At 48.8% G+C, this 235,817-nt stretch overlaps 3 protein-coding genes across 5 annotated transcripts; 2 read left to right on the top strand and 1 right to left on the bottom strand.

Moving 5' to 3' along the window:
• The first annotated feature begins 67,688 nt into the window (after window positions 1-67,688).
• MFAP5 (microfibril associated protein 5) lies at window positions 67,689-89,111 on the top strand. The gene is made up of 5 exons (XM_060236326.1): window positions 67,689-67,766; window positions 71,611-71,661; window positions 84,653-84,740; window positions 86,185-86,258; window positions 88,273-89,111. The coding sequence occupies exons 1-5, from the start codon at window positions 67,706-67,708 to the stop codon at window positions 88,398-88,400; spliced, it is 402 nt and encodes a 133-aa protein (XP_060092309.1). The 5' UTR covers window positions 67,689-67,705; the 3' UTR covers window positions 88,401-89,111.
• A 33,801-nt stretch (window positions 89,112-122,912) lies between these two features.
• Window positions 122,913-134,506, bottom strand: RPS24 (ribosomal protein S24). Of its 3 annotated transcripts, none has more exons than XM_060236733.1 (4): window positions 134,232-134,506; window positions 132,430-132,639; window positions 130,053-130,192; window positions 122,913-123,082 (listed from the first exon to the last, which is right to left on the bottom strand). In XM_060236733.1, exons 1-4 carry the CDS (start codon window positions 134,262-134,264, stop codon window positions 122,914-122,916), a joined length of 552 nt encoding a protein of 183 aa, XP_060092716.1. In that variant the 5' UTR covers window positions 134,265-134,506; the 3' UTR covers window position 122,913. The 3 variants fall into 3 exon arrangements, with proteins under 3 accessions (XP_060092716.1, XP_060092718.1, XP_060092717.1); XM_060236735.1 differs by having other exon boundaries at window positions 123,007-124,001; window positions 130,082-130,192; window positions 134,232-134,360; XM_060236734.1 differs by lacking the exon at window positions 122,913-123,082 and adding an exon at window positions 129,450-129,483 and having other exon boundaries at window positions 130,082-130,192; window positions 134,232-134,360.
• Window positions 134,507-137,451: 2,945 nt separating this feature from the next.
• Window positions 137,452-234,767, top strand: POLR3A (RNA polymerase III subunit A). Its single transcript, XM_060236725.1, is given in 32 exon segments — window positions 137,452-137,693; window positions 140,594-140,729; window positions 141,576-141,713; window positions 143,593-143,764; window positions 147,271-147,425; window positions 152,422-152,661; window positions 155,491-155,653; window positions 157,811-157,947; window positions 158,676-158,779; window positions 160,582-160,723; window positions 163,983-164,123; window positions 165,691-165,760; window positions 168,971-169,098; window positions 170,071-170,209; window positions 173,977-174,064; window positions 174,066-174,139; window positions 176,525-176,697; window positions 180,619-180,730; window positions 184,342-184,460; window positions 185,203-185,340; window positions 188,754-188,924; window positions 189,589-189,702; window positions 205,512-205,598; window positions 207,536-207,618; window positions 216,823-216,993; window positions 219,152-219,245; window positions 219,398-219,490; window positions 224,410-224,574; window positions 226,495-226,659; window positions 226,865-226,996; window positions 231,674-231,806; window positions 234,415-234,767. Coding segments are annotated over 32 exon segments (4,170 nt in total). The 5' UTR covers window positions 137,452-137,649; the 3' UTR covers window positions 234,564-234,767.
• The last annotated feature ends 1,050 nt before the right edge of the window (window positions 234,768-235,817 follow it).

Here is a 235,817-nt window from a genome sequence, read left to right as displayed (position 1 = left end):
GTGACGCCAACTCTATGGCTCCATGATTCTATGATTTTATGGTAGAATGCCAGCTTGAGGACAGGGCTAAACCAGGATTAAAAGTCTAGTGCGGAATGGTGTGTGTCTTTAAAAGCACGGGAAAGCCACACATCGTTAGATCCCGACCAGTTCCGCACTACACCTCTAATCCTGGTTTAGCCCTGTCCCCAAACCGACATTCTACCCTAGAATCAGAGAAACCAACTCTATGGCTCCATGATTCTATGATTTTATGGTAGCATGCCAGTCTGAGGACAGGGCTAAACCAGGATTAAAGGTCTAGTGCGGAATTGGTGTGTGCCTTTCGAAGCACGGGAAAGCACACATCATTACATCCTGACCAGTTCCACACTAGACCTCTAATCCTGGTCCCCAAACTGACATTCTGCACTCAAATCATAGAGCCACAGAGCCGGTTTCTCTGATTCTCATATGGAACGTCAGTCTGGGGACAGGGCTGGACCAGGATTAGAGGTCTAGTGCGGAATTGGTGTGCGTCTTTCTAAGCACGGGAAAGCCACACATCATTACATCCCGACCAGTTCCACACTAGACCTCTAATCCTGGTCCAGCCCCTGTCCCCAGACTGACATTCTGTACGAGAATCAGAGAAACCAGCTGTATGGCTCTACGATTTGAGTGCAGAACGTCAGTGTGGGGACAGGACTGGACCAGGATTAGAGGTCTAGTGTGGAATTGGTGTGTGTCTATCGAAGCAGGGGAAAGCCACACATCGTTGCATCCCGACCAGTTCTGCACTAGACTTCTAATCCTAGTCTAGCCCTGGCCCCAAACTGACATTCTGCACTCAAATCATAGAGCTGGTTCTCTGATTCTCGAACAGAACGTCAATTTGGGGACAGGGCTAAACCAGGATTAGAGGTCTAGTGCGGAATTGGTGTGTGTCTATCGAAGCAGGGGAAAGCCACACATCGTTGCATCCCGACCAGTTCTGCACTAGACCTCTAATCCTAGTCTAGCTGTGGCCCCAAACTGAAATTCTGTGCTCAAACCATAGAGTCCCCCAAACTGACATTCTGCCATAAAATCATAGAATCATGGAGCCATAGAGCTGGTTTCTCTGATTCTCGTACAGAACGTCAGTGTGGGGACAGGGCTAAACCAGGATTAGAGGTCTAGTGCGGAACTGGTGTGTGTCTTTCGAAGCACGGGAAAGCAACACATCGTTGCATCCCAACCAGTTCTGCACTAGATCTCTAATCCTAGTCTAGCCGTGGCCCCAAACTGACATTCTGCACTCAAACCATAGAGTCCCCCAAACTGACATCCTGCCATAAAATCATGGAGCCACAGAGCTGGTTTCTCTGATTCTCGTACAGAACGTCAGTGTGGGGACACGGCTGGAGCAGGATTAGAGGTCTAGTGCAGAATCGGTGTGTGTCTTTCGAAGCAGGGGAAAGCCACACATCGTTGCATCCCGACCACTTCTGCAGCAGACCTCTAATCCTGGTCTAGCCCTGGTCCCAAACTGACATTCTGCACTCAAACCATAGAGCTGGTTTCTCTGATTCTCGTACAGAACGTCAGTGTGGGGACACGGCTGGAGCAGGATTAGAGGTCTAGTGCAGAATCGGTGTGTGTCTTTCGAAGCAGGGGAAAGCCACACATCGTTGCATCCCGACCACTTCTGCAGCAGACCTCTAATCCTGGTCTAGCCCTGGTCCCAAACTGACATTCTGCACTCAAACCATAGAGCTGGTTTCTCTGATTCTCGTACAGAACGTCAGTGTGGGGACACGGCTGGAGCAGGATTAGAGGTCTAGTGCGGAACGGGCCCCCCCTTTCCTTTATGCTGCCCCAACTCAGCCCCTGCAGGCGCGGGAGGGGAGGGGAGGCGCCCACAAGGCTATGCAGGACTTTTCTTTTGCGGGGGGGGGGGGGCAAGAAGGCGACGTCATTGTTAGAATTCAGACCCCCCCCCCGATCTCTCCAATTTGGCAGCGCCCCCTCCCTCCCCCCCCCCGCCCGGCGCGGGAGCAGCAGCAGCAGCAGCAGCCTGGGCCCAGACAAAGCCTCCCTCCTTCCCTCACTCACCTGGCTGCTCCTCAGCCCCGGGGGAGGCAGGGCGGCGCGCGACGAGGACCCCCCGAGCCGGCCCCCCCGCCACCCCGCCCGGAGGAGGAGGAGAGGAGGAGGAGGAGGAGGGACGGCGGTTGGGGGAGGCGGGAAAGAGAGAGGTGGACGGGGGCGGGGGAGGGGGGAAAAAGAGAAAGAATGGAGGCGCCCGGCAGCGAGGGGGAGCGCGCGCGCACACACGGCGGAGGGAAGGGGGTGTGGCGGGGAGGGGCGGGCGGGAGCGCGCGCGCACGTCGGGGCTCCTCGCTCCCTTCCTTTCCCCCCTCCCCTTTTTTTTTTCTCTCTCCCTCACGCAATCGGGTTGAAAGCGCGGGAAAGGCGCGTCGCTTTTTCTCTACTCGCCTCGCCTCGCCTCAGAAGGCGCGCGTGCGCACCAGCCTCCTTCTCGGGCGTCTCCCGCGGCGGGGGGAGGGGAGGGGAGGGGAGGGGAAGGCAACCGCCAACCGCCTGACTGGCTGGCTGACTGGCTGGGGTCGGGCGGGACGCGCCCGTGCGCGCCCCCGAGAGCTGAGGGGCTCGTGAGGCAGGAGCGTGGCGGCCAAGGGGGCTTCACTCCGCCTCCACGTGGCGACACAAAAAAGACACACACGGGGGTCTCATTGCGGGGGTGGCCCACGGCAGCTCTCCAGATGTTTTTTTTTGCCTACCACCCCCATCAGCCTCAGCTCTCCAGATGTTTTTGCCTACCACCCCCATCAGCCTCAGCTCTCCAGATGTTTTTTGCCTACCACCCCCCATCAGCCTCAGCTCTCCAGATGTTTTTTGCCTACCACCCCCATCAGCCTCAGCTCTCCAGATGTTTCTTGCCTACCACCCCCATCAGCCTCAGCTCTCCAGATGTTTCTTGCCTACCACCCCCATCAGCCTCAGCTCTCCAGATGTTTTTTGCCTACCACCCCCATCAGCCTCAGCTCTCCAGATGTTTTTTGCCTACCACCCCCATCAGCCTCAGCTCTCCAGATGTTTTTTCCTACCACCCCCATCAGCCCCAGCTCTCCAGATGTTTTTTGCCTACCACCCCCATCAGCCCCAGCTCTCCAGATGTTTTTTGCCTACCACCCCCATCAGCCCCAGCTCTCCAGATGTTTTTTGCCTACCACCCCCATCAGCCTCAGCTCTCCAGATGTTTTTTGCCTACCACCCCCATCAGCCTCAGCTCTCCAGATGTTTTTTGCCTACCACCCCCATCAGCCTCAGCTCTCCAGATGTTTCTTGCCTACCACCCCCATCAGCCTCAGCTCTCCAGATGTTTCTTGCCTACCACCCCCATCAGCCTCAGCTCTCCAGATGTTTTTTGCCTACCACCCCCATCAGCCTCAGCTCTCCAGATGTTTTTTGCCTACCACCCCCATCAGCCTCAGCTCTCCAGATGTTTTTTGCCTACCACCCCCATCAGCCTCAGCTCTCCAGATGTTTTTTGCCTACCACCCCCATCAGCCTCAGCTCTCCAGATGTTTTTTGCCTACCACCCCCATCAGCCTCAGCTCTCCAGATGTTTTTTGCCTACCACCCCCATCAGCCTCAGCTCTCCAGATGTTTTTTGCCTACCACCCCCATCAGCCCCAGCTCTCCAGATGTTTTTTGCCTACCACCCCCATCAGCTCCAGCTCTCCAGATGTTTTTGCCTACCACCCCCATCAGCCCCAGCTCTCCAGATGTTTTTTGCCTACCACCCCCATCAGCCTCAGCTCTCCAGATGTTTTTTGCCTACCACCCCCATCAGCCTCAGCTCTCCAGATGTTTTTTGCCTACCACCCCATCAGCCTCAGCTCTCCAGGTGTTTTTTGCCTACCACCCCATCAGCCTCAGCTCTCCAGATGTTTTTTGCCTACCACCCCATCAGCCTCAGCTCTCCAGATGTTTTTTGCCTACCACCCCCATCAGCCTCAGCTCTCCAGATGTTTTTGCCTACCACCCCCATCAGCCTCAGCTCTCCAGATGTTTTTGCCTACCACCCCCATCAGCCTCAGCTCTCCAGATGTTTCTTGCCTACCACCCCCATCAGCCTCAGCTCTCCAGATGTTTTTGCCTACCACCCCCATCAGCCTCAGCTCTCCAGATGTTTTTTGCCTACCACCCCATCAGCCTCAGCTCTCCAGATGTTTTTTGCCTACCACCCCCATCAGCCTCAGCTCTCCAGATGTTTTTTCCTACCACCCCATCAGCCTCAGCTCTCCAGATGTTTTTTGCCTACCACCCCCATCAGCCCTAGCTCTCCAGATGTTTTTTGCCTACCACCCCCATCAGCTCCAGCTCTCCAGATGTTTTTGCCTACCACCCCCATCAGCCCCAGCTCTCCAGATGTTTTTTGCCTACCACCCCCATCAGCCTCAGCTCTCCAGATGTTTTTTGCCTACCACCCCCATCAGCCTCAGCTCTCCAGATGTTTTTTTCCTACCACCCCCATCAGCCTCAGCTCTCCAGATGTTTTTTGCCTACCACCCCCATCAGCCTCAGCTCTCCAGATGTTTTTTGCCTACCACCCCCATCCGCCTCAGCTCTCCAGATGTTTTTTTGCCTACCACCCCCATCGGCCTCAGCTCTCCAGATGTTTCTTGCCTACCACCCCCATCAGCCTCAGCTCTCCAGATGTTTTTTTGCCTACCACCCCATCAGCCTCAGCTCTCCAGATGTTTTTTGCCTACCACCCCCATCAGCCTCAGCTCTCCAGATGTTTTTTTGCCTACCACCCCCATCAGCCCTAGCTCTCCAGATGTTTTTTGCCTACCACCCCCCATCAGCTCCAGCTCTCCAGATGTTTTTGCCTACCACCCCCATCAGCCCCAGCTCTCCAGATGTTTTTTGCCTACCACCCCCATCAGCCTCAGCTCTCCAGATGTTTTTTGCCTACCACCCCCATCAGCCTCAGCTCTCCAGATGTTTTTTGCCTACCACCCCATCAGCCTCAGCTCTCCAGATGTTTTTGCCTACCACCCCCATCAGCCTCAGCTCTCCAGATGTTTTTTGCCTACCACCCCCATCAGCCTCAGCTCTCCAGATGTTTTTTTCCTACCACCCCCATCAGCCTCAGCTCTCCAGATGTTTTTTGCCTACCACCCCCATCAGCCCCAGCTCTCCAGATGTTTTTTGCCTACCACCCCCATCAGCTCCAGCTCTCCAGATGTTTTCTGCCTACCACCCCCATCAGCCCCAGCTCTCCAGATGTTTTTTTGCCTACCACCCCCATCAGCCTCAGCTCTCCAGATGTTTTTTTGCCTACCACCCCCATCAGCCCCAGCTCTCCAGATGTTTTTTCCTACCACCCCCATCAGCCCCAGCTCTCCAGATGTTTTTTGCCTACCACCCCCATCAGCCCCAGCTCTCCAGATGTTTTTTGCCTACCACCCCCATCAGCCCCAGCTCTCCAGATGTTTTTTGCCTACCACCCCCATCAGCCTCAGCTCTCCAGATGTTTTTTGCCTACTAGCCTACACCCCCATCAGCCTCAGCTCTCCAGATGTTTTTTGCCTACCACCCCCATCAGCCCCAGCTCTCCAGATGTTTTTTGCCTACCACCCCCATCAGCCTCAGCTCTCCAGATGTTTTTTGCCTACCACTCCATCGGGCTGATGGGAGTGGTAGGCAAAAAAACATCTGGAGAGCTGCCGTGGGCCACCCCTGTAACAACGAAAAGCATCCCATACCAATAATACCAACATTTACCAACACAATAATACCGACACACAGTGATATCAACACCCCTCTAGGGTTGCCAATCCCCAGGGCGGGGCAGGGGATCCCCCGGTTTGGAGACCCTCCCCCTGCTTCAGGGTCGTCAGAAAGCAGGGGGAGGGGAGGGAAATGTCTGCTGGGAACTCTGTTATTCCCTAGGGAGATTTATTCCCATAGAAATCGTGGAGAATTGATCCACGGGTATGGGCTGGGCTCTGGGGAGGGGCTGTTTTTTGGGGTAGAGGCACCAAATTTTCTGTATAGCATCTAGTGCCTCTCCCCAAAATACCCCCCAAGTTTCAAAAAGATTGGACCAGGGGGTCAGTTCTATGAGCCCCAAATGAAGGTGCCTCTATCCATTATTTCCTATGGAGGAAGGAATTGAAAAGGTGTGCGGTCCCTTTAAATGTGGTGGCCAGAACTCCCTTTGGAGTTCAGTGACGCTTGTCACAGCCTTGATCTTGGCTCCACCCCAATGTCTCCTGGCTCCACCCCCAAAGTCCCCAGATATTTCTTGACTTGGACTTGGCAACCCTTGTTCCTGGCTCCACCCCAATGTCTCCTGGCTCCACCCCCAAAGTCTCCTGGCTCCACCCCCAAAGTCCCCAGATATTTCTTGACTTGGACTTGGCAACCCTACACCCCTCGTTAGTACAATGTTTCGCAGGGTGGGTAACTCTTGGCAGCAAATCTAGCAAGCGCACAAATCCTCAGAGGGAAATTGATTCCAACAATAAAAGGGCTTGTGCAAAAGAGTGCTTGTCTATAAAAATGATCGTATTCTCATTTGAAAGCCCATTTCCAGAAGACTCCGCAAGGTCGACCTCCCACGTTTCACATCCCTTTCTCAGAGGGGAGTCTGAAGTTCTTCCACAATGTCCACACCAGAAAAGTATTCAGGAGCTCCTACAAGCACACACAAATCCTTCCAAGGGTGTTGGCTGCTGATCTCCATCCCTTGGGAGGAACGAAATGGCTTGGCGCTCCATGGCATCGTATTTTTAAATTAATATTTAATGAAGCATAAATATTATTATTACAGGTTTTTTTCAAGGGACCAAACCAAACAACAGGGAGACAATATATATTTCAATATAGGGGATCATAAACCAGGAGTGGCCAAACTTACTTCATGTAAGAGCCACACAAAATAAACAGATGTCTGAGAGCCACAAGACATGAACATCAGATGTTTGAGGAGCCACAAGACAGGAAGGAAGGCAGGAAGGCAAATCGATGGAGAGAGGGAGGGAGAAGTGGAAAGAAAGCAACTTTAACTTTGGATGAATTCTCCCAAGTCCAAGCTGCCTGCTGGCTTGGCTTGGAGAAGTGATTTAAAGAGACAAATGCTTTCTCCAAGCCAGCCAATAGGTCACTGAGGGCTTTGAGAGCCACAGAGGGCTTTCCTGAGCCACAGTTAGGCCACCCCTGCCATGGCCATAGAAATCTCTCTCCAGGTCCTTCCCAATGAGGAGCTGTTAACACTGCATGGGCGGAGAGGAGGGAGCGTGCAGTGTGGTGCCCAAACCCAAAGGCATCTTTCGGCTGCTGCAAGAGGCACCATTAGACCTGTCAGCCTTGCGGCTTTGTGCGCCACTGGAGCCTCTGGCAGCTGCTGCCACCAAGTCACTTGTGCCTGCTGCAAGAGCCCTGCTGGCATCCTGCCCCTAGCCAAAGCCAATGAAACAAAGACAGCCACCCCTGAGTCAGGGAGAATCACCAGGGCAGAAAAACAGGAAAGGAATGCCCCGGGCACAGTAGAAGACGACGGCCTCTTCCTACCCAGGGCAAATCAGCAGTGCTTTCACACATACTGAATAATGCATTATCAATGCTATTTCGCATGTCTGCTGTGTTCGAAAAGGCAAGATCCACTTGCAAATAATCGCTAAAGTGCATTATTCAGCCACAGGCGTGGCCAAACTTACTTAATGTAAGAGCCACATAGAATAAATATCAGATGTCTGAGAGCCACAAGGAAGGAAGGAGGCAAATAGATGGGGGAGGAGGAAGAGAGAAGTGGAAAGAAAGCAACTTTAAGTTCATTCCAAGCCACCAGCTGGCTTGGCTTGGAGAAGTCATTTAAAGAGGCATGCCTTCTCCAAGCTGGCCAATGGGGCTTTGCAAGCCGCATGATATGTATGAAAGAGCCACATGTGGCTCCCGAGCCACAGTTTGGCCACCCTTGATTCAGCGGCTATGGAAGCAGTGCCAAACCCTGCAAAGCTGAGCTTTTTTGTGGGGGAGAGGTGCTCTGCCTGACAACTAAAACATACAGCCTTCCTCTCCCTTACAAGCACAGGAGAAAAGCTTAATTCTCTGAAGGGACGAGACCCATGACTCACCCAGTGTCGGGCATGGGATAATCCTGCCAGTCTAGCTTGAATGAAAACGGTGGATGGAAAGAGGTCAGCCTCCTCCCAGGTGGGCTGCCACCACTGTAGGCCTCATCTCAAGTTGGGGTTTCCAGGTCCAGCTCAGGAGATATCTGGGGACTTTGGGGGTGAGCCAGGAGCGAGGTTGTGCCAAGCACAACTGAACTCCAAAAGGTGTTCCCTCCATCATTTTTAAAGAGACTGGTGGTATGCTTTGACCAGCTGCAGAATCTGCTTCCTTGGAATTGCACAGCACGGGGCTTTCTCGCCAAGTGAGGTGGTTTGCCATTGCCTTCCTCTGCAATGTCTTTCTTGGTTTCCTTTCTGCGTACCAGCCCAGTTTAGCTTCCAATATCTGATAAGATCGGGCTATACCACACCGCCTCCCTTCCCCTTTCTTCACATCCCCTGGCTAAGAAACTTGCATAACGGGGCTGATTCCGAAATAAGTGTTAAAAGATTCCCCTGGCAGCCTGTCTTGCTGAAAACTTGGTTCCTGAACAGTACTCGTTAGGACAACGTGGGAATTGCTTCCCTGGCACAATATTAAGATGATGCAATTGGATAGCATGAGGCATCCAATAAACTATTCAATAGAGGCAGGATTGCAGAATTAGAAAACAATGCAAAAAGCACCAGACACGATAGAGCATAAATTATGCAGAACGCTGAATTACAGAAGTAGAAAACGACACGGTGAGAGGAAAAAGGCCTGACCTGTATAGCCCAAGCTAACCGGATCTTAGAAGTTAAGTGGAGTCGCTGGTTAAGTGGAGTCACTGGTTCAGAGACCACTAAGGAAGTCAAGGGCTGCTGCACAGAGAGAGGCAATGGCAAACCACCTCTGAAGTCTGCCTTGGAAACCCCATGGAATAGCCAGTTGCCATAACTCTGCTGCAACTTGACAGCAAACAAATAAAGAATCATACATACATACAATCAAGGGTCATTTTGTAGAAAAATAGGTGGTAGAGCTCATCCAGGGATTGTTATGCAGCTGCAACTACTATTCAATGGGCAAGGTAGGTAGGAGCAGAGCCGGTGCGTCTATTAGGCAACATTCGGCAGCTGCCTTGGGCACTGGCTCTGGGGGGGGCGGTGCATTGTTTCTGCTTCCTGAGGGGCCAGAGGAATCTTCTGGCCCTTCAGCAAGCAGAAAAAATGCAGTGCTTAACTCAAGAGCGCCCGGGACTGAAAGTTAAGCCCTGCATTTTTTCTGCTTGCTGAGGGGTCGGAGAAATCTTCCGACCCCTCAGCAAGCAGAAACAAGGGCATGATGACATCATCACGGTGCACACGCGATAATTATTTTTTGGGGGGGGGCGCACATCGGGGTTCTGCCTCAGGCGGCAGAAGCCCTGAGGAGGAGGGGGAACTATCAGAAAGGTTCAGAGCAGAAAGGTTAAAACGGATAAAAGGAAGTCCTTCTTCACCCAAAGGGTGATTAACATGTGGAATTCACTGCCACAGGAGGTGGTGGCAGCCACAAGCATAGCCACCTTCAAGAGGAGGTTAGATAAAAATATGGGCAGAGGTCCATCAGTGGCTATTAGCCACAGTGTGTGTGTGTGTGTGTGTGTTCAGAAGCTGCGCTCCTGTGAGGTCCTGCTGAATTCAAGGCCTGCAAACAATACACAATGGAATACACTAAGGTCCTGTTCCTTTAAAATGTTCTCCTGAAATGTTTTTACACAACCTGCAGAAAGACAGAACGTGAGAGCCATCCTGACTTCCACAAGGTGGGAGCTGCAGCTGAGGATAGATGTATACGGGCAGCTTTTGATCCTCCTCATTGACAGATCAGCACTTCCAGGGGGGGGGGGCGGCAACTTGATTAATATAAGAGCCACAGAATAAACTTCAGATGTTTGAGAGCTTCAAGACATGAACAAATATTACACTAACATCTTTATCAAAACTCTTAATACTTTCTTTGGACAGAAAGGTAAAAGACATATGTATGCAACAGGACCATGCTAGAAGGAGACTTTAAAAAACAAAACAAACGCTGGTAATAACAGGCCCCATAAACAAGTGAGGGAAATGATTTTGATGTCTGAGCTGAAGTGAAACCCAATGCGTAAGGGTTAACAGAGAAGAAGGAGTGAAACTTAGGAATGCTACATAGTATAGTGAAGTCTCTGTGTTAGACAGAGTTTGATACATCTCCAGGCCATCTTGGCAGCAAGAAAGAAAAGTGGGACCACTCAGCATGCTTAATAGCTTTATGCATATTCAGTTTCACGCCCAGCATAGGTAATTGCTTCGTTTGCAGGACATGGAATATATGTTGAAGGTAGGGGTTCATATTAAGGAGCTGATATGTAAATTGTGTGTGTAAGGCATACCGGAAAGTTGTAAACCTTGCTGTCTCATCCAATGAGACGGCAGGGGAGGGGCCTATCAGTCGGGATCAGGATAAATTGCATGATATTTTGTTAACGAGCAAGCTTGCCTGATGTATCGCTCCTTGCGAGAGCCAGTTTGGTGTAGTGGTTAAGTGTGTGGACTCTTATCTGGGAGAACCGGGTTTGATTCCCCACTCCTCCACTTGCACCTGCTGGAATGGCCTTGGGTCAGCCATAGCTCTGGCAGAGGTTGTCCTTGAAAGGGCAGCTGCTGGGAGAGCCCTCTCCAGCCCCACCCACCTGACAGGGTGTTTGTTGTGGGGGAGGAAGGTAAAGGAGATTGTGAGCTGCTCTGAGACTCTTCGGAGTGGAGGGCGGGATATAAATCCAATATCTTCATCTACCTCACAGGGTGTCTGTTGTGGGGGAGGAAGGGAAAGGAGATTGTGAGCCGCTCTGAGACTCTTCGGAGTGGAGGGCGGGATATAAATCCAATATCTTCATCTACCTCACAGGGTGTCTGTTGTGGGGGAGGAAGGGAAAGGAGATTGTGAGCCGCTCTGAGACTCTTCGGAGTGGAGGGCGGGATATAAATCCAATATCTTCATCTACCTCACAGGGTGTCTGTTGTGGGGGAGGAAGGGAAAGGAGATTGTGAGCCGCTCTGAGACTCTTCGGAGTGGAGGGCAGGATATAAATCCAATATCTTCTTCTTCTTCTTCTTCCTGCTGATATCAGGAAATCTATGAAATGGATCTACCTGACTGACTTCGTTTTTCTTTTGGAGGTTCAGGGGGAACCCGTTTATAACACAAGCACAGGGAAATGTTAGGAATGATCTTTTTTGCACCAGTGGGAGAAGGAAACACAGATGTGCCGTATAAATCCCTGACTGCAGTTTGCATCATCAAGCATCTCTCTTTGATAGGAAGGTCAGTAAATACAGCTCCTACCAGGTGCCAAGGGGGAACCCTGCAACACTCTCTTTAATTTTGTCCCTCCTTCCAGAGCCTTCAAACCTGCCTATTTCCCCCTCCTTCCCCACTTCACACATGGTAAAAACATTCACCTACTTATGGGTCAGTGCTCAAAGGCTGACTGAGGTCCCGATGCTAAGCACTCTTACTTGAGAGTAAGCTTGCACTAAGCTGCTCCTCAAACCTCTGTACAATATGTGTGAAAGAGCCACATGGGGCTCCCAAGTCATAGTTTGGCCACCCCTGGTATATAACAATAGGCGAGCCTTAAAGTCACCATGGCATAGAGTCACATAGCCACTACATGCATCAGGGTAAAGAGAACGGAGTTTGAGTCCAGTGGCACCTTTAAGATCAACGAAGTTTAATTCTGGGTATAAGCTTTCATGTGCGTGCACACTTCTTCACATGTCAGGGGTACGTAGGGTTGCCAAGTCCAATTCAAGAAACATCTGGGGACTTTGGGGGTGGAGCCAGGAGACTTTGGGGTGGAGCCAGGAGACATTGGGGTGGAGCCAGGAACAAGGGTTGCCAAGTCCAATTCAAGAAATATCTGGGGACTTTGGGGGTGGAGCCAGGAGACATTGGGGTGGAGCCAGGAGACATTGGGGGTGGAGCCAGGAGACATTGGGGTGGAGCCAGGAGACATTGGGGTGGAGCCAGGAACAAGGGTTGCCAAGTCCAATTCAAGAAATATCTGGGGACTTTGGGGTGGAGCCAGGAGACTTTGGGGGTGGAGCCAGGAGACATTGGGGTGGAGCCAGGAACAAGGGTTGCCAAGTCCAATTCAAGAAATATCTGGGGACTTTGGGGGTGGAGCCAGGAGACTTTGGGCGTGGAGCCAGGAGACTTTGGGGGTGGAGCCAGGAGACATTGGGGTGGAGCCAGGAACAAGAGTTGCCAAGTCCAATTCAAGAAATATCTGGGGACTTTGGGGGTGGAGCCAGGAGACATTGGGGTGGAGCCAGGAGACATTGGGGGTGGAGCCAGGAGACTTTGGGGGTGGAGCCAGGAGACATTGGGGTGGAGCCAGGAACAAGGGTTGCCAAGTCCAATTCAAGAAATATCTGGGGACTTTGGGGTGGAGCCAGGAGACTTTGGGGGTGGAGCCAGGAGACATTGGGGTGGAGCCAGGAACAAGGGTTGCCAAGTCCAATTCAAGAAATATCTGGGGACTTTGGGGGTGGAGCCAGGAGACTTTGGGGGTGGAGCCAGGAGACTTTGGGGGTGGAGCCAGGAGACATTGGGGTGGAGCCAGGAGCAAGGTTGTGACAAGCACAATTGAACTCCAAAGGCAGTTTTGGCCATCAAATTTCAAGGAACTGAAAACCTTTTAAACGCCTTCCTTCCATAGGAAATAATGAAAGATAGGGGCACCTTCTTTTGGGGCACATAGAATTGGACCCCCTGGTCCAATCTTTCTGAAACTTGTTGGGTATTTTTGGGGAGAGGCACCAGATGCTACGCTGCTAATTTGGGGCCTCTACCTCAAAAAACAGCCCCCCCCTGAGCTCCAGATATCCGTGGATCCATTCTCCATTATTTCCTATGCAGATATTTCCCTCCCCTCCCCCGCTTTCTGATGACCCTGAAGAGGGGGGAGGGCCTCCAAACCGGGGGATCCCCTGTCCCCACCTGGGGATTGGCAACCCTAAGGGTAAGTAGTATTTCATATTTTCTTTGTATTTACTTGTTGTTGTATCTCAGGAGTGCAAGTAGAGATGCATTTTCCCAAACAAATACACCAAGGTCCTAAAGTTTATAAATGTGGACTAGAGTCAGTAAAGTTAGCAAAAAGAAACCCTAAACTGCTTCTAAAACAAAAGAAAGCTTGGGCAAGTTGTACTTGTAAAGTCAGTTCTGTGACTGGGTGACTGAAGCCTAGATTTCTAAAACATCAGGTATAGTCTCATGTTCAGATAAATGCTTGTGCTCATGTACAAATGCCTATAGGCAGCTAACATCTTTGGCTCTCTTCCAGTGAGAAAAAAAAATAGTGATTTTAGCATTGTTCAAGATTCTCAAAGCATGTGGCAAGCCAGATACAATATTAAGACACAGACTTTTAACAAGCGCTGTAACTCTGTACTCCCACATGCGGCAGTAGGACAGAACAGGGTGCCTGGAATCCTGTGTATCGTCAAGATATGCCAGCATAGGGGTACTGAGTGAGCTGGTATGCTGGAAGTTGCTATGATCTATTCCGGCCAAACTCTACAGTCCTACAGACGTAACTGCGGACAGCGTACAGACCAGGCCTCAGATTCAGCAGCAGCTCACAGGAGCACGGCTCCTGAACCTTTCTGAGGGTTCCCGCTCTTCCCACCTACCTTGTCCATTGAATAGGAGGTGCAGCTGCATAACAGTCCTTGGATGAGGAGACCGGGCAGCCAGCCAGCCACCAGGGGCTTTGCCACGCCCCCAACAGCCCTCATTCACCCCTGGAGAAGCCCGCACCACCCTTTCTCCACTTCTGATGTGATTTTGGTGGTGGGTGGCTTGCTGGCCTTTTGACTGGAGGGGGGTGGCCCAAGAGAGCCCCAGGCAAGCAAGGCCTGCTTGGTAGGGTTGCCAAGTCCAATTCAAGAAATATCTGGGGACTTTGGGGGTGGAGCCAGGATACTTTGGGGGCGGAGCCAGGAACAAGGGTGTGACAAGCATAATTGAACTCCAAAGGGAGTTCTGGGCCTGGCCTTCACATTTAAAGGGACGGCACACCTTTTCAATTCCTTCCCTCCATAGGAAATAATGAAGGATAGGGGCACCTTCTTTTTGGGGCTCATAGAATTGGACCCCCTGGTCCAATCCTTTTGAAACTTGGGGGGTATTTTAGGGAGAGGCACTAGATGCTATACTGAACATTTGGTGCCCCTACCCAAAAAAACAGCCCCCCCAGAGGCCCAGATACCTGCAGATCAATTCTCCATTATTTTCTATGGGAATAAATCTCCATAGGGAATAACAGAGTTCCCAGCAGACATTTCCGTCCCCTCCCCCCGCTTTCTGACGACCCTGAAGCAGGGGGGGGCCTCCAAACTGGGGGATCCCCTGCCCCCACCTGGGGATTGGCAACCCTACTGCTTGGGCTGGCTGGATCTCTAGCCGGCCCAAGCAGGCCTTGCTTGCCGGGGGCTCTCCTTTCTTGCATCAGGTTGCTTTTGGCTGGGGGAGGCAGCATATGCTAATGAGTTATGCTAATGAGCTCCACCACCAATTTTTCTACAAAATAGGGCTGCCAAGCCCCTGGTCCGGACGGGGGTTCCCCCGCTCGGGAAGTTCCCAACCTGCCAGCCCACATTGGGGGAACCTCCGCCTACGTTGCTGGTGCAATGATGATGTCATCCTGAAGTGACATCATCAAAATGGTGGCACACATGTGGGGCCACTTGAGGCGTTTCCCATTTGGGAGGGGAAACTCTATGGTACAATGGGTACCATAGAGTTTTTACCTCCAAAATGGCTAGATTGTCCGGGGAAAACAATAGAGTTTTCTCAGAAATGCTCTAGAGCGGCCCCACACGCATCCCACCATTTTTATGACGTCATTTCCGGGTGACATCATTGCATCGCATGCATGCTTTGCACACAAGCAAAAGTCCCCCACTACGGGAAGCAGAGGACTTGGCAACCCTATTAGAACTGATAAAAGGAGGTACTTCTTCACCCAAAGGGTGATTAACATGTGGAATTCACTGCCCCAGGAGGTGGTGGCGGCTACAAGCATAGCCAGCTTCAAGAGGGATTTAGATAAAAATATGGAGCAGAGGTCCATCAGTGGCTATTAGCCACAGTGTGTGTGTGTGTGTGTGTGTGTGTGTGTATATATATATATATAAATTATTGGCCACTGTGTGACTGGATGGGCCATTGGCCTGATCCAACATGGCTTCTCTTATGTTCTTATTACAAAACGGCCCCTGGTACAGACTAAAACTGGAGAGCTGCAGAGGGTCCCTCAGTTGGGATCCCAAGCTCCCACAGAAGCAGGGTTGCAGCCATACCGTAAAGTAACACCAACCAAAGAGGTGGTGTAAGTTGTTTTTGCAGCTGATACTACCCCTAGTTGGTGTTACCTTACAGAGTAGAGCTAGAGCCATACCCTCTATTTCCATGGTAGAACATAGGGGTCCAATCAACATGGCAGCAAATCATGGTACATCAGGATAGATCTCAGAAAGAAGAAGACTGCAGATTTATACCCCGCCCTTCTCTCTGAATCAGAGACTCAGAGCGGCTCACAATCTCCTATATCTTCTCCCCCCACAACAGACACCCTGTCAGGTGGGTGGGGCTGAGAGAGCTCTGACAGAAGCTGCCCTTTCAAGGACAACTCCTACGAGATCTACAGCTGACCCAAGGCCATTCCAGTAGCTGCAAGTGGAGGAGTGGGGGATCAAACCCGGTTCTCCCAGATAAGAGTCCGCGCACTTTAAGATAATTCATCGTTTAAGTCAGGGGTGGCCAAACTTGCTTAATGTAAGAGCCACGTAGAATAAATGTCAGATGTTTGAGAGCCACAAGATATGAACATGATGTTGGAGAGCCACAAGACAGGAAGGCAGGCAGGCAAATAAATGGGGGAGAGAGAGGTGGAAAGAAAGCAACTTTTACCTTTAAATGCATTCTCCAAGCCACCCACTGACTTGGCTTGGAGAAATGATTTAAAGAGAGAAATGCCTTCTCCGAGCAGGCCAACAGGGTAGTGGGGGTTTCAGGAGCCACACAATATATGCCCAAAAGCCACAGTTAGGCCACCCCTGGTTTAGGTTACAGGGAGCCGCTGTGGGCTGGATGGGCCAGGCTTGTCTGATTGTGTGCTCCTCCCACCCGTGGAGTGCCTGGGCTGCTGACTGCTGCCTCCGTCCTTTTTGGCTTTCTGCAGGCAGCCGTCCAACTGGGGTAGAAGAGCTGCGGGCATTCCAACTCAGAGCAGGCCCCAGCGGTGCAGGGAGACCTTTTGCTCTGCCGTCCTGCAGCTTCCCCTTCTCCCTCCTCCAGCTTCAGCTGTCTTTGGGCTGGGTCTCTCAGAAGGGGGGAAGGACAAGGAATTCTTCATGCCCCTCAGGGCAGCCTTGCAGCCTGTGCCCTTACTGTTGGTGTGATAAATTATGCAGTTGGGCTGGATACGATGGAGGCAAAAGTAGTGAGATGGACTTAACAGCAGGCAAAGCCATTCAGGGAGCTGGGGGCGGGGGGGGGGGTGGTGGTGCAGGCTCAGCAACCTGACACGAATGAACAGGCATCCTGAGGCTTCGGAGAGGACAGGGGGTTCGCTGACTGACTTGGCTTATTTATTTTTATTTATTTATTTTATTTCATTTGTATCCCGCCCTCCCCTGACGGGCTCCGGGCGGCTAACGACAATAAAAACAACATCATGCTAAAATAGAATCACAATCAAAGCATGAAACATTTCATAGAATTTTGTACAATTTCAAGCAATCCTTCCAGTTTCAGTTTCATTCCCTGGAGTCCAACGTCATGCGGTTAGTTCTTATTGAGCGCTACATGTAATAGAATCACAGAATCATAGAGCTGCAAGAAACCTCCAGGGTCATCTCATCCAACCCCCTGCACAATGCAAGAAACCCACAAATACCAACCCCAATTCACAGGATCTTCATTGCTGTCAGATGGCCATCTAGCCTCTGTTTAAACACCTCCAAGAAAGGAGAGCCCGCCATCTCCCGAGGAAGCCTGTTCCACTGAGGAACCGCTCTAACGGTCAGGAAGTTCTTCCTAATGTTGAGCCAGAAACTCTTTTGATTTAATTTCAACCCATTGGTTCTGGTCCAACCTTCTGGGGCCACAGAAAACAATTCCACACCATCCTCTATATGACAGCCCTTCAAGTACTTGAAGATGGTGATCATATCACCTCTCAGCCGCCTCCTCTCCAGGCTAAACATGCCCAGCTCCTTCAACCTTTCCTCATAAGACTTGATCTCCAGACCCCTCACTATCTTCGTCGCCCTCCTCTGGACCCGTTCCAGCTTATCTATATTCTTTTTAAAATGTGGTGCCCAAAACTGAACACAATACTCCAGGTGAAGTCTTACCAGAGCGGTAAGACTGGACTCACCTGATAACACCTAATAATGATGTTAGGTGTTGTTTAGCGCTCTACATTTATTATTATCATTATTATTTCACATTTATATCCCGCCCTCTCCGCAAGCAGACTCAGGGCGGCTTACAAATTATAAATTATACAATTTATAATGGGATGGGTTCAAACACCAGTGCTGTGGGATGGTAGAATAGTGGTCACCTCGCCATTAGATGTTAAATGCCAGCCTAAACAATTCTGTCTTGGGGGCCCTGTGGAATTGTGGCAAGTCCCGTAAGGCCCTGATGTTTTCAGGGAGGGCATTTCACAGGGCGGGGGCTGCCACCGAAAAGGCTCTCACAGTAAAGTTTGCCAAACTCCAGGTGGGTAGTCAAAACAGTGGACTGCAGTGTGGAGAATCCAAATCAAGAATACACTGCTTTCAGGGACAACAACATAACAATAAGAGTAATTTAGTGGTGGTAGCCAGTCATACACAACAAAACACTGATTCCAAATATGCATTCCGAATATATGGATACACAAATTCCAGAAATTAATTCCAGATATATTGACAATGATGGGTGGATCCAAAGTGCACCGTATCAAATCATCACCAGGTCGAAAGATGAACGGATAAAAACATAGTCTTGGTATCGCTTTGAAATGGGACCTTTAACCCGGACTCTGGATTTTGGAGCGGGGCCAAAGCAAGCTCCAAAGTGTTTGCAATCTTATAAACAAGAACTTGCATTTGTGTTTTAACAATTTATTAATAACATATGGTTACAGTAATTAATTATCTCTTTTCTATACTAACCCATATGGTACTTCAACCCCCCCTCCCTCCAATATTTGACTTCCCCGAAGTTATAAATTTAAATTCAATTATAAAGGTACCGCTAACCAATCAAAGTTCAATATTTTTCTTCTCTCATGACTACTAAAAAATTGTCCAATGACTTTTTATATTCCATTCTTTCTCCATATATCTTTTAAATTTCTTCCACTCCTTTTTGAATATATCTAGATCATAGTCTTTTAAAGTTTTAGTTAATTTGCCCATCTCACTCCACGATAAAACTTTCACAATCCAGTCCCATTTCTCTGGTATTTTTCCCTGTTTCCACAGCTGCGCATACAATGTCCCAGCAGCTGAGAGCAAGAACCTGCATTTGTATGGGAATCATCACCACAAACATTCACATGTATCCGAAGCCTACACTAATTACATGGGAATATTTTTTTTGAGAGGAGCCATGTTGGCCTGCACTAGAAGAGCTGGATTCAAGTCCAGTAGCGCCTGAGGGACCAACCTCAGGGTAAAAGCTCCTGGGAGTCTGAACTCCCTTCATAGAATCATAGAGTTGGAAGGGACCTCCAGGGTCATCTAGTCCAACCCCCTGCACAATGCAGGAAACTCACAGATACCTCCCCCTAAATTCACAGGATCTTCATCGCTGTCAGATGCCCATCTAGCCTCTGTTTAAAAACCTCCAAGGAAGGAGAACCCACCACCTTCTGAGGAAGCCTGTTCCACTGAGGAATCACTCTAGCGGTCAGGAAGTTCTTCCTAATGTTGAGCTGGAAACTCTTTTGATTTAATTTCAACCCATTGGTTCTGGTCCTACCTTCTGGGGCCACAGAAAACAATTCTACACCATCCTCTATAGGACCGCCCTTCAAGGACTTGAAGATGGTGATCACAGAATCCTAGAATTGGAAGAGACCTCCAGGGTCATCTAGTCCAACCCTCTGCACAGTGAAGGAAACCCACAAACACCTCTCCCTAAATTCACAGGATCTTCGTCGCTGTCAGATGGCCATCTAGCCTCTGTTGAAAAACCTCCAAGGAAGGAGAGTCCACCACCTTCCAAGGAAGCCTCTTCCACTGAGGAACTGCTCTAACGGTCAGGAGTTATAGAGTTGGAAGGGACCTCCAGGGTCATCTAGTCCAACCCCCTGCTCAATGCAGGAAACCCACAAACACCCCCCCCCCTAAATTCACAGGATCTTCGTCGCTGTCAGATGCCCATCTAGCCTCTGTTGAAAAACCTCCAAGGAAGGAAAGCCCACCACCTCCTGAGGAAGTCTGATGTGATTGGGCTAGCCAGGGCTATCCAGGCCAAAAGGTGGATAACAGAGGTGGTTTGCCATTGCCTCCCCTGAGAGCCAGTTCGGTGTATGGTGAAGTGTGCAGACTCTTATCTGGGAGAATCGGATTTAATTCCCCCCTCCACCGCTTGCACCTACTAGAATGGCCTTGGGTCAGCCATAGCTTTCGTAGGAGTTGTCCTTGTAAGTGCTCTCTCAGCCCCACCTACCTCACAGAGTGTCTGTTGTGGGGAAGAGAAAGGAGATTGTGACCACTCTGAGATTGAGAGTATAGGGCGGGATATAAACCCAGTAGTACCTTCTTCTTCTTCTCTGCATAACAATCCTTGTATTCGTCTCACCTGAGTGCTAACAAGGGCCAGCCGGCCTTACCTTCTGAAATCTGGCAAGATTGGGCTAGCGTGAGCCGTCTTCCTTCAGTATGACACAGCAAGCTGCCCGTTTGTGAGGGAAAGTGCTGCCCGTTTGTGAGGGAAAGTGCTGCCCGTTTGTGAGGGAAAGTGCTGCCCGTTTGTGAGGGAAAGTGCTGCCCGTTTGTGAGGGAAAGTGCTGCCCGTTTGTGAGGGAAAGTAGGAGGCCAGCCGCTGAGCGATTTCCCTTGGAGCCTGGCTCCCTTGGTCATGCCTCACTGTGTACTTGCGGCTTTGGGAAAGGATCATTCTACCCTGACCGGCAACATAGCAGTGCCAACTGGGCCATGCCACCGCTGTCCAGAATGACATCAGAGTTCACGCGGGGTGCTTCCTTATTTGCTGGTCACATGGAGAGAGTATCTATCCGCAGAGAAGGCAAAAGCTACCGAAAAAGAAAGGCTTGGCCATCAGATGCCGAGGAGGGGCTTTGACACAGGGTTCTGTGAAGGTGGATTCAAGTGGGCAGCTGTGTTGGTTTGAGTCCAGCGGCCCCTTTGAGACCAGCAAAGTTTAATCAAGGCACACGAAAGCACCAAAAGGTTAAACCTTTAATGAAACGTCAAGGTCTTCAAGGTGCCACAGGACTCAAACTTTATCCTTTACCCTCACAGCAGAAGGTGACCACGTTGGTCTCCCATAGAACAACTGGATTATAGTCCATAGGCCAGCAACCTTTGGGAGACATCTGGCAAAGGCAGCTTGGACTCTTGAACGCTTATAACCTCCAAATCCTACTGGTTTTGAAAGAGCGACCAGAATCATATTTGGTATAGTGATTAAGTGGTGTAGTAGAACCAGTTTGGTGTAGTGGTGAAGTGTGTGGACTCTTAGCTGGGAGAACCGCGTCTGATTCTCCACTCCTCCACTTGCAGCTGCTGGAATGGCCTTGGGTCAACCATAGCTCTTGTAGGAGTTGTCCCTGAAAGGGCAGATGCTATCTCTCTCAGCCCCACCCACCTCACAGGCTGTCTATTGTGTGTGGGGGGGAAGGTAAAGGAGATTGTGACCGCTCTGAGACACTGAGATTCAGAGAATAGGGTGGGATAGAAATCCAATATCTTCTTCTTCAATATCCAGGTGTTCACCTGAAAAGATGCCAGACCCTTTGCATGTGAATCACCCCTTGGGAGTGCACAGGTGGTATTTGGGTGTAAAGAGACAACACCTCGGCAGAGAAGAAAGTTGATGAGGAATGCCACGCCGGAGGTCAAAACCGTATTATTGGATCTTACTCCCTGGAGTCTTATTATTGGGTTTTTGGGCTGATTCACTGATAGATAAAACCATCAAAAGTTTTGTCTCCACATTGGTTGCTTCTGCTCGCTTGGTTATTGCCAGGAATTGGAAGTCCCCCACAAGTTCCTTACTTAGACAAGGGTACCAGAAACTCTGGGAACAATTTTTGATGGGCAGGATTATGAATAATCCATTTTTTGGGGACTCTTCATGCTGTAATTCCCTTATCAGAGTATAGCTGAACATGGAAACCAGTTTTAGAGTTTTTGTGCAATAATATAATTCCCTACACCAGTTTGGTGTAGTGGTTAAGTGCGTGGACTCTTATCTGGGAGAACCGGGTTTGATTCCCCACTCCTCCACTTGCACCTGCTAGCATGGCCTTGGGTCAGTCATAGCCCTGGCAGAGGTTGTCCTTGAAAGGGCAGCTGCTGTGAGAGCCCTCTCCAGCCCCACCCACCTCACAGGGTGTCTGTTGTGGGGGAGGAAGGTAAAGGAGATTGTGAGCCGCTCTGAGACTCTGTCCTTGAAAGGGCAGCTGCTGTGAGAGCCCTCTCAGCCCCACCCACCTCACAGGGTGTCTGTTGTGGGGGAAGAAGGGAGAGGAGATTGTGAGCCGCTCTGAGACTCTGTCCTTGAAAGGGCAGCTGCTGTGAGAGCCCTCTCAGCCCCGCCCACCTCACAGAGTGTCTGTTGTGGGGGAAGAAGGGAGAGGAGATTGTGAGCCGCTCTGAGACTCTGTCCTTGAAAGGGCAGCTGCTGTGAGAGCCCTCTCCAGCCCCACCCACCTCACAGGGTGTCTGTTGTGGGGGAGGAAGGGAAAGGAGATTGTGAGCCGCTCTGGGACTCTGTCCTTGAAAGGGCAGCTGCTGTGAGAGCCCTCTCCAGCCCCACCCACCTCACAGGGTGTCTGTTGTGGGGGAGGAAGGGAAAGGAGATTGTGAGCCGCTCTGGGACTCTGTCCTTGAAAGGGCAGCTGCTGTGAGAGCCCTCTCCAGCCCCACCCACCTCACAGGGTGTCTGTTGTGGGGGAGGAAGGGAAAGGAGATTGTGAGCCGCTCTGGGACTCTGTCCTTGAAAGGGCAGCTGCTGTGAGAGCCCTCTCCAGCCCCACCCACCTCACAGGGTGTCTGTTGTGGGGGGGGGGAGGAAGGGAAAGGAGATTGTGAGCCGCTCTGAGACTCTTCGGAGTGGAGGGCGGGATATAAATCCAATATCTTCATTTACCTCACAGGGTGTCTGTTGTGGGGGAGGAAGGGAAAGGAGATTGTGAGCCGCTCTGAGACTCTTCGGAGCGGAGGATGGGATATAAATCCAATATCTTCATCTACCTCACAGGGTGTCTGTTGTGGGGGGGGGGGAAGGGAAAGGAGATTGTGAGCCGCTCTGAGACTCTTCGGAGTGGAGGGCGGGATATAAATCCAATATCTTCTTCTTCTATCTTCAATGCAACTAAAGCTAGATGGTTGGTAACTGTGAACATAGGGTTTGTAATAGATTGTTGATGGTATTCTTGGCTATTATGTTTTATAGTCTGATTGTATGTTTTTCTATTGAAATATATATATATATATATATATATATATATATATATATATATATATATATATATATATATATATATATATATATATATATATATATATATATATATATATATATATATATATATATATATATAAACCCAGAAAGACTGAAGTGGATGGAATGATGCACAAAGGATCAGGGAGCTACGTTGCTGTGGACATCTTTTGCGCTCTCCATCCTGTTGCCCCACAAGGTACAGCTCAGTAGTTTCGGAGATCACAAGGCGAATGACACAGTTAAGACAATGCTAATCTACGGAAAGCAGTAAGAATGTCGCCGGTGACTTCAATATGAGGCATGGGCCTCTATTGCCTATGTGACCAACCAGCCTACTGTCCCTGATGTGCGTAAACTCTGTCGGAAGCCTGTCTGCCTTCAAGGCTGGGCCTATGTGTGATTTTGCAATCGGTAATCTGAGGTGGACCCTGACCTGAATAGACCAGGCTGGTCTGCTCTCACCAGATTTCAGAAGCCAGACTGGATTGCCCTGCTTAGGAAGTGCAGGGTAGCTATGCAGAGGTACCCCCACCCCTGTTTATCTCTTGCCTTGAAAACCCCATGAGGGGTCCCTATAAGTCAACGGCTGCTTAACAGCGCTGTACACACAGGGCAGAGAGGTAAAGCTGCAGTTCTGCAGTCCGAGCCCTCTGCTCATGACCTGAGTTCGATTCCTGTGGAAACTGGGTTCAGGTAGCCGGCTCAAGGTTGACTCAGCCTTCCATCCTTCCGAGGTCAGTAAAATGAGTCCCCAGCTTGCTGGGGGGGGGGGGGGATGTGTAGATGACTGGGGAAGGCAAAGGCAAACCACCCCATAAAAAGTCTGCTGTGAAAACGTCATGATGCAACGTCACCCCAGAGTCGGAAATGACTGGCGCTTACACAGGGGACTTGTAGGTGCACCCCATGCTGACAGGGTTGCTTTGTCAGACTCATAGTGAGGAGGGCAGGCCCATAAACATGGTGGGGCCCTCCACGGGGATCTGGAGTTGAGGGAAGGGGGAGGGAGCTGGAGGGGGGGACTGGCTGTGAAAGAGGAGCAAAGTTGATGCCAGGGAGCCAGGCACGTGGTTTAGTCAAGGAGTTAAAAACTCTTGCATGTCTGGAAGAGCCAGTTTGGTGTAGTGGTTGTGTGCGGACTCTTATCTGGGAGAACCGGGTTTGATTCCCCACTCCTCCACTTGCAGGTGCTGGAATGGCCTTGGGTCAGCCGTAGTTCTGGCAGAGGTTGTCCTTGAAAGGGCAGCTGCTGTGAGAGCCCTCTCCAGCCCCACCCACCTCACAGGGTGCCTGTTGTGGGGGAGGAAGGGAAAGGAGATTGTGAGCCGCTCTGAGACTCTGATTCAGAGAGGACGGTGGGGAAGTCGTGGTTGTCCAGAGGTTGGGGGGAGGGGAGGGGGGTGACGTAGGGGAAAGGATATAATGGGGGCCGGTGGGGGGGGGAGGTAACACTGTAGGGGTCATAGCTTAGTCCTTCCCGACTGTACACCTTTTCCTGCTTTCATTCAAGGCACTCCCTCTGAGAATTGGAGGCTGTGTTGAAAAGGCAAGGGGGGGGGGAAGCTTAAATTAAGCTGCGCTTCAGCCATTTAACCCAGAGTTGCTTATCTGGCTGTGCTCCCGTGTGCAGTTTGAACGTACGCATATTTACTCAAGAGTAAGTCCCTGTCAAAGGCAAGACAGGCCTGAGGTTCTGGCTGCCCCATCTAATTAAAAGTTTGCCTCGTTTTATAATGAACACCGTCACAAACATTACATGGCCAAGATTTGACCCCGAGTACATACTAGTTTCTCATTTTTAAAATCTGCCTTTTTGTTTCCTGTTTTCCACAGCTGTGTCCATCCGTGCCTCAGGCACCGAGAGCGAGGCCCGTCCCTTTCCTCTGTGCACTTCATAAGAAGAGCTCTTTGCTTCTTGCTCAGCCTCCCATCCTTCTGCAGTTGTTCCAGCAGCGGTTCCTTTGCTTTAAGGAAGTGAATCGATTTTTTTCTCTCTCTCCTTTGAATGGCTTGCAAGAAATCACGTCTGCAGGGGCGTAGGAGGCAACTGAGTAATGTAAAACTGTGCTTTGTTTGTCCCATCTTCAAAAATAGTGCAGAACAAAATATCTGTTTGCTTGGAAGTAGGGTGAGAGTTGCCGGCTGGGCAGAGTGGCAGGGCTGTGTGTTTGTGTGTGTGTGTGTAGCATTTGTCCGAGTCTCATTCTTGGCTCTCAAGTCTGCACAGGCCAGGGAGTGAGCAGGGAACATACAGCCTTGCTCCAGGGATACCAATGCAGAATCCAGGAACAAGAGCCACTGTGAGGAGCCCCATGCAGAAGGGAAGCAAGTGCTAAATGCAGAACCAGTCAGAGAGAGAGAAGCAGTGCAGTTCCCAGAGCCTTCTTGCCAGAGCCAGTTTGGTGCGGAGAGCCAGTTGGGTGTAGTGGTTAAGTGTGCGGACTCTTATCTGGGAGAACTCGGTTTGATTCCCCACTCCTCCACTTGCACCTGCTGGCATGGCCTTGGGTCAGCCATAGCTCTCTTATCTGGGCGAACCAGGTTTGATTCCCCACTCCTCCACTTGCACCTGCTGGCATGGCCTTGGGTCAGACATAGCTCTGGCAGAGGTTGTCCTTGAAAGGGCAGCTGCTGTGAGAGCCCTCTCCAGCCCCACCCACCTCACAGGGTGTCTGTTGTGGGGGAGGAAGGTAAAGGAGATTGTGAGCCGCTCTGAGACTCTTTGGAGTGGAGGGCGGGATATAAATCCAATATCATCTTCTTCTTCTTCCCCCTCCCCAAATGCCAGCTGATTTGCCACCATCCCAACTTGCAAGCTCTCATCAACCACCGTCGCCACCCCAAGTGTCTGGTCCTGGTAGATTCCGATGGGTAGCTGTGGGGATCCGAAGTGTACTCAGAATAAAGCTCTGTCAGTCTTACAGGTGCCGCTGGAGTCGAACTTGTATCTAGAACTTGATAGCCTGCCAGGCAAATGCAATTTTGGGCTGTATGAACAGAAGTCTAGTGTCCAGATCACATGTGATGGTATTGCTTTACTCTGCTCTGGTAAGACCTCACCCAGAGTATTGTGTTCAGTTTTGGGCACCCCATTTTAAGAAGGATATAGACAAGCTGGAACGGGTCCAGAGGAGGGTGAACTGGCAGAGACTGACCAAGAGAGAGATCTTGGGGTTGTGGTAGATAACTCACTGAAAATGTCAAGACAGTGTGCGATTGCAATAAAAAAGGCCAATGCCATGCTGGGAATTATTAGGAAGGGAATTGAAAACAAATAGGTCAGTATCATAATGCCCCTGTATAAATTGATGGTGCGGTCTCATTTGGAATACCTTGTACAATTCTGGTCAACGCACCTCAAAAAGCATATTATAGCACTGGGAAAAGTCCAGGAAAGGGCAACTAGAATGATTAAAGGTTTGGAACACTTTCCCTATGAAGAAAGGTTAAAACGCTTGGGGCTTTTTAGCTTGGAGAAACATCGACTGCGGGGTGACATGATAGAGGTTTACAAGATAATGCATGGGATGGAGAGAGCTGAGAGAAGTACCTACTTTTCTCCCTTTCTCACAATACAAGAACTTGTGGGCATTCAATGAAATTGCTGAGCAGTTGGGTTAGAACAGATAAAGTCCTTCTTCACCCAAAGGGTGATTAACATGTGGAATTCACTGCCACAGGAGGTGGCGGCGGCTACAAGCATAGCCAGCTTTAAGATTGGATAAAAATATGCAGCAGAGGTCCATCAGTGGCTTTTAGCCGCTGCTTGACACAGAGTGCTGGACTGGATGGGCCACAGGCCTGATCCAACAGGGCTTCTCTTATGTTCATATGTACATGGTCAGATTTAAATTTAAGAATGTCAGCCAAAACTTTTGCCACAGCCTCACTAACCTCGTTCAATGAATAATAACAGGGAGGCAGAATAGACAAATCTGGGGAGAAAGAAAGCTTGCAAAATAAATCCTGGGGCGCCCAGCAGCCGTTTCCCTCGCTTTCTGATGGCTCTGAAGGGGAGGGGGGGGAGAATGAGGGCCTCCAAACCGGGGGATCCCCTGCCGCCACCTGGGGATTGGAACCCCTCCTGCAAGGGCTGTTGCTCCGTCGCTGGGGCCTGCAGAGGCTGCGCCGCGCCCCAAGAGCCCCGCACGGCTGCCGCGGGCGGCGGGCGCAAAGAGGCTGGAAGCGGCTGCGCGATGTCCCAGGCGGCGAGCCAAGCGCTCCCCCTTCGCCCGGCAGGCGCTGCTCTCCCGCCCCCGCGCTGCAGCCTCCCTCGCTCGGCGCCAGCCGGCTCCAACCAGCTCCAGCTGCAACAGCGGCGCCCTCGACCTTTGCAGCCAGCCAGGCTCGCCCGGGGCTCCGCGCCTCGGAGGCGGGGCGTCTGGCGGACTGGGCGGGGCGCCGCGGGCCTGCAGACGCGCCGGCGCTTCTCCCCAGGCGGGTGGAAAAGCAAGGCCGCTCCGCTATGGGACGAAGAAGAAGAAGAAGAAGAAGAAGAAGAAGAAGAAGAAGAAGAAGAAGAAGAAGAAGAAGAAGAAGAAGAAGAAGAAGAAGAAGAAGAAGAAGAAGAAGAAGAAGAAGAAGAAGAAGAAGAAGAAGAAGAAGAAGAAGAAGAAGAAGAAGATATTGGATTTAGATCCCGCCCTCCACTCCGAAGAGTCTCAGAGCGGCTCACAATCTCCTTTCCCTTCCTCCCCCACAACAGACACCCTGTGAGGTGGGTGGGGCTGAGAGGGCTCTCACAGCAGCTGCCCTTTCAAGAACAGAGTCTCAGAGCGGCTCACAATCTCCTTTCCCTTCCTCCCCCACAACAGACACCCTGTGAGGTGGGTGGGGCTGAGAGGGCTCTCACAGCAGCTGCCCTTTCAAGGACAGAGTCTCAGAGCGGCTCACAATCTCCTTTCCCTTCCTCCCCCACAACAGTCACCCTGTGAGGTGGGTGGGGCTGAGAGGGCTCTCACAGCAGCTGCCCTTTCAAGGACAGAGTCTCAGAATGGCCTACAATCTCCTTTCCCTTCCTCCCCCACAACAGTCACCCTGTAAGGTGGGTGGGGCTGGAGAGGGCTCTCACAGCAGCTGCCCTTTCAAGGACAGAGTCTCAGAGCGGCCTACAATCTCCTTTCCCTTCCTCCCCCACAACAGACGCCCTGTGAGGTGGGTGGGGCTGAGAGGGCTCTCACAGCAGCTGCCCTTTCAAGGACAGAGTCTCAGAGCGGCTCACAATCTCCTTTCCCTTCCTCCCCCACAACAGACACCCTGTGAGGTGGGTGGGGCTGAGAGGGCTCTCACAGCAGCTGCCCTTTCAAGAACAGAGTCTCAGAGCGGCTCACAATCTCCTTTCCCTTCCTCCCCCACAACAGACACCCTGTGAGGTGGGTGGGGCTGAGAGGGCTCTCACAGCAGCTGCCCTTTCAAGAACAGAGTCTCAGAGCGGCTCACAATCTCCTTTCCCTTCCTCCCCCACAACAGACACCCTGTGAGGTGGGTGGGGCTGAGAGGGCTCTCACAGCAGCTGCCCTTTCAAGGACAGAGTCTCAGAGCGGCTCACAATCTCCTTTCCCTTCCTCCCCCACAACAGACACCCTGTGAGGTGGGTGGGGCTGAGAGGGCTCTCACAGCAGCTGCCCTTTCAAGGACAGAGTCTCAGAGCGGCTCACAATCTCCTTTCCCTTCCTCCCCCACAACAGACACCCTGTGAGGTGGGTGGGGCTGAGAGGGCTCTCACAGCAGCTGCCCTTTCAAGGACAGAGTCTCAGAGCGGCTCACAATCTCCTTTCCCTTCCTCCCCCACAACAGACACCCTGTGAGGTGGGTGGGGCTGAGAGGGCTCTCACAGCAGCTGCCCTTTCAAGGACAGAGTCTCAGAGCGGCTCACAATCTCCTTTCCCTTCCTCCCCCACAACAGACACCCTGTGAGGTGGGTGGGGCTGAGAGGGCTCTCACAGCAGCTGCCCTTTCAAGGACAGAGTCTCAGAGCGGCTCACAATCTCCTTTCCCTTCCTCCCCCACAACAGACACCCTGTGAGGTGGGTGGGGCTGAGAGGGCTCTCACAGCAGCTGCCCTTTCAAGGACAGAGTCTCAGAGCGGCTCACAATCTCCTTTCCCTTCCTCCCCCACAACAGACACCCTGTGAGGTGGGTGGGGCTGAGAGGGCTCTCACAGCAGCTGCCCTTTCAAGGACAGAGTCTCAGAGCGGCTCACAATCTCCTTTCCCTTCCTCCCCCACAACAGACACCCTGTGAGGTGGGTGGGGCTGAGAGGGCTCTCCCAGCAGCTGCCCCTTTAAGGACAGAGTCTCAGAGCGGCTCACAATCTCCTTTCCCTTCCTCCCCCACAGCAGACACCCTGTGAGGTGGGTGGGGCTGAGAGGGCTCTCACAGCAGCTGCCCTTTCAAGGACAGAGTCTCAGAGCGGCCTACAATCTCCTTTCCCTTCCTCCCCCACAACAGACACCCTGTGAGGTGGGTGGGGCTGAGAGGGCTCTCCCAGAAGCTGCCCTTTCAAGGACAGAGTCTCAGAACGGCCTACAATCTCCTTTACCTTCTTCCGCCACAACAGGCACCCTGTGAGGTGGGTGGGGCTGAGAGGACTCTCCTAGAAGCTGCCCTTTCAAGGACAACCTCTGCCAGAGCTATGGCTGACCCAAGGCCATGCCAGCAGCTGCAAGTGGAGGAGTGGGGAATCAAACCCGGTTCTCCCATTTAAGAGTCTGCACACTTAACCACTACACCAAACTGGCTCTCCAAGGCTGTGGCAGACCAGCCAGGGTGTCAACCCCTGTGGGATCCTGATGAAGCGGGCCCCTTAAACATTAGGCAATATGGTACAAAATGTGAACGACCTTTTAGCAGCTTGAAAATATAATAGAAGTCCCAGCATTATTACTGTCATGTTATGCAACTAAAATTTATGTTGTTGGGGTCGCCAGCCTCCAGGGGGGGCCTGGGGATCTCCCGCTTTGACAGCTGATCTCCAGCTGGCAGAGATCAGCTCCCCTGGAGAAAATGCTATCTTCAGTATACTGCCAGTAATACGTACAATATATGTACACTGTAATTACTAATATATATGTATTTCACAAAAGTTTTAATTGTACCTTTTTCCCACTTATGGTTTTTTTTGAAAATTTTATTTATTTCTTACACAAATGAAATGATAGCCTTATAGGTGTGGGTGGGGCCCCCTGTGTCTCCTGGGAACCAATATTTCTAGACCCAGTCCGTCGCTGTGGGAAGGAACAGGGGTGGCCCAACTGTGGCTTGGGAACCACATGTGGCTCTAAGAGCCCCCACCGGCTCATTGCTGGCTCCACTTTTAAATTTTCAAACTTTATTTCAGGATCAATATAATAAAACAAAATCATATAAAATAATGATATATTAAATATATACGCAATCTATCAAAATAGGTAACAACAAATGAAAAGGTATGACATGCAATTATATGACTGCTGTCTCTTCCTTTGAGAACGCACGCATGGCTGGTCTTGAGGACAAAAGGAGATTGAGGAAGAATCGCACTGCTACAGCACCAACCCCAAATCAGACTTTTCCCTGCAGCCACTGTGGCCAGACCTGCCTGTCCCGCATTGGTCTTGTCAGCCACCAGCGAGCCTGCAGCAGACGTGGACTATTGCACCTTTCTTAAATCTTCATTCGCGAAGTCAAGCTGAGAGAGAGAATACAGTTCACCAATGCTAGACTGTTAAGACATTGTTTTAGTTCAGAAATATAGCACTTTGTGGTACATTTTGTTTTTATGGATAACCTCTTTCAAAATGAGATAATTAACAATAGGGTATCAGGTTGCAATTAGTCTTGACTCTTGAACCTCTGTTAAGGAAGAAGAAATATTGGTTGAAATTTTAAACATAATAAAACTTGGGTCTTAAAATCGCTTCTCCAAGCCAAGCCAGCTGGTGGCCATGATTCTATGTGGCTCTTCCATTAAGCAAGTTTGGCCACCTGGGAAGGGAGAGCTCTCGCTGGCCAGCCTGCAGGGCTGTTGTGCCCGGGGCGGCCGGCAGCTTCCCCGGAGCCTCCTGCAGCCAGGGCGTGGTCCCGGGCAAAGGGCGGCCCTGGGTGCGGCAGACGCAGCTGGGGCTTGCGAGGGGTGTTCAAGCACGGCTTTCTGATGCTCCTCTGCTCCACTGTCGCTGCTTTGCACCAAACAGGTGCCCACTGTAGGGTTGCCAATCTCCAGGTGGGGGCAGGGAATTCCCTGGTTTGGTCCCTTCAGGGTCATCAGAAAGCGGGGGGGGGGGGGGGGATGTCTACTGGGCACTCCATTGTTCCCTATGGAAACCGAGTCCCATAGAATATAATGGAGATTTGATCCGTGGGTATCTGGGGCTCTGGGGGGGTTGTTTTTTGAGGTAGAGGCACCAAATTTTCAGTACAGCATCCAGTGCCTCTCCCCAAAATATCCACCAAGTTTCAAAACGATTGGACCGGGGGTCTAATTCTATGAGCCCCCAAAGAAGGTGCCCCTATCCTTCATGATTTCCTATGGAAAGAAGGCATTTAAAAAGTGTGCGGTGCCTCTAAATGTGATGGCCAGAACTCCCTTTGAAGTTCAATGATGCTCGTTACAACCTTGCTTCCGGCTCCACTCCCGAAGTCTCTTGGCTCCACCCCCAAAGTCTCCCGCCCCCGCCCCCCAAAGTCCCCAGATATTTCTTGAATTGGACTTGGCAACCCTAACTCTGGGTGGGCAGAGCTTGGCCGGGCCTCATGCCATATCGAAAGAACCCAGCTACCAAAGCTGCTGTGCCCGCTCTCCATTGCCTGGACTCACTCGTCATATTGGAAGGTCTCCAGGCCCTACCTGGAGGCTGGCAACCTCGGCGCGTAGCTGGGTGCCCTGCTCGGAGGGGGGGCACACCCCCGTAGGGAAAATGTAGGCGTGTCACTCATGCGGACGTGACGTGCACGTCTGGCGCGGGAACCCCCGCTGTGCTTGCAGAAGCCGCGCCTGCCACGTCGTGCGAGTCCCGGGCTGCTCGCGAGCGGAGCCGCTTTCCTTGCTTCTCTCGCGCTCCTGCCACGTCGCTTTTGGCAAAGGCGATGCCCAACCCCTTGCAGGCCAGCAAAGTGTAATGCCGGGCACGAGCCTTCCAATAGCTCCCCGCCAGCACGCGTTTCCTCACTGGCACATCTTGCGCTCTTTCCACAAGCAATAGATCCACGTGGTTGTTGGTCTGAAGCAATAGAACGGCAGCTCTCCAGATGGTTTTTTTGGCCTACAACTCCCATCAGCCCCAGCCAGCATGGCCAATGGCTGGGGCTGATGGGAGTTGTAGGGGGAAAAAAGAGTCTGGCGCTCTACCGTTGGCCACCCCTGCACTAGAACAAAGTAGGAGTCAAGGGGCACCTTTAAGACCAGCAACGTTTTATTCGGCATGTCAGCTTTCGTGCGCTAGAAGCACGGATAACAGGACGGACTGGCAAGCAGTCCTAAAGAGAGAGGAAGTGGGCAGTGAATGAGTATACAAAACCACGGGGATGTTCGTTAGCGGATTAAAAGCAGCGCAATTTGGGCCCCTTTGGTGATGCAGCCCGTAAACGAGCGGTCGCCAGAGCCCAAATTGTGCTTCTTTGAAGCTGCTGACGAACATTTCCGTGATTTTGCATACTAATTAACGCCCCCCCCCGCCCCCGGTCTCTATAGCGAGGCCTGCTTGCCGAGCCGTCCTGCCGTGGGATGAAGCGCGCGTCTAGTGCTCGGAAGCTGGCGGGCTGGATGCGGCTGGGCTGGTCTTAAAGGTACCGCTTGACTCCGGCTGCGTCCTGTTCCCGCGAGCAAAGCAACCACGTGCCGTGATGGGCGGCTGCCTAGGGCGCCCTCCCCTTGCTGCGCGAGTGGCTGGCGGCGCCCCCTCCCGGAGGCTGAGGCAGGCCGAGCAGGCGCCCCTTCCCCTCCTTCGGGCTGGTGCCCGCCCCGCAGAGAAGGGAGAAGAGGCTGCCCTGGCCTCGGCCTGCCTTCGACAAAATGGGGTGGAGGATCTGCCTCCCGTCCCGCAAACGTTCCTCTTCCTTGTTACATTTGCGCAGGGCTTTTCTTCCAGCAGGAACGCAGTCTCGGCTGGCCAGGCTCCAGGGGTGTGTGGCCTAATTGGCAAATGAGTTCCTGCTGGACTTTTTCGACAAAGCCCTGGGTGAAACAATGGTGCCATCAGTGGGTGTGGCCTAATCGGCAAATGAGTTCCCGCAGGGCTTTTTCTACAGAGAGCCCTGGGTGAAACAATGGTGACGCCAGCGGGTGTGGCCTAATATGCAGATGAGTCCCTGCTGGTCTTTTTTCTACAAGGAGCCCTGGGTGAAACAGCAGTGACACCAGTGGGTGTGGCCTAATATGCAGATGCGTTCCTGCTGGGCTTTTTCTACAGAGAGCCCTGGGTGAAACAATGGTGACGCCAGCGGGTGTGGCCTAATATGCAGATGAGCCCCTGCTGGTCTTTTTCTACAAGGAGCCCTGGGTGAAACAATGGTGACACCAGCGGGTGTGGCCTAATATGCAGATGCGTTCCTGCTGGGCTCTTTCTACAAGGAGAGGCCTGCGATTTGCAGCAGCAGCAGCAGCAGGAGGGGTGGTGCGAGGCGGGGGAGCGGGAGGCCGCTTGCAGGGAGGGGGCCGAGCCTTCGAAGGCTGCCAGCTGTCGCCTTTTGCTGCTGGGCGGGGGGTGACGTCAACCCGAGCGGCCAGCGGGCGCTGCCTGGCTTTCTCCCGGGCTTTGGCGCGCATGCTCAGAACCGCCCCTGCAGATGTGGAGCCCGGGGGAGCCAATGAGAACGTGCCGCTGCCTTCGTCCTGGGCGGGGTCCACCGGAGGGCTGGTGCATTTCAGGGCTCTCCAGCATCCTTTCTGCAGGCTCCTCCCCTATTGCAGAGCGACCCCTCCCCGGTGCTTCAGGGCGGTTCGTGAGCAACATGGCGCTGCGTGCTGAGGCGGAGAAGGCAGCGAGCACTGCTGTGGCCCGCCCTTGCCACGGAGGGAAGGCACTGGTTTTGCATTCCAAGCCACAGCCTATGCTCTCCGTGCACTCAGACGCACACAACCCCCCCGCCCTGGCATGCGCCGCCTCTTGTCTGCCAGCTTCTCTGCTTGTGATGTGGCTGCTTTCTCTTCCAGAGCCCCAGCGCAGCTGTCCTCCCCCCCCCCTTTTGCCTTCTGCACCGCCCAGGCCAGAAGACTGCTGCATGCAGACAGCCACGGAGGCAGGGCCCTCCCCCCTCCCCTGCCTTTCCTCTCTGCAGCGCCTGCCTTCTGTGCTTCCGCTGCAGTGCCATTCATCACTCCAAAGGTGTGGAAGGATGGGGTGGGCCCAGAGCCGGATGAAGGAGAATGGAGGCTTCCAGGACGCAGGGCCTTTGGCAGTGCCCGATAAGACCCCGTGGAGGCCCCTAGGCAGTCGAAATTATCTCAGAGTCTGAGCACCCACCCCACCGCTCACGGTCCCTACTGCAGCTTGCAGGCACCTTCTTCAAAGCCCCTTTTACTAAGCTGCAGGGGTGTGGTAAAGCTGCAGTACTGCGGTCGGAGCCCTCCGCTCTCGACCTGAGTTCGATCCCAGCGGAAGCTGGTTCAGGTAGTTGGCTCCAGGTTGACTCAGCCTTCCATCCTTCCGAGGTTGGGAAAAGGAGGACCCAGCTTGCTGGGGGGAAAGTGTAGAGGACTGGGGAAGGCAATGGCAAACCACCCCGTAAAAAGTCTGCCGTGAAAATGTGATGCAACGTCACCCCAGAGTCGGAAACGACTGGTGCTTGCGCAGGCGACTACCTAGACCTTTAGGGGAGAGGCAGAAAGAGGCAAATTTGGCGACAACGCCAGCCGCAGCTGCACCAAGCAAATTGGGCAAAGAGCAGCTCAGTTGCTGACTGCACATGCAGGCTGGGAGGGCTGCAAGCAGGGGGGGAAACGGGGTGGGGGACCCAGCCCAGGGCCACTAAAGGTGTGGGGGCCCATAGACCAGTGCCTAATTGTTAATCTGGCTCTGGCCTTCGGGAAGAGACCGGGCCTGCCATCTGCAAGCGGGCTTCCTAGACACTGCATTTATTTCGTGTCTTTGGGGTGGGGGGGTGTTGCTGCTCGCATTCCAGCGAAGGTGGCTGAAAGGAAACCAAGGAGACAGAGAGAGAGAGAGAGAGAGGAGGGGCAAGCAGGGGACACAGATGGGAACCGTGAGAAAGATGAGCAGGGGCTAGCAACCCAAAGGAATGGGGGCAGAGGGGATGGGAGCAAGCGGGGAAGCCAGAAAGGCAAAATGGAGAGCAGCAGACAGAGGAAAGGATGGCGCTGGAGAAGCCAAGCCAAGTTGGCAAATTATTTATAAATGAAAGGAAGGTGGAGAAAGTTGCAACTGTTGTCTAAAAAGTTTAAAGGCCAAGGAACAGAAAGTGAGAGACACGAGAGGGAGAGAGACACGATCTGAAATTTTAAAACATATCTTTCCTCCATTCCTACCCGCGTCCCCCCAGAAAAACCCTCTAAAACTATTAGACAGTATTGAAATTCCAAACGTAGAAGTTACTACAAATAGAGCTATGGACAGCAAGAAATTTAAAAGAGAATCAGTTTTGCTTCACTGTAACAGTTGCGTGGCCCATTGTGGAAGAGATTTGGGGCGTTTTGGAGTGTGACGATAGTGCCTTGAAGGAGCTGCGTGATTGCAGACATATTTCAACCCTGTGGTAAGTGCATTATTTTCCACAGTAGGGAAATACTCAAACTCTTGTCTGCTGTGTTGGCTGAAATATCATAGGAGGGACAGAATTGCTCTGACTTGCCAAATCAGTTTCTCAGTGCTAATAAGCTGAAAAAATGTCTTAAAATCATTTGGTCCCAACTTTGCTTGCCTTAATCTTGCCTGTGCTAAACTCCCCTCGAGCTTTACCTCAAAACAGCACAAGAAAGCCAAGATGGGAATCTCTGTCGGGTTTATTGTTAGGTTTATTGCTCTTAACCAGCCAATCCGTAAAGCCCTAGGGATGGTCCGCATCTCTTACAAAATGAAAGCATTTATGGAAATTTACTCAGTCACAGACTGTTGATAGCTAGTACAGATTGCAGCCAAAATGCCCAGTTGGGAAGGGGGGAAACTTACTTTTTTAGTATGTTTTTATTCTGCCCCTTTTCCATGGAGTAAAGGATAGTGTCCACCTGTTCTGCCCTAGGGTGGCTCTGTTAATGGCTGCTAGCCGTGGTGACTTCGGGGAACCTCCAATTGATACAGTAATGGAACTGGAAGCCCCTTGCCCTTCTTCAGGTCCAGTTGTGGACCATTTCAGCCTACTCTCCCAGGATAAAGTTGACAAGACCCTGGCTGCTGTGAAACCCCAGAGATGAGGGCCAGGGCCTCTTCAGCTCTGGCCCCTGCCTGGTGGAATGAGCCCCCCCGGAGATCCGGGCCCTGTGGGATTTGCTTCAGTTCCAGGAGCGTGGCTCGACCGCTGTTCCGGGCATTGAAATAGACCTGGGGTGGGGAAGGGAAGGAGGAGAAGGCTGGAGAGTGGGCAGACTAGGTGTTTGCCTAGGGGGAAGGGGGGAAAGGCCGAATTTGGAGTCCACACCCTGCTGGCACCCTAGGCAACCGCCTGGTTTGCCTAGTGGGCGATCCAGCCCTGCACCCAGCCCACCACTGCACGTTAGCAGTTGCCAAGTCAGTTTCTGAAGAAGAGCTAGCATGTCCCTGAGAACCAGACACAGGCCTCTCCACCAGGGCACAGCAGAATATAACTCTCCCAAACATTCCCAGCACAGTTACAGAGATTACAGAGAACAGCCAAATTCATGGCAAGGCCCCTTGACAGGTGGGTGGGGAGAAGGGACCCCTACAGACAGCCTCTGGGAGGGGAAAGCGGGGTGGCCAGGAGCTGTGGGGCAGGAGGATTAAAGAGCCCGTGTGGAGTTGGAGGCTGAGTAGGAGCTGGGAGACTCAGGCTCAAATCTCCACTCTACCATGGAAGCTACCTGGGGGACCCATAGTCTGTTACCCCTTTTCAGCCTCACCTTCTGTCAAGAGATTGATCCTCCTATGTGGGTTAATCCTGATCTCCAAATTCTGTAAAGGCTCAAATCCATGTTCATTCAAAGGTTTCACCTGTGTGTGTTTAAGTCATTTTAACAGGCAGAGGTAGTCCCCTGGGGAAGCACCAGTCGTTTCCGACTCTGGGGTGACGTTGCTTTCACATTTTCATGGCAGACTTTTTGCAGGGTGGTTTGCCATTGCCTTCCCCAGTCATCTACGCTTTTCCCCCAGCAAGCTGGGGACTCATTTTACCAACCTCAGAAGGATGAAAGCCTGAGTCAACCTGGAGCTGGCTAGCTGAACCCAGCTTCCACCGGGATCGAACTCAGGTTGTGAGCAGAGAGCTCGGACTGCAGTACTGCAGCTTTACCGCTCTGTGCCACGGGGTAGGCAGAGCAGCTGCGTCTGTCATTACTTGCATACAGCTGGATATAGTCAAGTAATTTCTCGAATTTGAGATCTAGAATGGTAACCCGTCTGACAGTTTGTGATCTGGGTGGTGGAGCACCTAGATTAGTGAGTCATTCTGATTGGCTGGCTTATTAGGACCAAATGCAAAGGTCAGAATATAGAGAGCCAGAGTTTAGCTCAAAAGGAATCTCCAGCTTGCAAGCGTGAGGGCGGTGCGGCTGAAGGATGAGTTAAAGTTTGTTCATCCTTGGCTTCCAATGCTTACTGAGTTCCTGGGAGAAGACTCAAGATTACAACTGATTATAGGACTATGTGGTAAGCATAGATAGTTAGGTTTTGTGTTTTACTAGCTTTGCTAAGAGCCCCGTGACGCAGAGTGGTAAAGCTGCAGTACTGCAGTCCGAACTCTCTGCTCACGACCTGAGTTAGATCCTGGCAGAAGCTGGGTTCAGGTAGCTGGCTCAGGGTTGACTCAGCCTTCCATCCTTCTGAGGTCAGTAAAATGAGTACCCAGCTTGCTGGGGGGAAAGCGTAGATGACTGGGGAAGACAATGGCAAACCACCCCATAAAAAGTCTGTCGTGAAAACGTTGTGAAAGCAACGTCACCCCAGAGTTGGAAACGATTGGTGCTTGCACAGGGGACCTTTCCTCTAAAGAACAAAACAGCCCCGGGTTGCAGAGTGATAAAGCTGCAGTACTGCAGTCCGAGCTCTCTGCTCACGACGAATTCAATCCCAGCAGAAGCTGGGTTCAGGTAGCCAGCTCAAGGTTGACTCAGCCTTCCATCCTTCCGAAGTTAGTAAATGAGTCCCCAGCTTGCTAGGGGGAAAGTGTAAATGACTGGGGAAGGCAATGGCAAACCACCCTGTAAAAATTCTGCCGTGAAAACATTGTGACGCGACGTCACCCCAGAGTCAGAAACGACCAGTGCTTGCACAGGGGACTACCTATTTTAGCTTTGCTAATACTGCGCACCTGTTCCTTTCTTGAATGTTTTAAAGTGCATTTTGTTCTACTCTTTGTAAAATAAAATGATTTTTGAACCTTTAAACCTAGCCTGGTCCAAGTTTGTGCCATTGGCTTGTTTTATTCCTTTTATTTCACCACTCTAAAGGGAAAGACCTTTATGTAGGAGATTCCCTTGAAAGAATGCACAACCTTGACAAAAGTAAACCCTCAGATATCTTGACACCTACCTCGCAGAGTTGTCAGGAAGGGAAAAGGAGAGAAGATTAATGTAAGCCACTTTCTGTTCCCCATTGGAGAAAACGTAAATGGAGTAAATAAATAAATGTCCAGGTAAACTTGGCCCCTTGTGGTTCTAGCCTTCTCTGTCCAGCTGAGGCAGCTCGCAGACTGTTTAGTAACAGTACTGACAATTTAGAAATGCCAGTATAACAAGAATATATTTACAGAAAACAGCAGTCTTGGTAGAGAAGCAAGACTTCAGCTGGCGTTACTAGCTGCGGACGCTCACCGGAAACCATATTTCTGGGAAACGTCAGCTGACATTAAGGGACATGCACACACACACACCCATTTGGGCACCTGCACAACTTTGGTAGTTCTGACATCTGAAGCGACATCAGTGGCGATGCGAGAAAGGGCCTTCTTGGTTGTGGCATCAAAACCTTGGAACTTCCTCCCTGGGAAGATCCATTTGTCTCCCTCTGATTACCAGCAGGTGAAGACTTTTACAATTTCATCTGGCGTACCCCCAATAACAGTTACTAGCCCTCCTTCTAGTTTTGCGTATGTGTCTTTAATTGAATTGCTTTATAACTGTGTTTTAATTGCTCAAAGATTTTACTGCTTTTTATCAGGGCTTTTTTGAGCAGGAACACACAGGAATGCAGTTCCAGCTGGCTTGGTGTCAAAGAGTGTGGCCTAAAATGCAAATCAGTTCCTGCTGGGCTTTTCCTGCAAAAAAACCCTATGTGAAACAATGGTGATGCCAGGGGGTGTGGCCTAATATGCAAATTAGTTCCTGCTGGGCTTTTCCCTGCAAAAAAGCCCCGCTTTTTATGCTTGCTGCCTTGTGGGCCTTGGTTGAGTGGAAAGGAGGCATGAAATTACTTAAATAATAAAATAATCTTTGGTAATTGGTAAAAACATAATTTAACCAGGGCTTGAAGGAGACTTGAGAGCCCTCAGCTACTACAATTGTTAACTAGATTAGCAGGACTAAGAAATCGAAAGGTTTATCAGTGTCTGCTATGGAAAATGGCCGCTGTGCTTAATTACCTCAGAATGTAATGTGATTCCATCCAGGCTTATAGTCTGGATTTTTTTGGCTGTGAGGTTTATGTTTTTCCGCATGGGACAGACAATATTTGTGTCTGTTGGCAGAGCTTCTGGCCAGTTGTTGCAATAACCAGAAAAGTGTGTGTGTGGGGGGGTCCTATTTAGTCCTATTTAAATAAATTAAGAGGGAATTGGCTTGGTGGTGAGGAACCTGGCACTTTCCTGGAGCTGGATCGGGGCTGGCGGGGGACCCTTTCAGTGCCCTAAATCTTCCTTTTGGATCCTCTTGCTTCCTCCAGAAGGCAAAGACTGCCAGGCCAGACAGCTGCTCTCTGTCTCTCACTGGCAGTTTTTAAGTAGCGGCTGGACAAACGTTTGTCAGGGATGCTAGGCTGATCCTGTGTTGAGCAGGGGGTTGGACTAGATCGGGGTGTCAAACATGCAGCCCGAGGGACTAATCCGGCTTGCACAGGGCTCATATCCATCCCCCTACGCAACTTTCCTCTCCTGCTTCGATTTCCATGGCTGCTCCTGCAGCCACACTTGCTGTTGTACAGCTCCCTCAGGGGCTCTTTCCTTCCTGTTTCCTGCCTCTTGCCTCCCTCTCCTCGGCCCCTCAGACACAAACAGAGAGCTCTGTGCCAGCTCTGTGCAGGAAAGATATAAAGACAAGCCTCTGTGTCTCTCTGTGGCACATGCGCACACATGGGCCTACACACACCCTCCTGCTTCCTTCTCCAGGGCTGTTCCTCCTCTTTTGGGGAGGAAGAGGGGGAAGGAGAGAAAGTTCCATGATGGCATCTTCGAGTCCAGCATTTTATTCCAGGTATAAGCTTTTGTGTGCAAGCACACTTCTTCTTCAGAGGGTGGGTGGGTGGATTCTTCTGACAAGCACAATGTACATTGAGGAAATTATTTTGGATTATTCTGAAAGGGTTAAAAATATTGGATTTCTCTGTTGCTATCTGGATATATTTTCTTTCAAAAGGGCTCTGATTAGGAATTAGAACACTTGGACTTGGAGAGTGGAGTGATTTCAGATGTCAAAAGATAATAGAACACATTGGTAATGAGACAGGAAAAGTAGCTCTCCGTTCAGTCCAAGAGGATGAATTGACTTGAGCTTCATTATCAATTGCAATTCAGCAGTCTCTCCTCCTAGTTTCCCTTTGAAATTGCTTTACATGTTACTTAGGTCAGCAACTGAATGTTGTTCTTTGCATCCTCCTGGACTGAACCCAATGCAGGTATCCTAATCCAATCAAGCCCACTATTGTCATTCATCTGCTACTGCCTTTTGACATCTGAAATCACCTTAATAAAGGTTATCTGGTACCTAAATGTTACATTTTATAGCACGCATGGCCTGGCCCAACAAAATGGCATTCATGTCAGATCCAGCCCCCATAACAAATAGGCTTCCCAACCCTCCCGCCCTGGCGGGGGACCCCAGAATTTACAGCCTCTTCCCCCGCTCTCCAAAAAAATGGAAGCGGGGGGAGGGGGGAAACGGCGCCAAGGAGCGTGGTGAGCTGCCCCATCTCGGAGGAGCAGCTAAGGTGAACCGGAGAAGAGGCGGCAGCAACACAGTAGCATCGCCCGCTCCGCTCCACCTCTGAGGTAAAATCAGAGAAGGGGAGGGTGGAGACAGGCCAGGAGCATGGCGAGCCATGAATCTGGGTCCTTCTAGGACCTGGACTCGCGGCTCGCCACGCTCCTGGCCTGCCTCCACCCTCCCCTTCTCTGATTTCACCTCAGAGGCGGAGCAGGCGACGCCGTTGCGCTGCCGCCTCTTCTCCGCTTCACCGTAGCTGCTCCTCCGAGATGGGATCAGCCTGAGCCCATCTCAGAGGAGCAGTTACGGTGAAGCGGAGAAGAGGCGGCAGCAGCGCAGCGGCGTCGCCTGCTCCGCTCTGCCTCTGAGGTGAAATCAGAGAAGGAGAGGGTGGAGGGAAGGAAGACATTTAAAAAGGTGTGCCGTCCCTTGAAATGCGATGGCCAAAACTCCCTTTGGAGTTCAGTGATGCTTGTCACACCCTTGCTCCTGGCTCCACCCCAGTGTCTCCTGGCTCCACCCCCAAAGTCTCCTGGCTCCACCCCCAAAGTCCCCAGAGATTTCTTGAATTGGACTTGGCAACCTTAATAACAAAAGAATTTGACACCTCTTGCTCTACAGGTTACTCTACTCAAGACCAAAAACAACCATCTGTTTCCTCTAAGCTGCAGAGTCTTGTGAGCAAAAATTCTACTTTGTGAGCTACTGGCAGGCCTCGGATTCAGTGGGAGCTCACAGGAGCACAGCTCCTGAACCTTTCTGAGAGTTCCTCCTCCTGAGAGTTCCACCTCCTTGTCCATTGAATAGTAGGTGCAGCTGCATAACAATCCCTGGATGAGCGCCGCCACCTATTTTTCTACAAAATGACCCCTGGCTACTGGAATTAAAGTTGCGAGCTACTGGCATTAAAGTTGTGAGCGCCTGCATAAATTATTGTGCTCTGGGGCCATTTTTCCTGAACTAAGACAACAACATGTGAGCTGGAGGATAAAAATCTGAGCTAGCTCACACTAACTCAGCCTAGAGGGAACATCCTACCTTTAAGGAATGATCGGAACCAAACTAAAGCAGTGGGTCCCCAGGGCAAAGGTCTTTCACGTTGCCTCCTCCTTCTGCCTCCAAACATCTCAGCAGGATAGCATGGTCCACTATCTCAAAGGCTGTTGATAAGTTGCTGGTGCAGACTGTGGTAGGGTTGCCAATCCCCAGGTGGGGGAAGGGGATCCCCTGGTTTGGAGGCCCTCCCCCCACTTCAGGGTCATCAGAAAGCGGGGGGAGGGGAGGGAAATGTCTGCTGGGAACTCTGTTATTCCCTATGGAGATTTATTCCCATAGAAAATCTTGGAGAATTGATCCGCGGGTATCTGGGGCTCGGGGGGGCCCTGTTTTTTGGGGTAGAGGCACCAAACTTTCAGCACAGCATCTAGTGCCTCTCCCCAAAATACCCCCCAAGTTTCAAAAAGATTGGACCAGGGGGTCCAATTCTATGAGCCCCAAAAGAAGGTGCCCCTATCCTTCATGTTTTCCTGTGGAAGGAAGGAATTGAAAAGGTGTGTCGTCCCTTTAAATGTGATGGCCAGAACTCCCTTTGGAGTTCAATTATGCTTGTCACAGCCTTGATCTTGGCTCCACCCCTAATGTCTCCTAGCTCCACCCCCAAAGTCCCCAGATATTTCTTCAATTGGACTAGGCAACCTTAGACTGTGGTGAACTGGGCCTGCATCAGCTGGTGGACCCCGGCTCTGCCTACCCCTCCTGGGATTCTGACCTGAAGGGGCCGTTCTACTCCACTGCCTCAGGATATGGCTGCCACCACTGTCTCTGTCTTGGGCTCTGGTTAGATAGGACAGCCTCCTAACCTCCCTCTGGTGTCACTGGGAACCTGCCTCAGGGCTTCCCAGGGATCTTCAAGGCTCCCCCAGAGAGTTGGCAAGTGGCCATTTTACCAGTTTTCCCCTTGTGTTTCCAAGTGGTTGGGGGAACTATGTGGTACAGAGGGACTTCATTCCTTCAATAATCAAAGGATTTATTTAAAACTCACAACTATATACAGGCATATCAGAAGCAAATTGAAGAAATAAAACAACAGAGAAAAAATGCTTCCTCTCTCCCCCTACTCTAAACACATGCCCTATCTAGGTGATATGCAAGCAGGTACCTTACTTTGCTACTCTGGGGGCAAGCTGGTCAAACATAGGCCCCCAAACAGCCACCATATCTGGCCAGGGAGCTCCAGCTGCCAACTAACTGCCTTCCTGCTAGGCTTCCCAACCCCCCCGCCCTGCCGGGGGACCCCTGGATTAGCAGCCTTTTCCCCCAATCTCCAAAAACGTGGAAGCGGGAGGGGTGGGGGGAGAAATGGCGCGGCCTCCCTTCGCGATGTGCATGCTGGGACTCGTAGTCCTTGCGTCCTCTCCGGCTGCTACAGGCATCTCCTCGGGGAGTCTGGCCAGCGGAGGGGGGGGGAGCTCCGCCCCCAGAGGACCATGTGCGTTTCTACCTCTGGAGGCTTCAGTTGCTGATTGAAAGGCTTCCTCTTGGGATGGGGTGTCTGTGTTACTTTGAAGAAGTTGGCAGCAACTCGTGAGTAGAGAGGCCGATCCCCCTTCAGTGTTGCCAGAAATGGGGGGGGGGGGGGGAGTCTGCTGAGTACTTCATTATTCTCTATGTGGAGATCGATTCTCATAGGGTATAATGGGGAATTGATCTGGAGGTTTTGGGGGTTCTGGGGGCACTGTTTTTTTGAGGTAGAGGCACCAAATTTTCAGTATAGTATCTAGTGACTCTCCCCAAAGTATCCTCCAAGTTTCAAAACGATTGGACCTTGGGGTCCAATTCTATGAGCCCCAAAAGAAGGTGCCCCTATCCTTCATTATTTCCTATGGAAGGAAGACATTTAAAAAGGTGTGCGGTCCCTTTAAATGTGATGGCCAGAACTCCCTTGGAGTTCAATTATGCTTGTCACACCCTTGTTCCTGGCTCCGCCCCGATGTCTCCTGGCTCCACCCCCAAAGTCCCAAGATATTTCTTGAATTGTACTTGGCAACCCTACTTCCTGCCCTAAAACTCACTCATCTAAACAGCAGTTTCCACCCAGGAACTGCCTCTCTCTCCTGTAGCATTCTAGGGCAGATCTCCTGTAACTTTTTTTTTAATCTATCAAACTTTATTAAAAGAATAAATACCAAAATATACATATCTTTCTTTGTACAACAAACAATGGCAAATATAAGAACAAAGTACATATCCAAAATAAAAAGAGACAAACAAACACAACTTTTTAAATCTCCTGTAACCTTGATGGGTTTCCTGTCCTCTCTAGGGAGTTGGCCTCATATTACTGGTTGAAGACAGGAGAGGAGGGGTAATAAGGAGAATAGGCCAAGGCCCAACTAACCTTTCTTAATCTCCTCCCATCCAGCCCAAAGACAATTAAACCCATACACAAGATGGTGTTTTTCCACCCAGTAAAAAACCTTCAATTTTGGATACACACACACTTGCTTCAGTGGAAAAAGCAGTGTGCATAATGAAAGGTTTTTGGAGACAATATTCAGTGATGTTGTTGTAAAATAAAATAAAAGCTTCAATTTGGAGAAACACATTTTTCTCAGTATTCATAGAGGCAAAGACAAAATATAGCACTGTCTATATGCTCAAATCAAAAGATGGGACTCTTGATAAATTTAAAGAATATGTTGCAATGGTTAAAAACAGATTTGGGTGTGCACCTCAAAGTTTGCTGACAGATGGAGGTGTGAATATTGCAATACTGAGTTTAAGAAATTTCTGAATGCAGAAGGGATTGAACACAAAGCAACTGTCCCATACACTCCGCAGCAGAATGGGAGTGCAGAGAGACTTAATTGTGTGTTACAGGAAATGACCAGAGCAATGCTCATGCATTCTGGATTACCTAAAGGCCTGTGGGCTGAAGCTGTAAATACAGCAGTGTATATTCACAATAGAATACCTTCAAAAGTAACAGGAATTACTCAGTTCCAGGCTTGGTTTGGCAAAAAGCCAGGATTTAAGCTTAAATTTATCAAAACTTTTGGAGCAAAAGCCTATGCATATGTTCCTAGAGAAAATAGAGGGAAGCTCGATGCAAGGACTGAGATTGGATTCATAGTAGGATATCCCTCAGTGGGAAAAGGCTACAGAGTCTATGATCCAAAGCTGAATAAGACCAAACATTGTAATGTTGTGTTTGTGGATGACAGTAATTTGCCTAAAGCACCCTGTGTACCTGAATCTGATCCTGAGGTTACTGATGATGCTTCTGAAGATTGGTATAGTTGGTTACCTGTAGTGGCCACCGGTGAACCGGCAGGTCTATCTTCTGAAGACTCTACTGAACCAGAAGGGGAAATGGGGACTGCACCGCAGGGAGCGACAGAACCTCCACTCATTTTAAGACAATCAGAAAGGAGCACAAAAGGGCAACAACCACATGTGAGATCTATAGAGTGTCAGAACTGGGAACTTCAAAAGAAACGCATCACTTTGTTTCAAAAATTAATCCGTCTATTCGAGAACTCTGTCCATGGAAAAGGCAAGTTGACTCTGATGGCTTCCAAGGCCATCGGTATATTCTTATACATTGGTAACATAAAACAATAAATCCTTTCTTACACTCAGAGAGACAGTTGTCTGTTCCCAGGCTTCTTATCTCCCATCAAGGAGGAAGAACCCCCGCTGTCTTTCTCTGGTTTGCCAGCTTCAAAGCGTATGTGAGAAAATGACCCCTCTGTCACACACATGGTTGCCAGGGCGCCTGGAGAAGTGAGCTTGCACCCGCCTGGCCAGTGAGTGCGAGTAGAGCTATCCAGGAGTTACATAGGACTCACGTGTACCAACCACCAATTATACCAGTGCTTGAGACAGGCACAGAGTGTCTGCAGACGCACACGGACGTTTCCCCGCTACCGTGTGGAGTCCGCCATGGCGAGGAGGAGGCTACGCCGCCACGGAGCTGTCCAGGCGAACGGTGTTGAAGCGCTAAGCATGGAAGCCACTGTGTTTCGCTAACACCACGTGTAGCCATCTTCCTGCCTGGTTGGGCTTCATTCCTTCTTAGTGGGAACCTCACGTACACATCTTGAGTCATTCCTAGCCCGCAAGCAACCTATCTAGTCTATGAATGGATTAATGGCTCAACTATTGATCCTGATTGCTAAGTAATATCCTGAACAGCAGCCCTCACCCAGGAGATGATGAGAAAGAGGAAGGATCTCTCCTGCTACCTCCAAGCCCTTTTGTCTACACCGGAATACCTAGGTCCATATCTGATTCCCTATTGTCACCTTCCCAGTTAATCCCATCTCATCCCATTCACCCAACCATTTCCATACTGATATCATTGGAGCCGCCCCAGGCCCTGTCGCAACCTGGAAGTTTCCAGGATGCCCAGGATGAAGGTGATGTTCATTGGTTGAAGCATACACCCAATCAGGTGTCGCCATGGACTCACCATTGGTCCAGCCGATGTCCAGCCTTCTTGGTCATCAGCGGAACCTCCCATTACCACTCCCAGTCACCTCCCATCCCCTCCGGACTGAGGAGACCCTATATAACCTGTGGACTAGCTACCCACAGGTGTGCTCTCTATTCAGCAACCCCCTTATCCCGCTGTATAGATCCATCCCCGATTCCTGATCAGTTTCGGGTCCATTCCCCCCATTCCCTTATTCGTCGCCATCGGAGTCTTCCTTGGAGTCTGCGAGAGGTAGTATCACCCTGTATGCCCATCCTTTTATGTTCCCCTATCGATCTCTCTATATTTCTTTAGACCTGTGTGAATGTGTGATTGTTTTTGTACCTTGTGTGAAAGAACTATTGTTTCAAATAAATTACAATTGATTTTACTAAATTAGAGTCCAGTTTATTGAGCATTGACTATCTGAATGGTTGAGCCTGGTATACACAGATAACAAAGATTCCTATTGGGCTAGCTGTCTCTCAATCTAATTCCCCAATCTCATTTTGAGAGCAGTTTCCCTAACAGGTACATGCAGATGTTTGCCAGATGTTTGGTTATCAGTCACCCTTCAGTGGTTAGTATTTGTTTGAAATGGAAAGTTACAGGGTTAGTAAAGTTCACAACATGGAGTCAGTTGAGCTAATAGAATACACTCTTGCTAAGCAACTAGGTAAAGTTACAAGTTCTGACATACTGCCCCCCCTAAGCTTTCGCCCTGGGCTTGTGTGGGTACAGTAGGTGGGATTTCTTAAGCAGATGAGGAGCACGCACGTCGCTAGCCTTGACCCACTCATCACAGCTATTGGGGAAGTACTTCCATCTGATGAGGTAATACAGTACCCCCCTCTGGACCCTGTAGTCCAGGATTTCCTGAACCTCATGGTGGCTCTGGCCCTTCACTCGAATAGGTGGTGGCTCGGGAGGGTGAGGGTGCCAGGATGTAGCTCCAGGGTCCTTGCGAAGAAGGCTGCAATGAAAAACAGGATGGATCTTACTAAACATCTTGGGTAATTCTAACTCTACTGTGACCTCATTAATTACCCTTTTAATTTTGAATGGGCCCAGGTACTTGTAGGCTAGCTTGCGGCATGCCTGGGGAAGGGGAAGGTTCTTTGTTGACAGGAACACGCTCTCCCCCTCCTTGAAAGTCCATTGGGGTGAGTGCTTTTGATCAAAATGTTTTTTGTAGTCCTCTTTAGCACTCTCCAGGTTTTCTTGTATTACCCTCCACCCCTCCTTGATTCCCTGCCACCACTGCTGACAAGAGGTTGGCGCCTGCCCCTTTTCCTCGCCTGGCAATAAGAGGAAGGGTTTCCCTTCGTAACCATTTACAATCTGGAAGGGGGAGGCTTTGGTGGAGCTGTACATGCTGTTATTGTATCCATACTCTGCGAAGGGCAATAGCTCCACCCAATTCGTTTGCTGGTAGTTGACATAGCAACGGAGATACTGCTCCAGTAGCCCGTTCACCCTCTCCGTCTGCCCGTCAGTCTGGGGGTGGTAGGCAGAGCTCAGTCCCTGCTCCATGCCTGCGATCTTACAAAACTCCCGCCAAAGTTGGCAACGAACTGTGGCCCGCGGTCACTAATTACCTTGTCGGGGAACGAGTGAAGGCGGACCACGTGGTGGAAGAATAGGTAGGCCAGTTTCTTGGCCGTGGGTAACTTTTTACAGGGGATGAAGTGGGCCTGCTTCGAAAAAGTGTCCACCACCACCAGAATCACAGTTTTTCCCTGGGAGGGTGGCAGCTCCACTATAAAGTCCATCGAGACCACCGCCTACGGTCGTGAAGCGGTGGGCAGTGGTTTTAAAAGCCCGGGTGGCTTCCCCCCCCCCGTTTAGCCATGATACAGGTGGGGCATGAACCCACAAATTCTGAGATGTCCTGCTTCATTTGCGGCCACCAGAACTGGCGGGCCACTAGGTGCACTGTCTTCACGTACCCAAAGTGCCCCGCCAACCGGTCAGAGTGGCACCGCTCTAGGATCTCCCTCCTCAGGCACTTTGGCACGTATATCTTCCCATTGTAAAACCATAGCCCCCCCTCTCCCTTTTCTACCCCCTCCGGTCTCTCTTCCCCTTCTTTTTCCAGAAGAGGACAGGGGCTGCATGGGGTGTGGTAGCGGGGCGGATAAAGCCCCGTTTTAAGTTCTTATCTAAGAATTTCCTCAGCTCTTCCTTTTCCGCCCACCCCATCGAATACAGTTTGGCCCGGGGCAGCTCCGATGGCCTTGGAAGCCATCAGAGTCAACTTGCCTTTTCCATGGACAGAGTTCTCGAATAAACGGATTAATTTTTGAAACAAAGTGATGCGTTTCTTTTGAAGTTCCCAGTTCTGACATTTTGACTCTGATGGCTTCCAAGGCCATCGGTACATTCTTATACATTGGTAACATAAAACAATAAATCCTTTCTCACACTCAGAGAGACAGTTGTCTGTTCCCAGGCTTCTTATCTCCCATCAAGGAGAAAGAACCCCCGCTGTCTTTCTCTGGTTTGCCAGCTTCAAAGGGTACATGCAGATGTTTGCCAGTGGTTATCAGTCACCCTTCAGTGGTTAGTATTTGTTTGAAATGCAAAGTTACAGGGTTAGTAAAGTTCACAACATGGAGTCAGTTGAGCTAATAGAATACACTCTTGCTAAGCAACTAGGTAAAGTTACAAGTTCTGACATAGAGACTGTGAAACCTAAAGAGGAACCCAAGAGCTGGAAATAAGTGTGTGATTTACCTAATGAAGAAAAGGAGAAATGGATTCAAGCAATGGAACAAGAGATACTATCCATTTATGAAAAAGATGTATGGACTCTTACCAAGTTACCTGCAGGAAGAAAGCCTGTTGGATGCAAATGGGTCTACAAAATAAAGTACAAAGATGATGGAACTATAGACTTTTACAAAGCAAGGCTAGTAGCCAAAAGCTATGCGCAAGAATTTGGAACTGATTATTCAGAGACTTTTGCACCAGTTATCAATAGTGCTACACTTAAAACACTACTGTGTGGCATCATCTAGAAATATGCTTGTAGAGCACCTAGACATTAAGACAATGTTTCTTAATGGTGAGTTATCAGAGAAAATCTATATGGAAATACCTGAAGGTTTTCAAGTCCCTGGCAAAGAGAACTCAACAAAGGACTGTATGGTTTGAAACAAGCCGCAAAAAGTTGGTATGACAAAATAACTGGACTTCTACAGCAACAAGGATTTGAGCAAGGGAAAACTGAACCCTGCATGTACACAAGACTCAAAGATGGAGAATATCAATACATTCTGGTTTACGTTGACGATTTGGTCATGAGCTGCGAGAACAAAGAAGACATTAAAGACATTGTTGAAAAACTGAACAAAGAGGTTGAAGTCAAAAGACTTGGAGATATTAAGCACTATCTAGGAATACAGATTGAGAGACTTGAAACTGGAATTTTTCAACTGTGCCAAAGACGAAAGATTATGGACGTTATAGAATCTCTTGGCATGAGAGACTGTAAAGAATCTAAGATACCTCTTGAACCTGCATACCTGAGAACTCAAGGTAGTCAACCACTCAAAGACATTGGAGAGTACAGAGAAGCTATAGGAAAACTCCTGTACCTGAGTAAAACTACCAGACCTGATATAACAGCTGCTGTCGGAATACTGAGCAGAAAAGTAAGTTCGCCTAATCACCATGATTGGAATGCAGTAAAGAAACTTACCAGATACTTAAAAGGGACTATGGACTTAAGACTGATCATTGAACCTTCTGAGAATCCCAGACTAGTTGGATACATGGATGCCAACTACGCAGAAGAATCGTGCAATTACAGATCAACCAGCGGATACTTGTTCTTCTATGGAAATGGTCTTGTAGAATGGACTAGCGGAAAACAGACTATAGTGGCACAATCTACAGCAGAAGCTGAGTGTGTGTCAGCGGCCAGGTGCCTGCAGTGAACTTGAATGGATTTTTCATCTGCTGAAAGACTTCAAGATAAAAGGACCTGTACCTATTGTAATGTTTGAAGATAATCAAGCTTGTATTGCTATATGTAAAGGGGAAAGTAGAACATCCAGAAGTAGATCTATTGGTATTAAATGTGAGTTAGTGAAAGATCTACACCAGAAGAGGCTGATTAAGATAGAATATTGTTGTACAGAAGCTATGGGGGCTGATATACTTACAGAGCCATTACCTTGTGCTAGATTTGAACGTTTATGTGAAATGATTAATCTAGTTGATGTGAATGTTACAGTGAATAATGAGTAATGACTATTGAATGTATAATGACTTGCACATTAGGCATTGAGAAGGGGTGTTGGAAATATGTATCTGTTTAGTATGTCCTTTGCAATGTTCTAACGTTCCAGTCATTATAGGGTTAACACTGTGCTTGATTCCCTATTGTCTGCATGACCTGATTCCCTATTGTCTGCATGACCTGGGAAGAAGATACTGACTGCTGTCAATCAAGGTCTAGAAGCAGGAAAACCTGTTTTGTCTGTTTGGTCAGTTAGTCAGATGACTTCCTTTGTTCAGGCAGAGAGGTCAAGAAGAAGGAGGAAGTAGTCCTCCATTAAAGACATGATCTTCTAGTGTGAGGATGTAGTTCTATAGTGTTTGTTATTTTCACTTCCCAGTACCCTTTCCCTGTAGAAATAAATATGTTTTTGCTTTTTCATGTTAAATGCCTCTCAATGATTATTTGATCCAGTGATCCATCACATTGTTTGAGATAAAGAAATAGAATTTCAAACAGAATTCCCTAAGGAGGGAAGGTTGAGTCAATCTCGAGCCAGCTACCTGAACTCAGCTTCTGCCAGGATCGAACTCAGGTTGTGAGCAGAGCTTGGACTGGAAATCCCGTGGTACTGCAACAGAACTTCTGGCTATGTAAACAGAAGTGATTATAACTATATTGTGAGACATTCTATACTTCCTTCTAGGTGAAAACCTCAGAGTTCTGGGTGATTTCTAGAGCATCCCATGGCACAGTCTGGTTCCATCATTTTACCCATCCCACGTCACCTTGCCCACATATAGTGGGCGATGGGGGACACAGGGCAGGAGGCTGCCTGCCCAAGCATACAATTGGCCTCCCTAAAATCTGGAAGGTTTGTGGAGAAAATCAGTATTCATGACATTTGCCACGGGGCAGCACATTTTAGTGCATGTGCTGGAAAGGAAATCTGCACTAGACCTAAAGGGAGGAGCTGGTGATGGGAAACAACTGGACTGCAAGCAGCTACATCAAATTGCTAACAACAGAACGGGACTGCAAATGTAGTTGGCCTCAAAGAAGAAGAAAGCAAGCAGAAAAAGCCAAACATGTGCTGAAGTCCTTTGCAGTGACCTCATTTCGAAAATCACAAATGACTGTACGTTTGCACGAGGAATTGTTCAGAGTGCCAACAATTCATTTACTTCGTTTGTACCCTTCATTTATTTACACCTCACCTCTCTCCCAAGCAGGGGCCCGCACCAGCTCACCTCGTTCTCCCGGTCTCCATTTTATCCTCGCAACAACCACCCTGTGAGGTAGGCTGGGCTGAGAGGGTGCAACTGGCCCATAGTCACCCAGCAAGCTTCATGGCACAAGTAGGGATTCAAACCTGGGCGTCTCAGTTCCTAGTGGGACAACAGTCTCTGGAGCCATGGCACGTGACGGAGGTCAGGAGGAGGTCAGGCCATCTGGAGAGAGCCCTAAAAACGAGTTGTGGGTCCACTGGGAGAGAAGCAGGAGGCGTGGGGGGAGGGACTGAAAATGTGATCTGCTGCTGTTGTGCTGGAGCTCCCTCCAGCGTCTGCTGTGCACAGTGGCATCATTGTCTACGCACAGATTCTAAATTGGCTGGCTGCACCTTCTGACTGCAGATGGTGACTGTAGCCATGAAATTAAAAGACGTTTGCTGCTTGGGAGGACAGCTATGGCGAACCTGGGCAGTATAACAAAAAGTAGAGACATCAGCCTGCCAACAAAAGTCCGTATATTCAAAGCAAAGGTATTCCCAGCAGTAATGTATGGCTGTGAGAGCTGGACCATAAGGAAGGCCGAGCGCAGAAGAATAGATGCTTTTGAGATGTGGTTCTTGAGAGTCCCTTGGACTGCAAGAAGATCCAATCAGTCAGTCCTAAGGGAAATCAACCCAGACTGTTCCCTGGAAGGTCAGATGCTGAAGCTGAAGCTCAAATACTTTGGCTACCAAATGAGAAGGGAGCACTCCCTGGAGAAGACCCTGATGCTGGGAAAGACAGAAGGCAAAAGAAGAAGGGGACAGCAAAAGAGGAGAAGGCTGGACAGTGTTACTGATGTAACAAACACGCATTTGAGCAGACTTCGGAGGATGGTGGGAGACAGGAGGGCCTGGCGTGACTTTGTCAAGGGGATCGCAAAGAGTTGGACTTGATTGTGCGACTGAACAACAACAACAGCAACAACCTGCTGAAGAGAAGAGCTGAGGCTCTTACAGATGACCCCTGCACCACAAAGCCTGGCATTCGAGAAGCTGAAGGTGCCCTCATGACTTAAAGACCCCATGACCCCATTAGGCTTGCCAGGTCTGACTCAAGAAATATCTGGGGACTTTGGGGGTGGAGCCAGGAGCAAGGCTGTGACAAGCACTATTGAACTCTGAAGGGAGTTCTGGCCATCACATTTAAAGAGACCACACACCTTTTAAATGCCTTCCCTCCGTTGGAAATAATGAAGGATAGGGCACCTTCTTCTAGGGCTCATAGAATTGGACACCCTGGTGTAATCTTTTTGAAACTTTGGGGGATGTTTTGAGGAGAGGGACTGGATGTTATGCTGAAAATTTGGTGCATCTACCTCAGAAAACAGGGGCCCCCCAGAGCCCCAGATACCCACAGAAAAAGCCCAGCAGAACTCATTTGCATATTAGGCCACACCCCCTGACATCACCTTTGTTTCACACAGGGCTTTTTATAGAAAAAGCCCAGCAGGCGCTAATTTGCATATTACGCCACACCCCCTGACACCAAGCCAGCTGGAACTGCGTTCCTGCTTTAAAAAGAAAGGTCCTGCAGAGATCAATTCTCCATTATACTCCATGGGAATCAGTCTCCATAGGGAATAATGGAGTGCCCAGCAGAGTGGTAAAGCTGCAGTACTGCACTCTGAACTCTCTGCTCACGACCTGAGTTCGATCCTGGTGGAAGCTGGGTTCAGGAAGCCGGCTCCAGGTTGACTCAGCCTTCCATCCTTCCCAGGTCGGTAAAAATGAGTCCCCAGCTTGCTGGGGGGAAGCGTAAATGACTGAGGAAGGCAATGGCAAACCACCCCGTGAAAAGTCGGCCGTGAAAATGTTGTGAAAGCAACATCACCCCAAAGTCGGAAACGACTGGTGATTGCACAGGGGACCTTTCCTTTCCAGCGGACATTTCCCGCCCCCCTCCCGCTTTCTGATGACTCTGAAGTGGGGGGAGGGCCTCCAAAACGGGGGATCCCCTGCCCCCAACTGGGGATTGGCAACCCTAAAATGCATTCAACAGTCTCCCACCTTTAGACCTTCGCCTCCACAGCTCTCGCGCTTTTCTTCAGTCTTTCAGCCTGTCCTCTTCATCTGCAGGCTGGCAGTACTGGAGACACTGGGATAATTATTAGATCAGCAGTAGTGAGGTATATGTAATTTAAAATTCTAAATATTCAGTGCTAGCCATGAACCTCCCGAGGGCTTAGTTTAAAGGGGAATGTCCAGTGCGACGCACTTTTCGTGAAAAGTAAAACCCGTCAAGTTACTACTGGGGCACTTCCAGAACACCAGTATTCTGCTGAGCTGGTTGTACATACAAAGGTCAGCTGTGCCAGTCAATCCCTAGGACAGCTGCAAAATTAAAATTGTGTCCATATTGAATTTAAAGCTGAAACAGTCAAGTGGGCAAGGCTCCAGAGGCCTAGAAGAAGATGATTATGATATTGGATTTATATCCTGCCATATACTCTAAATCTCAAAGCGGTCACAATCTCCTTTATCCTCCCTGCCCCCCCCAACAACAGACACCATGTGAGGTGGGTGGGACTGAGAGAGCTGCAAGAGCTCTGGCTGCAAGAGACAACTCTGCAAGAGCTCTGGCTGATCCAAGACTATTCCAGGAGGTGCAAGTGGAGGAGTGGGGAATCAAACCCGGTTTTCCCAGATAAGAGAGCTCTGGCTGACCCAAGGCCATTCAAGCAGCTGCAAGTGGAGTAGTGGGGAATCAAACCTGGTTCTCCCAGATAAGAGTCTACGCACTTAACCACCACACCAAACTGGAAATGCCTGACAATCCTTGGGCTGCCGATTCCCAGGTGGATGAATGGAGAAAACCCAAAGGTTCCAAGATTACCAGCCTCACAAAGAAGGAAACATGTAAACAAAGAATAGAAATTATTATATTGGTACTTTTTAACACTCTCATAGAAAAAATATTTCAAGTATCACCCTGATGTACAAAACACCTACTGTATATAAAGTACAGAAGAAGGATATAAATAAATTATTTAAAGACGCGGTCCTGCAGTATTTCCACAAAGTCCTTCGGCTCCAAAGGAAGCCTCAGTCCAAAAGTTCCTGAGGAAACCACGTGACAGTTGAAATTCCAATATGTCCAATATATCTTGTGCACAGCAGTGACTGTGACTTAATTGTGTACAAAAATATTGGAATCTTGCCATGCTCTGATGCACTGTCGAAAGCTTCCAGTGAAATGACGAAATATAAAAGTACTACCTCGTTGCTGTGTTTCAAGACTGCCATGCGCAAGATATATTGGACGTATTGGGCATTCCATTATTCCCTATGGAGACCAATTTCCATAGGGTATAATGGAGAATTGATCTGTGGGTATCTGGGGCTTGGGGGTGCTGTTTTTGGAGGTAGAGGCACCAAATTTTCAACATCGCATCCGATGCCTCTCCTCAAAACACACACCCCAAGTTTCAAAAAGATTGGACCAGGGGATCTAATTCTATGAGCCCCCAAAGAAGGTGCCCCTATCCTTCATTATTCCCAACGGAGGAAAGGCATTTAAAAGGTGTGTGGTCCCTTTAAATGTGATGGCCAGAAGTCCCTTTTGAGTTCAATTGTGTTTGCCACACCTTTTGCTCCTGGCTCCACCCCCCAAAGTCTCCTGGCTCCACCCCAAAGTCTCCTGGCTCCACCCCCAAAGTCCCCAGATATTTCTTGAATTGGATCTGGCAACCCTAGACAGTGCCCAGCCCTGATGCTAGCCTGATTGCCAACTCTATGTACAGCCCCAAACAGCTTAGATCCCTTATATCTTTTCTCTGTATCTGACATTCTGTAAAATACATGAATGGTGTCCACTTCTTACTACTGGAAATGTGAAGAAGTCCATGAACATAAGAAGATCAGACCATCTAGTCCAGCCTCCTGTCTCACACAGGAGTTCCTCTGGAAGGCCAACAACAGGGCAGAGAGGCCCAGGCCTTCCCCTGAGAATAACTTCAGAAGAGCCCTGCTGGATCAAACCAGCGAGGGTCCATCTAGTCCAGCCTTCTGTCTCACACAGTGTCCAACCAGTTCTTCCGGAGGGCCAAGAACAGGGCAGAGAGGCCAAGGCCTTCATAAGAACCTCAAAAGAACCCTGCTGGGTCAGACCAGGGAGGGTCCATCTAGTCCAGCCTCCTGTCTCACACAGTGTCCAACCAGTTCTTCCGGAGGGTCAAGAACAGGGCAGAGAGGCCAAGGCCTTCATAAGAACCTCAAAAGAGCCCTGCTGGGTCAGACTAGGGAGGGTCCATCTAGTCCAGCCTCCTGTCTCACACAGTGGCCAACCAGTTCTTCCGGAGGGCCAAGAACAGGGCAGAGAGGCCAAGGCCTTCATAAGAACCTCAGAAGAGCCCTGCTGGGTCAGACCAGGGAGGGTCCATCTAGTCCAGCCATCTGTCTCACACAGAGGCCAACCAGTTCCTCTGGAGGGCCAACAACAGGGCAGAGAGGCTGTGGCCTTTCCCTGAGAAGAACATCAGAATAGCCCTGCTGAATCAGATCAGTGGTCCATCTAGTCCAGCCTCCTGTCTCACACAGTGGTCAACCAGTTCCTCTGGAAGGCCAGCAACAGGGCAGAGAGGCTGAGGCCTTCCCCTGATGTGGCCTCCCAGCTCTGGGATCCAGAGGTTGACTATCTCTGAATGTGGAGGTTCCCCTCAGTCACTATGGCTAGTAGCCACTGATAAATCTATCCAGCATGAATCTGTTTAATCCCTAGGGCTGCCAACCCCCCTGGTCCGGGCGGGGAATCTCCTGCCCGGGAGGTTCTCAACCCGCCGGTCCACATTGTGCCAGTGGGGGGAACCACCCCCTGCGATGGTGTCACCCGGAAGTGACATCATCAAAATGGCGGTGCCTGTGCGGGACCGCTCTAGGCGTTTCCAGGAAAACTCTATGGTTTTCCCAGATGCTCTAGCCATTTGGGAAGTTAAAACTCTATGGTACTTTTGCACCATAGAGTTTTAACCTCCCAAATGGCTAGAGCGTCCGAGAAAACCATAGAGTTTTCCCGGAAACGCCTAGAGTGGCCCTGCATGGGCGCCACCATTTTGATAATATCATTTCTGGGTGATGTCATTCGTCTTGCGCGTGTGTGAATGTCCCCCGCTGGGGGATGAAGAGGACTTGGCAACCCTATTAATCCTCCTTTTAAGCTGTTTATTGCTGTGACTGTAACTACATTCTCTAGCACTGAATTCCGTGTTTTAATCTGAGCAGCTGGTGAAATCCTGGTCGAGTTGTATTGGCTCAAAATCAAGGTTTTCGTGGATTTGTAGATACAGACCATGAGGCCAAACATAGCTCAGTACGAGGCCAAGTCTTTCTGTTCTTCTTTCTGTTCCTCCACTCCTCCCCTCCACACCTTGTCCTGCCTTTTTTCCCCCTGGAGTATTTAGCTGCTTGAGATACTATCTCACAGAAGACTCTCTTCCCCTCCTGTACATTCTGTCCTCCATTCTCACCTCTTCCCTATATACAGCCAAACTCTCTGGAGCCAGGTTCTTTCCATATCCACTCCAAGGAGCCAGCAAAAAAGAAGATGTTTAATTTTCTGAGCATCTGGGTTGTGAATGTTTGGCTGATGTCATCGCATTTTCTGCCAGCTGATTGGCCAGCCCCCAAGCTTTCCATCTGTCTGAGGCACATTCTATATTTATAGTATATCACGCTCTCCTGCAGGCTCTTTCCCTGGACCTACTTTTTCTCTGACCCATGAAAAAGGGGCAGGAGCACTGTGGGCATGAGTGTGCTGCAAATGGGTATTGATTTTATACTGTCTTCAGTGTGCTCGCTTCCCCAGAAATCATCCTGCAGATTGTAGTTCAGTAAGATGCTAAGAATTCTATTTGATATCCCTAGCCACTGCAAAGAACTAGAATTCACAGAAGTTCCTTCGAAGGGAGAACTAATAGTCACCTTCCAAAGCAGGGGTCCCCAACTTTTTGGAGTCTGCAGGCTCCTTTCGAATTCTGACACAGCATGGTGGGTGCAGCCACAAAATGGCTGCCACAGGAGGCAGAACCGGCTACAAAATGGTTGCTTTCCTTCAGTCACAAAAGATCCTCGTGCTGTGGTGGCAGCTGCTGCCAAAGCAGTGGCCGATCAGACATCTCGCTGGGCAAAAGCCCCACCCACTTGCTAAAAACATTTGGAGGGCACCAGGGAAGGTGCTGTTAGTTGCAGCCATGGCCCACATGGTCTCTACGCTGGAGACCCCTGTTTTAAAGCGTGTACTAAAAATAAACCCTTCAAAGAGTTGAAAGTGTTTGTGTTGTATTAAGTATTGTGGAGTACTGTGTTCAGTTTTGGGCACCACATTTTAAGAAGGATATAGATAGGCTTCCCAACCCTCCCGCCCTGGCGGGGGACCCCAGGATTTCCAGCCTCTTCCCCCGCTCCCCAAAACAACGGAAGCGGGGGGAAACGGCGCCAAGGAGCGAGCGACGCCGCTGCGCGGCTGCCGCCTCTTCTCCGTAGCAGCTCCTCCGAGATGGGTTCAGCCTGAGCCCATCTCGGAGGAGCAGCTACGGAGAAGAGGCGGCAGCGCAGTGGCGTCGCCCACTCCGCTCCCCCTCTGAGGTAAAATCAGAGAAGGGGAGGCTGGAGGCAGGCCAGGAGCGTGGCGAGCCGCGAATCTGGGTCCTTCTAGGACCCCGAGCAGCAACGCTGGATGAGCGAGAGCAGGCCGGACTTGCACCCTGCCCCTCCACTCCCTGCAGGGGCGAAGGCGGCCTGCTTGGGCAAGGGGTGTGTGCTTCGCTTCTCCACCCGGCCCCTCTGCTGGGCCTATGGCTGCGCGGGCGGCAAGGGGCGTGCTGGGCTGGCCTCGGAGGAGAGGAGGCGGCATGGCTGCGGCGGAGGCTCCGCGGGTGCTGGTCTACGGTGGTAGGGCGTGCTGGGCTCCCACTGCGTGCAGGCCTTCCGAGCCAAGGACTGGGTAAGGCCGGGGGGCGATGCAGAAGGCTGGCGGAAAGCAGGAGGGGAGCTGCGCTGGTAGCCGGAGGGAGAGGCCCTCCTCGCCTTCCCTGCTGGCCGGTAGGGTTGCCAATCCCCAGGTGGGGGCAGGGGATCCCCCGGTTTGGAGGCCCTCCCCTCCTTCAGGGTCGTCAGAAAGGAGGGGGAGGGGAGGGAAATGTCTGCTGGGAACTCCTTTATTCCCTAGGAAGATTTATTCCCATAGAAAATCATGGATAATTGATCCGCGGGTAACTGGGGCTCTGGGGGGACTGTTTTTGGGGGTAGAGGCACCAAATTTTCAATATAGCATCTAGTGCCTCTCCCAAAAATACCCCCCAAGTTTCAAAAAGATTGGAGCAGGGAGTCCAATTCCATGAGCCTCAAAAGAAGGTGCCCCTATCCTTCATTATTTCCTATGGAAGGAAGGAATTGAAAAGGTGTGCTGTCCCTTTAAATGTGATGGCCAGAACTCCCTTTGGAGTTCAATTATGTTTGTCACAGCCTTGATCTTGGCTCCACCCCTAATGTCCCCTGGCTCCACCCCCAAAGTCTCCTGGCTCCACCCCCAAAGTCCCAGATATTTCTTGAATTGGACTTGGCAACCCTAGATATAGACAAGCTGGAATGAGCCCAGAGGAGGGCGACAAATATGGTGAGGGGTCTGGAGACCAAGTCCTATGAGGAAAGGTTGAAGGAGCTGGGGATGTTTAGCCTGGAGAGGAGGTGACTGAGAAGTGATACGATCACCATCTTCAAGTACTTGAAGTGCTGTCATAGAGAGGATGGGGTGGAATTGTTTTCTGTGGCCCCAGAAGGTAGGACCAGACCCAATGGGTTGAAATTAAATCAGAAGAGTTTCCAGCTCAACATCAGGAAGAACTTCCTGACTGTTAGAGCGGTTCCTCAGTGGAACAGGTTTACTCGGGAGGTGGAGGGCTCTCCTTCCTTGGAGGTTTTTAAACAGAGGCTAGATGGCCATCTGACAGCAATGAGGATCCTATGAATTTAAGGGGTGGTATTTGTGAGTTTCCTGCATTGTGCAGGGGGTTGGACTAGATGACCCTGAAGGTCCCTTCCAACTCTATGATTCTATGGTCCCAATATGTTGCCACCAAGATATTAAGATGAGTTTAAAAACAACAACAACAAAACAGTAAAGTGTTTAAGATTAATTTGTGACAGACAGCTAGTGTGGTAGCTGAACTGGACATTTGTAAGGTGAATATAGCTTTTTCTTCATCTCATAATTACTTTCATAAAGGGAAATGGCAATCATTGGGTTAGCTGAGCCCCATACTTAAATTCAAATATCCAATTTCTCTTAAACAGCTTCCAGCCCAAGTTAATACTAAAATCCCCAGCTTTCTTCCTTCTGAAGTCTGCTTTCTGGCATAGAGTTGCCAGGTCCATTGGACCAGTGGGTGGAGGATGGGGGTAAACTTACCGGGAACAGGAAGGAAATAAGCTGGAAATAAGCTGTTGTGTCTTGCATTTCAGTCCTGAAGTTACAACACAGCGAATGCTACAGAGGTGACCAGTGGAAGTCCACTGGTCCCCGGACGTAGCTCGCAAATACGCTCCGCCAATCAAGATTTGTGGCGGGAAGTTTAACTGGCCAGGATTGGACCTGGCCAGACTGAGGGTTGTTCCGGGGTATGTATATAATTGGGACCCGGCCCGCGTTTCCCTCTCTTGTGATGTACTCGCTAATAAAGCATGTTGCCTTCAACACGTCTCGTCACTCAGTACATTACAGTGGCGACGAGGATGGGATGCTAGCCAGGTAACTCCCCAAGCAGGACTTCGCTGACCTGGCTGGAGATGAGGAAGGCACGCAGTCTAGGGAGACTGAAGCGCCCGCCACCGCCATGGCTAACCCGAGTGGGACGACGGGCCACCTTGCTGAGTTTGACCCCGCCAACCCCGATAGGTGGGAGACCTACACGGAGCGGGTCGACAGCTACCTATGAGCGAACATGATTACAGATGACAGCCATAAAAGAGACGAGTGTCTGCGAGGAGGCCACATTCGAGATCGCAAAGGGTCTCTCGGCCCCCGCATAGATCATGGAGAAAATGTACAAAGAGATAGTCAGACTCCTAACCGGGCACTTCTTGCCCCAGCCATCCATCATCGCCTGCCGATTCCTCTTCCACAAGAGGGATCAAGGGGTGGGAGAGACGGCCGCCGTCTACCTGGCCGCCCTCCGCCAACTTGCGGGGAACTGCAGCTTCGACAAGCTGGATGAAGCCCTGAGGGATCGCTTCATCTGAGGCCTCCGAGACAAAAGACTGCAGCAAAAGCTCTTTGCAAAGGAGGAGCTCAGCCTCCAACCCGCCTTCAACGAAGCCACCGCGTTCGAGAGAGCAACCAAAGCTTTCCACAACCCGCGAGCAGAAGCCATCCACCAGGAGGAGATGGTGCCGGGCAACCCAGAGGAGGAGGAGGAGGCACACCAGTTCCATTGCCAACCAGGAATGGGGCCGAGAGCACCCACTCGGCCACGAGCGACCGAGAGACCAACCAGCTCCAAGTGCGCCAGCTGTGGGGATCCACACGAGCGACGGGACTGCCCCTATCTCAACGTGGACTGCAGGAACTGTGGAAGAGTGGGCCACATAGCGTGGGCTTTCTGGGCCAAGGCCACCCGCAGGCGCCAGTCCACCAACCATGACTCAACCGATGCCTACTTGACCGCATCGACTAGCCTGCAGGTAATGAACTTGCCCCTCACCACCCCCGATAAGGTCAGGGTGTCGGTCCTAATCAAGGGCGCTCCATGCCTAATGGAGCTGGACTTGGGCTCCTCCATCTCCATAATTTCGGAGGAGTCTCTAAGAAAACTTTGCCCACATGGCCAGCCCCGGCTGCCACCGGCTGATTTCATACTGCGGGACTTCAAAAAAAAACCCGTACAGATTTTGGGTTGGGCCACTGTAAGGGTAGAGTTTAAGAACTTTAAGGGCACGCTGGACATACTCATGGTTAAACGCCAGCTCACCACATTACTAGGGCTGGCCTGGTTTCGACCGCTGGGTATTCAAATAGTGGGGGTGCAACGGATGCGAACGCAAAATTTCAAGCATGTGTGCCAGGAATTCCTGGAAGTGTTTGATGGGTCCCTGGGGTGCTATAAGGGGCCTCCCATCACCTTACCCTCGATCCCTACGTGAGACCAATAAGGCTGAAGGCCAGGCAAGTTCCGTTCGCTCTTAAACAAAAAATAGAAGTGGAGCTGGACCGCCTCCCGGTCCAGGGAGTGCTAGAACCGGTATCCTACGCTGCATGGGAAACACCCATAGTTACTCCAGTGAAGATGAATGGGGAAGTGCGCATATGCGCTGACTATAAGTTCACAATAAATAAGGCACTCCAGGACAATCCATACCCCGTTCTGGTGGTCAGTCACGTACTGGCAGCCCTAGCGGGCTCTAAGGTTTTTGGGAAATTGGACCTGGCCCAGGCGTACCAGCAACTCCCGGTGGACGCCGAGACAGCAGAGACTCAACCATTGTGACTCACAGGGGAGCTTTTCGGGTGCGGCAGTTGCAATTTGGGGTTAGTGTGGCTCTGGGGATCTTTCAGAGCATAATGGACTCTCTTCTTAAAGGGATTGCCAGAGTGCAACCGTTTTTTGATGACGTTTTGATCGCCACCCCAGACACTGAGGAGTTCAGCAGCCGTCTACGAGAGGTACTCCGCCGCTTCCAGACGGCAGGACTTAAAGTGAAGCGGGAGGAGTGTTCCCTCAGGGTGTCGAGGGTAGAGTTCTTGAGGTTTGCTATACACACCGCGGGAATCCATCCGATGACTGACAAGACCAGGGCAATAGTCCACGCCCCGGCCCCCATGTGCAAGGCAGAGTTACAAAGTTTCTTGGGCTTATTAAATTTTTATCATTCATTTTTGCCCCACAAAGAGGCCATCGCAGAACCCCTTTATAGGCTCCTCGATAAAAACGCCCCATGGGTCTGGGAAAAGAAGCAGACTGCTGCTTTTCAGGCAATCAAGGACCTCCTAGTGTGCTCCACCATTTTGCTCCACCATTTTGACGAATCCCTACCAGTGATTCTGGCTTGTGATGCTTCCCCGTACGGGGTTGGCGCCGTTCTGGGGCACCAACTCCCGGATGGGAAGGAGGTTCCCATGGCCTATTATTCGAGGACCCTGACCCCCGCGGAGCGCAACTATGCCCAGATAGGCAAGGAGGCCTTGGCAATAGTGGCGGGGGTGCATAAATTCAATGACGAGGTCTTGTCAACAGTACTGTGCAACTGGCAGCATTTCACACATTCGTGTCTTTGGAAAGCCCAATCAGAGCTGTATTTCTCCCTCTGCACACACTGCCCAAACTCATCACCCTGTTCACAACTGGCAAGCGGATCGTGATCTGAGCTGGTGCGTTTTTGAACATCTGCAGTTCTATGTGGAAAGGTGATGTTTACGAATAACATCTGGTAAAGTTGGGAGGTAAAAAGGGATCATTTTATTTCTAGGCATTTTTAAAATTATTATTATTATCTGTTTATTTATATTCCACCTGTTCCCCATAGGGCACAAAGTTTAAGGGTACAAAGTTTCAGGACTCTGGGCAGGTGTACTGCGAAGGTGAGGAAGGCTGTGGGCAAAAAGGGAAGGCAGCAGGCAAGTGGGAAGGCCTCTGCCAGTCACTGGGGGTGCCCAGTTCGGTGCCCCCCAGGGCCAGCGCCCAGGCCTAGGCAAACGCGCAATTTGCCTAGTGGAGTGGCTCACCCTTCCCCTGTTTGAATCTCCACTGTGCTATGGAAGCCTGCTGGGCAACCGTGGACAAGTCGCACACTCTCAAACCGATCTTAATTGTGTTTGACTATGCCTTTTATAAAGTTTATATCTCTGCAGCCTAATAGGTGCACGCATGGCCCAGCCTGACATGGCTTGGCCTGACAAAGTCTCATTTATGTCAGATCCGTCCCTCATAAACCCCTGATTTAAAGAGCATGTTTCCTGGAGAGTCGATTTCTGATCTTGGGTCGTAATAAACTGACTGAATTTGAGATATTCAGGTGGTGTCATATTACTGGCAGAAAACGGGAGACTTGAAAGGAACTATTCTGTGGGACTGAATATTGTAACTGGTTTTTACTGTTATGCTGTTTTATTGTTACGTTGATTTTATTATTCATGTTGTGCTCCGCTCTGAGCCCCTGTGGGGAACGGCGGAATAGAAATAAACAGATCAATAATCATCATCATCTCCCTCTCAGGGGTTTTGTGAGGATAAAGTAGGGGAGAAATGTCAGAAGCTACTTTGCATTCCCATTGGGGAGAAAAGTGGGGTACAAATATATGGAAATAAACGCATAAAGATGCCATTGTCCACCTTCCAATTCCCCCCCTGTGCTTTGCTGAGGCATTTCTGAATGCTGGTTTTGGAAACATCACAGTCAAAATACCTTCACGCGTGCATGGATAAGATGGGGATTTTTTTTTTAAATTTTAAAGTTTTATTAAGAAGAAATAATACAAATAAAAGAAAAGACAAAGAAATAAAATAAAAATAGACAGAGAATACATAAACAATCATCTCTCACAAACCACAAACAAGATAGATACAAACAATCAACTGCAAACTAACATCTAACAACTGACATCTACCCAACCATACACACTGGGAGATGGAGAGAGTTAAGCATCAAAGAAGGCAAAGGGGGAAAAACCAAGATGGGGATTTTTGAATGTTCTGCCAGCTCTGTGTCTATCCTCAATTAAAAGCACTCTCCAGGGTGACTGGAAAAGGTAATTTTATTTGATAGACAGAACAGACTCTGGTCATAAAAGTGTCAAACTACCATACCTCGGCAGAGCCCTGAGTTATGTACTGGAGAGCCAGTTTGGTGTAGTGGTTAAGTGTGTGGACTCGTATCTGGGAGAACCGGGTTTGATTCCCCACTCCTCCACTTGCAGCTGCTGGAATGGCCTTGGGTCAGCCATAGCTCTGGCAGAGGTTGTCCTTGAAAGGGCAGCTGCTGTGAGAGCCCTCTCCAGGCCCACCCACCTCACAGGGTGTCTGTTGTGGGGGAGGAAGGGAAAGGAGATTGTAGGCCGCTCTGAGACTCTGTCCTTGAAAGGGGAGCTGCTGTGAGAGCCCTCTCAGCCCCACCCACCTCACAGGGTGTCTGTTGTGGGGGAGGAAGGGAAAGGAGATTGTGAGCCGCTCTGAGACTCTTCGGAGTGGAGGGCGGGATATAAATCCAATATCATCTTCTTCTTCTTCTACTTTATAACTCAGTTTGTAGTGGTTAAGTGCGTGGGATCTTATCAGGGAGAATCGGGTTTGATTCCCTATTGCTGCACATGCAGCTTCTGGAATGGCCTTGGGTCAGCCATAGCTCTCACAGGAGTTGTCCTTAAAAGGGCAGCTGCTGTAAGAGCTCTCTCAGCCCCACCTACCTCACAGGGTGTCTATTGAGGGTGGGGGGGAAGGTAGAAGGAGATTGTGATCACTCTGAGACTCTGAGATTCAGAGTATCTCTCTCGGCTTGACTTCGCGAACGAAGATTTAAGAAGGGTGCAGTAGTCCACGTCTGCTGCAGGCTCGCTGGTGGCTGACATATGCCCTTCGGCCTGCGCAGAGGAATTTTTAGGTGAAGCACAGTGTGCGCGGTACTGGCTCCACCCTTTCACCTTGGGGTCATCTGCCATGGCCCAGTAAGCCGGGACGCCGGCAGCGAGTCCTCCAGGTGGTAGGTGTTACATTAACGAGCTCTATCTGCCCGGGTTTGATGTTAGAGTTTTCCTTCTCTTGGCTGGCGAGGTTGGTGAGCCTAGCCTGCCCATCCGGTTATACCGCCGGACATTCGGTCGCACCATGATGTGGCAAACTCTGTGAGAAACGGGGGGGACCAGTGGGAAGGTGTTGCCACGGATGCAGTAATGCAGGAGAGGCCATTGCAGTGACCATCTGCCAGGCATAGCCTGACAGTGACCACGCGGCGTTCACTACACCGGGAAAGGAGAGGCTATGTATTGCGCATACTTTCCCTGGGGGGGGGGCAGGATACCCAAGAGGGAGGCCACCCCCCCCTTCCCCCCCAATTCAGAGTATAGGGCAGGATATAAATCTAATGTCTTCTTCTTCTCCTTCTTCTGTTGTTACTATTATTTATTATTATCTGGGATCATTATTCATCCCAGCAAATAGCGCTCGGAGCAGTTACAATTAGTTCTCACAGCATTGTTAGTTATGGACAGTAGGCCATTATACTGTCTCCACAAACAGATAAAGATGAGAGCCAAGCTGGGCTTGGGTTTATGGGGTGGAATGCATTCTTGTTTCTGTTACTAAAAAGCTAAGCATAGCAAGCTGGCATAGCATAATGCAGGTTACATATAATGAACTTCAGAAAATAGCAAGGGCCCTTGACACATTTTGCCCAAATCAGTACTATTTCGCTTGCCTTGGCCCTCATGGTTTTTATTTCTTCCATATCCCCAGAGGGCTTCTATGCTACAATCTACTAGTTCCCAGCCTTCGTGTTCTTCCTTTAAGTATCTAGCCCTTTTAGTTGTATAGATATAATGGGGAAATCTTTGTTTATCTACTTTCTTTATAGTCTACTTTTCTGACTTAAGAGCCCAGGCAGATCACATAGCATACATCAATGCAGTCAATAAGATGAGACATCTAATAAGCAATGTAGGATTACAGCAATAGATGATTTGTAGGGTTGCCAACTCCAGCTTAGGAAAATCCTGGAAATTTGGGAGTGGAGCCTGGAGAGGGGAGAAACTTCAGTGTGGTACAATGCCATAGAGTCCACCCTCCAAACCATCCATTTTTTCCAGGGGAACTGTTCTCTGGCATCTGGAAGATCACCAGGCTGCACCTGGAGATTGGCAACCCTACGCTGGCTTTCTGCTTGATGGTATCTCAACACTGGCTGTGAGAGCTGGCCGATTCACTGAGGCCCAGAGCTGATTTCTTGAACGTTTCCACTCCTTTAGGAAAATTCGCTGGTTAAAAATAAGCCCTTTCCCCTCCTTATGAGTGCAGCATGAAATAGGACACACGTGCAGGACAGACCCCGGGGCTTTGTCCCGGACCGTTCCCTAGCCAGAGGGAATAGGAGGCGCCAATTCTGCTGGAGTTAGACTCAACTCTGGAATGAGTCCCCGGGCCTCTTTCCCCCCTGCTCCTCATTCCATTTGCATTATGACACCAAATCCAACCACTTCTTTCTCCCATCGCAGCTTGAAGGCCAGCCAAAGTGGAACATTTGCTGGGACTGGGAGTGGCTGTCTACTCAGGCCAAAGCGAGGGACCGGCTGAAGGGGGAACGCGCCTGCAGAGCCTGCAGTGGGAAAGAGCCGCTTGCCTGGGCAACAGTGAGTGCAGGGGGCTTCCATCCCTGAATAGAGTGTTGTTGAGGCGGAACTCTGAAAGGGCGTTTTTGCAAGGGGAGATGGTCCAACGGACAAGAAGTGGCAGAGGGGTGCTTGGCTGGCAAGAAGGGAAGGAGGCAGAAAGGGAAGGCAGGGTTCTGTTCAGCTGGAATGGCTTGCTTATTGGATGGAGCCACGGGCGGGGTGCACGGATGATGGAGAGCGGGGAGACTTCAAGGGACTGACCGAGAGTTCTGCTGCTCTTCTCTCTCTTTCCTTTGGCAGGGATGACGGCCTGTGGCGTCCAGATGCTGTTCTGCCTCATAGCACTCACTGCCCTTCCATCGGGTGAGTGGAAGCCCTCCATTCCGTATTTTCTCTTCCTAGGGTTGCCAAGTCCAATTCAAGAAATATCTGGGGACTTTGGGGGTGGAGCCAGGAGACTTTGGGGGTGGAGCCAGGAGACATCGGGGATGGAGCCAGGAGCAAGGCTGCAACATGCATACTTGAACGCCAAAGGGAGTTCTGGCCATCCCATTTCAAGGGACCGCACACCTTTTAAAATGCCTTCCTTCCATAGGAAATAATGAAGGATAGGGGCACCTTCTTTGGGGGCTCATAGAATTGGAACCCCCCCAATCCAATCTTTTTGGAACTTGGGGGGTATTTTGGGGAGAGGCACTGGATTCTATACTGAAAATTTGGTGCCTCTATCTCAAAAAACAGCCCCCCCCCCAGAACCCCAAATAGCCATGGATCAATTCTCCATTATTTCTTACAGGATTAAGTCTCCATAGGGAATAACAGGGTGCCAAGCAGACATTCCACCCCCCTCCGCTTTCTGATGACCCTGAAGCAGGGGGAGGGCCTCCAAACTGGGGGGTCCCCTGTCACCACCTAGGGATTGGCAACCCTATCTCTTCCTATCCTCTGCGTAGATGCGCGCTCTTGCTCTGTTTGAAAGGACACTTGGTGCAGAAGATGGAGAAGGTGGTGGCACGCCGGGGGACGGGGGGGGAGATGATGCTAGGTGCAAAAGTGTCACGAGGAGAGAGAGGGACAGGATCACTTGCCCCCAAGCACAGAACTGTCCAATAGTGATGGGATTCAAGTCCAGGGCGCCTGTGCCCGCCCCTTTTCCTCCGTAGCACCTTTTAGGCTAGAGTGCCTGTCGGATGCTGCAGTAGACTGAAAGAGAGCCATCAAATAAGAGCAGGAAACGCCTTGGTGGAATCAAGCAGTGGGCTTTTCGTTTTCTTCCTTCTGCCCCAAAGGGCTCCCTCGACTATTGAAGGCCTCACAATGTGCTGGGGCAGCAGCATGGAGAAAACGCGAAGGGACAGATCAAGAAGGGAGCCAAAGACTGAATTTGCCAGCAACGAGGACTCACTAGGAAACCTGATGATGAAATTTCTTCCAGGGCATCTCCTTCTGATGCTCAGATCTCTGCCCTTGGATGCTTCCTGATGTTCCATCCACCCCAGCCTTTTTGAGCCTATGGTAACCTCTGGAATCCTGACCCAGGATGGTGGGCACTGCCACAAAATGGCTGCTGCAGAACGAAGAGCCAACCACACAGAAGACGTCCAGGTGGCAGAGAGAAGCAGGGTACACTGAATACCCAGGGAAAGAGGAGTGAAAGCGAGAGGGCGGCCACTGAAACTGCTTTTTAAAATCCAGCCAGCCAATCAGCTCTCCAGTGGCCATTCAGAAGCCCTGCTTGCTATAAAGATTACAAGATGATGCAAGGGATGGAGAAAGCAGAGAAAGAAGTCCTTTTCTCCCTTTCTCACAATACGAGAACTTGTGGGCATTCAATGAAATTGCTGAGCAGTCAGGTTAGAACGGAAAAAAGGAAGTACTTCTGCACCCAAAGGGTGATTAACATGTGGAATTCACTGCCACAGGAGGTGGCGGCGGCTACAAGCATAGCCAGCTTCAAGAGGGGATTGGATAAAGATATGGAGCAGAGGTCCATCAGTGGCTATTAGCCACAGTGTGTGTGTGTGTATTTTGGCCACTGTGTGACACAGGGGACTGGATGGGCTATTGGCCTGATCCAGCATGGCTTCTCTTATGTTCTTAAACACTTGGTGGACACCAGAAAAGTTGTCAGAGGGTGCTATGGAGACTCCTGAAGTAGGCTATGACGCTAGGCAGGTTTTTTTCTGTGTGTAAGTACCAGCACTTTCCTCTCCCTTTGTTGAGCAGCAGGAGGGCTGCTTATGTAACTTACATTTGTCACTGATTCTCTCTCTCTCCCCCCCCCCCCCTTGAGTGTCTGGAAGATCAAAGATACCATTTTCTTCTTGCACAGCTTTTTTTGTAGCAGGGGCTCCTTTGCATATTAGGCCCCACCCCCCTGATGTAGCCACTCCTCCTGGAGCTTACAGTAGGCCCTGTACAAAGAGCCCTGAAAGCTCTTGGAGGATTGGCTACCTTGGCGGGGTGTGGCCTAATATGCAAAGGAGTTCCTGCTCCAAAAAAAAAAAAGCCCTGCTTACATATGGCACCCCAAGCTGGCATACTTTCACCTTCTGGCTGCATTGCACTGGAGACTCGGCTAGCGTTTTGTAGTACTGCTCAGGGACAAATGTCCATGCGGCACATCATGAGCCACAAAAACACGTGGACCGGCAGGACTATGCCAAAGCGACAGCAGCGTTTTGGAAACCCATCAGTGGTTTCTGCCAGCCACTTTCATGCGTCATGTGCCAAGCGACACTAAAAGCTTAGGAAGGAGGAGCCGTTTTGCACACTAGGATGGGAATGCTGCAGCCAGCCCAAGCAGGCCTCATTTACCTGGCTGCCCTCCCCCCCCCACAGTCAAAAGGGCAGCAAGCCACCTGCTCCCCAAAATCACATCAGAAGTGGAGAAAGGGTGGCGTGGGCTTCTCCAGGGGTTAATGGCTGCTGGGGGCGTGGCAAAGCCCCTGGGGGCTGGCTGGCTGGCTGCCTGCTCTCCTAATCCAGGAATTGTTATGCAGCTGCACCTCCTATTCAGTGCCGGATTAAACCCTGCGGTGGCCCCTAGGCAGTCAGAATCTCAGGGGACCCTTGCAAATTACCTCAAGAGTCGGAGCACCTGCCCCACTGCCCATGGCTCCCATTGCAGCCTGCAGGCCCCTTCTCAGAAGCCCCTTTGACAAAGCTGCGGGGGAGAGGCAGAGAGAGGCAAACTTGGCGACGACACCAGCTGCAGCCGCACCAGGCAAATCGGGCAAAGAGTGGCTCCGTTGCTGGCTGTGTGTGCAGGATCCGGGGGCTGCAAGCAGGAGGAAAAGGCGGGGGGAGCTAACCTGGGGCCCAGGGCCAGATTAACAATTAGGCCAAGTACGCACTGCCTATGGGCCCCCAAGCCTTTAGGGGGCCAGCTTCCCCCCCTCGGTTCCCCCCTGCTTGCAGCCCATCTAACCTGCATTCACAGCCAGCAACTCAGCCACTCTTTGCCCACCTTGCCTGGTGTGGCTGCTGCTGGTGTCGTCGCCAAGTTTGCCTCTCTCTGCCTCTATATGAACATATGAAGCTGCCTTCTACTGAATCAGACCCTCCTGGGTCCATCAAAGTCAGTATCGTCTACTCAGACTGGCAGCGGCTCTCCAGGGTCTCAAGCGGAGGTTTTTCACACCTATTTGCCTGGACCCCTTTTAGTTGGAGATGCCAGTGGGGATTGAACCTGGGACCTTCTGCTTACCAAGCAGATGTTCTGCCACTGAGCCACCATCTCTCTCCCCCGCAGCTTCCTCAAGGGGGCTTTAGAGAGGGTGCCTGCAGGCTGCAGTGGGGGCCATGGGCAGTGGGGGGGGGGAGGTCTGACTCAGATAATTTGCAAGGCTTCCCCCAAGCTTTTGACTGCCCAGGGGCCTCCGCAGGGTTTAACCGGGGCCCCTAAAGGCGTGGGGGTCCTTAGGCCAGTGCCCACTTGGCCTAATCGTTAATCCAGCCCTGCTCCTATTCAATGGACAAGGTAGGTGGGAGGAGGAGGGGTGGTAGTCAGAAAGGTTCAGGAGCTGAGCTCCTGCTGAATTCAAGGCCTGCTGAGAACGCTCTGCATGTCTCTGTTGCAGCACAGAGGAAGAAACGATTTCGGAACTCAGCATCATCTTTTCTAGGAATTGGGGAGAAGTTACTAATGAGTGCCTCTGTGTGCCAGTTATAGATCTTCTAGTGTCCTTTTCTTCTTTCCTTCCAGATTGGCTTTTGCCTGTGGTCATTGCCCAAGACGACCCTCCAGATCCAACAGGTACGTCTTTACACTAGCAGTGCAATCCTAACGAAGGACTAAATTCCAAGGGACCCAGGGCTTTCTTTGAGCAGCAACGCAGAGGAATGCAGTCTTGACTGGCTTGCCACCAGGTGGTGTGGCCTGATATGCAAATGAGTTCCTGCTGGGCTTTTTCTACCCGAAAAGGTCCCGAGTGGGCCTAAGTTAACACATCCTGATCTGGGTGGCCCATGCTGGCCTGATCTCATCCGATCTCAGAAGCCAGCAAGGCCAGCCCTGGTTAGAGCTTGGGCAGGAGACCCCCAAGGAAGTCCAGGGTCGCTACCCAGAGGCAGGAAATGACAAACCACCTCTGAGCATCTCTTGCTTTGAAAACCCTACGGGGCCACCGTACGTGGGCTGTGACTGGATAGTGCTTTCCAATGCTGAACAAGTAAACAAGCTTAAGATCTTGCAGTGAATTGTTTCAGCTATCGAGTAGTTAAGTGCACGGACTCTAACCTGGGACAGCCAGTTTGGTGTCATGGTTAAATGCATAGACTCTTTTCTGGGAGAGCCGGGTTTGATTCCCTCCTCCTCCACTTGCAGCTGCTGGGTGACCCTGGGTCAGCTGCAGTTCTTGAAAGAGCTGCTTTCTCAAGATGGGCAGCCGTGTTGGCCTGAAGCAGTAGAGCAAAATAGGAGTCCAGGAGCACCTTTAAGACCAACAAAGTTTTATTCAGAACATAAGCTTTCGTGTGCATGCAGACTTCATCAGACAGTGGGATGGGGTATGGTGAGTAGAGCTACACATAGCTGGTGGGCAGTGGTTCAGAATGCAACATGGCGAAAAGTAAGAATCCAATGGCAAAACTAATCTGATTCTAACTTTTGCCATTGGATTGTAACCTTATACCGCTTTGTATTCTAAACCACTGCCTACCAGCTATGTGTAGCGCTGCTCACTGTACCCCGTTTCATTGTCTGATGAAGTGTGCATGCATACAAAAGCTTACATTCTGCATAAAACTTTGTTGGCCTTAAAGGTGCTACTTGACACCTACTTTTTCCTCAAGAGCAGTTCTCAAAAGAGCTCTCTCAGTCCCCCCCCCCCCACCTCACAGGCTGTCTGTTGTGGGGGAAAAAGATAAAAGAGATTGTGAGCCACTCCGAGACTCCGATTGAAGGGCAGGGTATAAATCCAATATCCTCCTCCTCCTTTCTTCTTCTTGGTGTTGGGGTTGCCAGGCAACTGGGGGCAGGGACATGGGGGGACACCATCAGCAATGCTTCTCAGTAACGCAGGCAAATATTAGTAGGTATTTTGCTGGACATGTGTATGTGTGCGTACATCTGAATAGAAACGATGCACATCGATATGGGATGCAATTTAGAAATGACGCACATCAATGGGATCTTGGCACATTCCAAACATGAAGGTGCTGCCCTGTTCCCTATTTCGAAATGTGTGCGTGTGTGTGTGTGCTGGTAGCCTCCGAAAGGATTACGTGCATTCCTTAGGACACAGGCAAGCGATCGCAAGTTGTGTTTGCAACACAGCATGACACAGAAGGAAGAATTACAATTTAATTAACCTGAAACCAGGAGCTGAGCATTGTGGGATGTTGCCATTCTTATAGGGAAGTTCAAGACTCCAGGGAAACATGGCACAGCCTCATTAGGTGCACCTTGGAGAAGCTTGCCAGGCATTTCAGCTTCAGACTGTTTCATCGTTAAAGTTCAAACCAAATGTGTTGCATTGTGCCTGGAAATGAACAGGCCATCAGTGACAATAGACCAACACAAATGTCTTATCATGGCAGTGTGATTTACACATTTGGGGAGATGCTGGCTACTGGAATAGGGTTGCCAAGTTCCCTCTGCTCCCTGGCGGGGGACTTTTGTCCGTGTGCAAAGCGCGCATACGACGCAATAACATCACCTGGAAGTGATGTCATCACGCCAGCGCTGGCGCTCATGGCCTCTCTAGGCGTTTCTGGGAAAACTCTATGGTCTTCCTGGACGCTCCAGGGGTAGGGAACGTTGGTTCTCCAGATGTTTTTTGCCTACAACTCCCATCAGCCCCAGCCAGCATGGCCAATGGCTGGAGCTGATGGGAGGTGTAGACCAAAAACATCTGGAGAGCCAACGTTCCCTACCCCTGCTCTAGCCATTTGGGAGGTAAAAACTCTATGGTACCTATTGTACCATAGAGTTTTCCCTCCCAAAAGGCTAGAGTGTCTGGGGGAAACATAGTTTCCCCAGAAACGCCTAGAGTGGCTGCCACGTGACGTCGCCGGCGCAACATCACTTCCGGGTGATGTCATTGCACTGACGACATCGGGGGAAGTTCCGATGTGGACCGACGGGTTGGGAACCTCCTGAGCAGGGGAACCCCCACCTGGACTGCGGGCTTCGCAGCCCTATACTGGAAGGTTATAGTTTTCTTTTTTTAAATGCGGAGCTATTGACTATCTAGGTGGCCTTGACCTAGGCTAGTTCAACTTTGTCCTATCTTGATTGCTAAGCAGGTTTGGCCCAGGTTGGGAGATTCCCAAAGAATACCAGGGTCACTACTTGGAGGCAGGGCATTGTCAAGCATGCGGGTTCAATGACGAGTTGAAGTTGATACAAAGACTACGTTTATTGATAGACCGATACTTTGGCCGAAGCCATTTCTTGAGAGTGATGAAACTGATGCATTGATACAATACTTTTAAAGCATACTTCAAAAGGATTTCAAGGGAAGGGCCGCGGGGAAGCGTTCACACCTAAACTAGCAGACTGTCTACTTTCCCAGGACATTTATCAGGAATTTGTCCTTGCTTTCCCAGATGTCTCATCCTCCCTTCAGAGGATATATGGGAAGGTGCTGATTACCCTTCACACTACTCTTAATTAACAGCCATAAAGCGGGAAAAGGGAAAGGGAAAGAATAACAAACAAATATACTTAGATCCTCCATGACAATTCACAGACCAGGTTTATGAAGGACTCTGAAACAATCAATTGACCATAGTATCCAACCATGCTTGACGGGCATGGCAAACCGCCTCTGAAAGCCTCTTGCCTTGAAAGCCTCCCAAGGCACCACACGTTGGCTGTGACTTGATGGCACTTTGGTAGTGGGACCTGCCATCAAGTCACAGCTCACGTGGTGAGCCCTTAAGTTTTTAAAGGTTAAACATGTCCAGGGGTGGTTGGCCATGGCCTGCCTCAGTGTAGCAACCTTGGACTTCCTTGGTGGTCTCCCATCCAAGTACTAAGCTGTTTAGCTTCTGAGATCTGATGAGATCGGGCTAGCCCGGGCCATCGTAGGCAGGGCTGGCAGCATTTCATATACATGGGACACGGGGCTTTTGTTTGCAGCAGGAACTCCTTTGCATATTAGGCCACACCCCTCTGATGTAGCCAACCCTCCAAGAGCTTACAGGGCTCTTCTTATAGGGCCTACTGTAAGCTCTTTGAGGATTTGCTACATCAGGAGGGTATAGCCTAATATGCAAAGGAGTTCCTGCTACAGAAAAAGCCCTGGATACAACAACGGGGACATCCCACCAGCCCCATATCTTGATAGTTCATCAGTATAATAAGAATGCAACTGAAAATCTTGGGAAGAACCTTAAAACTCCCTGAAACAGCTTCCTCCCTCCTCCTTCAGAGCTCCATCTCCCTCTACTGTTCCTAGAACATTTTGGGGTGATTCTGAGTTGCAATGGTAGGGCTGCCAAGTTCTCGCCAGGGACGGGGGATCCCCCGGTTTGGCGAGTTTCAGCCTGCCGGTAGGGAGGAAGCTGCCAGCACGATCCTGGTCCCCAAAATGTCCCATCACCACATGACATGTGTGGCGCCTGGAAGTGACATACTGCATGAGGCACATAGTGCGGGGATGCTCTAGGAATTCCTGGAAAACTCTATGGTTTCGCATGGGGTACCACAGAGTTCCCCCCCCAAAAAATTGCTAGAGTGTCCCCGTGTGAAACCATAGTTTCCCAGGAATTCCTAATGAGGAGGACAAACATGTATTTAATCACTGTACCTTCACTAGCCAAGCCAGGAATGCCGCCACGTCACAGTTCCAGCTCCCCTTTCCATATCTACTTTGTATCTATCAGCCGTGTTATTCTCCTTTCTCTTCTCTCCAGATGCACCTGATCCTGTAGCAATACCAGCAGGTAAGTCCAACTCCTTTCTTGCTGCTTCTTATAGCAAATGCCAGGGAAAGACACCTGCTTCTCACTGCTGGCTCCTTGAAGATTACCTGGCTTCACTTCTGGGCAAGTTGTGGCATAGAGCAGTCACCCTCAGAAGTTTCCGGTTGGCTCAGATGTCACTTTCCTTTGCTGGCTGAATTCTGAATGTGAAAGTTAGATGTTAAAATTCAGATCTGCATTTTGAATGTGACGCTTTGCTCTAAAAGGCACATATTAAAAACTGTATCAAAAGCCTCTGGGCTTCAGATTGATTGACATCTCTTGCTGGTGGAGTGACATGACTCCTGCACCAGAAGCCAACCAATGCTAGCATAATGTTGCAGTGGCTGAATCAGCATCTCAAATGCTCCAGCACATGTGGTTGCCAACCTCCAGGTGAGCCCTGGAGATCTCACAGAATTACAATTCTACAGAGATCAGTTTTCCTGGAGAAAATGGCACATTTGGTGGGTGGGCTCTAGGGCACTATAGCCTGCTGAGGTCTGCCTCTTCCCCAAACCATGTTCTCCCCAGATCTCCAGTAATTTCCCAACTCATGGGTACAGTGTCACATTAAACCCTGTGGAGGCCCCTAGGCAGTCAAAATCTCGGGGCCCCTTGCAAATTACCTCAAGAGTCGGAGCACCTGCCCCACTGCCCATGGCCCCCATTGCAGCCTGCAGGCCCCTTCTCAGAAGCCCCTTTGACAAAGCTGCAGGGGAGAGGCAGAGAGAGGCAAACTTGGCGACGACACCAGCTGCAGCCGCACCAGGCAAGTCGGGCAAAGAGTGGCTCCGTTGCTGGCTGTGTGTGCAGGATCCGGGGGCTGCAAGCAGGAGGAAAAGGCGGGGGGAGCTAACCTGGGGCCCAGGGCCAGATTAACAATTAGGCCAAGTACGCACTGCCTATGGGCCCCCAAGCCTTTAGGGGCCTCGGGCCCGCTTCCCCCCCCTCGGTTCCCCCCTGCTTGCAGCCCATCTAACCTGCATTCACAGCCAGCAACTCAGCCACTCTTTGCCCGACTTGCCTGGTGTGGCTGCTGCTGGTGTCGTCGCCAAGTTTGCCTCTCTCTGCCTCTATATGAACACATGAAGCTGCCTTCTACTGAATCAGACCCTCCTGGGTCCATCAAAGGCAGTATTGTCTACTCAGATTGACAGCGGCTCTCCAGAGTCTCAAGCGGAGGTTTTTCACACCTATTTGCCTGGACCCTTTTTTAGTTGGAGATGCCAGTGGGGATTGAACCTGGGACCTTCTACTTACCAAGCAGATGTTCTGCCACTGAGCCACTATCTCTCTCCCCCACAGCTTCGTCAAGGGGGCTTTAGAGAGGGTGCCTGCAGGCTGCAGTGGGGGCCATGGGCAGTGGGGGGGGGAGGTCTGACTCAGATAATTTGCAAGGGCCCCCCCAAGTTTTTGACTGCCCAGGGGCCTCCGCAGGGTTTAACCTGGCCCTGCCGGGGCCCCTAAAGGCGTGGGGGTCCTTAGGCCAGTGCCTACTTGCCCTAATGGCTAATCCAGCCCTGCACAGGTAGCGACCCTAACAGATTACCAGAGGGAGGATACATCTTTAAGAGATGCTACAAAATTTGCATTCCCTGGGCTCAAAATACAAATGCTGGCAGCTCATAATTTTGATCTTCGGTACCAAGACAAGCAGAACAGCCCCAATTCCTCCTCTGTTCTAGATTATATATCTGAGCAATACAAGAGCTTCTCCTTCCCTGCGTATTCCACCAAACCCAACAGACTGAACTGCTGGCAGTGGTTTTTTTAGCAGGTTGCTGAAAGCGCAGGTACCCTGTTCTATCAAAGACCAAAGGTCCGTTGGGGAGACGCTGTGGCTCCATAGAAGAGCCTCTGTTTTCCATGCGGAAGGTCCCAGGTTCAATCCCCGGCATTTCCAGGCAAAAGGAACCGGGCAACAGTAGGTGATGTGAAAGACCTTTGCTTGAGTCCCCGGAGAGCTGCTGCCAGTCTGAGTTCACAATACTGTGATGAACTGATGGTTTGATTTGGAGGCCAAGGTCTTTCCAAAAGTTGCCTCCTGGTACTGGTGTTCAAAGGCTTTGGATGTGGAGATTCCATCGAGATGTGACAGGGGTTCAAAGATGGCATTTCAAGTCATTCTGAGGCTTGGAAGGAGGGTCTGTTGGGAGAAAGATCTATTTTGTAATTATTATTTCTGCAAAAAAAACAAAAAAACGGTTTACCAAAATTCGATTCTAGAGGGCCGGCTTGTCTCACCTTTGATAAATAATACAACACAGAGAAAGATTTGAGCAAGGCAAAAGATGCACACATTGGTTCTCAAGCGTCTGCAGGGGTGTCAAGCTCACTTGTTATGAGGGCCAGATCTGACATAAAAGAGACCTTGTTGGGCCAGGCCATGTTGAGTTGGGCTGAGCCATGCAGGGACCAGGCCGTGTACCTATTTAAGATTACGTAGCAGAGAGATAAATTTTATAAAGAACGCAGACAAACACACACACACATATATATTTAAACCTAAAACATGCTTAAAACGTTAGTAATCATTGGTCTTAAAGATGCTTTCTTTGTATCTCTCCCATGGGATCCAGGGAACTGGGCAAAGGAAGCTCTGGCTCTTTCCTGTCTTCCCCAGGGGACCAGGAGGGGGAGGAGCCTCAGCCAATAGAAAGAAGAGAGGCTTGGCTCAGTAGCTCTGCTGTGCAATTGAGTGAGCCTGGAAAAGCAAGCTCTTCCTCCCCCCCTTCCTCCCCAAGGGAGGAGCCTCAGCCAATGGAGAAAATAGAGGTTTTGCTCTGTAGCTCCTATGCTGTTAAGCAAGCCTTTCAAAGCCAGCTGTGATGCAGCAGGAAGCAAGAGAGGGAGAAGGAAGCCGATGACGGCCAGTTCTTTGGGGGCCTGATAGGAGCTCTCCAGGGGCCTGATTCGGCCCCTGAATTGCACCCCTGTTTGGCACCCCTGAGCTAGACCTTTGAAAACGAAGCCTATCAGAGCTTTTTTGTTGATAAAGCCCAGCAGGAACTCATTTGCATATTAGCCCACACCCCCTGATGCCAAGGCAGTCAGAACTGCGTTCCGGTGCCTTCCTGCTCCAAAAAAAGCCCTGAAGACGACACTGCTGTATAGATTTTGAGCTAAGCTCCACTGAACGCAGGAAAGGCTTCTTTCGCTTAAGAAGGAAAATGTCAAGGTGGTTTCCACACGGGGACAGGCTGGTGCAGCAGCTGGTAAAGCACAAGGGCAAAAAAGGGAAAACTCACATTTATTCAACCAAAATGCCTCCTCCCCAAACCCTGCTGTCCCCAGATCTCCTGGGACCTTCTTCATGCAAAGAAGAAAGAGAGGTAGAGACTGAAGGGAGGGGGAGGAGATGAAAAACAGAAGTCAAAGGGGCAGATAAAGGGGAGGAGATAGGGTTGCCAACTCCAGGGTGGGAAATGTCAAGAGATTTGAGGGGTGGAGCTTCCAGAGGGTGGGATCTCAGATACAATGCCATAGACTCCATCCTGCAAGCCACTTCCTCCAGACGAGGACTGGAGATCACTCAGAGTTAGAGCTGCTCTCCAGATGTCAGAGATCACTTCCCCTGGAGGAAATGTTTGCTTTGCAGGGTGGACTCTGTGTCTTTATACCCTCCTGAGGTTGCTTCCTTCCTGCTTTAGTCCACACTGTGATTTCAGACCACTCATAGACTTTCAGCCTAACCCACCTCAAAGGGTTGTTGTGCAGATCAAAAGGGAGAGAGAAGAATTACTGCTTTGGTCCTCGCTGCAGACAAAGGCTGGATTTTTCCTAGACAGAGGCTGCAGGGAGGGGGGAGGAGACGGAGAGATTGTCAGATCAATTCCCCTACAGAAAATGGCTGCCTTGGGTGGGTGGGAAGATAGCAAGGAGGGCACTTCCTAGAGCCTCTTTCTAGATCCTGTTGCATTTTTCCTCATAATAGGCCTTATTCCTAGTCACATTATAAACACTTAATGGACTGTTCTTATTGTGAAGGTGAAACCCTGAATATTCTTCAGTTTGACCAAATCAAACAAGAGGAGGAACCAAGGTAATGGTCTCTCCCACACACAAAAACACTCCAAAGCAAAGGCTAACTGCTATATATCAACTGTCCTTTAACAGATGTATCTGAAATTTGGCCGGATTAAATCAATTTACTCTATATGCTGTATTCTCAAGAAATACAGCAGATTAACTGGATTTTGTGCAAAAAGAGTTTTTTTGAGTTGTATAATGGTAGAATGCTAAAGAAGTCTGACTAGATATCACCTCTCCGAAGTCTAATACTGGAAGCACACGTTACTGGATAGCTGACGATACTTTTATGGGAGAGGAATGTAAAAAGAACGTCCCGTAAGGAACAATGTGAGAACTCAGTGAGGAGGATGTTTGGGAACCAATTCAACTCACCTTGAAGGGCATAGCTTCACTATATGGCAAAACAAAGGATTAACCCTTTCCCCTCTTAATTCCAGATGCAGGCGCTCCAACACAAATGCCTGGTAAGCTGCTGTTGACTCCTGCATGCTCTGGTTTGCCGTCCCCTAACTAAGCAGCATTTTCTTTTTTGTCACTGATGTTTTTATTCATCACGTTTTACTCATCAGCCTCTAGAGAAGTCAGCGTGGTAGAGTGAAGTCAGTGGTTGAATGGAGATTTCCCCTTTGGCTGCTTTGGAGGGCAGTATAGTTTCTAGGTCCTCCCTGGCCACCGTCAGGTTGCCAGATTCAGGTTGGGAAACTCCTGGAGATTGGGGGGTGGAATCTGGGGAAGACAGCGACCAGAGAGTCCAGTCTCCAGAGCGTCCATTTCCTCCAGGGGAACTGATCTCTGTAGTTTGGAGATGAGGTGTAATTCCAGGGGTTCCCCAGGCCCCACCTGGGGCTGACAGCCCTAGAGGGTGAAGTCTATATGGCATTATACCTCACTGAGGTCTCTGCCCTCCCCAAACACCAACCTTCCTAGACTTCACCCCCAACAAACATCTCCAGGAATTTGCCAACCTGGAGCTAGAAGCCCTAACTGCTCTTCTCAGAAAAGCCCAGAATCACTGGGCTGAGATTAAATCAAAAGAGTTTTCGGCTCAATATTGGGAAGAACTTCCTGACAGTTAGAACCAGGGGCTCAGGTTAGAACTGAGGCTCAGGAGCCAAAGGTGGCTCTTCCACACATATTGTGTGGCTCTCAAAGCCCCCACCGCCCCCGCCCCATCAGCCAGCTTGGAGAAGGCACTTGTCTCTTTAAACCACTTCTCCAAGCCAAGCCGGCTGGCAGCTTGGAGAATGCATGGAAAGTTGCATTCCTTCCACTTCTCCCTCCCTCTCCCTATTTGCCTTCCTTCCTTCCTGTCTTGTGGCTCCCAAAACATCTGATGTTCATGTCTTCCGGCTCTCAGACATCTGATGTTTATTCTATGTGGCTCTTACATTAAGCAAGTTTGGCATCCTTAACTTAGAAGAGTTCCTCAGTGGAACAGGCTTCCTTGGGAGGTGGTGGGCTCTCCTTCCTTGGTTTTTCAACAGAGGCCAGATGTTGGGGAGGGTTGCATCAATGCTCTGTTTGTGTGGTCCTTTCTTACTCTGCTGTTCACAAACGTTGGGGTTAGGAAGCCCATTATACCTTTGCCCAGAGACCCTGGAGGGTGTTTGCCATCTTCTGAGCGTGCAGCAGGGGTTACTTGGATTGGGGGCAGGGGGAGGTATTTGTGAAATTCCTGCGTTGTGCAGGGGGTTGGATTAGATGACCCTGAAGGTCCCTTCCAACTCTGTGATTCTAAGGCAGGGGTGGGGAACCTTTTTTCTGCCAAGGACCATTTGGATATTTATAACATCATTTGCGGGCCATACACAATTATCAACTTAAAAAACAATGCTCTGCCAAGAGAGGACGATTCAGACTGGCAAAATTAATGCAAATAGTTGTTTTTTATTTGAAGTCATGTGGGGAGAGCCTAATTTGGCATACACACACACACACATACACACGACCCGCTGCCCTAGGCAAATGCCTATATCTAGGGCTTTTTTTTGTAGAGGTGTTTGTGAGTTTCCTGCATTGTGCGGGTGGTTGGACTAGATGACCCTAGAGGTCCCTTCCAATTCTATGATTTTATGATTCTTTGAGAGAGACAGGGAGAGGGAGGAAGGAAAGACGGGAGAAAGGGGAACAAAGGGAAAGAAAGAAATGGGGGAAAGAAAGGATAATAAAGGAAAATAGAAATGAGGGGAAGAAAGGGAAATAAGTGGAAATAAAGAAATGGAGGGAAGAAAGGGGCCAGCAATCCCCGAGGGCCAGACCAAGTGATCTCGAGGACTGTTAATGGCCCTTGGGCTGGACGTTCCCCACCCCTGTTCTAAGGTTTCTCCGGACACTGAAAAAATTGTGTGGTCATGCTGGCCCATGCAAAGTCCAAAACAAGAATGAAATCCACAGACTTTTTAGAATCAGCCAAACCTACAAAGAATATTGGCAAGCTCTCCAGAAATCATCCACCAGTAGATGGCAGTGTTTCTAAAGCAGGACACCTTATGCCAAGGGTGCCGAACTCATTTATTAAGAGGGCCGGATCTGACATAAATGAGACCAGGCCATGTGTGTACGTACCTATTTAAGATTAGGTAGTAGAGATATAAACTTTTTAAAGGACACAGACAAACATGACTAAAGATTTTTTTAAAAATTAAAACATTAGCACTTGTTGGTCTTAAAGGTGCTTTCTTTGTATCTCTCCCATGGGATCCAGGGAACTGGGCAAAGGAAGCTCTGGCTCTTTCCCTCTCCAGGGGACCAGGAGGGGGAGGAGCCTCAACCAATGGAGAAAATCAAGATTTTGCTCTGTAGCTCCTGCACGAATAGGCAAGCCTTGCAAGAAGCAAGAGAGAGGGAGAAGGAAGCAGATGACAGCCAGTTGCTTGGAGACCTGATAGGAGCCCTCCGGGGGCCTGATTTGGCCCCCAGGCCACATGTTTGACACCCCTGCTTATTGTAACCAGCTTAACTAGAGCGGAGGGGATATGCTTGTTGGTCTCTAAGGTTCTACTGGAAGCCAATCCAACTGTACTACTGCAGACTGTCATAGCTACCTTCTACATCCATATAGAAGGGATTGGGGTTACTGCAGCGACTAGTCGGCTGGGTCAAGTAGGGTGTCCAGCTCCAGTCTGTGAAATTCTTGGAAGTGGGGGGGGGGCGCAGAGGGGTGTGATTCCATTGAGTTCACCCTCCAGCCCTGTAGCCAGGAATTGGAAGGTCAGGGGGTCTTTAATTTTTTTTGGGGGGGGGAGAGGGCACTCTGCAGCTCCAACCCATAGCTGCTCTCACACCAGCTGGTGCCCTGCATGGCATTCCCTCCCCTCCCTGCCACTCTTGCGGCCGCAGCCCTCCCTTCCCGTCCACTCACATAGCGCTCAGCCAGTGGCAGAAGCAGTCCCGGCCTCCCGCAGGAGTTAAAGGGCCTGCTGATCACCTTTTCACTCGTGAGCTGGGCCTCTGCAACGCTGCCCCCTGCTGTCCACATGGCAAGGGAGGAGAGATGGAGGCAGGGGAGGCAGCAGGAGAGCGAGAAGGGTGGCGGGAACAGGAGAAAGGCGGCAGGAGAGCGAGAAGGGCGGCGGGAGCAGGAGAAAGGCGGCAGGAGAGCGATAAGGGCAGCAGAAGAGCGAGAAGGGTGGCAGGAGTAGGAGAAAGGCGGAAGGAGAGTGAGAAGGGCGGCAGGAGAGTGAGAAGGGTGGCGGGAGCAGGAGAAAGGCGGCAGGAGAGCGAGAAGGGCGGCGGGAGCAGGAGAAAGGTGGCAGGAGAGTGAGAAGGGCAGCAGGAGAGCGAGAAAGGTGGCAGGAGTAGGAGAAAGGCGGCATTAGAGTGAGAAGGGCGGCAGGAGAGTGAGAAGGGCGGCAGGAGAGCGAGAAGGGCGGCAGGAGAGCGAGAAGGGCGGCAGGAGCAGGAGAAAGGTGGCAGGAGAGCGAGAAGGGCGGCGGGAGCAGGAGAAAGGCGGCAGGAGAGTGAGAAGGGCAGCAGGAGAGCGAGAAAGGTGGCAGGAGTAGGAGAAAGGCGGCATTAGAGTGAGAAGGGCAGCAGGAGAGCGAGAAAGGTGGCAGGAGTAGGAGAAAGGCGGCATTAGAGTGAGAAGGGCGGCAGGAGAGTGAGAAGGGCGGCAGGAGAGTGAGAAGGGCAGCAGGAGAGCGAGAAGGGCGGCAGGAGCAGGAGAAAGGTGGCAGGAGAGCGAGAAGGGCGGCGGGAGCAGGAGAAAGGCGGCAGGAGAGTGAGAAGGGCAGCAGGAGAGCGAGAAAGGTGGCAGGAGTAGGAGAAAGCGGCATTAGAGTGAGAAGGGCGGCAGGAGAGCGAGAAGGGCGGCGGGAGCAGGAGAAAGGCGGCAGGAGAGCGATAAGGGCAGCAGAAGAGCGAGAAGGGTGGCAGGAGTAGGAGAAAGCGGCATTAGAGTGAGAAGGGCGGCAGGAGAGCGAGAAGGGCGGCGGGAGCAGGAGAAAGGCGGCAGGAGAGCGAGAAGGGTGGCAAGAGCGTGAGAAAGGCAGTGGGAGTGTGTGAAAGACGCCAGGGGTCCTGGGGGCTGCTTGGGGGCCCCAAATCAGAGGGCTGTGCCCCCACAGAGCCCCCCATACCTACCCTCTCCAAAGCTGCCCGGTTATCCAGGAGAACCTAGTCTCTCTTGTCTGGAATGCCACTTGCAATGCTGGAGGATGTCCAGGCTCACCTGGAGGCTGGCCACCCTGTTGGCAGCAGCTGTTCTTGATAAGGATTCATTCAGGTGATCTCTAGCCACAAAACGAAACTCCACACGAATCAGTGACATTCTCTTGACGGTGTCCTCCTTTGTCTGCCCCCAGACTGCCGGGAGGAGCAGTTCCCCTGCACGCGGCTGTACTCGGTCCACAAGCCTGTCAAGCAGTGCATCAGTTACCTGTGTGTTACCAGGTGAGAAAAAAACAGGCCAGATCCAATTATAAATTATATCAGATGCTTTTCTGGTTAATTAGTTTGGATCAATTGAGGTTTAATTTGGAACGGGGCTGCTCAATTAATCGAGTGGATGTTGTAGATTGTAATTAATTAATAGGTATTTGCAGAGTCTATTCATTTGTGCTTATTAGTCAGTTCTGCGTATTTTGGGGATTTTAGTAGGGTGTTTGCCCCGTGGCGCAGAGTGTTAAAGCTGCAGTCCCCTGTTTCCGACTCTGGGGTGACGTCGCTTTCACAATGTTTTCACAGCAGACTTTTTTTACGGGGTGGTTTGCCATTGCCTTCCCCAGTCATCTACACTTTCCCCCCAGCAAGCTGGGGGCTCATTTTACCGACCTCAGAAGGATGGAAGGCTGAGTCAACCTCGAGCTGGCTACCTGAAAACCCAGCTTCTGCTGGGGATTGAACTCAGGTCGTGAGCAATGTTCCCTCTAAGCTGTGGAGTCTTGTGAGCAAAAATTCTACTTTGTGAGCTACTGGCATTAAAGTTTGTGAGCTACTGCATAAATTAGTTTGCCATAGGGCCATTTTTCCTGAGCTGAGACCAAGAAGTGTGAGTTGGAGTCTAAAAAATTGTGAGCTAGCTCAGTTTAGAGGGAACATTGGTCATGAGCAGAGCTTAGGACTGCAGTACTGCAGCTTTAACACTCAGGCACCAGCAAATGCCTTGCCAGGCCTGTTGGAGGCCTTATCTGGCTGGACATTGGAGTATCCCAGACACACCCACACCATTTCTTAATGTTTTACTTTCATACCTTGTCTTAGGGTTGCCAAGTCCAATTCAAGAAATATCTGGGGACTTTGGGGGTGGACCCAAGATCAAGGCTGTGACAAGCATAATTGAACTCCAAAGGGAGTTCCGGCCATCACATTTAAAGGGACGGCACACCTTTTCAATGCCTTCCTTCCATAGGAAATAATGAATAGGGGCGCCTTCTTTTGGGGCTCATAGAATTGGGCCCCCTGGTCCAATCTTTTTGAAACTTGGGGGTATTTGGGGGAGAGGCACTAGATGCTATACTGAAAATTTGGTGCCTCTACCCCAAAAAACAGCCCCCCCAGAGCCCCAGATACCCGCGGATCAACTCTCGATTTTCTATGGGAATAAATCTCCATAGGGAATAATAGAGTTCCCAGCAGACATTTCTCTCCCCTCTCCCCGCTTTCTGACAACCCTGTAGCGGGGGGGAGGGCCTCCAAACCGGGGGACCCCCTGCCCCCACCTGGGGATTGGCAACCCTAATCTTTGCACTCCTGGGCACAAGATACTTGCTTTAAAAACAAACAGTGCTCCGGTTTTTCATGCTTCTCCGCTGGCATCATCATGGCATCCCTAAATGCGGCGTTTCCAAGAGGGGCATTTCTTGAGTTTGGCTGTTCTTGTTCTTTCTGTTGACAGTGTCCGGAGGACGTACATGATAAACAAGGAGATCTGCTCTCGTATTGTCTGCAAAGAGGATGAAGTTATGCAGGGTGAGTAAAGCTGCTGGCAGGGACTTTCCCTAGAAACCTCCTGGGATACGAAAGGAATACGGATAAGTCGCTGGACACTCAAGGTTGCTTCTCTTGGAAACCCTGGTGGGGCAGTCTGAGTGATTCTGGGCCTTTCCTGCCAAAACCCAAGATGGGACCCCAGATTCACGACACTTGCCCCCTGCCACGGGGGCAGAGCCGGGAACGAGGTAATCGCCTAGGGCACCGGCTCCCAGCAGGGGTGGAGGCAGGTGCCCCCTCCGCGCTCGTGCTGTCCCTGAGCCTCCACCGCTTCTTTGGCTTGGAGGGATCTGCTCCGATCCCTTGAAGCCAAAAGAGCTGCGTTTCCCTGCCCTCGCGTCCTCTGAGGGCACAGGGGAAGGGGAAGGCTGAGGGATCCGTTGGCTTGGTGGAATTGGAGGAGTTTCCCCCGATCCCTCAGAGCCGAAAGAGTGGCACTGAGTACCCAGCACTATGATGTCATGGTGACGTCATCATGGTGCGTGCGATTTTTAACTTGGGGGGGCACACGTTGGGGTTCTGCTTTGAGCAACAGAACCCCACGTGCTGGGCCTGCAAGCGTGGCATGGCCCTTCTCCCCTAGGAGGCATGTGGGAGCAAACAGCTGCTGCCAAGCTGGCTGCTGCATTCCCTTTGGGTGGGGCAGGGTCCTGGGCCCTTGGGCCTTCCCAGTGGGACCACAGGCAGAAGAGGAACAAATGGGGAAAGGAAACAGAGAGCTCTAAAGATGATAAAGGGGCTCAATGACGAAACAAAAACAAGGAACAAGAAAGAACTGTATGTGGGTCATGAATTCCTATATTCAGAGGCGGTGCTGCTGAAGGTCACTGAGAGCCCTGCCACTGGGCACCTCCCACAGGCCCTTCCCTGTTAATGGCAGTAGGGCTCCCACGTTCTTGCTGGGAGTGGAGGATCCCCCTGTTTGGTGGTCCCCAACTGCCGGCAGGGAGCAGGCCTCTGGGGAGATCCCCACCCTCCAAAGAGTTAGGGTTGCCAAATCCAACCCCAGAAATATCTGGGGACTTTGGGGGTGGAGCCAGGAGACTTCGGGGGTGGAGCCAGGAGACACTGGGGTGGAGCTGGGGGAGGGGGGAAATGGCGCCGGGGAGCGTGGCGAGCCGCCCCGCAGCTGCCGCCTCTGCTCCGCTCGCCGTGGCTGCTCCTCTGAGATGGGCTCAGCCTGAGCCCATCTTGGAGGAGCAGCCACGGCGAGCAGAGTAGAGGCGGCAGCGGCGCGGCGGCCTCTTCTCCGCTCACCGTGGCTGCTCCTCCGAGATGGGCTCAGGCTGAGCCCATCTTGGAGGAGCAGCCATGGCGAGCAGAGTAGAGGTGGCAGCGGCACGGCGGCCTCTCCCGCTCCGCCTCTGGGATGGAAGCGGAGGGGGGGTGGAGGCGGGCCGGGAGTGTGGCGAGCCGCAAGTCCGGGTCCTAGAAGGGCCCGGATTCGCGGCTCGCCATACTCTTGGCCTGCCTCGCCCTCCCCTGCACTGCTGCCGCCTCTTGGCTGCTCCTCCGAGATGGGCTCAGCCTGGGCCCATCTTGGAGGAGAAACTGCGGTGTGCAGGGAGGGGGCGGCAGCGGCGTGGCGGCCTCGCCGGCTCCAGGATCCGGTGGCTCGGCGGCGTTTCCCCCCTCTCCCCCCGCTTCCATTTTTTGGGGGAGCGGGGGAAGAGGGTGGAAATCCTGGGTTCCCCTGCCAGGGCGGGAGGGTTGGAAAGCCTACAAAGAGTCCTATTGCTGCACAGTGTGTGCGGTGGCAAGAAGTGAGATATCGCACCAGACACATCATGCAGGGATGCTCTAGGAATTTGCGGGAAACTCCATTGCTTCACATGGGGACGCTCTAGCAATATGGGGTCTCTATGGCACCATAGAGTTTTCCTCCAAGTTGCTAGAGTGTTCCCGCGCAAAACCGTAGAGTTCCTCATGAATTCGTATATTTAGAGTCTGTCAAACTATTAACCTCTTCTGCACCTCTCTGGTTGTCCCTTAGAGGAGATCTGCCGCCAAATGGCCGGTCTGCCCCCACGCCGCCTCCGCCGCTCCAACCAGCCTCGAGGACCGCTCTGCCGACAACGGGGGACTCAGGACCAGCATCAGAATGGGATCGAGGCTCAGTGAGCCACAGATTGGGAGGAGGACGCAGGAGAGAGCTGACACCTGTCTTTGCCCGAAGAGCTCACGAGTGACAACAGAGTCACCTGCACCCTTTCCTCATGGCTTCCTGCCCTGGGCAGGGAACATCCAGGCCTGTCTGTTCCTTGCAAGGCCAACCCTTTGCCCCAGATGTGGGGTTGCCAACTCTGGGCTGGAGGATTCCTGGAGCTGCTGAGGTGGAGCCTGGGGAGGGTGGGGACCTCAGCAGGGGATGACACCAGAGGCCCCGTTCTCCAAAGCAGCCATTCTTCCTGGAGATATCGCTCCAGGATATCTCCAGGCACTGCCTGAAGGCTGAATAATCCAATGAGAAACACGGATAGAAGTCAGAGAAACAAAGCAAGCCTCTATGCAGCCTGGGCCTCAAAAACAGAGAAATTAGACAACACTTAAAGTGAAATAATAACACCTCAGATATATTTCATTGTCAAAACAATTAGAATTTTATATCAATATCCAGGGCATTTTTTTGTAGCAGGAGCTCCTTTGCGTATTAGGCCACACGCTCCTGATGTAGCCAGTCTTCCTGGAGCTTCCAGAAGACCCTGTAAGAAGAGCCCTGTAAGCTCTGAGAGGGTTGGCTACATCAGGGGGTGTGTCCTAATATGCAAAGGAGTTCCTGCTACAAAAAAGCCCTGCAATATCCATGTATATAGAACAAATCACAAACATAAAACAGAGAATCTCAAATACAGTTTTTTCTGTACAGTTATATAGCAGGTGTGTCAAACTCCTTTGTTATGAGGGCCAGATCTGACATAAAGCCTTGTAGGGCCGGACCCATGGGTATCATAAAATATGAGTGCTCCCTTCTCATTTGGTGGCCAAAGTATTTGAGCTTCAGCTTCAGTATCTGACCTTCCAGGGAACAGTCTGGGTTGACTTCCCTTAGGACTGACTGATTTGATCTTCTTGCAGTCGAAGGGACTCTCAAGAGTCTTCTCCAGCACCACAGCTCGAAAGCATCTATTCTTCTAGACTTGCTAGTTGCCTTTGGGGAGGGATGGTGGCTCAGTGGTAGAGCATCTGCTTGGGAAGCAGAAGGTCCCAGGTTCAATCCCTGGCATCTCCAAAAAAAGGGTCCAGGCAAATAGGTGTGAAAAACCTGGAAAGCCGCTGCCAGTCTGAGAAGACAATACTGACTTTGATGGACCAAGGGTCTGATTCAGTATAAGGCAGCTTCATATGTTCATATATATGTTCATATGTTCATAATGTCAGTATAGCGGAGATATAAACTTTATAAAGGAGACAGACAAACACAATTAAAGATTTTGTATCCCTCCCGTGTGATTGATGGAACTGGGCAAAGGAAGCTCTGGCTCTTTTCCTTCCTCCCCAGGGGATGAGGAGGGGGTGGAGCCTCAGCCAATAGAAGGAAAAGAGGCTTGGCCCAGTAGCTCTGCTGTGCGATTGAGAGAGCCTGACAAAGCAAGCTCTCCTTCCTCCCCAAGGGAGGAGCCTCAACCAGTGGAGAAAATAGAAGCTTTGCTCTGTAGCTCCTGTGTGATTGAGCAAGCCTGGCAAAAGTGAGCTGTGACACATAAGGAATGGAGAAAAAAAGCCGAATGGCTCCGTGTATAATCAGCTTACATACACCAGAATGAGAGTGAGAGTAAAGCATTGGATATGAAACAATTTTTTAAAGTTGAATAAGCTTTTTCTGATGATAAAGCAGGGAAGCGAAACAAGGAAAATAAAATAGATTAATCCTGTCAAGCTGCGCTATGGCTTTAAGCGGCTGCGGAAATAATATTTGAAAGCAGCTTAAGGAAGAGAACGTATTTGGTGGGAATATATAGAAATGTGGAATATTCCACACTTTCTTATTGGTTTTGCCTATATAATAACCTGGAATTGCAACATAAGAGTGGTTGAAATTGACTTTATTGAAGAGTATATCGATTGTAAAGAAGTGTGTGTAAGCTGATTATACATGGAGCCGTTCGGCTTTTTTCTCCATTCTGTCTGTCTGTGTGACTCTACTTCGGTGGGGAGGGCGGGATATAAATTAAAAATTATTATTATTATTGTTGTTGTTGTTGTGGGTGACACAGAAGGAAGCAAGAGAGAGGGAAATGAAAGCAGACTTGCTCACGGGCCTGATAGGAACACTGCGGGGGCCTGATTTTGCCCCCGGGCCGCATGTTTGACACCCCAGGATTACAGCCTATTCATAAATGGGACTCTTCTGTTTTCAAAGCGCATTCCAAAACTGCAAGTCTGAATCCACATTGAAATTGATCTGTAGTGGTAGTCACAACGGGTCAGTGCTCCATACTCCCTTTCACTAGATTGTTTGGAGAGGAGAAGCAGATTGTGACTTTGGGCGTTCTTGCTTCATTTATCTCGCTCACAGAAAGCTTGGAGAAAGCATTAGTGAAACAGAGTATGGAGTACTGACCCATTCCTGCTGAATAACATGGATACTGATATGAGATTCTGATTGTTTTGATAATGAAATATATTTGAGATGTTTCCTAATTCACTTGAAGTGTTGCATGCATAATTTCTGTATTTTTGAGGCTAAGGTTGCACGGAGGCTTGCTTTGTTTCTCTTGCCACCCAAAGGTTGGCAACCCTGCCATGCTGACCTTCCCTCATGCAGACAGAGAAAGGGACAGAGGGGTTGTGCCCTCCCTGCCCTCAGGCCTGGCTTGCCTCCCTGCAGTCTAGAGCTGGCCTGCGGAATGTCACGGCAAGCCCTGGGGTGGATGGAGGCAAGACATGGCTGGGAGTGGGGTGAGGGTAATGTTACAGCAAGGTTTGCCAGGTCCAAGTCAAGAAATATCTGGGGACTTTACGAGTGGAGACAGGAGACATTGGGGGTGGAGCCAGGAGCAAGCTTGTGACAAGCCTAATTGAACTCCAAAGGGAGTTCCGGCCCTCACATTTAAAGGGACCGCACACTTTTTAAATGCCTTCCCTCCTGGAAATAATGCAGGATAGGGGCACCTTCTTTTGGGGCTCATAGAACTGGACCCCCCGTCCAATTCTTTGGAAACTTGGAGGATGTTTTGAGGAGAGGCACCAGACGCTATGCTGCAAATTTGGTGCCTCTACTTCAAAAAACAGCCGCCCAGAGCCCCAGATACTCGCGGATCAATTCTCCATTATACTCCCCCCCCTGCTTTCTGATGACCCTGAAGTGGAGGAAGCGCCTCCAAACCAGGGGATCGCCTGCCCACACCTGGGGACTGGCAACCCTAAGGCACCACGACTTAGCATGTCTGTTCAGGTCTGCTGTGCCACAATCCTGGAGTCCGTGCAGGCTGCGTGGTGGCGGACTCCAGTCCTGGAGTCTGTGCAGGCTGAGTGGTGGCGGACTCCAGTCCTGGAATCCGTGCAGGCTGAGTGGTGGCGGACTCCAGTCTTGGAGTCCGTGCAGGCTGAGTGGTGGCGGACTCCAGTCTTGGAGTCCGTGCAGGCTGAGTGGTGGCGGACTCCAGTCCTGGAGTCTGTGCAGGCTGAGTGGTGGCGGACTCCAGTCCTGGAATCCGTGCAGGCTGAGTGGTGGCGGACTCCAGTCTTGGAGTCCGTGCAGGCTGAGTGGTGGCGGACTCCAGTCCTGGAATCCGTGCAGGCTGAGTGGTGGCGGACTCCAGTCTTGGAGTCCGTGCAGGCTGAGTGGTGGCGGACTCCAGTCTTGGAGTCCGTGCAGGCTGAGTGGTGGCGGACTCCAGTCTTGGAGTCCGTGCAGGCTGAGTGGCGGCGGACTCCAGTCCTGGAGTCAGTGCAGGCTGAGTGGTGGCGGACTCCAGTCCTGGAATCCGTGCAGGCTGAGTGGTGGCGGACTCCAGTCTTGGAGTCCGTGCAGGCTGAGTGGTGGCGGACTCCAGTCCTGGAGTCCGTGCAGGCTGCGGTTTGCTTGCACAAGAAAGAAGGGCCCTGGAAAGGAAGTTGTTCTCCGCCCTTTTTGAGGCAGCGCTGGACATGACCTCCCCAATGCTCTTTCCTGCCTCTTCCTGTCCACCATTTCCCCGCTCCAGATTCCCCTGCCACAATTCCCCCTCTCCTTGTGAGCCCCAATCCCAGGTCTGTCCTGGTTTAGCTTTGTTTCCAGGAGAGGTGACCTCACAGCAGTCAGCCCTTGGCTCCTGGCAGGGTTCTCCTTGGTCTCCTCGATTCCATTCCTGGGGCACAGGTTGGATTCTTTATTCTGATAAGATCCCAGGACTAACTGATGAATGGCCATCGCGCAATTATAATAGGAGACACAAGAGGAAGGAGAAGGAGACACCAGTTGTGCCATGCTAGAGAGGTCACAGAGTTACTGCCGTCCCTCCCACAAAGATAGGCATTAGCAAGTGTTAGCCTTTAAGCCAGGGGTCTCGAACTCATTTGTTATGAGGGCCTGAATCTGAAATAAATGAGAACTTGTCCAGCTGGGCTGTATGTGTCATAAAATGTAAGGCCGGATAGCAGAGATATAAACTTTATAAAGGACACAGACAAACACAGTTAAAAGATTTTTAAAAAACTTAAAACATGCTTAAAAAATTAGCACTCTTGCGATGTTTTGTTTATTTAATAATCTCTGATAACTGACACCTCTTGCTCTGAATTATTGCATCAAAATCTGGAGACAGTGTCTGTGCTGTAGCAATCTAGAGTATGCTGTTCAGGTGTACCTCTGTAAATTGCAAACCTCCTTTTGATTTATTGACATTCATTGACATTACAGAAATATGCTTTGAGCCTAAGACCCCGAGGAAAACATGAAGCGGCTGGGCTTTGCGAGCTTTTGTACATTCATTGACATTACAGAAATATGCTTTGAGCCTAAGACCCCGAGGAAAACATGAAGCGGCTGGGCTTTGCGAGCTTTTGTACATAAGTTGCTTTATATGCTAGTCAGTCACATCAGGGAGGGTCCTTTAACTAGGGCAAATTGGCACACCTCAGTTGTTCGAAGGTTGGACTTATAATAAATTTAAATCTGTTCTCCGCTCAAAATAGAAAATCAAATGTAAACTTATATGAATGTATTACATAGTTATATAATGATACGTAAGACTTACAGTTTGAAGGAACTTCTTCTGATGTTTCAATATCGTACTTTTGTACAAAGTATATAAAAGAACAATATTTGTACTTTACAGACTGGAATTTCTACAAGAGCACTACGTAAGCTTTATATTTTATGGAAAGCATACCCAAAGATATTAAAAAACAAACTGATTTCCTGTCACTTACGGAGTTGTGCATATTTTGGCTTCTTTCTCTTTTCCTTCAGAGCTTCACTTCCCAGCAGAAAGAAAGCACTCAAGCTGTCACATATTACAGGTTGGTAGACCCGGCCCAGGCAGCTACATCTGGAGTAATCAGGGATAGACCTGCCCCTCCACTTACTGAGAAAGTTCCCACTGGCCAGAATAAAAGAGAACAACACTTGCTCCAGGGCTGTTTCAACATTCTAATCAATTCCTGAGGATAATATAAGGGCATCTCTTCTCCAAAACAGCACTGCCAATCTCCAGGGTAGGGTTGCCAGCCTCCAGGGGGGACCTGGGGGATAGCCTGGAATTTCAATGAATCTTCAGACTACAGAGATCGGTTCTCCTGGAGGAAATGGCAGCTTTGGAGGGGGGCTCTCTGGCATTGTATCCCACTGAGGTCCCTGCCCTCCTCCCTGAAATCCCCAGGAGTTTAAAACCCAGAACTGACAACCCAACCTCAGGTGGAGCCTGGAAATTTTCAGAAAATGAGACTGAACTTCAGATGATAGTTTCCCTGAAGAAAATGGCTGCTTCGGAGGGTGGATATGACTTCATACCCTTCGGAGGTCCCTCCCCCCTTAAACTCCACCTTCCTTAGGCTTCAGCCCCCCCCCCTCCCCATCTCAGGGATTTCCCAACCTGGAGTTGGCAGCCCTACGTGACCTGAGAGGATGTTGGGGGGTTAGATTTGCCCTATCCTGCAAGAGGACTCAGGGCAGCAGAATCCATCAAAGCAATAAAAACAGTAAAAACAATCAACACAAAAGACGGCACAACAAAATGGTAACAAAAAACCATTCCTTATTGTCAGACAACGATGGATACCCCGCAAAGCTCCATTGTCCAGTTCATATCCAGCAGAACACCGAGGAAGGGGCTTTAAACTGGGAAAGGAGCAGAGCTGGAAAAGGAGCAGAAACTTCTCCATAACTGAGGGACACTCCAATACGTACAGCCAGGCCTTGAATTCAGCAGGAGCTCACAGGAGCACAGCTCCTGGACCTTTCTGACGCCCTCCACTCCTGGAATCTCATACCTGAAAATCTGATTGGTCTTCAAGTTGCAATTGGGCTGGAATGTAGCTATATTCTGACTAAGGGTCAATGGAGAGCCCTGCTGGATGTTGATGCCTCAAGTTCTGCTACCAACCAGGTCCGTACAGGAACAGGGCATCCCACAGACTCTGCCGGTCAGGTTTTGCCCTCGCCTAACAGAGGATGCAACAAAATGAGCACATGTTTAGCTACCTTCTGGTGAAGACAGAGGAGATTCTGGCTGCCAGCCACGTCCTGCTCAATCCAACCACATCCTCCCCCACACTGCACCTGTGTGGCAGGCCGGGACGGCGACATTTTCCACTTCTCTTGCCTCTGCACGAGCAGGCTCTGCTCCAGAGGCACCTGATCGCAGTCAGAGAACACCCACCATGATGAAGAAGCAGAACTTTTGGGGCAGGGGGGAAAAGCAATAATTTGAAAAGCGGAGGACAGGGAGACGAGTGGGATGCATTTTGTCAAACCCCCCAATCTCATTCATGCTGGGGGGACTTTGGTTTGAGCCAGGCAATGATTCCTCTGGAGCAATCTTTGCATAAATCTATGATTACTGTGGGTTGCAAAGCCTCCGAAAGTGGGCCACGGTCCCTCCCTCCCTAATGGTCACCCCTGCTCTTTCCATTGCTCTCTTTTGTATTTTGGAAACCAAGATCCGACCCTGGAAACAGTTTTTCCCACATTGTACGGTCATTGGTATTTTTCTTCACTGTATCTAGAATCATTTGGGGAGGAACGGTGGCTCAGTGGCAGAGCATCTGCTTGGGAAGCAGAAGGTCCCAGGTTCAATCCCTGGCATCTCCAACTAAAAAAGGGTCCAGGCAAATAGGTGTGAAAAACCTCAGCTTGAGACCCTGGAGAGCCGCTGCCAGTCTGAGTAGACAATACTGACTTTGATGGACCAAGGTCTGATTCTGTATAAGGCAGCTTCATATGTTCATAGAAACATAGAATTGGAAGGGACCTCCAGGGTCATCCAGTCCAACCCCCTGCACAGTGCAGGAAACTCACAAACACCTCCCCCTAAATTCACAGGATCTTCGTTGCTGTCAGATGGCCATCTAGCCTCTGTTTAAAAACCTCCAAGGAAGGAGGGCTCAATTTCATAGAATCCTAGAGTTGGAAGGGACCTCCAGGGTTATCTAGTCCAACCCCCTGCACAATGCAGGAAACTCACAAACCCCTCCCCCTAAATTCACAGGATCCTCATTGCTGTCAGATGGCCACCTAGCCTCTGTTTAAAAACCTCCAAGGAAGGAGAGCCCACCACCTCCCGAGGAAGCCTGTTCCACTGAGGAACCTCTCTAACGGTCAGGAAGTTCTTCCTAATGTTGAGCCAGAAACTCTTTTGATTTAATTTCAACCCATTGGTTGAGAACAATTCCACACCCTATCTGACAGTCCTTCAAGTACTTGAAGATGGTGATCATATCACCTCTCAGCCGCCTTCTCTCCAGGCTAAACATCCCCAGCTCCTTCAACCTTTCTTCATAAGACTTAGTCTCCAGCTCATCTTTGTTGCCCTCCTCTGGACCCATTCCAACTTGTCTATATCTTTCTTAAAATGTGGTGCCCCTAACTGAACACAGTACTCCAGGTGAGGTCTTACCAGCGCAGAGCAAAGCAAAACCATCACTTCACGTGATCTGGACACTATACTTCTGTTGATACACCCCAAAATTGCATTTGCCTTTTTAGCCACCGCATCACACTGTTGACTCATGTTCAGCGTATGGTCCACTAAGACCCCAGGATCCTTTTTACACAGACTACTACTACTACATGTTGATAAAGTAAAACATCCACTACATTTTGATCAAGTAAAACATGTCCTGATGGTCACTAGAACAAGTTTCTTTGAATCTTAGGGGGGATCGGAGGGAGGGATGGAGAAGGAGAGGGCTGTCAAAGGCTGGGATGGAAACTTCGCCTGAAAGGCTGTTTCCGAATGCCACTTTGTTGGGGTTCTTAGCAGCGGCACCTGTGCCCTTGGCGTGATGTTAGTTGGTTTCTCAAAAGCATCTGGCTTAGACACTGTAGAAAATGGAATGCTGAACTAGATGGGTGTGGACAGGGGTAATTTTGTAGAAAAACAGGTGGTGGAGCTCATTAGCATAACACATTAGCATATGCTGCCCCCCACCAGCCAACAGCAACCCGCCGCAAGAACAGAGATCCCTGGGCAAGTGAGACCTGCTCGGGCTGGCTAAAGATCCAGCCAGCCCAAGCAGGCCTCGCTCGCCTGGGGCTCTCCTTGGCTGCCCCCCCCACCGCCAGTCAAAAGGCCAGCAAGCCACTGGCTGCCCAAAATCACATCAGAAGTGGAGAAAGGGTGGCGCGGGCTTCTCCAGGGGTTAATGAGGGCTGCTGAGGGTGTGGCAAATCTCCTGGTGGCTGACTGGCTTCTGCTCTCCTAATCCAGGGATTGTTATGCAGCTGTACCTACTATTCAATGGACAAGGTAGATGGGGAGGAGGAGGGGGAACCATCAGAGAGGTTCAGGAGCTGCACTCCTGTGAGCTCCTGCTGAATTCAAGGCCTGAGTGTGGAGGTGATAGTGTCCTAGGGCACAAAAAAACCTTGGGCCACCCTTGGATGGGTCACCATCCCAAGTAAATTTGGACTTGCGAGTCACTCAACCCAAACGTTTGGGAGCTGTTCTGGAGCACTTCTGCCTCACTCATAATTTCTCTCCCCTTCCATGGCTCTTTGTGGCAGCTCAGCATCTGTCCAGGTGTGGTCAAGTCAAGATCCCCCGGCTTCCCAAACACCCCAGAGGGCAGCTTATCAGCCCTGAAGGCCTGCTTGAGTGTCACTGCCGCCTGCCCCACATCTAGAATCATAGAGTTGGAAGGGACCTCCAGGGTCATCTAGTTCAACCCCGCACACATCTAGGTGGTGAGCGGATTTATGCTCGCCCACAGAGACTAGTGGACCCAATTGGGTTCCAGAATGTTCTGCAGGATCTGATGCCCTCTGGCAATTCCCACCTCTCAGAAGCCATCGATGAAATTTCCCCCTGACATCCTCTTTGTTCCTGGATGAATGAAATGAAATTATCCCCCTCGTATGCTATGGAACTCAGGGGGACAAAGCAGGAACTCAGACAACTTGAGCGAGTTCGGCAGCGAACGTGTGACTAAGCTGCAAGAACATCTTATAGAACGTTTATTAAATCCTATGAGGTGGCGGTGAAAGCTGTTAGAAAGGAATTTTATATAGCCTCCATTGCATTGCCTAGTTCTCACCCAGCATAATTGTTTAAGGTAATTAGGTCTTTAATTTCTCTCACTGGGAGAACTCAACATGTTAGGAATTCGGCCATTGGCTGTGAGGCCTTTGCAAGCTTCTTTGCGGATAAAGTCTTGTAGCTCCACAGTGACCTCTCAGTCAATATTGAAACAGTTTGGGAACTAGAGGTCCTTTGGCCATCTTTGGATTCTGTATTTGACAACTTCATGCTGACAGGATTCTGGGTGCTGTTAGGCCATTCACATGCCTCTTAGATTCATGTCCCTCATGGCTGGTGAAGGCCAGTGGTGAGGGAATACAGGCCCCCTGCTAGACATCATTAATCTGTTCTTGGGGTCTATCCAGATGGATTAAAAGAGGCTATGGTGGTACTGGCCTTGAAGAAGCCAGCTTGGATCCTACGGATCCTTCCAATTACTGCTCAGTCCCAACTCTTTCATTTCTAGGTAAGGTAATTAAGGACAGCTCCAGAAACTCCTAGATGACACATTGGTTCTGGATCCATTCCAGTCCAGCTTCTGTCCTAGCCTTTGGTTGCTCTCACGGTTGATGTCCATATACAGATGGATTGGGGTGGTGCCAGTTTGGTATAGTGGTTAAGCGCGTGGACTCTTATCTGGGAGAACCAGGTTTGATTCCCCACTCCTCCACTTGCACCTGCTGGAATGGCCTTGGGTTAGCCATAGCCACAGGAGATTGTAAGCCGCTCTGAGTCTCTGATTCAGAGAGAGTGGGGTATAAATCTGCAATTCTTCTTCTTAACATCTATATGTCCCCCCTCACCCAGCTGGTATGGAACTTCAGGCTGGGTTGTTACCAGTATGCCGATGGCACCCAGCTATATCTGTTGATGGGTCGCCAACTAGATACCGCCCCAGCAAATCTGGCTGAGAGTATGGAGACTGTAGTGGGATATCACAGTAATCCAAGTCTATGCCCCAACCACTGATGCAGAAGAGGCTGAAGTGGACCAGTTCTATGAAGATCTACAACACCCTTCTAGAATTAACACCAAAAAAAGATGTCCTCCTCATCATAGGGGACTGGAATGCCAAAGTAGGAAGTCAAAAGGTGACCAGAACCACTGACAAGTTTGGCCTTGGAGAACAAAATGAAGCCGGGCAAAGGCTAAGAGAGTTTTGTCAAGAGAACAAGCTGGTCATAGCGAACACCCTCTTCCAACAACTTAAAAGGCGACTCTACACATGGACATCACTTGATGGACAACACAGAAATCAGATTGATTATATACTCTGCAGTCAAAGATAGAGAAGCTCCTTACAGTCAGCAAAAACAAGACCTGGAGCTGATTGCGGCTCAGATCATGAGCTACTCATTGCAAAATTCAGGCTTAAACTGAAGAAAACTGAGGAAGCCATTAGGCCATTCAGGTTTGACCTTGATCACATCCCTTATGAATATATGGTGGAGGTGAAGAATAGATTTAAGGGACTAGAGTTGATAGAGTGCCTGAAGAACTATGGACGGAGGTTCATGACATTGTACAGAAGGCAGCAATCAGCACCATCCCAAAGAAAAAGAAATGCAAGAAAGCAAAGAGGCTGTCTGATGAGGCTTTACAAATAGCCGAGGAAAGAAGGAAAACAAAAGGCAAAGGTGAAAAGGAAAGATTCACCCAACTGAATGCAGATTTCCAGAGAACAGCAAGGAGAGATAAGGAGGCCTTCCTGAAGGAACAATGCAAAGCAATAGAGGAAAATAATAGAATGGGAAGGCCAAGAGATCTCTTCAAGAAAACTGGAGAAATCAAGGGAACGTTTCGTGCAAAGATGGCCATGATAAAGGACAGAAACAGTAGGGACCTAACAGAAGCAGAAGAGATCAGGAAGAGGTGGCAAGAATACACAGAAGAATTATACAAGAAGGATCTCAATGTCCTTGACAACCATGACAGTGAAATCGCTGACCTTGAGCCAGACATCCTGGAGTGTGAAGTCAAATGGGCCTTAGGAAACATTGTAATGTAATGTAATGTGATGTAATGTAAAATTTTATTTATATCCCGCCCTCCCCCGCCGAAGCAGGCTCAGGGCGGCTAACAACACTTCAAGTAAACAATACAGTAATAAAAACATTAAATTCACATTAAAATTCACATTAAAATCAGTCAATAATCGATAATTAATTAAAACATTCCTAAATCAACACTGGCGGTAAACGTTATTAATCTGGCGGTAAACATTAATTCAGTTATTGGTGAACGCCTGTTTGAAGAGGGCGGTCTTGCAGGCCCTGCGGAACTGGTCTAAGTTCCGCAGGGCCCGCACCTCCTCTGGGAGTTGGTTCCAGAGTTGTGGGGCCGCAACGGAAAAGGCCCGAGTGCGGGTGCTTTGAAGTTTAACTTCTTTTGGCCCAGGGATATTCAGTCTGCTTTTCCCCACTGACCTCAGTGCTCTCTGGGGCTCATTACTAACAACAAAGCGAGCGGGCATGACGGGATCCCAATTGAGCTTTTCAAAGTCCTTAAAGATGATGCTGTTAAAGTTATGCACACATTAAGTCAACAGATCTGGCAAACACAACAATGGCCGCGGGATTGGAAAAGATCTGTTTATATTCCAATCCCAAAAAAGGGTAATGCCAAGGAATGTTCAAACTATCGCATCATTGCACTCATTTCACATGCCAGCAAGGTCATGTTAAAGATCCTACAAGCTAGGCTTCATCAGTATGTTGATCGGGAACTACCAGAAGTTCAAGCTGGGTTTCGGAGAGGTAAAGGAACTAGAGATCAAATTGCCAACATTTGCTGGATTATGGAGAAAGCATGGCAGTATCAGAAAAATGTCTATTTCTGTTTCATTGACTATGCTAAAGCCTTTGATTGTGTGGAACACAACAAACTGTGGCAAGTCCTTAAAGAGATGGGAGTACCGGACCACCTCACATGTCTCCTGAGAAATCTGTATAAGAGTCAAGAAGCAACTGTCAGAACGGGATATGGAACAACTGATTGGTTTAGAAAAGGAAAAAGAGTTCGACAAGGATGTATATTGTCACCCTTTTTATTTAATTTATATGCAGAATACATCATGCGGAATGCTGCTTGGATGAAGCAGAAGCCAGAATTAAGATTGCCGGGAAAAACATCAACAGCCTCAGATATGCAGATGACACCACTCTAATGGCAGAAAGTGAGGAGGCCCTAAAGAACCTCTTGTTGAGGGTGAAAGAGGAGAGCGCAAAAGTAGGCTTGAAACTAACATCAAAAAAACTAAGATCATGGCATCCGGCCCCATCACACCTTGGCAAATAGAAGGGGAAGACATGGAAGTAGTGACAGACTTCACATTTCTGGGGTCCAAGATCACTGCAGATGGTGACTGTAGCCATGAAATTAAAAGACGTTTGCTCCTTGGGAGGACAGTTATGGCGAACCTGGGCAGCATAATAAAAAGTAGAGACATCACCCTGCCAACAAAAGTCCGTATAGTCAAAGTGATGGTATTCCCAGTAGTAATGTATGGCTGCGAGAGCTGGACCATAAGGAAGGCCGAGCGCAGAAGAATAGAGGCTTTTGAGCTGTGGTGCTGGAGAAGAATCTTGAAAGTCCCTTGGACTGCAAGGAGATCCAATCACTCAATCCTAAGGGAAATCAACCCAGACTGTTCCCTGGAAGGTCAGATGCTGAAGCTGAAGCTCAAATACTTTGGCCACCCAATGAGAAGGGAGCACTCCCTGGAGAAGACCCTGGTGCTGGGAAAGACAGAAGGCAAAAGAAGAAGGGGACGGCAAAAGATGAGATGGCTGGACAGAGTTACTGATGTAACAAACACAGATTAGAGCAGACTTCGGAAGATGGTGGAAGACAAGAGGGCCTGGCGTGACTTTGTCCATGAGGTTGGTCGCAAAGAATCGGACTCGACTGTGCGACTGAACAACAACAACAAAGTGGCATGACTGAAGCTGACCCAGCTGAGACTGAATCTGTCAAAGATGGAGGTTCTCTGGCTGGAGAAGGGGAACTGCAACCTTTATTTAATGTAACATGAATTGGTTGTTTCATTTGACTGTTGTATAAATGTAGTTCCAGAGACATAATCACGTGAGCAAAGAAGAAGACGATCAAAACACCCGAAGATAAGAAAACCTAGGAAGCGTGTTACCACGCTATTGAATCCATACACATGAATAATCAACGGAAAAAGATTCTTGATTTATTCTTCCAAGCCTATGATTAATCCAAGAATGGTTGTCTTTGTTGGTCAAGTATACTGCAAACTTTGCATGTGGCACACAGAAGTAATTGCTGTTTAAATCTGGCAAACGTTGCATGTTTTCCTCAGAAGTATTGTTGTTAAAAAGTTGACTGTGGTACTTTCCCTTTAAACGCTGTTAACACAAATACCAAATATAGTGCAGAGTGTGATGAAGCACTGATATAATATTGTGGAGAGCGTGTAATTCTTATATTAAGCTGCGTTACACTAGCTGTAATTATTGTTTGCATAGTAGTCTTTCACAGCCTCCTACATTTTTCACACCTGGAGATTGGCAACCCTAGTTACACTGCCCTGACCAACGCTCACAATGCCCACTGCCTTAAAACATCCCTTGAATCACGGTTGCCAACTCTGACTTGGGAAATTCCTGGAGATTTGAGAGTGGAGCCTGAGGAGGACAGGTATAAGATGATGAAGAAGATGGATTTATACCCTGCTCTATACTTTATACTCTATACTCTGAGGCCACGTGGCACAGAGTGGTAAAGCAGCAGTACTACAATACTATGGTCTGAACTCTCTGCTCACAACCTGAGTTTGATTCTGGCAGAAGCTGGATCCAGGTAGCCAGCCCAAGGTTGACTCAGCCTTTCATCCTTCTGAGGTTGGTAAAATATGTACCCAGCTTGCTGGGGGGAAAGTGTAAAAAGACTGGGGAAGGCAATGGCAAACCATCCCGTAAAAAGTCTGCTGTGAAAATGTTGTGAAAGCAACGTCACCCCAGAGTCGGAAACGACTGGTGCTTGCACAGGGGACCATCCTTTCCAATACTCTGATGGTATTCCCAGTAGTAATGTATGGCTGTGAGAGCTGGACCATAAGGAAGGCCAAGCGCAGAAGAATAGAGGCTTTTGAGATGTGGTGCTGGAGAAGACTCTTGAGAATCCCTTGGACTGCAAGAAGATCAAACCAGTCAGTCCGAAGGGAAATCAACCCTGACTGTTCCCTGGAAGGTCAGATGCTGAAGCTGAAGCTCAAATACTTTGGCCACCAAATGAGAAGGGAGCACTCCCTGGAGAAGACCCTGATGCTGGGAAAGACAGAAGGCAAAAGAAGAAGGGGACGTCAAAAGATGAGGTGGCTGGACAGCATTACTGATGTAACAAACATGAATTTGAGCAGACTTCGGAGGATGGTGGAAGACAGGAGGGCTTGGCGTGACATGGTCCATGGGGTCGCAAAGAGTCAGACTCGACTGTGCAACTGAACAACAACAACTATACTTTGAATCTCAGAGTCTCTGAGCGGCTCACAATCTCCTTTATCTTCTCCCCCCCCCCACAACAGACACCTTGTGAGGTGGGTGGGGGGGGCTGAGAGAGCTCTCACAGCAGCTGCCCTTTCAAGGACAACTCCTACAAGAGCCATGACTGACCCAAGGCCATTCCAGCAGCTGCAAGTGGAGGAGTGGGGACTCAAACCCAGTTCTCCCAGATAAGAGTCCGCACACTTAACCACTACACCAAACTGGCTCTCAGAGTCCACCCTGCAAAGCAATTGTTTTCTCCAGGGGATTCCGAGGGAGGTTGGCGTCTCCTGGAGCTTGGTGACCCTCCTTGAAGAGTCCTGCACATGTTGAGAGCAAACCTCTGAAAGGCAACTTGCAGCCCAAACTTGGGACCGGGGATGGGGGTGGTGAAAGGGGCCTTGTTTCAGTCAACAGGAAACGGTGTGGGGCAGCTCTGCAGATATAAATAACTGTTTGTCACCTCCTTGCTCAGAAGTTACATTTTGAATCTCGCGCTGTCAGCTTCGGTTAGTTAGCTTTTTTTGGTTTTTCAAGCTGCCACAAAGCTTCGCTTCCTTTCTCCTGAAGCGGAAACCTCAGGGCCAAACTTTCTCTGCTGTCAAAGGCAGCCGAGCCCAGGGCTGATGACCACATAGCGTTGGGTCTAGACCTGCTGTGTGGTTTGATTTGTTCAGAACAATCGTCCCGTAAGTCTGCTGAAGGATCTGCTGGATCATGGGGAGGGAGGGGCCAGGCTCAGTAGCAGAGTCAGTGTACCCGCTTTGCGTGCCAAAGGGACCAAGTCAACCCCCAGCAGCATCTCCAGTAAAAACAAAATAATAACCAGGCAGTAGGTGATGAGAGGACAGCTATGGCGAACCTGGGCAGTATAATAAAAAGTAGAGACATCACCCTGCCAACAAAAGTCCGTATAGTCAAAGCGATGGTATTCCCAGTAGTAATGTATGGCTGTGAGAGCTGGACCATAAAGAAGGCCGAGCGCAGAAGAATAGATGCTTTCGAGCTGTGCTGCTGGAGAAGACTCTTGAGAGTCCCTTGGACAGCAAGGAGATCCAATCACTCAGTCCTAAGGGAAATCAACCCAGACTGTTCCCTGGAAGGTCAGATGCTGAAACTGAAGCTCGAAGACTTTGGCCACCCAATGAGAAGGGAGCACTCCCTGGAGAAGACCCTGATGCTGGGAAAGGCAGAAGGGAAAAGAAGAAGGGAATGGCAAAAGAGGAGATGGCTGGACAGCGTTAGTGATGTAACAAACACAAATTTGAGCAGACTTCGGAGGATGGTGGAAGACAGGAGGGCCTGGCGTGACTTTGTCCATGGGGTTCCAAAGAGTCGGACTTGACTGTGCCACTGAACAACAAAAGGTGTTGGGAAAGGCCTCCCGCTGAGCCCCCAGAGAGCTACTGCTGCTGCCAGCCTGAGTGGACAAGACTGCCTCTGATGAACCAAATATCTGGTTCAGAATAAGGAAGCTTCAAACAATTCCAGCAGCAAAAGGATCTCAATGGTCACCTGACTGAGAAAGGGCCTCCTGAATTCCTCACAGTCACACACAACCGTCCCTCTGGCTGGTTTGCTGTAAGAAAGTCCCATGTGGTGAGGATCAGGCCTCATCAGAAATCCACTTTACCACCTGAGACGTTGCATAAAATTAGAGCCAAGCTGGTTTGGGAAACAGCATACTGAGGTTGGGGGAAATCTAGAAAGAGGGGACAGTGGGTTCTGGTGTTCTGGCCCCCACTGGTGGACTTCTTAATGGCACCTGGGGTTTTTTGGCCACTGTGTGACACAGAGTGTTGGACTGGGTGGGCCACCGGCCTGATCCAACATGGCTTCTCTTATGTTCTTATGTGACACAGAGTGTTGGACTGGATGGGCCATTGGCCTGATCCAACATGGCTTCTCTTATGTTCTTCTGTGACAGAGAGTGTTGGACTGGATGGGCCATTGGCCTGATCCAATAGGGCTTCTCTTATGTTCTTATGTGACACAGAATGTTGGACTGGATGGGCCATTGGCCTGATCCAACAAGGCTTCTCTTATGTTCTTATGCTGGGCTTTATGTTCTTACGTTGGCCTTGACCTTTTTGGAGTAACATATATATATATCCCCTTTCTGACTGATCAAAGTAGGGTTGCCAAGTCCCTCGCAGCCTTTGGTGGGGGACTTGCTTCACACACGCAATGTCACTGGCGTGATGACATCACCCATAAGTGACGTCATTGCGCTGGCGATGTCGTGCTGCGGCCACTCTAGGCATTTTCGGGGAAACTCTATGGTTTTCCCAGATGCTCTAGCCATTTGGGAGGGAAAAACTCTATGGTACTCTATAGTTTTCCCTCCCAAAAATGTCTATAGTTTCCCCTCCCAAATGGCTAGAGCATCTGGGAAAACCATAGAGTTTTCTCAGAAACGCCTAGAGTGGCCACCACACGACGCCGTTGGCACGATGATGTCACTTCTGAGTGACGTCATTGCGCTGGTGATGTTGGGAGAGGTTTCCCCTGCTGGCTCAATGTGGGCTGGTGGGTTGAGAACCTCCCGGGTGGGGAAATCCCCACCTGGACCATGGGCTTGGCAGCCCTAGATCAAAGACAAACCCCTCCTGCTTGAAGAACCCCCAAGACAAGGGCTAGCAAAAAAAGGAGCCTTCATCAATCTTGTCTTGGAATGCTGATCCCCACGACACAAGTTCCATATTAAATTTAGAACTGCTCATTGATTTGGTGTTTTGGTGGTGGAAACACCATCAAGTTACATCTGACTCGTGGTGACCCCACAGGCTTTTCAAGGCAAGAGATGAGCAGAAGTTGTTTGCCATTGTCTGCCTCTGTGTAGCGACTCTGGGCATGCTCAGTGGCTTAGCCCCCAGCCCTTCTGTTGTAGCTAACAAGCACTTTTTTGTCAACTCCAAGCCCTACATGGCTTGGAACCAGAGTCTCTGAAGGATCCTCTTCTCCTATATACTCCTGCCGGGGAACCAAGATCACAGGGAGAGGCCCACCTGACTCTCCCATCAATCCAAGAAGCTTATTTGGTGGACACAAGAGAGAGGGCCTTTTCATTGGCAGCCTCACAACTATGGAACAACTTCCTCAGAGAAATGCACTTGGCACCCTCACCCTCAATCTTCAGGTGGCAGTTGAAGATAGTTTTACTTAGGACTGCATTTTGTAGATGTCGTGAATGTTGTGTTAAGAACGAATTACTTGATTTAAATAAATTTAAATTGTGCCTCGCTAACCCTAATGTTTTCTCTCCAGCCATCTTAGGTTTGGACATTTGTTGCTGTAAGATGTCCCAATATTTAACTGATTTAGTGATCCCTAACCCAGACTGTTCCCTGGAAGGTCAGATGCTGAAGCTGAAGCTCAAATACTTTGGCCACCCAATGAGAAGGGTGCACTCCCTGGAGAAGACTCTTGAGAGCCCCTTGGACTGCAAGAAGATCCAATCAGTCAGTCCTAAGGGAAATCAACCCTGACTGTTCCCTGGAAGGTCAGATGTTGAAGCTGAAGCTCAAATACTTTGCCCATTCCATGAGAAGGGAGCACTCCCTGGAGAAGACTCTTGAGAGCCCCTTGGACTGCAAGAAGATCCAATCAGTCAGTCCTAAGGGAAATCAACCCAGACTGTTCCCTGGAAGGTCAGATGCTGAAGCTGAAGCTCAGATACTTTGGCCACCCAATGAGAAGGGAGCACTCACTGGAGAAGACCCTGATGCTGGGAAAGACAGAAGGCAAAAGAAGAAGGGGACGGCAAAAGATGAGATGGGTGGACAGTGTTACTGATGTAACAAACACAAATTTGAGCAGACTTTGGAGGGAGGTGGAAGACAGGAGGGCCTAGCTTGACTTTGTCCATGGGGTCGCAAAGAGTCAGACTCAATTGTGCAACTGAACAACAACAACAAAACCTATGATAGGGCTTTTATGTTGGCCAGATTGAATGCATTTCGCTCCAAGGCTTTGCAGAGGAGATATCTCTGAATTCCTTTTCATGAAAGACTCTGTTGCTGTGGTGCGAATTGCCCTGATACAATTTTCTGCTTATTGAATAATTGTCATCTCTTTGAAAAACCCCGTCGGGAATTGTTTCACAGATGCTCCCCGCCTTTCTGTCAATCAGAATTATTTGTCTTTCTGTTGGTTTTTTCCTGAACAACTCTAATTCAGAAATTACCTGTGCTGTAGCAAAATTATTGGCTGATATTCTTCAACACAACTCTGGCTATGCTTGATTTTATGTTTAACCTAAGTTTCATTTTGATTTTATTTTGCCCATTTCAATCTTTCTATGTATCTTATGTTATGCCATTAAAGGTCTGAAATCGAATCATCTTGTGCATTTTATCTATGTTGTAAGCTGCCTCGAGCTCCATACAGAAAAAAGGCTGCTGATGAATTTTTAAATATAAATAAATAAATCTTTGTTGTTATTCATCAAAAGTTGCATTTCCGAGAAAGGAAGGGACCCATCAACCTGAGAGAGGGAGGGACGCAGCATCAAGCATCCTTTTCACAACGGCTCTAATGAGCTGTGTAACTCCACCCCCAACAAACAGACTCCTCAGGGGGTGTTAAGAATTGGGACCCCTTGGCACTTCTCGTTTCTGCACCTCAGGTGAGGACGGAGGGATCATCAGACACTGCCCAAGAGCTCAGTGACTCAGAGAGGTTTCCCACATCACCGCAACTGGAACCCCAGACCCCTCATGGACAGGTAAAAGGGCCACCTGTGGGGGGCAGGCCCGTGTCCACGACTCTCTTGGTCGGAACAGCTTCTGCGCTCAGCTCTCTATTCCCGGTCTGACTCAGCTCCCCAGATGGCTTCTTCTTCCCATCTCGTCGGCTTTCTTTCTTTCTCGGTCTGACTGTTCCTTATGAATAATTTCACACAGTATTGTTTTTTAAATCAATTTTTTGCTCTTTTTCTCTTTCTCGTCTTCACTATTTGCCTTCAGGATTTGTCTTGGTTTGGGGCTAGTTTCTTGTTCACACGGTTGGTTTGGAAATAAGGCATGGCAAACTATTCTTATTTCCCTCCAGTATACGATTCACGATTCACAAAGGGAAAGGTTTCTGCCCACGGAGCTTCAGATCAACAGTGGCGGAGACCCAGAAGAAGGGGAAGGGAAGAAGAAGGAACGGGACGGAGGGGGAGGCTTTGGCTGCCATGTGGGTGAGGATACAAGAGTTGCCTCCCCCAGTGAAGAGGGAGCCCCTAGCCATGCAAAACTTCTGCATAGATCAAACATCGGTCTGGTCGCCCAACAAGATTTGTCAACCCAATAAAAATATTGTATACTTTGGAACCAGTGTTCCCTCTAAGCTGAGTTAGCGTGAGGTAGCTCACAGATTTTTAGCCTCCAGCTCACACATTTTTGTCTTAGCTCAGGAAGGATGACCCCAGAGCACACTAATTTATGCAGCAACTCACAACTTTAACAACAGTAGCTCACAACTTTAAGTTGCTCACCAAGTAGAATTTTTGCTCACAAGACTCTGCAGCTTAGAGGGAAAATTGAACTCTAGCAGGACAGATCCAAGCGGGCAGCTGTCTTGGTCTAAAGCAGTTGAATAAAGCAGGAGTCAAGTCGCACCTTTAAGACCAACCAATTTTTATTTAGAACATAAGCTTTTGTGTGCTCTTAAGCACACTTCATCAGACGAGGCTCACTGTGCTGGATTCCTTGTCTGATGAAGTGTGCTTAAGAGCGCATGAAAGCTTACGTTCTAAATAAAAATTGGTTGGTCTTAAAGGTGCGACTTGGCTCTAGCAGGACAGACAGACAACGGTCCCGGATTTGGACCCAGTCATTCACAATTAACATGAGAAATGGAATTCCCGGGTTTGCTTGCATCTTATCAATGGGACTAACAAGGGCAAAACTTTCTATAATCTATTACACTTTTAGTTCACCTTTCTCCCACTCCAGACTCTATATCCTACTAGCTCTTTCTATAGATGGAGTGATTTATTTGCAAAGTTGTGAATCTGAATCATCCCTCTATAAGAAGCGGGGTGGGGTGGGGTGGGGGGAGTCACAAAGTGATGCAAAAGGCCATTGAAACGGTAAATCAAAGAACGCTTAAATTTCCCCCCATCTCAGTGGTCAAAACATGTTCTGCATGTTCTCATATTACAACTTCGCTTAGCAGATATCTCGCTGCCCCATGTTCCATAATCCAACTTGAGTCTCAAGGAGAAAAGCATATAAATAATGCAAATAAATAAATACGAGGGGAAAATATTGCACTCACTTCAGCTTTAGCTTCTCTGCATCCAAATACCTCCTCTTTCAGGCAAAATCTTCTTTGGTCACAAGCTGGGGGAAATTCCAAAGCTGAATTCAGTAGAATGTCCATTTCATAAAATAGATATTTTAAAATCTAAAACGTGCAGCTTTGACAAGCAGCTTTTTGCGAAGCTTATCTGTAGCTCCGCAGCAAAATGTTATTATATGGCTTAGTGAAAAGTAAAACCAGCAAAACCGATGATCAAATTTATCCTGTTTTGCTTGTAAATTCTCAGTTTTACTAATTCATTCAGAACAGAGAAAACGTCTTGCAAAGCCACATTTTACTTGTATAAATAGAGGACTCACTTCCTCCTTCCTCCTGCTGACCTCAGGGGGTTCAGACAAAAGTCCCATGGCACGCTCACCCCCAAACTTGTATACTTGCTCTGTTTGCCACCTCACCTCGCCTCACCCCACATGTAGCTCCTAACATGCATTATGTGCTTGAACAGAAATGTAAGCAGAATTTAAGGTTACAAATCTCCAGGCGGGAGATTTAGTCCACCTAGAGGTTGGCAAGTGGCAACCCTGATAAACTGATGCCATGCTCATGGGCACCATGGTGCCCACTGATGCCTTTGCTGGCACCTGCCAAATGTTTTGTAGAAAGTGGGCGGGGCTGGGTAGGACTAGCAGTGCTCCCAAGCACTAGAGATCCAGTTGGCTCTGTTGATTAAATTAACATTGTTTTGGTGTCCACTGCTGCCACAGTCTTGATTTTATTCTCTCTCATGCTCCTTTTCCTGAGGTAATTTTTAAAAATTACTCCTCTGCTTTTGGGCTTCCTCTACATGTACGTGTGTGTGTGTGTGGTGCCACCTCCTGTGACAGCCATTTTGTGGGTGCACCTCCAGGGGGCACCTCCTGCTATTAGAATTGATCTCCAGATGACAGAGATCAGTTCCCTGGAGAAAATGGCTGTTTGGAGGATGAACTCTAGGGCATTATACCCTGCTAAGGTCCCTCTCCTCCCCTCCCCTCCCCAAACCCTCCCCTTCTCAGGCTCCACCCCCAAAAGCTCCAGGTCTTTCCCAAATCAATGCTGGCAACCAGGGGTCATTTTGTAGAAAAATAGGTGGCGGAGCTGATTAGCATAACTCATTAGCATATGCTACCCCCCACTAGCCAACAGCAACCTAACACAAGAAAGGAGAGCCCCAGGTGAGCAAGGCCTGCTTGGGCTAGCTAGAGATTCAGCCAGCCCAAGCAGGTCTCACTTGTCTGTGGCTCTCCTGGGCTGCCCTCCCCCTCAGTCAAAAGGCCAGCAAACCACCTACCACCCCAAATCACATAAGGAGAAAGGGTGGTGGGGGCTTCTCCGGGGTTAATGAGGGCTGCTGGGGGTGTGGCAAAGTTCCTGCTGGCTGCACTCTCCTAATCCAGGAATTGTTATGCCGCTGCACCTACTATTCAATGGACAAGGAAGGTGGGAAGGAGGAGGGGGAGCCCTCAGAAAGGTTCAGGAGATGCACTCCTGTGAGCTCCTGCTGAATTCGAGGCCTGCTGGCACCCACCAGCCCGTGTCAGAATTCCAAAGGTAGCCACAGGCTCAAAAATGTACCGTCGGCAAGCTCTTAACTTAGCCCAGAAAGGCTGTTTACTGTAGGTCATATATGGGAGCCTGACAGAGGTAAATTCATCCCCAAAGCTTCACTCAGCAGCTCTTGAGGCAGAGATCTGAGGCACTGACAGCCCAGGAGTATTTTTAACTCTTTCACTCCTGCTTTGCATTGCCTTTGAGGGGGTGGTGAGCGTTTCACCTCGCTGAACACAGCCCTGGTTCTCATTCCGGCTGCCCACTGCTGCATTCACTCTCACCACAGACAGAAGGAGTGTTGCTGTTACTAACATGCAACCGCTTTCTTATTATCTGACTTGGTTCCCTTTGAGGCAGCTAGAAGAAGATGATATTGGATTTATATCCTGCCCTCTGCTCTGAATCTCAGAGTGGCTCACAATCTCCTTTATCTTCCTCCCCCCACAACAGACACCCTGTGAGGTGGGTGGGGCTGAGAGGGCTCTCACAGCAGCTGCCCTTCCAAGGACAGAGTCTCAGAGCAGCTCACAATCTCCTTTCCGTTCCTCCCCCACAACAGACACCCTATGAGGTGGGTGGGGCTGAGAGGGCTCTCACAGCAGCTGCCCTTTCAAGGACAGAGTCTCAGAGCAGCCTACAATCTCCTTTCCCTTCCTCCCCCACAACAGACACCCTGTGAGGTGGGTGGGGCTGAGAGGGCTCTCACAGCAGCTGCCCTTTCAAGGACAACCTCTGCCAGAGCTATGGCTGACCCAAGGCCATTCCAGCAGGTGCAAGTGGAGGAGTGGGGAATCAAACTCGGTTCTCCCAGATAAGAGTCTGCATACTTAACCACTACACCAAACCAGCTACAAAATGATTCAGGCTTCTCTTTGTTGTGTCTGTGACAGTTTTTTTTTTTTAAAGAGAGGAAATCCTTTGCATTGGGAACAGGGCTGCCACCCTCCAGGTGGGACCTGGGGATTTCACCTCCTCGTGGAGAAAATGGATGCTTTGGAGAGCGGACTCTATGGCATTGTATCCCACTGAGGTCCCTGTCCTCTCCAGAACCACCCTCAAATCACCAGGAGTTTCCCAGTGTGGAGATAGAAACCCAGGTTTCAGTGGCCAGGGGTAGGGGACTGGCAACCTAGACTGCGAAACATGTCCTGATTTACCCAAGCAGGCCTGAGATGTGTCTTTTGTTTTACTGAAATCCAGCACTCCCCCTGTCTTGATACAATTCTGAGAACACAGTTGCTTCCGCCAGCTTTTTGTTGAGAACTTTTCATAATAAGTAAAACAGCATGGACTGTTGGGTAGAGCTTGGCATGCAGAAGGCTCGGGGTCAAATCCCTGATATCTTCTGTTTAAAAGAGCCAGGATGTAGGTGATGTTAAAGTCTGGAGTAGACAAGACTGACATCAACGGATAAATATAGTATCAGGTAGCTTCATGTGTGGCTATAATTTCTGAGCCTCTGGTCATTATTTTTGAGAATTCTTGGGAAATAGGTGAGATGTCAGAAGAATGGAGACAGGCAAACGTCCCCATCTTCAAGAAGGAGAAAAAGGAGGATTCGGGTGACTACCGAGCTGTCAGCTTGATGTCTATACCTGGAAAAGTTTTAGAACTAATAATCAAACAATCAGTCATTAAGGATTTAGAAAAGATGGCTGTGATTACTAACAGCCCAGCCTGGGTTTCTTGAGAACAAGTCATGTCAGACTAACTTTTTTTGGAGAAAGTTACTACCTTGCTGAATCAGGGGAATGCTGTAGACATAAGTTATCTTGATTTTAGTAAGGGTTTTTGATAAGGTTCCACCTCATATTCTTGTTGAAAAGTTGGTAAAATGTGGTCTGGATCCTGTTACTGTTAGGTGGATTTGTATCTGGCTGACAAATCACAATCAAAGAGTGCTTGTGAACGGTTCCTCATCCTCTTGGAAAGGAGTGACAAGTGGAGTGCCTCAAGGATCTGTTCTGGGACTTGTTTTGTCCAACATCTTTATAAAGTATTTGGATTGGATGAAGGAATCGAGGGAATGGTTATTAAATTTGCAGATAATATTAACTTGGGAGGGGTCACAAATACAGTAGAAGACAGATACAGAATACATTTTAATGGGGATAAATATAAAGTTCTGTATTTAGGTAGGAAAAACCAAATGCAACATTATAGGATGGGGGAGTAGTATGTGCAAAAAGGATCTAGGGGTCTTAGTGGACCTGTCACCCATTAGGGGGCCAGGAAGGGCCTTCTATTGGCTGTCACCACTGTGGTAAGGGTCTGTATGGGAGGGCCCAGAGCACCCAACTGCCCCTATATCCTCCATTTTAGCAAAACCTTTGAACTGTGAGGACCCAGGCAGTTTAATAATAACAAGAAATTTATAAGTGCTCAAAACAATAAGTGGGTTGTAAAACTTTTAGTACAGCAGTGAGTAAAGAAACAGTAAAGATTGGTGCAAATAAATAAACAGCCCTAACATGACAATCTATACATTCCCTTCCTCCAGGGCTTTTTTTGTAGCAAGAACTCCTTTGCATATTAGGCCACACCCCTCTTTAGTCAGTCCTTAAAGTGCTTACAGGGCTCTTTTTACAGGGCCTACTGTAAGCTCTTGGAGGATTGGCTACATCAGGGGTGTGTGGCCTAATATGCAAAGGAGTTCCTGCTACAAAAAAAAAGCCCTGCCTTCCTCTATTGCCAAAACTCACCACCTCCTTTGGTGGCTCTTTTTTGTAAGCTCTTGGAGCATTGGCTACACCAGGGGTGTGTGGCCTTATATGCAAAGGAGCTCCTGCTAGAATTCCACCCCTAATTATATCCTATGGGAATCAGTCTCCATAGGGAATAATGGAGTGCCCAGCAGACATATTCCTCCCCCCGCTCCACTTTCTGATGACCCTGAAGCGGGGGAAGGGCCTCCAAACCAGGGGATCCCCTACCGCCACCTAGGGATTGGTAACCTTACTGGAGGTCCCTTCCAACTCTTTGATTCAATGATTCTAAGGATGGTTTGGGATCAACATACCTGGAGAACAGCCTACTTTGTAGAGAAAGGGCCGTCAAAAGCAGCAGCCATTTTCACAGGAGAACTGTCACCTGGAGATCATTTGTAATTCTGGGGGATCTCCAGGCCTCCACCTGGGGGCTGGCAATCCTACCTGTGGCTTTCCACAATAGTCTCTCCAACTTCATACCTCACCGTGTGCTATTAATTCTTTTCATGCTCACGTTCCCTGCAGCCTCCTGATGAAACAAAAGAAATTCCTATACAACTTCAAGAACTTGCGCTGGGCCAAAGGCCGTCATGAGACGTACCTCTGCTATGTGGTGAAGCGTCGAGACAGTGCTACCTCTTACTCCCTGGATTTTGGCTATCTACGCAATAAGGTACAAAACATGAGCAAGGTTCACATCAAGAGCTCAGTCTACAGTGCCCTTTGGGTCCCAGAATGTGCTGGAAAATTTGCCAGCATTTCCTATAAATGTTTCCCATCTATGTTGCCTTCAGTCAGGGGTTGCCAAACTTGCTTAATATAACAGCCACATGGAATAGTCAGTCAGATGTTTGAGAGCTCCAAGACATGAACACGTCTGGATTCACTCTGGCCCACCAACTATTGTGACACCAACCACACCCCCATCTAATTCACTGTGCAATTATATATTGTTACATATACAATGAGAGAGAGCATCAGGCAAGAATAAAAGCAGCCTTGAACTGCTGGTACATCTTATTTATTTCAATTTTTTTTTTGTCAAACCAGTTTTATTATCGCAATGTATTGTAACAATATTTATAAAGAAAGCACTAAAGCAAAAATAATACCAATACATCACTTTTCACCCCTTTCATCCCCCTTATCTTGACCCCCTCTGGTGTTTACTTAAATTGCTAAAAATACAAGGTAATATCTCTTAATAAAAAAACCTTATACTCTATCCTCTTAACCTTATCAAAAATGATACTAATAGTCCAATAAAAAACAAAAAAAATCCATTTATTTATAATTATTACTATAGTCCACCATTCCACAAAACTTCAATTATTTTCAAACATCACTAAATGTCCCTTTACTTTCCAATGTTTTTCAACGTATATTTGAAATTTCTCTCACTCCATTTAAAACTTCTCCAAACCATAGTCTTTTAAGATTCTTGTAAGTTTGTCCATTTCGCTCCAAGACATAACTTTTAAAATCCAGTCCCATTTTTCTGGTGTTTTATCTTGCTTCCATAGCTGCGCATACAATGTCCTTGCAGCTGAAAGTAGATACCACACAATAGTTCTATCTAATTTCGGAAAACTTTCCATTTGTAATCCCAACAAAGACACGTCTGGAGATCTCTTAACGTCGTAACCTAAAATTTTTGACATTTCTTTCTGAATCATTTGCCAATATTATCTTGCCTTTTCACACATCCACCACATGTGGTAAAAAGAACCCTCATGCTTTTTACACTTCCAACATCTGTCTGACATCTGGTTACTCATTTTTGCTAGTTTCTTAGGTGTCATATACCATCTATATAACATTTTACAACAGTTCTCTTTAATATTGTAACGTGTAGATATCTTCATAGAGTTCTTCCACAAGTGTTCCCATGACTCCATTTGTATTTCTTTATTTATATTAATTGCCCATTTTATCATTTGAGATTTAACTACTTCATCTTTATTTATTTCAATTTTTAACTGATCTTTGATGGTAATAAACGGAACTAGTAGATAACTAGAACTGTTTGTTTTTCTTGAACATCAGGTGGTATGGCCTAATATGCAAATGAGTTCCTGCTAGCTGTCCTGACTACTAGCACTGTGTGAAGTCCCTTGGTATCAAAATGTAAATTTATCCTCTGCTAAGCATGCCCCGTCCTGACCTGAATGGCCCAGACTAGCTTGATCTCTCAGGACCTCAGAAGCTAAGCTTGGTCAGCGCCAGTTAGCACTTGAATGGGAGACCACCAAGGAAGTCCAAGGGCTGACAAACCACTTCTGCTGGTCTCTTGCTTTGAAAATCCCATGAGTTTGCTGTAAATTGGCTGCAATCTCCACCAAGAGTGCCCCTCCACTGCCTGTTCCACATATTTCTACCAATTATCCAGATCTCGCAACATTCCTGTCTAAGCATCAGAACCAAGGGAGTTGCCTTTTGAAATGTTCCCTTCCCTAAGATCCACTCCCTTAACAGAAGAAAAAAAATACTTTTGTCTGGCATAAAACCCTGCCATTTAAATCCACAGGGAGATACACCTAACTTGCATTGTAATCGCAAATCAACCAAAAGGGGAGGCGAGACACATGCAGAAAGGGGTGGGGGGAACCCTGCAAAAACAGGAACTTACAAGCAAGGATATGGAAAAGCCCACCATTGAGGGAGGAACAATGGCTCAGTGGTAAAGCATCTGCTCGGTAAGCAGAATGTCCCAGGTTCAATCCCCGGCATCATCAACTAAAAAGGGTCCAGGCAAATAGGTGCGAAAAACCTCAGATTGAGACCCTGGAGAGCGGCTGCCGGTCTGAGTAGACAATACTGACTTGGATGGACCGAGAGTCTGACTTGGATGGACCAAAGGTTCATATATTCAGGAAACGCTTCGATTCTGCTGAGTGCCATTATTATTTGTAGATTCATCATCTCAGTCCTAGAGGTGGCTCTCTGGATCTCTAGCCAGAAATTTTCAGAGCCGTCTTGTCCCCTCTGGTGCCACACTTCTTGACCCAACTTCTCACACTTTGACTCCAACCATTCACTGTCTGCCCGTGTCACCTCTGTCCTGCCCTCCGTTCCTCAGTCAGGTTGCCACGTCGAAGTGCTGTTCTTACGGTACATCTCCGCTTGGGAGCTGGATCCACGGCTCTGCTATCGCATCACCTGGTTCACCTCGTGGAGCCCTTGTTACGACTGCGCCCGCCACGTGGCCGACTTCTTGCGGGCCTATCCCAACCTCACCCTGCGCATCTTTGCGGCCCGTCTCTACTTCTGCGAGGATCGCAATGCAGAGCCAGAAGGCCTGCGACGGCTCCACCGGGCAGGAGCACAAATCGCCATCATGACCTTCAAAGGTGAGGCAAGGGTGGGGTGGGGGCAGATTTAAAAGATGAAAAGAGATGTGGGGCTAGAACTTGAGGGCACCCAATGAAGCTGAAGGGCAGGAGATCCAGATAGACAAAGGGAAAAAACCTTTTATATAGTTAGTGATTTAAATATGGGATTCACTGCCAGAGGAATATCACTGCCAGTGATAGCTACAGGCCATGGATTAGACAGAATCATGGAGGATAGAGCCAGGCCTCAGATTCAGCAGGAGCTCACAGGAGCACAGCTCCTGAACCTTTCTGAGGGTTCCCCACGCCCCCAGCAGCCCTCATTAACCACACCACCCTTTCTCCTTATGCAATTTTGGGCATTGGGTGGCTTGCTGGCCTTTTGGCTGGGGGGTGGGGCGGCCAAGGAGAGCCCCAGGTGAGCGAGGCCTGCTTGGGCTGCCTGGATCTCTAGCCAGTCCAAGCAGGCCTCGCTCACCCGGGGTTCTCCTTTCTTAAATTGGATTGGGTTGCTTTTGGCTGAGGGGTGGGCGGCATATGCTAATGAGCTCCACCACCTATTTTTCTACAAAACAACCCCTGTTCTATCAGTGACTAAAGGGAACCGCCCAGTTCAGAGTCAGTCAGCCTCTGAATCCCAGCGCCAGGAGGCAACATCTGGGTAATTGAAGATTCACTGGTATAGTAAACCAATAATCTGCATTCTATTGTAGCAGGGTGCACTAAAGACTGAACGCAGCAGCAGAGCTTCTCTTTGTCTTGAGTGTGCTAGCCAGTTACAGAGTTACACAGAGCCACTTGTCAATCTCAACACTAGTAAGAGTTCTTTATTTAGGGAACTCCATTCTAGACAGTAAACAGGAGAGGCGGAGATAGGCTCTAGCTCTTTGAACTACCTAGGATGAGCGCAAATGCAGAGTGCATCCCTGTGCCTTCGTGGCGCCAAAGCTGTGTGCTCCTTTGTGTGTTTGAAAGAGAAGAAGGGAATGGAAGGAAGGCAGTTTCTCTGAGAGTATCTGTCATGACCCAGATAGGGTGCCACCTGTCACTGCTACTACTCTGGAATGGGGGTCCCCTGGGAAGGTCCAGAGTACGCTTCCAAACTCTTCAGATCCTTTGCTTTGTGTAGATCAGGCAGAGTAACAAAGAACAACAGAAGAGTTTGCTTTAAACAGGAAAAAGGTGCTTTAAAACTATATAGCAGGGGTGGCCAACGGTAGCTCTCCAGATGGTTTTTTTGGCCTACAACTCCCATCAGCCCCAGCCAGCATGGCCAATGGCTGGGGCTGATGGGAGTTGCAGGCAAAAAACTTCCAGAGAGCTACCGTTGGCCACCCCTGCATATAGTAACGTGGGTGAAGGAAAATAAACATAAAGTCCCTAACGTGACTGAACTGTCCCCAGTCTGTGAGCCCCCAGGCCTCGGCCTGCTCCCTCTCCCTCGGGGTGAGGGACTTTCCCCCTACACAGCAGCCTGCTTGACCTCTCAGGAGGAGAGAACAGCGCCTGTCTCCTGAGAGAGCTTTTAAACAATTCCCCTCAGAGCCTACTTGGATGTCGATTGGCTGAAACCAGCGCCAAGCATTCTGGGGATTGTAGGCTGTCTCGCCCTACTGCGACACAGGCCTCTCAGGCTCCCTAGGCCTCTGTCTCACAGCACAGATCATGAGAGTATCACTCATATCAAAAGGACAGAGGCAGAAGAGTAAGCAGGAAGGAAGCCTACAGTTTGCCTGTCTATCTGACTGACTCTTTTGTAACCCCTCTCTGGAGGCTAAGAGACAGCATCTGGTCCTTCTCTACCAATAAGGGAAAAGGCTCAGCCTCTGTGTTCTGTTGTTGCCCCTCCAGAGGAACTGGTGGATTAGAAGAGGATGATATTGGATTTATATCCCACCCTTCACTCTGAATCTCAGAGCGGCTCACAATCTCCTTTATCTTCCTTCCCCACAACAGACACCCTGTGAGGTGGGTGGGGCTGAGAGGGCTTTCACAGCAGCTGCCCTTTCAAGGACAACTCCTGCCAGAGCTATGGCTAACCCAAGGCCATTCCAGCAGCTGCAAGTGGAGGAGTGGAGAATCAAACCTGGTTCTCCCAGATAAGAGTCCACACACTTAACCACTACACCCAGGCCTCGGATTCAGCAGGAGCTCACAGGAGCACGGCTCCTGAACCTTTCTGAGGGTCCCCCCTCCTCCTCTTCACCTTGTCCATTGAATAGTAGGTGCATAACGATCCCTGGATGAGCTCCACCACCTATTTTTCTACAAAGCAACCCCTGATTATACCAAACAGGTCTGATCCAGCAGGGATCTTCTTGTGTTCTTATACCCCTGGCTTAGCCAATATTGCCACTCCCCAGGAAGCACATAAAGCAGGCCCCAGGATCTCAAACAGGGTTCTCAGTCCCATCACCACATCATGAATGTAGCATTGTTTTGTGGAGCCCATGGCTGTTAGCCTGGTATGAAACTGATATACATTTATTGCAATGCCAAACTGAGTTGGAACCCTCCATGGACTTCTCATCAGATTACTTCTACTGCTGGAACACCTTTGTGGAAAACCGTCAGAGAACCTTCAAGGCGTGGGAAGGGCTTCATGAAAATTCTGTGCGTCTCACCAGAAAGCTCCGCCGTATCCTTCTGGTGAGGAAATATCCCCCCCACTTCCTCAGTGGGACCTTTGCCTCCCATTCTCTTCTCCATTCTCTCTCTCCTTCTGCACCTTTTCTAACATCTTCTCCTCCCCATTGCTCAAGGTCACCTGCAGGCCCCATTTTCTAATTTCCCTTTTCTCTGTCTCCCCACTTTTGCCCCTTGAGGTCCCATCAGTGGCTATTAGCCACAGCATATTGATGGAACTCTTTCTGGGGCAGTGATGCTCTGTATTCTGGGTGCTTGGGGGGGGGGAGATGGTGGGAGGGCTTCTAGAGTTCTGGCCCCATTGATGGATCTCCTGACAGCACCTGTTTTTTTTTGTTTTTTTTGTTACCAGTGTGTGACACAGAGTGTTGGACTGGATTGGCCATTGGCCTGATCCAACATGGCTTCTCTTATGTTCTTATGTGACACAGAGTGTTGGACTGGATGGGCCATTGGCCTGATCCAACATGGCTTTATAGTCTTATGTTCCTTCTCTCCCCTTTGTTTACTTCCTCTCATGCCTTCCTCAGGTCCTACCGTTCTGTCTCTTCATTCTCTTCTCCTATGAGCTATTTTGTTTTGTGCTCCCAAAACATTTATCCCGTATGAATCCCACTGCTCTTTTCTTTCCTCCACAGCCACTTTACGAAGTCGATGACTTGCGAGAAGCTTTCCAAATCCTTGGACTTTAAAATGCTTTTGAGAATGGGCAGGAGTGACATTCTGGGAACAAGAACCTTGGGAGCCATAGCCCTTTGTCCTTTCTTCTCTACTGCCCTGAACTGCATCCTGGGAAAATCAGTCTTTACAGAAATGTAAGCGACTCTCTGAGGATGCCTTCAGTGGCATCCTATTTGGTTTCCCTCTCTGTTTGTGGCCAGAAGCCAGTCCTAGAGAAAGTATGAGAAGTAGGTGACACCGTTTTGGGCCTATTGTTTGTTATCCTTTACAAGGAGACACATCATCTGATCTGGAACTGAGGCCTTTAGGGGGACTCGACACTTTATTACTAAGCAGTTACTGGGTCCAGCTCAAGGTTTTGAGTGTCACCTACAAAGGCTTTCAAGGCAGACCTGTATAACGGCAGGACCACCTCTCCACTGTGACTTCTGAAGGTGCTGCCCTGCAAATAGGTTAAATGGGCAATTGCCAGCCACACTCTGTGGCAGCTCCTATGCAGTGGAAATGTCTGCCTGAGGCTATGAGGAAGGGCCTCTCACCACGCTTGTCATTTTGCAAAATGTGCAATGGTTCATTCTTGTAGCAGCCGCAGTCCATTGTGTTAAGTTTGTTGTTAGGAATCTTTGCTTTCAGATTCAAATGTGTAATCATACCTTGTAATCTTTGTACTGATTTGTTGAAAAGCTTTTGTGGATTTTCTCATCATACTTGTAATCTGAGCTAAGTCCCACCGGGAAAAAGGAGGACTATAGATGCTGACGATGGGTCAACCACCACAAACTTTCCCTGATATTTATAATAATAAACACAAGTCTTACTTAAGGCAGATTAAATACAAATCCCAGTGCCTCACAATGAGCCCACAAAACCACTGGTGAAGCTTTCCACATACATTTGCAGATCCATCGGCATTGGGTGAACACCCCGAATTTGGATGGCCTCGCATAGAACTGCTGTCTTTGTGGTATTTTCACTGTGCCCTGTGGGGATTCTCTGCTAGATTGATGCTGTGGGCAAATGTGAATACTGGGACAAATACACCCGGGAGCAGTGTTCCCTCTGAGTTGTGTGAGCTAGCTCACAGATTTTTAGCCTCCAGTTCACACATTTTAGGGGAAATTTAAAGGGAGGTATTTGTGAGTTTCCTGCATTGTGCAGGGGGTTGGACTAGATGACCCTGGGGATCCCTTCCAACTCTTAAGATTGTATGATTTTTGTCTTAGCTCAGGAAGGATGACCCCAGAGAGTACACTAATTTATGCAGTAGCTCACAAATTTAATGCCAGTAGCTCACATAGTAGAATTTTTGTTCACAAGACTCTGCAGCTTTAGAGGGAACATTGCCCGGGAGTCTGGCAACCTATGGATCAGGATTACAACTATCTGAAAACAAAGCTTAAGTATGTGATGTGTTAACCTATACAAAAATGGCACTGCATACTGTAGCTCCATCCAGTTAACAGTGAAAAGAAGAGGCATTCTCTCGTTTCCCCCCTTGATTTCTCCTTTTCATTGTACAGTGCTTATCAGACTGCTTGTTCTCCTGAGAATGAATGAATTCATGTAAGCACTGAAGAGAAATCAGTATAATGTACTGTATCTAGACCATAGTGACCAAAACAGACATTCTCTGTTTCCCCCCGATTTCTCCTATTCTTTCTATCATGCTTATAAGACCGTTTATTCTCCTACAAGAATGAGTGAATTCATGTAAGCACTGATGAGAAATTAGTACAATGTATCTGTATGGTGGATGGTGGAAGACAGGAGGGCCTGGCGTGACTTTGTCCATCGGGTTGCAAAGAGTCTGACTCGACTGTGCGACTGAACAACAAAAAAATCTGCATCGTTCAAAGTGACCAGAGCAGACATTCCTTAAGTTTTCCCCAATTTCTCCTGTTCTTTGTATAGTGCTTAGAAGTCTGTTTATTCTTCAAAGAGAATGACTGAATTCATGTAAGCACTAATAAATTAATACATTGTATTGGTATGTAGTTCCTAGTGACCAGAACAGACATTCTCTAAGGCTTTTTTTCTTGATTTCTTCTGTTCTCTTTATCATGGCTATAAGATTGTTTATTCTCCTAAGAGAAGAAATGGATTCATGTAAGCACCAATGTGCAATCAATATACTGTAAACATATCGTTCCTAGTGACCAGAACAGACATTCTCTAAATTTCCCCCCTGATTTCTTCTGCCAGCTCCTCTCTATCTCACTTAAGGCTTCGAAGATTCTCATCTATGGTCTTTCCGTTTAAAGTGTTTTAAACCGTTTATTCATAACATACTGCAAAGAGAAGGGTTTTTTAAAAATAAAATAAAACAAAAATGCACTCAAACCACATACTTCAGTTTTTATAAAATTTATTTGAAGACCTGCTGCTATATTAGCAAATATTTTCCACCAGGATGATTCAGCTGTTCTGTAAGGAAAAGAAAAAAGAATGTCAGTCTGATGCGCGTGCAACAAACATTGTTCTGCAAAGCTCAGAATTCCCTCTGTGTTCTCAACAGTTAATCTAAGACGGTCTGCTGGTAGGAAGGCATAAAACCCTTGGCTTGCGCCGTGTAGTCAGTCAGGCAGTGACTCAGGGGGAGTGAGATGGGGCAGAGGCCTCTACAGGGCACTTCCAACTCTGCATGCTTTTTAATGTCTCATTGCCATGCCTCCCTTCCCTCTCCCATTGCTCTCCCTTAGCTATATTTACTCAGTGGCTCATAAGCCACCTGTGGCTCTTCTGGAAGCGGGCAAAGTCTTTGTCCACTGCAGTTGGCAATTTGTTCCCACCAGCTGACTGCAAGATGGAAGCAAATGTGGCTCTTTTTGTGGATGGTTCGCTGCCAATGTAGCTCTCTGTAAGCTATGGAGCACAGCCAGTTTGGTGTAGTGGTTAAGTGTGCAGACTCTTATCTGGGCGAAGTGGGTTTGATTCCCCACTCCTCCACTGGAAGTGTTTCACAATGACCCCAGAACAGGAGAAATTCCCTGCAGAGAAGACAAGGAATATTCATGTCCAGCAGTCAGTGTTGTGAAGCTTGAAAATTTTCCAAATCAGAAAATTTTACCTTCCTACGGGGCTGCTGTGCTGTAAATCAGTCATGTCAGAATGACGAAATGTAGCCTATGAAGCACGGACAAACCCCAGTGCTTGTACGTGGTGGAGTCGACCTTCTTCTGCTACTATTATTCAAGCATTTATTTCAATTTGAACCGGAACATTCCCCCAGAAAACCCGTATCACCGCAGGCCGTCTTCGGGACCAGGAAGGAAGCAGGTTGCAAGTGCAGACCGAAAAACAACACCTGAGATATTCGTACCTGTGAAATCTTCCGGCCGGCTCACTGAATGGAAAGAAAAGGAAAAGAGCATCAAGACTTCTGCTGAATGCACTGGGCTTATTTCTCATACAAACCCTGCCCTGTCAAATCCCATCCATGCTTCTTATTCCACTAGATTTGCATCGACTGCAAAAGGCTCAGATCCAAAGGGTTCAGCTGCGTCAGCTGCCCTACACACGGGCACATGAAGCCACCTCCTACTGGTCCATCGACGTCACAGGGTCTCAGGATGAGGTCTTTCCTCCTATCACCCACCACCTGGTCCTCTGAAACTGGAGATGCTGGGGAACATCTGGCACACTAAGAAGATGCTCTTCCACTGGGCCCCTGCCTCAATGTCCTTCTTCACCAAAGGGAGGGTCAGATCTCAAAACGGCAGCCCTGCCTGGCTTTTTGCAAGTGTGGTGGAAGATATTTTAAGATATTGGAAGAAGATATTGGATTTATATCCGCCCTCCACTCCGAAGAGTCTCAGAGTGGCTCACAATCTCCTTTACCTTCCTCCCCCACAACAGACACCTTGTGAGGTGGTTGGGGCTGGAGAGGGCTCTCACAGCAGCTGCCCTTTCAAGGACAACCTCTGCCAGAGCCATGGCTGACCCAAGGCCATGCTAGCAGGTGCAAGTGGAGGAGTGGGGAATCAAACCCGGTTCTCCCAGATAAGAGTCCGCACACTTTAACCACTACACCAAACTGGCTCTCCAGTTTGGTGTAGTGGAAAAAGCTAGGCAAGGAAGAGCTCACTTCCTAGAAGCTGAGAAACAACTGTTCACAAGATGGTTTAGGAGACAGGGACAGTGAAGCGAGCAGCCAGGGTTCAGCAGGAGCTGGTTTGTGAGTCAGAGCTGACCTCTGCCAATTAGACGAAAGCTTATGCTGGATTCAACTGCACTTCCCTTTAAAGATGTCACTGGACTCCCATTTTAACGGCTGCTATACGGCATGATTTTTTTCAGGGAGGGGTGTGTGCAAATTAAATTATCCACATTAAATTTATTAAAATTAAACTAACTACATTCTCGAACAAGTCCTGTGCAAGAGGCTTCCTCTGCCCAGCCAGCTTCACTCTGTCTGGCGGGGAGTGAAGCCGCCAAGTGCTCCGGGCCTCGGCCAGCCCATCGAGGGCCGCCCAGTTGGCCCCGGACAGAGATTGGCTACGAAACAGGAGCCGGGCCATGTGGTCGCAATGGCCCCTCCCCTCCAGCGCAGCCCAACCTCACTGGCCGTGCCTCTCGCATCAGGCGTTCCGGCAGTAGCCGGCAGCCAGGAAGCAGCAGCAGCAGCAGCATCCAGAGCTCCTTTCGGAAGGAGGAAGACAAGGGAAGAAGAAAAGTCCAGCTGGCTCTCCCAGTCCCTGCCGAATGCCTTACACCCCGCCCCCCCCTCCAAAAGGCCAGCTTGTGCTACCAGGGCAGCGAGGAGGCTGAGTGGGCAAGGAGTGGGTGGAGCAGACAAACAGGCCCTGGCAGCACAAGCTGAGGAATGAGTAATCTGAGCTGAGGACAAGGAGGTGGACAGCATGGCAGTGACCTCACCAGAATTCATAGTTAAAGGCCTAGGCCCTGCCTACCTTAGGGACCGTCTCTTCCCACATGCCCCCCAGAGAGTGCTGCGATCCGGCTCTAGAAATCTGCTTGTAATCCCCGGGCCAAAGGAGGCCCGGTTGAAGTCAACTAGGGACAGGGCCTTCTCGATCACAGCCCCTTGCTGGTGGAACCAGTTACCGGAGGAGGTCAGGGCCCTGCGGGACATTGGACAGTTCCGCAGGGCCTGTAAGACAGTCCTCTTCCGGTTGGCTTATAACTGACATTGAAATATTGAAATATTCTGACGGAAGACCACAAGATAGCACACTGAGACTGACTGATGTATTGATATTAGTTGTTTTAATTATGTAAATTATGATTGTATTTTAATTCTTGTATTTTATTGTTAGAATTTTTATGTTGTGAGCCGCTCTGAGCCCACTTTGGTGGGGTAGGGCGGGATATAAATCAAATGAAATGAGGGGAAGATTGGGGTCGGGCACAACAAATTAACAGGGGACACAGTGAAATTCACACTGGCTATGGCCTGGCTGCCAAGTGTTCCGAGAAAGCGTCCAGAGCCAAGTGTGGCCTTTGCCCAGCAGGGCTTCCGACTGTTGTGTAGGCTTTTAAAAAAGTGTTGTTTTGGTAGCTGTTACCACTGCAGCATGAAGCTACTTATTGGGTAACTATGGCAGCCATTTCGTGTACACGCTCAGCACCCCGTGTCAGGCTCAAAAAGGTTGGGGGCCCCTGTGCTAGAGGAACAGCCAAAGGCCATATCCTCAGCACAACATTTAGTATGGAATCTACGATAAAATGACATCCCATTATACTTTCTCTAAGCATATTAATCTCTTGAGAGTCCCTTGGACTGCAAGAAGATCAAATCAGTCCGTCCTAAGGGAAATCAACCCAGACTGTTTCCTGGAAGGTCAGATGCTAAAGCTCAAACACTTTGGCCACCAAAAGAGAAGGGAGCACTCACTGGAGAAGATCCTGATGCTGGGAAAGACAGAAGGCAAAAAAGAAGGGGGCAGCAAAAGAGGAGATGGCTGGACCGCGTTAGTGATGTAACAAACACGAATTTGAGCAGACTTTGGAGGATGATGGAAGACCGGAGGGTCTGGCGTGACTTTGTCCATGGGGTCGCAGAGTCGGACTCGACTGTGCCACTGAACAACAAAATTAATCTCCCTGGAATTATAAGCTTTTACTGGGTATGTCTACAAGTCCATGGGTTTGGTCCACTTTTCCCATTACTATACATCAGGGGTGGCCAAACTTGCTTAACGTAAGAGCCACATAGAATAAGCACTGGATGTCTGAGAGCCGCAAGACATGGAAGTCAAAAGTTTAAGGGAGGGAGGGAAGGAAAATAGATGGTGGGAGGGAGAGGAAGAAAGAAAGTAACTTCAAATGCATTCTCAAGCTGCTGGTTGGCTTGGAGAAATGACTTAGAGACAAAAGCCTTCTCCGAGCTGGCTGACAGGGTGGTGGGGGCTTCGAGAGCCACACAATATGTGTGAAAGAGCCACATGTGGCTCCCAAGCCTTAGTTTGGCCAGCCCTGCTATACATGGAATTAATATTCCTCTTAAGGGTTTATGAAACAGAGAATGGTGACAATGCTACCATACGACACTGTAAAGCAGGGCTTGAGAAATCCAGAGTGTGGGCTGCTATAGTGCCTAGAGCAGGGGTCCTCAAACTACGGCCCGCGGGCCAGATGCGGCCCGCTGAGGACGTTTATGCGGCCCGCCGGGTTATGGCAAAATCAGACCGGAAGTGGCGTTCGACCTAAACTCACGTTAGCAACGCACACTTCCGGCACTGGGCTGAGGCGGCGGAGACAGAGTGTGAGGCGATACCGAGGTGAGGTGAGTTCCCAGGCCGGGGTGTGTGGTGTGGGGAAGGGAGAGAGATGCAGAAGACGGAGAACTGACGGCCCGCAGCCTTGTACAGTAACGGCAGTCTGGCCCTCCAACAGTCTGAGGGACAGTGAACTGGCCCCCTATTTAAAAAGTTTGAGGACCCCTGGCCTAGAGATTTCACTGCAGCACCTACTTTCGGCAAATACTTCACTGTTGTGTTCCTCAGCCATTCTCAGTGGAAATATAACCAGTTTTTCTGCTGGTGAAAGAGACTAAGTTGTGGGTCAGGCGACCTGTGTGAACAAAAGCCAAGTGCAAGGGGGGGCGGGGGGGGGGGGGCGGGCTGCGATAAGCAGCAGAACGGCTGGAGATCAAATCAGGAAAAGGTCGGTTTTGTGGCAGCCGTAGTCAGAAAAATCTGGTTCCTCAATTTTTGATCTGGTTTCTAGAGCCAAAAAAATAAAAACTCAGGCCTACCCTAAAAGGCTTCATGTAGCCAGGCAAACACTACCTGTTTTCATTTATTAACAGTGCGTTCCTTTTTGTAACTCAGCACCATTTCAAATCAGTCATAAAAAAAACCCACATTCATACTGTACCTGTCCATTTAATAACATTATTGTTTAGAACTAGCATGGACTGCTCCAAATATACCAGCACTAACTCTCCCCTGGGGGAGCTACTAGGATAAAGTGCTTTTTATCCAGGATAACAGGGGTGGGAGAGGGAGGGACAGGCAAACTGCAAGCTCAAGCAAGCACAGCTGCATAGGACTAAAGGGACCGAGTGTGTTGGCTGGGTAGGCATTAATGCAGCAAACATGAATTTGCGTTTGGTGTTACCTGCAAGCTAGATTAAGAAGAAGATATTGGATTTATATCCCACCCTCCACTCCGAAGAGTCTCAGAGCGGCTCACAATCTCCTTTCCCTTCCTCCCCCACAACAGGCACCCTGTGAGGTAGAAGAAGATATTGGATTTATATCCCGCCCTCCACTCCGAAGAGTCTCAGAGGGGCTCACAATCTCCTTTACCTTCCCCCCCCACAACAGACACCCTGTGAGGTGGGTGGGGCTGGAGAGGGCTCTCACAGCAGCTGCCCTTTCAAGGACAGAGTCTCAGAGCGGCCTACAATCTCCTTTCCCTTCCTCCCCCACAACAGACACCCTGTGAGGTGGGTGGGGCTGGAGAGGGCTCTCACAGCAGCTGCCTTTCAAGGACAGAGTCTCAGAGCGGCTCACAATCTCCTTTCCCTTCCTCCCCCACACAGACACCCTGTAAGGTGGGAGGGGCTGAGAGGGCTCTCACAGCAGCTGCCCTTTCAAGGACAGAGTCTCAGAATGGCCTACAATCTCCTTTCCCTTCCTCCCCCACAACAGACACCCTGTGAGGTGGGTAAGGCTGAGAGGGCTCTCACAGCAGCTGCCCTTTCAAGGACAGAGTCTCAGAGCAGCCTACAATCTCCTTTCCTTTCCTCCCCCACAACAGACACCCTGTGAGGTGGGTGAGGCTGAGAGGGCTCTCACAGCAGCTGCCCTTTCAAGGGCAACCTCTGCCAGAGCTATGGCTGACCCAAGGCCATGCTAGCAGGTGCAAGTGGAGGAGTGGGGAATCAAACCCGGTTCTCCCAGATAAGAGTCCGCACACTTAACCACTACACCAAACTGGCTCTCAAAAAAAACAAAAAAACAGTGACTCTGTACGTCTGGAAACAGATCTTGAGACTGAGCTAGCAGCATGCTCAGTTTTTAACATGGTTATATGCAAGATACTGAACTGATCCTACTAGCAGTGTTTAATATACAGAATGTGCAACTCAATCCACTCTTAAAATGGAAGCTTTTTAAGTAATGCTCTCAGGAAGAGCCACAAACGTTGTGGAGATCCAGGCCAAAGCTTCTTGCCTGTGATCAAGACTTGCACGACCACACTAATGTTCTATCTCAGAGTAAATAATGCACAAAAGGGCCAGGAAAGCCACAGCACGCAGACAAAGCAAGAGAGCGCTGGAAAAAGTCAAGTGAGTGTTGCATTGTTCATGCAATCACATCCATGCTGATTCGCTGTACCTGTCAGACACTTCATTTCTGAACCACAAGAATCCCAAGGAAGTAGGAAAGAAAGGCAGAAGTAAAAGGGTTACTAGCTAACTGGGAATTTGATTTTAAAACATGTCAAACACATACCCACACCACCCTTCTAAAGAAACCAGAGACTAAAGCTGAACTTAAAGGTACATTCTGAAGTTGTTTCTATGCTACTGTTAAGCACAACTCGAATGTTCTTACTTCCAACACTGTTAAACCCCGAAGGATAAGCATTTGGTCTTCTTTTCTGACTGCTACCCAGCTCACAAGAGTATCACTCATCTTAATTGCCTTTGGCCCATCTTGCAAGCGGGGAGGCAAACCAAGGGCAGGAGAGAGAAACCAAACCAAAGAAGACCCAGTCACTCCATCTCATGGGAAAGGTTCTAACATAAAAAACAAACACCTTTCTTCTAGCTATGAACTAAGGAAATTGGAAGGAAAAAAACTGGAGCTAAGAACTACACAGCATCTCAGAGTTACCTTCTGTAATCCACAAGTGGGGGGAATGAAAGAAAAAAGAGACATTCTGCTGATGAAAATGTCAAAATGCAATTCAAACAATGCACTCATGGATTCCACAGCAGGCCGAACTTACCTTCTTGCCAGCGCCAACGTTTGCTTTAGCTGTGCCCCTGACTTTCTTCATCCTGTTCTTACGCTCTTTGCGCTGTTTTCTAGAAGTCTTTTTCTTTTCATACAGGCCGTGCTGGGGAAAGAAGCGGCAGACAATAAGCACCCTTGACAGTTCCGCTCCGAGATGCTTTTAAACGTTGACCCTGTTTGTTCCCAAACCTTGGATCGCTGCCACATTTATCTGAAAAGACCAGGGCTTTTTTTGTAGCTGAAACTCCTTTGCATATTAGGCCACACACTCCTGATGTAGCCAATCCTCCAAGAGCTTACAGTAGGCCCTGTAAGAAGAGCCCTGTAAGCTCTTGGAGGATTGGCTGCATCAGGGGGGTGGGGCCTAATATGCAAAGGAGATCCTGCTGCAAAAAACCAAACCAAACAAACAAACCACCCTGGAAAAGACTACGGGCACAGGGTCATCAGCCAATGATGCCTGATTCTATATGACAGCCAGTGTAGTATGGTAATTCAGATAGTTGGACTAGTAGCTGGGAGACCCGGGTTTGAATCCTCACTCCTGCCATGGAAGCTTGCTGTGTGACCGTTGCCAGTCACACTCCCTCAGCCTAACTTACCCCACAGGGTTGTTGAGGATAAAATGGAGGGAGAGCAGGATTTATTTTATTTATTTATTATTTATTTATTACTTTATATTTATATCCCGCCCTCTCCGCAAGCGGACTCAGGGCGGCTTACAATATCATAAAAACAATCAATTTCATAAAACATATAAAACCATAATACATTTATCAGGTTAAAAACTATTACGATATCTCAGTCTAGTCTGGCGGTATTAGGTTCTGACTATGACCACCAGCTTCTGTAGGATGTCCGGTGGCAGCCCATTTTCAGTCAACCAGAAAAGCCTGCCTGAACAGTTCGGTCTTACAGGCCCTGCGGAACGCCGACAAATCCCGCAGGGCCCTTATAGCTTCTGGGAGGGTGTTCCAGAGTTCTGGTGCTGCCACCGAGAAGGCCCTAGATCTTGTTGCGGATAACCTGGCTTCTTTTGGGCCAGGGGCGGACAGATTTTTTGTCCCTGATCGCAGTGCTCTCTGGGGGATATATGGGGAAAGGCGGTCCCGTAGATAGGCAGGTCCCTGACCATAAAGGGCTTTAAAGGTTAATACCAACACCTTGAAGCGAACTCGGAACACAACAGGCAACCAGTGCAGCTCTCTCAGCACTGGCTGAATGTGCTCCCGTCGTGGTAGCCCCATTAACAGCCATTGGGAAGGAAGGTGGGGCAAAAAACCAATAAGTATTTCTGTGTTTCAACAGTTGGGTGAGACAATGGATGTCTTGTTATAGGACACACGAGAGCCAATAAAGGGAAACTTAACCTATTTAGTTAGGATAATCATCTGCTGCCTCTTTGCAATATTAAAAAACCCACTAAGACAGGGGTTCTAGTCACTAAGGCCCATCAGGGTTTGTGGAGTCACCCAACCGTGGATTGCGTTATGCTGTTATTAAGTGCAGGTTCAGACTGAGAGCTCTGTCGGATGGATTTCCCCATGAAAACCCTACTGTTTAAATCCATGTTAGACTACCGCAATCTGCTCTGCTGGATGCTGCTCTTGAAGACTGTCTAGAAGCATCAAATAGTTTAAAACAGAGTGCCAAGACAGTCTGCGGGATCTAGTTACAAGGACTGCATCTCACTAGTTTTTAAAAGATCTCCTCTGGCTGTCAAGTTCAATTCATAGCACTGGTTGTCGCTATAAAAAATCACGCAGGGCCTGGGCCCAGGACATGAGAGGGGCTGCCTCCAACCTTATGAGCCCCATCCACTAGCCAAGATCATCTACAAAAGTTCTGCATACTCTCACGTTTTTAAAAAAGGTGGGAAAGCACCAGACACTGGGCTTTTCCTGTTGGATAGATGACACTCAGCGCTCTCTCTTAAAGCCTTTTATATACCATTTGAAACAGAAATAAAACCGCCTTTTACTGAATCAGTCCACTGGTCCATCAAGGTCAGTATAGTTCACTCAGACTAGCAGGGGCTCTCCAGGGACTCTTATCTTGCCTTATATCGGAACCTTTTAACTGAATATGCCAAGTACTGAACCTGGTTAAGGGGTTGGCCTTCAAAACCATTAAACAGCATTTATAAGCGGGATCAATTTAAAAACAAAACACACCAAAACACAGAGCATGCAAAAGAAATACTTTCAATAAAAAAAAAATCTTCGCTGTGCAACTCTGACACGGTCTTCGAAACCTTGGTGAATATAACTGTGTTTCTGCAAGGAACCATCCCAGTCTTTTTAGCACAATCAGCTAGTATACCAATCAGAATATGCCTACCCTAGCCAATCTGTGTTTCGGCTCATTCTTCTTGGCGTAGTCCAGGGAATCATAGATCATGCCAAAGCCGGTTGTTTTCCCACCCCCAAAATGAGTCCTGAAGCCAAAGACAAAAATGACATCTGGGGTTGTCTTGTACATTTTGGCCAGCTTCTCACGGATCTCCGTTTTGGGGACTGTGGCTTTTCCAGGATGAAGGACATCAATCACCTGTAGACAGATAACATGGACCAGTCACACTTTTTTAAAAGGACTGCACGTACCATTAAACACACAGATCCAGAAATACATACAGGCGTTAACTCACAGTAAAGCCAGTCTACTCTGCAACTAAAGCAATATGACTATGTGTGCCAGCACACAACCATTACTCAATTGGCTCCATTTAACATGCAGGGCATTATTTGTGAATTGAGGCTTTGGTGCACAAATTGTTCTTACATGGCAGAGCTGAAAAGAAAACCCAAAAGGTTCATTACAGCACCCTGCTGTGTGTAGAATCTATGCTTAGGGAGGAGAGGAAACACAACAATGGGAAACAATATCGCCATACATTTTTCATTATTTATGCAGCACCATCAATATGCACAGTATGTATTGAAACCAGGTGCTGGTCCAGAGGAACCTTGCCATCTACCCACTCACCCAAGTGAAGGCATTCCACTCCCACACCCCTACCTCAAGGGGAGCTGATCTCTGCCATCTGAACAGCAGTCATATTTCTGAATGATCTCCAGCCCTGACCTGGAGACTGGCAACAGTGGTTCCCCAGAAGGAAATGGCATTATATCTATCTCATCCCTCCTCAAACCCCACCCCTTAAATCTCCATGAATTTCCTAACCTGGAGTTGGCAACCCCATCTCCTTCCCTTTATCAGCCCCTCTGACTTCAGCTTTCCATCGCCTCCCCCCCTCCCTGCAACCTCAACATAGGAAAAGGGCAGTCTTTCTCCAGGGGGAGGGGAGAAGGTTACATCAGCCTCCTCTCCCCTCTTTGATCTGCATCCACAACCCTGCAAGGTAGGTGAGACTGGAAGTGTGCAACTGGGCTAAAATCACCCAGTCAGCTTCTGTAGCAAGAACCTGGGCCTGGCAGACCCTGCTCTGAAGCCCCTAACTCCTATACCCTCCTCAAGTTCCACCACAGAACCTCCAGGAGTTGCACACTCCAGATGCACACTCCATCAGATACAATACCCTTCTCGCCCTCTTTACATAAGTTGGTGATTTCTGTTTCAATATATTTGAAAAAACATGCATGCATGCACACACACAAACATACTCAGAATAAAAATTTGGTAATAAAGGTGCCACTGGACTCAAACTTTTTTCTTGCTACTTCAGACCAACACGGCTAACCAGCTGAATCTAAGTTACTACTAACTACAACTCCAAATCCCAACAATCAGATCTGCTCCACCCAAAGCTTTAAAATATATAGAGACCAGGAGTGGCCAAACTGTGGCTTGGGAGCCACATGTGACTCTTTTACACATATTATGTGGTTCCTGAAGCCTCCGCCACCCTGTTGGCTGGCTTGAATAATGCATTTACAGCTAAAGTTGCTTCCTTACCGCCTCTCCTCCCTCCCAATCTATTTGCTTTCTTTCCATCCTTCTCACCACCCTTCCTTCCTATCTTACAGCTCCTGAACATCTGATGTTCCAGTCTTGCGGCTCTGAAACAGCCAACATTTATCCTATGTGGCTCTTATGTTAAGCACATTTGGCTACCCCTGATATAGACACGCGTAACTACAGCCTGCGGCACAAGCCCAACACAGACGAGCATCTTTACTCACCATTTGCTTACGCTGAAGCAGCCTGTTCGTCATGAACTTCCTCGTCCGAATGGTCACCGTATCATTCTGCAAAAGCAGCAACAAAGAGCAATTCAGAAACCCCAAATCTCTCCCTCCCGCTTAGCAGCACATGCTGCTTGGGCCCTCACCCAACAGCCCTGGCTCTAAAAAACCCTGAAGTTTGCAACTCTTCAACTCATTCTCAAGGCGCACTTAAATTAACGCTTCAGAAGCAGCACACAAAGTGGCCCCCCTACAGACTCCTCTCTTGCTGCACAGGGACCCAGGGAAAGGGAAAAACAACGGCCCGGTCGGGGGTGTGTGTGTGTTCAGAGCGGGATTCAGACGCCTCCGAAGGGACGTTTCTGCGAAATGACCGGCCTAAAGCAAGCAGCATAGCTGGCTGAAAAGAGACCGGGACTTGCGGGGGGCGTAAGAGCAAGGATGGCGCCAGGCCAAGCCGGATTGGGAACAAGGCCTCAACTCCCACCTACCATCTTGGCTAGACCTCCTGAGACAGAGAAGGAGAAAAGGAAGGAAGCGCCTCGAAGCAGCCAATCATTAACCGGCGCGAGGACCGGAAAGGCGGAAAGCGCGAGGGCCGGGCTAAGACGTCAGGGGTGACTATGGGAGATGCCCGATTGGAAATCGTGGAAAATCAACTCTGCGACGACTCTCAGGGGAAGCCCGCGGAGACGGGAGGGAAAGACTGGCACGGGAACGTTCAGTCTCATCCCTGTCTTTTCCTTCCGTCTCCGTAGAGGTGTCCTGGCAACCGCCTGTGTGAACACTGAAAGAAAGGACCCCTTGTCTAGTCCCACTGAGGTTAGTGCAGGTTGTAGCCTCCAGGTGGAAGCAAACTAGAGAGAGAATGACAGAAGGAATAGGAACAAGAAATATATGAACCGTGATATCAGTAACAAAAAAAAAAAAAGACTCAGATAATTCTAAACCTTTTTACCATATTAAAACCCTTCATAAAGTGCTCATAATCTCATAGAATAATTCCATAACTTTCACATCACAGCATTCCATATGCAAAAGCTGCAAAAAGTTCATCAGCGCAGCAGTGGAGTTCGGAGGATTCAATACCACGGAGACCCAACCAAGGTTCTCTCTAAGCTGCAGAGTCTTGTGAGCAAAAATTCTACTTTGTGAGTTACTGGTATTAAAGTTGTGAACTGCTGGCATTAAAGTTGTGAGCTACAGCATAACTTACTGTGCTCTGGGGTCAATTTTCCTGAGCTAAGACAAAAATGTGTGAGCTGAAGGCTAAACATTTCTGAGCTAGCTCACGCTAACTCAGGCTAGAGGGAAATGCTGGACCCAGCCAATATTCCCTCTAAGCTGCAGAGTCTTGTGAGCCAAAATTCTACTTTGTGAGCTGCTGGTATTAAAGTTGTGAGCTACTGCATAAATTAGTGTGCTCTGGGGTCATCCTTCCTGAGCTAAGACAAAAATGTGTGAGCTGGAGGCTAAAAATCTGTGAGCTAGCGCATGCTAACTCAGTTTAGAGGGAATACTGGACCCAACCATACATTCAAGAAAGTTGACTTCTTCATCTCAGATCTATTCAGATCTATGGCTTTTATATTCCACTGACCGGGCTCTCCAGTCAGTTTCCAAAACTGTTCCAACAGGTTTTAAATAAATTTTCAATCTCCCTTCTCCATTCTCAGTTCTCTCATAGTTCAATCCTAAGGACACTTTCCTGGGAGTAAGAAGATATTGGATTTATATCCCGCCCTCCACTCCGAAGAGTCTCAGAGCGGCTCACAATCTCCTTTACCTTCCTCCCCCCACAACAGACACCCTGTGAGGTGGGTGGGGCTGGAGAGGGCTCTCACAGCAGCTGCCCTTTCAAGGACAACCTCTGCCAGAGCTATGGCTGACCCAAGGCCATTCCAGCAGGTGCAAGTGGAGGAGTGGGGAATCAAACCCGGTTCTCCCAGATAAGAGTCTGCACACTTAACCACTACACCAAACTGGCTCTCCAATGGGAGTAAGTCCCATTGAATAGACCTTAGTAGAATTCAGAGTAGACCTGCTTAGGATTTCTCTCTCAGGACCCTTGTTTCGCATAACAGCTTTGTCAAAGATTCCAAAGACCTCAGAAATTCACTACAATAAAATACAACACTGTATAATTTCATCATTCAAGAATAATCACAATTTGCAGCTTTCCAAAATCCATAAAAACTCACTATTGCAACTTCAATTAATACATACATAATATAGATTCATACCGAGGTGCCCTACCTCACCTTTTTACCATTAAACATTGCTGTTAATTTCTTTCAGCTGGAGTGCATTGAGCTTTCTCTTACAGGGGTGTCGCAGTCATTTGTTATAAGGGCTGGATCGGACATAAACGAGACCTTGTTGGGCCAGGCCATGTGTGTAACTATTCAAGATTAGATGGCAGCGATATAAACGTTATAAAGCACACAAATACAATTAAATATATATTTTAAAAAACTTAAAACATGCTTAAAACGTTAGCACTTGTAGGTTTTAAAGGTGCTTTCTTTGTATTTCTCCTATGGGATCCACGGAACTGGTCAAAGGAAGCTCTGGCTCTTTCCTTCCTTCCCCAGGGGACTGGGGGCAGGGGGAGGAGCCTCAGCCAATAGAAGGAAGAGAGGCTTGGCTCAGTAGCTCTGCTGTGTGATTGAGAGAGCCTGGCAAAGCAAGCTATTCCTCCCCAAGGCAGGAGCCTCTCAGCCAATGGAGAAAATGGAGGTTTTGCTCTGTAGCTCCTGTATGATTGAGCAAGCCTTGCAGAACAAGCTGTGATGCAGAAGGAAGCAAGAGAGAGGGAGAAGGAAGGAGATGTCAGTTGCTCGGGGGGGGGGGGGGGGTTATAGGAGCCCTCCAGGGGCCTGATTTGGTCCCTGGCCCACATGTTTGACACTCCTGTCTTAAGATATATCTTCGCAATATATTAAAAACTTTTGGACATGCGCCAGACAATACATATTCATCCATTTTTATAAAAAGCAGGAACAATAATTGAAATTATTTAAACCAATGGGTTCCAGCATGTCTAGTGTGAACATCCAGTACTGAGTTCCACCGAGTTTAGTGTGAGGTTGTATGCATATCCTCAGCTGTATGTTCTCATATTTAGACAATACGACAACCCCACATTTATAGCCTCCCTCTTTTCCGCCGCGCGTCAGAAGCCTATCACCTGTGCTTCCCCTCCTGCCCTGAAGGCGGCGCTGCGGCGAGAGGGAGAAAGGAAGAGGCTGATCGGAAGTCGCTCTCTGACGTCACTTTTAGGGGCGTGGCTTCAGGCGGTTCGCTGGGCGCCTGCGCGGGCCGGTGGGGTTGCCAAGGATCGCGTGAGGGGGACCTTCGGCGCCTCCGCTTCCTTTCGTGCTGGAGCTTGAACGCCGCCGCCCTCCTCATCACCATGGTGAAGGAGCAGTTCCGCGAGACGGACGTGGCCAAGAAAATGTGAGGGGGGGGGAGAGCGCCAGGAGGGCGGACCTCGTGGGGGGCGGGGTTTTCTGCAGGGTTGCCAATCCCCAGGTGGCGGCTGGGGATCCCCTGGCTTGGAGGCCTTCCCCCCCCCCCCCCCCGCTTCAGGGTCATCAGAAAGCGAGGGGGGGGAGATGTCTGCTGGGCACTCCATTATTCCCCATGGAGAACGATTCTCATAGGGTATAATGGAGAATTGGTCTGCAGGTATCTGGGGCTGGGTGTGTGTGTGTTTTTTGAGGTAGAGGCACCAAAGTTGCAGCATAGCATCCAGTGCCTCTCCCCAAAATGCCCTCCAGGTTTCAAAAGGATTGGACCAAGGGTTCCAATTCTATGAGCGCCCAAAGAAGGGGCCAGTATCCTTCATTATTTCCAGTGGAGAGAAGGCATTTAAAAAGTGTGTGGTCCCTTTAAATGTGATGGCCAGATCCCTCTGTTCCCGGTCAGTGGAACATAAAAGCTGTATATCTGAATGGATTAGAGAGGAAGAAGGTGTCCCTGCAGTTGAGAGGATGAGGGAAGTCTGCGGTTGCATTGAGCCCAACTGTTTGTCAAGTCCCCAACAGTTCAGTGGTCAACACCTGGCCATTCAGAGGATAGTCTTTTATTGACTTACTGACAGATTAGGCTCAAGATGGTTCTTGTGAAAACTGGCTTTTGGCAGGCAGATACCCTCTACTTATACTCTATGTTGAAACTAGGTGCGAAAAAAGCAGTCCCTCCCCCATTGTTCTTTCCCAGGCCCTTTGCAGGTGCATACATATCAGGCAGTGACAGCCTTGGCCATCCCTGAGATCAGGCAGAAAGAATACTTCAGTTGTTACATAGAGATAGGAGCTGGCTAAGTGATAAGTGAAAGTAACATCCTGGCTAAATGGCAAGAGGCATTCTTGGCACTGTTCTCATTGGCCTATAGTGCAGGGATCCATCCTCACTGTGGTGCCCATGGGTGCCATGGTGTCTGCTGATATCTTTTCTAGCACCTGCCAGGTGTCTAGGGAGTGGGTGGGGCCAGGAAAGTCTTTCGCCCAGCAAGGTTTCTGATGGAGTATTGGAGATCTGATCAGCAGTGTAGATTTTTAACAATGTTGCTTTGGCAACAGCTGCCACCACAGCGCAAGGATCTGCACTGTGTGACTGAAGTTAAGCTGTGGCCATCAATTTGTGGCAGGCTTCACTTTCTGTGATAGTTGAAGGAGTTGGGGACGTTTAGCCTGTAGAGGTGAGAGGTGATAGGATCACCATCTTCAAGTACTTGAAGGGCTGTCATATAGAGGATGGTGTGGAATTGTTTTCTGTGGCCCCAGAAGGTAGGACCACAACCAATGGGTTGCAATGAAATCAAAAGAGTTTCCGGTTAAGAACATACATAAGAGAAGCCATGTTGGATCAGGCCAATGGCCCATCCAGTCCAACACTCCGTATCACACAGTGGCCAATAATTTATATATATGTGTGTGTGTGTATACACACACACACACACACACTGTGGCTAATAGCCACTGATGGACCTCTGCTCCATATTTTTATCTAACCCCCTCTTGAAGCTGGTTATGCTTGTAGCCGCCACCACCTTCTGTGGCAGTGAATTCCACATGTTAATCACCCTTTGGGTGAAGAAGTACCTCCAGTTATCTGTTCTAACCCGATTGCTCAGCAATTTCATTGAATGCCCACAAGTTCTTGTATTGTGAGAAAGGGAGAAAAGTACTTCTTTCTCTACCTTCTCCATCCCATGCATAATCTTGTGAACCTCTATCATGTCGCCCTGCAGTCGACGTTTCTCCAAGCTAAAGAGCCCCAAGCGTTTTAACCTTTCTTCATAGGGAAAGTGTTCCAGCCCTTTAATCATTCTAGTTGCCCTTTTCTGCACTTTTTCCAATGCTATTATGTCCTTTTTGAGGTGTGGTGACCAGAATTGCACACAGTATTCCAAATGGGACCGCACCATCGATTTATACAGGGGCATTATGATACTGGCTGATTTGTTTTCAATTCCCTTCCTAATAATACCCAGCATGGCGTTGGCCTTTTTTATTGCAATCGCACACTGTCTTGACATTTTCAGTGAGTTATCTACCACGACCCAAAGATCTCTCTCTTGGTCAGTCTCTGCCAGTTCACACCCCATCAACTTGTATTTGCAGCTGGGATTCTTGGCCCCAGTGTGCATTACTTTGCACTTGGCCACATTGAACCTCATCTGCCACGTTGACGCCCACTCACCCAGCCTCAACAGATCTTTGGAGTTCCTCACAATCCTCTCTGGTTCTTACCACCCTGAACAATTTAGTGTCATTCGTAAACTTGGCCCCTTCACCGCTTACTCTCAACTCCAAATCATTAATGAACACGCTAAAGAGCATGGGACCCAGTACTGAGCCCTGCGGCACTCCACTGCTTACCGTCCTCCACTGTGAAGACTGCCCATTTATACTCACTCTCTGCTTCAACATTAGGAAGAACTTCCTGACCGTTAGAGCGGTTCCTCAGTGGAACAGGCTTCCTCGGGAGGTGGTGGGCTCTCCTTCCTTGGAGGTTTTTCAACAGAGGCTAGATGGCCATCTGACAGCAAGGAGGATCCTGTGAATTTAGGGGGAGGGGTTTGTGAGTTTCCTGCAGTGTGCAGGGGGTTGGACTAGATGACCCTGGAGGTCCCTTCCAACTCTATGTTTCTGTGATTCTATTTTGTTGCTGTGTCCATTATGCCAGGTCAGAATTCCAAATGGGCCCCTGAGCTCAGAGAGATTGGGGACCCTCAGTGTAGTCGGTGGATGGAAGGAGCGGTCGACCTAGTTGTTATGACTTGGCATTGCAGAACAGTCCGAGGTAATTCCCTTTGAATGACCCCCGTGCGATAATGTTCTGTGTTGTAGAAGCCACATCTGCTTTGGGATGAAATCAGCGGAAGAGATGAGGCAGCAGGCGCATATCCAGGTGGTTAGCAAAAACCTTTACAGCCAAGACAACAGCCACTCCCCTCTGCTGTATGGCGTGCTGGACCATCGCATGGTAAGACCGCTCACCCCAGGGTGTGTATTCTGGGGCGGGTCTGTATGCATAGCAAAGATACAAGAAATAAGCAAATAAATAAGAGCATGAGAACAGCTCTGCTGGATCAGGCCTGATGTCTGTCTAGCACAGCATCTCATCTCACACAGCAGCCGACCAGTAGCCCTGGAGGGCCAGCAAACAGAGCACTGAAGCCCTTCCTCTGATGTTGCCTCAGAACACTGGTATTTTTCCTGCTTCTGAATATGGAGGTGTTCTTTACCAAGAGCCAGTTTGGTGTAGTGGTTAAGTGTGCGGTCTCTTATCTAGGAGAACGGGGTTTGATTCCCCACTCCTCCACTTGCACCTGCTGGAATGGCCTTGGTTAGCCATAGCTATCTCAGGAGTTGTCCTTGAAAGGGCAGCTGCTGTGAGAGCCCTCTCAGGCCCACCCACCTCACAGGGTGTCTGTTGTGGGGGGGAGAAGATATAGGAGATTGTAAGCCGCTCTGAGCCTCTGATTCAGAGAGAAGAGCAGGATATAAATCTGCAGTCTTCTGCTTCTTCTCTTTAAGCTGCAGAGTTTTGTGAGCAAAAATTCTACTTTGTGAGCTGCTGGCATTAAAGATGTGAGCTGCTGCATAAATTAGTGTGCTCTGGGGTCATCCTTCCTGAGCTAAGACAAAAATGTGTGAGCTGGTGGCTAAAAATCTGTGAGCTAGCTCACGCTAACTCAGCTTAGAGGGAACTGCTTTTTACTGAGCCTCGGGCTAGTAGCCAGTGGGGAACCTTGCCTCCCTGAATCTGTCTAACTTCATTTTAAAGCCGTTTTTGTTTGTAGCAATCACCGTTGATGCCTTTCTCCAGGGCACAAGCGAAAAAGATCGTCCGTGCGAAACATGTGGAAAGAATCTGGCCGAGTGTTTAGGGCATTATGGCTACATCGATCTCGAGCTGCCCTGTTTCCATGTGGGGTACTTCAAAGCCGTGATCAGCATTCTACAGGTAAAGCAGTGTGTTTAATTCTCAAGGCCCAAATGGAATTGTCTTACACTAGTCTGTCTCCATTCACTTGGGCATTCAAGTTAGAATCCACAACAGAGGACAAAATAATGTTGTCATCCAAAGAAGGGGGGGGGGGGCGCATATGCTGCCTTCCTCCAGGTCCTGCAGTGTGTGGACACAAAAGCTTGCTTATATCCAGAATAAAACTTTGTTGATCTTAATGGCGCCAGTGGATTCAGACTTTGTTCTAAGTCTTGCAGTAAGCTAAAATTGTTAGACATTTCCACATTGGTTAAAAAAAAAAATAAGTATCTACCCAAAGGGCACTCTCTTTTGCAACTCGTATTATCTCTTAACTGTAATCTAAATTTAAAAATTAAAAAAAAAATCACAAAGTATCATCCCTACTGCGCTCATTTATTGTCAGCGGCTTTCGACCTGCAATTAACAATTCCTCAGAAACTAGGCGCCTTGAAGACCGTCAGCCTCCGTACGTCACTCTAATAAAGCTGAAGTTAGAAACAGGACAGGAAGGGAAGAGAATCTTTCTGATGCTTTAGCAATGTGATGGAACAAAGTAGGAGTCAAGTAGAAGAATTGGATTTGTATCCTGCCCTCTGCTCCGAAGAGTCTCAGAGCAGCTTACAATCTCCTTTACCTTCCCCCCCCCCCACAACAGACACCCTGTGAGGTAGATGAAGATATTGGATTTATATCCCACCCTCCACTTCGAAGAGTCTCAGAGCGGCTCACAATCTCCTTTACCTTCCCCACCCCCCCCAACAGACACCCTGTGAGGTAGATGAAGATATTGGATTTATATCCCACCCTCCGCTCCGAAGAGTCTCAGAGCGGCTCACAATCTCCTTTACCTTCCTCCCCCACAACAGACACCCTGTGAGGTAGATGAAGATATTGGATTTATATCCCACCCTCCACTTGGAAGAGTCTCAGAGCAGCTCACAATCTCCTTTCCCTTCCCCCCCCCCACAACAGACACCCTGTGAGGTAGATGAAGATATTGGATTTATATCCCGCCCTCCACTCCGAAGAGTCTCAGAGCGGCTCACAATCTCTTCCCTTCCTCCCCCACAACAGACACCCTGTGAGGTGGGTGGGGCTGAGAGGGCTCTCACAGCAGCTGCCCTTTCAAGGACAACCTCTGCCAGAGCTCTGGCTGACCCAAGGCCATTCCAGCAGGTGCAAGTGGAGGAGTGGGGAATCAAACCCGGTTCTCCCAGATAAGAGTCCGCACACTTAACCACTACACCAGACTGGCTCTCCTTTAGCACCTTTAAGACCAACAAAGTTTTATTCAGAATGTCAGCTTTTGTGTGCTAGAAGCACAGAATGGAATGGCAAACAGTCCTATAGAGAGAGAGAGTGCGCAGTGAATGAGTATGCAAAATCATGGAAATGTTTGTTAGCAGATTAAAAGAAGCACAATTTGGGGCCTGGTGAAGGTTAGTTTACGTTAACTGGGCTGCATCAAGATGCTATTCTGACTTTTTAAAAAAATTGCCACCCATCTAGCCTCAGATGACAGGGGCAATTGAAGCAGGGCCTGTGAAGATGACCGGAAGGTATGGGTGGGTTGGCGTGGGAGAAGGTGGTCGTTAAGGTATGTGGGTCCCAGGCTGTACAGGGTTTTAAAGGTCAATACCAGCACTTTGAATGGAGCGTAGAGTTATTGAAGAACTCTCCTACATAATTGCTGCTTGCTTTACCTCTGGAACTCAGGGCATCCAGACCAGGGAGAGCTAAAGGAACATGGTGGTATTTCTTAGGATCTCTCAGGCTGCTGAGAGCTTTACAGTACAGTGGTAAAAAATGCTTTTAAAAAACTCTTTATTAAAAAAGAATCCTGTCTCTATTGAAGATGATTTGCAAGACCTGTTGCCGTATCATGCTGACCCCTGAAGAACGGAAACAGTTTCTAGATTACCTTAAGAGACCCGGCTTGACTTACCTCCAGAAACGTAGCTTGAAAAAGAAGGTCTCCGAAAAGTGCAGGAAGAAGAACACCTGTCCGTATTGCGGGATGTTTAACGGTGAGTGCATGTGCTGTTTTGTAAGATCCTCAGCTGCGTTGAGTCCCGAACTGTTTAGCCTGGCAGACCAGAGTTTCTGTGTTGCCTGGGTCGTATCTCGCCCACCACAGTAGCATATACAACTCAGTCTGGGTGCCCCATGGCCACAACTGGCACCGTGCAGTGCCAGCCTACCAATAGTTCAAGATGGGAAGTCAGGTCTGTAGCAGTAGGAAAGAAGAAGAGTCCAGTAGGAACCTTAAAGACTGACAAAATTTGTGGCAGGGGAGGAGCTTTCATGAGTCAGTGCTCATTATTTCCAGGCACAGTTTACCCAGCAGGGCAGCCACCCTTGAGGTGGGGTCTGATGATCTCCCAGAATTACAGTTGATTCCTAGATTACAGAGATCGGTTTTGCTGGAGCAAATGGCTGCTTTGGGGGTGGATTTTGTGGCTCTGAAATTCCTACCCCCTGCAAAGTCTTGCCTTTCTCAGGCTCTGTCCGTCGGTCTCCAGGAATTTTCCACCCTGCAGTTGGCAACCCAGCACGCTAACCTAGATTCATTTGACCATTCAGCATTCTGAATCAGAAGCCTAGCTTCGATGTAGCGTCATCTGATTTCACAGTTTAAACAGACTTTTCAAAGCATGAACCCAGTTTTATTTACTTTAGGGGTGGGGAACCTCCGTCCTGAGGGCTGTATACAGCCCTCGAGGTCACTTGGTGTAGCCCTCGGGGATTGTTGGGCTGAACCGAGCCATGTGGCAGCCTCCCTGGGGCCTGGCTGGCCAGCGAAGATTGTGGGGCCCAGCTGCACTGTGCAGCAGCCTCCCCAGGGCCAGGCAGGGATCACAGGGCCCAGATGTACTGTGCGGCAGCCTCTCTGGGGCCTGGCTGGCCAGCGAGGATTGGGGGGCCCAGCCACGCTGTGCAGCAGCCTCCCCAGGGCCAGGCAGGGATCAGAGGGCCCAGATGTACTGTGCGGCAGCCTCCCTGGGGCCTGGCTGGCCAGCCAGAATTGCTGCAGGGCCTGGAAAAGTTACTGTCACAGTTCAGTTTGCACTTGATAATCCCAGATGGCGTGGCCTAATATGCTAATGAGTGTGTTATCTGATATGCTAATATTAAGGGATGCGGTTTAATATGCTACTGAGTTCCTGCTGGGCTTTTCCTACCAAAAAGTCCTGGACCTACGCATTTGCCTAGGTGTGTGGGTGTGTGCGCACCAGATTAAGCTCTCCCCACATGACTTCAAATAGAAAAACAATTATTTGCATTAATTTTGCTGGCCTGAATCATTCTCCCTCTGCGGAGCACTGTTTTTTAAGTTGATAATTTTTTATGACTCGCGAATGATGTTATAAATATCCATACGGCCCTTGGCAGAAAAAAGGTTCCCCACCCCCGATTTACTTGGTTCCTATTCTTCCCTTTTCTTCAGACTGGTGACTCAGACCAGCTTATATCAGTCTCCTCTCCCTCATTTTTAGACTCACGACAACCCTGTGAAGTAGGTTAGGCTGAGTGTGAGGTAGGCTAGGCTTGATCTGAGGTCACCCAGTGAGCCTTCATGGTAGAACAGGGCTTCGAACCTGTGTCTCCCAGATCTCAGTCCCAACACTCACCGCTAACGCCGCACTTTCTGTATGTTCTTTGTATGGAAAATGTGGTGCTCCATATGTTCTGTGAAATCCTTCAGGAGAACCATTTCTTAGTCTTTAGAGTTAAACATTTCCCTTCTTTATCGTACAATCATAGAATCGTAGAGTTGGAAGGCACCTCGAGGGTCATCTAGTCCAACCCCCTGCACGATCTTCCTGGTTCCCTATCTGTTTGAAGCAAATAACCCAAGAGAGCTTTGAAAGGAAACACATTCCGGTTTACTTTCAATAGCGTTAAAGGAGATACTTGTTAATCTAACAAATTTCATATCATTGTTGAATAAAATTCGGAATAATTTTCGTTAGTATGGGACAGTTGGCTTTCCCCCCAGCTTAATGAAGCCAAATCCAATTAAAGAGCTCTTACTAGTAGATTGTACTTTGTTAGTATTTGGTAAGGAATTTCTAAATAAGAAGCTTTAACAAAAAAACAAAATTCTATTCCATTTGCCCTCCTGTTTCATCCACCATGTTTTGTTCAAGCTGAGATGCCAGTCTTAGATACAACAAAAGTGGGTTAAAGAGTTTATGGCATCTCCCCTTAGCAAGGGCCCGCTGTTCAGCTTCAATGCTTATTTAAGAAATAGAAAATATTAATGGAATTGTCATGAGGATTGTCGCATTTGGGCCAGGATTAATACTTCTGTTGTGTAATTAATATTTTTTGCTGGAGAGCTATAGGTTGTGAGTAAATATTAACGCTATGTGATTGCAATCACGGGTTTTTTTCCAGTTTCAAACAATTTTAAGGTATTTCAGATAATCACATATACAAGTATAATAAGACTGAGTGATTCATACAAAGAATTATAAAATGCAAGCAATATAACAACTAGCATTGTAAAGTGAGTCTGATTATAACTGCTAAAACCAGATATAGAGCTTTGCATATTATAAAGTTGTATAAACATTACAATATAATTTAAAAGGAGACCGCAATCACAGTTTTAGTTCCACGAGTGACAACAAAGGAAGTCTCACAGAAAGAAGACACTTTTTCTCTGGCCGAGAGCCAGTTTGGTGTAGTGGTGAAGTGTGCGGACTCTTATCTGGGAGAACCGGGTTTGATTCCCCACTCCTCCACTTGCACCTGCTGGAATGGCCTTGGGTTAGCCATAGCTCTGGCAGAGGTTGTCCTTGAAAGGGCAGCTGCTGTGAGAGGCCTCTCCAGCCCCACCCACCTCACAGGGTGCCTGTTGTGGGGGAGGAAAGGAAAGGAGATTGTAAGCCGCTCTCTGTCCTTGAAAGGGCAGCTGCTGTGAGAGGCCTCTCCAGTCCCACCCACCTCACAGGGTGCCTGTTGTGGGGGAGGAAGGGAATGGAGATTGTGAGATGCTCTGAGACTCTTCGGAGTGGAGGGCGGGATATAAATCCAATATCTAAAGGAAAACAAGTCCACATTTGTTTTGATGCCAGTGCTTCTGTAACTTGAATTTTTGATAGTTTATCATTTGAACCCTTGTGTTTTATGTTATAGCACTTTGGACAATCACCCTGAATTCTAAACCTTGTCTGATATTAAAAATCTGGGTGGTCTGTTAGATTTCTGTTTCTTTGGTTTATGCTTTGTAATGGCTTGTTGGATTGAGACGGACAAACTTGAACTGCTAGATTCAAGTCCAGTCAGACCTCAAATTTAGCTTTTCCGCTGCAAACCAGCATGCCTACCCCCTGAAACAAATTTGAACTGGACATTCTTAGTCTTGGTGATAGCATAAGCCAAAGTTTAGTTGCTTTTTCTTGGCTACTGTTGCATGTTTTACATCAGCACACTGGCTGTCCTTTTTGTAATTTTCTTACCTAGTACGGAATGAAATAAGTTTTTAGAATAAAGTGGATGTTTGTGCTAACTTATTGTCCCATAGGTACAGTAAAGAAGTGTGGGTTGCTGAAAATAATCCATGAGAAATACAAGACTACTAAGAAGACAGTGGATCCTATTGTGTCTAACTTCATACAGTCTTTTGACACTGCCACAGAACATAATAAAGAAATTGAATCCTTGCTGGGAAGAGCCCAGGTGAGTGAGAAACCTAAACAATCTTGTATTGATTCAGTTTTTCTCTTTTTTTTAAGTAACAGGGATTTCTATACGTTTGAGACTACCCAGGTAATCCATTACTTCCAGAGGCGCAACTCTTTTAAAAAGATCAGCAGAAGCGACAAAATAGTTGACTATACTTGCCCCTTTATGATTCATACTTGTACTAGAAATAAGAAGAATTGCAGATTTATACCCCGCCCTTCTCTCTGACTCAGAGACTCAGAGTGGGTTACAATCTCCTTTATCTTCTCCCCCTACAACAGACACCCTGTGAGGTGGGTGGGGCTGAGAGGGGTCTCACAGGAGCTGCCCTTTCAAGGACAACCTCTGCCAGATCTATGGCTGACCCAAGGCCATTCCAGCAGCTGCGAGTGGAGGAGTGGGGAATCAAACCCGGTTCTCCCAGATAAGAGTCCCTGCACTTAACCACTACACCAAACTGGCTCTGTTGTGGAGAAAAATATGGGCCCTAGAAAGAGGCTCTGGGTGAGTGCCCCCACCGGGTGTCTTCCCATCCACTCAAGTGAAGGCATTCACTCTCCCCCACCACCTCAGGGGGAGCTGATCTCTGCAACCTGGAAAGTAGCTGTAATCCTGAGTGATCTCCAGTGCTCACCTGGAGGTTGGCCACAATGGTTCCCCAGGTGGAAATAGCTGGCTTGAAGGGTGAAGTCTATGGCATTGTGCCTGGCCGAAGTCCCACCCCTCCTCAGACTCACCTTCTCCAGGCTCCACCCCTCAAATCCCCAGGAATTTGCCAACCTGGAGTTGAGTCAAAGACTGTTTTGGTGGTTTGTTCAGTCTTCCTGGGCCTGCAGTAGGCAGGGGACAAAGGGAGCTCGCCAGGTATACTCCAGTTATGTACCAGAACCGGACTTGAACATTCTCCCAATGCCCTGAAGCCTCCCTTCCCCACCAGGGTCCACCTCCAGAGCACCATGCCCCACTGGGGCCCAGGTGTTGGAGAATGGGCACGGCTCAGCAGGGGTGCTGCCCATCGAACCGCAGACTGGCTGGTGGGCGTCCAGGGACCCAGCCTGCTCGGATGGTGGCTTGCCCAAGACCAACCAGGCTTTCTACAGAGGAGGGTCCCTGGCAGGGCAGCAGGACCCCGCAGGAGGATGCCCAACGCCAGTCGTACTTGGTCCCCACTGAGAGGCACCTGCTGCCGCTCCCAGGCCCCAGCTGAAGCCAGGAAGAGCGATCAGTGGGAGTGGTGTGAAAGGGGGCAAGGGGCAGAAGTGGCTAAAAAGGCAGGTGCAGGGAGTCAAGGAGAAGACATCCGGATTCAGTTCAAGGTGCTGGTTATAACCTTTAAAGCCCTATGTGGCCTGGGACCTGTCTGTCTTTGGGACCGTCTTTTCCCATACGTACCCCAGAGAGCACTTAAGATCGCAAGATCGCTGGACTGAAAGAAGCTCGACTATCCATCACCAGACCCAGAGCATTTTCGGTAATAGCCCCCGCTCTGTGAAATGCCCTCCCCGAAGACATCAGGGCCCTGCGGGACCTGCCACAGTTCTCCAGGGCTTGTAAGACTGAATTGTTTAAATTTGCTTTTAACGGTTAAGAAGAAGCTATTGAATTTGTTATGTAAAACAATTTTATTATTCTGTGATATATTGTAAATATTCATAAAACAAGCTAATAATAAATTAATACATTACATTTTCCCCCTCCCCTCCCCCCTTTCCATGACCCCCGACGGTGTTTTTAACTAAAATATCTAAATACAAGGTAATTTTATCCATTATAGAATCTTAATATTGAAAAACCTTATAACAAAAAGATGAGAAAAATAAGTATATAAAAAGAAAAAAGAAAAACCATATAACATAATTGTAATCCATCTTCATTTTTATTTTTCATCCCTTTTCCAAAGAAAAGTAATAGAAAACAAAAAAGAAATGTTCCTTTAATATTTTAGTCCATTCTTCCACAAAACTTCAACTGTTACCAAAAATCACTAAGTGTCCCTTTATCTTCCAGTATTTTTCAACATATTTTTGAAATTTCTCCCACTCCATTTTAAACTTCTCCAAGTCATAGTCTTTTAAGATTCTTGTAAGTTTGTCCATTTCACTCCATTACATAACTTTTAAAATCCAATCCCATTTTTCTGGTATTTTATTTTGCTTCCATAACTGCGCATAGAATGTCCTTGCAGCTGAAAGCAGATACCACACCATTGTTCTATCTTGTTTCGGAAAATTTTCCATTTGGAATCCCAACAAAAAAATGTCTGGAGATCTCTTAATATCATAACCTAAAATTCTTGACATTTCTTTCTGAATCATTTGCCAAAATTGTTTCGTCTTTTCACAAGTCCACCACATATGGTAGAAAGAACCTTCATGTTTTTTACATTTCCAACATCTATCTGACACCTGATTGTTCATTTTTGCCAGTTTCTTTGGTGACATATACCACCTGTATAACATTTTGAAGCAATTTTCTTTAATGTTATAACATGGTTTAATGTTTATGTATATAACTGTGATAAACGTCTAGATTTTAACTGCGTAAATTATGAAATATTAACTTTTTATGTTTAATTTTATATTCTATGCTAGTTTTATATGTTAGTTTTTTACATGTTGTAAGCCGCCCTGAGCCACCTGGTGGGAAGGGCGGGATATAAATTCCAAATAAATAAATAAATAAATAAACATGTTGATATCTTCATAGAGTTCTTCCACAAGTGTTCCCATGACTCCATTTGTATTTCTTTATTTATATTAATCGCCCATTTTATCATTTGAGATTTAACTACTTCATCCTTAGTAGACCATTTCAATAATAGTTCCAATTATATATTCCAGTACGTTTCACCCTGCAATAATAATAATATCTGCCGGCAATAGTAATATCTGCCGGCTCCGCTGATTTTTAAAGCCCTGTTCTTTTTAAAAAAGTTTTAAAATTTTGACCTTCCTTTAATGTCCGCCAAAGTTTTTCTATGGTTTATAGTCCTAGAGAAGGCCAGGAGGCTTGAAACTTTCCCTTCTTCCAATGGCTACTTCCTTCCTTTCCTGTCACCAAGTCTTGTTTTCAATGGTTGAGAAGTCCCGCAATACTTTTATGACGCCACTTCCTGTGACGTCTTCCAGTTCAGCAACTCTGTGACTATGGGTTTTTTTTAACAAAACCACAAGTATTCCAAACAAAAATTGTTTTTCGTCTTTTAACTTTGCTTCTTAAATTCCAAAAGTCCCGAAATTACCCCCTTTCCTTTCTTCTTAACTTTAGAGTGTTATATTTAAATCCAAATCTTAATCTTTATCCCGCATAGAGCTTATTTTAGTCCCGGAATGGTAGATAAAGATCTTTACCTTGCAACCAGATTTATCCTTCTTCACACCGTCCTTTGTAAAGATAGAAATTGAGATATTAAGATAGTCCAAAGAAAGCTTGAATCATGATGAAGTTAAGTCAATTTAATGACCTCGGAGACCCTCTGTAGACGCTGGAATGCAGTCCTTCGCCGGGGACTCTTCAATGCCTAAAAGGAACCCCACTGGGACTCCTCGTCAGCCAAAGTAAATCCCCTCAGAATTTCCTAAGCATGTCTTGGCCTTTTCCCTAGCTGAGAAAAGTAGGCAGCAGGCATTGAGGTTGCCTTCTCTACCCAGAACAGAGGCTCCGGTCCGCTCCTCTTGAGAGAAGAGGCTCAATTCTCCATGCTCCAACTCCGGAAGTCAAGAAGATATTGAATTTGTATCCTGCTCTCCACTTTGAGTCTCAGAGCGGCTCACAATCTCCTTTATCGCCCCCCCTCCCAAAACAGACACCCTGTGAGGTGGGTGGGGCTTAGAGGGCTCTCACAGTAGCTGCCCTTTCAAGGACAACCTCTGGGAGAGCTACGGCTGACCCAAGGCCATTCCAGCAGCTGCAAGGGGAGGAGTGGGAAATCAAACCTGGTTCTCCCAGATAAGAGAGCTATGGCTGACCCAAGGCCATGCTAGCAGGTGCAAGTGGAGGAGTGGGGAATCAAACCCAGTTCTCCCAGAGAAGAGTCCGCACACTTAACCACTACACCAAACTGGCTCTTATTCCACAGCACTGGCAGTCTCACTGAATTGAAAGAACCGAAACCAGAAATATCGGAATAATCAGAATTTCAGTGTGCACCTTGGACGTAATGATTGCAAAATTGATGGAAACAATTTTACTGTATATTTAGTTTTTAAATGTTATGTTTGTTTTTAACTGTTGTGAGCCACCTTGAGCCTGCTAGAGAAGGGCGGGATATAAATCTGATAAAATAAAATAAAATAAATGCGGGTTGGCAGAACAGAGGCAGACGGGCAGAGAGAAAGCCAGAGGGAGACGGGCAGAGAGAAAGCCCGGTCTGACCCATCCCAGCGGAGACCACCCGTGACCCAAGAGGAGGATAACTGGTGCTGATCTGCTTCTCTTTTGTGGTCTGAGACTCCACCAGGTCAGCGTTCAATTCCCTCACTCTGGAGGCCAGCTCTTCCGATTCCTGGGCACTCGCCGAGGGAAAGCGTGACAATGGTCCATTGAGTAATGGTCCATGATGGGGTTGCCACCTCTGGGTAGGGAAATACCTTTAGATAGGGTGGAATTCTAGCAGGAGCTCCGTTGCATATTAGGCCACTCCCCCTGATGTAACCAATTCTCCCAAGAGCTTACAAAAAAAGAGCCTTGTCAGCTCTTGGAGGATTGGCTACATCAGGTGTGTGGCCTAATATGCATAGGAGCTCCTGCTAGAATTCCACTCCTGCCTTTAGATTTGCGGGGTGGAGTCTGGGGAGGGAATATAATCCCATGGCGTCTACCCACCAAAGCAGCCATTTTCTACAGAGGAACTGATTTCTGTTGTCTGGAGCCCAATTGTCTTAACAGGAGATTTCCGAGCCCCACCCCTGGAGGTTGGCAACCCTAGCCCCAGAAGAGCTTTCTTGGCCTCTGAGAACAAACGGTCACTGTTGTCTTTCGGTTCTGGTAGGAGAACCTGAATCCGTTGGTGGTGCTGAATCTCTTCAAGCGAATCCTTGCCGAAGATATCCCCCTGCTTCTGATGAACCCAGACTCGGGCAAGCCTTCCGACCTGATCCTGACCCGGCTCCTGGTTCCCCCGCTCTGCATCAGGCCCTCTGTGGTGAGTGACTTGAAATCTGGCACCAACGAGGACGACCTGACCATGAAGCTGACCGAAATCATTTTCCTCAACGATGTGATCAAAAAGGTGAGTCTCTCTCTACTGGTAAGTCAGCTCTAACCATTTCGTGTCATTTGTCACGCACCTTCCATCTGGGGCTCACAACAAGCATTTGTGAAGAAACGGCAGCAGGCTTTGCAATATGGAGCGGACACAGAGTTTGGGCCTGCTTGAGGTCTGCTTGTCAGTCATTCTCTGTAAGTCTGGGTTTAAGCAGAAACGCTATCAGTGTGCTGTATCATTGATACGTTTCATCTGCTAGAGTTGCAAGAGTATATGGTGTCTTCAAACAGTGGCTGGATGAACACTTATCAGGGATGCTTTAGGCCACATAGATTATGTGGGTCTCAAAGCCCCCAGTCAACTGGCTTGGAGAGAGCATTTATCTCTTTAAATCCCTTCTTCAAGCCAGCCAGTTGCTTTCTTTCCCTCACCCTCATCTATTTCCTTCCTTCCTTCCTTCCTTCCTTCCTTCCTTCCTTCCTTCCTTCCTTCCTTCCTTCCTTCCTTCCTTCCTTCCTTCCTTCCTTCCTTCCTTCCTTCCTTCCTTCCTTCCTTCCTTCCTTCCTTCCTTCCTTCCTTCCTTCCTTCCTTCCTTCCTCCCTCCCTCCCTCCCTCCCTCCCTCCCTCCCTCCCTTCCCCTCCCCTCCCCGCGGCTCTCAGACATCTGACATTCATTTCTTGTGGCTCTTACATTAAGTTTGGCCACCCCTGCTTTAGGCTGATCCTGCACTGAGCAGAGGGTTAGACTAGATGGCTTGCATGGCTGCTTCCATCTCTATAATTCTATATGCAGGCCTCAGTCATTGTTGCTGGTGCTGTATTGAACGTCGTGTGCAACTCCATGTGGCGGAAGCGTAATGGGGTGGTGAAATTTGGAAAATGGGAGAGATAATGCTCTCAAAAGGAATTCGACAGGATATTGATATTATATCAGAACTGTTTTTATCAAATTACGTAAGAGCTATCCCTAAACAAAAAATAGGGTAGTTTCTGTATGTTATTACTGCTGCTAGCTTGACACTGGCTAAAGTGTGGAAGTTGAAGAAGATTACAACATGGAGAACTTTTGTGGATAAGGTTGAAAGTGTACTATACACTTGTGCAACTGACAGCATTTCTAAAGGAAGAAGACATACAAATTGCTGATCAAATGTGGCAAGAAGTTTTATTTTACATGGAATACACAAAGTAATATGTTGTGAGTTTTAGTCTATAATGATGATGAGTCTGCGTATAGGAGGGAAGTTCATCAGCTGTCCCTCTGGAGTAAAGTAAATAATCTTATTTTTAATGTAAATAAGACGAAGGAAATTATAGTGGATTATAGGAAGAGTAGTCTGGACATTCAGCCGTTGTTTATTGATGGTGTTATGGTAGAACAGGTGACAGAATGGAAGTTTTTGGGAATTACTATGAAACAGGATCTAACATGGGGGGCAAATACTTCAGCTCTAGAGAAAAAGGCCCAGCAACGACTATACTATTTAAGACTCTTAAGATCACAACAACTGTCAGGGAGTCTGCTGGTTGCCTTTTATCGTAGTTCCATTGAGAGCATTTTATCTTATTGCCTCTGCATGTGGTTTGGGAGCTGCATGGCAGCAGAGAGAAGGGGGCTCCAAAGAGTGATGGTGAGAGCACAGAAGATTTGTGGATGTTCTCTCCCCTCATTGGTGGATCTGTATAATATGGGATGTAAAAGGAAGATACAAATGATCTTAAGGGACCCTTCACATCCGGGCCACTTGCTATTTGAGATCTTACCGTCGGGCAGGCGATATAGAGTGTTGAAGGCTAAGACAAATAGATTTAAGGGCAGCTTCTATCCAAGTGCTGTGGTTAGGCTAAATGCAGGGTTATGAATGGTTATTTGTTTTTAGATGCATTTAAATGGTCTATGTATATGACCTTTTTTTTTGGGGTGTTGATATGTTTGTGGAAGAGCACCTCATTTCGTTGCTCTCATTTTCTTTTTTGAAAACAATAAATCTATCTATCTATCTGTCTGTCTGTCTGTCTGTCTGTCTGTCTATCTCATCATCATCATTATCTATCTATCTGTCTGTCTGTCTATCGTGTTTTTTCTTTAGCTTTTTTATCAGTTATGGATTTATTTCATATAATGGATAGTTGGAAAATTTAAAAACAAATGCTTTTAAAAGGTGAGCCACCCTTTTTGTTTTATTTGTATGGCTATGATCAGATTGGATCATATTCTTTTAAATTACTCTTTTATAATCATAGGATCATAGAATTGGAAGGGACCTCCAGGGTCATCTAGTCCAACCTCCTGAACAATGCAGGAAACTCACAAACACCTCCCCCCTAAATTCACAGGATCCTCATTGTTGTCAGATGGCCATCTAGCCTCTGTTTAAAAACCTCCAGGGAAGGAGAGCCCACCACCTCCCAAGGAAGCCTGTTCCACTGAGGAACTGCTCTAACGGTCAGGAAGTTCTTCCTAATCTTGAGCCGGAAACTCTTTTGATTTAATTTCAACCCACTGGTTCTGGTCCTAACTTCTGGGGCCACAGAAAACAATTCCGCCCCATCCTCTATATGACAGCCCTTCAAGCACTTGAAGATGGTGATCCTATCACCTCTCAGCTGCCTCCTCTCCAGGCTAAACATGCCTTAAGGACATTGTGTTAAGGACATTGCTAACATTTGAAACATGCTTAAAATGGTAGCAGAAAGCTTAGGATTTGCTCTGTTGGTTCCTTGTAAAAGAAGTATTTGGGGATTTTTGCTGATTTTCAGCATTTGGCTTCAGGTGAGCCTCTGAAGCTTTTTTGAAAATGCTAATCTGCATTCGTTGACTCACCCTTTGAACTTGCTAATTATTTTTGCCAGCATAGAATTTCGGGAGCAAAAACTCAGATGATCATGGAGGACTGGGACTTCCTGCAGCTCCAGTGTGCTCTCTACATTAACAGCGAGCTCTCCGGCATTCCTCTCAACATGGCACCCAAGAAGTGGACAAGAGGCTTTGTCCAAAGGCTGAAGGGGAAGCAGGGTGGGTCCTTCAGCATAACCTCTGCTTTCTTTGGTGGTCACACGAGGACATATGGAATTGTTTGTGAAAGGCCGTGATGCCGGCACCCTTGTAGGCAGAATCTTTCCTTGCCCTGCAGTCCAAGATCCTTTAAGTTGAAAATATCAGGCACTGAACAAGACACATTCTGCATGCAGGGAAGAATGGCCCCTGCCACAAGCATAGCCCTAAGCAGGGCTTTTTTTGTAGCAGGAACTCCTTTGCATATTAGGCCACACCCCTGTGATGTAGCCAATCCTGCAAGAGCTTACAGGGCTTTTCTTACAGTGCCTACTGTAAGCTTCAGGAAGATTGGCTTCATCAGGGGTGTGTGGCTTAATATGCAAAGGAGTTCCTGCTACAAAAAAAAAGCCCTGGCCCTAAGGCAGCGGCTTTGCAATTGGGTTCAGACTGACTTTTTTTGTTTGCTTGAATAGGTTTATTTGAGGGCTGGAATTTCGTGGTTGGTTGCTTGGATCCCTTTTCTTCTTCTGAAGATGATGATACTGGATTTATATCCCGCCCTCCTCTCCGAAGAGTCTCAGAGCAGCTCACAATCTCCTTTCCCTTCCTCCCCCACAACAGACACCCTGTGAGGTGGGTGGGGCTGGAGAGGGCTCTCACAGCAGCTGCCCTTTCAAGGACAGAGTCTCAGAGCGGCTCACAATCTCCTTTCCCTTCCTTCCCCACTACAGACACCCTGTGAGGTGGGTGGGGCTGAGAGGGCTCTCACAGCAGCTGCCCTTTCAAGGACAGAGTCTCAGAACGGCTCACAATCTCCTTTCCCTTCCTCCCCCACAACAGACGCCCTGTGAGGTGGGTGGGGCTGGAGAGGGCTCTCACAGCAGCTGCCCTTTCAAGGACAGTCCCAGAGCGGCCTACAATCTCCTTTCCCTTCCTCCCCCACAACAGACACCCTGTGAGGTGGGTGGGGCTGGAGAGGGCTCTCACAGCAGCTGCCCTTTCAAGGACAGAGTCTCAGAGCGGCTCACAATCTCCTTTCCCTTCCTTCCCCACTACAGACACCCTGTGAGGTGGGTGGGGCTGAGAGGGCTCTCACAGCAGCTGCCCTTTCAAGGACAGAGTCTCAGAGTGGCCTACAATCTCCTTTCCCTTCCTCCCCCACAACAGACACCCTGTGAGGTGGGTGGGGCTGGAGAGGGCTCTCACAGCAGCTGCCCTTTCAAGGACAGAGTCTCAGAGCAGCTCACAATCTCCTTTCCCTTCCTCCCCCACAACAGACGCCCTGTGAGGTGGGTGGGGCTGGAGAGGGCTCTCACAGCAGCTGCCCTTTCAAGGACAGAGTCTCAGAATGGCTCACAATGTCCTTTCCCTTCCTCCCCCACAACAGACACCCTGTGAGGTGGGTGGGGCTGGAGAGGGCTCTCCCAGCAGCTGCCCTTTCAAGGACAGAGTCTCAGAATGGCTCACAATGTCCTTTTCCTTCCTCCCCCACAACAGACACCCTGTGAGGCGGGTGGGGCTGAGAGGGCTCTCACAGCAGCTGCCCTTTCAAGGTTAACCTCTGCCAGAGCTCTGGCTGACCCAAGGCCATTCCAGCAGGTGCAAGTGGAGGAGTGGGGAATCAAACCCGGTTCTCCCAGAGAAGAGTCCGCACACTTAACCACGACACCAAACTGGCTTTCCACTAAACTGAAACTTCTGAAGCAGGGTGGAGTAGAAAGTCTAGAAAACAAGGTTCACTGCAGGCCCAGAACCAGTATCCATTGTGGAATTCAGGCAAAGAAAGCTCCCCCCCCAACCCCCTATTTTGGCTCAGGCTTACTAGCAATAGAATAATTAACAGACACACTCACATTCTTACATGTTACTGTTTTATTGGTTTCCCATGCTAATGCTCCCCAGACCAAAAGTTTTTTTCAATTTGTTAATTTTGCTATTCTGCCATTGGATTATAACTTTCTGCCACTTTGCATTCTAAACCAGTGTCCACCAGCTATATGTAGCTCTGCTCACTGTACCTCATTCCTCATCTGAAGAAGTATTTATGCATATGAAAGTTTACCTCCTGAATAAAGCTTTGTTGGTCTTAAAGGTTACTTTTATGGACACTTTGGAATATCAGCCATTTTTCATTCAGCTGTATTCAATGCACGTTTTTGTTCTGTTTTTCAAAAGGTCGGTTCAGAGGAAACTTGTCTGGAAAGCGAGTGGATTTCTCTGGCAGAACGGTGATTTCACCGGACCCAAACCTCCGAATTGATGAAGTGGCTGTACCCGTTCACGTTGCCAAGATATTAACATTTCCTGAGAAGGTTGGTGGTTTATTTATTTCAAACATTTTTTAGCTGCCTGCCTTATGGAGCAAAAAATATAATTTACAATATAAATTAAAATCCGGAAAATGGTTTACATGGAAATATTTTAAATCACACAATTGAAAGTCACAAGCTCATCATATGCAGTCCTAAATAAAACTGTACTCAGCTGCCTCCTAAAGACTGAGAGTGAAGGGGCTACGTGCACCTCTCTGTTCCATGATGGTGGGGCTGCCACCGAAAAGGCCCCCTCTCATGTACCCCCTCCAGTGGAGTTGCTTTGATGGGATGGTAAGGAGGGCCTCCTCCTGTGATCTTTGTTCCCAGGCAAGAACATGTGGGAGAAGACGGGCCTTCAAATACTCCAGTATGAAGCCATGGAGGGCTTTAAAGATCAAACTGGAGAAAATCAAACCTGCCCTCTCTTGTGCGGCACAATCTCATCAACATACTGAGGCTGTTGGGGTGCTGCACTCTTTCTTGGGGCTTCTATGCACGTGGTGATGACAGACACAGGCCTTGTTGCAAAGAGCAAGAATTCATTGTGATCCTTACAAATGAAAAGATTATTCCAATCAGTTTTGTCATTTACCAAGCTATTGTTCTGCTGTTCGGCATAAGATCAGGCACAAGATTTTTATGCCTCTAAGGATCCAAAGCCTTCGGGTGGTCCTGGCAGCGCTTTTCATTTCTTCTCCCTTCTAACGGGAGTATTTCTATTTCAGGTGAACAAAGCTAACATTGTCCTCATGAGGAAACTGGTTCGAAATGGTCCAGAGCTCCATCCTGGAGCCAACTTCATTCAGCAGAGGCACACGCAGATGAAAAGGTGCTTGCTGGTATCTGTGATGCTTTTTGGAGATGATGATGATGATGATGATATTGGATTTATAGCAAGTTTCTCATTTTTATCAAAGATTTCAGGTTTTCACAGCTGGCATCATCATTAGGGTTTGTAGAATCTTTCGGGCTCAAGTGCCGTGTTCTACTGGAGAAAGTTTTTCTTCCAGACGTTTCGTTCTCAGCTGCGGAAACAGATAAGGAAACTTATCACCACCCTTTCAGGAAGCCCCCCCAAACAATGGGTACATTCACAAACCAATTGCCCTCTCACCACACCCCCTCCAGCCTAGAAATAGCAGCTCTCCAGCAGCCCTGGCCTCACTCAATGCACAGCAGCCAAGAAGGTCAGAACACCTGCTCCGGCTGCAACGCCACTGGGGATGTTCTCCGCAGCTGAGAACGAAACATCTGTAAGAAAAACTTTCTCCAGTAGAACACGGCACTTGAGCCCGAAAGATTCTACAAACCCTAATTTCTCATTTTTATTTAATGGTTTTAATTTTTTAATCCTTAACTGTTTTATTGTGTGATTTTAACTGTCATATATCTTCAGATGTATTAAACTGAGACTGTGGGAATCGGAGGAAACGAAATTACGGCCAACTCTCCCTTATACTTGCTCTCCAGCTTCCTTAGGTCTTTATGCTTTTTGTGGCAAAATGCCCAATTATCTATCAGACCTAACCACTCCAAGTCATCGCAGGGCATTTATGTTGGCCAGACTAAACGCGTTTCCCTCCAAAGTTTTACAAGGGAGATATCAGCGAGTCCCTTTAGCCGACAGACTTTGCTCCTGTGGAGCGAATACCCCTGACTCAATCCAGCATATATTGCTTGATTGTTCTTTTTACCATAACCTCCGTAAAGATTTATTTGGCAAGCTTTCTTTCTCTCCAGATTTGTCTATTCTGCCACCCTGTTATTATTTATTGAGTGATACTGAGGGGGTGGTTAGTGAGGCTGTGGCAAAATTTCTGGCTGACATCCTTAAATTTAATTCTGACCATGTTTGAATGTATCTGTAAGCTCGGTTTTATTTTGATTTTATCTCCAATGTTTAAATTTTTATATTCTGTGTATTTTTATCTGAATCTATTATGCCATTAAAGGTTTGGTATGGTAACTGTTTTATTGTGTTGTAATCCGCCCTGAGCCCATCTTGGGAAAGGGCGGACTATAAATCCACAAAATAAATAAATAAAAATCCCGCTCTCCGCTGCGAATCTCAGAGTGGCTCACAATCTCCTATATCTTCTCCCCCACCCTTGGGCTCCGGGGGCAGCACCAGCAGCCTTCCCTCCCCACTGCTTGAGTAGCAGCCTGACCCCCCGCACTCCCCACAAGGCATATTTGTGGTGTAAGGGAGGGGGAGAGAGAGAGTAAGTGACAGAGAGCACGGGAGAGTGGCAGCGAGAGCGAGCAAGACGAGAGAGCGACAGTGAGGGGGAGAGAGTGACGGAGAAAGGGGGGAAGTGAGAGAGGGGCAGCAAGAGAAAGTGGTAGAGTGACAGAGAGAGAGCAAAGCAGCCAAGCCCCACGGCCCCTGCACCAATTTCTTTTTCTCCTGTCTCCCTCCACCCCAAATTTTCTGGCTACAAGGCTGCTGGTGATGCCTGGACGTCCCCCAGAATTGCTTCTTCCGTTCCAAATATTTATTTATTTCTGTACATTTATATCCCACGGCTTTCGGCAATTAAAATCCTAACAACAAATGCACATTCTGTGAACGGAAAGTGGGACGACCACCCTGTGATCCCAACCCCGCCATCCGTTGTCTCTTTTCTTCAGGTTTTTGAAGTATGGCAATCGAGAAAAGATGGCGCAAGAGCTGAAGTACGGCGACATTGTTGAGCGGCATCTCATAGACGGGGACATAGTCCTGTTCAACCGACAGCCCTCTTTGCACAAGCTGAGCATCATGGCGCATATAGTGAGTACAGCGACCTTTGACTGCAGTCCCCCATTGTAGGGCTTACATTGTCTGCACAGGTCTCGGAGGAAAGAATGACAAAGTGGAATCTAACAACTGGCCATGAGCACTGAGAAGCCTCAAGTGGGACTTTGTTTCTTTTGTCCAGTGTGGCAAGTCCTGCATTTTCTCCTAGGCTCATCTATAAAACCAGGGTGTCAAGCGTGCTATTTTCTGTAACGTGATTTTCTTACAGACAAAGAGCTGGTTACCAGCTCTCTTCTGCTCCCCCCCTTATTTACAGTCATTGGGCAAGTAATACATCCATCTGGCCCAAGGTTGTTTATGCTACAGCCTGGCTGGTTGTACTTTGAAGTTGCCTCTCCCACAGGTTCACACAGACAACTCTTATTTGCTTCCAGAATAGTGTGAGAATGGGAGATGTTTCTAATAGCCTAAATTCTTTAGTAATAAAATAGATAGTTGTTTAGCAACCTTTGAACCCATGACTCAATTATGCATCTGTATGGTAACCTTTGAAGATATCCTATATAGCAACTGTGTATACGTCATTACTCGTCATTTTGATTTAAAACAAAAGACTGTTTATTGAGAAATATTGGCGCTTGACACAGGGGCGGCAACCAAACTGTGGCCCAGGAGACACAAGTGACTGTTTCACATATATTGTGTGGCTCTTGAAGCCCCAGCTGACTTGTTGGCCAGCTTGGAGAAAGCATTTCTCTCTTTAAATCAGTTCTCCAAGCCAAACCAGCCAGTGGTTTGGAGAATTAATGTAAACTTGCTTTCTTTCCACCTCTCTCTCTCTCCATCTATTTTCCTTCCTTCCTTCCTTCCTTCCTTCCTTCCTTCCTTCCTTCCTTCCTTCCTTCCTTCCTTCCTTCCTTCCTTCCTTCCTTCCTTCCTTCCCTCCCTCCCTCCCTCCCTCCCTCCGGGCTCTCAAACATCTAACATTTATTCTATGTGGCTCTTACATTAAACAAGTTTGGCCACATCTGCATAAAACAGTTACTCTCATTAGGGAAAAGTCTGAAAACCTGGGAAAGGGGTGAAGCTGAGAGCCAGTTTAACTTTATGTACTGAAGCGACTCACGCAGAGCTTTTACCCTATTAAGTACTTTATTTTCTGTTAAATAAAACGTTATTCCCCTCCATCTGTGTCTTGTCTGTCTAGTCAAATATATGGGAAAAAGTTATTTCTATTAACTTCACAGATGATGACTGCCTCAGTCTAGCAGGATCCCAAATAAGAGACTGTAGGTGGTGGTAGAAAGTGTCATGTCACAACTAATTTATGGTGGCCCGGTAGAGCAGGGGTGCCCAAACTGTGACTCTTTCACATATATTGTGTGGTTCTTGAAGCCCCCACTGCCATGTCAGCTGACTTGGAAAAGGTATTTCTCTCTTTAAATCACTTCTCTCAAGCCAAGCTGGCAAGTGGCTTGCAGAATGATTTTAAAGTTAAAGTTGCTTTCTTTCCACCTCTTATCCCCCATCTATTCCTTCCTTCCTTCCTTCCTTCCTTCCTTCCTTCCTTCCTTCCTTCCTTCCTTCCTTCCTTCCTTCCTTCCTTCCTTCCTTCCTTCCTTCCTTCCTTCCTTCCTCCCTCCCTCCCTCCCTCCCTCCCTCCCTCCCTCCCTCCCTCCCTTCCTTCCTTCCTTCCTTCCTTCCTTCCTTCCTTCCTTCGGGAGGGACGGTGGCTCAGTGGTAGAGCATCTGATTGGTAAGCAGAAGGTCCCAGGTTCAGTCCCTGGCATCTCCAACTAAAAAGGTTCCAGGCAAGTAGGCATGAAAAACCTCATGAGCTTCTGAGATCTGATAAGACTGGGCTGGCCTGACCACCCAGATCAGGGCAAAGAGACATTTAGGGATCACAGAGCTACCAATCTTTAAAGCTTGTGCCCCCTTTTCTATTGGATTGTGCGTGGTTGGGGTTGAGCAAATTTGTAAGGAGAGACCAGCCCGGTGGGGACTGGATATTCTTCCACCCAGAAGGCAGCTGTCTCTTCCCCTCTCTCCCTCTCACCCCATAGCTGCAGCCAGGGCTTCTTTTGAGCAGGAACGCACAGGAAGGGAGTTCCGACTGGTTCGGCTTGAGGGGTGTGTGGCCTAATATGCAATTGAGTTCCTGCTGGGCTTTTCCTACCAAAAAGCCCTATGAGAAACAATGGTGAAATCGGGGGTGTGGTCTAACATGCAAATGAGTTCCTGCTGGGCTTCTACAAAAAAAGCCCTGTGCGAAACAATGGTAACATCGGGGGTGTGGTCTAATATGGAAATGAGTTCTTGCTGAGTTTCTCCTACTGAAAAAAGCCCTGTGTGAAACAATGGTAACATCGGGGGTGTGGTCTAAAGTGCAAATGAGTTCCTGCTGGGCTTCTCCTACTGAAATAGCCATGTGCAAAACAATGGTAACATTCGGGTGTGGTCTAATATGCAAATGAGTTCCTGCTGGGCTTCTACCGAAAAAGCCCTGTGTGAAACAATGGTAACATCGGGGGTGTGGTCTAATGTGCAAATGAGTTCCTGCTGGACCTCTCCTAACGAAAAAGCCCTGCGCTAAACAAATGGTAACATTGGGGGTGTGGTCTAATATGCATATGAGTTCCTGCTGGGCTTTTCCTACCAAAAAAGCCCTGTGTGAAACAATGGTGACATCGGGGGGTGTAGCCTAATATACAAATGAGTTCCTGCTGGGCTTTTTCTACCAAAAAAGGCCTGGCTGCAGCCATAGCCAGCTTTTCCGATATTTCTTTCTTTCAAGAACTAGTACCCTCTGTGCGCTACCCCCATTTCATCGATCCTGCAGTTTCTTCTTTGCATGATGTTCGCAGTAGACTCCTACCAGTTTAATTATCCTTGCCTGGTTTGGCTGTGGCCCGTGGGGGTGTGGGCAAGACCTGGCGAAAATCCCAAACTGAGACCTGCGTGTGCTTGGATTTCTGCATGTCATAGAGAAAAACCTGTGCCATTTCCTACTGGGAGAGGGGTGTGTGCGAAAGACCAGACCTTTTTTCTTAAAATGCTCCGCATTAAAAACAGCAACAAACCTACTTCCCTGCTTGTGGAAAATTAGAACAGCCGTGGAGTAACGCTGTGCTATTTGCAGGAATTCTTCCAAGTCTGAAAGACTTCAGAATTGCAACTCTCCCCCCTGAGATTCTCTGAAGGCTTTGGCTTCGTTGTTCCTGTTGTTGGGTGTCTCTATTTGTCGTCTCGATTTGATGGGTTTTGAAGGGAATTGTGTTTTGTTTTCCAGGCCAGAGTGAAACCTCACCGGACGTTCCGATTTAACGAGTGCGTCTGTACCCCGTACAATGCTGATTTTGACGGCGACGAGATGAACCTTCATCTTCCTCAAACGGAAGAGGCCAAAGCGGAAGCACTGGTTCTGATGGGAGTAAGCCAAATTGTGCTTCTGCGGCTCGGTGGGCTGGAGTGGGGTGTGTGGTGTTTTGTTGTTCCTGTTGCAGTGATGGTACACAGCAACACAACACTGAGTCTGAAGTAAGCTACTGTCTTCCTGTGTCTTTCCACCTGAAACTTCTGCATAAGGCTGCAACAGAACTGGAGAAAAGTTCCTAAGGGAAAATAGACGAGCTCTGGAGTTATAATGGGAGTTAGTGCTCTCTCTTGCCCTGCACCCAGCTGTAAGCTCCAGTATTGGATAATCTTGTTCCCCTGTCCTGTTTATGTCCATATCAAACAGTTGCAGAAATCCTTGGTTTGGCCCAACTTTATGTTTTTGATATTTTCCTTCAGTCGAGACAGGTATTTGTGATGATGATGATGATGATGATCTTGGATTTATACCCTGCCTTCCACTCCAAATCTCAGAGTCTCCGAGTGGCTCACAATCTCCTTTATCTTCCTCCCCCACGACAGACACCCTGTGAGGTGGGTGTGGCTGAGAGAGCTCTCATGGAAGCTGCCCTTTCAAGGACACCTCTGCGAGAGCCATGGCTGCCCCAAGGCCATTCCAGCAGCTGCAAAAGAACATAAAAGAAGTCATGTTGGATCAGGCCAATGGCCCATCCAGTCCAACACTCTGTCTCACACAGTGACCAAAAAAAAAACCCACCCAAGTGCCATCAGGAGGTTCACAATTGGGGCTAGAAGCCCTTCCAGTTTGCCCCCTCCCCCCCCAAGCACCAAGAATACAGAGCATCACTTGCCCCAGACAGAAAGTTCCAACAATACGTTGTGGCTAATAGCCACTGATGGACCTCTGCTCCATATTTTTATCCAATCCCCTCTTGAAGCTGGCTATGCTTGTAACCGCCACCACCTCCTGCGGCAGTGAATTCCACGTGTTTATCACCCTTTGGGTGAAGAAGTACAAGTGGAGGAGTGGGGAATCAAATCCGGTTCTCCCAGATAAGAGTCCACACACTTAACCGCTACACCAAACTGGCTCTGGGTTAGTCTGTCTGCAGCAGTAGAAAAGAGCCAGAGTCCTGGAGCACCTTAAAGACTGCCAACATCTCTGGCAGGGGAGGAGCTTTTGTGAGATAACTGAAGAAGTGAGCAGTGACTCATGAAAGTTCCTGCCCTGCCACGCATGTTGTTAGCCTTTAAGATGCTACTGGATCCTTGCTCTTTTCTACTGATATTTTCCTTTGTCATATCCAGCTCAAATGAGATTTTCAACATAACCTTGCAAAGCATTTCTGACGGCGTGGCACAAAATAAGCAATTAACTGCAGGCAGGGGTGGAATTCTAGCAGGAGCTCCTTTGCATATTAGGCCACACCCCCCCCCCCCCCCGATGGAGCCGATCCTCCAAAAAAGAGCCTTGTAAACGCTTGGAGGATTGGCTGCATCAGGGTGTGTGGCCTAATATGCAAAGGAGTTCCTGCTAGAATTCCAACCCTGAGTACAAAATATGGGCTGTCAATTTGCTTAGTTCACGAATGCATTAAAAACCCCTCTCTTTTCTCTCCTCCCCCAACCTCCATGGCATCCAGACCAAAGCAAACTTGGTGACGCCGAGAAATGGAGAGCCCCTTATTGCCGCCATCCAGGATTTCCTTACAGGTCAGTAGCTGAAGTCCTTTTAGCAGTTGATAAGCTTGAAATCCTGCAATTCCATTTCTGAGGGATTCTGAAATGTTGTGTGTGGAAGGATGCTGGGGCATCGGGATAGAAGCAGACATGCAAGAAACTGGGCCTCTTAGGACAGAGGTCCCCCTGTGATGCCTGAGGGCACCGTGGCACCTGCTGGCACCTTTTTGGGCACCCATCAAGGGCTTTTAGGAAGTGGGCTTTGCCCAGCAGGGCTTCTAGCTGGCTGTGTGTAGCTGTCTCAGATATCCTCGGTGGTCTTCTGTTAAACAGAGCTTCTGCCTGAGATATTGAAGAGAGACTGTTAGAAAGTAGAAAAGATTTATTGTATGTCACCATTGGCTGTCACAATATAAGATTAAAAACGATATCATAAAAAGTAATCAGACAGAAATAAAAACGGTCCAGTAAACAGACCAATGGGTTACATGGGGTATAATGCAGCAATTACAACCTTAAATGCATTGCTAGAATGCTAAAATTCAGACAGTCAGGTTTAAACTGGTAAGATATTATAACAGCATAATGCTGAGGCAATATCTAAACAGTTAAGTTGAAAAAGTTGTAAATCCAATGAACCCATTCATGGTAAATATCAATATACCATAAAATTATAGACGTCTATTAGAGTTATGTGTGAGCTTACTTCCTGACATTTTGTGATTGGCTCCACCTCCTGTGGCAGCCATTTTGTGATAATGCCCACCACTCTGTGTCAGAATCTCAAAGGTGCCCTCAGGCTCAAAAATATTTGGGCACCCCTGTCTTAGGAGAAAAATTTTACACATTATCATTGGTATGGAAGACCATGGACCAATGGAAGACCGTGGACCAATGGATGCTCTAGTTTTTGGTCCAGGTGGCTGGGGACAGCTGCTCGGCCAAGGCTTGGCCACAGAGTCCCATTGTTAAGAGTCATCTCCTCTGTATTCCTCTTGCCATGTTTGGTGCTATAACTAATTTGCCTGGGTGCATTCTTGCTTTGCTCATCCCCTCTGTATGCTTATCTTGGGAACTTATTAGTAAAGCTGTTTCTACCGATTTCAAGGTCAGCTGCTGGGGAAGTATAGATTAGACACCTGGACTCTAAAACTGGGGGTGAACTCCAAAGGAGGGTGGGAGGGGTTCCCGCCAAAACCTGGTTCCCGCTTTGCTTTGCTGCGCTTGCACTTGAAAATGTAACAGTTGGGCTGAGGGGAAAATGTAACGGTTGGGCCGAGGGGTTAAAAGGAGAGTCCCTGGGCTAAGACGTCAGTCTTAGCAAAGATGTACTGCCTTGTAATGCTTACGGAATAAACTGCTGAATTATTGGACTGTGTTATTCCTTGACTCGAGGTCCTGACACCCATCAGCATTGGATCCTCTTCGCTTGAAAAGTGCCCAGCACTGATAGGGTCATAATCTTAGTGTCAAGACCCCGGCAGTTCAGTGATCACACACAGCTCACTTCATGAATGGCCATTTATTGATACACAGCAATCCAAGGCAGGACGGACTTGTCAAAAGCTGGCTTGTTGGGCTTTCACCCTTCTCTTATAGACCTAACCCAAAACCGTTACATTTTCAAAGGAAAGCAGGAAGTAGCGGTTCCTCCCCCATAGTCTTTCTCAGGCCCCTTTGTAGGTGTGCACTTAATCTACTAAGAGTGACCTTGGCAACTCTTGAACGAATGTAGTAATTGTTGCATAGAGATCGGAGCAAGGTGAAGCAGATGCGCAAGAAAGTGGAAGTACTTCTGAGAACAGACAGCAGGGGGAACAAAATGGCAAGAGTCATCTTGACACTTACCCTCATTGTGTAAGTGAATGAATACATGTGCCACAAACTTGGCATTACCATCATAACTTCCTTTTGCAATGGGCTCTTTAAATCTTTTCTCCTTGGCTTTTAAAATGCACGGCTTTTAAAATGCACTTCTCCTTGGCTTTTAAAATGCACTTTTTCCACAAAGAACAAAGTTTTAGTCCAGTGGCACCTTTACAACCAACAAAGTTTACTTCTGTGTACAAGCTTTTGTATTCATGCAAATGAAACTTATACACAGAATCAAAGTTCATCATCATCATCATTTTATTTATATCCCGCCCTCCCCGCTGAAGCAGGCTCAGGGCGGCTAACAACATGAATCAGTACATTAAATTATACAGTGATATTTAAAACAAAAGTATTTAACAATTGATTAAAATTCTAAAGTTGTTGGTATTAAAGGTGCCACTGGACTCAAATTTTGTTCTGTTGCTTCAGATCAGATGTTGAACTGGTTTGTTATGAGAGCCGGATATGACATAAATGTGACCTTGTCGGGCCGGGCCGGGCCACGTATGTCATAAAATGTAATGTCAGGTAGGGGAGATATAAACTTTATAAAGTATACAGACAAACGCACATATTCAATCACCTCGCTGGCTTGTTATTCCTCATCTAAATAGTTCACATTGCTTTCCTACTGAAAAAGACTGGATCATGAAGGCACAAATACAGTGAAAGGGGAAGCAAACCAGTTGCACCCAACAAGCCAATAAAACTCTCTCTCTCTCTCTCTCGCTCTTTCCCTCCCTCCCCAGGGGATGAACATAAGAGAAGCCATATTGGATTAGGCCAATGGCCCATCCAGTCCAACACTCTGTGTCACACAGTGGCCAAAAAACCCAGGTGCCACCAGGAGGTCTATCATTGGGACCAGGATGTGGAGGGGGTAGGAGCCTCAGCCAATAGAAAGAAGAGAGGCTTGGTTCAGTAGCTCTGCAGTGCTATTGGGAGAGCCTGGCAAAGCAAGTTCTTCTTCCCCACCTCCCTCCCTAAGGGAGGAGCCACAGTCAATGGAGAAAATAGAGGCTTTGCTCTGTAGCTCCTGTGCGGCTGAGCAAGCCTGGCAAAGCAAGTTGTGATGCAGAAGGAAGCAAGAGAGGGAGAAGGAAGCAGATGGCAGCTAGTTGCTTGCGGGCCTTATGGGAGCCCTCTGGGGGCCTGATTCGGCTCCTGGGCGACATGTTTGACACTCCTGCTTCAGACCAACACAGCTACCCACCTGAATCTATCTTTGTGAAAACTACAGTGACTTTTACAGTTCCTATTTTGTTTGAATTGCTTTTTTCTTTGATGTTGCATTAAAAGTTGTCAGAATACTCTGAGCTGCTTGATGATGCCGAAGTCTTAGTTCCTTTGTCTTCCTCCCCATTCTAGGTGCCTACCTCCTCACCCTGAAGGACACTTTCTTTGACCGTGCTAAAGCTTGCCAGATCATTGCCTCCGTCCTGGTGGGCAAGGATGAAAAAGTGAAAGTCCGCCTTCCGCCTCCGGCAATCCTAAAGGTATTTAGCGGTGGTTGAGTTTAGCCACTGTGGACTGGGCTTTTCAGGGATGATGCTCTTTCGTGATGAGGTGGAGGTGAGCTTTGAGACAAGAGAGGAGGCGTATAAGAAAGGGCAGCAAATGCTCTGCCGGAAGGGGGCAGAAAACAACAATAACCCTCCAGAATCCCTGGCCCCAAATGACGATCAGCATTTCCCTGGGTATATAAGAAAGGGTCACGAGAACTAAACACTGATGCAACCCTTCCTGCCCTCACGATCTGCCTAAATTCACAGGATCAGCATTGCTGTCAGGTGGCCATCTAGCCTCTGTTTAAAAACCTCCAAAGAAGGAGAGCCCGCCACCTCCCGAGGAAGCCTGTTCCACTTGAGGGAACTGCTCTAACTGTCAGGAAGTTCTTCCTCATGTTGAGCCAAAAACTCTTCTGATTTAATTTCGTTGGTTCTGGTCCGACCTTCTGGGGCAACAGAAAACTGCACCATCCTCTTTAGAACAGCCCTTCGAGTCTTTGAAGATGGTTATTGTACTACTCTCTGTTGTCTCCAGTGTTCCCTCTAAGCTGAGTTAGCGTGAGCTAGCGCACGCATTTTTGTCTTCGCTCCGGAAAAATGTCCCCAGAGCACAATAATTTATGCAGTAGCTCACAACTTTAATACCAGTAGCTCACAAAGTAGAATTTTTGCTCACAAGACTCTGCAGCTTATAGGGAACATTAGGCTAAACGGTCACTAGAATTGCTTGGGTCTACTCTTTTTGAGAGGGGAATTAGCAAGAGACAGACCATATTTTCGAGAGGATTTTCTCACCAATAATACGGAGGTCCAGTATCAGAAAGAAGACTCCAGGTTTTAAAATGTGCCCCTATGCTCAAAGAAGGTTGAGGACCCCTGTTCTGTTTCTCAGCTATAGCAGAGATAATTCTACTTACGTGCCTAATCTTCTTCCCTTTCTCTCTCTTGCTACTTTTCCAGCCCGTGACCCTGTGGACAGGCAAACAGGTCTTCAGCATCATCCTCAAGCCCAGCGACAGCTGCCCCGTCAAGGCCAACCTCCGCACCAAGGGCAAGCAGTACTGCGGCAAGGGAGAAGACCTGTGCAGCAACGACTCCTGTGAGTGGGACTGGCTTCTCAGCCTCTCATGGCAGTAGAGACTTGGAGCCAGCTAGTTTGCTTGTGCATTTATTGAAGAATTTGCTGTGCGGGGTGTGGTGGAACATGCTGTCACAGTTAGCTTTCTGTTCTTATTCAAGGCCCAGCCCCAAGACTGAGAGAGCCAGCTCTTCTGAGCAAGCACTTTTAACAGTCCCCTGACTCCACCCATTTTACATCACTCTCCACCCCTTGTTACCTGGTCTGCCCAGGTCCCAAAGGCATCTTGGGATCACCCAGGAGCATCCTGGGAGCCCTCCTGGGGGGCATTCTGGGAAATCTCCAGGAGTCACCTGGAGATTCCTAACATCGAATCTCTTAGTTCCTTTGCAAACCCAGTCGTTTGCAAAACGATGGCTGGTGATCAAACTAGCGCCCCTAATCTTCCAGAAAGCAGAGACAAAAGAATGATGCTTTTGAAACTCGAGTAGGGGGGAGGCATTCCGTCACAACATCTTCAGCTTTTTCATTACAAAACTTTTGCTCAAACAGTGTCCCATATTTCTCCTGATTTATGTAACACACTTGTACATTATTTGTCGCCATCATAAGAACATGAGCTCTGTTAGATCAGACCATCTAGTCCAGCATCCTGTCTCACACACTGACCAACTAAGGCCTTGGCCTCTGTGCCCTATTGTTGGCCATCCAGAGGAACTGGATTATCAAACTACTGGTTGGCTTCCAGATAATGTGTCACGTCATACAGAGTCCTGTCGTGTCTGTGTCTGCAGGGTTTCAAAACATGGGAGCAGTTGCTGGATCAGAGGTTTTTCCTATCAGTTCTTCTGTCAGTTTTCACTGTTTGACAAGTGAAAGCACACAGAAACAGCAGGGTATCTTTTAGCCTCCTCCTTTGTAAGTTAGCAGCCGGGCATCCCTCAATTCTCTGTTGATTCCTTTGTCTAGATTGGTGGTGATTCTGCAGTTAATTATTTGGTTTTGTCCCATGCAATTGTTTGAGATGGGATCTGTGGTCCCTAAGCTTGGGTTTGAGCTAGTATGGCACTTTACTAGAAAACTATTATTTGTTTAGCTCAGGAGAGCTGACAACTAAAGCAAAAGAAACCAAAGAAAATAACAGCAAAACAATACCAAAACCATATCAGAAATGTATACTCACCAATAAAAACAGTCAATGAAAGCAAGCCCGGGCATAAAAATACATAAATCAAACAACGTCAAGCACCGATATTTCGCAATAACAGAGTCCTTTTGTTTTGAATCAAAAGATATGTTTATTGCAAGAAACTCAGAAGCTTTTCCAAGGACACAAGCCTTGGGAGTAATGGAGTCCCAACAGCTACACAGTTGCTATAAAGGACAGCATCAAAGGTTACAATACAGATGCATACTTGAGTCACGGGTTCAAAGGTTACTAATAGTAATATCTATTTATTACTAAGGCATCTTAGGCTATTGAAAACATCAGAAACCTTCTCACACTTCTCTGTGAAGAGATAAGGGCTGTCTGTGTGAAATGGGAGGTACCAACTGCCAGCCTATACCATAAACATCCCAGGCCCAGATGTTTTCGCTACATGCCATCTGGGTTGTAAATAATGGGGGAGAGCTGGTGACATGCTCTCTACATAGTAAAATGCAGAAATGAGCGCGCTTGACAAGTACTCAACGAAAGAGCTGACCAAAAGTCAGGTAAAAAAAACCGGGACCCCTCTGTTTAAAAGACTGGGTAAAGAGAAACATTTTGGATTGGCACCTAAAGCCGCCCTGAGCCTGCCTCGGCAGGGAGGACGGGATATACGTAATAAATAAATAAAATAAAGGAGGGTAAGGTATAGGTGCCAGGCAAACTTCCTTGGGGAAGGCTTTCCAAAGGCGACATGCTACCCCCAGAAAGGCCCTGCAGATGTGGGGCTATAGCATGCATCTATCTTGTATGCTTCTCGAGCGGAGAAGAGGGTCCAGTATTCTTTTCTATTAGCAGAGTAATCCCAAGATGGTATGCAGCCTATCTGCATACCATCTCGAGTATATTTTGTGATCTACACCACTCTCATCCCACTTTAGGGTTCAAACTTGTAACAGTTTTAGGTTGTAGCAGGGGTGGCCAACGGTAGCTCTCCAGATGTTTTTTGCCTACAACTCCCATCAGCAGGGGTGACTATATAGCAGGGGTGGCCAACGGTAGCTCTCCAGATGTTTTTTTGCCTACAACTCCCATCAGCCCCATGCTGGCTGGGGCTGATGGGAGTTGTAGGCAAAAAAACATCTGGAGAGCTACCGTTGGCCACCCCTGCTATATAACTTGTTTCAGGCTGCATGATAGAAGAAGAAGAAGAAGAAGAAGAAGAAGAAGAAGAAGAAGATATTGGATTTATATCCCGCCCTCCACTCCGAAGAGTCTCAGAGCGGCTCACAATCTCCTTTACCTTCCTCCCCCACAACAGACACCCTGTGAGGTGGGTGAGGCTGGAGAGGGCTCTCCCAGCAGCTGCCCTTTCAAGGACAACCTCTGCCAGAGCTATGGCTGACCCAAGGCCATTCCAGCAGGTGCAAGTGGAGGAGTGGGGAATCAAACCCAGTTCTCCCAGATAAGAGTCCACATACTTAACCACTACACCAAACTGGCAAACTGGCACTACACCAAACTAGCATTTTTATAGTCCTTGTGCCTTCTGTTTTGTATTATTTTCGGTGGGGTAGGGCAGGATATAAATCGAAATAAATAAATAAATAAATAAATAAAAATTTCAAAACACATATATAATTGACAGAAAATTGATTTTTTTTAATAATGGGAGAGGGAATCTTTTCCCCACTATGTCCTTTGAATATTGCTGCTAGGGGTGGAATTCTAGCAGGAGCTCCTTTGCATATCAGGCCACACACCCCTGATGTAGCCAGTCCACCAAGAGCTTACAAGGCTCTTTTTTTGTAAGCTCTTGGAGGATTGGCTACACCAGGGATGCATGGTCTAATATGCAAAGGAGCTCCTGCTAGAATTCCACACTTGATTGTTGGACTCTGGCTGAGCTGAACCACTTAAGCCTGACTGAAGGGGTTCACACAGTGGAGTGTCTCTTCTCTAAAGTTCAAGTTCAAAAAATCTTTTCGAAATCCCTGGGCCAAAAGAAACTAAATTAAAAGCTACCAGAGAACAGGCGTTCTCTACAAAGGCCCCCCAATGGTGGAATCAATTGCCGGAAGAGGTGCGGCCCTACGGGATCTTAACCAGTTCCGTAGGGCCTGCAAAACTGCCCTCTTCCGGCTAGCTTTTTAAGACGGAACTCCTGATAAGATCAGTAATACCGAGCCATCCTATACGCCATTCGACTGTATTTTAATGTCATATTGTTTTATTGGTTTTATTGTTTAAATTATTAATTATATTATCTATTGTTTATCTGTATCATGGTTTTACCACGTCTTGTTAGCCGCCCTGAGCCTGCCTAGGCGGGGAGGGCGGGGTATAAATAAAAGTTTATTATTATTATTTAAAAAAAAGTATCCATTCATAAAAAATAGCACGAAAGGCGGGATAGTGCAGAACCCTTCGCCCTCTCGGGCTAGTTTTCTGCATGCAGGGGTGTTCCTTTTTTTTATTTAATGTGGAAGTCACACACAAGTCCTGGTTCTCTAAAGTGTTGACTGCCCAACTGCATGTCTATCAAATCAGTGAGAACTGGACCTGAGGTTGATAAAGCAAATGTGATGGGTACAAACCAGTTTCGTTTGACGGTTGGGGTTACTGATGCTTCTTCCAGATGTTACAATCCATAACAGCGAGCTGATGTCTGGCAGCATGGACAAAGGCACTTTAGGATCTGGGTCCAAGAACAACATCTTCTACATTTGCTGAGAGACTGGGGCAAGTCGAAGCCGCTGATGCCATGTCTCGCCTCGCCAGGCTGGCTCCTGTCTACCTGTGTGAGTACCCTGTGAAAACGCTTTGTGGAGAAGGTCCTTTCCAGATTGGCCCCTTCTCACTATCCTTGTAGCCTTGGTCCCATCTCAAACAGTGAGTAAGGTAAAATCGTGCTGGTTGGGGGGAAGAAGAAGAAGATGATGATTTTGGATTTATATCCCGCCCTATACTCTGAATCTCAGAGTGGTCACAATCTCCTCTACCTCCCCCCCCCCCCCCACAAACACCCTGTGAGGTAGTTGGGGCCGAGAGTGCTTTTACAGCAGCTGCCCTTTCAAGGACAGCTTCTATGAACGCTGTGGCTGACCCAAGGCCATCATCAGGTGCAAGTGGAGGAGTGGGGAATCAAACCTGGTTCTCCCAGATAAGAGAGCTATGGCTGACCCAAGGCCATTCCAGCAGCTGCAAGTGGAAGAGTGGGGAATCAAACCCGGTTCTCCCAGATAAGAGAGCTCTGGCTGACCCAAGGCCATTCCAGCAGCCGCAAGTGGAGGAGTGGGGAATCAAACTTGGTTCTCCCAGATAAGAGAGCTCTGGCTGACCCAAGGCCATTCCAGCAGCCGCAAGTGGAGGAGTGGGGAATCAAACCCAGTTCTCCCAGATAAGAGAGCTCTGGTTGACCCAAGGCCATTCCAGCAGCCGCAAGTGGAGGAGTGGGGAATCAAACCCGGTTCTCCCAGATAAGAGTTTGCACACTTCACCACTACATCAAACTGGCTCTCTGGGAAGGAGATGGTAAAGGTGCTGAAAGTAGCTCTCGAGGGTTCCTGAAACATCCCAGCTTCTGGGTGATGCATAACTGGATCACAGCTCTGCATTTACTGCCATGCAGAGCCAGTTTGGTGTAGTGGTGTTATCTGGGAGAACCGGGTTTGATTCCCCACTCCTCCACTTGCAGCTGCTGGAATGGCCTTGGGTCAGCCATAGCTCTGGCAGGAGTTGTCCTTGAAAGGGCAGCTGCTGCAAGAGATCTCTCAGCTCCACCTACCTCCCACAGGGTGTCTATTGTGTGTGTGTGTGTGTGTGGGGGGAAAGTAAAGGAGATTGTGACTGCTCTGAGACTGAGATTCAGAGTATAGGACAGGATATAAATCCAATATCATCATCTTCTTCATGCAATGTTTCCTCTAAGCTGTGGCGTCTTGTGAGCAAAAATTCTACTTCATGAGCTACTGGCATTAGAATTGTGAGCCACTTCATAAATTACTTTGCTCTGGGGTCATCTTTCCTGAACTAAGACAAAAATGTGTGAACTGGAAGCTAAAAAACTGTGAGCTAGGTCACACTAACCCATCTCATAGGGAACACTGCTGCCATGGGGGTGGGAAGTGTCATGACCCTGTGGGGACAAACAGAGGTGCTTTGCTGTTGCCTGCCTCTGTGTAGCAACCCTGGGTTTCCGTGGTCGTCTCCCGTCAAAGCGTTAACCAGGGCCATCCCCTGCTTAGCTGATGAGATTGGGCTAGTCTGGGCCATCCAGGTCAGGATAAGAGATGGTCAGCAGTCGTTTGCCATTGCCTGACTCTGCACCCTGGAACATTGTGTTCATTTTGGGCACTGCATTTTAAGAAGGATCTAGACAAGCTGGAACGAGTCCAGAGGAGGGCGACAAAGATGGTGAGGGGGTCTGGAGATCAAGTCTTATGAGGAAAGGCTGAAGGAGCTGGGGACGTTTAGCCTGGAGAGGAGGCGGCTGAGAGGTGATATGATCACCATCTTCAAGAACTTGAAGGGCTGTCATATGGAGGACGGGGTGGAATTGTTTTCTGTGGCCTTGGAACGTAGGACCAGAACCAAAGGGTTGAAATCAGAAGAGTTTCTGGTTCAACATTAGGAAGAACTTCCTGACCGTTAAAGCAATTCCTCAGTGGAATAGACTTCCTCGGGAGGTGGTGGGCTCTCCTTTCTTGGAGGTTTTTCAACAGAGGCTAGATGGCCATCTGACAGTGATGAAGATCCTGTGAATTAGGGGGAGGTGCTTGTGAGTTTCCTGCATTGTGCAGGGGGGTTGGACTAGATGGCCCCTGGAGGGCCCTTCCAACTGTATGATTCTATGTCTTTCTTACTGGTCTCTTATCCAAGTACTAATCAGACCCAGCCATGCTTAGCTTCTGAGATCTAATGAGATCAGGCCAGCTGATCCAGGTCAAGGCAATGTTTATGCCAATTCCCAAGGAATGATGTTTATTTCACCAGTGTACTCCCCTAGGAGAATATCAAATTCCTAAAATGTAATATTCCAGAGTAAGACCCCTTGCTAAAAACGAATTGCTCTGGTTAACTTATTTCTCATTAGACAATGAAACGTTTGTCTTGTGCTGGTGTGCAAACCGAATGCTGATCATGTTCACCGTATGGCTTTTACTGATGTGTTTGGTCTTTCTTAGCCAACCGAGGCTTTTCTATTGGGATTGGCGATGTCACCCCAGGGCAGGGGCTGCTGAAGGCAAAATACGAACTTCTGCACGCTGGCTACAAGAAATGCGATGAATATATTGAAGCTTTGAACACCGCTAAGCTGCAGCCGCAGCCGGGCTGTACAGCAGAAGAGACCCTGGAAGTAAGTCGCCTTGTGCCACCTGAAGTATGATTTGCTTTGAGTGACGAGCGCACACACGAACACGCAGGAAGCTGCTTATACTGAATCAGACTCTTGGCCTTGGAGATGAAGCGAAGGAATTCTGGACTCCTACTTTGTTCTTTGTTGGGTTTCCTGGCAGATCAAATAAACTCAAATTAGATTATTTTCTGTCAGATAGGAACCGCCAGACAACCAGACAGGTGGCTAGGTTCTGTTCCCAGGTTTATAAAGAACGCAAAAAGTGAGACAAATAGGCCAAACTATAAATCTTTTAACAAATTTTAAAAGGTTTAAAGCAGGGGTGTCAAACTCGCAGTCTGAGGGCCGAATCAGGCCCCCGGAGGGCTCCTATCAGGTGCCCGAGCAACAGGCTCTTGTCTGCTTCCTTCTCCCTCATTCTTGCTTCCTTCTGCATCACAGCTTGCTTTGCCAGGTATGCTCAATCGCACAGGAGCCACAGAGCAAAACCTCTATTTTCTCCATTGACTGAGGCTCCTCCCTTGGGGAGGAAGAGGGGAAGAATAGCTTGCTTTGCCAGGCTCTCTCGATTGCACAGCAGAGCTACTGAGCCAAGCCTCTCTTCCTTCTGTTGGCTGAGGCTCCCCCCCCAGTCCCCTGGGGAAGGAAGGAAAGAGCTGGAGTTTCCTTTGCCCAGTTCCCTGGATCTCATGGGAGAAATACAAAGAAAGCACCTTTAAGACCAATGAGTGCTAAAGTTTTAAGCATGTTTTAAGTTTTAAAAAAATATATATATTTAATTGTGTTTGTGTCCTTTATAAAGTTTATATCTCTGCTGCCTAATCTTAAATAGCCTGGCCCAACCCAACATGGCCCAGCCCAGCAAGGTCTCATTTAGGTCACATCCGGTCCTCATAACAAATGAGTTTGACACCCCTGGTTTAAAGGGTTAAATAATAATCTTTATATTCTTTTTTACTGTTATAACCCTCAAGTCATCAGATCTTAATATGTAGACTCTGTGGAACTTTTTATAAGGCACTTTTAAGGTTGTTCTAAATGACTTGCATGTTCTGGTCAATGACTGTAATAACAAACTGACTGCCTGACTCTTGGCCTATCAAAGTCATTATTGTCCTACTCAGATGAGAGCCCGCACACTTCACCTCGACACCAACCTGGCTCTTAACTGGTTTGGCCACTTGGAATTTCCTCTCCGGTGGTGTGGGTACCTCCCCAGGAAGGATCAGGAGCAGGCCCTGGATTTATTTGTCTTTTAGGCTGATCCTGCATTGTGCAGAGGGTTGGACTAGATTCCAATATGGCCCATTCCCCCTCTGTGATTCTTTCCCTCCCTCTACAGTGCTCTACTTACTACAGAGAGGAGAGCAGATCACACAGCTGTGGGGGGTGCCCTGACCTTAAGGAAAGGAATTGCAGGGCTTTTTGTTTTAGCCTCTATTCTTGATGCATTTGCCTCTCCCTGTAGCGGGGAGAGCATATCAGGTGGCTGCTGATCTCTCCCCGGAGGCAGTGCATTGATCCATACAACACCTGCTAGACAGCCCTGTGGAAACAAGAACTCGGAACTAGTGGAAGAAATCGGAGAGAGAGCTGCCCAGGAGAGTTTTTTCTCCCTCTCCCTCAAATACCAGAACTCGGGCACGCGGCTAGTAGATTCAGGGCGGGCAAAGGGAAATACTTCTTTCTGCTGAGAGTTATTAAAACGTGGAATTCGCCGCCCTTAGTCGCAGGGAAGGCCACAGGGACAGGGAACTTTAAAAGGGGGTTAGACAGATTCATGGAGGAGAGGCCTGTCTAAAGTGACTAAAGGGGAGGACGGTGGCTCAGTGGTAGAGCATCTGCTTGGTAAGCAGAAGGTCCCCAGGTTCAATCCCCGGCATCTCCAACTAAAAGGGTCCAGGCAAATAGGCGTGAAAAACCTCAGCTTGAGACCCTGAGAGCCTCATAAGTGTTAGGGAGGGATGGTGGGCTCAGTGGTAGAGGATCTGCTTGGGAAGCAGAAGGTCCCAGGTTCAATTCCCGGCATCTCCAACTAAAAGGGTCCAGGCAAATAGGCGTGAAAAACCTCAGCTTGAGACCCTGGAGAGCCTCATAAGTGTTAGGGAGGGATGGTGGCTCAGTGGTAAAGGATCTGGCTTGGGAAGCAGAAGGTCCCAGGTTCAATCCCCGGCATCTCCAACTAAAAGGGTCCAGGCAAATAGGCATGAAAAACCTCAGCTTGAGACCCTGGAGAGCCTCATAAGTGTTAGGGAGGGGATGGTGGCTCAGTGGTAAAGGATCTGCTTGGGAAGCAGAAGGTCCCAGGTTCAATCCCCAGCATCTCCAACTAAAAAGGTTCCAGGCAAAAAGGTGTGAAAAACCTCAGCTTGAGACCCTGGAGAGTCACTGCCAGTCTGAGTAGACAAGACTGACTTTGATGGACCCAGGGGGGTCTGATTCAGTAGAAGGCAGCTTCATATGTTCATGTTCAAGGGAATCTCTTTGTTCAGAGGTAGTCAGCTTCTGAATCCCAGTGCCAGGATGCAACGTCAAGAGAAGGCTTTTGCCTCTGTAGCCTTTTGGTTGGACCTCCAAAAGGAATTGGTTGGCCCCAGACTGAGACAGATGCTGGACTAAATGGACCCCCACTGGTCTGATCCAGCAGGGGCTCTTCATCTGGAGGAAGCAAGGCAGCGTGTGAGGCAAGGGGGCCTGTGAGGGCTGGATCAGCTGGCAGGGAATAGGCCCTCGCTGTGCAGGGTCTGAACAGGAGGCGAGCCTAAGGTGACTAATAAAAAGAGCAAGAGGGGCAGCAGTGAGCGATGAGGTATCTTGGGGCACGAGAGGCTTATCGTCAGACCGGGGTGGGTCCAATATGGCACCAAAGAGCTACCAGGCCTGGACAAAACCCTCACAACAAGGCGCGTTACTGGAAGGTGACTTCTTGTGGATGGGTGGTTTGGCCTCAATGTATAGTTGTTGCACCCCAAAGAATGTTTGCGCCAGTTTCTTTCCAAGGAATAATGTTTGCTTTACCAACATGCTTTTAGGTAGATCCAGGTGGGCAGCCATGTTGGTCTGAAGCAATAGAACAAAGCAGAAGTCCAGTAGCACATTTTAAGTTTTATTCAGAACGGAAGCTTCCGTGTGCACGCAGACGTCTTCAGACAGTGGAATGGGGTACAGGGAGCAGAGCTACACATAGCTGGTGGTCAGTGGCTAAGAATGCAAAGTGGTACAAAGTTAGAATCCAGTGGCAAAATAGTGAAATTAACAGGTTGAAAGAACATTTGGTCTGGATAGCATTTGTGAGGGAAACCAATAAAAGGTAATAAAAGCTGTCTGTTAATTGCTCTATTGCTTACAAGTGTGGGTTAGACAAAGGACATGTTTTTCCTAGCGATGTTCCTGCCCTCCTAATTTTGCCAGTTTGGTGTAGTGGTTAAGTGTGCGGACTCTTATCTGGGAGAACCGGGTTTGATTCCCCACTCCTCCACTTGCACCTGCTGGAATGGCCTTGGGTCAGCCATAGCTCTGGCAGAGGTTGTCCTTGAAAGGGCAGCTGCTGTGAGAGCTCTCTCCAGCCCCACCCACCTCACAGGGTGTCTGTTGTGGGGGGAGGAAGGTAAAGGAGATTGTGAGCCGCTCTGAGACTCTTCGGAGTGGAGGGCAGGATATAAATCCAATATCTTCTTCTTCTTCTAATTTGCTTTTAACATGTCCATTATAAACATCATTCTAGTTTGCCATTCAAAAAAAAATACATTAAAATACAGTGGAAGACGGGATTAGTATATGTAATGAGATACAGCCAAGATCCCTTATTTGAGTATGTCAATACAAAAAACATTATTCCGCTGCACCATTCTAAAAGAGAAATCGATTGCTGTGTAGGTGAAGACTTTAAATGCTTAATTCTTAACTGATCCTCTCCTTTAGGCACTGATCCTGAAAGAGCTCTCTGTGATCCGAGACCACGCCGGCAGCGCCTGTCTCCGAGAGCTGGATAAGAGTAACAGCCCCCTCGTCATGGCAGTCTGCGGTTCCAAAGGTGAGATCCATGGAGCCTGGTAAACTAACTAGTAAAGGTAAAGGTAGTCCCCTGTGCAGGCACCAGTAGTTTTCGACTCTGGGGTGACGTTGCTTTCACAACGTTTTCACAGCAGACTTTTTACGGGGTGGTTTTGCCATTGCCTTCCCCAGTCATCTACACTTTTCCGCCAGCAAGCTGAGGACTCATTTGACCGACCTCGGAAGGATGGAAGGCTGCGTCAACCTGAGCCGGCTACCTGAACCCAGCTTCCACTGGTATTGAACTCAGGTTGTGACTGCAGTACTGCAGCTTTACCACTGTGCCATGGGGCTCAATCCTGGTAAACTAGTTGCCGGTAAACTAGACTAGATAGTCCTTCTAGTATCTGTTGGTAACAAATACCATGTGAGTGGACCACCATTCTGGCCAGGGGACAGCAGCTGTAAAAGACTCCCTTTTCTTTCTTCAGAAAAACCTGGATCTAGAGCAGGGGTCCCCAAACGTTTGAGTCTGTGGATGCCTTTGGAGTTCTGATGCAGAGTGAAGGACACAGCACAAAATGGCTGCCGCAGGAAGCTGTGTCACCCACAAAACGGCCATAGCAGTTTTACCTTCAGGCTCACAAGGACTTATCAAACTGGGTTTGATTCCTCACTCCTCCACTTGCAGGGCTGGAATGGCCTGGGGTCAGCCATAGCTTTCACAGGAGTTGTCCTTGAAAGGGCAGCTGCTGTGAGAGCTCTCTCAGCGCCACCCACCTCCCAGGGTGTCTGTTGTGGGGGAGGAAGGGAAAGGAGATTGTGAGCCGCTCTGAGATTCAGAGTGAAGGGCAGGGTATAAATCCAACATCATCATCATCATCTTCGTGAGCAGCTGCTACAATGTAGGGAACAGGAGCCCGCTTGGGCGGGGGGAATGGGCGGAACCACACTGACCGTGGCTGCAGCACTGCAGAACAACCTGATCTGCAGCAGTCAAGCAGGGCTCCTTTGCTTCAGGGGCAGCCTCATTGGTAAGTTGGGAGCCACTGTAGCTGCGTTCATACAGACTCAGGGTTCCAAGGTGATGTTGCTCTTCCCAGTCCCCGTCTGTGGTGGTTTGGGGGCAGGGGGGAGTTTGCAACACCCAGCTGCTCCGTGTTTTACCTGGGGTCTGGGCTCCTCACAGCATTGATGGCGGTAGTGGGCTGGGGCAGGAGTTTTCCTTCTCTCCAGGCAGTGGAGAGGCATCTGCCTAGTGGTGCACCACGGGCTCTGCAATCCGCCCGTGGGTTTTCCACCGCATCCCCCCGCTCATGGTGCTTTGCAGGGACACACCAACTTGGAGCTTGCCAGCTGCTGTCCTTTATAAAGCTTGTCTCTTTGCTCCCTGGCATTACATTTTATGGCATACTGGCCCAGCCAGACAAAGTGACATTCATTTCAGATCCAGCCCTTGCAACAAATTTCCTTCCTTCCTTCCTTCCTTCCTTCCTTCCTTCCTTCCTTCCTTCCTTCCTTCCTTCCTTCCTTCCTTCCTTCCTTCCTTCCTTCCTTCCTTCCTTCCTTCCTTCCTTCCTTCCTTCCTTCCTTCCTTCCTTCCCTCCCTCCCTCCCTCCCTCCCTCCCTCCCTCCCTCCCTCCCTCCCTCCCTTTCTTTCTTTCTTTCTTTCTTTCTTTCTTTCTTTCTTTCTTTCTTTCTTTCTTTCTTTCTTTCTTTCTTTCTTTCTTTCTTTCTTTCTTTCTTTCTTTCTTTCTTTCTTTCTTTCTTTCTTTCTTTCTTTCTTTCTTTCTTTCTTTCTTTCTCCCGCCCTACCCCACCGAAGCGGGCTCAGGGCGGCTCTCAACATAAAAATTCTAACAATAAAATTAAGAATTAAAATACATTAATAATGTACACAATAAAATAAACGCAATTCATCAGTGTGCTATCCCACAGTCTTCCTTAAAATATTCAGATGCTGGTCAGTTGTCTGCCAGCCGGAAGAGGACTGTCCTACAGGCCCTGCGGAACTGCCCAAATGAGTTTAATACAGTGTAGGTTAGGGGTTAACTCATTTTGTTATGAGGGCCGAATCTGACATAAATGAGACCATGTCAGGCCGGGCCAGGCCGTGTGTGTGTGTACCTATTTAAGATTAGGGAGCAGAGATACCAAGCTTTATAAAGGACACAGACAAACATAATTAAAGATTTTTAAAAAAACACCTTAAAACATGCTTAAAACTTTAGCACTTGGTCTTAAAGGTGCCATTGCCTGCCTCTGCGTAGTAGCCCTGGACTTTCTTGGTGGTCTCTCATCTTTGTATTTCTCCCGTGGGATCGAGGGAACTGGGAAAGGTCTGGCTCTTTTCTTCCTTCCTCAGGGGACCAGGAGGGAGAGGAGCCTCAGCCAATAGAAGGAAGGGGCTTGGCTCAGTAGCTCTGCGACTAAGAGAGCCTGGCAAAGCAAGCTCTCCCCCCCCCTTCCGCCCCTAGGGAGGAGCCTCAGCCAATGGAGAAAATAACGGTTTTGCTCCGTAGCGGCTGTGTAATGAAGCAAGCTGTAATGCAGAAGGAAACAAGAGAGAGGGAAAAGGAAGCAGATAAGAGCCTGATAGGAGCCCTCTAGGGGCCTTATTTGGCCCCCGAACTGCATGTTTGACACCCCTGGGTAGGGTTTTCGAGGCAAGAGATGATCAGAGGCAGTTTACCATTGCCTGTCTCTGCGTAGCAACCCTGGACTTCCTTGGTGACCTCTCATACAAGTCCCAACCAGGGCTTCTGAGTTCTGACAAGATCAGGCTCCCCTGGGCCATTTAGGTCATAGAATCATAGAGTTGGAAGGGACCTCCAGGTCATCTAGTCCAACCTCTTGCACAATGCAGGAAACTCACGAACACCTCCCCCCAAATTCACAGGATCCGCATTGCTGTCAGATGGCCATCTAGCCTTTGTTAAAAACCTCCAAGGAAGGAGAGCCCACCACCTCCCGAGGAAGCCTGTTCCACTGAGGAACCGCTCTAATGGTCAAGACGTTCTTCCCAATGTTGAGCCGGAAACTCTTTTGATTTAGTTTCAATCCCTTGGTTCTGATCCTACCTTCCAGGGCCTCAGAAAACAATTCCACAGCATCCTCTATATGACAGCCCTTCAGGTACTTGAAGATGGTGATCATATCACCTCTCAGCTGCCTCCTCTATAGGCTAAACATGCCCAGCTCCTTCAACCTTTCCTCATAGGACTTGGTCTCCAGACCCCACACCATCTTCATCGCTCTCCCCTGGACCCGTTCCAGCTTGTCTCTATCCTTCTTAAAATGTGGTGCCCAAAACTGAACACAATATTCCAGGTGAGGGCTTACCAGAGCAGAGCAAAGTGATACCATCACTTCATGTGATCTGGACACTAGTCTTCTGTTGATACAGCCCAAAATTGCATGTGCCTTTTTAGCCACCGCATCACACTGTTGACTCATGTTCAGCGTATGGTCCACTAAGACCCCTAGATCCTTTTCGCACATGCTACAGCTAAGACACCTGGATTCATAATAATTGCAAATTCAAGATCCTGCATAGATAGAATGTTTCTGTGCAGGGTGTTTCAGGAGTGCACAAGCAGAATAAGGAAAGCTGCTTAGCTCGGCCTTTGTTTCTTCTTGTTTTCTCTATAGGCTCCTTCATCAACATTTCCCAGATGATTGCCTGTGTGGGGCAGCAGGCCATCAGTGGCTCCCGGGTGCCAGACGGCTTCGAGAACCGGTCCTTGCCGCACTTCGAGAAGCATTCCAAGGTGAAGAAGGTTGCATTTCTATTGGGGAGGGGTACATTTAAATAAAATGCAGTTTTCAGAGCCTTACCATTGTATACAGCAGGGGCTGGAATACAGCAAGAAGCAGTGGTGGAATTTCTGGGGTGTTGTGGCAAAGACTGAGTATGAATCCCAGCTCAAGTGGAGTAGAATTACGTGGAATGAAGAAGCCGAGCTGCTGGTGGAGGGAGCTCTGAGATCCGCCTTCTCTAACTCTGGTTTTCAAACTGCGGCTGAGAATCCCAAAATGGATTGCAATTCTCTAAATGGCATTTGAAGGGCAGCTGGGCAGGGGGGAACAATGTAAATGCAATCTCCTCCCTCCTTCTCCCTCCCTCCTCTGTCCTCCTCCTCCTTTTCTTCTTCTTCCCAAATACACATTTCTTCTGCTGCGTGCATAATGGCCACTGTTGTCTTTCTTCCCACTCATCCTGCTGTGTCCAGAAATGGTTTTGTATTTTTATTTATTTATTTTTAAGTTTTATTTTATCAGATTTATATTCCGCCCTCCCCATAACGGGCTCAGGGCGGCTTTTACTTCCTGTAGCCATTGTTTCACCTGCTGAAGTTCCATACAGTTTGTAAAACATTTCCTGGGTAAACCCATTTTGTCAAAGGCATTCTTTGTCTTACCAGAAATACAGCTCTTAATGTTTGAACGCGTGATACGATACCTGTTTTCGGAAATTTGCCTCTCAGACATTCTCTCTCTCTTCCATCGCAGCTACCAGCGGCCAAAGGTTTTGTTGCCAATAGCTTTTATTCTGGCCTAACGCCCACAGAATTTTTCTTCCACACGATGGCTGGTCGTGAGGGTCTCGTGGACACAGCTGTGAAAACAGCCGAAACTGGATACATGCAGGTAATGGAGAACGCTTACCTATTGAAAAGGATAATCAGAATCAGTATCACGGACAGGATGCTTTTAAAAAATTAACACACCACCGTAGTTGTAATCTAAATATAGCAATAAGTTATTCCCCAGATTTTCTATGCCAACATCAGTGGTAAGAGGGCCAACTGGAATGCTGGAAAATTACATTAGGTGGAAAGCCACCAGAATTGTTATTTAAAAAGTAACGGTAGTCCCCTGTGCAAGCACCAGTCGTTTCCAACTCTGGGGTGATGTCGCATCACGACGTTTTCATGGCAGACTTTTTACGGGGTGGTTTGCCCTTGCCTTCCCCAGTCATCTACACTTTCCCCCCAGCAAACTGGGTACTCCTTTTACCGACCTCGGAAGGATGGAAGGCTGAGTCAACTTCGAGCCGGCTACCTGAACCCAGCTTCTGCCGGGATCGAACTCAGGTCGTGAGCAGAGAGCTCGGACTGCAGGACTGCAGCTTTACTACTCTGTGCCACGGGGCTCCTTATTGCGATCTAGTAAAACAGCCTTTTTGAGCCTGCGTGCGCATTTGGAATTCTGACATAACGGGGGGTGGGGAGGAGGGGGTACCACAAGAGGCGGAGCCAGCCACCAAATGATTGCCACAGCTTAACTTCAGTAACACAGTGTAGATATTTGTGTTGCGGCAAAGCAAAATTTGCTGAAAAGTCTGCACAGGCAGTCAGAAGCCATGCTGGGCAAAAGTGTTTCTAAAAACACTTGGTGGGGGCCTGAAAAAGTGTTGGCAAGCACCATGGCTCCCATGGGTGTTACGCGGGGGACTCCTGTAGCAAAACATAGGGAAATAGTTGATTATAATGCCATACTTGAGAGGAGTGGCAGAGAAATTCTTTGAGTATTTGGGTTTGGTGACCTACAAACTAAAAGCCTGGTTATGACAAGAATCCATAAAGGGGAATGAGGAGGAAACCCTTTGAAGTGGTTATCTGCAATCTTAAACTTTTTCTTCCTGTTTTTTTGTGAGTTGTTAAGTGTGTGGAGATTCAGAACAAAAGTTTGTTTTAAAATGGCACAAGTTATTGCAATATGAGTTTGATAACGGAGTTCAGACATGAATTTGATTTTCTCAGTGGATATAGCCAGTGTGCGACCAGCCGAGCTGACCCATAAGAACGTAAGAGAAACCATGTTGGATCAGGCCAATGGCCCATCTAGTCCAACACTCTCTGTCACACAGTGGCCAAAAAAATCCAAGTGCCATCAGGAGGTCCACCAGTGGACTACCCTGCCTGCCTCCCTCCAGCCGTGCTGGGACGAGTGTTACCACGCTCCCGTCCTCCTCTCTTCTTGCCTGGGACGAGTGTAGCCATGCTCTCTAGGGCTGGGAGGGGTCTGACGTCCTCCTGGGCTGGGGCAGGGCTCACACATGAGGGAGCATCACTCCCCTCTCCCCCCCACTGTGCCCTGCCATGGATATGGGCCTGAGTGGCATTGTGGGATACATCCTATAAAGATGTGTTTCCCCCCCAGCTTCTGCTTTTGGATTCATGGAGGATTGACGTGCTTCTCAGTGGAGCAGACCAGACCCTCTGTTCTGGGCAGAGAAGGTGTTTTAATGCCTGCTGTCCACATCTTCTAGACAAGAAGATGGCCAAGACATGCTTATAAAATTCTGAGGAGATTTACTTTGGCTGACAAGGAATCCCACCGGGGTTTCTTTTTGGCTTTGAAGAGTCTCTGGAGAAGCATCGCATTCCAATGTCTACAGAGGATATCTGGAGTCATTAAATCGACTTAAATTCATCATGAGCCAAAGCTTCTTTGGGACTAATTAATATCTAATGGAATCTGACCGGTGCTTTTTGAAGCATCACGTCTTAAAAAGGTAAAGATCTTTATGTATTGCTCTGGGACTAAATTAAGATTTATTTGGAAGAAAAATAAAGGTCCGGATACTAATATAAGATACTAAAACAAAAAAGAAGGAGGTGGGGGAAAATTGGAACTGAGAAAATTAAAGCAACGGCTAAAAAAGGGGAAAATTGGAATTGTTGTACATACCTGTGGTCAGCTACCCCCTCCGATACTAGAAGAGAACTGCAGAACAACAAGACATCACAGGAAGTGACATCATAGAAATATCACGAGACTTCTAGAGAACGAGACTTCGTGGCAAGAAAGGAAAGTGGTGGCTATTAAAAGAAGGGGGGGGGGAAAGCCTCATTTCAACTGCAACAAATTAAAAGTCTGCTTGACAGGATATTAGGAATGAAGGAATAAGACAAGATCAAACTGAACTGGAAAGAATGCTGTTTGGTGATAATGAAAACATAATTTCAAAGGTATATAAATTATTATTGAAATGGTCTACGGAGGATGAAGTGATTAAATCTCAAATGATAAAGTGGGCAATTAACATAAATAAAGATATTCAGATGGAATAATGGGAATATTTATGGAAGAACTCTATGAAAATATCGACATGTAACAATATTAAAGAAAACTGTTTTAAAATGTTATACAGATGGTATATGACTCCTAAGAAACTTTCAAAAATAAATAACCAAATGTCTGATCGATGCTGGAAATGTAAAAAGCATGAAGGATCTTTCTATCACATGTGGTGGACCTGTGAAAAGGCTACACAATTTTGGCAAATGATTCAGCAAGAAATTTCAAAGATTTTGGGCTACAATATAAAGAAAGCACCTGAAATCTTTTTGTTGGGATTACAAATGGAAAGTTTTCCGAAACAAGACAGAACATTGCTTTGGCACATGCTTTCGGCTGCATGGACATTATATGCGCAGTTGTGGATGCAAAATAAATTACCAGAAAAATGGGACTGGATTATGAAAGTTATACATTGGAGCGAAATGGACAAACTTACTAGAAATTTAAGAGAACTTGATATAGATAACAGGGAATGAGAGAAACTTCAAAAGTATGTTGAAAAACAGTGGAAGGTAAAAGGACATTCGGTGATTTTTAATAATGGTTAACTTTTTTCTTTCTTTTTTTAAGTGTAAAATGTCAACTACAGACAAAGTAAAATTATGGAAACCTACAGTATTTTTTGCATATGAGGATTGGGATTAATAGATAATAATTAAGATAGATAACAAAATTAAGTATAGTAATATTATAAGAATATTAATTAAGATAGAAAACAATAGTAATAAGTAATTCTGTTCTTTGTATTTTATTATATTATAGTTAGAAGGTTCTTAGTAGTTTAATATTACCTTTTATTCTTTTTGTATTTTAAGTTGAATGCACCGGGGAAGTCATAAAAAGGGGGGGAGGGAGATGGGAAATGTGATGCAATAAGTTTGATGTTTATTTTTGGAGGATTATTGATTAATGTTGCTGAATAATAAAAAACTGTTTTACAAAAAAGAGAGATGTGCTCCCCCCCTTCCTCCTAGAGACGACTGGTGAAGTCACTTGAAGACCTCTGCTCCCAGTATGACTTGACTGTCAGGAGTTCCACTGGGGACATCATCCAGTTCATTTACGGCGGGGACGGTTTGGATCCCGCAGCCATGGAAGGGAAAGACGAACCTCTGGAGTTCAAGCGAGTCCTGGATAACATCAGAGTACGTGCAAGGCTGCCTGTTCAGATCTTATGTCAAATTGTCTGTGCTGTATTGACGAATGAAGTCCGTGCCCTTGGATTTCCTGGCTCTTCCAGCCACACTTTGAGTACATGCAGATTTATGAATCCTGTTACACATTTAATCTTCCTAGGCTTGACTCGATGTCTGTTCTGTACAAATGCTTTACTACTGTAAGATTTCTAACAACGTGGTGCTGGATTTTGAATGATCTGTATAGAACGGGGGTGGCCAAACTTGCTTAACATAAGAGCCACATAGAATAAATGTCAAATGTTTGAGAGCTGCGAGACCAGATGAACACCAGATGTTTGAGGATTGCAAGACAGGAAGGAAGGAAAATAGATGGGGGGGAGGTAGAAAGCAACTTTAACTTTAAATTCAAGCTGCTGGCTGGCTTGGCTTGGAGAAGTGATTTAAAGATCACTTTCCAAGTTAGCTGACAGGGCAGTGGGGGCTTTGAGAGCCACACAATATGTGTGAAAGAGTCGCACGTGGCTCCTGAGCCATGGTTTGGCCACCCCTGGTACAGAATTTCAGGCATGTGTGAGCTGCGGCCATTTCACCATTGCGCTGAATTGTTTTCAGGAACGCCGTGTTCTGATTGTATCCCTGGTTTCTCTGTTCTCCTGCCTGGTTGCTGTAGGCCGTGTATCCCAGCCGAAGTGAACCAGCCCTTAGCAAAAACGAATTGGTGCTAACTGCTGAATCCATCATGAAGAAGAATGAATTCCTCTGCTGCCAAGACAGCTTCCTCCAGGTGACGCCTTCACTTTGGTTCCTTTTCTGCCTGACTGCTAATCAGCTTTTTTTTTTAGTAGCAGGAACTCCTTTGCATATTGGGCCACACATCCCTGATGTAGCCAATCCTCCTGGAGCTTACAGGGCTCTTAGTACAGGGCCCAGAGATAGAATTCTAGCAGGGGCTCCTTTGCATATTAGGCCACACACCCCTGATGGAGCCAACCCTCCAAGAGCTTACAGTAGACCCTGCAAGAAGAGCCCTGTAAGCTCCAGGAGGATTGGCTACATCAGGGAGGTGTGGCCTAATATGCAAAGGAACTCCTGCTACAAAAAAAGCCTTGCTGCCAGTACTTCAGTGTTGCCCACCAACACTTCTTCTGGCACCGGCCAAGTGCATTTGGGGAGTGAGTGTGGCCAGGCAGGGCTTTTGCCTTACAAGGCTTCTGATCGACTCTTGGAGATTTTATTGACTGTGTGGATTATTTTCAACGTTGTTTTGGCAGCAGCTGCTGCCGCAGCACAAGGATCTGCAATGTGTTACTAAAGCTAAGCTGTGGCCATCGTTTTGCGGCTGGCTCTGCCTCCCGTGGCAGCTATTTTGCGGCGGCCATTTTGTTGCTGTGTCCACCATACCATGTTGGAGTTCTGAATGTGAGGAAACAAAAGCCAAAAACGCTAGGTGCTGCTTAACTTTTAAGAAGAAGAAGGTATTGGATTTATATCCCACCCTCCATTCCGAAGAGTCTCAGAGCAGCTCACAATCTCCTTTACCTTCCTCCCCCACAACAGACACCCTGTGAGGTGGGTGGGGCTGAGAGGGCTCTCACAGCAGCTGCCCTTTCAAGGACAGAGTCTCAGAGCGGCTCACAATCTCCTTTACCTTCCTCCCCCACAACAGACACCCTGTGAGGTGGGTGGGGCTGGAGAGAGCTCTCACAGCAGCTGCCCTTTCAAGGACAACTCCAGCCAGAGCTATGGCTGACCCAAGGCCATGCTAGCTGGTGCAAGCGGAGGAGTGGGGAATCAAACCCGGTTCTCCCAGATAAGAGTCCGCACACTTAACCACTACACCAAACTGGCTCTCCTGACAAATCGGCTCATGGAAAGGTATAGTGTACACTTTCCAAAAAAACTCTATCGACAATCAAACCAGCTGAAAAATGATCAGCTCAATAACTACAATCACATTGACTCAAGAAAAAGAAGCCCCTGTGTTCGGGGCATGAATTTGAGTGTATTCATGCAACAACTTTTCCACCCCACAAAGAGTACAGTCTTTACAGTGGAGATCTGCTCCTTTTGGAAAACTCCTGTGGATCCATAGATGTCCGTGCCTGTTCTGATCGCTAGCTGTATAAAGCCGTTTCAGGAGAGCTTTGTCAGGCGAACGAGCTAGGGACTCATAAGTATGACACCATCCTCTCATTCATAGTTTTCTACTACATCGAGTCAAAAATGGCTGGCATCTCTAGAAATCATCTATGCATCCGCAGGAGTTTTCCAAAAGGAGTAATTCTCTCTAAGAGGTGGAGGACATCTTGGGTGTTTCCCACCATCCAATCAGGGAGGCAGGAATTTCAAAGTCTTCCTCTTCCTGTGGCTATGGGAACCACCCCTTGCTCAGTTCCTTTCCTGCCTCGACAGGGAGAGCAGCTGTTAGGATAGGCTCCTATCCTTCCTTCTGTTGCCTTCTATGTGACTTAAAAATAAAAAGTCTTCATTTTTTCTTCCTCTTCTATTTCTTTCCTTTTTAATTAACACTCCCCTCCCCTCCACTCTTCTCTTCTCTTATCTCCTCTTGTTCTGACCTTTCCCTCCTCATCTCCTGAGGAGAACTGCGTTGTGGCGGCTTAGGGCCTCAGGAAAAAGAGAAGACCAGATGGCGTCCCATCTGAGAGACGACTTGGAAGACGACCTCGTGGGGCCGAAGGTGGGAAGCCTTCCGGAGCCGGCATGACCAACAGGCTTGTGGCGGCTACCGGCAACGTTCTCTGTAGGGGCAACCTGCAGACGAGCGGGAGAAAACAGCGCTGGTCTTCCTCAGCTACGGAAGAAGCGCATTTTCCAGACGTCTCCCCCGGGTCCGGCGGCCATTTTGACTCGCGATTTTTGGCATGAAACGTAGTCAATCGGCAGCAAAGCACGCCTGGCCAGCAGGGATTCCCAGATGACAACCTCCAGTCGGGCGACTTGGGCCGCGGAGCCTTCCAGCCCGGGCAGGATGATGCACAGTCCTTTCAGCCCCATAGGGGGCCGGGTAATGTACCCATGATGGGACCTTCTTTTGTCTCTGATTTTTTAGAGTCTGTTAAGCAGACAGTGGGTGCAGCAGTAAGGGCAGCTTCTCACAGAAGACCCTGTGCCCCTAGTTCTCGCTCCTCGTCCAGGTCACCCTCCCCTAAGAGACCCAAGGATCGCGCCTGGCTTACCAAGGCACAAAAGAAGCAATTGGCCAGTGACTGCTTGGGGGGAGAGAGATCTGATGGGGATCAGTCCGAGGCCTCGGATGGGGGGTCCGGGAGGAGGGCGAGTTTATATCCGATGAAGAGATCGAGGACATTACAGTCCCAGAACCTGCCTTACGCTTCTTCAAGACAGAAGAGTACCAACCCCTCTTGGCCAAGGTTCTGGCAGCGTTAGATCTTTATGAATCACCTGAAGAGCAGGAGACCTCCAGCCCTCTTACTAATCCAAAAAACAAGCCCAAGGGGAGAACTGAGTTCTTCCCCCATTACCGATCTTCTGATAAAGTTTTCCCTTTCCCTCAGTTCTTTGAACGCCAGTTAAAATCTGAGTGGGTTAAGCCAAGTGCTAACCGACAAGTCCCCAGTTTCATTAAGAAGCTGTATGCTTTACCTTCCTTTGCTAACGACATGTTGCAGGTCCCATTGGTTGACGCTCCAGTCTCTGCTCTACAATCACATGGCCTTTTGGCTGAAGATGGGCATGGCTCGGTCTGGGACAACTGGGACAGAAAAATTGACCTGGCTCTGAAGAGGAGCCACGAGGCCACGGCTTTGGCCATTAAGGCAGCAGCCACAAACTCTATATGATCTCGAGCAGCAATTGTATGGATATGGCGCCTGACTCAACTGTTGCCCGATGCCGATAAGAGGATTCTAGAAGGCACCAACAGACTCCTTAGGGCGGCTGAATTTTCTGCAGATGCCTCCCTAGATACGCTGACCTTCTCCGCCAGAGCAATGGCTTCAGCCACGGTGGCAAGGAGAGGTTTATGGCTATGTGCCTCGCTGGTGGACATTCATTCTAGGACTATTGTTTCTTCCTACCCTTTCCAAGGTGAGAAGCTGTTTGGAGACACCCTGGACAAGATTCTGGTGGAGACGCGAGATAAAAAGAAGGCCACGCCTAAGTACATTAGGGTCTTTGGATTTAACTCCTTTTGTGCCTCCACCAGCAACTCCAGATCGAAGCAGGATTCTAGAAAGCCATCCCGGGGGCAATCTAGACAAAACTTCCGCAAGAATTTTTCCAACTCACAATTCCAGAGACAGCAGCCTGACAGATCAGACAAATCCGAGAGGGACCCCAAGCTCAATAAGGCCTGACCGGGACTCCCTCCCAGTAGGGGGTCGCCTCCTACATTTTCACCGGGCTTGGGTGGCCTCACAAGCCGATTCTTGGACTCTAGAAATTGTCACTTGGGGCTATGCAATAGAGTTCAAAAGAATTCCTTCAGACCGTTTTCTCATCTCTCCTGGTCCGGAGAGACATCACCTTCAAAGCAATGCATCATCTATTGGAAAATGCAGCAATAGAGCCAGTGCCGCAGAGACAGAGATGTCAAGGAGTCTATTCTATCTTTTTTACGGTTCCCAAGAAAAATAGGGAATGGAGGGCAATTCTGGACTTGAAATTTTTGAACAGAGCCATCAAACTTCGTCATTTTCAAATGGAATCCATCAAGACCATCACGGATGGCTTCCCAAGAAACATGGGGACCAGAGGGCAATTCTGGACTTGAAATTTTTGAACAGAGCCATCAGACTTCGTCATTTTCAAATGGAATCCATCAAGACGGCCCTTCAACATCAGAATTACATGACATCCCTGGATCTGACAGAGGCCGATCTGCACATTCTCATTCTGCTGGCACACTGCAAATTCCTTCGATTTTGCATGGACGGTTCTCACTTCCAATTCAGAGCCCTGCCATTCGGCCTGGCAACAGCCCCGAGGGTGTTCACCAAGGTACTGGTGAATCTGATAGCACACCTCAGACAGAAAGGAATACATGTGCATCTGTACCTCGACGATCTGTTGATAAGGTCTGCGTCGAGGGAGAAAGCTGCACAGGATGTTCAACGCACTATCAGTTGCCTTCAACAGCACGGTTTTCTGATCAACCTTCCCAAGAGCCACCTATGGCCAACCCAGAAGTTGGAACATCTGGGCATGGTCATAGATACAAATCTGGATTCTCTTTTTCTTCCAGAAGACAAGGTGCAGAAGACCAAGACGTTGGTACAACAGGTGATCCGGGAGAGATCATCGTCTCTCCAGACCCTGGCAAGACTTATGGGTCTGCTGATTTCGAACCTCGAGGCGGTTCAGTGGGGTCGCTTCCATACCAGGACATTGCAGATTTTTCTCCGCCCTTACCAGTTCCAGATCATGGAGAAGCGTGTCATGTCCTTTACGGTACCTCCGGAGGTCAAGAAGAGCCTGCTTTGGTGGACCAAGGACACCAACCTACACCAAGGGAAAGTCTACTATGTGGAGAGAGAATCACAACTCTTCTCCGATGCCAGTCTCTCGGGTTGGGGAGCGACCCTCAATGAGAAACCCACACAGGATCAGTGGTCCCCCAAGGAGACAAGTCTCCCGATCAACCTCCTAGAGCTTCGGGCCATTCGATTGGCATTGCGGCATTTCCAGGATCAGATGACCAATCAACATGTTCTGGTCCGGACAGACAGTGTAGCAGCAAAGGCATACCTGAACAACCAAGGGGGATCCAAGTCCAGTTCCCTCCACAAAGAAGCCCTGAAGTAGTCCAGCTGGGCAGAAGTTCACCTGAAGTCCATCAGGGCAGAGCACATCAAGGGGGTCTGCAACTTAAAAGCAGACTAGATCAACCGGGAGAACATTCAATTGGGAGAGTGGTCTCTCAGCAAGACTCTTCCAGAGAATTGTGGAGCGTTTCGATCTACCGATTCTGGACCTCTTTGCCTCTCATCGGAATCACCATCTGCCCTGGTTCTTCACAAGGTACTTCCACAGACAGGCAGAGTCCACGGACACTCTGACATCTCCTTGGCCACAAGGTCTTCTTTATGCCTTCCCTCCAGTTCCAGTCATTCCGAAGCTACTCAGAAGAATCAGGCTGTTGAGAGCCGAGGTCCTGCTAGTTGCTCCTTGGTGGCCTCGGTGTCCTTGGCTTTCATCAATCCAACGCTTGTCAGTAGAAGAACTGTTTCATCTTCCAATTCGGCCAGACATGCTGTTACAGGGCCCAGTTTGGCACCCACATTCCGACTGGCTGCGATTGACCATGTGGAGGTTGAGAGGAGATCTTTCCTAGAATTGGGCTATACAAGAGAAGTGACAGACACCATTCTAGCTTCCGGAAAGGATTCCACTACGCGGATTTACAACACGTCATGGAAAGCGTTTCACAGGTGGTGTAGAAGAAAGGGCGTGGATCCCTTACATCCTACAACTCCAAAGATTCTCCAATTTCTCCAGGGCGGTCTCCTTTCCGGTCTGAAACTGGCTACCCTTTGGCGTTGGGTTGCAGCTCTGTCGTCCGTGCTTCAGCAGGTAGATGGGGTTAATTTGTCATCTCATCCTCACATACGACGTTTTCTTAGGGGGGCTTCTCTGAGTTCTCCTCCACAAGTTCATCGTTTTCCTACCTGACGACTTAATCCGGTGCTCTCAGGATTAACCAAGCCACCCTTTGAATCTCTTATGTTGATTCCATTGAAGCTGATGCGTATGAAAACTATTTTTCTGGTGGCGATAACATCGGCCAGAAGGGTTTCCGAGCTGGGAGCTCTGTCCGTTAAATGGGAGCTGTGTGTCTTCCACAAGGACAAAGTAGTTCTTTACCTGGATCTTACCTTTCAGCCAAAGGTTTCTTCTAAATTTCACAGAAACCAAGAGACTAATTTGCCGTCCTTTTGCCTGGATCCCAAAGGACCACAAGGAGTGCGCATGGACCACAAGGAGTGCTCATGGCATACTCTAGATGTTCGTAGGGCAGTCAAGATTTACCTGGTCAGGACGGAATCTATTCGCAAGACCGACTCTATGTTTATCAACATAGCAGCGCCCAGGTTGGGTCAGAAGATGTCCAGATCAGCCATCGGTTACGCTATAAAACAGTGCAAAGCAGAGGCCTACAAGTCACTTCATTTTGATGTACAAGTCACTTCATTTTGATGTACTTCCAGGGATTACAGCTCATTCGGCTAGAAGTGTGGCGACCAAGAATGCCTTGTTTGAAGAAGTGTGTAAGGCAGCTACGTGGTCTTCCATTTCCACATTGGTACGCCACTACAAATTGAACGCATATGGCTCGGCAAATGGGAGACGAATCTTGCAGCATGTACTGCCTGAATAGGGCGATCTGTCCCTGACTAACATACTGCTCTGGGAGCACCCAAGATGTCCTCCGCTTCCTAGGGAGAACGACCCTTGGCACTTACCGAGAGGGGTCCTTCTCCTAAGAGGATAGGAGGACATCTTGCCCTCCCATCTATCGCCCTATCTGTCGACTGTGCTTGTCTTTCTTTGCACTGATTCTAATGTCTGCTGGGCCAGATACTGTTCCCTGTTTCCAACGCTAACATTGGTAGTTAGTTCTTCTGGGTTACCTGTTTGCTGGTTGGATTACCATTATTTTCTCTGAGCTGTTCTATATGACAGTTCATTTACTGCTTCTCGGAGTCATCCGAACTGAGCAAGGGGTGGTTCCCACACCACAGGAAGAGGAAGACTTTGAAATTTCTGCCTCCCTGATTGGATGGTGGGAAACACCCAAGATGTCCTCCTATCCTCTTAGGAGAAGGACCCCTCATGGTAAGTGCCAAGGGTCGATCTCCACTGTAAAGACTGTACTCCTTGTGGGGTGCGGAAGACATTGCATGAGCACTCTTGGATTCATGCCCCAAAGACAGGGGCTTCTTTTTCTCGAGTCAATGTGATTGTCATTATTGAGCTGTTCATTATTCGGCTGGTTTGATTGTTCATAGAGTTTTTTTGGGAGGTGTACACTATGCTTTTTCATGAGCCTATTTGTCAGTAAAGTTAATTAAAAAGGTAAAGGTAGTCCCCTGTGGAAGCACCAGTCGTTTTCGACTCTGGGGTGACGTTGCTTTCACAAAGCTTTCATGGCAGACTTTTTATGGGGTGGTTTGCCATTGCATTCCCCAGTCATCTACGCTTTCCCCCCAGCAAGCTGGGGACTCCTTCTACCAGCCTCAGAAGGATGGAAGGCTGAGTCAGCCTGGAGCCGGCTACCTGAACCAGCTTCCGCTGGGATCGAACTCAGGTTGTGAATAGAGGGCTCCAACTGCAGTACTGCAGCTTTACCACTCTGTGCCATGGGGCTCTTTAAGAGTCCCTTGGACAGCAAGATCAAGTCAGTCAGCCCTAAGGGAGATCAACCCAGACTGTTCCCTGGAAGGTCAGATGCTGAAGCTGAAGCTCAAAGACTTTGGCCACCCAATGAGAAGGGAGCACTCCCTGGAGAAGACCCTGATGCTGGGAAAGACAGAAGGCAAAAGAAGAAGGGGACAGCAAAAGAGGAAATGGCTGGACAGCGTTACTGATGTAACAAACACAAATTTGAGCAGACTTCGGAGGATGGTGGAAGACAGGAGGGGCTGGTGTAACTTTGTCCATGGGGTTGCAAAGAGTCGGACTCGACTGTGCGACTGAACAACAACAACAACAAAGTAATTTCTGCCGTGGCGTGTTTGACTTTTGTTTTCCCTGTCTATTGCATGGCTTCCTCTGGTGGTCTTGGAATTCTGAATGTGCCGATGGGCTCCAAAAGGTTGGAGATCCCTGAGTAAACTTCTCTTTGTATACTTCAAGGCACTCTAGGTCTGTTAACTGTTACAGTTTGATGGGTTTGGGATCTGAAATTTAAAATGTATTTGGGAGTTTGGGGTGGTGGTGGTTTGGAATCTCAAGCATCTTGACTGATGAAGAGCGGCTCGTGTTGGCCAGTTAGCGATTCAGGAAGTTCACGAATCTTTTTTTCTTCAATCTACACCAATGAGATTTGACTCTCAAGAGCTTACACCTTGAAAACCTGTTTGGTCTCTAAGGTCAGGGGTGGCCAACGGTAGCTCTCCAGATGTTTTTTGCCTACAGCTCCCATCAGCCCCAGCCAGCATGCTGGCTGGGGCTGATGGGAGCTGTAGGCAAAAAACATCTGGAGAGCTACCGTTGGCCACCCCTGTCTAAGGTGTTGCAGAACTTAAATGTATCTGTCCTCTTAAATCAACACAGTTCCTTCTCTCTTCCATGGCATATTACTTGTGTATAACAGCAAAAAAATGTACTTGAAACAATGTTAAGGTTCAAGGGCGTGACTTTTCTTGGAGTTTATTTTCATAACAAGGAAACTTCTGTCGCCTCCCCGTCCCATTCTTTCTTGAAGGCATTGACTGAAACAGGTTATGAAAAATACAACGAGGTAATGTTAGCATGATTGTGTCTGCGTGTGTTACATGTTGGTATCGACCTTTCTAATAGCACCACTAACGGAACGGAAATACCTTTGTAAGCCCTGGTTTTGTACATACGTTTGGTACTCAATCTAGGTTAGGGGCAAGTAGCGTCTCTCACTTCCATGCGTGTCGCAGCTTGCAAGAGCCGGGTGTTCCGTGCAAACAGCCAGTTCTTTCCCCGCTCTCCATCAAATGCTTAAGGTAGGAAGGGAGAGCGCAGAAGCTTGTTGTCTGCTCAATCTGTAGGTCTGTCAGCAGCTTCTCCTCTGAGCCTGCACGTTCAGAGGCAGTAAACCTTTGAATCCCAGTGCCAGGAGGTAATATCAGGGAAAGAGGAAGAAGATGATATTAGATTTATACCCTGCCCTCTAATTTGAATCTCAGAGCCTCGGAGTGGCTCACAATCTCCTTTACCTCTCTCCCCCCTCCCACAACAGGCACCCTGTGAGGTAGGTGGGACTGAGAGAGGTCTTACAGCAGCTGCCTTTTCAAGGACAACTCCTATGAAAGCTATGGCTGACCCAAGGCCATTCTACCAAATGGGCTCAATTAACCACTACTCCAAACTGGCTTACAATCTCTTTTACCTTCCTCCCCTACAACAGACATCCTGTGAGGAGGGTGGGGCTGAGAGAGATCTCACAGAAGCCGCCCTTTCACAGCTCTGTGAGAGCTATGGTTGACTGAAGGCCATTCCAGCAGCTGCAAGTGGAGGAGTGGGGAATCAAACCCGGTTCTCCCAGATAACAGCCTGTGCCCTTAACTACTACCCCAAACTGGCTCTCAGACTGTATGCCCTGTTGGTGGCCCTCCAAAGGAACTGGTTGGCCACTGTGTGAGACAGGATGCTGGATTGGATGGACCACTGGTCTGATTCAGCAGGGGCCGTCTTATGTTTTATGAAGGCCTCAGCCTCTATAACCTGTTGTTGGCCTGCAGGGGAATTGATGGGCCACTGTGTGGGACAGGATGCTGGTCGAGGTGGACCACTGGTCTGATCCAGCAGGGCTCTTCTTATGTTACTATGAAGGCCTCGGCCTCTATGTCCTGATGTTGGTCATTCAGAGGAACTGGTTGGCCACTGTGTGGGACAGGATGCTGGATTGGATGGACCACTGGTCTGATTCAGCAGGGGTCGTCTTATGTTCCTATGAAGGCCTCGGCCTCTATACCCTGTTGGCTGTCCAGAGGAACTGGTTGGCCACTGTGTGAGACAGGAGGCTGGTCTAGCTAGACCCTCACTGATCAGATCCAGCAGGGCTGTTCTGATGTTCTTCTCAGGGGAAGGCCTTGGCCTCTCTGCCCTGTTGTTGGTCCTCCAGAGGAACTGGTTGGCCACTGTGTGAGACAGGAGGCTGGACTAGATAGACCCTCACTGATCAGATCCAGCAGGGCTGTTCTGATGTTCTTCTCAGGGGAAGGCCTTGGCCTCTCTGCCCTGTTGTTGGCCCTCCAGAGGAACTGGTTGGCCACTGTGTGAGACAGGAGGCTGGACTAGATAGACCCTCACTGATCAGATCCAGCAGGGCTCTTCTGATGTTCTTCTCAGGAGAAGGCCTTGGCCTCTCTGCCCTGTTGTTGGCCCTCCAGAGGAACTGGTTGGCCACTGTGGGAGACAGGAGGCTGGTCTAGGTGGACCACTGACTTGATCTAGCAGGGCTCTTCTGATGTTCTTATGAAGGCCTCGGCCTCTACGTCCTGTTGTTGGCTGTCCAGAGGAACCGGCTGGCCACTGTGTGGGACAGGATGCTGGATTGGATGGACCACTGGTCTGATTCAGCAGGGGTCGTCTTATGTTCCTATGAAGGCCTCAACCTCTATAACCTGTTGTTGGCCTCCAGGGGAATTGGTGGGCCACTGTGTGGGACAGGATGCTGGTCGAGGTGGACCACTGGTCTGATCCAGCAGGGCTCTTTTGATGTTCTTATGAGGGCCTCGGCCTCTACGCCCTGTTGTTGGCTGTCCAGAGGAACTGGCTGGCCACTGTGGGAGACAGGAGGCTGGACTAGATGGACCCTCACTGGTCTGATCCAGCAGGGCTCTTCTGAGGTTCTTCTCAGGGGAAGGCCTCAGCCTCTCTGCCCTGTTGTTGGCCCTCCAGAGGAACTGGCTGGCCACTGTGGGAGACAGGAGGCTAGACTAGATGGACCCTCATTGGTCTGATCTGACAGGACTCATTTAACATTCCTGTCAGAGGAAGGCTGCAGCCTCTCTGCCCTGCTCTTGGCCCTGCAGAGGAACTGGCTGGCCACAGTGTTAGGCAGGATGCTGGAGTAGGTGGGCCACTGGTCTGATCCAGCAGGGCTCTTCTGATGTTCTTATGAAGGCCTCGGCCTCTACGCCCTGCTGTTGGCTGTTCAGAGGAACTGGCTGGCCACTGTGGGAGACAGGAGGCTGGACTAGATGGACCCTCACTGGTCTGATCTGACAGGACTCATTTAACATTCCTGTCAGAGGAAGGCTGCAGCCTCTCTGGCCTGCTCTTGGCCCTGCAGAGGAACTGGCTGGCCACCGTGTTAGGCAGGATGCTGGAGTAGGTGGGCCACTGGTCTGCTCCAGCAGGGCTCTTCTGATGTTCTTATGAAGGCCTCGGCCTCTACGCCCTGCTGTTGGCTGTCCAGAGGAACTGGCTGGCCACTGTGGGAGACAGGAGGCTGGACTAGATGGACCCTCACTGGTCTGATCTGACAGGACTCATTTAACATTCCTGTCAGAGGAAGGCTGCAGCCTCTCTGCCCTGCTCTTGGCCCTGCAGAGGAACTGGCTGGCCACCGTGTTAGGCAGGATGCTGGAGTAGGTGGGCCACTGTTCTGCTCCAGCAGGGCTCTTCTGATGTTCTTATGAAGGCCTCGGCCTCTACGCCCTGCTGTTGGCTGTCCAGAGGAACTGGCTGGCCACTGTGGGAGACAGGAGGCTGGACTAGATGGACCCTCACTGGTCTGATCTGACAGGACTCATTTAACATTCCTGTCAGAGGAAGGCTGCAGCCTCTCTGCCCTGCTCTTGGCCCTGCAGAGGAACTGGCTGGCCACCGTGTTAGGCAGGATGCTGGAGTAGGTGGGCCACTGGTCTGCTCCAGCAGGGCTCTTCTGATGTTCTTATGAAGGCCTCGGCCTCTACGCCCTGCTGTTGGCTGTCCAGAGGAACTGGCTGGCCACTGTGGGAGACAGGAGGCTGGACTAGATGGACCCTCACTGGTCTGATCTGACAGGACTCATTTAACATTCCTGTCAGAGGAAGGCTGCAGCCTCTCTGCCCTGCTCTTGGCCCTGCAGAGGAACTGGCTGGCCACAGTGTTAGGCAGGATGCTGGAGTAGGTGGGCCACTGGTCTGGTCCAGCAGGGCTTTCCTGACTCTCTTAGTCAGCCAGGCTAACCATAGAAGCCATGGAGCACCTGGCTCTTGCCACATCCAGTCTGTGGAAGTGAGCAGCCTGCTCCTGCTGCTACCCTCGCCTCCTCTGTTGCTCGAAATCTCGGAGCTGAGCTGGTGGGCATCCCACACCCTGCTTTTGTCAAGGCTCTTTTGATCAGTGGTTCCCCTGGAGACAGCTTTCCCAGTGCCCCCCCCCCCCCATGTGTGAAATTTTGAAGTTGGGCTAAATAACCGTGTTTTTCTCTAATGGGAGTGTCAGAACTAACCATTCAGCATCTTTAAAATTGCATCTTTGACTCTGTGTGTGCTTGAATTGCGCTTGCTTCCCTAATGGCTTAGTTCAGGGGTGGCCAACGGTAGCTCTCCAGATTTTTTTTTTTTGCCTACAACTCCCATCAGCCCCAGCCATTGGCCATGCTGGCTGCGGCTGGTGGGAGTTGTAGGCAAAAAAACATCTGGAGAGCGACCGTTGGCCACCCCTGGCTTAGTTGTTAAAGCAGCTGGCTTGGTTCAGGCATGGTAGTTAAGGAAATCTAAATGCTTCGTTTCCCATCAGCAGCGAGAAGACTAATTTCCTGCCTTCAGAAATCATGAAGCTGTCATTTGAGCTCATGGAGTTTCCCCCTCAAACCGCTTTCCATACAAATGCTTGCTCTGCAGAAATCAAACAGCGTTTAATCTTGGCATAACACATTTTCTACTTATTGCTGCTTTGCCCAGTTCCTCAACTCCGAGAGTAATGCTGGTTTCCGGGCAGCTTGCGTTCAGATAAGGTTGGACGGAAATGTAATAGGTGCAAAAGTGTTAAAAAGTGAAAATTTAGTTCTCAAATCCAGCTTGGTCAACTGGTTACTGGAAAGTTCCCCGTAGTTGTGTGCTTCCTCTTTGATAGGGTTGGCTTGCTTAGCATAGGAGCCACATAGAATAAATGTCAGATGTTTGAGAGCCTCAAGGCATGAACACCAGACGTTTGAGAACTGCAAGGTAGGAAGGAAGGGAGGAAAATAGTTGGGGGAGGGAGGAAGAAAGCAACTTGACTTGTGAGCCTGAAGGCCTCAGGTGACTACTGTGTCTTGCGGAGAAAGCAAAAAAACCCCCACCAGCTCAGCACTTGAGCTCTGTGGTTTTCTGTAGCAGATACTGAAATTCCTGGGTGTCTTTGCAGCCTTCCAGACCATAATGAGGCTGATAAGGATATCCTTTCTGCCCTCTGTACTGCTTTGCAGTGTTGTAATGCAGCCTTATCTAAGGAGAATAAGCAGCAGTAGTGCAGAAACCATCCATCTGACAGCATCTTTTGCTGCCTTCCGGCGGTGCATTTATTAATACACTGGTGTGGCATGGGTGGGCGTGTGCAGACTCATTCCTTCCCTCCTCCATTTGCAATCTGGGGGTGGTGGTATTAACCTGCCTTTAAAAGCTGATGGTTAAGATTAGCAAGGGAGTTAAAGAGATATATACATATACAGGTCAATGCTGCCTCTAAACTGTGGAGTCTTGTGAGCAAAAATTCTACCTTGTGAGCTACTGGCATTAAAGTTGTACATTAGTGCATAAATCAGTTTCCTCTGGGGCCATTTTGCCTGAGCTGAGACAAAAACGTGTGAGCCAGAGGCTAACAAACTGTGAGCTAGCTCACACTAACTCAGCTTAGAGGGAACACTGATACATTGTGAACCAGATTTTTTTTTTGTGGGGTGGGGGGAGCCTAGTCAAACTTCAGAGAATTCTTTTGGTTCATGCTTGACGTCCACCATTTTATATGACTGAACAAAACTGAAAAGTGGCAGCAATCTCTAAAAAATATGTAATGAGATAAGAAACCAATATCCCTGTTGGTTTCTCAACAGGGAGATTGGTTTCTTATCTCATTACATATGTTAAATTCATTCAGGCTTTGCATCTGTTTTCTCACCAAGAAGGGCTATACGTCTTCTTTATTTTAGTGTATTTCTTCTTTGGAAGAGTAACATAGAATAGTGATCGTAAATGTAATGCAGTGAATTAGAATAGTTATATTGGAATGCATTCCTCTGGTCTGGTAACAGAGGAGACATAGGACGGCACTACAAATCACCCCCTCTCAAAGAAAAAGATACCATCGTTTACCTCCATGCATGAGAGGAGATGGATGGAGCATGACAGCAGGGTCAGATGATTGCTCTTAACACTCCACAGTCAAGAAGGATATTTATTTGTCTCACCGTTTTCCCCTGGAACTGAATCAAAACAACGACGACCTTATAAACATAGCTTGTTATTCCCGTTTGCATCTGTTGAAACATTTCATTATATTATAAGCTCGTATGCTAATTGGCTGTTCAGCCTCTCCTTATATGTATGGACTGGTAAGTTTCATCTCATTACGTCTGAGGGAGCGTGCATGCACATGAAAGCTCACACTTTGAATAAAACTTTGTCGGTCTTAAAGGTGCCACCGGACTCCTCTGGCTTTTTGTATACTTGAAGTTGGCTACTAAAGCAAAACTTCTTCAGGTTCTGCTGCATCTGTGTACCTGCTCCTTGGGGGTTCCTGGAACTCTGACTGTTAGAGACCTGGATAAGTGGCAGCAGGGGTCGTAGGTGGTGGAGCTCATTAGCATATGCCACCACCACCCCAGCCAAAAGCAACCCAATGCAAGAAAGGAGAGCCCCAGGAGAGCGAGGTCTGCTTGGGCTGGCTACAGATCCAGCCAGCCCAAGCAGGCCTCGCTTGCCTGGGGCTCTCCTGGGTTGTCTACCTCCCCACTGTCAAAAGGCCAGCAAGCGACCTGCTGCCCAAAATCGCATCAGAAGAGGAGAAAGGGTGGTGTGGGCTTCTCCAGGGGTTAATGAGGGCTGCTGGGGGTGTGGCAAAGCCCCTGGTGGCTGGCTGGCTGCCCACACTCCTCATCCAGGGATTGTTATGCAGCTGCACCTACTGTTCAATGGACAGGGTAGGTGGGGAGGAAGAGGGGGAACCCTCAGAAAGGTTCAGGAGCTGCACTCCTGTAAGCTCCTGCTGAATCTGAGGCCTGAGTGGCAGTATTTCCGAGCATGCACAACCATGGCTTCTTTTTGGTGACGGGGGTGCAAAGTCCCGGAGAGGCAGGCAGTAAAGAGAGCTGCAGTTGTGTTGGATCCTGACTAAGTTGGCCGTTTCCACTGAACTCCCACCCCCTTCCTACTGCAGACCCCCCACCTTGTCATTCCTCAGGGTCTCTCATCCCCAGGAGCAGTGTTTTATGGAGTTTACTGCGGGGGAGGGGGAGAGATGTGTGCAGAAAGTTCCATTTGGCCACTGGGAGATTTGATCTAGATCCATCCCTTTGTTTCTTGGTAAGCAGCCACTTCAAGACTGCAGGTTGGTTTCTTTCTAAAAACGTCTCGTAGAGATCCTTTTGAATATGAAATGGGTTCTTTGAGACGCCTCTTTTTTTAACCTTCTCACTGTTTTTCTTCTTTTCTTTTTACTTATATAAAGTACTGCCTGACGCATGACGTGGATAATAGAAAAGCCCAGGGCTTTTTTTTTGTGGCACGAACTCCTTTGCATATTAGGCCCCACCCTCCCTGATGTAGCCAATCCTCCAAGTGCTTCCAGGGCTCTTCTTACAGCGCCTACTGCAAGCTCTGGGAGGACTGGCTACATCAGGGAGGTGTGGCCTAATATGCAAAGGAGTTCCTGCTACAACCCCCACCCCACCCCGGAAAAGCTGCAGAAACTGAGACATGGCCTTGAAGTATGTATTCGTTGTTTCAGGAAATAAAGAAGTTCATCAAAAGTATGTCTGAAAAGATCAAGAAAACCAGAGACAAGTATGGCATTAATGACAATGGAACCACTGAGGTAAATCCCCTTCTTTGGCTGTCTGGTAGTAATATTTTGCAGAGGAAAGCTGGGCCTTTTTGCGGGTGTATCTGTGTATTCATAACATATTCCTTGCGTTCTCACTAAGAGCAGTCCCAGAGGCTTTCTCTTTCCAATTGAACTGTACAGTTGTATTTGTTCTGCAACGGCCTGTCTTCTCTGGCTTGGGAAGCTTGGTGGGTTTAGAAACGGAATTTGTGGGTTTATACTTCAACGGAGTTGGTGGTTCTTACTACCTATACAGCAGTTGGAACACAATCGGGGTCAGTCATTTTAACTCTTCTTGGGTTCCAGAGGAGATGAAAGGAATGGAAAGTGTAGTTCAAGTATTTATGCAGATGTGCCCAAGGCCGTTGAGTAGGTTAGCTTTATTGGGGTAAATATATATATATATATATATATATATATATATATATATATATATATATATATATATATATATATATATATATATATATAATTTGACTTGGAAACATAGAACCTTTATGTGGTATCCCCAGTCCTCCACATTTTCCAGTTAAGAGTAAAATACTGTCCAGACAAATTACCCAGATGATCTGACTCCAGTGGTAACAAGAGAAAGACATTTTACTTACAAAAGTAGAAGCACTTCTTACATGACATATTCATGTATGTTCATGTAATTTACTGTGAACGGATTAACTTAGGTTAACTTGCTACAATTCCAAGCCCAGGTAAGAGAAAGGTCCCGTATAAGATGAAAACAGAAGGCAAGCAACAGGCAAAGAGGCTCAGTATCTAACCCATGAGAGGGTGGGCACCAATGTTCCCTCTAAGCTGCAGAGGCTTGTGAGCAAAAATTCTACTTTGTGAGCTTACAGGCATTAAAGTTGTGAGCTGCTGCATCAATGAGTGTGCTCTGGGGTCATCCTTCCTGAGCTGAGGCGAAAATGTGTGAGGTGGAGGCTAAAAATCTGTGAGTGAGCTCATGCTAACTCAGCTTAGAGGGAATGCTGGCGGGGACAACTGCCAAATGTACCCCAGTGAGAGAATTCTCCTAAACCCTTTTCCTCCGAGATCCTCTTGCATGCAGAGTTACAATATCCAACAAATTTAACTTTTTTTAGTGTGTGTGTGGGGGGGGGAAGAGATGCCACTTGAAGCACTCTAGCACTTGTGTACGTACACCAACAAGATTTCTTTAAAAGGCTTGTCCTTTCTCCAGAATGCAAAATCAGTGTCCCAATTTCTCTAGAACAGGTACCAGAAGACAAGGGGCAACCTCTGCTAAATATATGGAACGACACCATACCACTGTACTTTGCAGTCTCTTCCACAGCCCCCCATAAAGATTCCTATATGTTGTCATAGAGGAGACATTTTTAAAATTTTGTTTAGGCTCTTGTACCTTAAGTTCGTGTTAAGAGCCAGGCTTTCAAAGAATTTGAGGATTTTGAACTGGAAGGCAGAAATTGAGGGTAAGAAACCGGAAGAGTAGGGGACAGTAGGCAGAGAAAGTGGAGTGAATTTGTGCAGAGTACGGAAGGTACTGAAGGTAACTGCCCTGACCTGGATGGGCCACTCTAGCCCAATCTTGGAAACCAACAGACTCCGCCCTGGTCAGTCTGTTTATTGGTCAGTATTTGGATGGGAGACAGTCAAGGGAGCCCAGGGTAGCCACCCAGAGGCAGGCAGGGGCAAGCCATCTCTGAACGTCTCTTGCCTTGAATCCCCAGGCGGTCACCATCAGTCAGGTGTGACTTGATGGCAAAACAACAATTAAAAAAAACCCCAACCCTGCAAGTTTACTGTATCTTTACTAGATCTTTTTTTTGTATTATGAGTCACCTTCATCCTTACATTGGCCAGTGAGACTTCCACGATAACAGATGTCATTTCTAGATCTGCTCTGCTGAATGACTGTTCCTGACAGTTCTGGTTCTGTATTGGTTTAGCCATGGGTCTTGTACCAATTGGACCGGATTACTCCAACCCAGCTGGAGAAGTTTCTGGAGACCTGTCGAGAGAAGTACATGAGGTATGAATCCTTCTTGGAGTGTTGGCTTAGATTCTTTTCTCTCCTCACTTGACCCCCCCTCCCCCACTGGGAACCACCGGCTGGGAAGCAGGCGCTTGACTTGATTGGCCAAAGTTGAACAGAATCCTCGAGTTGGAAGGGACCTCCAGGGCCATCTAGTCCACCCCCCTGCACAATGCAGGAAACTCACAAACACCTCCCTCCAAATTCACAGGACCTTCTTTGCTGTCAGATGGCCATCTAGCCTCTGTTTAAAAACCTCCAAGGAAGGAGAGCTCACCACCTCCTGAGGAAGCCTGTTCCACTGAGGAACTGCTCTAACGGTCAGGAAGTTCTTCCTAATGTTGAGCTGGAAACTCTTTTGATTTAATTTCAACCCATTGGTTCTGGTCCTACCTTCTGGGGCCACAGAAAACAATTCCACCCCATCCTCTAGATGACAGCCCTTCAAGTACTTGATGGTGATCCTATCACCTCTCAGCCTCCTCCTCTCCAGGCTAAACACCCCCAGCTCCTTCAACCTTTCCTCATAGGACTTGGAGGGAGATAAGGGAAATTGTGAGCTGCTCTGAGACTCTGAGTGGAGGGCGGAATATAAATCCAGTCTCGTCTTCACCATCTTTGTAGCCTTCCTCTGGACCCGTTCCAGCTTGTCTATATCCTTCTTAAAATGTGGTGCTCAAAACTGAACACAGTACTCCAGGTGAGGTCTTACCAGAGCAGAGTAAAGCGATGCCATCACTTAATGTGATCTGGACACTATACTTCTGTTGATACAGCCCAAAACTGCATTTGCCTTTTTAGCCACCGCATCACACTGTTGACTCATGTTCAGCGTATGATCCACTAAGACCCCTAGATCCTTTTCGCACATACTACTGTTAAGACAAGTCTCCCCCATCCTATAACCATGCATTGGATTTTTCCTACCTAAATGCAGAACTTTACATTTATCCCTGTTAAAATTCATTTTATTGATTTTAGCCGTTTTCCAGCCTGTCAGGGTCATCCTGTATCCTGTTTGTCGTCTTCTGTGTTTGCAACCCCTCCCAATTTAGTATCATCTGCAGATTTAATAAGCGTTCCCTCTATTCCTTCATCCAAATCATTGATAAAGATGCTGAACAAAATTGGTCCCAGGACAGATTCTTGAGGCACTCCACTTGTCACTCCTCTCCAAGAGGATGAGGAACCATTCACAAGCACTCTTTGGGTGTGATCTGTCAACCAGTTACAGATCCACCTAACGGTAACAGGATCCAAACCACATTTCAGCAACTTGTCAACAAGGATAGTATGTGGAACCTTATCAAAAGCCTTACTGAAATCAAGATAAACGATGTCTACAGCATTCCCCTGGTATAAGGAAGGAAACTGGGGGGAATGTCTCCCCTTCCCAAAAGGGGCATGAAGGGCTGAACATAAACGGCTTGTGATTCGGGGCTTTCTGGGATTCTCATTTTCCTTGCTTATGTGTTCCTGTTTCTGGGTGTTCTCCTGTCCCACAGGTGTTTTGATCCCTCTAGTAGTGTAAGGAAAAGCCCCCTACTTTTCATACACATGGACATCGTGATCACCAGTGTGGTTGCCAGGGTGCCTGGAGTTTTGACTCGCACACATCTGCTCTAAGAAGTGGACTTTGCTCACAGTTTCTAAGGCTTATGTGGATACTATAAGCCTCAGCTTTGCAATAGCATTCTACATCTCTGGATGGGTGTTAGCCAGAACTACAGACGAGCTTCTGCAGTAGTTTTATCTTGATAAAGGGAAAGGTAGTCCCCTGTGCAAGCACCAATCATTTCCGACTCTGGGGTGATATTGCTTTCACGTTTTCATGACAGACTTTTTACGGGGTGGTTTGCCGTTGCCTTCCCTAGTCATCTACGTTTTCCCCCCTAGCAAGCTGGGTACTCATTTTACTGACTTCGGGAGAATGGAAGGCTGAGTCAACCTGAGCCGGCTACCTGAACCAGCTTCCACTGGGATCGAACTCAGGTTGTGAGCAGAGAGTTCAGACTGCAGCACTGCAGCTTTACCACTCTGCGCCACGGGGCTCGTTTCATCTCGATACAGCACCAGTATTTTTAAACTAGGTTTTAATTTGTTGTTGTTTTAATGTCTATTTTAATGTTCCGGCTGCAATGCCACTGAGGATGTTCTCCGCAGCTGAGAACGAAACGTCTGGAAGGAAAACTTTCTCCAGTAGAACACGGCACTTGATCCCGAAAGATTCTACAAACCCTAATGATGTTACCAGCCGTGAAAACCTGAAATCTTTGATAATGTCTATTTTGTTTTAAGATGCTTGTTCGCTAGCCTGAGCCTGCTTGCAGGGAGGGTGGGATATAAATGAAACGAAATAAAATAAGCAGGCAATTTGATATTACATCCTTTTATGTCAGCGTATCTGCAGATTTAAGCGGCAGGTTTTTGTGCTGACCAGAAGGCAATGAATATGGAATTGACCACTAGAGGGAGCCAAACACATGCAGAACAGCCTCCCCCCTCCACTAAACAGCAGGAACACACAAGCAAGGGCCGTGGGGAAGCCCTCAGTCGGGTGCCCGTGTTCCTATGCCATAGCAAACTTGACTTTGTTTCAGGTTGGACAACCCCAGCTGGGCTTGGTAGGAGAAGAGGGGGACGTTCAGGCCTGACAAGCAAGCTGCCCTGGCGTCCGTCCCAGCTTAGCACAAGGTCTGATTCGACTGCTTTATTCTGTTGTTGGAATTCCTGTGCTGTTTTGCAGGACCACAAAGATTGGAAGCAGCAGCAATAAAATACTCAGAGGAAGAAGGCTGCAGATTTATACCCCGCCCTTCTCTCTGAATCAGAGACTCAGAGCGGCTCACAATCTCCTATATCTTCTCCCCCCACAACAGACACCCTGTGAGGCGGTTGGGGCGGAGAGGGCTCTCCCAGCAGCTGCCCTTTCAAGGACAACTCCTACGAGAGCTATGGCTGACCCAAGGCCATACCTGCAGCTGCAAGTGGAGGAGTGGGGAATCAAGCCCAGTTCTCCCAGATAAGAGTCCGCACACTTCGCCACTGCACCAAACTGGCTGAGGAAAAGAGGCCTGGCATGGAGGCACCTAATGAATCCACCTTGCTGATTGGTGTTTGGCTGGAAGGCAGCTGGGAAACATGGCACTCTAGAGAAGAAGGGCATAATACAGAAATAAGCACAAGCCGTTCAGTTCAGTCCTCTGCTGCTGCATGAGAATTTGGAATCTGTCCCCAGCTCACAACTCTCTGCTTCCTCCCTTACAAAATGCAGTTTCTGCGCGTAGAGTATTAGTAATGCTTATTTCCAGGGCTGCATTCTCTCCCAAGTCTACCAGTAAAGCTATTTATAAAGACGCTCCGTTGTGAACCAGTTAACATCTGTGCTGCGAAATCTGGAAGGAAGCTTATATTGCAGGGGAGGCAACCCCTGCTCCGGACTCTGGTGTGGAAGGGTGTCTGGGGGGGGTGTGGAATTGTTTTTGTCATCATGTCAACTGGAAAGGACGTTACCTCCATTTCTAAATGGAATTAATCCTGATTCCAACATTGGTTTTTGGAGGCTGAAGGAGAGCGTTACTGGGTTTTCCCCCCCTGCTGGAAGAGAACAGCACTAGGCTCGAGGCTGTTGACACACTCTGTGTTGGAGAAGGTCCACTGCATGCTGTAGGACAGTTCAGCGGGATCTAACGAAGGGTGACAACTGTCCTCTGATCTGCCTTTGGCTTCGTTGTGTAAGGTCTCTCGCTGTTGTGTCTCAAGAAACACCTCTGGAAACGCTGTGTGAGGGCGGCTGATAAGTGAAATGGAAAATAGCAGGGGTGGAATTCTAGCAGGAGCTCCTTTGCGTATTAGGCCACACACCTCTGATGGAGCCAATCTTACAAAAAAGAGTCCTGTAAGCGCTTGGAGGATTGGCTACATCAGAGGCGTGTGGCCTAATAAGCAAAGGAACTCCTGCTAGAATTCCACCCCTGGAAAATAGTAGTCTGTTAACATTGGGATGGCTTCTCCCCCCCCCCCCGCCCCCCCCAAAAAAAATCTCAGCAAAAGACAAAGCGCCAGTGAGCTGAGTCTTAATTTAGGCGTCTTCTTTGACAGGAACGTCACTGAAATCTCCACTTAATAAAATAATAACGGGCCTTTTGTGAGTGAAGGATCTGCTCTTACGGCTAGGGCATGTGCAAGCCAAGAGGGATGAACACATCGAGGTTAGGAGCAGGAGAGAACCATGTTCTACTAAAGGATAAATTAATTATGTGAAGTTGTTTCCGAGCAATGCTGAAACCCTTTGCAGAATATACTTCTGAAAACTAGATGCAATAAATGCAGGATGCCTCATTATCTTCAGTGCTTAGCACTACATAGTTTATAATGTACAACAAACATACTTGCAGCTTGCAATATACATTTACATAAAGGCAATTGCCAATTTACAGTCGAATGAAAGAGTGCGCTCAGAACGAAGACTCCAAAAGGTGCAAAGTCCTGACGGATGCGAAGAAGCCTCTCCGAATCAGTAGTGATGTTGCCAACGAAGTCAAGGTTACTTTGCAGAAAATTAAGGCAATGTCTTTATACGTGTAGCTGATATGAAGTGCAGCTGATAACACGTCCCCTAGGTTTACAAAGCATGTTTCGGTGTCAGCCTTCATCTGATCATTCATCTGAGCATAGCCAGCTTCAAGAGGGGATTGGATAAAAGTATGGAGCAGAGGTCCATCAGTGGCTATTAGTCACAGAGGGAGAGAGAGAGTGTGTGTGTGTATTTTGGCCACTGTGTGATACAGAGTGTTGGACTGGATGGGCCATTGGCCTGATCCAACAGGACTTCTCTTATGTTCTTATGTGACACAGAGTGTTGGCCTGGATGGGCCATTGGCCTGATCCAACATGGCTTCTCTTATGTTCTTATGTGACACAGAGTGTTGGACTGGATGGGCCATTGGCCTGATCCAACAGGACTTCTCTTATGTTCTTATGTGACACAGAGTGTTGGACTGGAGGGGCCACTGGCCTGATCCAACATGGCTTCTCTTATGTTCTTCTGTGACACAGAGTGTTGGACTGGAGGGGCCACTGGCCTGATCCTACAGGGCTTCTCTTATGTTCTTATGTGACACAGAGTGTTGGACTGGATGGGCCATTGGCCTGATCCAGCATGGCTTCTCTTATGTTCTTATGTGACTCAGAGTGTTGGACTGGAGGGGCCATTGGCCTGATCCAACAGGGCTTCTCTTATGTTCTTATGTGACACAGAGTGTTGGACTGGATGGGCCATTGGCCTGATCCAACAGGACTTCTCTTATGTTCTTCTGTGACACAGAGTGTTGGACTGGAGGGGCCACTGGCCTGATCCAACATGGCTTCTCTTATGTTCTTCTGTGACACAGAGTGTTGGACTGGATGGGCCATTGGCCTGATCCAACATGGCTTCTCTGATGTTCTTATGTGACAGAGTGTTGGACTGGATGGGCCATTGGCCTGATCCAGCATGGCTTCTCTTATGTTCTTATGTGACACAGAGTGTTGGACTGGATGGGCCATTGGCCTGATCCAACATGGCTCCTCTTATGTTCTTATGTGACACAGAGTGTTGGACTGGATGGGCCATTGGCCTGATCCAACAGGGCTTCTCTTATGTGACACAGAGTGTTGGACTGGATGGGAAATTGGCCTGATCCAACATGGCTTCTCTGATGTTCTTATGTGACAGAGTGTTGGACTGGATGGGCCATTGGCCTGATCCAGCATGGCTTCTCTTATGTTCTTATGTGACACAGAGTGCTGGACTGGATGGGCCATTGGCCTGATCCAACATGGCTTCTCTTATGTTCTTATGTGACACAGAGTGTTGGACTGGATGGGCCATTGGCCTGATCCAACAGGGCTTCTCTTATGTTCTTATGTGACACAGAGTGTTGGACTGGATGGGCCATTGGCCTGATCCAACAGGGCTTCTCTTATGTTCTTATGTGACACAGAGTGTTGGACTGGATGGGCCATTGGCCTGATCCAACAGGGCTTCTCTTATGTGACACAGAGTGTTGGACTGGATGGGCCATTGGCCTGATCCAACATGGCTTCTCTTATGTTCTTATTCACTTCATATTATCTGGAACCAATGCTCACAGCAGTATAAGTGCAGTCAGTCAGTTTCTCCGAAGGGCATTAGCGGTTCTTTAGGGTGCCAGCCCTGGGGCCATCCTCAATTAAAGAAGGCTTCCCGTGTGGTCAGAAAGCTGGCTTCGTTGATAGATAGAACAGGAACCTTTGGGGTGGCCAGTCCTTTACACCTTATCTAGGGCCGTTAAGCAGCCCGCCAAAATCTCAGTGCAAAAGCCTGTGTAAAAGCATTACAAATTAATTCCCACCATCACCTTATTCTCACTAGACGCTGTGCAGCTGAGCTGTCCCCGAAAAGATAGACATGACCTTGAGGTGCCAACGTACTTCCTTCTGCAGGGCTGAAGTGATGGACTGAGCAGGGCTGGAGCAAAGCAAGTAAAGTGCACCCCCCTTCATTCTTAAGATCAGGGGTCCTCAAACTACGGCCCGCGGGCCAGATGTGGCCCGCTGAGGACGTTTATGCGGCCCGCCGGGTTATGGCAAAATCAGACCAGAAGTGACGTTCGACCTAAACTCGCGTTAGCAACGCACACTTCCAGCACTGGGCTGAGGCGGCGGAGACAGAGTGTGAGGTGATACCAAGGTGAGGTGAGTTCCCAGGCCGGGGTGTGTGGTGTGGGGAAGGGAGAGAGATGCAGAAGATGGAGAACTGACGGCCCGCGGCCTTGTACAGTAATGGCAGTCCGGCCCTCCAACAGTCTGAGGGACAGTGAACTGGCCCCCTATTTAAAAAGTTTGAGGACCCCTGCTTAAGATCTTCAGTATACAGAAATAGACCAATGGCAAGGGCCTTGACACAAGGTTGCCAATCTGCATGCAGCACCTGGGGATCTCCTGCTATTACAGTTGGCAGAGATCAATTCCTCTGGAGGAAACAGCTGCTTGGGAAGGTGGACTTTACGGCATTGTCCCCCACCAAGATCCCTCCTCTTCCGAAACCCTGCTCGCCCAGGCTCTGCCCCCAAAGTCTCCTGGAATTTCCCAGCCCAGAGCTGGCAACCTGACTTAAGATCTTGACACAGATGTTTGCTTTTCCTGTATTTTACCTCTTGATGTTAGATGGTTGATCTAGAATCGTAGAATCCTAGAGTTGGAAGGGACCTCCAGGGTCATCTAGTCCAACCCCCTGCACAATGCAGGAAACCCCCTAAATTCACAGGATCTTCACTGCTGTCAGATGGCCATCTAGCCATCTGACAGCAGATCTGTTTAAAAACCTCCAAGGAAGGAGAGCCCAGCACCTCCTGAGGAAGCCTGTTCCACTGAGGAACCGCTCTAGCAGTTAGGAAGTTCTTCCTAATGTTGAGCCGGAAACTCTTGATTTAATTTCAACCCATTGGGTCTGGTCCTACCTTCTGGGGCCACAGAAAACAATTCCACACCATCCTCTATATGACAGCCCTTCAAGTACTTGAAGATGATCAGATCACCTCTCAGCAGCCTCCTCTCCAGGATAAACATATGTTTTATTAGAGAGTGAAATAACAGTAACTTCTGACCAGGGCGATTACCTAGGAGACTTTGTTGTGTTTCACGGCAAAGGAGGAGAGGACAAGGGTACTCTCTGGCTTCCAGATGCCACACTTTGTGCTGTCTCCCATGGAGGCAAAGACAGCCCTGCTAGGAGAAGCTGAAGGCAACAGGGGAAAAGGAAGACCTAACATGAGATGGGCGGATTCACTCAAGACAGCCTGGCCCTCAGATTGCAAGAGCGGAGGAAGGCTGTTCATCAGGGCTGTGGCTATGGGGGGTGAGCAGTCAGGTGCCCCTGACCTTTCCTCCCTCCCGCTGCTACCACCATGGGGGCGGGAGCTGAGAGGCTGGGGGCTGCCCCCTCACCCCCATGGCTTATCCTGCACTGTGCAGGGGGTTGGACTAGATGACCCTGGAGGTCCCTTCTAACTCTGTGATTCTAGGAAGGGTACCTACGAGCAGCCACTGTTCCTCTCAGCCCTTTAAATGGCATGGGAGGGACAGCGGCTGCTCCTGGGTACTGATTTCAGTTTAACATAAGAACATAAGAGAAGCCATGTTGGATCAGGCCAATGGCCCATCCTGTCCAACACTCTTTGTCACATAAGAACATAAGAGAAGCCCTGTTGGATCAGGTCAATGGCCCATCCAGTCCAACACTCTGTCACATAAGAACATAAGAGAAGCCATGTTAGATCAGGCCAATGGCCCATCCAGTCCAACACTCTGTGTCACATAAGAGAAGCCATGTTGGATCAGGCCAAGGCCTATCCAGTCCAACACTCTGTGTCACATAAGAGAAGCCATGTTGGATCAGGCCAGTGGCCCATCCAGTCCAACACTCTGTGTCACACAGTTGCCAAAAAAAAATTATATATATATACACACTGTGGCTAATAGCGATGGACCTCTGCTCCATATTTTTATCCAATCCCCTCTTGAAGCTGGCTATGCTTGTAGCTGCCACCACCTCCTGTGGCAGTGAATTCCACATGTTAATCCCCCTTTTGGTGAAGAAGTACTTCCTTTTATCCGTTTTAACCCAACTAATCAGCAATTTCATTGAATGCCCACTAGTTCTTGTATTGTGAGAAAGAGAGAAAAGGACGTCTTTCTCTGCTTTCTCCATCCTGTGCATAATCTTGTAAACCTTTTATCGTATCACCCCGAAGTCGACGTTTCTCCAAGCTAAGTTTAAATCATGGGGGAGGGAGGGGGTGGCCCCCAGCTCTCAGCTTTCACCCCATGGCCCCTCCATGGGTGGGGGGTGGCGAGAGGGATTTTCAGGTGCCCTGCATCGGGCACCCTGAGTCACGGTGGGTAGTGGAGCTGTTCTGCGTTCCCTGACTTTTTTACATGGCCCCCTCCCCAGTTTTTAAAATCCTGGCTACAGGCCTGCTGTTAACGATAAGCTATTTTGAAGGCCACTAGGTGGCGCTTCACACCCACGCACAATGCCCAACTGAACTTCTTTGTTTAATCCAATAGATGGACTTTGTCTACAAAGGCTTGTATTCATGAGCAGCTCATCCATGAACTGTCTGAACTCGGAGCTGGGAAAGGCCTAAACCTAAAAGCATCCTTGTTTTTGGCTCCTAGAGCACAGATGGAACCTGGCTCTGCAGTGGGAGCTCTGTGTGCGCAGAGCATTGGTGAGCCGGGCACGCAGATGACGCTGAAGACCTTCCACTTTGCTGGCGTGGCCTCCATGAACATCACGCTGGGGGTGCCGCGGATCAAAGAAATCATCAACGCCTCCAAAGCCATCAGGTATCCTTCCCCGGGTTGGGTGATCGGCTTCGTCACTGAACGAGGGGCCAAGGTTGTGGACGGTTCTCTTCTTAATGTGATTTCCACAGTAGGATAGTTGACAGTTTGTGAACCAAATGATAACGAGCCTTAATTATAAACCGCTGAAAATGAAACGTTCCGTAACCCGATTGCTGAATGCAAGTTGTTTTGGCAATTGTACGAAAGCTAGAATGGCTGGCAAGTTCTCTCATTTCCGTGATAGTGGGAGATACCGCTGCTCTCTAGGGCCAACAGGACAGGAATTTCGGCGCTGTCTACCTCAGCAGAGTTATAATCTTCTAAACCTGTGATGTAGCTCTGCTTAGAACTTCACTGTGCAGGTTAAGTTACCAGTTCTAGTAAACCAGGGTTCCCCAATGAAGAAGACTGCAGATTTATACCCCGCCCTTCTCTCTGAATCAGAGACTCAGAACGGCTTACAACCTCCTATATCTTCTCCCCCCACAACAGACACCCTGTGAGGTGGATGGGGCTGAGAGGGCTCTCACAGCAGCTGCCCTTTTAAGGACAACTCCTATGAGAGTTATAGCTGACCCAAGGCCATTCCAGCAGCTGTAAGTGGAGGAGGGGGGAATCAAACCCGGTTCTCCCAGATAAGAGTCCGCGCACTTAACCACTACACCAAATGGGCAAGTATGCAAACTTGGTGGAACACCTCAGCCACTTTTTTCTGTATGCAGCAGCGATGGAGGACAAACATTGGATCACATATTTGCCTTATTTCTAGAACCACGCATAAGCCGGCATTAGATGGGAGCCAAGCGCACAAGTTGCTTTAAAAGATTTTAAAACACGGCTTTAAAACAAAAGTGGCTCTTGTGTTGTTCTTTCTTCCTTTCAGGCAAGATTTAGAATGACTGTTCTTCAAATGTAGCATTTGGTTTTGGAGCGCTCCTTGTTTACTGAAGGGCAATATTTTACGGTTTTTGCTAGCAGCCTGCTAGTGAATATAGAGTATGCTATTTAGATACTTGTTTTAGACACTGGCAGTTAACAGTTGAGTGCTTTAGTTGTACAATGCTTTAGTTTTAGTTTTGTTTTGTTTTGAGGTGTTAGCTGAAACTAGTTTGAGAGGGTGACCATGTTTGCAGTAAATTCCAGGGCAGTAGCACCTTAGAGACCAACGAGATCTTTGGGATAGAAGCTTTCGTGAGTCCGAGCTCCACTTGGACTCTCAAAAGATGACATGCTGAAAATGTTGTTGCTCTCTACAGTGCCACTGGGCTCTGAAATCTGCAGGTCCCGAAACAGGGGCAAAAGTTTTGTGTTTTTTCTTTAAATTTTGAAAAGCTTTATTAATATAAAGTTCAAGGTACAATAGTGATGAGACATCAACGGATGTGTAGCATGTACCAATATAAAATAGGGAAATGGAAACATACAACGTTAGCTATTAAAGGCTAATTACAACATTAGTTGGCATGACATCAAAACAGCATGGCATGAGTCATTAGGGCTCCTGCTGTCCTTCGAGACTTTCTCAATAAAGGGATGCCATTTACACACAAAGTCCGAGGAAGCGGTTTGGGAGGAGCAACGAGGATCCAAATCATAGGTGAGCTTCTCTAAGACAAAATAATCCCACAATTTCAGCCACCATGCCTGTCTCGAAGGAGGAGTTTGTTGCTTCCAAACCAGGGCAATCGCGAATTTAGCTGCTACGAACATGTGTGAAACTAGTTCTTCTGTGTGGTCAGGAGCGCGTGAGGCGCCTGCAAGGTTCAGAAGAGCGTACTCTGGCGTGAATGGTGGAGAGTATGAGGTGAGGGCGTGCACTTCTTGGTAAATTAGCCTCCAAAAGCTTTGTATGACGGGGCAGAGCCACCAGGAGTGGGGAAACGTGCCTCTCTGGCCGCAGTTCTTAAAACAGAGAGGTGAAGTAGAGGAAGAGTGTGATAATTGTGCTGGAGTCATATACCAGCGCGTGAGAACTTTAATGGCTTGAAGTTGCACATTTAGTGCCTTCGTTTTATATATGGAGGAGCCCCAAATAACCTGCCACTGCTCCTTAGTTAGCAAAAGTTTAAAATGGGTAGTAAAACCTCATATACAATAGTTGTAGAGAGACTAAACTAGGAAGGCTTTTCTGATCCGGCTTTCTTTTGTCTGTGCACAGCACCCCAATTATCACCGCACACCTCGACACGGACGACAATCCGGACTTTGCCCGCTTGGTGAAAGGGCGAATTGAGAAGACTTTGTTGGGAGAGGTAGGCTGTCTTCGCTGCCCCACGTCACTTGCATGTGACACCTCTCATCTTCTGTTGGATGCATCCTGAAAAGATGTCTGTCAAACTTTTGTCCCTGAATAGAACAAGAGTCCATAGCACCTTAAAGAATTTACTGTAGTTTTTTACTGTAGATTTCAGAGTATATCGAAGAAGTGTTCCTTCCCGATGACTGCTTTATTCTCGTCAAGCTTTCCTTGGAGCGGATTAGGCTGCTAAGATTGGAGGTGAGTTTGGTCCTCTTCTGTTCATCTGGTTTTGCTAGGGGCAGTAAGGTTAAATAGCATTTCCGACATCATTCTGTGTACGTGTGGATCTATATGTACTGTAGAATGAGATGGGTAAAACAGACACCCTGTGAGGTGGGTGGGGCTGAGAGGGCTCTCACAGCAGCTGTCCTTTCAAGGACAACCTCTGCTAGAGCTCTGGCTGACCCAAGGCCATGCCAGCAGGTGCAAGTGGAGGAGTGGGGAATCAAACCCGGTTCTCCCAGATAAGAGAGCTCTGGCTGACCCAAGGCCATTCCAGCAGGTGCAAGTGGAGGAGTGGGGAATCAAACCCGGTTCTCCCAGATAAGAGAGCTCTGGCTGACCCAAGGCCATTCCAGCAGGTGCAAGTGGAGGAGTGGGGAATCAAACCCGGTTCTCCCAGATAAGAGAGCTCTGGCTGACCCAAGGCCATTCCAGCAGCTGCAAGTGGAGGAGAGGGGAATCAAACCCAGTTCTCCCAGATAAGAGAGCTCTGGCTGACCCAAGGCCATTCCAGCAGGTGCAAGTGGAGGAGTGGGGAATCAAACCCGGTTCTTCCAGATAAGAGAGCTCTGGCTGACCCAAGGCCATTCCAGCAGGTGCAAGTGGAGGAGTGGGGAATCAAACCCGGTTCTTCCAGATAAGAGAGCTCTGGCTGACCCAAGGCCATTCCAGCAGGTGCAAGTGGAGGAGTGGGGAATCAAACCCAGTTCTCCCAGATAAGAGAGCTCTGGCTGACCCAAGGCCATTCCAGCAGGTGCAAGTGGAGGAGTGGGGAATCAAACCCGGTTCCCCCAGATAAGAGAGCTCTGGCTGACCCAAGGCCATTCCAGCAGGTGCAAGTGGAGGAGTGGGGAATCAAACCCAGTTCTCCCAGATAAGAGAGCTATGGCTGACCCAAGGCCATTCCAGCAGGTGCAAGTGGAGGAGTGGGGAATCAAACCCGGTTCCCCCAGATAAGAGAGCTGTGGCTGACCCAAGGCCATGCCAGCAGCTGCAAGTGGAGGAGTGGGGAATCAAACCCGGTTCTCCCAGATAAGAGAGCTCTGGCTGACCCAAGGCCATTCCAATAGCTGCAAGTGGAGGAGTGGGGAATCAAACCCGGTTCTCCCAGGTAAGAGAGCTATGGCTGACCCAAGGCCATTCCAGCAGCTGCAAGTGGAGGAGTGCGGAATCAAACCCGGTTCTCCCAGATAAGAGAGCTCTGGCTGACCCAAGGCCATTCCAGCAGCTGCAAGTGGAGGAGTGGGGAACCAAACCCGGTTCTCCCAGATAAGAGAGTTCTGGCTGACCCAAGGCCATTTCAGCAGCTGCAAGTGGAGGAGGGGGAATCAAACCCGGTTCTCCCAGATAAGAGAGCTATGGCTGACCCAAGGCCATTCCAGCAGGTGCAAGTGGAGGAGTGGGGAATCAAACCCGGTTCTCCCAGATAAGAGAGCTCTGGCTGACCCAAGGCCATTTCAGCAGCTGCAAGTGGAGGAGGGGGAATCAAACCCGGTTCTCCCAGATAAGAGAGCTATGGCTGACCCAAGGCCATTCCAGCAGGTGCAAGTGGAGGAGTGGGGAATCAAACCCGGTTCTCCCAGATGAGAGAGCTATGGCTGACCCAAGGCCATTCCAGCAGCTGCAAGTGGAGGAGTGGGGAATCAAACCCGGATCTCCCAGATAAGAGAGCTATGGCTGACCCAAGGCCATTCCAGCAGGTGCAAGTGGAGGAGTGGGGAATCAAACCCGGATCTCCCAGATAAGAGAGCTATGGCTGACCCAAGGCCATTCCAGCAGGTGCAAGTGGAGGAGTGGGGAATCAAACCCGGATCTCCCAGATAAGAGAGCTATGGCTGACCCAAGGGCATTCCAGCAGCTGCAAGTGGAGGAGTGGGGAATCAAACCCGGATCTCCCAGATAAGAGAGCTATGGCTGACCCAAGGCCATTCCAGCAGGTGCAAGTGGAGGAGTGGGGAATCAAACCCGGATCTCCCAGATAAGAGAGCTCTGGCTGACCCAAGGCCATTCCAGCAGGTGCAAGTGGAGGAGTGGGGAATCAAACCCGGTTCTCCCAGATAAGAGAGCTATGGCTGACCCAAGGCCATTCCAGCAGGTGCAAGTGGAGGAGGGGGGAATCAAACCCGGTTCTCCCAGATAAGAGAGCTATGGCTGACCCAAGGCCATTCCAGCAGGTGCAAGTGGAGGAGTGGGGAATCAAACCCGGTTCTCCCAGATGAGAGAGCTATGGCTGACCCAAGGCCATTCCAGCAGCTGCAAGTGGAGGAGTGGGGAATCAAACCCGGATCTCCCAGATAAGAGAGCTATGGCTGACCCAAGGCCATTCCAGCAGGTGCAAGTGGAGGAGTGGGGAATCAAACCCGGATCTCCCAGATAAGAGAGCTATGGCTGACCCAAGGCCATTCCAGCAGGTGCAAGTGGAGGAGTGGGGAATCAAACCCGGATCTCCCAGATAAGAGAGCTATGGCTGACCCAAGGGCATTCCAGCAGCTGCAAGTGGAGGAGTGGGGAATCAAACCCGGATCTCCCAGATAAGAGAGCTATGGCTGACCCAAGGCCATTCCAGCAGGTGCAAGTGGAGGAGTGGGGAATCAAACCCGGATCTCCCAGATAAGAGAGCTCTGGCTGACCCAAGGCCATTCCAGCAGGTGCAAGTGGAGGAGTGGGGAATCAAACCCGGTTCTCCCAGATAAGAGAGCTATGGCTGACCCAAGGCCATTCCAGCAGGTGCAAGTGGAGGAGGGGGGAATCAAACCCGGTTCTCCCAGATAAGAGAGCTCTGGCTGACCCAAGGCCATTCCAGCAGGTGCAAGTGGAGGAGTGGGGAATCAAACCCGGTTCTCCCAGATAAGAGAGCTATGGCTGACCCAAGACCATGCCAGCAGGTGCAAGTGGAGGAGTGGGGAATCAAACCCGGTTCTCCCAGATAAGAGAGCTCTGGCTGACCCAAGGCCATTCCAGCAGGTGCAAGTGGAGGAGTGGGGAATCAAACCCGGATCTCCCAGATAAAAGAGCTATGGCTGACCCAAGGCCATTCCAGCAGGTGCAAGTGGAGGAGTGGGGAATCAAACCCGGATCTCCCAGATAAGAGAGCTATGGCTGACCCAAGGCCATTCCAGCAGCTGCAAGTGGAGGAGTGGGGAATCAAACCCGGATCTCCCAGATAAGAGAGCTATGGCTGACCCAAGGCCATTCCAGCAGGTGCAAGTGGAGGAGTGGGGAATCAAACCCGGATCTCCCAGATAAGAGAGCTCTGGCTGACCCAAGGCCATTCCAGCAGGTGCAAGTGGAGGAGTGGGGAATCAAACCCGGTTCTCCCAGATAAGAGAGCTATGGCTGACCCAAGGCCATTCCGGCAGCTGCAAGTGGAGGAGGGGGGAATCAAACCCGGTTCTCCCAGATAAGAGAGCTCTGGCTGACCCAAGGCCATTCCAGCAGCTGCAAGTGGAGGAGTGGGGAATCAAACCCGGTTCTCCCAGATAAGAGAGCTCTGGCTGACCCAAGGCCATTCCAGCAGGTGCAAGTGGAGGAGGGGGGAATCAAACCCGGTTCTCCCAGATAAGAGAGCTCTGGCTGACCCAAGGCCATTCCAGCAGCTGCAAGTGGAGGAGTGGGGAATCAAACCCGGTTCTCCCAGATAAGAGAGCTATGGCTGACCCAAGGCCATTCCAGCAGCGCAAGTGGAGGAGTGGGGAATCAAACCCGGTTCTCCCAGATAAGAGAGCTCTGGCTGACCCAAGGCCATTCCAGCAGCTGCAAGTGGAGGAGTGGGGAATCAAACCCGGTTCTCCCAGATAAGAGAGCTCTGGCTGACCCAAGGCCATTCCAGCAGCTGCAAGTGGAGGAGTGGGGAATCAATCCCGGTTCTCCCAGATAAGAGAGCTCTGGCTGACCCAAGGCCATTCCAGCAGGTGCAAGTGGAGGAGGGGGGAATCAAACCCGGTTCTCCCAGATAAGAGAGCTCTGGCTGACCCAAGGCCATTCCAGCAGCTGCAAGTGGAGGAGTGGGGAATCAAACCCGGTTCTCCCAGATAAGAGAGCTATGGCTGACCCAAGGCCATTCCAGCAGCGCAAGTGGAGGAGTGGGGAATCAAACCCGGTTCTCCCAGATAAGAGAGCTCTGGCTGACCCAAGGCCATTCCAGCAGCTGCAAGTGGAGGAGTGGGGAATCAAACCCGGTTCTCCCAGATAAGAGAGCTCTGGCTGACCCAAGGCCATTCCAGCAGCTGCAAGTGGAGGAGTGGGGAATCAAACCCGGTTCTCCCAGATAAGAGAGCTCTGGCTGACCCAAGGCCATTCCAGCAGCTGCAAGTGGAGGAGTGGGGAATCAAACCCGGTTCTCCCAGATAAGAGAGCTCTGGCTGACCCAAGGCCATTCCAGCAGCTGCAAGTGGAGGAGTGGGGAATCAAACCCGGTTCTCCCAGATAAGAGAGCTCTGGCTGACCCAAGGCCATTCCAGCAGCTGCAAGTGGAGGAGTGGGGAATCAATCCCGGTTCTCCCAGATAAGAGAGCTCTGGCTGACCCAAGGCCATTCCAGCAGGTGCAAGTGGAGGAGTGGGGAACCAGACCCGGTTCTCCCAGATAAGAGTCCGCACACTTAACCACTACACCAAACTGGCAGGGAAGGGCAGTTCAAAAATCCAATTCAATAAATAAATAAAAATGCATTGCGAGTGCTAAGTATATTCATTCACTTCAGTTTATTGCATGTTATATTTGGGGGGTATCTTGGACAATAGCAGACCTCCCCAACATCTTGTCGTAGTCCTCAAGTAATCTGTTGCAGGTGTTTGGCCAAACCAGTAGTCTGAGTCACCTCGTGGAGAGGAAATGGCTTGTCCGCATACCTGAACTGAAGGAATTCTGAAAGTAACTGACATTTTCTGTCCCCAGGTGAATGCAGAGACGGTGCGGTATTCCATTTGTGTCTCCAAGCTGCGGGTGAAGCCGGGAGATGTGGCTGTGCACGGGGAGGCTGTTGTGTGTGTTACTCCCCGGGAGAACAGCAAGAGCTCCATGTACTACGTCTTGCAGTACCTGAAGGAAGAGCTGCCCAAAGTAAGGAGCCTCCTGTGCATCACAATCAGAAATGTCTTCCCAGTCAGTAGGAAAAAGTGAAGAGTCCAGTAGCCTAAAGACAAAACTTGTGGCTTTTGTGAGTCACTGGCCTTTTGACTGGGGGGGGGGGGGGAGGCAGTCCCAGGCAAGTGAGGCCTTCTTGGGCTGGCTGGATCTCTAGCCAGCCCAAGCAGGCCTCACTCGCCCGGGGCTCTCCTTTCTTGCATTGGGTTGCTTTTGGCTGGAGGGGGGGGCGGCATATGCTTAATGAGTTATGCTGATGAGCTCCACCAGCTATTTTTGTACAAAATGGCCTTTGATCACCCCTATGGGATATAGTGCACCTGCGTTGATCCCAAGTTTTGATTATGGATATCTTCACATACCGAACTGACTGTGCACGACAAGCTGTGTCAATTCCTTGCACATTATGGCAGTCATAGAATCATAGAGTTGGAAGGGATCTCCATCTAGTCCAACCCCCTGCACAATGCAGGAGACCCACAAATACCTCCCCCTAAATTCATCTATGTCAGCTTTGTTTCAGAATATTTTGTTATTGGATTTGTGGTGGACTGTGGCATTATATTCTATTTGGACCTTTTGCTGTGTTTGTAGACTTTCTACTTTAATATGCATGATTCTGTTGCTGAATTTTTGGGAGTGTTTTTTTTTTTGTCCTTTTGTGCAACTTCTTCAGAAGCAACTTGGCTGATCTTCATCATGGTCTCTGTGCAGTCCCACATATGGGTTTATCCGCCAGGATCGAGCCCATCTCGGAGAATTCAAAGCAATCCTCTACTTTAATATGCATGATTCTGTTGCTGAATTTTTGGGAGTGTTTTTTTTTTTGTCCTTTTGTGCAACTTCTTCAGAAGCAACTTGGCTGTTTCAAAATGAGCTCAGTTGTCTGTGGAAACCAAGTAATTCATTCTCCTTTCTAACAAAGGCATCTTGTTTCCAGATAGCTATATAGCTAAATCGGTAGCAAATAAAATCTTCTTGCTTCTAGACAGCTATATATAGCTAAATCATAGTTGTCTCATCAGTCAAAACAGCTGTCTGATGAGTGTCTTGATATTGATGGAAAAACATGCAAATTATAGGTTGAATCCCATGATCTATTCCACTAGTGGAGGTGCTATACTTCTGTAGAAGAAGCCTCTCTAAAGTATCTGGCTTACGGGGAAGCCTGTTCCTACTGGGGAGTCCCCTGTGCCAGCACCAGCCATTTCCGACTCTGGGGTGACATCGCATCACGACGTCTTCATGGTAGCCTTTTTACGGGGTGGTTTGCCATTGCCTTCCCCAGTCAGCTACACTTTCCCCCCAGCAAGCTGGGGACGCATTTTACTGACCTCGGAAGGATGGAAGGCTGAGTCAACCTCAAGCCGGCTACTTGAACCCAGCTTCCACTGGGATCGAACTCAGGTCGTGCGCAGAGAGCTTGGACTGCAGTATTGCAGCTTTACCACTCTGCGCCACTGGGAAGAAGGTCCCCCAAAACCCCAGAGTGTCCATCTTGCCTAATTTCATCAGATTCCTTTTCTTCCACATATTTCCTTGGAAAAAGTTTTCCGAGGTGACCATTTGGTCTGCAATAGTAGAGCTAGATTTGAATCCACTAGCACCGTAGAGACTAATGTGATTTTTGGGGGTGTAAGCTTTAGGGATATAAGTTTTGGAGTCTTGAAAGCTGTTACTGTGAAAAATCTTGTTGGTCTCGAAGGCGCCACTGGACTCAGATCTAGCTCTTCCTCGGAACATATTTTTTACGCATCTCCAAGCAAACACGTTGAGGACAGTGGCCTTGTTCATAAGCCCAGCAAAGAAGCATAACACAGGAAATCTTCCTCCTGTACCTAAAGAAATGCTTATGGTAGTATCTACTTTATTTCTTTCCTCCCATCAAACATGCAGGTCGTGGTGCAAGGTATCCCGGAAGTGTCACGAGCCGTCATTCATATCGACGAGCAGAGCGGAAAAGAGAAGTACAAGTTGCTGGTGGAAGGGGACAACCTGCGTGCTGTCATGGCCACACACGGCGTCAAGGGGACGAGGACGACCTCCAACAACACTTATGAGGTATCCGTCAAGAGGATAGCATTCTTTAAAGAAATTAAACAGATGCATTTAGAAAGCCTGCATTTCTGGCCCAAGCCGAATCTAGGTTTGGGCAAGTGTGAAGATGGGCTGTGGGGAATCGTTACTTGAAGGGCCTGAGGTGCCGCTCACAAGCGAAAGAAGCTGCTTGCCTTTTTGTTAATCCAGCATAACGTCCGTCTTTTAGGTAGAGAAAACCCTGGGCATTGAGGCTGCTCGTACCACCATCATTAATGAGATCCAGTACACGATGGTCAACCACGGGATGAGCATTGACCGGAGGCACGTAATGCTGCTCTCGGACCTGATGACGTACAAGGTTGGTCCTCGTCACTTTGGCAGTCCTGCAGTTTTGCCCCCAACTTCCCACCGGCATCCCTCTAGAACAAACATCAGTGTAGAGCACTAAGAAACCTCTGGAGAATGATGTGAGGGTCATGGTGAAACTTGCTGTAAGATAAGGGTCCCCAAAGTGGTACCCATAAGAACATCAGAGAAGCCATGCTGGATCAGGCCAATAGCCCATCCAGTCCAACACTCTGAGTCACATAAGAACATAAGAGGAGCCATGTTGGATCAGGCCAATGGACCATCCAGTCCAACACTCTGAGTCACATAAGAACATAAGAGGAGCCCTGTTGGATCAGGCCAATGGACCATCCAGTCCAACACTCTGTGTCACATAAGAACATAAGAGGAGCCATGTTGGATCAGGCCAATGGACCATCCAGTCCAACACTGTGTCACATAAGAACATAAGAGGAGCCATGTTGGATCAGGCCAATGGACCATCCAGTCCAACACTCTGAGTCACATAAGAACATAAGAGGAGCCATGTTGGATCAGGCCAATGGACCAACCAGTCCAACACTCTGTGTCACATAAGAACATAAGAGGAGCCATGTTGGATCAGGCCAATGGCCCCTCCAGTCCAACACTCTGTGTCACGTAAGAACATAAGAGAAGCCCTGTTGGATCAGGCCAATGGCCCCTCCAGTCCAACACTCTGTGTCACACATAAGAGAAGCCCTGTTGGATCAGGCCAATGGCCCATCCAGTCCCACACCCTGTGTCACATAGAACATCACTTGCCCCAGACAGAGAGTTCCAACAATATGCTGTGGCTAATAGCCACTGATGGACCTCTGCTCCATATTTTTATCCAATCCCCTCTTGAAGCTGGCTATGCTTGCAGCCGCCACCACCTCCTGTGGCAGTGAATTCCATGTGTTAATCACCGTTTGGGTGAAGGACTTCCTTTTATGTTTTAACCTGACTGCTCAGCAATTTCATTGAATGCCCACGAGTTCTTGTATTGTGAGAAAGGGAGAAAAGGACTTCTTTCTTTACCTTCTCTATCCCATGCATAAAGCAGGAGTCAAGTGCACCTTTAAGACCAACCAAGTCAACTTGACTCCTGCTTTGTTCAACTACTTCAGACCAACACTGCTGTCCACTTGGATCTATCCTATGCATAATCTATCATGTCACCCCTAAATCGCATTTCCCCAAGCTGAAGAGCCCCGAGCGTTTTAACCTTTATTTCATTGGGAAAGTGTTCCAAACCTTTAATTCCAACCCATAGTGCCCCCCACCAGCACCTTTCCTGGTGCCCACCAGGTGTTTTTTAAAAATTGGACAGGGCCTGTTACAGCACTTGGCCGCTGGATGGTGAAGATCCAGTCAGCTAGGCAGATTAAAATAACGCTGCTTCAGCAGTGGCTGCCACCACAGTATTGATTTTATTCTCTCCCTTTTCCCCCAGTGTATTTTTAAATTATCCCCCTTCTTCCCTTCATTTGGGCTTCCTTTGTGTTTGTGGCTCCGCTTACTCCAGCCGCCATTTTGTGGCCAGCTCCACCTCCTCTGGCAGCCATTTTGTGCCTGCACCCACCACCCCGTGTCAGAATTCCAAAGGTGCCCACAAGCTGGGAAAGGTTGGTGCTTTAAGAGCCATATAGCTGACAGTCTTTCTCCTAGCCTGGCTGGAGGATTAACACCTGGTGACCAGAGTTTGAACGTATCTTGGTTCATCAAAGAAAAGCACCCCCCCCCCCGGTTATGTCCCTTCTCATCTTTACCCCCCAAAATAGTATTGCTGTTGGGTCAGATGACCACTTTCGGAGCTGTACACACTTGTAAGTTGCTTGCCAACATCGTACCATCACAGTCGCAATTGCAGAACTTTGGAAAACCATCAGGGGCCTGACCTGGATAGCCCAATCAAGCCCGGTCTCGCCAGATCTTGGAAGCTAAGCAGGGTCGACTCTGGCAAGTACTGGGATGGGAGACCTCCTTGGAATACCGGAACTGGGAGGCAGGGGCAGGCTTTGTTCAGCCACCTCTCTGAATATCTTCCATGCCCCTAGTAGGGGTCAGTCACCAGAGGTCGCCATGACTTCCAGGTGCACACTCACACACGCACATGCACATAAAAATACTGAAAAACCATCAGGCGCTGGAAGTTTCCCCCCTATTTCTATATTTCCATCTTGCTTCCAGAGTTAAGAACTCCGCTGGGTCTCATTATGGCTGCACACTCTAATACGGAGGCTGGAAATTAGAATCGCTGCCAGTTGTCTGTTCTCCCGTGGCCCTGGCGGGGGGGGGGGGGAATCTTGACCCATGGGGAAGGGCCCTCCCTCTGGGCTGGCAGGGTCACCAAAGCCTTTGTGCAATTCCTGCAGGGGAAGGGGCTCCAGTTTCTCTCCTTCGAGGCAGTAGGGTGTCATTGCCTGGGCTTCCCATGAGCACACAATTCCTTGGCTTTTTTTTTTTTAAAAAACAAACTTTTTCCCAGGCCTTTTTTTGGCATATTAGGCTACACCCCCTGATGTCACCATTGTTTCACATAGGGCTTTTTCTACAAAAAAAGCCCAGCAGGGATTCATTTGCACATTAGGCCACACCCTCTGATGCCAGCCGGAACTGCGTGCCTGTGGACTCCTGCTGCAAAAAAAACCCCGTTTCTCCCCCTTCCTTTTTTTCTGTTTTCTCTGGCCCCCTGGGGGTCAGCTCTCCATCTCACAGCCTCACTAAGGCACTTGGAGAACCAGCAGGATTGGGAAGGACTCTGATCCACCATCTCCCCCTCCCCCCCCCCCACACACACCGGTGCCTTTGGGAGCAGGACAGACTGCCGCTTCTACCCTGAGCTCCCAACTGCTGCCAACTTTGTCCTGGCTGGGCTGGGTAACGGGAGGGCCCCCGTGGCGTGGCTTTGAGGCTCCCGCAGCAGCCAGAACTCCCCGGTGCGGCTCCGTCTGAGCCCCAGATGTTAAGAGTCTTTTGCTAACGACTATTGCAACGGGAGCATGTCTGCCTTGGAGCAATGTAGTGTTTTGAACTTATCTCGCACCAGAAAGTTTGGCGCGCATGTAACGGCTGACGGCTTCTATATAGCAGGTAGCGACGACCTTGACGGGCGGACGGTGTTTGAGGGCCTACATGCTTCCGTTTTCCCCATAAGGCGGAAGATAAGCCTACTAAATAAATAAATAAAAGTAGGCATAGCAGGGGTTTTAGAGCAGAATAGCCAGATGGCAGTGTTTTAGTACAGAACTTGTTTTTCCTGTTTTAACTATTGTAAATTGTATATGTATTTTAATATTTATTAATCTTATTGTTCTGGATTTTATGTTGTAAGCCGCCCCAAGCCCGCCTCGGTGGGGAGGGCGGGATATAAATCGAATGAATGAATGAAATAAAGTGAAACGGGAAGGGATCTTGACACTTCCCACCCTAGTAGGGGCCAGCAGGACCACGGCATTGCGGGGGGAGGGGGCGCTCGATGATTCCCATCCCCAACAGGGCTCGTTATCCGGACTAGAGTTTCCCTCCTCAGCGGAAGAGGACAAACCCATGGGGGGAGTCCCGGAATTCGACCTCCCAGGGGACCCCTTAGGCAGCTTCTTGACCTGGCTGAGGGGAGAGATGCAGCGGGAATTATGGGCAGTCCAGACGCATGTAGAGAGCCCTCCAGATCCTGGCATTCCCCGTCAAGTGGCTGATGTGGCAGCAGGCAGAAGCGAGGACATGCCAAGCCACGCGGGGATTCTAGTGCATCCCAAGAAGGGCTGTCATCTAGAGGATGGGGTGGAATTGTTTTCTGTGGCCCCGGAAGGTGGGACCAGAACCAATGGGTTGAAATTAAATCAAAAGAGTTTCCGGCTCAACATTCGGAAGAACTTCCTGACCGTTAGAGCGGTTCCTTAGTGGAACAGGCTTCCTCCTTGGGAGGTGGTGGGCTCTCCTTCCTTGGAGGTTTTTCAACAGAGGCTGGATGGCCAGCTGACAGCAATGCAGATTCTGTGAATTTAGGGGGAGGGGTTTGTGAGTTTCCTGCATTGTGCAGGGGGTTGGACTAGATGACCCTGGAGGTCCCTTCCAACTCTATGATTCTAAGACCAGAATCCACTGAATCAAGAGAGGAGGGGGAGCTATCTGAAGAGGAGGAGCCCATAGTCACAACCACCGTGCAGAATAGACTCTCTCATAGAATCATAGAGTTGGAAGGGACCTCCAGCGTCATTTAGTCCAACCCCCTGCACAACGCAGGAAACTCACAATTCCATTCCCCTCCCCACAACAGACACCCTGTGAGGTAGGTGGCGCTGAGAGAGCTCTGACAGAAACTGCTATTGAGAGAAACAGCTCTGCGAGAACTTGTGACTGACTCAAGGTCACAGCAGCTGGTCACCTCAGTCAAGGTCACTCAGGGACACATCAGTCGGTCACAGGTTCTCACAGAGCTGTTCCTCTACAAAGCAGTTTCTGTCAGAGCTCTCTCAGCTCCTCCTATACTGGCGCAGAGTTTTGGCTGTGATTCCCTATTGCTTTTAGGACCATACTGGCGCCATGAGGGAGGCGCTTTCCCCACAGGCCATCGGGACTGACCCATCCCTGGACCACAGAGAAGGAAGAATTCATACTAAGTGAAACCAATCAACTCTCCTGCTTTCTCATGAGTGTTTTTCTTGTTTTCCTTGTGGGCTAGGGTGAAGTTCTGGGCATCACTCGGTTTGGACTGGCCAAAATGAAGGAGAGCGTCCTGATGCTTGCGTCTTTTGAAAAGACAGCGGACCATCTCTTTGATGCTGCATATTTTGGGCAAAAGGACTCGGTGTGTGGTATGTAATTGCATTCGTATATAGCAAAACCAAAATCGCATGATTTGCCTCTGGTTGGGGAAACGGAGCAAGGCCTTTTCTGTTGTTTCCCCAAGGAGGGATGGGGGATATAGAATTCTTTCTTTTTTGTTGTCAGAAACCATACCACAGGACCAACTTCTTTCCTCCACTTCTTTTCTTTTTTCAAATCACATTTGTGGAGCTTGCTAAGATGATCCAGTTAAAAAGTAGTAGAGCTTGGAAGGAAAGCCTTTGGGCATTGAAAGCCAAGACTAGACAGAATAGGGACCTCCAGCGTGACATTCCTGGGGAAATTTGGCACAAGCCAGCAGCTTTTCAGATGCCTACGTTTTTTAGACGGAAGATGATATTGGATTTATATCCCTCCCTATACTCTGAATCTCAGAGCGGTCACAATCTCCTTTCCCTTCCTCCCCCACAGCAGATACCCTGTGAGGTAAGTGGGGCTGAGAGAGCTCTCACAGCAGCTGCCCTTTCAAGGACAACTTCTACAGAAGGTGTGGCTGACCCAAGGCCATTCCAGCAGCAGCAGGTGGAGGAGTGGGGGATCAAACCCGGTTCTCCCAGATAAGAGTCCGCACACTTCAACACTGCACCAGAAGGCTCCTGGCTGGCCATTCAAGATTTGATGAGCTGTACAGATTTTTAAAGACATTTCTTGGCAGGTGCAACTACCGCAGCACAAGGATCTTCTCTTTGTGACTGAAGTTTAAGCTGCAGCAGCCGTTTTGTGGGTGGCTCCGCCTCCGATGGTGGCCATTTTGCGGCTGCACCCATCACACTGTGTCAGAATTCCAAAGGTGCCCGCAGGGTCAAAAAAATCGGGGCACCCTGGAATAGATAATACTGGGCTTCGTGGACCAATGGTCCAACCCAGTAGAAGGCAGCTTTATGGATTCATATGTAAAGCCGACACAAGGTTTTAACAGTACATTCAGAACATTTTCTTGCTTGGGTTTGGATGAATACCTAAGAAGGAGCATGTGCGCATTCATTTATATCCTACTTTTCTCCTCACAGTAGGGTCTCCCCTGCTCCATTTTCTCACAACAGCAGAGAGCCAGTTTGGTGTAGTGGTTAAGTGCACAGACTCTTATCTGGGAGAACCAGTTTGATTCCCCACTCCTCCACTTGCACCTGCTAGCATGGCCTTGGGTCAGCCATAGCTCTGGCAGTGGTTGTCCTTGAAAGGGCAGCTGCTGTGAGAGCCCTCTCAGCCCCGCCCACCTCACAGGGTGTCTGTTGTGGGGGAGGAAGGGAAAGGAGATTGTAGGCTGCTCTGAGACTCTGTCCTTGAAAGGGCAGCTGCTGTGAGAGCCCTCTCAGTTCCACCCACCTCACAGGGTGTCTGTTGTGGGGGAGGAAGGGAAAGGAGATTGTAGGCCGTTCTGAGACTCTGATTCAGAGAGAAGGGCGGGGTATAAATCTGCAGTCTTCTTCTCCTTCTTCCTTCTTCTTCCTTGAGGTAGGCCAAGCTGAGAGTCTGTGACAGTCTCGCATTCAGCTAGTGAGCTTCCATGACAGATTTGAACCTGATCCCCCAGAGTCCTAGTCCACTGCTGTATCCACTATGATGCCAAACTGTTTCTCAAGACGGTGTTGCATGGTTGTGAACCAGCCACATCTCTTTCCCGCGTTGCTGGCTTACGGGGGTCAGGGCTGATGTAGGACGTCTGTCAGGCTGCAGTCGGGCGTTGCTGTCGGCGGTGTCTCTTGAACAGCAGAGCCCTGGAATAGGATCCTAAAGCCCAGCTGGGCCCAGTGAGGGAAGCCGCAAGACAGAATTGATAAAACTGATAGAACTGATAAATTGATAGAATGGATAAAAGGAAGCCCTTCTTCACCCAAAGGGCGATTAACACGTGGAATTCACTGCCACAGGAGGTGGCGGCAGCTGCAAGCATAGGCAGCTTCAAGAGAGGATAGAATCAGCATATGGAGCAGAGGTCCATCAGTGGCTATCGGCCACAGCGTATTGTTGGAACTCTCTGTCTGGGGCAGTGATGCTCTGTATTCTTGGTGCTTGTGGGGGGGGGCACAATGGGAGGACATCTGGTGTCCTGGCCCCACTGGTGGACCTCCTGATGGCACTTGGGGGTTTTTTTGGCCACTGTAATAAGTTTATTTTTATATCCCGCCCTCCCCCGCCACAGGCAGGCTCAGAGCGGCTCACAGAGTATGGTGAATACCATGTTTACAGTAAAATACAATCATATAAAACAGTTAAAATATAATTGACTTTCATATATAAATTAAGTTAAAAGTTAAATAAACAATTGTGCCAAATAGATTAACAATTAAGGTGCTACCGTTCAGAATACATACAAGATGGCTAGATGTCATTTTAGCTGGGTTCCGTCTCAAAAGCGAGCTGAAAGAGGGCAGTTTTACAGGCCCTGCGAAACTGATTCAGGTCTCGCAGGGCTCGCACCTCTTCTGATAGTTGATTCCACCATTGGGGAGCCATTACTGAGAAGGCTTGCTCCCACAGAGTGTTGGACTGGATGGGCCACTGGCCTGATCCAACATGGCTTCTCTTATGTCCTTAATTGACCTATCAGTATAACTCTTGCCTGGTCTCTCCTAGGCGTCTCGGAGTGCATCATCATGGGCATCCCCATGAACATTGGGACGGGACTCTTCAAGCTGCTGCATAAGGCGGACAAGGAAGCCAGCCCCTCAAGGAGGCCTTTGATATTTGACAACCCCAACTTCCATATTCCAGCTACAACGTAGCAGCTGGGCAGCAGCAAATGGACGGTGTGTGGGAACTGGACTGCATTTGCTACGTGCCTTTCCCAACGGAGTTTAAGAGTCTGGTGACAGGAGAGAGAGAGAGGGCAAGAGATATCCCCCCTCCCCCCCCCAAAGATGCAGGTGTTTTCCTTTGTATGTTGAATCCACAGTAAACTTCAACATTTTGGCTTTTTTTTTAAAAAAGCAAGAGTCTTCCATACTTTATTGGCAAGTTGTGACCAGCGTTTCCTCTAAGGGGTGAAGTGTTGTGAGCCAAAAGTTTCCTTCGTGAGCCAAAAATGGTACTAACTTTCAAACTGTGAGTGGGCCTACATTTTTTATATATTTATATTTTCATTTAAAGGTCAAGGTAGTCCCCTGTGCAAGCACCAGTCATTTTCGACTCTGGGGTGATGTTGCTTTCACAATGTTTTCACGGCAGACTTTTTATGGGGTGGTTTGCCATTGCCTTCCCCAGTCATCTACACTCCCCCCCCCCAGCAAGCTGGGGACTCATTTTACTGACCTCAGAAGGATGGAAGGCTGAGTCAACCTTGAGCCCATTACCTGAGCCCAGCTTCTGCTGGGATTGAATTCAGGTCATGAGCAAAGAACTCGGACTGCAGTACTGCAGTTTTACCACTCTGTGTCACGGGGTTCCTATATTTTAGTTTACATAAATACAAAACCTACAGCATATAATGTAAACAATTACCATTTGTATTACAAACTATACATTTATATGGAACTTTATTTATATTTGTATTTAAATCTTATAAACTGTACTCGAGCCGGCTACCTGAACCAGCTTTCGCTGGGATCGAACTCAGATCGTGAGCAGAGGGCTGCAACTGCAGTACTGCAGCTTTACCACTCTGCACCAAGGGGCTCTTGCAAAGGAAAGGTCCCCCGTGCGAGCACCAGTCGTTTCCGACTCTGGGGTGACGTTGCTTTCACAATGTTTTCACGGCAGACTTTTTATGGGTTGGTTTGCCCTTGCCTTCCCCAGTCATCTACACTTTCCCCCCAGCAAGCTGCGTCCTCATTTGACCGACCTCAGAAGGATGGAAGGCTGAGTCAGCCTGGAGCCTGTGTCAACTTGGAGCTATCTGAACCAGTTTCCGCTGGGATCGAACTCGGTTTGTGAGCAGAAGGCTTCGACTGCAGTACTGCAGCTTTACCACTGCGCCACGGGGCTCTTGTCCAAACTATATTTTAGGAATGATTTAATCATAGCTGTGAATAGATCAAGAT

This window comes from Heteronotia binoei, chromosome 4, assembly GCF_032191835.1.
Source record: "Heteronotia binoei isolate CCM8104 ecotype False Entrance Well chromosome 4, APGP_CSIRO_Hbin_v1, whole genome shotgun sequence".
Lineage (NCBI taxonomy): Eukaryota > Metazoa > Chordata > Lepidosauria > Squamata > Gekkonidae > Heteronotia > Heteronotia binoei.
This window is presented reverse-complemented; position numbering and strand designations above follow the sequence as displayed.

Coding starts and splice junctions, on each gene's coding strand:
- MFAP5 (XM_060236326.1), top strand. CDS start 67,706: ATGACGGCCTGTGGCGTCCAGATGCTGTTCTGCCTCATAGCACTCACT. Junction 67,767..71,610: donor ACTCACTGCCCTTCCATCGG/GTGAGTGGAAGC, acceptor CTTTCCTTCCAG/ATTGGCTTTTGCCTGTGGTC. Junction 86,259..88,272: donor AGAGGATGAAGTTATGCAGG/GTGAGTAAAGCT, acceptor GTTGTCCCTTAG/AGGAGATCTGCCGCCAAATG.
- RPS24 (XM_060236733.1), bottom strand. CDS start 134,264: ATGACGAACAGGCTGCTTCAGCGTAAGCAAATG. Junction 132,640..134,231: donor TGCTTCAGCGTAAGCAAATG/GTGAGTAAAGAT, acceptor ATCTGTCTACAG/GTGATTGATGTCCTTCATCC. Junction 123,083..130,052: donor GCCTGCTGTGGAATCCATGA/GTGCATTGTTTG, acceptor TTTTCCTTACAG/AACAGCTGAATCATCCTGGT.